The sequence below is a fragment of the Podarcis vaucheri genome (assembly GCF_965113315.1).
Source record: "Podarcis vaucheri genome assembly, chromosome: 6".
In the NCBI taxonomy this organism is placed as follows: domain Eukaryota; kingdom Metazoa; phylum Chordata; class Lepidosauria; order Squamata; family Lacertidae; genus Podarcis; species Podarcis vaucheri.
Genome location: NC_138764.1, coordinates 107055049 through 107337201, shown reverse-complemented (window position 1 = coordinate 107337201; position 282153 = coordinate 107055049). Strand labels below are relative to the sequence as shown.

Genomic DNA, 282153 nt, shown 5'->3' with positions numbered 1-282153 from the left:
TGTGGGGGAAATGTCCAGAAAGGCTGGTGGTTTCTTAAGGTGATATCATTAAAGCAAGAAGGCAGATCTCAAGGGCAGAGCAGCAGCACAGGCAAAGAAGAGATGCCCACCTGCCCATCAGAAAGGAGAGGGGCATCTTTCTGGGAAATGATATATAATGAGATGGAAAAAATGTTGAAATATACATTTATTAAGAAACCAGAAGCATTTTTACTTGGCATTGTGTTGTTGTTGTTTAGTTGTTTAATCCTGTCCGCCTGTTTGTAACCCCCTGGACTCCTGTCTTCCACTGCCTCCCGCAGTTTGGTCAAACTCATGCTGGTAGCTTCGAGAACACTGTCCAACCATCTCGTCCTCTGACGTCCCCTTCTCCTTGTGCCCTCCATCTTTCCCAGCATCAGGGTCTTTTCCAGGGAGTCTTCTCTTCTCATGAGGTGGCCAAGGTCTTGGAGCCTCAGCTTCAGGATCTGCCCTTCCAGTGAGCACTCAGGGCTGATTTCCTTCAGAATGGAGAGGTTTGATCTTCTTGCAGTCCATGGGATTCTCAAGAGTCTCCTCCAGCACCATAATTCAAAAGCACCCATTCTTCGGCAATCAGCCTTCTTTATGGTCCAGCTCTCACTTCCATACATCAATACTAGGAAAATATACATTTATTAAGAAACTAGAAGCATTTTTACTTGGCATTGAAGGTGATGATATAAACAGAAAGGATTGTAAGTTATTTTTGTACGCAATGACGGCAGCAAGAATATTATTGGCACAAAATTGGAAGCAAGAAGGATTACAGACGAAAGAAGAATGTAGGATGAAAATGATGGACTATGAAGAATTAGATAACCTAACAGGAAGAATTCGAAACCTGCGGGACCAGAGATTCTCAGAAGACTGGAGTAAATTTACGGACTATTTGAAAAGTAATTGTGATGAGCAGATTACGCTAGTAGGTTTGCAAGAAGTTTTGTAAGGTGAATTATTTGAAATATTGCCAAAAAGACAATGAGGAGAATTGTTAGTTAAAGATAATTAAAGGTAATATGAAATTAAGAAATGCATAAGAATGGAAAATCATCAGAGGTGTTGACGGAAGTCCAAAAACTATTGTATAAGATGAGAAGTTTTGTTGTATGAATGATAATATGTTAAAAACTAATAAAAATGTATTTTTAAAAAAAAAAGAAAGGAGAGGGGCGTCCAGTCTACCGGGGAGCTGTTTGGCTTAGAAGGAGCCCGTCCAGTTCTGATCGACAAAAGGTTGGGGGGGGACAGTTCCACCCTGAGAGCCCCACAAATTCATGCTGAAGGGCCTTGGCAGGACTCCTTCCAAGAAGGACCACTTGTTGGAACCCATAGGAGGGCAGAGGGCTCTTGTGCCCGGGTTCTGCTGGCAGATTTCCCGCAGGAGCCTCTGCCCACCGTGGGAAGAGGGAGCTGGACTAGATGGGCCATTGGCCTGATCCAGCCGGGCTCTTCTCATGTTCTTAACCACCCCTTCAGGGGGCTGGAGGTGGAGACAGGAGAGCGCTGAGGCTCCTTTGCTGGGCACTGAGGACCCTCTCACACGACCACTCCCCTCACTTCCCCCTGTGCTGCTTCTTTTTCAGTCTGCAGAGAATCTCACCTTTGGGGAAAGAAAGCAATGGCCACACCAACTCCATAGCTCTCTGTCACTATAGCATTGCCCTCCCATCATTTTTCGGGGGGGGGGGGGCTTTGACATGCGCAATGATGCATCGGGCGAGTGAGCTGCTCTCTCCGTGTCCAATTTGTCACGGCTTCAGGATGTTTCCTCTCCCATTCCTCCTGCCCCGTTCCGGGAGATTAAAGAATGCGCGTGACACTCTGGTCCCCGGTCTTCTCCCCGGTCTCCATCTCGGTGGCATTGCCAAGCCAGCGTGCTTGGGGGGGGAGAAGTGGGGCATTTGCAGGGCCCCCGTTTGCCTGGCAAGCCTCCCCTGCAAAAACTCTCTCCCCTGACCCATCTGGCTCTTGCCCTGGCTGGACTCCAAGATCAGAACCCCCCTCCCTCCTCCTTACAGACCCTCCGCTGTAAATGCTTCCCTTCCGAAGAGCCCTGCGCTGGATCAGACCAGAGGCCCATCAGGAGAAGATAAGCAGAGCCTGCTGGATCCGGCCAAAGGGGCCCACCTAGTCCCACCTCCTGTTCTCGCAGGGGCCAACCAGATGCCCACCGCAGGCAGGATCCGAGCCCAAGAGCCTTCTCCCCTCCTGTGGCTTCCAGCAACTGCCGTTCAGGAGCATCACTGCCTCCAACCGTGGAGGGCAGGGCAGAGCCATCCCTGCCTCCTGTGGCAGTGAGTTCCACAGTTTAACTCTGTGCTGCCTTAAGAAGGACTTTCTCTCTAACACCAGTACAGCTAAGAAGAATGTACAAAATCAGTTCAAATATGTGTTGGAAGTGCAAAGAAAAAGAAGGGACCTTTTATCATATGTGGTGGGATTGTAATGAAATTAAAAAGTTTTGGGAAATGATATATAATGAATTGAAGAAAATGTTCCAATTAACATTTGTTAAAAAACCTGAAGCATTTTTGTTAGGGATTGTAGGAAAAGACCTGCCAAGGAAACTGAAAAATACCTTCATGTATGTGACAACAGCGGCAAAAGTCTTAATAGCACAAGGATGGAAAATGAGGAAATCCCAACTAAAGAACTATGGCAAGAGAAACTGATGGACGACGCAGAATTGGCAAAACTGACACACAAACTACATGACAAGGATAACTGTGATTTTAAAGATGAATGGGAACCCTTCACAAAGTATCTAAAGAAGCAACAAAATGAACTGGACTCCTTGGCAGGTTTAGAATAAACATTCACAAACTTTTTATTGATAACATTTAGACAGATAAGTTAAGGATCTGTACACTTTTGTAACACGCAGAAAACAATATATGTGGATAAACCAGAGAGAGGAGTTGAGGGTAGTCTGGGGGGGGGGAGGGGGTTTTTTTTGGGAGGGGGGAGGGTGTTGAAATTCCTAATAAAAAAAATGAAAAAGAAGGACTTTCTCTTGTCTGTCCTGAACCTTCCAGACTTTAGCTTCATGGGATGAATGTCCGTGAGTTCTAGGGTTGTGTGAGAGATGGAGAAAAGGTTTCCCCAGTGCTGAGCTGCCGTGGGTCAGCTGGCAGGCTGGAGGAGGTCAAGGCTCCCCTCTTCAGCCATGGTGCCCCCTGCCCCCCGCCTGCCATGGGAACGATCCCACTGGCCTACTTTGTGCGGCTGTTGTGTTGTGGAGCTGATGGATGGGAAGCTTTCTGAATCCTCCAGGGAACATCCATGATAAGTGCTGTAATTAATGAAGCCCAGGGTCAGTCGGGGCTGAGTCAGGAGTGTTAAGAGGCTGCCTGGCAAGAGCTGCTCCTCTCGGGTGCTTGCTAGGATGTTGCAACCAGCGCCAAGTCTTCCCTGCTTCATTTGTTTTGAAAGTAAAGCCAGAACATGGGCAGGATCAAGTCAGAGCGAGGGAAGGGCCAGCGCTGCTCTCTTCTGCCTTGAGAGACCCCACCGGGAGTCCCGTGTCCTGTTCTGGGAACCCCATTTCAAGAAGGGTGTCGAGAAACTGGAAGGTGGGCAGAGGAGGGTGATCAAGGGTCTGGAAACCAAGCCTTGTGAGGAGGGAGCTGGGATGTTCCGCCTGGAAGAGACTGAGAGGGGACATGAGAACTACCTTCAAATATCTCAGCCTTCAAATATCCCACCGACTGTCACTTGGAAGAGGGAGCAAGCCTGTTTTCTCCTCCTCTGGAGGGTGGGACTCATACTGACAGATTCAAATAAAAGAAAGGAGATTCTGACAAAATATCAGAAATAACTGTCTGATGCTAAGAGCTGCTTGACAGTGGAACAGACTCACTCAGCTGGCAGACTCTCCTTCTTCGGAGGTTTTTAAGTAGAGTTTGGATGGTCATCTGAGATTTCTGTCTTGCAGGGAGGTTAGGCTATTTCTTCCCTTGATCGGGACACCAAATACCTGCTGATGCAGCCTAGAATTTTATACGGTATTGCAAATTGCCCTGGGATCCTTGGGTGAGGGGCTGGGTAGACATTTTAAGACTAAGAATTGCATTAGCTTTTTTTGCTGCTGCATCACCCTGTTGCCTCATCCCAAGAGTCCTCTCCTCACTTCCTGCTCTACCCACAATGCATCTCTCAGGGACTTCAGCTTCATTTCCTGGAGACGACTGGAGCCCCCCCCCAACCACATGATTGGTCCAGGGCTAATCTCAGCGAGGGGTTTGTGGCCACTGAGGAAGAAAGCAATGCAGGGGGGTCTGACCCCCCACCCCCCAAAATTGAGGGGCAGGCCGGAATACACCCTTCTCTCTAAGTAAGTGCTGGAGCCCACGACTGCCCAGAAGCCACGCCTTCCCATCTGGCACCTCAGCCCACTGGTCCCAAGGGTGTGGGGGTTGGCATGCTGAGTGGTGAGGGGAAAGCACTCTGCACATGCTCAGAGACACTTTGATTGTTTTGTGTGTTGCAGGGTGCTGAAAATGAAGTCTGGGCAGCAGTGGCTGAAGCCTGGAGGACGCAGGAGAGCAAATAACGCAAGATTATTCTGCCCCAGGCCAGTGGCTCACCTGGACCAGTATCCTCTTCTCCCAGTGGCCAACTGGGAAGCCCCCAAGTGAGCTGGAGCTGAGCACCACGGGAAGTGGGGGACGATTGCAGTTTTATTTTTTGTTGCGCTTCTGAGCGGAGCTGAGTCAGTGTCGCCATGTCTGGCCGCGGCAAGAAAGGTGGGAAGGCGAGAGCCAAGGCGAAGTCGCAATCCTCCCGCGCTGGCCTCCAGTTCCCGTCGGCCGTGTGCCCCGCCTGCTGCACCAAGGGAACTATGCTGGAGTATCTCACAGCTGAAATACAGTGGTGCCTCGCAAGATGAAAAGAATCCGTTCTGTGATTCTCTTCGTCTAGCGGTTTTTTCGTCTTGGCAAGCAAGCCCAATGACGGATTAGCGGATTAGCGCTATTAGCGCTATTAGCGGCTTTTAGTGGCTTATCTGCTGATCGGATCAGCTGATAAGCGGCTTAGCGGCTTAGAAAAAGGGGGGGAAGGGAAAAAATCCAGCAGGAACTCGCAAGACATTGTCGTCTTGCGAAGCAAGCCCATAGGAGATTCGTTTTGCGAAGCACCTCCAAAACGGAAAACCCTTTCGTCTAGCGGGTTTTCCGTCTTGCGAGGCATTCGTCTTGCGGGGCACCACTGTACCAGAGCTGGCCGGCAATGCTGCCCGGGACAAGAAGAAAACGAGGATCATTCCCCGTCACCTGCAGCTGGCGGTTCGCAACGATGAAGACTTGAGCAAGCTGCTGGGAGGAGTCCCTATTGCCCGGGGGGGGGGAGTCTTGCCCAATGTCCAGGAAGAAGCGGGCTCTTTCACCTAACAAAACCTCAAACATCTGTGCATCACAGAAAAAGGCTCTTTTAAGAGCCACAAAAAAAGGAAGTGGGGGACAAGCACAGCCAGGAGAGTGGGGGGGGCAGCCTTCCTTGTGGGAGCGCTGGCCTTGGCTTGCCTGGGGAGGGGACCTATCCCCAAACAGCACCCCACCCTCCCCAGGCAGCCGCAGTCCAAAGTGGCACTTTCCAGCCTGCCCCCCCCCCCGGACCTGACCACTTCCCTCCCTCTCTTCTTTCTGCTGCCGCGTGGGAGGGTGGGGGGTGGGTGCCCCTCCCTCCAACACCTGGCCTTGGCTTCCTCTCCTTGCAGAAAGTGTGGTTGTCATAGAAATGCAGGGGCTCTGGGGGTCTGGGCAGGCGCTCAGCCCCTTTGCTTGGGAGCTCAGCGCTTTGTGTCTCGGGCGCTGGAGGCCTCCTTGCTGCCCCCTCCCCAGGCACAGGAGCCCCCTGTAAAATGCACCCTCCTGCTCCGCAATCCTCCACTCCCTTGGCAGCTGCCGCTGGTGCATCGCCGCCTGCCTCCCCCAGCCGCTGGTATTTTCGTTTTGCAAGCGAGATTCCAGGAATCTATTTTGCTCTTCTGGGCTGCTTTGCTGTTTTTTGAGTCACAATTATCTTTCCTGCGCCATTAATAACCCTCAACAGTTATTTGAACTCCCACATGAAAGGGGGGGGGGAGGGCTGGCATCCAACACTCTCCTGCCGCAGACACGCCCTTTTCTGCTTCTCTGCTGCTGGGATCCCCACCCTGCCTGCCTGCCTGCACAGGCCCCCTTGGGTGCTGGCACCCTAAGCCCTGCGTCCTTGCTCAAGAGGACAAATATGCTCTGCACACACCCCCCCTTCAGAGATGCCCATCCCAAGAGCAAGCATGGCATGAGGAGGCCATCAGCCAGTTGCCCTATCAAAGGCAAGCCAAACAGATTTGGCGCATCCTTGTGGCTCTGGGATCCCACCCCCACAACTCTCCCAAATGTGCCTCTGTCACCTGCCCCCTGTGGAGAAGTCACTGCTGTGTCCTGTATGGGGAAGGGCATCAGACAGCAGGGGAGTGTCCTGGATCAGGCCAGTGGCCCATTTTCGCCCAGCACCTGATCCCACAGTGGCCAGGTAAACTCTGGCCCTCTGCTGGGTGACTGGGAGGGGGGGGCTTCTTAAGGTGAAGGGAACCCTCCCTTTAGGGCTGAACGCTTCCTGCCATCCCCCCTGAGAGCGTGGGATGGGTTTGAATGGGCAGGAGAGGATCTGCTAATTGCTATTTATTCCTCCCGGAGCCACTTGTGTGGGTTGAATGGAGCTTAAAGCCCCTTCCTTAGCAAGCAAACTGAAGCATATAGGAATAGGCTGTGGAGCCTGCTTTTAAATACGTCCAGCCGCAGAGCAAACTGCCTCCCTCTTTCCTTGCCTCTGTTTAACAAAGAATTTGAGAACAGACTGCAAAGTAAGTTTAAAATATGATTTACTCACTCATAGTCTTGCCCACCTAGCAGTTTGAAAGCACGTCAAGTGCAAGTAGATACAGTGGTGCCCCGCAAGAGGAACGCCTCGTGAGACGAAAAACTCGCAAGACGAAAGGTTTTTTCGTTTTCGAGTTGCTTCGCAAGACGAATTTCCCTATGGGCTTGCTTCGCAAAACGAAGCTTGCCCCCGCACCCCGGACCTCTTTTGAACCAAGGGGCGGCAACGGGGAGAAGCGATCTTCTCCCCTCCGCCCCTTGCTTCAAAAGAGGGGACAGAGGGGAAGGCGCGTGCGCGCCTTCTCCTCTGTCCCTGGCAGTGGCGTAGCGTGGGGGGTGCCAGGGGTGCCGGCCGCACCGGGCGCAACATTGGGGGGGGGGCGCGTTTGGCCGGCCCTTCGCAAGACGAAAGTCCATAGGGAAATCTCCGGGACAGCGGGGAAGCGCAGCGTGTCTTCCCCACTGTCCTTGGACCTCCTCCGAAGGCTGGCGGTGGGGCGGAGAGACCTCCTCCCGCCGCCAGCCTTCGGAAGGCTGCTCCGAAGCCTGGCGGTGGGGCGGAGAGACCTCCTCCCGCCGCCAGCCTTCGGAAGGCTGCTCCAAAGCCTGGCGGTGGGGCGGAGAGACCTCCTCCTGCCGCCAGCCTTCGGAAGGCTGCTCCAAAGCCTGGCGGTGGGGCGGAGAGACCTTCTCCCCGCGGCAGCCTTCGTATGGCTGTCCTGAAGACTTGGGGGAGCAGTGGCGTAGCGTGGGGGGTGCACCTGGCGCAACATCTGGGGGGGCGCGGAAGAGACTCGAGTGCTAAAATCCACGGGTTAGGGGGCGCAAATTACTTGCCTTGCCCCGGGTGCTGAGAACCCACGCTACGCCACTGGTCCCTGGACCCCTTTTGAACCAAGGGGCGGCAACTGGGAGAAGCGATTCTCCCCGCTGCCCCTTCCCTTGCTTTAAAACAGGTCCCCTCTGTCCCCGGACGGTCTCCATAGGAACGCATTGATTGATTTTCAATGCATTCCTATGGGAAACCGTGCTTCACAAGACAAAAAACTCGCAAGAAGAAAAAACTTGCGGAACGAATTGATTTCGTCTTGCGAGGCACCACTGTAACTAGGTACCGCTCTGGTGGGAAGGTAAGCGGCGTTTCTGTGTGCTGCTCTGGTTCACCAGAAGCGGCTCAGTCATGCTGGACACATGACCTGGAAGCTGTCTGTGGACAAATGCTGGCTCCTTTGGCCTATAGAGCAAGATGAGCGCCACAAGCCCAGAGTCATCCATGACTGGACCTAATAGTCAGGGGTGCCTTTACCTTTTCTTAGCTTTGCATTGGTTCTCAGCTACAGCAGCAGTAAAAACCATGCAGGTAAAATATATTTCCAGTGGCAACAGTCTCTGGCATGAGCACCCCTGAGTCAGGGATGGGGAGGGCCTGTGGCTCCCTGTGCAGTGGGGTCAGGGGACTGGGGGACTAGGCTAGACCCCTCCATGTTCCCCTGACGCCTCCTTCCCAAGGCCTGGGGCGCTCCTGCCAGTCTTGGGGAGAGAAGCACAAGGCTTGTTCCCCAAGAGAAGTTTCATCGCACACCACGGCTTCCCTGTCCACTCTCCACCGGCATCTGGAGTTGGGAAAGGCTGTGCCTGAAACCCTGGAGAGCCATGACAAGCCTTTCTTCAGGACCATGTGGACTGGCATCCTGACTTATTTTAGAGGAAGGGCCCTTGCTTGCAGACGCTCCCGGGTTCAACCCCCGCTGGCATCTCCATGAGAGCCAGTGTGGTGTAGTGGTTAAGAGCGATAGACTCGTAATCTGGGGAACCGGGTTCGCGTCTCCGCTCCTCCACATGCAGCTGCTGGGTGACCTTGGGCCAGTCACATTTCTCTGAAGTCTCTCAGCCCCACTCACCTCACAGAGTGTTTGTTGTGGGGGAGGAAGGGAAAGGAGATTGTTAGCCGCTTTGAGACTCCTTAGGGGAGTGATAAAGCGGGATATCAAATCCAAACTCTTCTTCTTCTTCTTCTCCAGGTGGGACTGTGAGGGACCCCTGCAGAGTCTCTGCTGCCAGCCAGAGTCGGCAGTCTTGAGCTCGAGGGACCCCGTGACTGGGCTCTGTAAGGCAGCTTCCTCCATCCCTTGGGAGGGAGATGGTTGGTCCTCCTTTCCCTGCGCCATCTTCGGCGCATGACGTGAGAGGGGTGGGCAGAGAGGCAGAGAGGAGCTCTTTATGTTTGTGTATGAATGTGTGTCTAATGAATTAGCCATGAATTGGAGCCCGCACAACGGGTAATTTAAACTGAACATTCATTCAGAACCATCCATCAGTTTCTCCGCACGTTACCATCGACAAGCGGCTCTTGGGGAGCGCGTGGCGGGGACTGCGGAGAGCTGGGGGGCGGCAGCGCCTGCCAAGAGCCTCTCCTGCCCCACGCAGCTGGCTGGCTCCTCCAATATGGGGCAGGGGGCTTCTCTGGAGGGGGTGGCCAGAGGTGGTTCATCCCCATCTCCCCCCCCCTTGATGTGCTGAGTGTGGGAGGAAATGGCAGGCAGGTGCTGGGGGCGGGGCTGAGGCTCTCCCCAGCATCATTCAGAATCCTGCCCCCCCCTCCAGCCTTTCAGTGGTTTTGGGTGGGGGGCTCCCCCCTCTCCTAGTTGGGTAGGAGACAAGACTTGAGACCTCTGCTTTTGAACCTTTATAAACTATTCTTAAACTTTATACTGGCGTCTTGCTCAATATTTTCAGGGGTCCACATCATTGCATTGTCTTCATTTATCTTATCTGGCTTATTTGCTTATGTCAGCTGCTGCGACTATTTTTAAATGGAATAGCGGGATCGGAAGAATCAGCTGGGCTCCACCTCAGCAAAGGTCTGGGCCTTTGGGGTCTCCCTGACCATCTGCTGAGATGATACAGGGGCACAGGCCGGGGGGGGGGGCTTTGCACCAAGGGGGGGGAGGCCCTGGCTCTTTGGCTTGGCACTATCCAGCAGGGGGAGCTGGGGGTCACCTTCTGCCTGGACTGCTTGAGTGGTAACTCAAGGCTGCAGGTGGGGGCTTCTGTGGTGGAGTGATGCTCTGCCTCAAGAAAGGCCACCCATCAGCACCCAAGAAGAGGCTTCTGGATGAGGCCACGGGCCCCTCTAGACCAGCACCCTGTGCTCACCAGGCCTGAGCCCCTGCCTGTGGGAAGGGAGCAAGCAGGTTTGGAGCAGACATTCAGACATAACTTTATTTGTATTCCGCCTTCCCACGGTTCACAGAATCACAGAATCACAGAATCATAGAGTTGGAAGAGACCACAAGGGCCATCGAGTCCAACCCCCTGCCAAGCAGGAAACACCATCAGAGCACTCCTGACATATGGTTGTCAAGCCTCTGCTTAAAGACCTCCAAAGTAGGAGACTCCACCACACTCCTTGGCAGCAAATTCCACTGTTGAACAGCTCTTTCTGTCAGGAAGTTCTTCCTAATGTTTAGGTGGAATCTTCTTTCTTGTAGTTTGGATCCATTGCTCCGTGTCCGCTTCTCCGGAGCAGCAGAAAACAACCTTTCTCCCTCCTCTATGTGACATCCTTTTATATATTTGAACATGGCTATCATATCACAGGATGCTCAAGCCGGCTTACAAGATAGGGGGGGGGGTGCATCAGTACAGCATAACAAAAGCTTCCTTTAGCTATGCCCAAAAACCTAAAGGAAGGGAGGGAGAGAATTTTGCCTCAGAAAGGGGAGGCAGAAGAGCTATCCATTACTCATTTTGTGGGGCTCTGCAAAACACAGGGGTTTCCCTGCAAAACAACTACAAAACTTTGGGTCAGGTTCGGAGGGGAACCCAGATTTTAGGGTTCGTAGTTAATTTAATGTGGAGGGCTGTCCCTGTCCTGCAGTGTGTGTTGGTTCCTTAAGGGGGTTGAGTAAAATCCTTGTAGACGCTTGCAGAGATCACCCACCACTGAAGATCCAAGGGGGTTTTCTACTAATTTTAGCCCCTGCATCAGAATGGAAAGCGGAGGGGTCTTTGGGGCGAGTAATTTGTTATAATACCTGTACTCTATTGTTCTGTTGCTTCTTTCCTATTAATTTCCTGTCTATTTTGTTTACTTTGCTCGGTTGGAGCTGGAAGAGCATAATCCCAGTGAGGAATGACTAAACTGGTTATCTCTGTTTGTTTCTTGAGTCTTAAAGTTATCTTACTATTGTATACGTGGAACCCTTTTACAGGAGGGAGTTAATTGGATTTTGCTGGGGACTGCAGATTACAGGCGCTGATCATTACGCAAAGTCTTGGGAGCTCAGGAAATCTCAGCGCCTTCCAGGATAAGTGTGAGACAAGGACTGTAGACCAGGGTCAGGAAAGTTCATTTAGGGGTATATTGTATATCGAATGACACCAGCTCCTGCCACTACAGCTATGAGCCATGTAAAAGGGGCTTCTTCATGCAGCACAGAGTTAGACTGTGGAACTCCCTCCCACAGGACAAAAGTGGGTCTACGGGAGAGCAATCGGTGCCGTCGTTCCAGACAGGGAACTTCTGGGGTGCTGAAGGGGGTGCAACAACTATGACATCCAAGGGGAGGCGATTGGGGGATTGGCAACTGGATTTTGGCAATGCACAGGACGCCGCTGAAATTTGAGATGTCAAGGTCCTCCCTTGCCCAGGAAGCAGCGATGACCTCTGACCTGGATGCCCTTAAAATAGTCAAGGGTTGTCCATGGCTGCCAGTCTCGATGGCTGTGCTCTGCCTACACGGTTGGAGGCAGCGATGCTGGAAACCCCAGGAGGGGAGAGGACTCTTGTGTTCTGGGGCAGTGGCAGAGCATATGCCCATGCTGCCCAGGGTGGGTGCGCTCCCAAAGGGGGCGTGGCACAGAGGGTGCCCTCCCAGGCACAGGATAGCCACTCGGGTGCCCAAAGTGGCATGCCTGCCCTGCAGCCGGGGGCAGAGCAATCCACTCATGGTGGACATTTAGTGCCACCCGCCCACGATTCCCAAGCCTCCCCCAAGCTGCCAAAATGAAGGGGGAAGGGGGGACTGCTGCCGGCAAAGTGGCGCAGCTCTGCCCCTTACCCCGACGGCTTGGGGTAGGCTTGGAAATCTTGGGCAGTGCACCGAATGTCACCCCCCTCAGTGAGGGCACCCGGGGCAGCCTGCCCCCACCTCCTCCCTTCCTACACCCCTGCCATGGGCCTCCTCCCACAGAGCTGGTTCTTCCTGGGAGCCCTCAGCCAGCACCGCCGGCTCTTTCTGGGCTGGACTCTGATGGGGAGAGTCTGTGCCCTGGGCAGCTGGGGAGGAATGTCCTCTCCCTCTGGGCTTCGCCTCCAGGGCCTCTGCAGCATGGGGGCTCTTGCAGGGTCCACCCAAGTCACCCGCGACCCCCTGGAAGCAGAGGGCAGAGGCGAGGCACCCAGATGTGCCATTATTCGAGTGTCCTGCTCTCCCTCCCTCCAGAGAGAGCCGGAGAATGTCCAAGCCCCGCTGGGGCGAGCGCCACCGACACGCACAGCCATACATCAGCGGAGCGAATGAGGGCACCGATCTGCTGACTCGGGGAACTGGCTGCTTCGCCCAGAGCGCGCTGCTTTTGCCTGGGGAGCCATGGATGAGCTGGCGAGCGCTGCGCTTGGCTCTCCCTGCCCAGCTCCCCTGCAGCGACTCAGCAAAGCACACCGAGGGCCGCTCTCCCCCCCCCCTCTCACTCTCTCTCTCACTCTTCTCTCCGCTCCTCCAAGAGATGCTCACAAGGGAAAGATTAGGGGAGGCGGGAGGGAGCCATCAGTGCCCACGTAATTGCGGAGATAACTGCTGATGGTTGAGTTTGCAGACACCAAAGAAGAATGGCTGGGGTCACTCATAATTGGTAAATATTTGTCTATCTAATCAAAAGGCCTTTTAATTAACCATTTTATCCTTTCAACTGGTTTAATTTAAAGCAAGGAGATGGAGAGCGAAACTTCTGCAGGAAGTCAATTAGACCAAGCAGATGGCAGGAAGCGTCCCAGCATCAGCATGCCAGGCCATCTGCCTCCGCCAGCGTGCGCCACCCCAGGCAGGGCGGAGGCGCCAGATTGGGGGAGCCGGGTGCCAGCCAGCCAGGACACCTGTTGGGGAGCCCCCCGTAGCCAAGAGGGGCAGCTCTGCCGTGCCTGCCGCCCCCAAAACATGAAGCCTTGCAGAGAGAGAGGTCTGCCTGGGGTTGTTGGGCCTGACCCCCTCCCTCCTGCCCCCCCCCCGTTTTGCACCCTCTCAGCTTGGCCCCCTGTGCAGGGGAACCGTCCGCCCCATCCTAAATTGGGCACTGCCTGGAGGAGACAGCCTTACGCCTCTCCAGGTCTGCAGTGGCTGAAAAATGGGCCAGGGAGACTTTGCTCCCGTCCAGCATGGAGGGGCCTCCCCCCCCCTTTAATCAAGATTTGCAGCCCCCCCTCCAGAAGAACATCTCCTCCTCAATCAGGGCCTCTTCAGCCTCTCTTGCTCCTGATTGCCCACTTGGCTTCCTCTCCAGCAGTTCCTGGCGCAGCAGGCAAGCAGCCAGGCGGGCGGGGGCCTCTTCCCCTCCACCCTGCCTGACTGGGCCCAGACTCCGCTCCGGATCCCGAAGAGCATCTTTGGCAGATGCTGCCCTCCCTCCCCCTCTCTCTTCTGGGCTGGGGGGTTTGCTGAGGTGAGTTGGTGGGGGTGGCAGCAACGAAGGAGCTGGGTGGCAAGGCAGCTTCCTGGCCATGGGTTCCAATTCTGCTCTGAGCTCCGTCTGCACCAAAAGGCCCTCCCAACAACAGGTCTTTGGTCAGGGGGGAGAAGCCCCACCCCACGCCAGGGGTCCTAGCAGAAGCTGCCTTATCTGCAGCCAGGAAATAGGAAAAGAGGCTGAGTTGCCTGAAATGAGAAAATGGGGGGGGGGGGCAGGAGCAGAGCTATTATCCAGCGCAATGAAAACCAGCCTCTTGGCCTCTGCCTGGGTTCTACAGGACAGGTGCAGCAGAGGAGGGGAAGGGCTGGGATTCCTGGAGACCTGAGGCTTAAAAAAAATCTCTTCCCTCTTGAACCTTTGTATTCTTCCACCCAGTGGTGTAGCACCATTTGCCAGTGCCCGGGGCAGGGGCAGAGTGGGCTCACCCAGTACTTACCCCACTGCCACGGGGCACTCGCATGGACAGTGCCCCCCTTCCCCGCCTCTGCCCAATTGTGAGCGCTCACCTGGCGGGGGCTGGGGAGCAAAGACAATGCTTTTCACCTCTGCGGGGGGTGCTTGGTTCGTGCCCCCCCCGATTGTGCTCCTGGGACAACAGCCCCCCTGACACCCCCCACGCTACGCCACTGCTTCCCCCCATGTCCGACAAAACAGCCCTTTTGTCTCTCTCTGCCTGGCTGTGCCCGGAGTCTCCATGGAGATACTGCCTGGGTGGAACTTCTGCCTGCCAGCAGAATCTTTGGGTCCCCTCTTCTGCTTATTCTCCATTGGGACCCCAGCCATGCCATTGCAGGAAGGGGGGCAGTGGTTTGCCTGAGATTCCTGCCTTGCCGGAGGTTGGACTAGAGGACCTTTGGGGGTCCCTTTTGACTCTACGATTCTACGACGCCGTGCCTCCCCAGGAAGGCCTCTCTCAGGTTCCTTCCTTTTATGGTCCTTCCAGGAGGGGAGAGAAGGAAGAAGAGGGAGAAGGAGCAGGCGGAGAAGGAGAAGGAGAAGCAGCAGCAGCGGGGAAGTCGTTTCCGCTTGGCTGCGCACAAATAAAACCCTGAAACTTCCCATTTCCAGAACAAAGTGGAAGCTTCCCAACTCCCCGGCCGGGTTTAAAAATACACACTGCCAGCCTCCCCCCCCCCTCAATCAATAGTAGGAGCCAGGATTTCATGCTTCTCTGAGCTTCTCTGCCCCCCCACCCCCGCCCACCATTTCTGCTGCTGCTGCCAGGCTGCCAGGCTGCCAGGTGCCCTGGAACCTTCAAGGCCTCTCAGCCCTAAGATGAGGACAAGGAGCCAGAGGAGCCCCCCTGTGCCCCCCCCATGTACAAGAGAGGGAGCCGCAGGGTCAGGGCTGGGCATCGAGGAGCAGGGAAACTGAGGCACCTGGCCAGGCAACCCTGCAAAGCTTTGGAGGACTCCATCTCTGCTCCGCCAGCCCAGGACTGTGGGAGGGTTTTTGCTCTTTTTGCCCCCCCTGCCCCCCAGGAGGACTGAGAGCAGGTCTTGTCCCTGGAGGTCAGAGTTCCCTAAGAACAGTGGTGGTTCACCAAGGTCCTGTGGGAGGCCGGATCTGGATACAGGGAAATGAGTTTCCGCAGCAGATTCATGATGGGGCCTTGGGTGACTTGCTTTCTGGCAGCCTCGGTGTCCCTTCTGTGAAATGGGGATAAGAAGAGCATGGCTTAAGGACAAAGAGGCTCCCTGCCGACAGATGGCCAGCCAACCTCCAGCAAAGGTGGGATGCTCTCCTTCCTCGAAGGTTTTTCAGAAGAGCTTGGGTGGCTACCTGTTCCTCAGTCATGGTTCCTGCACTGCAGGGGGATGGGCTGGTGACCTTTGGGGGTCCCTTCCAACTCTGCATAACTAGGAAGCCGACCCACTCTAGCAGTCACATCCCTCTGCCTCCAACTGGGGACTTTCCCTACCCAGGAGCTGGGAGTGGGGCAGCTGTTCCCTTTGCGGGACGTCCCGTCTGGGGGGAGGCAACCTTGAGCTTGGGAGGAAGGAGGCAGGAGACAAGGGGCAGCACCCCAGGGACCTGCTTGGGGGGGGGCGTGCTGCTCCCTCCCTCCCTCTCCAGAGCCCGTGTCTTCGCACCAGGCTAAGCCGCTCGCCTGGCACTCCTGGTGGGGCCCCCCTCCTCCGCAATCCCTGGTGCTCTTGCCATGCTTCAGTGACTGTCAATTATTGAGTGCCTGGTCATTCCTGGATGACGGAGCAGAGCCAGCTTCCCCAGCTCCACGGCTTCTGAGCAGCAGCAGCAGCTGCAAGGGCTTCCTGGGGCAGGAGAGCTTGGGCCAGGAAGACTCCAGCGGACCAGCTGAGGCGCTGGAGCCCAGCCCGGCTAGTGTGGCTGTGAGCTCTGCACATCGGCCTGTGGGGATGCCAGCTGGGCAAGGAAGCAGGGGCTCCTGGGCCCCTCCTTGGGCAGGGGGTGGCAGGTGACTGTCTGGCCTGAGGTGCCAGCCCCTGTGATCCCCCGGGGGCAGGAGAACCAGACACAGGGAGACCTTTGAAGGCAGCTGCTGGATGCTTCTGAATCCCAGTTGCTGGAGGGCACAGGAAGAGGGCCTTCTCGGTAGTGGCTCCCACCCTGTGGAAGATGTCAAGGAAATTAACTATCTGAAGGCAACCCTGTGCAGGGAAGTTTTTAATGTTTGATGTTTTGGCATGTTTTTAATATTCTGTTGGGAGCCGCCCAGAGTGGCTGGGGAAACGCATTAATAATAATAATAATAATAATAATAATAATAATAATAATAATAATAATTAGAGAGGCTCTTGTGCCTGAGGCCTGCTTGAAGGTTTCCTACAGGCTTTGAGAAGAGGATGCTGGGCTGGGCGGTCCTTTGTTGTGATCCAGAAGCCTCTTCTTCCGCTGAGAGATGGGAACGTCCGAAGGGCCCTGCTGGAGCATCAGCCCAAAATGGCCCACCAGAGGCCAGCCTCCTGTTCTGACCGTGGCCAGCCAGATGCCCCACTGGGAAGCCAGCAAACAGGAACAGAAGAACACAAAGAAAGCCTGCTGGATCCGGCCAAGGGGGGCCCATCGAGTCCAGCATCCTGTTCTCACAGGGGCCAAGCAGATGTCCTGATGGGAAGCCCACACGCAGGATCCAAACACAAGAGCAGCAATCTGTGGCTTCCTGCAACTGGGACTCAGAGGCACGGCTGCCCCCAGGGCCATACTGGGGAGCAGCTTGACCGCTCTGTTCTCTCTGGCTTTCCAATATTCTTGGTGATGGAGGTGGATTGAGGATTACATCTGCCAATTAAAAGTCAAACCTCCTGCCCCACATGTGTGAGGTACATATGAGAGTAAGCAGGCTATGAAGCCCTTTTAGCAGAGTAAAAACACTTACATGCTTTCGCAGCTTACTGGAAGCTAGGAATGAGGTCATTACACCCTTTTATCCCTGTTTATTGGCGGTCTGCTGAGCTTTCCCCTCTTTGTCCCCATTGCCAAGAAGGAACCACACATTTTAGTAAGGCGAACAAAAGGTTTACTTACATTTTGATGCAGGCAGCAAATACATGAAAGTAGTATGCAGGTGAAAATTGATCTTATTGGGAAATTACAAAATGAGTTTCCAAAACAGAGTCTGCTTACATTGCTGGCTTGAAAGAAGAGAACAAGAGCACAGACCGGAAGGAAGGGCATAAGATTATCTCCTTTGTTCAAAAATCCCCACCAAAGCATTAAGGAAGTAACCTCCTACAGTCCTATCTTGATCCAGGCACCCTGTGAGGGTCAGCCCCTCAGGAGCCTGTCTGCCAATCATGCATTTGTGATTTTGACTGGAAACCCCACACTTGCCTGTCCCTGTGCCCTCCTCCCCACCCTCCCCTTTGGGTCCCAGCCTTGCTTCCAACCCTACAGGAGAAGCCATGTTTTGCAAAGCCACGGGAAGCACATTTGGCAATGACCACCTCTTGACCTGCCTTCTGCTCCATTGGTTGCTGCTCCAAGGTGGGTGCTGCTTCATTACTGCTGAAATTGGGGCTCATGGTGTTGCCTCTGGGGAGTAGCTCTCTCGTGAAGCTCAGGTGTGGCAGTGTCTGTGGCATCCTGCCATCTGTGGCCCTCGGTACTTGGCAAAGCAGAGTGCTCTCTGAGGCCGCATTCTGCTTCCTTGCAGCGGTTGCAGGGATTCTTCCTCAGGTGCCTTCCTTGGGGTGAAGGACGAGGCCCCCCCTCTCTCTCCCTCCCTCCCACTGCAGGCCACCCGCCAACCGCAGCTGTGCTCTGCCAGCTGCCATCCTTCCCCAGGCAGGGCAGAGTGCGCACAGCTTGCCCAAGAGTGCTGACTCCACAAATGCACCATGGCCCCCTGCCCTCCCCTCCTTCCAACCACTCAACGTGGAATCGCAGGACTGCAGAGGTGGACGTGTCACCTCAGCCAATACAATCCAAGCCTTGGGATCAGAGTTTTCCTTCTCCCAGATGGGCAGCCTTCTCAGGTCATTGAGCCCCATCTGCCCCTCACTTCCCTTTCTAGAAACCGCCCTCTTGACCATTGGACCCATTCTTGGTCTCACCTGTTCCATCCAGCAGAGCCTGTCTTCTCCTGCATGGGAAGCTCTTGACTCCCGGATAGTTTGAGACCCATGGGCTCCCCTCACCTGGTTTAGCCGGCCAATGGCAGCCATTCCTGGGGTGCGGCTGCTGTCGTCTGCTGACACCTTCTAGGAGCCACAGGTGAGAGCTGAGTGCAGGTGGGGACCAAAGGCAGACAAATGACCCTGGAAGGAGCAGGCTGTGTCTCCCACCAGATGTACCACCTTTCCCCAAACACCCTCCACACCCCAGGCAGACACATTGCAGAATCTGAGTGTTCAGCCAGAGCAAGCCAGCCAGCCCTGATCCTGCTGCTCTGCCAAGGGTCCCCAAGGGCAGAGTGCTGGGTGACCTTGGGCCAGTCACACTTCTTTGAAGTCTCTCAGCCCCACTCACCTCACAGCGTGTCTGTTGTGGGGGAGGAAGGGAAAGGAGAATGTGAGCCGCTTTGAGACTCCTGAAGGGGAGTGAAAGGCGGGATATCAAATCCAAACTTTTCTTCTTCTTCAGTTCCTGAGGAAGCCCCTCTGCCTCCCCAAACTCCACATTATCCACCTATGGAAAAGGCAAATCCAGTGTTGGGTTTGTGTTTGTCTGATTAGCATGAGTGGGTCTCCTTCCCCGGAGGGTTTTGCAGGGAAATGTTTCCGGATTAGAGCCTAGCTTTTGACAAAAGAGTTTGAATATTTTTCTTAATGGCTGGGGGTGGGTTCACCTAATGGTCAGTTCGCCCACAGAGCTGCGGTTTCAATGAAAGAGGCTGGGAGAGGGAGTTTGGCAGCTGTGGATTTGAAGACTCAGCTCCCACTGCAGGTTTTTCACCAGAGGTCAGTCAGGGGATGGCTCTCAGTAGGAGATTCCTCACCTGAGTTTCCTGCTGGGGGTCCCTTCCAACTCCACACTTCTAGGACTCTGCGCTCTGCTCAAACCGTTTTAAATAAAGCGCATATGACAAACACACTCCAAGTCCCACTCCACCCCACAGTTCTTTCTCCTGGAACAAGAGGTCTTCACCTCTCTAGAGACATGGACACACTGCGCATGAAATGGCGCATGGAGCCACATGCTCTGGGCACCTCTTGTAAACCCAGCCCTAGAGGTTTATAAGAGAGACCCCAACCCCTCACTCCACAAAAAGGAGTCACTTGCCCCCATCTCCCAAAAAATTGTATTCAAATTGTTGGTTTGGATTATATTTGGAAGATGTGGATGGAATTAGTTTTCATTCCTGCTTTTGTGCCCTGCCTGGAATCTTCTGACAAAGGCTTGTTAACAAACATTTTAAATGTACCTCAGAGCAATACTCCCAAGGTTCATGGGAGGGAAAGCTGCGCCTGTTGAATCTCTGCCCGCCACAGAGGGAAGAGAAGCAGGAGAATGCAGCGGCAGGTTGTCAAGAGGTCACAAACAGCCTGACCTCTCCCAGCTTTGGCACTCTGGGTTCCCAGCTGCTCTGAGCTGGAGCAAATTTGGGCTGGGCCTCTCCCTCCCCTCAGCTCCTCCTGGGTCTGAAGCAGCCTCCCCATCCCTCCCTGCTGCAGGGGACTGGTGGAGGGCGCCAGTTGGGCAAGGCTGGCCCCTTCCCTCCGCCTGCCTGGGGCTCCTGTGATTAGCATCTCTATTGACAGGATCTCTCAGTACTTAGCAGGGACCGCCCAGCAGTAATCAGCTTAACAGCCCCGATCAATACTGAGCTTGGCCTCCCACCATGAAGGTCCCCTGGGCGCCCGGCTGGCCACCAGGCAAGGCCTCTGGCCAAGGCGGCACAGAGGAGACGCCCGGCTTCCGTTCTGGGGACGCAGCTGTGATCCAGCCAGAGTGAGGGTCTCCCTGGGGGCAGGTCCAGGCCTCCCACAGCTCTGCAAGGAGCACAGAGGGGCCAGAGAGCACCCACCACCCAGCCCCAGGAGGGGACGGGGGCTCCTGTGTTCGAATCCTGCCTGCTGGTTTGGTTGTTATCTACGGACCCTGTGTTTGAAGTATCAGTTACTTGGTTTGGGGGCGCTGCAAAACAACTTCATAACTTTGGCGCAGGATTGGGGGGTTGTAGTTAATTACCCCATAAGGGGCCCCTGGCTGAGAGCAGGATTCTGGGCTAGTTGGCCCATTGGTCCCATCCAGCAGGGCTCGTCTTCTGTTATGTAAAGCCATGCCGGCACTCTGCATATATTCAGAGGCACTCTGTCCTCCCTTCTTGCATCATAGCTCCCAGGACAGATATCAGGGGGCAATGCCTGGTGATCACTGGGGCAGGGAGCTTGTTTGGGGTGGGGAGGGGGCACACGGCCTCTGACCACCTTTCTCTCCCAGCCCTCTTGATCCGATGAGTGGAGCCTGCCCATCACCTGACCCTCTGGGCCAGCAGCTCTGTTTGTGTGGGGAGGCGTCCCTCCAGTACGGATCTGCACCCCCTTCCTCCCCAGGAAGTTGCTCCCTCCCTGGCGCACGTGGCCCTACCTGAGGCTGGCATGGGGGGCACTCGGGTGGGCGGCCCAGGACTTGATTAGGCCACCAGTCCATCTGTCAGGGCCCCCTCCCTTGCCACCGCCCGACACTCTTTCCATCATTTTTACAGATTCATTTTGCAATAATTTAATTCCATCCTCAGCGCCAGGAAGACGGATTGGCCCACGATGGGACTGGGGATTCAGAGCCGGCGTCATAAATTTGCCGCATCTACGCTGCCGCCGCTGCCGCCGCCACGTTCCCCGTGTGAAGTTCGCAGCACCAGGCCTGGGCGAGAGTCTTTAAACAATGAGAGACGGGCCGTAAATCTCCTGGCCAGACTCCCCCCTCCGTGACTGCAAGGCTCTTGCCGCCCTGACGCTGAGCAGGAGAATTTCCTCCCTCCTCCGCCTTGCTCTCCCTGGCAATCCCTCTTCTTCCCCTCCCCTCTCAGCAACAGGAGCCCCCCCCCCCCAGAGTGGCAGCTGCATTTTACCCCAGGCTCAGCGGGGGGGGGGGGGGCACTACCAGGGTCCAGAGGGCAAGAAGGGAACCCTTCCCAGGAGACTGAGGACCAAGGGAAACCACTGAAGGTTTGAGGGAGATGGAAATGAGCAGCCGGATATTTGGGGTGCTGCCTTTGGCCATGATTCTGCCCCCTTTTTCTTGTGCCTGGCTGCTTCCTTTGAATAGTGTGTCTGAAGTGGAGAAAGGGGTCAGCCCCAGGCAGAGACATGGGGCACTAGCAAGCTCACCTCCCTCTAAGCCAGGGGTCAGCAAACCTATTCAGCAGGGGGCCAGTCCACTGTCCCTCAGGCCTTGTGGGGGGCCGGACTATATTTTGGAGGAGAAAAAATAATTAACGAATTCCTGTGCCCCACAAATAACCCAGAGGTGCATTTTTAATAAAAGCACACATTCTACTCATGTAAAAAAACACTGATTCCTGGACCGTCTGCGGGCCGGATTTAGAAGGTGATTGGGCCAGATCCAGCCCCCAGGCCTTAGTTTGCCTACCCATGCTCTAGGCCTTTCCAACAAAAGCCTCCAGAAAAGTCAGGTCCTACCCCACAAATGCCCCTCAGTCCTGAGGCCACCTCTCTCCCTCCCTCCCTGTGCATAAACTGGGTTCCTCTCAGCCCCCCATCCTGCCCAGTGCTCTTTGCCTCTGTCCAGCATCATCCTGACCCCGGAGCACCAAATGGGGCCTTCCTGAACTTTGTTTTGAGTGGGGATTCCTGCACTGCAGGGGGTTGGACTAGATGCCCCTTAGGGACCCCTTCCAATTCTACAATTCTCTGACCCTCCTGCCCCACTAGGCCTTCAGAGGGGGGAGGGCAGAGAGAGCAGCAGGGATTGGCAGCTCCTCGCTGGAAGGTTGGCATGGGGGGGGGTGAGGAGTGGCAAGTCTCCTTGCCCACAGTCTACCTGTCGATGTCTGGATTTGACCTACTTTGCTGCCCTTCAGGAAGTCTCGGTTTCTCTGCCTCCGCATGGGGAAAGTGACTGAGGCTGCGTCCTTTTCCGGGGCTTTTTTGATCCCTTGCATTCGCCTGGGAGGGGCCTGACCTCGCTGGACCTCGCCGGCTTCTTCAAAGGCGGGCAGGGAGGGCATGGCGGCTCCAGCAAGACCCTCTGAACTCGGAGGAGAAGGAGACCAGGCACGCCTCTGCGTTTACCCCCGGAAGAGCAAGGCCGGCTCAGCCAGCTGCTGAAGGACCCAGCACACACAAGCCCCAACCACACAACGCAGAGGGCAAACACAGCGCCCGCAGTCTGCCCGGTGGAGAGGGGGCACAGGGGATTTCCTCACGGGGGGGGGGGAAGAGACCTTCCCCGTCTTGTGGAGGATGTGATACTGGCACAAACGGTGCTCTGAGCTCTCTGCTGCCTCTCCACTCGCAAGCCTCTGGCCACCAGGGGCTGTTTGGCACCTGACTGACAGGCAGTGCCCTTTCGAGCCACGCAGGTGATGGAAACTGGCGCTGCTTCTCCTTCTCGGTGCCAGGCACACGTGCAAGGAAGGAGGCATTTTTCCTGCAGCGCACACAGAATCCAGAGTGGGAGCCTGAGCTGGGGGGGGGTCATGAGGGGCCCAGGAGCAGGAGGGGGGGGGGTTCTCTGTGCCAGTCCCAGATGGATGCAAGAAGGGCCTGCAGGATGAGGCCAGGGATTCCCCCCGCAGTGGCCAAATACCCCTTAGAACCTGGGAATCTTCTCAGGCTGCCTCGGGACATGGAGGCTCCATCACAATTGCAGAAGAACCTGGATCCGGCCAGATGCCCCCCTGGGAAACCAGCAAGCAGGATTCCAGCCCCAGAGCCCCCTCCTCCCCTAGGGTTTTCCAGCATCTGGTATTCAGAATCCTGGCTGCCTCCGACTGGCTAGGAGCCGTCGATAGCCCCCTCCTCCATGAATCTGTCCCTTCTGTCTCGGGTGCTGGCCACCCCATCTCCTGCAGGAGGGAGTTCCACAGTTGAACAATTGCTCCAAGGGCAATGGGCCTCACTTCCAGTCTCCTGAAAGGATTTCTGGCTGCTCTCTTTGCTGGCTGGGGTTGCACGGAATGGAAGCCTGGTATTTTCCTTTCCAAGCTAAGTTTCTTGTCCTCATTGAGGGAAAAAGATGATTATTTCACTAACAGCACAGGGATTTCATAGGGGAGAGATGCTTTAGTTGAGATTCCTGCACTGCCGGGGGTTGGGGTGGATGACAATCGGGGTCCCTTCCAACTACAATTCTGATTCTGCCAGTCATGACAAAGGGGTAAAACTTCCCAAAACCCCAAACAATTCTGTCACAGAAGAGTCTTGCAGACACCACCTTCCAGGAGGCCTGTTCTTCCCAACCTAACAAACGGGTCTTTCGTGGTGTTGCCCCTCCTGCCCTTTGGAACTCCCCTCCCCTTGAATATTAGGCAGGCACCTTCTCTTTTGTCTTTTTGGGGGTCCGCTGAAGACCTTGCTCTTCCAACCAACTTTTGAAGCTGGAATCTTTCCCAGACCTCATCGCTGGTGGAATTGTTTTTGCGATGTTTTGAGGGTGTTCTAGTCGCTCCATCACTTCTTGTTTGCCATCCTGGGCTCCTTTGGGAGAAAAGGGGAGGCATAAAAGAGACAGGAGGGACACGGGTGACGCTATGGTCTAAACCACAGAGCCTAGGACTTGCCGATCAGAAGGTTGGCGGTTTGAATCCCCGTGACGGAGTGAGCTCCCATTGCTCAGTCCCTGCTGCTGCCAACCTAGCAGTTCGGAAGCACATCAAAGTGCAAGTAGATCAATAGGTACCACTCCGGCGGGAAGGTAAATGGCGTTTCCTTGTGCTGCTCTGGTTCTCCAGAAGCGGCTTAGTCCTGCTGGCCACATGATCCGGAAGCTGTATGCTGGCTCCCTCGGCCAATAAAGCGAGATGAGCGCCGCATCCCCAGAGTCATCCGCGACTGGACCTAATGGTCAGGGGTCCCTTTACCTTTACCTAAAAGAGATAGAGCGAAATAAGGGAAGAGCAGATAGGGAGGAGATGTCCTCTCCTGAATGGGATCAAAGAGAAATGCAAACTTCCTCGGTCTCTAGGTGCAGAGCGCCAGTGCTTAGGGCATGAGGTGTTTAGGGACAAGTTGATGGGATGGGAGCATGAAGGGAGAATTTGCACCAGCTCCCCCCCTCCATCCCATGCTCACCCCCCCCAAGGAAAGGAGCTCAGTTCTCTTCCCTCTCCCAGCTGCCACCCAGCCTGTGATTGACAGCTCCGTTGCCCAGCCCCTCCTCCCCTGCAGCTCTCCTCATTAGCATATGCTATTTACTGACAAGTGCAGGCCCTGCCGGCACTGCTGACCCCTGACCCCTCCCGTTCCCATAATTTCATCCGCGTGTCGATATGGCAGAAGTGCTGATTAGTGCAAACGCACACCGCCTGCCCATCGCGCGTCAGCCAGGCTGGCAAGGGGCTGGCCAAGGAGGAGGAGGAGGAGGAGGAAGATGCCAGAATAATTTGTGCAAGGGAGAGAAGAAAGGGGGCAAAAGGGGTGGGGGGGACGCAGGGAGGGAGACGGCTGCCGCATGTGCAGGACAGAGTGGGAAATGGAAGAGCAGATATTCACAGCGCCGGGAGCAGATGGGCTGAGGGAGGGAGGGGGCAGCCGGATTGTGACAGGATCACAAGGGCCCATCAGGCTGCTCCACTTCTCCCGGGGAGCCCGGGGGGCTCCCGCGGTCACCCCAAAGAGTACCAGAGCAGACATTTGCTGGGGGAAAGGCCCATGGCCTGGGTGGGGGATACTTCAGCCATTGCAAGCTGGAAGGTGTTCAGAGGAGGGCAGCCAAGGTGATCAAGGACCAGGAAACCAAACCCTGTGAGGAATGGTTGAAGGATTCAGGTATGTTTAGCCTGGAAAAGAGGGAGTTGAGAGATGATAGGAGAGCCATCACAGACCCTCCAAGTGTTTTCCACGGACAGTCCTGGAGTTACAGAAGCCGTCTTGGTTTCTGGTTTGATCCCACTTTTCCTTAGGAACGTCCCACTTTTCCTTAGGATGTCTCTGTTTTCATCCGAGAAATGTTGGAGGGTATGTCATCTGGAGGGCTGTCACAGGGAAGACGGAGCAAGCTTGCTTTCTCCTGCTTTGCAGGGTAAGACCTGAACTGATGGATTTAAGTGTCAAGGAAGGAGATTCAGGACATCAGGAAGAACTTTCAGGTGGTGAAGGCCTTTCAACAGCAGAATGGACAACCTCAAGAGGATGTGGACTCTCCTTCCTTGGAGGCTGGATGGCCATCTGTCATGGATGCTTAGCTAAGATTCCTGCATTGGATTAGACAACCTTTGGGATCCCTTTGAACTCTGCAATCCTATGATTCTTCTGCATAAACCTAAGGAGAGCTTCCTGGATCAGCCCAATGGCCCTGATAGCCCAGCCTCCTTTCCTCACATCGCCCAAAGGGCTACCTGTAAGCAGGATCCAAGCAAGCGCCCTCTGCCCTCCTGTGGTTTCCAGGAGTTGGTACCCAGTTGCGTTTCTGCCTCCTTCTGTAGAGACAGGGCATAGCCATTTTGCCTGGGGGCCATCGAGGGCCTGCGGAAGGAAAACACCCCAAGTTGTCTCTCCGTGGCACATCTGGTTCGCTATCGTGATGCTTTGCTGGGACTGGAGCACATCAGTCTGATTCCCAAAACGATTCCGATGCGGATTCACAGACGCCTGGGAAGATGGTCAGGAGCAGCAGCCTGGGATTATGTCACCAGAAAATGTTTCTGCTTGATTTGATTGGCACGACAGACGGAACCCCGTGGAAACTGCTAGTCGGCAGCCAGTCTCATTTATTTATTCGTTGAGCGACATTTTGGGAGGCTTGGGAAGTTGCCCCCCCACCCCCCAAGCAGATTTAGATGGAGGCATTTGAAGAGTCCAAATGCAGGAGAGGAAGGAAATTGCTTTTAAATCTACCAGGCACCCAGATTAGCCGCCTTCTGCACTTGCAGAAAAGGTTCCAGGCATAACTGGATGAAGAACCGTCTTAATCGGGCTAATAGCAAAAGATGGGGGGGGGAGTCTTAAGCGAGCAAGGGGGGGCAGGCCAGCAAAGAAGCCCCACAGAATCACAGGCCTGGAGTAGGGGAGGGGAGCTGGGTCTGGCCCAGATTTTTTTTTAAAAGCAAAAAAGGAAAGATGAAGGCAAGCAGCGAGAATTGCCCACGAAGGCCAACATTTTGCAGAGACCACAAGAAAACGGGGCCTCTCCATGGAGTTTATTGGAGCCCCCTCAGCAGCCTGAGATGGAGACTCACAGGAAGCTCCTCAGCAGGGGGCTTAGCAGCAATCCTGCTGGTGCTGCAAGCAGCCAGGGTGGTCCTGAGGGTGCCAGGACCGTAGACCCCCCCCCCCCGCCGCAGGTAGGCGGGAGGGAAGCAGGGCTGCTTCCTGAATCCTCCACCTCTGCTCTTTCGTGACAACTCACCTGTCCCTGAGCAATGGCCCTGGGCTCCCTCTGGAAAGGCCCTTCCTTCCTTCCTTCCTTCCTTCCTTCCTTCCTTCCTTCCTTCCTTCCTTCCTTCGGATGTCTGCAAAAGAGGCTGCCTCGTGTCCTGCCATCGCAGCCAAGGCAAGCGCAGCCCTGCTCCTTTCACAATTTACAGTCAATGGGATCCTGTGGAAAACATGATAGGGAGGTATAATTAGGGAGATGGGGAGCCTGGCCAGAAGAGCAAAGCACCAGCCGCCATCGGGTGGGGGGGTTGGGGGGGGGGTCTGTCACTGACCGTCTGCATGATGGCAGCTCTAAAGCCAGGCCCTTTAGCCATGGAGGAAATCTCACTCCCGGACGAGGGATCTCTCTCGCCTATTTGGATTCCGGCAAAGCATTTGATACAGCACCACCTGGGAAATTACGGCTGGAATTGGAAAGGATGAGCATTTAATGGAGCTCCTGCAAAAGAGGCAACGAGGGACTGGGCAGAGGGAGCCGGGAGCCTGGCCTGGCCAGAGAGGAGGGCTTTGTGAGAACAGGACCTGGGCACAAGACCCCTCTCTCCTCCTGGGGTGTCTGGCAACCCCTGCCTTTGGGAAGGAGGCCCTGAGAAGCCTTGCGCCTCCAGGCCCTCCCCTGGATGAGGCAGGGACCCTGCTCAGCCCCCTCCCTCTCAGGGCTGCTTCTCTTTGACCAGGGGCTGCAGCCAGAGCAGGTGCCAGGCCAGGGCCTCCTCCCTGGCGCATGGGTGCCCTCCAGTGGCCGCCAGCACAATAGGCTCCGTCCTTTGTTCCACCTCCGCCCAGCCAGTTGCACCCCGCTTTTCCTCCAAGCAGCTCAAGGGGGACGGCGTGGGGCTCCTCATGTTATCCTCACAACAGCCCTGCCAGGGAGGCTGGGCTCCCAAGGCCACCCAGGGAGCTTCGTGGCTGAGAGGGGATTTGAAGACTGTCTCTCCCGGGGAGCCGGTGTTGTTGTTGTTGAGTCGTTTAGTTGTGTCCACCTTTTCATGACCCCCTGGACCAGAGCATGCCAGGCCCTCCTGTCTTCCACTGCCTCCCTTATGCTGGTATCTTCAAGAACACTGTCCCACCATCTCGTCCTCTGTCACCTCCTTCTCCTTGTGCCCTCCATCTTTCCCAACATCAGGGTCATTTCCAGGGAGTCTTTTCTTCTCAGGAGGTGGCCAAAGTCTTGGAGCCTCAGCTTCAGGATCTGTCCTTCCAGGGAGCACTCAGGGCTGATTTCCTTAAGGATGGATAGGTTGGATCTTCTTACAGTCCATGGGACTCTCCAGAGTCTCCTCCAGCACCAGAATTCAAAAGCATCAATTCTTCGGTGATCAGCCTTCTTTATGGTCCAGCTCTCACTTCCATACAGCACTACTGGGAAAACCAGAGCTTTGTTGGCAAGGTGATGTCTCTGGGGAGCCGATAGCGACATTCTAACCACGATGCAACGCTGGCTCTCGTCGCCCTCCAGGAACAGTCTTCTGGGAGCAGCAACAAAAAGGCACCCAGGATTTGCTGCCCCCCCTGAACCCAGGACTTTCTCCCCACCAGCAGAGCCACTACCCCCACCAAGTTGCTGCCCCTCTGCCCCTGGCCAGAACCACGTCTTTCCCAGCCACACCACTGTCTTCCCCGCCTGTGGTCCTCTGAAAGGATCTCCTTCAGTGGGCCTGGAGGTGAGCAGCACCCAGGACAGGTGTCAGGAGGAATCATTGGGAAGCCAGGATCCTGCACTGCCAGGGTTGGACTAGATGACCGCTGGGGGTCCCTTCCAGCCTTACAATTCTTTAGCTGCGGTTCTTGCTTCTCAGAGGGATAGGCAAGATGACCTTTGGGGTGCCTTTCAGCTCCACAATCACTTTTGACTTTGAAGCCTTAAATCTCCTAGGTGTGCAATACCTCCAGCACTACCTCTCCCCCAGCGAACCCCCTGCACCCCGCGGTCAGATGATGGTGATGCTCTGCCCAGGGAGGCTCACCTGCCGCCTTCCTTGCATCTCTTTAGGTGCCAGGCGAAAACGTTCCTCTACACAGGGGTGTCAAACTCAAATTTATCAGGGGCCGCACCAGCAGTTAGGTCACCCTCAAAGGGCCGGTTGTATCTATAGGACTCAATATATGCTCAATATAAAAACAAGGGGAGGTTTCCTGAATGCATGTAAAGTGGAGGTTTCCTGTGTAGAACGGCTGGCGCTGCTAGAGGGCAGACGTTCTCTGGCTTGTAGGCTGCCGTGCATGCGCTGAAGAGGCGGCTTTCCTGTGTCAAAAAAAAAGAAGCGAGAATAAAAGGTGAAGGCTGGTGGCGGCTACACGGGCCACATGACGTGGTCTGGCGGGCCGGATTTGGCCCGCGGGCCTTGTGTTTGACACCCGTGCTCTACAACCAGGTCTTTGGCTAAGGAAACAATCTATGGCCTTTTAAGGGGGGGGGTGTTGTTTTTTTGCTTGTGACTATGCTGTTTTGCTGCCAAGGAGTGTGGTGGAGTCTCCTTCTTTGGAGGTCTTCAAGCAGAGGCTTGACAACCATATGTCAGGAGTGAAACACTCTGATGGTGTTTCCTGCTTGGCAGGGGGTTGGACTCGATGGCCCTTGGGGTCTCTTCCGACTCTGATTCTATGATTCTATGTGTATTTTTGCGTTTCTATATTGTAAACCACCCTGTGATCCTTGGATGAAGGGCAGTATGGAATAATACTACTACTAATAATAATACATTTCCGTGAGTCTGGTGCGCGCGCGTCTGTGCGCAGGCGAGGCTTGTGTGCAGCTGGGAATCCCGGCGTCCGAGCAGCTTTGCCATCTTGATCCCCCTTGCCTGCCTGGCTGCTTCGCTCCCTCCTCGAGGCCCGGATTAGAGGCGGCTGTAATTTGCTGATGACAAATATCCCCAGCAGTAAATATTTCTCCCCCACCTCCGCCTTCCTCCAGGCAGATAAGGTGGCAATTCAGTTAGTAACTCTTCAGCGGCCCTAAAAGTCTTTTGTGTCCCGGCAATTATTTACAGATAAACAGAAGAAAGCCAATAAGCAAAGAATGAGCCGCGGCGCCTGCACATGCTATAACTTATGATGCCGGCGATGCTATCGCCTCCGCCGTGAGCAGCAGACGGGGACTCGCGGCAGCCCCGGCCAACAATGGAGCTTTTGTCCCGGCGCAAAGTGGCGAAGGCGAGGCTGCAGCGTCCAGGCGCCTGCAGAGAAAGCCCCTCCTCCCCCCCGCTTGGCAGCCAGGCAGCCAGGCTCACCGCTGCCGCTTCCAACCTGGGCGCCGCTTCCCTGGCCCCCGGCACCCTGCCCGACCCGCCGCGGGGCTTTCCCCTCGCGGGAATGGTGGGCCGCTCCTCTCCTGAAACATCCTGCTCCAAGGGTGCCAGCAGAGCCCATGGGGAGCCAATGGAGAATGGCAACATTGCAAGGGACCCCCAAGGGCCATCTAGTCCAGCCCCTCAGAAGCGCAGGAATTGCAGTTAAATAATCCATCTGACCGCTGCTTTAAAACCTCCAACAAAGGAGAGGTTTCAAGCGTTATAAGAATTCTGAGGCGCCATTAAAAAAATTCCACATTCATTAAGTGCGCAAGGTAATTGCACATTAGTGCATAAAGCACATGCCTGAAGTAGTACAGAGAACAATGCAGCAGCCGTGTGGCGCCCCCCCCTCAACCTCCAGACCCCCTCAAGTCATGCCGCAGCAGGGAGACCTGGACGGAGCACCCCTCTGCAACTCTGGTCTGGCAAGCATCTGTCAAAAAGGTTTATTCTCTATGAGTGAAGACAGGTCTTTGACAATGGATTCTGGAGTCAAGGTATTCACCATTTCAAAAAGATGCCTCAGACAGGCCAGGAAGAGCCATTATCAGGTATTGTCAGGCCTCTTGATTGACAGACTTGTAAATACACAGGAGAAACATGAACTCTGAGCATAATCTGATTTGTGATGTACATGTGGCTTTTTTTGGTGTGGTTTTTCTGCAACAGGAGCAGGCACTATCTGAGGGTTCTAAAATGGTCACACACTTTTGTTCTGGGCTCCCTCCCTCACCTCCTTGCATGGGGGAGGGGTTTAATTATCCCCAACTCCTTCAACAGTTCCTCACAAAGCTTGGTTTCCACACTGTTAGAATCATAGTTGGAAGGAACCCAAAGGTCATCTAGTCCAACCCCCTGCAATGCAGGAATCTGAGCTAAAGCATCCATGACAGATGGCCACCCAAGCTCTGCTTAAAAGCCTCCAAGGAAGGAGAGGCCACCACCTCCCGAGGGAGACCGTTCCACGGCCAAACAGGTCTTACTGTCAGAAAGTTCTTCCTGATGTTTAGCTGGAATCTCCTTTCTTGTAACTTGAAGCCATGGGTTCGAGTCCTGCCCTCCAGAGCAGGAGAAAACAAGCATACTCCATCTTCCATGTGACAGCCCTTAAGATATTTGAAGATGGCTCTCATATCTCCTCTCAGTCTCCTCTAGGCTAAACATATCCAGATCCTTCAACCGTTCCTCATCAGGCTTGGTTTCCAGACCCCTGATCATCTTGGTTGCCCTCCTCTGCACAGCTTCCAGCTTGTCCACATCCTTCTTAGATTCTCCCTTCCCTGCCTCCCGCACTGGCTCCTTCTCCAGCCCTCCATCGCCCCACCTGCCGGCAAACCCCTCCTTAACCCAGAGTAGAGGACAACAATAAACAAAGCGAAACAGAATCAAAAGCAAAGCAAATAAGAAGAAAAAGTAACAGAAAAATAGGAAGGGAATAAAAAAAGAAAGGAAGGCAGATGAATAAAAATAAATAAATAAAAAGGCCTTCTGATTCTCCATCTGTCAGTTGTATATAGAAGAGTTATTCAAAGTATTTGAAATGTTCACTCCAGGCTGGTGTTCATGTTTTCCCAGTCTTCTAGTCTAGGCACCTGAAATTCATTTATTTCTCCTTCCACACAAAAAGTCTAAAAGAGGTTCTCCAATTGCTATTATGGATATAAGTCAACAATAGTCTTCCTCTCCTCCAACAATACTGAGAAACAATAAATCCTTGACCTTTATTCCCTAGAGTCTTTTTGCTGTGCTCATATATTGAGACAATGATCTGTGGTTATTGTATAATCATTAATTCACATCCCGGTTAATTCCAGTTCCAGTTCCTGTTGGTCATGCTTTTCCATTCTGTCTATATCTATCTGTCTGTCTGTCTGTCTGTCTGTCTGTCTGTCTGTCTATCTATCTATCTATCTATCTATCTATCTATCTATCTATCTATCTTTGACTGTCTATCTATCTTTTAGTGGCTTCTGTTTCCTCTTCCTCCTGGGATCTGGAGCCATCATGAATGGAGGTGTGTTTGTGTTTCTGGATGGAGGGTCTGGGCTGACTTTGGCTGCAGAAAGGGCCTGGGATTATTGGGGGGGGGGGGTGTTGCCAGACTTGGGAAGGGGAATACAAAGTTTCAAGTGGCAAAAGACCTACTTTTTTAAAAACAACAGCCATAAAAGGTATTCCGGAACAGGTGCGGGGGGGGGCAGAGTTCCCCCCCCCCCAAGCATCCCTGTCCTGGAGGACCCAGGAAGAGGCCAAGAGGCTGATTTTCATTGTGCTGGATAATTGCTCTGCCCCCCCGCCCCCCCTTTTCCCCTCCAGGCAGCTCTGCTTCTTTTCTTGTTTACCGTAATTACATTCAGAGTTGCATTGTGAGTAATTGCTTTGTGCGGTTAATGGGAGGGAAGGCGATGTGAACAGCTCTCCATGGGGGGATTATCGGGCAGGGAAGTGGGGTGGGGGGCTCCCATCTCTTTGGAGACTGTGCTTAACCGCCCCCGCCCCTGAAAAAAAAATTCTCTTTGCACATCCTAGCGAGAAAGGATGGCTCCGTGGCAGGAGGCCAGAAGGTGGGGAAGGGAGGGACCAGGGGAGACCCCCTCATGAGGCTTCTGTTGTTGTTTAATCGTTTAGTGGTGTCCGTCTCTTCGTGACCCCCTGGACCAGAGCACGCCAGGCCCTCCTGTCTTCCACTGCCTCCCTCATGCTGGTAGCTTTGAGAACATTGTCCCACCATCTCGTCCTCTGTCGTCCCCTTCTCCTTGTGCCCTCCATCTTTCCCAACATCAGGGTCTTTTCCAGGGAGTCCTCTCTTCTCATGAGGTGACCAAAGTACTGGAGCCTCAGTTTCACGATCTGTCCTTCCAGTGAGCACTCAGGGCTGATTTCCTTCAGAATGGAGAGGTTTGATCTTCTTGCAGTCCATGGGACTCTCAAGAGTCTCCTCCAGCACCAGAACTCAAAAGCATCCATTCTTCGGCGATCAGCCTTCTTGATGGTCCAGCTCTAAGGTGCCACAAATAAAATCTTATGCGCACAAGGTAAACATTCATTGGTGCATGAAGCTCAGAGTCTCAAGTCGCACAGAGGCGGCAGGAAACCCCTGAGAGGTTGCCAAGTATCTGTTGAATGGCCAAGCTGATCTGGTCCTTGAGAATGGATTCTGTTGTGGGTGGCGCTGTGGGTTAAACCACAGAGCCTAGGACTTGCCGATCAGAAGGTTGGTGGTTCGAATCCCCATGACGGGGTGAGCTCCCGTTGCTCTGTCCCTGCTCCTGCCCACCTAGCAGTTCGGAAGCATGTCAGTGCAAGTAGATAAATAGGTACTGCTCTGGCGGGAAGGTAAACGGCGCTTGGCGCGCTGCTCTGGTTCGCCAGAAGCGGCTTAGTCCTGCTGGCCACATGACCCAGAAGCTGTACGCCAATAAAGCGAGATGAGCGCCACAACCCCAGAGTCGGCCACGAGTGGACCTAATGGTCAGGGGCCCCTTTACCTTTACGCCTCAGGAAGGGCCCTTATCAGGTATTGACAGGCAACTTGATCAGAGGTGGACTTAGGGGAGAGAGACCACGGCCTCAAACCCCCACAAAGCCTTTGTTGCCAGTCAGTGCAAGCAATATTGAGCGCGATGGACTGGTGGTCTGTCTTGGTCTAAGCTCCACCTCTCTCTATGAGGGCTGGGAAGGTAGAGACCCCCCCAAGGCAGAGAGGGTGAGACTCCTGCCAGGAGCTGCTCCTTCTGCCCCACCCCAGGTCCCATCCCCACCTGCTTCTCAGCCCCCCCCCCCATGCTGAGCCCCCTTTGGCAGCATCTGCCAGAGTCGGCTGGGGAGGTGAGGAAAAGGTGGAGAAGCAGCGGTAGTGGGAGCAAAGCTGGGGATGAGCCATAATTTTTCATCGCTTCCTAATAACAGCCGGACAGAAGTAAGTGACTGGTCCGGTCCTCTCCCTCCGCAAAGATTTATCCAATCACTTTATCCGGTAATTGGTATTCCGGGGAGCAGAGGAGTCTCCGTGCCGCAATCCCCCCTCTATTTGTTTTCTGCCTGCCTTCCCCCTTTCTCGGAATGAGTAATTCTGTCCCTCACAATCCCATTTAAACAGAACATTTGCCGAGTGAATAATTAGTTACATTCAATTAGGTCTGGGCGCTCTCCTGCCTCACTCCGGGGCCAGGCCTGCCTAATGAGATGCCGCTCGCCTGACGTGACGGAGCCGGCGGCCGACAGAGCCCTGGCCTGGCCCCAAGCACTGACCCCCCCAGCTGGACAGGCAGGGCCTTGGCTGGTCAAGGAGTGGCCCCTGCTCTCCCCGGGTGCTGCCCTCCAGCGGGACTGAGCTGCCCTAGATACCAGGGCAGGCAATCCTTTATCAACCTCTATCCTGCCCCACCCCGCTGCAAATTCATCTTTTGTTCTGAATTAAAAGGCTCCAAGCCCTGCAAGCTTCCCTCCCAGGGGAACTCCCCCCCCCCCCGGATCCTGTCCGCGGCCCTTTGCTGAGCCTTCCCAGCTCTCTGAGGTGAGGCAGCCAGAACGGCACTCGGTATTCCAGATGCGGCCGCGCCATAGATCTGCACAACGCCATTCTATCGGCAGTTTTATTTTCATTTCCTAATGATCCCTAGCATGCAGAAATCACAGCTAAGGACATCCCTGACAGATGGCCAGCCAACCTCTCTTTTTAAAAAAGCACCACCTTCTGGGGTCAAAGGGCCCTCTAAAGGTCCTCTAGTCTAACCCCCTGCCATGCAGGTAGCACAGCTCCAGAATCCCTGACAGGTGGCCGTCCAGCTTCTCTTTAACAGCCCCTGGAGGAGGAGAGGCCATCCCATTCCTGGGACTCTTGGCTTCTCTTGGGGGGTATTGTTTTTCTGAGCGGCTCTGAGAACCACAGTGGGAGAGTGGGAAGGGACCCCGATGGTCATCTAGCCCAACCCCTGCAATGCTGGTATTTTGACTGACAGTGGAGAGTCCAGCCCCTTCTCCGTCCCACTGTGGAACAGCTTTCCTTGGAAGAAAACCTCCCAAGGCTTCCCCAAAGTCAGGGGTCCCACTATCTCCTGGATCCCTTGGGTGGCCCTTTTCTGAACCCTTCCCTGCTCTCTGAGGTGAGGCAGCCAGAGCTCTGAGCCCAGCGCGTCCCAGAGGCACCATAGATCTGCATGGCAGCATCACGATATGGGCAGTTTTGTTTCCAAGCCCTTTCCTAATGATCCCTAGCGTGGAATCACAGCTGCTGCAAATGGGTTGGTTTTTCATTTTGCTCTTCTCCAGAATCGGTTTCTGGTCAGTCCCTGCCAGTTCAGACCTCTCAGTGCGTTTGTGAAGCGAGAACTCTCGTTTCCTTTTGCCCCAAGGGGACATCGCTTCATGCTGGCTAACACCAAATCGCTTTTGCTAATTCTGGTGCCCTACGGGCCCCTGGGCCACCAACTCTGGGTTACCAAGATGCCTCCCACTGTGACTTGAAGACTGGCAACATCAGCCCTGCTGTGTGGGAATCCCTTGCGGACGACAGGCAGTCAGGTCTTGCATCCACAGCAGTGACCAGAGGAGGAATGACTGCTGGGAGGAGCACAGAGAGGAGGAACGCCCTGGTTCATCTGCAGCAGCACAGCCAGACGCCTTCCTCTGCCCCAGCTGCAACCCAACCTGTCTCTCCTGCCTCAGTCTCTCCAGCCCCAGCAGCTGCTGCAATGGCTGAGGGAGCTGGGGGTGTTTAGCCTGGAGAAGAGGACCCTGAGAAGAGATAAGACAACCATCTTCAGATATCTCATGGACTCCCTGGGAAGGGGGGGGGACTCTCCTTCCTTGAGCTGTCATTCCTGCAGGGCAGGGGTTGGACTAGATGACCCTTGGGACCCCTTCTCATTCTACGATTCTGTGATGACAAATGCTGAATCTAATATTCAGTGCTATGATTTTGCTCTTCTTTACTCTGCTGAGCCCCATAAGTGGTGCAGTCCTCTCTCCAGCCCCATAGGGTTCTGCCTGGGGCCAGAGAGTCCCTGAGACAGGCCCATTTCTCTGGCAGCCAGGAGGGACGGACTCCCCCTCGCCCCTTGCCAGGGCAGGCCTTCCTCCGAGGGACGTGATGCCAGCGTCGCTGGCCCCGAGGCGAGGGGGGAGGCCCAGGCACCAGCTGCAGATGGACCTGAGTGTTTCTGGTGGGTGGGGGAGAGGACTGCAAACACGGGAGGTTTGCAGATCCTCCAGGAAGGAGCCTGGCAGATGCCAGTTTCCAAGAGGACCCTCAGCGAGACGGGCGGGCGCTCGGCTTAAGCAAACAGGGAGATGAGCAGCTGCAGCAGAATTGACAATGCCAGGAAGCGCAGAGGCTGCCTTGGAGGGGAGGAAATAAAAATGCAGGGCTGCAGAGCCCCTCACACTCGATTCCCCGCCTCCCTCTCCTCTGCTGCCTGCCGTCTCCAGCAAGGACCCCCAATTCCCAGGCCTGGCACTGCCCCAAACAGACGGGCACGGCTTATTTTGAGGTGGCTTAGAACAGACACCCGCATATTGTCAAAACACTGACGGCGCTGAGGGGTTGGTGGGTGTGGAGCAGTTTGCAAAACAGACCCATTCCTGCCTTGTGGGTCTGCTGGCCTTGCCTGCGTCCCGTTTGCTTTCTTTGGGGAAGCTGGCTCAGTCCAACTCACAGAACTGTAGGGTCTCCCAGTCCAGCCCAAGCAATGCAGGGATCCCAGCTGTCCCTGTCAACACACCTGGAACCCTGAAGGTTGGAGGGGGTCTAGCTTTGGTGAGGTCCCTCGAGTGGGAGGCAGGCAGGGAAGGAGGGTCACTAAGGAATGACCACCCCCCAGGCAGGCAGTGTGGGAGACCCATGATGGCCCCCCACCCCTCATTTGCCTGCCCTCATCTCCAACCTAGGTGCCGTTTTATCGTGTTACGGAGCCGTGCAAGTGGCAGGGAGTTCCCAAGGCTAGCCAAATTCAGAGAGAGGGCCATCAATGGCTACTAGGCATGCTGGCTCTGCTCTGCCCTCCAGAGTCAGGAGGCAGTGATGCTTCTGAATGCCAGCTGCTGGAAACCGCAGGAGGGGAGAGTTGCTTTTGCGCTCGGATCCTGCCTGCGGGTTTTCCATCATGGGCACCTGGTGGGCTTGGCCCCGTGAGAGGAGGCTGCTGGGTGCTGGAGCAGGAGGTGGGTCTCCTTGGCCAGGGGCTGCTCCCCTCTTGTCCCTTCCCTGCAAGATCTGCTCCCTGGTGCCCGCCCCCCCCCGTCTGTCTCAAGACTGTCCATTCTGTAGCTGCCCTTTCCGTTTTCTCCCCGTCCCTTTGGGGCAGGCAGGGAGCAACGTCAAGGAGGGCCCAGAATATGGAGATTCCTAAACATCAGGAGGAACTTTCTGACAGTACAATACGATATGATACAATAATTTTTATTGCCATTGTCCCATACAGAACAACAAAATTGAAAAAAATCTACACCAGACATTCAAAAACCAACAAGCCTGCTTTCCCAGCTATCCCAACCTGGCTAGCCCCCTAAAAACTCTGATACCCCATAATTAAGTACAATATACTCCCATAGAGATTACCTTACACTGCGTTTGAAACCAAAATCGCATTTGGGTAGAAACTTTTTTTCAGGCGGCTAGTCCTAGTCTTTCTAACCCTGGACCAAAATAAAAAAAAATTCCTTCCAGTAGCACCTTAAAGACCAACTAAGTTAGTTCTTGGTATGAGCTTTTCGAAGTGTGCATGCACACGAAAGCTCATACCAAGAACTAACTTAGTTGGTCTTTAAGGTGCTACTGGAAGGAATTTTTTTTTATTTTGACTATGGCAGACCAACACGGCTACCTATCTGTAACTGTAACCCTGGACCTTCTTCCAGAAGGCAGAAGCTGAAAGAGATCATTTCCGGGGTGCGCACTATCCTGCGCTATCTCTGCCGCTTTCTTATGGCACCTGGAAGTGTAGATTTGATCCAAGGTGGGAAGAGGGCACCCAATTATTCTTTCCACAGTCTTTACCACCCTGGACAGCCTTGTTTTTTTCCTGACTGTGCAGCTCCCAAACCACACGCACAGACCGTAAGTTGATACACTCTCCACAGTACAATGGTAAAATGCCATCAACAGGTCCTTTGAGAGATTGTTTTTCCAGAGGGGGTTGGACTGGATGACTCTTAGGAGCTCCTTAGGAGCTCTGACCCACATCAAGTTCTTCCTGGTGTTTCATCGGAATCTCCTTTCTTGCCATTTGAATGGGTTGGTTCTGGTCTTCCCCTCTGGAGCAACAGAAAACAAGCTGGCTCCATCTTCCAAGTGATGGCCCTTGAGATACTGGAAGATGGCTCTCATATCTCCTCTCAGCCTCTTCTGAGCCAGGCTAAACATACCCAGCTCTCTCCATAGTTCCGCACAAGGCTTGGTTTCCAGACTTCTAATCATCTTGGTCGCCCTCTTCTGCACTCCTTCCAAATTGCCAGTATCCTCCTTAAACAGTGGTACCCAGAATGGGGGGGCAGGGGGCGGGCAGAGGGTGACCAAAGCAGAACAGAGTGGTACCATGACTTCCTTCGATCTGAACATTAGACTTTTGTCAAAGCAACGAAAGGGCCTCAGTTTTAATCTTTGTGGTATATAATGGAAATGATCTTTCCACACAGAACAGTGACCTGCATCTGTATGAAACACCCCCGTGTGGGCCTAGCCCCAGAGGGGGCTGCTTGCATCTGGGGCAGGCCCCTTGGAGGGCGGGGGGGGGCCTGTTTTTCTGCTTCCAAGCTGAGAAGAAGAAGGGAGCCTTCACAGGCTGGCCAGTGGCTTGCAAGAGGATAATTATTGTTTAAATACCAGCTTTTTTGTCACCATGCAAGGAGGGATAATGGCACATAATTGTCCCTATTGTCAGGGCAACAGAGAGGAAGGACTGGGAGGGGCAAGGGGGGGTGCCAAGGTGACAGTCTGGAGGCAGCAAATGCGTTGGCCAGTCTGGCAGGTGGGCGGCTGGGCAGAAGGACAGGAAGATGGGTTGGGGGAGAGGAAGGCAAAGGAAGCAAGAGCCAGCAGAGCCCCGCCCCACTTGACCCAGAGGATCAAGGGGGAAAGGAGATGGGCTGGAGGGGACTCACTGAAGGCATCAGGGGCAGCAGAGCCATAGAGCCCCCCCCAAGGGCCCTCTAGCCCACCCCCTGCAATGCAGAAATCACAGCAGGGGGCAGGGGGGAGGGTCAAGAGAAAGAGGATGCAACTGCCCTCTCTCAACCCAAGGTGGGGGCTCTGGACACAGGGGTCTGCAGAGAAAAGAAGCTCTAAGGGGCCTCCCCAGGAGCCCAGCCTATGGGGCCACGTTTGGCCTTTGTGCGGGGGGGGGGGCACTGCACTCCCCAGAGAGAGCAAAGGCCAAGGGGGGCTCAGCTTTGCCTGCACAGCTGGAGGCAGTGATGCTTCTGAATCCCAGGGGCTGGAAACTGCGGGGGGGGGGGTGCTGGCTGAGGCGATCCCTTGGCCTGATCCAGTAAGCTCTTCCTTTCTCCTTCAAAGGGGAGATGATGATGATGATGACGATGATGATAATTTATTTATACCCCGCCCATCTGGCTGGGTTTCCCCCGCCACTCTGGGCAACTTCCAACTAAATATTAAAATACAGTGGTCTGTTAAACATTAAAAGCTTCCCTAAACAGGGCTGCCTTCAGGTGTCTTCTAAAAGTCTGGTAGTTGTTCTTCTCTTTGACATCTGGTGGGAGGGCGTTCCACAGGGCAGGCGCCACTACCGAGAAGGCCCTCTGCCTGGTTCCCTGTAACTTGGCTTCTCGCAGGGAGGGAACCAACCACCAGAAAGCCCTCGGAGCTGGACCTCAGTGTCCGGGCAGAACGATGGGGGAGGAGACGCTCCTTCAGAGATACTGGGCTGATGCTGTTTAGGGCTTTAAAGGTCAGCACCAACCCTTTGAATTGTGCTTGGAAACGTACTGGGAGCCAATGAGGGTCTTTCAAGACCGGTGTTATGTGGTCTCGGCAGCCGCCCCCAGTCTAGCAGCCACATTCTGGATTAGTTGTAGTTTCTGGGTCACCTTCAAAGGTAGCCCCACATAGAGCGCATTGCAGTAGTCCAAGCGGGAGATAACAAGAGCATGCACCACTCTGGTCAGACAGTCCGCGGGCAGGGAGGGTCTCATCCTGCGTACCAGATGGAGCTGGCAGACAGCCACCCTGGACACAGAATTGACCTGCGCCTCCATGGACAGCTGAGTCCAAAATGACTCCCAGGCTGCGCACCTGGTCCTTCAGGGGCACAGTTACCCCATTCAGGACCAGGGAATCCCCCACACCTGCCTGCCCCCTGTCCCCTCAAAACAGTCCTTCTGTCTTGTCAGGATTCAACCTCAATCTGTTAGCTGCCACCCGTCCTCCAACCGCCTCCAGGCACTCACGCAGGACCTTCACCTCCTTCACTGGTTCTGATTTGAGAGAGGTGGAGAGAGCTGGCCTTTCGCTCTGGTCCTGCCTGGGCTCCCCTTGGGGGCGTCAGGCTGGCCCTTGAGAGGCTGCTAGGCGGCCCCTCGGTTCTGCTTCTGTTTTCCTTGCGAACTTGGGCTTCTTTTTCTTTCTCTCTCGCTTCGGATTCAGCCCCCGCTCAGGCGGTTCCTCCAGCTGCCGCCAAGCGGGAATCCAGACGCCGCCGCCGCCGCCGCCATCCCTCGCCAAGCGCAGCTGCAGCGGGAGAGGCGCTTCCAGGCGGCTCCGCTTCTCTTGGAGCAGAAACGGCGAGCCTCACGCGCGCGCCCAGCGACTCGTTCCTCGAGACCCGGCGCTTCTCTTCAGGCTCTGGAAAGTTTTCAGCGCTCGAGGAGTCTGCAAATCTGGCAAATCTGCGGCGCGGAGAAAGGCGCCTGCCAGTGCCAAGCGAAGCCTCTGGCGCGGGCTGCCCCAAGGAGGTCCTGGCAGAGTCGAGGTGGAGGCGCCCCTTTTCCCGAGGTCACCTGGCGCCGCGGGTCGCCCAGCCTCCTACCCCATCGCACGAGAGGGCCGGGGGGGCATGCAATGGTTCTGTAGCCCCCCGAGGTTGTATTGGCGCCCCTAAAACAAGGCCGTGCGCTTTAGCGGGGAGGGCTTGCTCAGCGAGGTGCAAAGAGAGTCTGCTTGCATACGAAGCGGCCCCAGCCGCGTGCAAAACAAAGGCTCCCCCCCCCAGCTCTGCTCTCCGACTCCCCCCCCCCCCCGGCCCAGCGCCAAGACTTCGCGGCCCGCAATTGCCGGTCGCGTGACGAGGGCGCCACCTGGTGGCCAGAGCGACTCATCGCTGCCAACAAGCGCCGCGGAACCGGCCCGTGGAGCGTCGAGATGCGGCCCGCCAAGCCGCCTTCTCGGAAGATGCAGCCTCTTACACGGGCCAAGCAGGCAGCGCCGCCAAGGTCTACTTACTGTAGCTTAAGGTCAGGGACAGGGAGCATCGGTGGTCTTCCTGATGGTGTCGGGCTCCAGGTGCCCCCAGCAGCCAGCAGTCAGGGGTGAGGATGATGATGATGATGGGCGTTGGGGGTCCAGCAAGGTCAGGAAGAGCCCCACCCATGCCCCTCTCCTCCTCCTGCGCTATCGGGAAGCTGCTCCAATCCCCAGGAAGGCTCCTTCTCTCTGCCTCCTTATACTGAATCAGACCACTGGTTCAGTAGCGCAGTATTGTCTGCACTGGCTGGCAGCAGTGCCTCTCCAGGATTTCAGGCAGGAGTCCGCCTGGAGATGCCCACTGGGACTGAAGGCAGAGGCTCTTCCTCTTCCTCTCGCCTGCCCGCCCACCCAGCAAAGCCCGCCAGGAGATCTTCCTGCAAGGAGCACGGAACCTGCGGAGGTTTTGCTTCTTGAGGTTGTGCAAAGCACATAGCACACAACAGCCCTTCAAGGTAGGGCAGCCCCATGACTGGGGGCTGGATGATCGGCAAGGGAGAGCTAGACAGGGCTTGGGAGACCTGGGTTCGAATCCCCACTTGGCCTTGAAGCTCCCTAGAATCATAGAATCATAGAGTTGGAAGAGACCACAAGGGCCATCGAGTCCAACCCCCTGCCAAGCAGGAAACACCATCAGAGCACTCCTGACATATGGTTGTCAAGCCTCTGCTTAAAGACCTCCAAAGTAGGAGACTCCACCACACTCCTTGGTAGCAAATTCCACTGTCGAACAGCTACCTTGGAGTCAGTCACTGCCCCTCAGCCTAAGCTGCCTCCCAGGGTTGTTGTCAGGATAAAATAGGGACCACGATGTACGCCACCGTGCGCTCCTTGGAAGAAAGGCAGGAAATACAAGTAAATGAACAATCAGGGGCATCCTCTCTCTCTCCCCCCCCCCATGGCAGGATTTCAGGAGGAGGGGATTTTCATGGGGCCAAAGCCGCAGTGTGGCCGGGCAAAGGGGCACACTCTCCCTCACTGCCCCCCCCTTCTTAGACCACCTCACTTTGCATTTTTTAAAATGTGCCCCTGGCTTGCATTCACTCCCTCAGCGCCACATCCAGTCGGGCCTCCATTCTCCTCTTATGACTGGCTGGAACTTCTTGATCTGTATTTCAGTTGTTTCTGTAGTTTCTGTTTGTGTCAAGTGCTGTGATTCTTTTTGGCACAAAAACACCCTGAAGGAACCAAGCAAGACCGGCTGCTGGGGGAGGGGGGGGTTGTGAAGCCGGCAGTCTCCAAGCTGGCGCCCTGCGATGGTTTGGGACGAGAACTCCCACCAGCACCAACCCAGACGCTTGGAGGGCGCCACGTTGGGGAAAGGCCGGCTTATGGGGAAACTGAGGAAGAGGCCTTTGGGAAAATCTGGCTCTGCTCAGGGTTTACAGAGATTCATCGAGTGCAAATGGAGGGGGGGGTCTTTCCCAGCCCCTACCTGGAAATGTTGGGGATAAACCCGTGACCTTTTGCATGCAAAGCAGCTGATCTAAACGGAGCCTGGTGGCCCAGCCAGAAGGGAGTTTGGCTGCGGGGGATTCCCAGCTCGCAGCAAGAGCAGCCGGTGACCTTGTTAACGGAAAAATCTGAGGGCTCCCTTGGACAAAAAGTAAAGACACCAACCAGGATAACTTGGAGCAAAACAGCAGCCTGTAGGCTTGGCCTTTATTGAACTGTTGCAACAGGGTTCCCTTCCCTTGCAAGAGAGAGGAAAGACCCCGAACAATGGGCTGCAAGACCTTATAAAAACTTTTGAAATTCCCCTCCTCTAGGTCAAGCCCACCCCCAGAAACATCATGCATACATTACAGAAAGGAGGGGTTGACATCATGCATACATTACAGAAAGGAGGGGTTGAGGGAGGAGTTGTGGAGGTAACCTGATTATCTTGTCACCTGGCTGGTTCCTCCTTTCCCCCTCCCCATGAGTACTTTCCAGGTGACAATGGGGAGTTTGCAGTTTCCTGCCCCCAGAGGGAAGATCTGATCATTGTCCTTTGTTTCAGCCTGTGGCGAATCCACTGTTCTTTGTGATTTTGATTGTCTTCTGTCTGGGATTATCAGGGTTGACATAGCAACTGGGCAGGGCTCCTGTGGATGTGCTGGGATGGTGAAGGGATTATGGCTGACCAGAAACCAAGCACCCCCCTTTGATAGTCCTTGTCACATGGAGTAAAAAATGGAACAGTGCAAATCCGATGTATGGTTGATTTTCTATGAATTTATAACAGAAATGTGGCGTATGTAGTGTGTGAGTGTGAGTGTGTGTGAAGTTTGTGGAAACAGAATGATTGGGGTGGGGGGGGGTTCCTGCTACAACCTCCCTGCTCCCTCTGGAATGGCCCATTTTGTACTGTTTTCTCAAACCACAGACATGCCTGGGCACGCTGCATAGCAGTAGCAGAGGACCAAATCCAGCCCAGCAGGCCACTCAGTCTGATCCTCAAGACTCCTGCTCCCCAACCACAGAAGCCCTGGTCTGCCCTCTCTCAATGGCCTTCCCTGTTATGCCTCTGCCAGCTCCCTCAGCCTCCTCCTCCTTTTTTGGTGATCCCTCGTAGCCGAGTAAAATGGTCTTCCATGAACACAGTCTTAACAGTGAGTCCGAAAGTGACTGTGGAGGCCAATTCTGGATCCACACGTCCTTCCACAGTGGGGACATTGGTTTTTGGGCGGGAGCTGATCACAGTGTGGATTTGCCAAGCATGCCTTTCTCCCTTGCGTCCTGAGTTCGAGTGTCTTCAAAGCCCACAACACCTTTGGTAAAGGCTGTTCTCCAACTGGAGCGCTCGCAGGCCAGTGTTTACCAGTTGTCAGTGTTTATACTACATTTTTTAAGATTTGCCTTCAGAGAGTCTTTGAACCTCTTTTGTTTTCCACCAGCATTACGCTTCCCATTTTTAAGTTCGGAATAGAGTAGGTTCTTTGGAAGATTATAACCAGGCATCTGCACAACATGACCAGTCCAACCAAGTTGACGTTGAAGAATCATTGCTTTGACACGGGTGATCTTTCCTTCTTCCAATACACTGGTCTTAGTCCCAGCCTCCCAACTGCCCCCAGGCAGGAGTTTGAAGTGCCCTGGCAGGAACTTCCACCTTGAGGGTAAGGCATGAAGTGGGCAGGGAGGGAAAGTTAGGCAGAGCCCCCCAAAGATCAGAGCTACTTATATAAATCAAAATAATAATAAAATCCAGATTTATCAACACACACACAGGTAATTCACAATGGAAGAAGTCCAGAAAGTAAATACAGGGGAAAAGAACACCCCACAGAATTGCACTGTTGGATGGGATCCCCAGGGGTCATCTAGTCCAACCTCCAACCTCCTGCATTGCAGGAATAAGAGTTTCCCTGACAGGTGGCCACCCAACCTTTAAAAACCTCCAATGAATCAAGAATCCTAGAATTGGAAGAGTCATCTAGTCCAAGCCATGGATTCCCCCACCTTCCAGTCTGTTCAAAAGGTTGCTTCTCCCTCCTGTCTGTTGCCCCAGCAGGCAGGCAGGTTACAGCTCACCTGGCAACACCAGACCCAGGGCAAGCAGCAACCCTCTGGAGGGCCTTGGGGAGATTCAGGGAGAAGGATCCTCCTGCCAGTGATGGACCAGGCTCAAGGCTAAATCACCAGCTACTGGGGCAACAGCAGGAAGGAGGGCAGTTGCTCCCATGCCCTGCGGTGGCATAGCAGGGGCAAAGCCACAGGGACGGCTGCCCTGGGTGCAAAACTCTTAGGGGCACAAAATTTCTAAAGGGGAAAAAAGTAAGTAGCAATAAAAAAGAGTGGACCCCTCACACAGAAAATATCCCAATCTTCACATGGGCAGAACAAGGAGCAGATTTGGGTGACGGCTGGTTGCCAGGGTGCCCTCTGCAGGGCATTAGAAAGATACTCCCAACCAATCCCCCATCCTGCTCAACGCTCGCGGGTGCCACTCGAGTAGGCGCCAGGCTATTGCCCCTTCATTCCAGCCTATCGGCAGGCAGTGCCAAGCACATTTGCCTTGCCCCAGGCACTGGCAACCCACGCCACATCACTGATGCCCTGTTAGTGGGCTTGCAGCGGGTTGGGCTAGATGTCCCTTGGGGTCCCTCCCAATTCTACGATTCTCTGAAGAGGCATTCTGATGCAAGAGGCGTCTGGCCTCTCCTGGCATGGCTCTCCTGCCCAGGCAGGAACCCACAGCCTCCAGCTTCGCCCACCCCCCACCCCCAGGCAGGAGAAGGTGGCACTGGGGGTACGGCAGAGATTCTGCCACCGACCCCAAACTGAAGACCCCCACACGAGGCAAGTCAGGTGTGTGTGTGCTCAAGAGACACATTCAGTTTCCGGGATGAAACAAGTAAATAATAAATACATTTTTATATATACCCTGCCCTTCCCGGTTCAGAAAACCAGGCTCAGGGCAGCTAACAACAAATATAAAACACAGTGGTGCCTCGCAAGACGAAATTAATTCGTTCCGCAAGTTTTTTCTTCTTGCGGGTTTTTCGTCTTGCGAAGCACGGTTTCCCATAGGAATGCATTGAAAATCAATTAATGCGTTCCTAGGGAAACCGCTTGCCAGGCTGGCGGTGCGGAGAAGGGCTTTTCTCCGCACCGCAAGCCTTCAGGACAGGTACGGGAACAGAGGGGAAGGCGCGCAGCGCTTTCCCTCTGTTCCCGGGGCTTGCGTGGGAGGAGGGTTTTTCCTCCCCACCGCCAACATTCAGAACAGCATTCTGAATGTTGGTGGTGGGAAGGAAAACCCTCCTCCCACCCCAAGTCTTCAGGAAAGCCTCCGCCCGACGTTCCCCCTCCGCCGCCCGGCATCGGAGCCTCGTCCCGATGCCGCGCGGCGGGAGGAGACGTTCCCCCTCCGCCGCCCGGCATCGGAGCCTCGTCCCGATGCCGCGCGGCGGGAGGAGACGTTCCCCCTCCGCCGCCCGGCATCGGAGCCTCGTCCCGATGCCGCGCGGCGGGAGGAGACGTTCCCCCTCCGCCGCCCGGCATCGGAGCCTCGTCCCGATGCCGCGCGGCGGGAGGAGGCTTTCCCCCTCCGCCGCCCGGCATCGGAGCCTCGTCCCGATGCCGCGCGGCGGGAGGAGGCTTTCCCCCTCCGCCGCCCGGCATCGGAGCCTCGTCCCGATGCCGCGCGGCGGGAGGAGACGTTCCCCCTCCGCCGCCCGGCATCGGAGCCTCGTCCCGATGCCGCGCGGCGGGAGGAGACGTTCCCCCTCCGCCGCCCGGCATCGGAGCTTCGTTCCGAAGCCGGCGGCGGGAGGAGGTCCGAGGACAGTGGGGAAGACGCGCTGCGCTTCCCCGCTGTCCCGGAGATTTCCCTATGGGCTTTCGTCTTGCGAAGCAAGCCCATAGGGAAATTCGTTTTGCGAAGCGCCTCCAAAACGGAAAACCCTTTCGTCTAGCGGGTTTTCCGTCTTGCGAGGCGTTCGTCTTGCGGGGTACCACTGCACTTAATTGTAGAAGCAGCATAAAATACAGTATAAAAACATGAAAGAAGAAAGGCATTCCTTCCCTTGAAGGATGGAGGCGGCTTGACCCACGTAGACCGACATGGCAGATACAGAAATTGGGGTGGGCTTGCGGAATATGGATTGTTGCTTCTGAATTAAATCAGTGAAAACAATAAAATGTTTTTTTGCAGGGAAGAGAAGATGGAGGAATTGTACAAGCAAGTTATTATCCCCAACTTTCTGTGGCCGGAAGAGAACAGCAAACACCCACAACACAGTCCTATTAAAAATGGTTTATAAAAAAGGCTTCCTATAAAAACCATGAATTTACACTCTCCGTTTAAAGTGACACCTTTGCCGCCCAGGACAACCAGCCCAGAGCGTGGCTCCAGGAGCTCCACAGAGGCAGAGGGCTGTGAACCCAATATACCCCACACCCCGTATCTTTGGGGCTGCTTCCCCTTCCCTGCCCAACTCTGCGGGAGAAGGCCATTCTGCAAGGCTCAGGTCGCTCCCCCACCTAAGAGAGGGCAAAGCCCATTGAAGCTGCTCTCTTTGCCAGTCTCTCTGGGAGGGGCCCCCAAAGGTCATCCAGTCCAGCCCCCTTGCAATGCAGGAATCTCGGCGAAAGCATCCCTGGCAGATGGCCGTCCAGCCTCTGCTGAAAACCCTCCAAGGAAGGAGAGTCCCTTCCACGGCTGAGCAGGAGAAAAGGGGGCAACTCTTGGGGAACGAGGAATAATTCCTGGCTGGTGGGGAACACACAGCTGTCCCCCCCCCAAGCCGGGAGTTTATCTGACTGCTGCACAGAAGCCCCTCGATGGTTAGAGGTTCAGCTCCAAGGTGCCCTTTTGCTCCCCACCAGGTCTGCAGGGTTGCTGCCAAGGTGGCAGCTGCAGCAGAAGCAGGGCAAGGGCAGAAGGTGCCTTTGCTGCCCTAGAATCACAGCTGGAAGGGGGGTCCCTGAGGGTCATCTAGTCCAACCCCCTGCGATACCACCTCACCCCTCCCACTTTCTGGCGGGCAGGCCCTCTCCACCCCCACCGGGGCAAGCCCCATCCACCCTGGTTTTGAGGGGGGTCCAGGACAAAGCCCTGCAGGAGGAGGAGGAGGACCTGGAGGGAAGCACCCAGAGCCAGCCGGCGGTGGGGGGGGGGGCAGAGATGAGGGAGGCGGGGGGCTCAGGTCTGCTGCTCCTGCTCGGCGAGGCGGCTCTCCTTGCCATCTTCCTGGGCCACAGGCTGGCCCCCAAGCAGCGTCTCCTGAGCGGGAAAGGCAAGGTCCTCTACCTCCTCCGGTTGCGGCCTCTCCTGGACCAAGGGGGCCTCTGGCTGGGAAGAGAGAGGCAGGGAGAGGGGGGCAGGTTCAGCAGGCAGGGACATGCAGCAGCGTCCGGGACCGGGGCCTCCCACCTGCTGCCAACAGCAGCAGAAGCCCCCTCCCCAAAGGCCCTGTTGCTCACTCACCTGATTCAGGGGAGGCTTCCAGAGATCTAGGCAGGAGAAAGGGAAAGAGTCAAGGCTGGATAGGGAGACCCCTGGCTGGTTTTGAGGGGGGGGGCACACTACAACCCTCAGGGGAAGGGCACCTGGGAGAAGGGAGTTCACCCCAAAGAGTGGGAAACGAAAGCACCCAACTTTCTGTTACGGGATCCCGCTGCTAGGGGACCCCGAGAGGCAGGCAGACCTACACAACACAACACAAAACACTGTTGCTGTGTGTAGGTTTTATTTTACAGTGGGACCTCTAGTTACGAACTTAATTCATTCCGGAGGTCCGTTCTTAACCTGAAACTCTTCTTAACAGTTGATGTAACCATGATGTAAGTCATGGGCCCCGCCTGCTAGTCTGTTCCCTCAAATATCCCGGGTTCTTAATTGTATTTCAGTTCAACAATTACTTTGATGCAATGCATACTTTGTGATGTGCAAATGGCTTGAAATACCTGTGAGGTCCATCAATGACCATCTAGCATCTATTCAACGCAAAAAACAGTGACCATTTGTTGTGGACAAAGGACAGCTGGACATAGAAAGGGCCCCATTAACTTCAGGAGCTGAGGGCCGCCTCCAACCTCAATCCGGCCCTGCCCCCAGGGACCCCCCTTCAGACCCCCTCCCAAGCACCAGCCCCCCGCCCAGCGACTCACCCTGGCGCCTCCGATGGCGGCGGCGGAGGAGGAACAGAGCCCCCGCCAGCAGCCCAAGGATGGCCACCAGGGGAACCACCAGCAGCACATGGGTCCTTCCGGCTTCTTCCTGGGGGGGCTGTGTGGGCAGGACACCTGTGGGAGGGTGCAGGAAAGGAGCCACATGAAACCCCCCAGTGCCACGGCAACCCGGGAACACCCCTGCGGGCAGAATCACAGCTTTGGAAGGGACCCCCAAGGGCCATCTAGACCAACCCCCTGCAATCCCCCCCCAGCACAGGAATCCTCTGGGACCAACCCCTCTCCCCCCCCCACTTCCCCCCCCCGCTGCCCCCAGCTTGGATGTCCTCAGTGGGCGCAGCCATCGAACAAACAGCCCTTAAATACTTCTGGGTCTTCTGCACTGACCTCCTCTTTGTGCCCGACAGCGGAGGAAGACAATTAGGCGCTGGGCGATCAGAAAGGCGTCAAGCAGAGTTAAACCAAAACAAATTTAGCTTTCGCTAAAGGTTTCTTAAAGGCAGCCATTTAAAGAGTTATTGTGAAGGGTGGCTTTTTTCTCGAAGGAAAAACACCTTATTTTTAGAACGCTGCGGAGTTAAAAATAAAGCGGCTGGTCCGGATCAGCGCTGCGTCTTTAATGGGAGGCCACTGCGCAGCCTGCAGAGGGAGATTTGTGGAGCCCTGGGAGGGGCAGGACGGGGCAGATCCTGCCCTGCTTGATGCCCCAGGCTCACTGGGAGTTCCCTGAAGCACCAGCAAATCCTGACTCACAGGATCCGTCTCAGCTGATGGAGCCAGACAGTGTGAGCAGGTCTCTTGTTTTTATTTATTTCTTTCTTACATCTACAGGCCACCTTTCAAGGGGGCTGTGCGTGGGTCTCCCTCTCCCCGTTGAATCCTGACAACAGCCCTGTGAGGTGGGCTGGACTGGCCCCTGGGCCAGAAATGGAAGAAAGGATAAGGAGAGTGTGGTGCAGTGGTTAGAGCATCAGACCAGGACCTGGGAGACCAGGGTTCAAATCCTGACACTTGGCCCGGAAGCTCACTGAGTGGCCTTGGGGGGGGCAGTCTCTGCCTCTCAGCCTAACCTCCCTCAAAGGGTTGTTGTGGGGATTTAATTGGAAGGGGGGTATGAATGCAGTAAACAAACACCGTAAGAGCCAATGAAAGCATAGGAAGGAGCCCCTTTAAGGCTCAGCAGCAACTGAGCAGGATGAAGCCCCCCTCCCCTGTTCCAGACATCTGCCAGCTTCACTTCTACTCTTTCTGGGCTAAATTTCTTGGCCTCCTTGTTCAGCCCAGCCTCAAAACACAAGAACAGCCGGACACAGCTTCTTCGTTCCGGGGGGGGGGGGGGCTGTGCGGAGCAGCCTTGCCAGCAGTCCTTACCCTGCCCCCTCCAGGCAAGAGTGTTCCTGCCCCCCCCCCCCATATCGCAGCTGAGAAAAGGAGAAGGTATTTCCCCAGCACGACCCGCCCCTCATGGACGTGGAGAGCTGGAAGGGACCCTAAGGGTCATCCAGCCCAACCCCAGCTGCAATACAGGGATGGCAGCTGAAGAATCCTTGGCAGGCGGCCCTCCAACCTCTGCTCAAAAACCTCGGAGGAAGGAGAGCCCACCACCTCGCAGGGGAGACCACCCCACCGTCCAAGAGCTCTTGTGATCAGAAAGTTCTGCCTGATGTTCATCTGGAATCCTCCTTTCTTGTAACCTGAAGTCCCACCCTCCAGGGCAGGAGAAAACAAGCCTGCTCCCTCTTCCATGGGGCAGCCCTGGAGATATTTGACAACGCCTCTCACATCTCCTCCGAGTCTCTTCTTTTCCAGGCTGAACATACCGTATTTTTCGCCCCATAGGACGCACTTTTTCTCCTCCAAACATGAAGGGGAAATGAGTGTGCATCCTATGGGGCGAATGCAGGCTTTCGCTGAAGCCTGGAGAGCGAGAGGGGTCGGTGCGCACCAACCCCTCTCACTCTCCAGGCTTCGCGCAGATCTCCGCAAGCTCCCACGGGCTCCCACGGCTTGCGGAGAGTTGCCTGCATGCCAAAGGCTGGGCGCGCTGAGCTCTGGGGGGAAATAAAATTTTCCCCCTTTATTTCCCCCCAAAAAAACTAGGTGTGCCTTATGGGACGGTGCGTCCTATAAGGCGAAAAATACGGTACCCAGCTCCACACTTATCATCCCAGGCCATCCATCTGAGGCCACATTGTTCTTTATTTTATCAGATCAAAATGATCAGACAACAGCAAAGGTTGCTAGGTTTATCAAGGGTGCAATGAGATTAAGGGCCACTATCTGAATGATAATCTTGGTCATTTGAGTGCCCTTTTTACACATTGCTATTTGTACATATTGCTTGTTTTATGTTGCCATGGCTGTTGGCTAATGCAAATAAAGTTTATCTCCCTATACTCAGCTCCTTCAACCGTTCCTCATCAGACTTGGTTTCAAGACCCATCCAGTTTGCCTATATCCAAACCTGGACACGGTACCTTTCAGGCTGAAGAGAAAGTCCCCCTCTACGTGCCCAAGGCACCAGCCCTTCTGGCAGCCCCTGCCAAGCCCACACCTCTGGCTGGGAGCTCACTCACCGCAAACCACATCTGAACTGTGGGTCCCGTTTGCCAGCCACACCATCTTTCCGTCCTCGCAGCTGCGGAGACAGAGGCAGACTCTTAAGAAGCGTTTGCACCACATGAGCATTTCACAAGCGAAGCCCTGGCAGGCGGCAAGAGGCGCAAGCCCCCGTTTTGGTTTGGAAGAGAGAAGCAGCGGCACGTGGAGGCCTCCCCCCTCCCCCCCCCGAGATGCAGATAAGCAGCTTGACTCCAAATCCCACCCCCACCCCACACGCAGAGCTGCTTTTCTTAAACTGGCACCTGGGCTCAGCTGCTCACATTTGCATGAACCGCACGGTTAGCCATGCAGGCAACTTCCTTTCCCAGCAAGACCCGGTCACGCAGAGTCTGCCAGCGTCTCCTGCCCAACTGCAATGTGCCAGCGTAATAATAATAATAATAATAATAATTTATTATTTATATCCTACCCATCTGACTGTTTCCCCAGCCACTCTGGGCGGCTTCCAATTGAGTGCTAAAAACAATACAGTATTAAATATTAAAAACTTCCCTAAAGAGGGCTGCCTTCAGATGTCTTTCAGAGATAAGATATCTGCTTATTTCCTTCACATTTGAAGGGAGGGCATTCCAAAGGGCGGGTGCCACCACTGAGAAGGCCGTCTGCCTGGTTCGCTGTAGCTTTGCTTCTCACAGTGAGGGAACCGCCAGAAGGCCCTCAGAGCTGGACCTCAGTGTCCGGGCTGGACAATGGGGGTGGAGACGCTCCTTAGGTATACTGGGCCGAGGCCATTTAGGGCTTTCAAGGTCTGCACCAACACTTTGAATTGTGCTTGGAAGCGTACTGGGAGCCAATACAGATCTCTCAGGACCGGTGTTATGTGGTCCCAGCGGCCACTCCCAGTCCCCAGTCTAGCTGTCGCATTCTGGATTAATTGCAGTTTCTGGGTCACCTTCAAAGGTAGCCCCACATAGAGCGCATGGCAGTAGTCCAAGCGGGAGATAACTAGAGCATGCACCACTCTGGCCAGACAGTCTGTGGGCAGGGAGGGTCTCATCCTGCATCCCAGATGGAGCTGGTAGACAGCTGCCCTGGATACAGAATTGACCTGTGCCTCCATGGACAGCTGTGAGTCCAGAATGACTCCCAGGCTGCGCACCTGGTCCTTCAGGGGTACAGTTACCCCATTCAGGGCCAGGGAGTCCTCCTCACCTGCCCGCCCCCTGTCCCCCAGAAACAGTACTTCTGTCTTGTCAGGATTCAACCTCAATCTGTTAGCTGCCATCCAACTGCCTCCAGGTCGACCGCCCCCGCTCATCTCACCTGCTCCAGGGTTGGCATCGAGCGGTGGCAGAAGAGATGTTGGAGAAGGAGCCAGGAGGGCAGGCCACGCAGACTGTGTCATTCAGATGATTGGCTGGAAGGAACACGGGAGGCAGCGTCACACGCCAGGGTCCTGAGGCATCCTGTGTGGGGCTGGGGCCACAGGCTCCAGCTCTAGTAGCCCTCATATCTGTAGGGTGGGGGGCCTGGGGGTCCATGCAGCTCCTGCAGCAATGCCCCTCCAGGGATGTCTGGGTGTGGGGAGAAATCCCACCACCAGGGAAAGTCCAGCTGACTTCCGCACACCCCACAATCCCCAGCCGAGAATTGCAGAGGTGGAAGGGACCCCCTAAGGTCATCGAGTCCAACCCCAGGAAATGCTGGAATTGTAACAAAAGCATCCATGGGACCCATAGGATACCATGGGAGAGGATGTGGGGCTTGCCTCTGCATCTGTGCATAGAAAGGATGAGCTCGATTCATCCCTGGGATGTGAGCATGTGCAGAGTGAGTAATTCCACCGCACGACGGAGGGAGCCCAGCCCAGCAGCCCCTCGTGTTCCTCCTCCTTCTGGCAACAGCCTCTGCTCACCTTGGCGCTGGACGCCTTCGCCCGCTGGGCACTCTCGGTTCACCCTGCAGGTCAGGCACTCCCGGCTGGAGCAGTGGGTGCCAGTCCGACAGCGGCAGACGACGTTCCGCGTGGCGTCCCCTTCCATGAACACAAGGAAACCGGCATCTGGAGGAGGGGGAGAGAAGGAGAAGAAGGAGAGCCTTGGAGCTGAATCTGAGTCCAGCAGCCAAGCAGATGCGCAGGGAAGAGAGAGGGGAGGGTGGAGATCACGGCCTCGGAAACCCAGCCTGATGAGGAGCGGTTGAAGCATCTGGGTGAGTATAGCCTGGGAAAGAGGAGGCGGAGAGGAGATCTGAGAGCCACCTTCCCATATCTCAAGGGCTGCCCCATGGAAGATGAAGCAGGCTTGTTTTGTACCGCTTCAGAGGGTAGGACTCGAACCCATGGCTTCAAGTTACAAGGAAGGAGATTCCGACTCAACATCAGGAAGAACTTTCTGGCCGTCAGAAAGTTTCAACTGGGAAGACCCAGTTTTCTGAGTGCATGTTCTGGAAGTTGGGCAATAGGGGCAGTACAGGATTCCTTTTGGTGTACCGACCTCCCCGCTGCGCCAAGGATTCCCTGCCCGAGCTGCTTCAGGTCGTGGCGGATGTTCTCCTGGAGACACCTAGCCTGGTCGTCCTAGGGGATTTTAACATCCATGCCGACACGACCTTACAAGGGGCCGCTCGGGACTTCGTGGAAAGCATGGCCTCCATGGGGCTGTCCTTGAATAAGTCTGGCCCAACTCATAGCCACGGACATGCCTTGGACCTGGTGTTTACCTCTATGGATGTTGGTGATCTGACACTAAGTAAAAGCGAAACGAAAGAAGTGCCATGGTCAGATCACTTCCTGGTGCAACTGGACTTCTCTGCGACCCATCCCCTCTGCAGGGAGGTGGGACCAATTCGGATGGTCCGCCCCCGCCACTTAATGGATCCAAATGGTTTCCAGAGAGTGGTAGGGGATGCTTTATCCCATGTTGATGGCCTTTCAGCTGATTCCCTGGTGGCCCGCTGGAATGTGGAGTTAACCAGGGCTATTGACTGTTTGGCTCCGAAGCGCCCTCTCCGATTGCATGGAGCCCGGACAGCCCCGTGGTTTTCCACGGATCTGAGGGCAATGAAACAATCGTTGAGACGGCTAGAGCGCCGGTGGCGGATAACTCATTCCGAATCTGACCGGACACAGGTTAGAGCTCAACGTCGAGCCTACCAAGTGGCGATAGCGACGGCGAAGAAGAATTTCTTCACCGCCTCTATTGCATCTGCAGAAAACAGCAGCAGGAGACTTTTTCAGGTGGTTCACAATTTAGCGGAACCACCTGCAACATCGGGGCCCAGTACGGGCCACATGTTCTCCTGCAATGATTTTGCAAAGTTTTTTGCAGATAAAATCGCCCAGATTTGGGAAGAAGTAGACTCCACCGTGGGAGCAGGGCCGGGGCGGGAGAGTGCTAGAGCTCTGTCTAGTCAAGTTGAGTGGGATCAATTTCAATCTGTTACCTCCGAGGATGTGGACAGGCTGCTTGGACGAGTGAAACCAACCACCTGTCTCCTGGATCCTTGCCCATCCTGGCTTATAAAAGCTAGCCGGGAAGGACTGGGCGATGGGCTTCGTGGGGTGGTGAATGCTTCCCTCCGTGAGGGAGCCTTCCCAGACCCGCTGAAAGAGGCGGTTATTAAACCGCTTCTTAAAAAACCATCTTTAGATGCGGCCACGATGGCCAACTATCGCCCAGTCTCAAATCTTCCATTCCTGGGCAAGGTGATTGAGCGAGCGGTTGCCGAACAACTCCAGGCACGCCTGGAAGAAGCGGACCATTTGGATCCCTTCCAGTCGGGATTCAGGCCTCATCATGGGACTGAAACTGCCTTGGTCGCACTGGTTGATGATCTCCGGCGGGCTAGGGACAAAGGTGAGAGCTGTTTCCTAGTTCTGCTGGATCTCTCAGCGGCGTTTGATACCATCGACCATAGCATCCTTCTGGACCGTCTTGAGGGGCTGGGAGCTGGGGGCACTGTTATACAGTGGTTCCGCTCCTTCCTCCTGGGCCGTGTTCAGAAAGTGGTGGTGGGGGATGAGTGTTCAGACCCCTGGGCTCTCACTTGTGGGGTGCCTCAGGGTTCTGTCCTCTCCCCCATGCTTTTCAACATCTACATGCGGCCGCTGGGAGAGATCATCAGGAGGTTTGGGCTGGGTGTTCATCAGTATGCGGATGACACCCAGCTCTACCTCTCTTTTAAATCAGAACCAGTGAAGGCGGTGAAGGTCCTGTGTGAGTGTCTGGAGGCGGTTGGAGGATGGATGGCGGCTAACAGATTGAGGTTGAATCCTGACAAGACAGAAGTACTGTTTTTGGGGGACAGGAGGCGGGCAGGTGTGGAGGATTCCCTGGTCCTGAATGGGGTAACTGTGCCCCTGAAGGACCAGGTGCGCAGCCTGGGAGTCATTTTGGACTCACAGCTGTCCATGGAGGCACAGGTCAAATCTGTGTCCAGGGCAGCTGTTTACCAGCTCCATCTGGTACGTAGGCTGAGACCCTATCTGCCTGCGGACTGTCTCGCCAGAGTGGTGCATGCTCTGGTTATCTCCCGCTTGGACTACTGCAATGCACTCTACGTGGGGCTACCTTTGAAGGTGAGTCGGAAACTACAACTAATCCAGAATGCGGCAGCTAGACTGGTGACTGGGAGCGGCCGCCGAGACCATATAACACCAGTCTTGAAAGACCTGCATTGGCTCCCAGTACGTTTCCGAGCACAATTCAAAGTGTTGGTGCTGACCTTTAAAGCCCTAAACGGCCTCGGTCCAGTATACCTGAAGGAGCGTCTCCACCCCCATCATTCTGCCCGGACGCTGAGGTCCAGCGCCGAGGGCCTTCTGGCGGTTCCCTCATTGCGAGAAGCAAAGCTACAGGGAACCAGGCAGAGGGCCTTCTCGGTAGTGGCGCCCGCCCTGTGGAACGCCCTTCCAGCAGATGTCAAAGCGATAAACAACTACCTGACATTCAGGAGACATCTTAAGGCAGCCCTGTTCAGGGAAGTTTTTAACGTGTGATATTTTACTGTATTTTTGGTTTTTATGGAAGCCGCCCAGAGTGGCTGGGGAGGCCCAGCCAGATGGGCGGGGTATAAATAATAAATTATTATTATTATTATTATTATTATTATTATTATTCAACAGCGGAACAGTCTCCCTTGGGGAAGCAGTGGGCTCTCCTTCCTCAGACGTTTTTAAGCAGAGGTCGGATAGCCATCTGTCATGGATACTTAATGGTGATCCCTGCATTGCAGGGGTTGGACTAGATGACCCATGGGACCCCTTCCAGCTCCTATAGATTCTATGAGTCTATTATTAACTCCGGAAGTATAGACTCGATTCTGACCAAACGAAGCCTCCTGATGTATATTTTGCTCTACACCTCCAGCCAATGAGGCTCTAAAGGTAAAGGGACCCCTGACCATTAGGTCCAGTCATGGCCGACTCTGGGGTTGCAGCGCTCATCTCGCTTTATTGGCCGAGGGAGCCGGCATACAGCTTCTGGGTGATGTGGCCAGCAGGACTAAGCCGCTTCTGGCGAACCAGAGCAGCGCACAGAAACACTGTTTACCTTCCCGCTGGAGTGGTACCTATTTATCTACTTGCACTTTGACGTGCTTTTGAACTGCTAGGTTGGCAGGAGCAGGGACCGAGCAACAGGAGCTCACCCCATCGTGGGGATTCGAACCGCCGACCATCTGACCGGCAAGTCCTAGGCTCTGTGGTTTAACCCACAGCGCCACCCGTGTCCCTAATGAGGCCCTAGAGGGCCATGAAAAATTGTGCCCTGGGCTTTGTAGACTCGGATACCCATCTGAAACCAAAGGGGCTTGTTTCCAGCTCTCCAACTCCACGATACGCTAGTGGGCTGCGCAGAGCCGCCTCTGGAAGCAGCACATGGCCAGAGTCTGTCCGATGGGGAAGGGAGAAGGAGACACACGCAGAGGACCCCCACTTACTCTCGTCGCAATAGGCCTGTGGGGAGCAGTGCTTCTCCTTGGTCCAGCCGGCCTGGAAGTGCTGAGCCTCGCAGGCTGCGCACCGCGTCTCTGAGCTCTCGGAGCAGAGCGCCTGCACCTTGGTGCCTGCAAACACACGAGGAGACCCAGTGAGCGCTGGCCCCTCGGGCAGGGAAAGGGGGGCAGGCGCGATTCCAGCGGAGACTGGCATGGACTGGGGTGGGTGGGCAGGAAGGGGCCAGGGCTCAGCAGCAGAGCGACATCTGCTTGGTATGGGGAAACGCTTTGGAAGGTCCCCCTCCCCTGGGAGATTCAGGACGCAGGAGAGGTGCAGTTGGCCTATGGAACACCCTCCCACAGGAAAAAGTAGTGTTAGAAGTTGTGTGTCTTTGTTCCTCGATTTCATCCTTTCACATTATTTTGTATATTGTGGTATTTTATGCACTGCAACTTGTAGTTATTTTCATTGATCATTGTTTAATATTTATTGTAATTGTTAAGCGTGAATTTCTGTTACCATTTGCTGAGGTTTTGAGAGTTAATTGTATTATGTACTGTCATATTCTAATAGATTATTGAATATTATTTTATTTGCTATAAGTCTTTCCATTTCAAAGTTACATTTGATGATGACGGTATAGTATTGGATTAGCTTATTATGGCCAAACTCGGGCCTCCAGCTGTTTTGGGACTACAACTCCCATCATCCCTAGCTAACAGGACCAGCAGTCAGAGATGATGGGAATTGTAGTCCCAAAACAGTTGGAGGGCCGAGTTTGGCCACCGCTGTAGGTGTGTGTTCTTTGTTGTATATTTTGAGGCTGGAAACTGCCTCTTGTACAGTAATATAGGAAGGGGATATACAAATTAAAAGTGAAAATGAAAATGAAATCCCAGTTGCTGGAAACCACAGGAGGGGAGAATTGCTCTTGTGTTAAATCCCGCCTGTGTTTCCCCCACTACGGACATCTGGTCGGCCACGGGGAGAGCAGGAGCCTGGACTCGGTGGGCCTTTGGCCGGATCCAGCCACAGGCTCTTCTTCCTAGGGTGGAGAAATCCTGAGCAGCCCTAGAGATGCCTTCAGACTGAGAAGGATGGGCTTTCCCAGGGAGAACCGGGTCCTGAGGGCTCCTTTCCCGGAACAAGGCATTCCCCCTTGCGCAAGGAGGGGGCCCCATTTCCATCCCATGGCACCCGCTCCTCCCTCCCAGAGCTGCCCTCATCCTTTCGGTCCTCAGAGGTTGAAAGGGGCAGCCCAGGTTGGCTTGACCATCCTTCCCACGACCCCCCCCCAGCGGACACAGCAGGTGTGGGGAGAGAATGAAGGGGCAAACGAAGCTTCTTTCTCTTCCTCATCGCCCCCCCCTTTTACTGCTGCATCTTAAGAGGCAGTGTGGCTCAGTGGTTAGAGTACTGGGCTGAGACCTGGGAAGGGACCAGGGCTCAAAACTCAATGGGTGGCCTTGGGGGCTAGTCACTGCCCCCCTCTCTCAGACTAACTTACCTCACAGGGTTGTTGTGGGGATTAACTGGGGGGGGGGGAGCCATGTATGTCACCTCAAGCTCCTTAGGATTCTCCCTGGGGTTTCCTCCAGCTCCGCAAGGAGTTTAGGCAAATGGGCAGGACAACCCGCGTGTAAATGTCATAGTGACATTGTATGACTGACAGCTGGACAACCCTGCCCAGGAGGATCTGGCCCAAGCAGCCCCAAGGGGCCCCCACCTCCCTCTGGTCCTGAATGGCCCAGGTGTGTTGCTGCAGAGACAGGAGGAGGGCCGGGGGGGAGGTTTTGGACTGGGGCAGTTTTATTTCCAGAGACATTGTGGGGTTGGTCTACATGGCCCTTGGGGGTCCCTTCCTAGTCTGCGATTCCCCAACTGGCTCAAAGGTTGTGAGGAAAAGTGCTACTGGGGGGTGGAATCTGCCCAGGTGGGCTGTCTATGCAACTCTGATTTTCAGAGAGTCATTTGTATTCAAGAGAGTGTGGCACAGTGGTTAGAGCGCTGGGCGTGGGAAATCAGGGTTCAAATCCTCACTCAGCCGTGAAGATCTTGGGGACCAGTCCCTGCCTCTCCGCCTAGGCTACCTCTCAGGGCTGTTCTGAGGATTAAATGAGACGGAGGGGGGGGGGAGAGAACCAAGCAGACCCCCTTGAAGAAAACAGGGACAGAAACGCAATAAATAGGTATAAACATTCCCCTCAGCTCAAACGTCTAATCTTAACTGTATCAACTGATTTTGAACTGTTTTAATTGGAAAGCCTTTTAATTGGCTGATTTAGCTGTGTCTTTTAATTAAGGGGTTTTTAATGCCGTGAAAGAATCACGATTGTGTGCTTTAATTACAGTGCGGCTTTCCCCGTAGATTTCATCAGCGCAAACCCCTTCAAAGCCGTTACAAAGCACATAAGCGGCGTGTCACTTGATAAAGAAACCGTGCTGTCGACATCGCCCCTTTGCCCGCCTCCCGTGAGAAGCCCCCCCCAGCCCCCCGAGGCTCTTGGACGGGGGGGGGGTCGGAGGAGCCCCAAGAGGAAAAGCAAGAGTCGCGTCCGCGCAGCTTCTTACCTGGACCACATTTCTGGCAGCACCGTCCCCCTTCCTGGTACTCGGTGGCGGAGCAGCTCGGGCCCCGCAGCTCCAACGCCAGGCCCTGCACCGCAGGAGGAGGAGGGTTAGTCACAGCCCCATCTTCATCATCCTCACACACACCCCCGCTCCCCCCAAAGCCACAATCCAAGCGCCACGCAAGGCTTTCTCTCCGGCGCCAGGAGCAAAGCGCATCTGGGCGCCGCTTGCCTTGGAAACCTCTGCGCCCCCGAGAGATGCGGGGTCCGGCCGCCGCTTAGCCCACCCTTCGGGGTCCGGTTTCCATCCGCCCAGAGAGACCCAAAAGGGGGCAGTCCGCCCCCCTTCCAAGCTGCAGGGGAGCCCAAGGGAACCTGCCGGGAGGCTGAGCCGCCGGGGAAAGGAAAGCCTGGCTCCCGGCAGGGTCGCGCTCTCTCTCTCTCTCGGGTCCCCAGAGCGGCGCGCTTGGGGGGGCGGGCAGCGGTCCCGCCTCGCCAGACGGAAGGAGCAGGAGGAAGGCGACCCTCCCCGTCCCCCCAGGACGCGGCTTGGCACTGCTCCGTCCGAAGGGGCCGTCAAGTTCGGGAAGGGACCCCCAAAGCTCATCTAGTCGGACCCTCTGCAATGCAGGAATGCCAGCCGGGAGAAGAAGAGGGCCGTGAAGTCCAGATCCGCCCCCCCCCAGTGGCCAGAGGGGCGAGAGGGGGCCGCGGAGGGCGCACCGGTTTACTTTGGGGATCTAGGTTGGGGAGACCTGCGAAGCCTGCCGGGATCTAGGCTGGGGATCGCTTTGGGAAATCGATCAAGTCACAACTAGAGTGAGGACCCCCCCCCCTTGAAAAGGGCGAGGCAGCAGCTCCGGGACGAGGGGGATTCCCAGGCGCCGAAAGAGGAACTGGAGCTGGATCGGCGCGGGGGACTTTCCCGGGATGGGCTCCCGCCTGCCCGCCCGCCCGCCCCTCGCCCGGGGGTCTCTAACTGGGAGGGAGGACAGGGGTGGGCGCGGCGCCCTCCCTCCCTTTCGAATCGAAAGCGAAAGCGCCACTCACCAAGGCCAGGAAGGCGCAGCCGCCCCACACCGCCGTCCAGGGGACCAGGCGCCACCGCATCTCTGCTCTGGCCGGCGGGCGGCGCCCCCTTTATAAGGCCGGGCCGGGGGGCGGCGTCCTCAGCCAGCCAATCCGGCGAGGCGGAGCCCCTCCGAGGCGGCGCCCCCGCGGCCACGACAGCCCGGAATCTCCCTTCCAGGAGAAGCGGAGCGGTGGAGGCGCGGGACTCCTCGCCCGGGTCCGAGGAGGGGCCGGCTCGGCGGTGGTCGGGCCCGGCACCTTTCAGCCCCCTCGGGACATCGGGGCGCCCCTTGCGCCGCGCTTAGGGACCATTCGCAGCTGCGCCCAAATGATGCCCACGATGCTGTCGGGATCCTGCGGCTGAGGCGCCTGCACTGCAAGCGGGCTGGACTATAGGACCCCTGGGAACCCCCGCCCAGGGTTGGCATCCGTCTGTCTCGGAAGACAAAGGAGGAGGGCGCCTTTGCCGGGGGAGTCAAGCCCCTGGAGAGTTTGCAGCGCCTGCTGCGGTTGCAGAAATAGATGCGGGAGGAGGAAGAGGAGGAGGAGGAGAAGAAGAAGAAGAAATTGGATTTGATATCCCATTTTATCACTACCCTAAGGAGTCTCAAGGGATGCGGGTGGCGCTGTGGGTTAAACCACAAAGCCTAGGACTTGCTGATCAAAAGGTCAGCGGTTCGAATCCACCAGGTGAGCTCCCATTGCTCAGTCGCTGCTCCTGCCAACCTAGCAGTTCGGAAGCATGTCAGTGCAAGTAGATAAATAGGTACCGCTCTGGCGGGAAGGTAAACGGCGTTTCCGTGCGCTGCTCTGGTTTGCCAGAAGCGGCTTAGTCATGCTGGCCACATGATCCGGAAGCTGTACGCCGGCTCCCTCAGCCAGTAAAGCGAGATGAGCGCCGCAACCCCAGAGTCGTCCGCAACTGGACCTAACGGTCAGGCGTCCCTTTAACGTTACCTTTTAAGGAGTCTCAAAGCGGCCAACAATCTCCTTTTCCCTTCCTCCCCCACAACTGTGAGGTGAGTGAGACTGAGAGACTTCAAAGATGATAGGCGAGCCCTCATCTTGTTCCACCCAAGTGCAGTTGAGGGGAGCAGGGACCAGTCCCCAACCTCGTGCCCTCCAAAGGGCTTGGACCCCCAACTCTGCTTTGGGCAGAGGGAAGGTGCCACGTTGGCAGAGGCTGTTTCTACAGGCTAAGCCTTCCCAAGCAGAGAGAAAACCTGGATGGCAGCATTGCAAGCGGTTGGGCTTGATGACCCTTCCAGCTCTAGGATTCTGTGATCCCCAGCCCCAGCCAGAGCCCCAGAGTGACTTGTGGGGAGGGCGTTTCTGCCTTGGGGAGATGCTAGCCTTCCTCCAAATAATCTGAATTTAGAAAAGCAGGTAGATCAGAGCTGTATTCAGGGGTTTTCCGTTTCACTTTGGCTCACGGTGGACCCCTCCGGGCAGCCTCAGGCTACAGGGCAGCCAGTTGCCCGGTGCTGGTGCAGGTGGGGCCTCTGGGTCAGGGCAAGGGAGCAAGCTCGGCTGCCTCCAGGGCAGCTGGAGGTGAGGGGGCCCAGGGCTGCGCAAAGGCACCTGGGTGCCTGAGGCAGAAGAGCAGCCACGGGGCGCAGTCTTCCTGGCAGGCCGCCTGAGCATGAAGGAACGAAGCAGCGGGAGGTTTGCAAAGGCATTTGTAAGAAGCAGGTCTAGAAAACTGGAGGGAGGCGGGCAGCAGGAGATTCAAGGCAGACAAAACAAGATTTCCTGGGCAAGGGGGCCTGAGTGCTGTAACTCACACACTGGTAACAAAATGCTTAGACTACCACGATGCACTCTGTGTTGAGTTGTGGAAACCAGGTTGCTGAGTGGAGCAGCTGGAGAGGCAGAGATGAAGAAAGGCTGCAGTGTCTGAGACTTTTTTGTTTAGGCGAAAGGCAAGTGAGAGGTGATGTGCAAAGTTTATTATTATTATTATTATTAATAATAATAATAATAATAATAATAATAATAATTTATTATTTGTACCCTGCCCATCTGACTGGGTTGCCTGGCATGGAGACAGTGGACAGGGGTATAAAACTGGTTCAAATCTGTGTTGGAAATGTAAGGAAAAAGAAGGAACTTTTTACCATATGTGGTGGGATTATAGTAAAAATTTTAAAAAATTGGGAAATGATATATAATGAGTTGAAGAAAATGTTCCAATTAACATTTGTAAAAAAGCCTGAAGCATTTTTATTAGGGATGTAGGAAAAGACCTGCCAAGGAATTTTTTTAAAAAAATCATGTATGCGACAACAGCAGCAAGAGTCTTAATAGCACAAGGATGGAAGAATGAGAAAATCCCGACTAAAGAATTGTGCCAAGGGAAACTGATGGATTATGCAGAATTGACAAAACTGACACATAAATTACGTGGTAAGGACAACTGTGACTTTAAAGAAGAATGGGAACCTTTTATGAAGTACTTAAAGAAACAACAAAATGAACTGGACTTCTTGGCAGGTTTTGAATAAACATTCACAAACTTTTTATTGGTAATATACCAAAAGATAAACTGAGGATCTTTACAACTCTATAACATGCAGAGAATATGGTAATATGTGCTGAGAAACCAGAGAGAGGAGCTGAGGGAAGTCTGGGAGGGGCTGGGAGGGCGGGCTTTTCTTTTTAGGGGGGGGAATGGGGAGGGGAAAAATGAGGATGATGTATTTTCGATAAATTGTTAATTGTTGAAATTCCTAATAAAAAATATTTTTTTAAAAAAAGAGAGACCGTGGACAGAGAAGTTTCCCCTGCTCTTTGCTAGGGCTAGAACCCGTGGACGTCCCGTGAAGCTGAATGCTGGGAGATTCAGGGCAAATGAAGGTCCTTCTTCATGCAGGACACAGTTGAGCTGTGGAACTCCCTGCCACAGGAGGCAGGGATGGCCACCAACTTGGATGGCTCAAAAAGAGGATGAAACAAGTTCATGGAGGAGGAGAGGGGGCTACTAGCCAGAATGCTCTGTCCCCACAGCTGGAGACAGCCGTGCTTCTGAAGACCAGTTGCTGGAAGCCACAGGAGGGACGGGTATTGCTCTTGCGCTTGAATCCTGCTTATATCGGCTTGGCCACAGTGAGAACAGGATTCTGGACAAGATGAGCCATTGGCCTGGGCAGAGGGAACTGCCCTGGCTGCTTCTAGATCTGCAAGATCATTGAGGTCACCAAGGAGACTTTCACTCATGGGACCAGACCTTGCAGAATATTGCAGGGGGTGTCCAAAAAGAGGCATGACTCTATACCTGGGGATGTCCTTGTTGAATGGTCTCTTTAAATTTGAAGGTTCATTATTGTTCCACAAGATGTGAATTTCTTTAAAGGCCAGAGCAAATAACATGACTTAGTTTTACAGCTGTGAAGCAGTATAGCAGGTGCTGTTCAGTTGTGGTAATTGAGCTGTTGGGTATTGTCAGGGGTTCAGGAGCAGAGACGCAGAGAAGGGAGGAAGCAGAGAGCGAGGGGGAGGAATCCGAAGGGAAAATGAGTGATGATGACGACCCGAGATCTCCAAGCCTAAGCAGTGAGTCAGAGGACTCCCAAAAGGGAGCCCCAGTGAGCAGAGCAAGGGGGGGATCCGGGGGGACACCCCAGGAGGAAGGGAACAGAGGAGATTCAGAGAGCAGCAGCTGGAAGTCGGGACCCACGCTCATAACTGAGAGCGGCAGCAGCTGGAAGTCGGGACCCACGCTCAAGACTGAGAGCAGCAGGGAGGAAGGTAGCCAGGCATCGGGTTCCGGAGGCTGTCAGCAGGAGGGAGGGCACGAGTCAGGGGTGGTCACGCCCTCCTCAGAGAGCGAGGCAACGGTTAAGAGGAAAGTAGAGAGTTGGGCGCGCGCGCCAAGTTCAAATGCAGCGGAAGCTGGAGCAGTAAGCAGCCCGGAGAGTGAGCCAGGTCCTAAAGCCCGCCGCAAGGAGGCAGAAGGATAAGGGGGGTCAGCGTCAGAGGAGAGTAGAAGGGAGGAGGCCCAGGGGGGCAGAAGGACCCAGAGACGTAGGGAGAGGCGAAGGAGGTGGAGCAAGGCTAGGGTATTAAGCTGGTGTGCAAGAGGCGGGGACTCAGACGGGTCTTCGCCGACCTAGGGCAGAAGGTGTAGAGCTGCACGCTGCAGTTCGGAAATGAAACCTGTAACTTAATAAAGACTCTTATAAAGTGAACGCTGGCGGACTTGGTCCTATGTGAGCTGGGACTGGGTGGCAGCCCTGACAGTAAGACCCGTCTCTCAAAAGCTTCGGACACCTGATATCTCGCAGCGGAGAGAGAGGCAGCTGGAGGAGGGGATCGGTGTTTGGGAGCAAGCTCACGACGGTTAGCAGAGATGACGGAAGCAGAGACAGTTGCAGCGCTGCAACAGGCAGTTACCCAATTGAACGCGGAGGTACTGGCATCCAAGAAGAGGGAGGAGGATGCGGCAGCCGCCTACAGAGATCTCCACGCCAGGTTTGAAGCATGGGTTAAACACGGGCAGCCAGGACCCAGACCGGAGGGGGTTGGGTTGGCACGGAGAGCAGGAGGGCTTGTGGCTCACTTCGATGGGAATTTACAACAGTACCCCAATTTTCGAGCAGACGTAATGTGCGCACTGCAACTGCTGGCAAAAGACTTTAGAGATGAGGAAGAGAAAGTGGGGTTCATACTATCCCATTTGCATGGGGATGCTAAAGCGTGGCTACGCAATTTGTGGAGGGATAAAGATCCGGCGCTTCAGAATGCAGATGCCTTTATCAAAGCGATGGATGCGTGTTTTTTGTCTACTATTGATGTGGATCTTGCCCGCCGGGAGATTCATGGACTAAAACAAGGGAGGGCAAGCGTCCGGCAGTACCACGCCCGCTTTTTTGCGCTGGTCAGTGCCTTGGAGTGGGACCGGGATTCGCCCCCTGTCAGAGACCTGTTCTGGGAGGGTCTAAGCTCTGCGGTCAAGGATGAAATTGCAAGGGGGGAGAGGCCCCGAAGCACGCAGGAGGTGGTCCAAAGGGCGCTGACTGTGGGGGTGAGGCTGGAAGAACGTCCATGGTGCAGAGATGAAGGACGTGGAGGGCGCGAAGCAGCGAGAAGTTTCTCTTTCGTTCCAAGAGAAGCAGCGCGTGCGCAATCCACACCTCCGCCTGGAGGGGGAGGGGAACCGATGGAGGTTGGAGGTGCAAGGGCTCAGTCAGCAGCCAGAGCCCAAGCACCGACAGCAGTGAAAGCGAAGCCTCCTAGAGGGAACAGGAAGTGTTACATCTGCGAGGATCCAGGCCATTTGGCGAAAGAGTGTCCCCGGAGGCTCCACAAGCACACTGCAGCCTCAGCAATGGTGACTGCAGCAACGCAGCAAGGAGAACCACAGCAGGGAAACGACGATGTCTGGCTGGAGACAGAGGCACTGGGGCCCAGCCAGACGCATCAGTGAAGCAGTCCCCAGCGATCTTGCAACCCACGGACCCACTCCCACCCAAACCAGTAGTGCAGCTCACAGCATCTCTCCAGCTACCCGATGGCGTCACTATCGAAGTGCCGCTTTCTGTGGATTCTGGAAGCAACGCAGACTTTATAGCGCAGGATTTTGTGGAGCAGCACGCTATACAGCTACTGCCTGCCACTCTGCCCCTGCAAGTCGTCACAGTGGATGGCAGAGAGTTGCTAGGGGGGCAGGTGGTGAAGCAAACGCCACCGATGGTGATGCGCCTTGGCAACCACAGGGAAGTCATCAGTTTTAATGTCACCCGACTGTCGGACACGCCCATTGTGTTGGGCATGAGTTGGCTGGACAGGCACAGTCCGACACTGGCTTGGTACCAGAGACAGCTGATCTTCGGCTCCTCTTATTGCGCAGAACACTGCATCCTGCCCAGACAGGAGGGAGAGGAGGAGGAATCACAACTGCAGTTGGGAACGTTGCAAGCAGTCCCCCACAAATACGCAGACTTTCTGGAGGTCTTCTGCGAGAAAGAGGCTGACAAGCTACCACCGCACAGGCAATATGACTGCAAGATTGACCTCCTACCAGGGGCGACGCTGCCGAAAGGGAAGCTGTATTCCATGTCTGAGGACGAATTACAGGAACTCAAACAGTTCATAGATCACAATTTGCAGCGCGGTTTCATCCGGGAGTCCAGGGCAGTAGGGGGCAGTCCTGTTTTCTTCGTGAAGAAGAAAGACACGCCCCAAAAAAGACTGGTGGTGGATTTTCGCCTCTTAAACAAGATGACCAAGCCTTCTGATTTCCCCATGCCCAGGATTGACGACCTACTAGCGACGGTGCGCAAGGGACGCGTGTTCACCAAGTTGGACCTGCGAGGTGCGTACAATCTCATCCGCATGAGGGAGGGCGATGAGTGGAAGACAGCCATGTTCACGCCTCTGGGCACCTACGAATACAGAGTGATGCCGTTTGGATTGCAAAACGGTTCTCACTGTTTCCAAGCTTTCATGCATCATGTGTTGGCGGGACTCCTTTACAAGAAGTGCGTCTGCTTTCTGGATGACATCCTGATATTCTCCGAATCGCAGCAAGCCCATGACCAAGATGTTCGGGAGGTGCTGGAGAGGCTGCAGCAGCATAGACTGTACGCCAAACTGGAGAAGTGCCAGTTCGACACGACGGAGGTGGATTTCTTGGGTTACAAGTTGTCGGACAAGGGGCTAGCCATGGACAGCGCCAAGGTTCGTGCGGTGTTGGATTGGAAGAGCCCGCGCAACCGGAAGGAGGTCCAGCGGTTTGTCGGCTTCGCCAACTTCTATCGCAAGTTTATCAAGGGGTTCGCGATGCAGACGGCGGCCATTACGGACACGCTAAGCTCCAAGAAAAAGAAATTCATCTGGACGGAGCAGGCGGAGCAGTCCTTTCAGGCACTCAAGCGTCTCTTCGCGTCGGAAGAGCAACTGCTGCATATCGACCCCAGCAGGCCGATGCGGGTAGAGACAGACGCGTCCGATAGAGCAGTGGGAGCTGTCCTGCTGCAAAGGGACCCACAGGGGGTCTGGAGGCCGGGAGCGTTCTACTCCAGAAAGCTCAGCAAGTCGGAGCAGAACTACACCATCTGGGACAGGGAGTTGCTGGCCATTCATGCAGCTTTCAAGGCGTGGAGGCACTTCCTGATCGGCGCCAAGCACACGGTGCAGGTCTGCACGGATCAAAAGAATCTGGAGCACTGGCGCACGGCTCAGTTCCTGAACCAGAGGCAGATACGTTGGGCGGAGTTCTTTGCTGACTTCAATTTCCGAATAGAGTACGTCCCAGGCGACACCAACGTCATGGCGGATGCACTGTCCCGCAAACCGCAATACCTCGAAGAGGCGACGCCAGCGGCAGCCATGCACATCTTCGCGCCAACAGCGTGGGCGTGCGCTTCAGCCACAGTAGACCTGGATGCGGTGCGGCGGGCGTTGCAGGACGACTCCTTCGCGCAGGCGAAGATGGCAGAGGTGCACAAGGGCACGGCGAAGGGCGACGAGTTCCAGATACGAGACGGCTTGCTCTTACGTAAAGGGGCCATCTACGTGCCGGGAGACGAACTTCGCGCCAGGGTACTGCAGCAGCTGCACGACGCACCCACGGCCAGGCACTTTGGCACGGAAAAAACGGTGGAATTAGTCGCAAGGGACTTTTGGTGGCCCAGACTGAGAGGGGAAGTCGCGGACTACGTTGCGAGGTGCGACACCTGCCAGAGGGCCAAACCGGTGCACAAACCACCGGCGGGACTGCTGGAACCGCTGCAAACGCCGTTTGAACCGTGGGAGAGAGTGGCCCTGGACTTTGTTACGGATCTACCCAGCTCGAGAGGCAAGACAGCTGTACTAGTGGTGGTGGACTTGTTCACCAAGATGGCACATTTCATTCCGTGTGCGAAGGTGGCCACGGCGGAACAAACCGCCAAACTGTTCATAGATCACGTGTTCAAAGTGCATGGTCTGCCGCGGTCTATCCTGTCCGACCGCGGGCGCCAGTTCGTCTCGAATTTCTGGCAGAAGCTGATGAGTTTTCTAAATGTCAAGGTCGATCTGGCATCAGCAAGACACCCGCAGACCAACGGGCAAGCAGAGAGGGTCAATGCCATCATGCAGCAGTACCTGAGATGCTATGCCAATCAACAACCTGCGACCTGGGTGGATTACCTGCCGCTCGCCGAGTTCGCTTACAACAACACGAAGCACGTGTCCACAGGGGTGACGCCGTTCTTCGCCAACAATGGGAGGAATCCCAGAACCTTCCCGGGACGGGAGAGAGTGGGGGACGGAGAACCACAGACGGCGGACGCGTTCGCGTCAGAGTTGCAGGCGGTACACGATCAACTCAGATGGCAGCTGGAGCTAGCTAAGCACGCCTACAAGGTGCAAGCTGACAAGCACAGGCGGGTTGGCGAAGAGATCCAAGTGGGAGACTGGGTCTGGTTGGCAGCCCACGCAGTGCCGACCAGGTCACTAGCCAAGAAGAAGTTGGGGCACAAGCAAATTGGTCCGTACCAAGTCGAAGCACAGATCAACCCGGTAGCCTTCCGACTGGCGCTGCCGGAGGGTTCCAGAATGCATCCGGTGTTCCACAGGTCGGTGCTCACTCCCTACAAGGCACCTCACAGATTCCAGGAGCCAGGGACGGCACCGAGTCCGTTCCGGGAGCGGACGGAGACGCGAGGGGTGACGCAGCAAGACCCCATCAACGAGGTCACGGAGATTTTGGACTCCAGATGGGGGGAAGAGGGAGTCGAATACCTCCTAGCCAGAGAGGGCACCCGGGCCAGCGCCAATAGCTGGGTGCCAGACTACGCTTTGGAGGAACCCCTGCTCAAGGACGAGTTTCATGCCCTTTTCCCACACAGACCCATGCCAGCGAGCTTCTTCGACGACTGGCTGTTCACGCCCACACTTTCTTCCAGCACGTTCCATGGATTCGACTCGGACGGGGAACCCGCACGGAGCACCCGTTCCCCAGAAGGATCGCCGGCGGGTTCGGCGTCAGACACCTCGTATTGGTGGGACGATCGACCGGAGGAGCAATGGCGCCGGAAGTGGCTGGAGATGCCAGGTCGAGCGACCGACGCAGAGACTGACATGGACGTGTTCGGGGAGGACCTTGGGTTCGAGCACGGCGGTACAGAGATGGAAGCGGAACAGGTCAACGTCGGCGACCGCGAGGAGGAAGACTCGGAGGTCTTCAGTTGGCGGCCAACCACGGGGAGCGAACTGTATCCGGCATTCCCTCCCGTGATGATGGAGCACCCAGCACCCACACCTGAAAGCGGGGAGGGGGGAAAGGGGGGCTTCGAGGGGGGGATGGATGTCAGGGGTTCAGGAGCAGAGACGCAGAGAAGGGAGGAAGCAGAGAGCGAGGGGGAGGAATCCGAAGGGAAAATGAGTGATGATGACGACCCGAGATCTCCAAGCCTAAGCAGTGAGTCAGAGGACTCCCAAAAGGGAGCCCCAGTGAGCAGAGCAAGGGGGGGATCCGGGGGGACACCCCAGGAGGAAGGGAACAGAGGAGATTCAGAGAGCAGCAGCTGGAAGTCGGGACCCACGCTCATAACTGAGAGCGGCAGCAGCTGGAAGTCGGGACCCACGCTCAAGACTGAGAGCAGCAGGGAGGAAGGTAGCCAGGCATCGGGTTCCGGAGGCTGTCAGCAGGAGGGAGGGCACGAGTCAGGGGTGGTCACGCCCTCCTCAGAGAGCGAGGCAACGGTTAAGAGGAAAGTAGAGAGTTGGGCGCGCGCGCCAAGTTCAAATGCAGCGGAAGCTGGAGCAGTAAGCAGCCCGGAGAGTGAGCCAGGTCCTAAAGCCCGCCGCAAGGAGGCAGAAGGATAAGGGGGGTCAGCGTCAGAGGAGAGTAGAAGGGAGGAGGCCCAGGGGGGCAGAAGGACCCAGAGACGTAGGGAGAGGTGAAGGAGGTGGAGCAAGGCTAGGGTATTAAGCTGGTGTGCAAGAGGCGGGGACTCAGACGGGTCTTCGCCGACCTAGGGCAGAAGGTGTAGAGCTGCACGCTGCAGTTCGGAAATGAAACCTGTAACTTAATAAAGACTCTTATAAAGTGAACGCTGGCGGACTTGGTCCTATGTGAGCTGGGACTGGGTGGCAGCCCTGACAGGTATGGTATATAAAGAGCAGCATGTACTGTACTGTCCTCTCAGTACTGTACCTGTTGATATAGCAGAGTCCGTTTGCACAACGGAATGATGAATAGTACGTGCCACATGCTTTAAGTTGCTTTATTTTCAGTTCATTGTAGAGAATTTACAAACATGCATCTTGCCTCTGCTGGAGCAGAGAAGCAACCGTCCTTCTCCTCGGAATAACGAACACCGAGAGAAACTGAGAGAAAAACAGGAAACCAGTGTACGTCACATCCAGCTTCCCATTCCCGTGGGAAAACCCAACAGTGCTCTGACTGTGGAATGTAAACATTGTCTTGTGACAAGCACTTCGCTGCACAGTGAAGGAAACAGAAACCAACATCCTCCCCCTTTCTGTGAACATCACTGGGCAGCGTGTTCGTACAATATCAGTACAAACCCAACTTCTGTACATAGGTACAGTGTTGATCCCTTGATACAATCTTGGACAATACATCAGCAGGAATTTCATTACCTGGCATATAGGACACCGTTACGAGTCCCTTCTGAATATGTTCCCTAGCATGTTGCACCTTCAGTTGCAAGTGCTTCGTGCTTTGCTTACAACCTTCCGAATTCAGCAAAGCCAAACATGCTTTGTTGTCCTGGTAAACCTGGATTGGACATTTGACAGGAATTTTCATGTCTTTGCACAATTGTAACAACCATTCACAATCCTTAAGTGAATAAGACAGTGCATTCAGTTCAGCTTCACAAGTACTTAAGCTAATTGTTGTTTGCTTCTTGCATGACCAATCAAATAGACCCTGATTGTACATGTAGCAAACTCCAGACGTACTTTTCCTGTCTGTAGTGTCACTTCCAAAACTTGCATCTGCAAAAATTTCAAGACCACCAGACTTCTGATTGTTAAATCTCAGTCTGTAATGCATAGTGCCTTTCAAATAGCGTGCTATGCGTTTCAGAGCTTTCCAATCCTTAACAGTAGGATTGTTAACTTGTCTGCTTAGCAAATTACAGCTAACAGCAATGTCAGGTCTTGAACATCTGGCAATGAAGTTTAGCTTGCCTAGCACACTTCTGTACAGTGTAGTGTCAGAAAATGCTTCTTCAGTGTCTTCTACCTGATAACCTGTTGTCATCGGTGTGTCTACAGGGTTAGCATCCATCAGGTTCAGTTTGCTTAACACATCAGCAATTTTCCGTGACTGGTGTACTAGAATGTTACCACTTTGATCTTTCTCTATTTCCAGAGATAGGTAGTTGTTTACCTCACCAAGATCTTTCATGTCAAAGTGCTCTTTCAGTTGAGCTAGGGCGTTATTGTACATTGTGACATCTTTCCAAAAGAATAAAATATCATCAACATAAAACAAACAGTACAGCTTCTTTTGCCCCTCCTCTTTGACAAACACACATGGATCAGCTTTCCCTTGCTGAAAACCTAGAGAAAACAATGCTTCAGTGAGTTTTGTGTTCCAACACCGTGCACTTTGTTTGAGACCATAAAGAGACTTCTTCAGAGCACAAACATATCCCTGTTTTACCTGTACGCCATCAGGTGGAAGCATATAAAGTGATTCACCTAGAGATCCGTACAAAAACGCTGTATTTACATCGTGGTGACTAATGTGTAGATTCTCCTCTGCAGCTAGCTTGAGCATAAGCCTAATGCTCTCATACCTCACCGTGGGTGAGTAGGTCTCGTGATAGTCTTCACCTGGTACCTGTGCAAAACCTCTGGCTACCAATCTGGCTTTGTGTCTGACTATCTTGCCATTTTGATCAGTCTTCGCTTTGAAGACCCATTTGCTTCCAAGCAGTTTCATTCCTGGAACTACTGGAACTAGTTCCCAAGTTTTGTTCTTTTCTAAGGAATCAAGCTCAGCTTTCATAGCTTTTAACCATGGCTCAGCTTCCTTAGAATCCAAATCCTGGATTTCTTGGAAACTTGAAGGTTCAAATACCTTCTTGGAGCTTTTAACAACTGCCACTGCTGTCTTAGCATATTCATCAGCAAATCTCTTTGGAGGTCTGCCTTTTGTGGCTCTTTGTGACCTGCGAATTAGCCTTTGGTCTTCAACACTCTCCTCTTCCTTCTTAGGAGAAAATTGACCTATTGTGAACAATGGTTCTTCCAATTCCTGATCAGAGCTTTCAGAGGGTCGCATAGAGGCTTTCGCACTCTTGAAATCCTCTGAAGTATCCGATTCAGTTTCAGCCTCAGAATCAGAACCTTCATCAGTGGGTGTGGGTTGTTGTTGCTTATCCTCAGTCTCATCACTGTCATCAGGATAACATTGGAAAATTCCCACATTCTCCCCCCACTTGGCATTGTACTCAACACTTCTTGTGAGCCTAATTGTCTTAGAGTCAGTCATCATTATTCTGTAAGAACCTTTCTGATAACCTAGAAAGATACCATGCAAACCACGTTTGCCTAATTTGGAGCTTTGTGGTGAATGAATCCACATGTCTGAACCAAATATTCTCATGTGTTTGATGTATGGTTTCTTGCCAAACATCTTCTCATAGGGGGTACAACCAATCGCTGAAGATAACCTGCGATTGTAACTGTAAAGAAAACATGAGAGAGCTTCGGCCCAATAACTCTCTGGAAGATTTGCATCATGCAGCAAGGTCTTTAACCCTTGAAGCAATGTTTGATTTGCCCTTTCGCAAAGCCCATTCTGCCATGGCGAGCGAGGACTGGACAAATCGTGTTGAATTCCTTTCTCAGTCAGAAAAGCTTCAAACTGCTGAGAAGTGAATTCTCCCCCGCGATCTGTGAAAAGAGTTTTTATCTTCTTACCATGCACATTTTCCAACCAAGCACAGAATTCCTTGAACCTTGGAAAAGCCTCTGATTTCTGCTTGAGATTGTACACGTAAATATACCTGGAAAATGCATCAATGAGAACCATGAAGAACCTATTGCCACCTATAGAGGGCGATAGTGGACCGACTAAATCAGCATGAACAATCTGGTATGGTTCTGTAGCTTGCCTACTAGACACCTTACCTTTCGCAGCCATTTTCACCTTGTTTGCTGCGCATGCCTTGCACTTCATGTGGTACCTGCAGGGTTTAATAGTCATACCTTCAACCAAGGTAGGCATTTTAGATACTGCCTCAAAATGCAAATGACCAAATTTCCTGTGAAAATCATGAATACATCCTGCATGCAAACTTTTGTTAGAACCTGCAATGCAACAAGTATCATTCTGCACAACATCATCATAATACAAAACAAACAAACGATCAACACATTCAGCATGCAATACATAATCGTCTTTCTTTGTGATGGTGCATTTCTTGTTCTTGAAGGATACGTCAATGTTCCGTTCATTCAGCTGCATCACACTGAGTAGATTGTGTGTGGCATCTGGAACATAAAGTACATCATGTATCTCTAAGTCCAAACTGTGAAGAACAACAGTTCCGTAGCCTTGACTGGGAATCGTGTGGTCATCCGCCTGGTGAATCGCACCTTCCTGCGGTGTAAAAGACACGAACAGTCTCTTATCGTTGCACATGTGGTGTGTAGCTGCTGAATCAACAACGAAGAAAGATCTAGACGTCTTCTGGACCTTTGCAACCTTTGGAGTGAAACGTGAGACCATTGCCTTGTGCTGCGTTGTCCTGGACATCGGACCTTTGCCTTTGCTTTGGCCTTTTCCACGCGATGAGCTTCCGCTGCGCTGCTCTGTCTTGGCCCTGGGATATTTGCATTCCCTCTTCATATGGCCTAGACGTCCACACGAGTAGCATTTCACTGCCTTCAAAGCTTTGGCGCCCTCTGGTGGTTCCACTGCACTCTGGGATGACGTCTGTGAAGACTCCCCCGTACCCATGCAGCTAGCACCCCGGCGATCTGCTTCATTCTGGATCACGGCAGTAACAAAGGCTACTGTGAGCTGAGCAGTTGGTTGAACAGCAATCTGAGTGGCAACGGACTCCCAACTTGGACCCAAAGAATGTAGTATCATGAAGGAATACACAGCCTCTGGAAAGTTGAGTCCTCTCTGTTGCAACTCATGTCTCAGATTTTGCATCTCCATCAGGTGTTTACGCACATCTCCACCTTCAGCAAGAGCCATATCATGCAGCTTGGCATAGTAGTACATTGAGGAACCAGCCTCTGTCCTCAAGTGAGCCTGTCTTAAAGTGTCCCAAATTTCTCTGGCTGTGGTCTTTCCACGCAACAGACAGAGCTCTTCTGGGGATACTATCAACGTAAGCGTTCCCCGTGCTTTGGAATCCTTAGCATTCCAATCAGCTGTAATTGGAGCTGGGGGGTTGTCTGTAATAACATTAAACAGACCTTCTTTCCGCAGAATTGCCTCTGCATATAACACCCACTCTGTGTAATTATTCTTATTGAGCTTAGGAATCCCAAAAGCATCAACCAGCTTTGAGTTAGCCATTTTCTGCTGCTTAAAATCAAGCTGCGTCACAGTCCTGCAGCTTCAGCCAAAAGCACTTGTAAAAGTACTTTCGATTTCCCAGCCATCCAAGCCTGTGAGCTTGTGCCTCTAGAGCCTTTACCTTTGACGCGGCAAAACGGCTTTAAAAGTTCAAAGTCCAGCCATAAAACCATAAACTAGGAGCTGGCAGGCTGCCAGGCTGCTCCGGGAGCATGAGCACATACCTTCATCAATCAAAATTGACGCGCAGAGCAGATAACGCGATCCGTTCCTCTGTACCTCTGCCGGCATTCCGACTCGGCTGCTGGAGTCTTTAATCCTCAGTTTGATTTACGTCTTTCTGGGCCCGGAACCAAAATGTTGATATAGCAGAGTCCGTTTGCACAACGGAATGATGAATAGTACGTGCCACATGCTTTAAGTTGCTTTATTTTCAGTTCATTGTAGAGAATTTACAAACATGCATCTTGCCTCTGCTGGAGCAGAGAAGCAACCGTCCTTCTCCTCGGAATAACGAACACCGAGAGAAACTGAGAGAAAAACAGGAAACCAGTGTACGTCACATCCAGCTTCCCATTCCCGTGGGAAAACCCAACAGTGCTCTGACTGTGGAATGTAAACATTGTCTTGTGACAAGCACTTCGCTGCACAGTGAAGGAAACAGAAACCAACAGTACCCTGGTGGATGGGTCATGCTTATTGATACATTGTAATTTAGTGTAAAAGGAGTTTTTCTTTTCGTTATTAAAACCTAGCAAAAGTTATTTTGCGTTTCTGGAATGTGTGGTCTCCCCAGCACACCTTATGCAGCACGACTAATCTGCAAATAGCCAACAGTCCTATGGGAAGCACCTGCAGTGATTTGCTTCAGATAAGGACACACCTTCTTGTGCGTTGGGGGGGGGGGAATCAGGTAGCATATTCTCTCTTGCACCTGACCTGTGCTCTTGAGTGAAGGGGATCCGAAGGGCTCTGGACAGGCCTTGCCTTGGAGGAGGGGGCTTCATGCACCCCCTCCAGACAACCTGCTTGTTGATCATGCAACCTGATTTGCTTGCAGGATACTTACATGGAGCTGAGGTTACAGCCAGCCTTTATTGAGCATTCGTTCTGCTTTGTTGGTGGGGCAGTTGCACAACAAGGAGCTTTCGTCCCTCAGTGCTTTGCCTCTAAATGTTCCAAGAGCAAGGGGGGGGGATGGTTAGAGCATGGACCTGGGAGAGCAGGGTTCGTTGTTGTTGTTTAGTTGTTTAGTCATGTCCGACTCTTCGTGACCCCCTGGACCAGAGCACACCAGGCACTCCTGTCTTCCACTGCCTCCTGCAGTTTGGTCAAACTCATGCTGGTAGCTTCGAGAACACTGTCCCACCATCTCATCCTCTGTCATCCCCTTCTCCTTGTGCCCTCCATCTTTCCCAACATCAGGGTCTTTTCCAAGGAGTCTTCTCTTCTCATGAGGTGGCCAAAGTATTGGAGCTTCAGTTTCACGATCTGTCCTTCCAGTGAGCACTCAGGGCTGATTTCCTTCAGAATGGAGAGGTTGGATCTTCTTGCAGTCCATGGGACTCTCAAGAGTCTCCTCCATCACCAGAATTCAAAAGCATCCATTCTTTGGCGATCAGCCTTCTTTATGGTCCAGCTCTCCCTTCCATACATCACTACTGGGAAAACCAGAGCTTTAACTATACGGACCTTTGTCAGCAAGGTGATGTCTCTGCTTTTTAAGATGCTGTCTAGGTTTTGTCATTGGACCAGGGTTCAAATCCCCCCACTTGGGCATCAGAGAGCTCCCTGGGTGACCTGGGGAGCCAGTCGCTGCCTCTCAGCGCAGCCTCCCTGGCTGGCTTATTGAAGGGATTAAACCAGGAGAGGGAGAGGCACGGCGGCCACCTTGAGTTCCTTGGAGGAAAAGCCGGGATATAAATGCAAACAACATCATCATCTCACATTCTTCCTGATTTGCTTGCAGGATGTTTTCACAGTCATATGTTCATCCCACACTTTCTGTTGCATTTCCTCAAAAGTTTCCAAACCTTTTAAAAATGGTTTTGTTTTGTTAGGGCATAAAAATCCACTTTGTATGAGCAAACCTCGGCTTCTGGTATTCAGAGGGCTCCTGCCTGCAAAACCCCGACCGTTGGGGGGCACGACTGGCCACTCGGCTTAGGAGGACTGACGGTCCCAACTCCTGGAAAGTCCTACAGCCGAAAGGCCAGAGGTGTAGGAAGGGGGGTGTGCTGGGTGCGGGCTGCCCCAGGTGTCATCACTGAGGGGGGTGTCAAAATGGCAAAAATATGTGTTTTTAAAATAAAATATTTTTTCCCAAGGTAAGGGACTTGGAGCACTTCAGGGTTCAGAGCCCCCTGAGCCGAGCTGCCTAGCAGTTCTAGATAACCTCCAGGAGGAACAACTGATCTTCTTCCAGCAGCTGAAATGCAAAAGTCAGGCTGTCGGTTCCACCTGAGAGTGCAAAGTGGGGGGCAAAGAGCCCGAGCCGTGGGGGGCAGGTCTGAGGGATCCACTCCCTGCTCTTGTTTTCTCCAATACTTGCCCCTGGGACAGGGATGTGGAACCGCAGCAGAACTGCAAAGAGAAAGACATGGGAAGAGGGGAGTTCGTCCCTGAGCCCCTGGCAAGGCTATTCCAAGAGTTTTCTCCTGGATTCCAAGTCCTACTACAGGGGAGGGACACCCCAGGCCTTGGCGGCCAATCCCGGCCTGCTTACCCCAGAACGTGGCTCCCCAGGGAAGGTGCCCCTCCCTCTGACAACTGGGAGGAAAGTGGGCTGGGAATGTCCTAGTAAATATAAATGATAAAAGGGGAAGGCAGAGTGTGGAGGAGCTGAGCTCTTTGGAGAAGACTGGCCAGGTCGATTTCCAGAGAGCCAAGGCTGTGCAGGAGACCCCAGGACTCACATCCCGCCCGCAGGAGACCAAGAGAAAGGGAAGGAATGCTACTTACAGCCTGCACATTTGGCTCACGAAAAATTCCCACCCTCCTCTCTAAGTATCTAGCTAACTATCTAAAATGCCCACACAAGGCTAACTCTCACCCCAACACCCAGCCCTAACCCTAACCCTAACCCCCGCCCTAACCCTATATTTATCCCTAACTACTCGTCTATGCACAAAATAAAAATATACAAAATATATACAAAATGTGCACAAAATAAAAATGTAAAATATAAAATATGAAAATAAAGAACACAAAATAAAATAACAAGTAAAATAAAAGTGTTAAAATAAAAAAGTAGAATAATTAAAATGAATCAAATAAAAGTAATAAATCAAATAAAAATCAAAATGAGAAATGAGAAAATAATCAACTAAACGCCTATCCTAATCTGCCAACCACCACCAACTCCTCTCTCCTTCTCTCGCCTCACTACTAACCTACAATGGCCACCTGCAAGTCAGTTGGTGGCTTTTAAGGGAGAAGCAAGTGATGTCACAAAGGAGGGTGGGTCCTTGTCACCTTGGCAACCCCCCCCCCCATCTGGACCTGGCTCCTCCCAAGAGATGGTGCTCCTCCTTCAGAACTCAGAGGCACCTGCTGTTCCGCCGGCAGCTGGGCTGCCTCTTCATTTCACATCCTCCTTCCTGCAGCCCCATTTCCAAAGGGAGGCCATCCCCACATCCTTCCTGGCAGGCTAGGGTTCTCCATAGTGCAGGATTGGACCACCTGCTTGGCATGCAGGTCTTCTGTCCTGGGCGGCATCTCCGGGGGGAGGGGGCTGGGAATGCCCCCCCATATGAAACCCTGGAGAGCTCCTGCCAGTCAGTGCAGGCTAGCTGAAGAAGGCGATTGAGCAGCTGGAAGGTGAGCAGAGGAGGGCGACCAGGATGATGAAGGGTCCGGAAACCAGGCCTGATGAGGAACGGTTGAGGCAGCTGGAAACCAGGCCTGATGAGGAACAGTTGAGGCAGCTGGAAACCAGGCCTGATGAGGAACAGTTGAGGCAGCTGGAAACCAGGCCTGATGAGGAACGGTTGAGGCAGCTGGGTATGTTTAGCCTGGAGAAGAGGAAACTGGGAGGAGAGCCATCTTCCAATACCTGAGGGCTGCCAGAGGGAGCAAGCTTGTTTTCTGCTGCTCCAGAGGCGAGGGGAAGAGAGGAGAGGAGATTTGGACTAAACATTAGGAAGAACTTTCTGCAGGTAAGACTCTCTGGGACGGTGGTGGACTGTCCTTATTTGGAGGCCTTTAAGCAGAGGTTGGATGCCAATCTGCGAGGGATTCAGCTGCAATTGGGGGAGGGCATAGTCCTGGGCTACTTTACAGGGCTGTTGTAAGCACACAGGGCTGCTGAGCACCCGAAACTCCCTGACAATTAACAACTGCAGCAAGGATGCCAATAGCAAGAAATTGGAAAAGCGATACCATCCCTTTAAAGATCGAATGGCAAGCTAAATTAATAGAGTGTTTACAGCTAGCAAGGAGAACTGGGACAGTGAGAGGAAACTCAACACAAGATGTTAATAAGGAATGGATTATAATTAAGGAATATCTCAAAGGGTACTGTGATAATAAATGTTTCCTGGCAGATATTGAATGAGTCTTGTGATAGAAGGAAGCATTAGAAAAAGTTTAAACTAAGATAAGGAAAAATATTAATAAGAAACGGTGTAAAAATTCTTGAAGGCAAAATAGTACAGTGGGTTTAGTCGGAAGTTTCTTTTCTTTCACTGATTTTCACTCTATATGCAACTATGTTCTTTTCTTTTCTTTTTTCTCATAGAATGTTTGTATGGTATGCTTGTTTTGTGTGTATTTTAAGGTATTTTCTTGTTTAATAAAGTTTATTTAAAAAAAAAATTAAAAAAAGAAAGTGCCTGACAATTGTTGAGCCTTCCATTTCATTGTGGGGAAGAGCTAAAGCAAATCCTGCAGCCAAAGGGGCCGGAGTAGGCACTGGCCTATGGGCCCCACACTTTTTAGGGGTTCCGCAACAATGGATGGAAATAGTGATTTGATCTTGAAAGAAAACGACAATCAAGCTTTCTTAGTTCACTGTTATTCCAGTGTGCACATGCGGCCTGCTCCCCGCCCAGATTTGGACTGCCAAGGGTCCTCCACAGGGTTTAATCCAGCACTGCCCCGTGAACGGCCCAGTATACCTGAAGAAGCATCTCCACCCCGGACACCGGGGTCCATCTCCGAGGGCCTTCCGGCAGTTCCCTCCCTGAGAGAAGTGAGGTTACAAGGAACCAGGCGAAGGGCCTTCTCAGTTGTGGCACCTGCCCTGTGGAACGCCCTCCCATCAGATGTCAAAGAAATAAACAACTATCTGACTTTTAGAAGACATCTGAAGGCAGAGGTGTAGGAAGGGGGGTGCAGGCCGCCCCAGGTGTTTCGTGAGCCCAATTTTAAAAAAATTAATAAAACAACCCTATTTTTTGTCATTGTCACCCCCTCAGTGATGACACCCAGGGTGGACCACACCCCCCCTTCCTCCACCACTGGCTCCTCTTTTATTCTGGGCAAGCTCTTTAAGAGTGGGCGCATATCTGTACTGGTGCTTGTTTTTTGCAGTTGTACTCACACAGCACCTCAGCTACCTTCAGTCCACATCAACAGTAGGCTGAAAGCTAGCGAAATTAAGCAAAAAAATTCCATTCATAAGAAATTCTCAATGTGAAAAGCAGGTTTTATGGTAAGTGCTTATGCTCACAATGTTAAGTAAATATAGTCATACCTCGGGTTGAAGTAGCTTCGGGATACGTATTTTCAGGTTGCGCACTGCGACGACCTGGAAGTAACGGAGCGTGTTACTTCCGGGTTTTGCTGCTTGCACATGCGCAGATGCTCAAAATGACGTCACGTGCATGCGCAAATGTGGTGAATTGCGACCTGCGCATGTGCAGATGCGCGGATGCGAGTTGCGTTCGCTTCTGGATGCGAACGGGGCTCCGGAACGGATCCCGTTCGCATCCAGAGGTATCACTGTAAACTAGAAAATAACAATTGCAACTGTAAGTGTTTTATTTTTCCTTCTTTTAATAATTTCAATGGGAGGGGGGACAAGAAATTTCCCGCCCGGGTACCACCTGACCTTGCTACGCCACTGCGAAGGGCCTGGCTGCTCTTCCCCTGCAGGAGGGGCCTGAGCACCCCCCATGGCCTTTTCCCACAGAAGCCGCAGGGCTTGGCTGACGCAGCCCTGGATTTGCCCCGAGAAGCCTCTGAGGAAGGGAAACCAGAGCATCATGCAGGGACAGGAAGCCAGCAGGGACCCAGCCCCAGGCAGGGATTTCCAGCTGCCGCTTTTGAGCTGAGCACTGAGAGATGCAGCCCTCCAAGGAACCTCAGACTGCCCCACACCAGACAGCGGGGTGCCGGGGGGGGGACCCCATTTCCCCCCTGGCCTGGAGGAAGGAGGCCTGGCCTGCGATTCTTCGGGGGAAAGCATGCCTTCATTTCTTTGGACGAAAAGAGTCATATCCAGAGCTGAGTTTCAAAACCAGATACCGCAAAAAGCAATTTCATAATAACTGCTAACGGAGGACATGGCTGACCACTGGCACTGGGTATGCATGGGCCATGAGGGCCTCGTTTATGGTACATTTGTAGTCTGCACAGATGCAGACTGAGCCATTAGGCTTGACGGGTGTGAAGATCGGGGTTTCCCAGGGGCATTAGGCACCGGCTCCAGCACTCCTTGCTCCACGAGTCGGTCCAATTCCTCGTCTATACGGGGTTTCAGGGTGAACGGGACCCGGCAGGCCTTGAGCCTGACAGGTCGTACTGTAGGGCAATGGGGGGGGGCGTATACTGTCCCAATTTCCCATCGAAAACCCCTGGAAATTCCTTGCATTTGGTGTCCATGTCCATTTGTAAGCTAGTGCGGTTCACCCCGGTGATGGCTAGCCCCAGTGGTTCAAACCATGCCAATCCCAGTAAGATAACTGATACGGAAGGGGGGGCATGTCTTCTTCACCTTCTTCTTCGCTACAATATATCCATTTATTTCCAGTTGTCAATGTCAAAAGGAACTAAAATCTATAAAATTCATAGAAAATCAACGTGCCAATTTGCTCAGTTTCTCTAGGACTCCATGACACCTCCCCTGTCCTCCATAATCCCTCAAGCAAGGTGTCTAGATCCTAATCCTGTCAAATCACTCTGCCAAGCCATTCCTTCATACATGGACCATTGTCTTCTCATCACCGGTACTCAGGATGTGCTTATCTGTGCATATCTCCAGCTCTGCATATTCCTCCCTCCCCCTCCATATGTTAATCCGGTGTAACCCAACCTCTTCTTAATGTATTCATGATGTAACTGGGATGTATTTTGCACTGTATTCTGGGACATGGAGGGAAGTTTCAAAAGTTCATGTCACCCCTTTCTCGCTGTTCAGTCTCGCCTTGAACCTGTTGCGCAATAAACTTGGATCTTCTGTAGTTTGCTCCTGTCTCCGGCTGAGCTCATTTTCCTCCGCAGGGACCCGCGGACTTAGTCCGGCAAGCTGGGTGGCAGAGCAACCTCACACCCAGATTTTACCATAACACTAACGTAGGGGCCCTTGACCACAAGCAAGTCCAGTTGCCGCATCCGCCCTCGATATTGCACCCTGAAGGTCCCCACCCCCATTGTGGGGACCTTACGTTTCTGGAAGTCCCGGAGGGTGAATGGGGCTGGCCTGAGTTTGGGACCCCCACTAGGGCATAGTTTCCTTAAGGTCCCTGCCGAGATTATGGATAGAGTTGAACCCATGTCAAGCTTCATCCGGCCCGGGGCCCCCTCTATCTGTACCTCTACATGAATTTTCTCTATCTTGGGGTGGGGCAACTGGTATACCTGGCAGTCCGTGAGCTCCGTCGAGTTGCCTTGGTGCGTTGGGCCCCGGGACCTGGGGCTCTTGGATCGGTCATCTGTTGCCTGGTGTCAGGTGGGCCGAGCCTGACACACCCGGGCGATGTGTCCCGATTCTCTGCACTGCCTGCACTCTGCGTTGCGAAAACGGCAGGTCCTCCTCTCGCGACTCTCCCCGCAGCTTGCGCAGTTCCCTCCTTCTCGTCGAGGCAGCCGTGGTATGTGCGCTGCTTGAGTGCGCTGCTGTACTCGGTGCACCTCCTCCCTGTCAGATGCTGAGTCGTCGACGAGGTCTTCATGGTGGACCCTCAGTTGAGACGGCAGGCTCGGCCGTGTCTCTTGCGTCAACCTCTCGGCAGCTTTCGTTGCCAGGGCCTCCTCCAGAGCGACCTGGAACATTAGGTCCTTCTTAGCGTAGAGGCGTCGTTGCAGCTTCTCATCCTTCAGGCCACCAACGACGCGGTCACGAAGCATGTTCTCCAACTCTGAGAAGTTGCAGAACCGGGCGGCTTGGCGGAGCGAGGTCACAAACTGAGGGCTGCGGCGAAAAATGCCCCTTCAGCTGTTCCATTATTGTTTTGTATGGAACAGTAGCGACGTCTTCAGGTGCAAGGAGAGCCCGGGCGATTTCAAACGTCTCCTCTCCGCAGATGCTGAAGAATATCACCCTCTTCTTGGCATCTTCTTCGTCGGTGACCCCTTTGGCTTCTAGGAGGAAGGTGAAACGGGAGGCGTACGCTTCCCAGTCTCCAGATGCTGGGTTGAATGGCGAGAAGCTGTTGTCGGTTGCCATTCTGAGTTCCTTGTGTCCCGGAGCTGAAGCCTGGATACACGGTGCGAGGCAGCGGTGCGGCAGGTGGCGGTGCTGCGGTGCTGTGTGTGGCAGTCAGCTCAGCGGGATCCCATCCTCGTCGCCAGTGAAATATACTCAGAGTCGAGAGTAGATTTCATGCTCTTTATTCAGCTCACGGTGGTGAGGAGGAATGAATATTCCCCCAAAGTATCTGCTTTATATACATTATTTACACAATGGGCCCCACGTGATTGGCTAATTCCGGGATTCACCTGTAGGCCAATCAGGTTGTGAATTCCCTTCCACCTGGAGCTGGATTGGGTGGCTCCTGTTGACCAATCAGACTGCTGCATTCTGAATCCTATTGTTCTAGGACCAATCAGACTGCTGCCTTTTGGATCCTGTGCAACTCAGTACATACACCCTCCCTAGTCCAGCCTTGGTACAAGGGGCCACCTGCACCTCTCTATTTATACCCCCAGCCCTTTCCTCAGAAGAAGTTCAAGATGACTCACAGGCATGAGCAGCTGCAAGGTGGGGGGGGGAATCCCCCGCTCCCCCCAAAACCTCATACTTTGGTGCTTTCCTTCCTTTATGGCCCGCCCTGCACCCCAAACGTCCCAGGGCGGCTTGCGGAAGAGCATCCCAGAATGGTAGGATTGGAAGGGACCCCCAAGGGACATCAAGTCCAACCCACGGCCAGGCAGAAACCGCAGCCCAAGCATCGATTTAGGGAAGCTTTTAATATCTGATGTTTCTAGATTCAGGTAGGTAGCCGTGTTGGTCTGACGCACTCAAAATAAATAAATAGAATGTCCAGGAGCATCTTAGAGACCAATGAAGTTTGTTCTGGGTATAAGCTTTCGTGTGCATGCACACTTATTCAGATACCTTCTGATACTTCTTCACCCAGAACAAACTTAGGTAAAGGTAAAGGGACCCCTGACCATTCGGTCCAGTCGTGGCCAACTCTGGGGTTGAGGTGCTCATCTCGCTTTACTGACCAAGGGAGTCGATGTACAGTTTCCGGGTCATGTGGCCAGCATGACTAAGCCGCTTCTGGCGAACCAGAGCAGCGCACGGAAATGCCATTTACCTTCCCGCCGGAGTGGTACCTATTTATCTACTTGCACTTTGACGTGCTTTCGAACTGCTAGGTGGGCAGGAGCAGGGACCGAGCAACAGGAGCTCATCCCGTCGTGGGGATTCGAACCACCGACCTTCTGATTGGCAAGCCCTAGGCTCAGTGGTTTAACCCTCAGCGCCACCCGTGTCCAGAACAAAAATAATTTATTTGATAAATTATTGTGTTACGGAAGGGGGGGGCATGTCTTCTTCACTACAATATATTTGCTCAATTTCTCTAGGACTCCATCACCCCTCCCCTGTCCTCCATAATCTCTCAAGTAATCCTGTCAAAATCACTCTGCCAAACCTTTCCTCTGGGCAATGCCAGGTGACAGACTATGTGTACATGGACCATTGTCTTCTCAGGATGTGCTTATCTGCGCATATCTCCAGCTCTGCATATCCCCCCTCCCTCCTCCATCCGGCTCTCTGCATATTCACCCCTCCCTCCTCCATATGTTAATCTGTGTAACCCAACCTCTTCTTAATGTATTCATGATGTAACTGGGATGTATTTTGCACTGTATTCTGGGATATGGAGGGAAATTTCAAAAGTTCATGTCACCCCTTTCTCTGGGTTCAATCTCGCCTTGAACCTGTTGCGCAATAAACTTGGACCTTCTGCAGTTTGCTCCTGCGTCCGGCTGAGCTCATTTTCTTCCGCAGGGACCCACGGACTTAGTCCGATGAGCTGGGTGGCAGAGTAACCCCGCACCCAGATTTTAGCCGTAACAGTTGGCTGCCCAACGTGGGGCTTGTGGTTCTCCCGAGCTGCTGACTGGGGGCCCCGAAATCTTCAGCCGGCTCCGGGCCATTTTGCCTGGGAAGATCCTTTTGGACCCCCAGCCATCTTCCGGGCGGTAATCGAAAGCCCTAGGAGTTCAGCCGGGGAGCAAAAGAGGGATCCAGCCGGCTTATTCATCGATCCCGGGATCATCATAGAAGACGCGTGAGTATAAGGAAAAAGGAAAATCCAGTGCACTGGTGGGAAGGGGGTGGAATCTCCTGGCAACTGAATCTCTGCCCTCCTCCCTATCGCTCCTTCTTACCTTTCTCTTGGTCCGGTTAACGAGAGAGACCGTGGACCACTGCTCAGCCCGAAAAGGGGGGGCTCTGAGCTCTATCTCTTTCTCTGAACCCCCCAGCCAGCCGCACCAATTGGGAGTCCGAAAGTAAGACGGAGAGAGCCGACTTGAAAGATAGCCGACTCTCCGCAACGGACATCCCAGTTGAAAGCAAGGGGTTGGGGCTCTCTTTTCGAACTTCTCTTGCGCCCGGCAAGGGGGCGGGAAGTGGTCTTGCTTTCTATCACCAATCCCAGCTGCACTGGTCGGTGCCACGTAACCGTGCGTGAGCCCGCTTCCAAAAGCAAGGGGGATTTTCAGTTCGAAATTCTATCCAGGGACCACCCGATCTGGCACCGCATGGCGCGGGCGTCCAGTAGGGCCCCTTTTCCTGAGATGTGACGATAGGTAGGAGGTTGCCAGGAGGGATAGCCCATGAGGAATTGGGCAGGACCGGCAGAGTGGAAAGAGACCCCAGGTTATAGGAAATAAGGAAATAAGGAAATAGGAAATAAGGAAATAGGAAAGGGAACGCAAGGAACCGGATAGCTAGAGCTCTCTAAAACCCACTAAGGAAGTTGCCAGGCAACTAGAAGCCCCTTCTCCTCTTTACTATACGTCCCTGTACTAAGCATACCAAACCCCTAGACATACCAATCCTAATCAACCCCTTCTTTTCCCCCTTCTCTATCCCAGACACCCCCCCAAAAAAGGAAAAAGCAAAAAAGCAACAACAGCAACGCATGCATCTATAAAGGGGTACCCAGTCAACCAAGCGTTGTGAGCCCTACCAGTCTGATTACCTGGTGGTGTGTTTGAAGAGGCAAGGAGGCTCATAAAACCATGTGGGACCTTCCTACTAATTTCACTTAATGAAGCGAAAGGTAGTGGCCCATCTCCTTGCAATAACCAACTAAAGGATGAGAATATATATGTTTACATGTTGTCTGTTATGTGTGTTGTCTGTTAATACATATATGAGAATATGTATGTTTACATGTTGTCTGTTATGTGTGTTGTCTGTTCCTTCTGTCTCTGGCAGACTGCCTTTCTTAAGTGTGCATAGTTTAAACTGCAAGCTTGCTTCAAAATTTAAATCTAAGGAAGTCATGCTGGATCTTAGCAGTCCTAAATAAGAGAAGATGAGAATGAAGTGTGCAAATGTTTACCCCACCTCTTGCTTTGCCCCAACTTTTGAGATTGTGAGTCTACAGTCTTATTTTGGAAGGTGCTGATAACCTAATGTTTCTGCTGCAAAAGCCTAGTTGAGCCAACTGCTCTCTCAAGCTAAAATGCAGTGTATGTACTTCATTAAGCATATGCCTATAAAAGTATGGTGTTCATTCAAAGAAAAATATTTGAATCCAGTTTTAACTTTGATTTGGTTGGACAGAAGAGTTATTGTAAGGCTCCTGATATCAGTCTCTATAAGACTTCATGGCCTCTTTTGTTAGAAAATGCCCCCCTCCCCCTTGTTTCACTCTGCCTCTTTCAGTTGTTTTCTCCCTTCTTACTTCTGTGCCAGGTAAATTTACTCCCGAGTAAGCTTCCTTTAAAGGAAACTGCAAAGAGGGGAGGGGGCAACACTTGTGTATTCCCTTTAAAAAAAATCAAATCTAGGGCTGCTTTAACTGTGCTTTATAAGAGATCCTCTCAGGAGTATAGATGTTTCCTTTCCCAGCTGAAAATCTGTACTTAAATGTGTATGCCTCTTTGGTAGTACAAAGCTTGCTGCGAAATCTTGCTGTGAACCCTATATTTTGGAGGGTTGGACTAGATGACCCCAGGGTCCCTTTCAACTCTCCCAATTTGTGGCTGTGTGGAAGACCATGTGTCTGCAAGCATTGGAGGGTAATTCTTAAATTCTGGTGTGGTAATGGAGTTGAAATTCAGCCTAGCTTTGCTCTTTAGTTTTAAAAGGTGAGAGGTGAAGCCCAACTGGTAATATCAAGCATTTGAGTGATTACAGTGTTTATCATTTTGTCTACTATTTAAAAATCAGACTTAAAAGTCTACTCAAAGTTTAAGCACATACAAATGAATAATCAAGTAGAATTAGCCTTGACCATTCCTGTAAATGCTGAGAATGTTTAAAAAAAAAAAAAATCCTATGAATTCTAACTCTCTGGCCATTTTTACTCATAAATAAGAGAGCGGTTGATTGTTCCGCGAATAGCCAGAGGGATATTAGCCCTTTCCTGTACATAAAGGAAGCAGTCTCAGTTTGCTTGGGCTGAAATTGCTAGCTTTGGTGAATACTTAAATTGCTGAGTTTCTCTTTTTTGTTTAAAATCAAACCCTGTTTTCAAAATCTACTCCTTACCCTTCCTTTCCCTTATTCAAATGGTAATTTAGCCAAAGGATGCAACATTTTCAATAGTATAAAAGGTTTGCTGAGACATGAACTCTGCACATGCACAGAGGCTAGATCAGCTAAAGAAGAGAGAGAGAGGAAGGGGGGAACTGTAAGGAGGGAGAGGAGGTTTCTTCCAAATGTAAAAGAAAAGTCGGAACCATTGATGGAAATCACCCTTAATCTGTCTTTGCTCCAGGGGCTACTTAAGACAAAAGGCTACAAAAAAAAAAAAACAAAAAAAAAACTAGCCCATCAAAAGTCAAGAGCTTTCCAGGTTCCAAATCTTAACATGCCAAATTCTTTTCACAGGTAAATATCAAAGCATTCCCCCCTCAATGGGAATTTTAGGAACAGCATTTCCTGACAGGCTTCTCACATGAAATAATTTTCCCTCTTAACAGGATATGTGAACCCCGATAACAAAGTGTTTGTCCCTTTTTCCTCCCACAGCAACTTTCTTCCTGTTCTGTGAAACAAGTCTGAATCCCTGCTATATTAGTGACTTCCATCTCTTTGTAGCTTTGACACTTTTTTTAAAGTTACAAATAATCTGATTTCATTTATTTAATCTGTTTCTCCATGATATCTATGAAGTTAATCGAAGCACAACCAAACATTGTTTGTGGAATGGTATTTGTTTACCTTTTTGCCTGAGCATTTCTTATTAATTCTGTCATTTTGGCTAGTGCAAGGTACCTGCACAACTTTAAATTGCCATTCATTTTCTTGGTATTAACTCATTTCCACATCAAGAAACACTATTTTATTTTCATTTGGGATGTTAGAATGCCAAAACAGATTACTTCAGGTTACTTATTAATTGTGTGTTTTAGCATTTATTTATTTGGTTCCTCATAGGTCATTTTGTGTGTGTGTGTTTTACTTTGGGGACATGTTCATCACATGTTGAAAGTCAGTTTCATGAAGTTCTTTTATCAAATAGCACATGGTGAATTTAAAGTTTTTCCCCCATGGTTTTCCCATTTTTTTTTTTCAGTCTAGTAGTAATCTCCGTGGTTTTGATAATATATTTAATAATAATTTTTTTCTAAATCTGATGTCTTTGTGTCAAGTTTGTTTTCATCTGACTGGTAATCTAATTTTTTTCTTTCTTTTGTATTTTTTAACCTTTGTATTTTTTACAGTTCTCTTTCTATACATGTGGAGTAATTTTTATTTTATAATATGAAAAGAACACCAACAACAAAAACTAAGTGAAGGAAAGCAAACAAACTTAGCAGATAATAACAGTAATTATGTGGAAATGTGATAATAATATTGAAATGAATAAAATGCTTAATGTGCTAAGATTGTTATTACTTGCAGCTTCCCATGGAAACTGGAGGACATCCTTTTTGCCTTTTGCCCCTTCCTTGTCTAACTGTTTTTAAGTCCCCAAAACCCTGCCCCCTTACAGGATATCACGTCTACAGATGAGCAATGATGAAAAGCAGCAACAACCCCTCAACTCAGTTCTTCCGTCATCACAAGACACCAGAGTTTCCAAGTGCCCACAGCTATCTCTTTCAAAGGATATAGACTGCCAGGGGAGTGGGCCTGACAAGGGGGGTGGAGTTGACTTGCAAGGACATCTTTTCACTTGAACCTCAAGCCTCTGTGCTCCAGGATTCAAAAGATACATGCGTAAAAGATCACAATTGTGTCAAGATATGCAACTGATATTTAATTAGTTTGTTTTGTATTAAGTGTTATTATGTAGGAATGTTGAAATGTGTCTGACAGTGTGTTATTTCCACAAGGGGGGTATTTTTGTGTGTAATTTTTATGTTTAATGTCTTATTGCTTGCACACCAATTCTCATGCATTTTATACTTTCTGATAGCTCACACTATTGTGTAGTCCAATGTTTAGATAACCACATTTCATTGTCCCACCTGGCACTCTGCCGACTTTCCCTATCCATTTTAAAATGTGCTAAAACTTGCTTTACCAAGGAGAAGCTTATAAGATACATGAAGGTGCACATGCTTTGGTTTAGCAGGAATGATCCCTTATAGAGTTAAATTGACTTATTTGGACAAAGTGCCCTTTTAAGAACGGTTTTCCTTTAACAGACTGGTTTGAAAGGTTGAGAACCATGGGCACATAAATTCAAATTGGACTCAGTTTGAATTGGGCAAGTGTATCCAGGCTGCAATTAGCTTTTTGGTCCTTAAAGTGCAAGTGATCAACTTCCCAGGACTACAAGACCAGAGCCTGTAATAATAATAAGAAATCCCATGGATTTTGGCCAAGGCAAAGACATTTCTCTCAGGACGTGTCCGAAACCTGTGCCAGCTGTGGTGGGTGCCAGGCTACATGATAAATATGAAAGCCCTAAGTGGATTCACCAGGGATTGCAACTACTGCGACACCTTGCCGATGTGAGACCACAGAAGAGCTACCTTGACACCTGAGAACACACAAATGGCGGGGGGGGGGAGCAAACTGCACTTTGCAGTCATTAGTGGACCTTCCTGCCTAAATGTAAAGCATAGATCACTATTGAGAAAATATTTCTTCCGAGGTGCTAGAATACCACAAGTAACTGAGCAACAAAATATTAATTTACGTGATATCCTATGTCTAACTATGTGCACTGTTACACCATTATATTTCTGTGCAAATATCCTTAAAGCAGCATGATATTTAAGTCCCTTTCAGGTTTGCATAAAGCCACACATCCCATTCACCGAGATTTAGGGTGCGGAGAAAAGATTTGCAAGTTCTTACAGAACTTTAATGCAAATCTATCTCCGAATGGGGGACTGTTACGGAAGGGGGGGGGGGCATGTCTTCTTCACTACAATATATTTGCTCAATTTCTCTAGGACTCCATCACCCCTCCCCTGTCCTCCATAATCTCTCAAGTAATCCTGTCAAAATCACTCTGCCAAACCTTTCCTCGGGCAATGCCAGGTGACAGACTATGTGTACATGGACCATTGTCTTCTCAGGATGTGCTTATCTGCGCATATCTCCAGCTCTGCATATCCCCCCTCCCTCCTCCATCCGGCTCTCTGCATATTCACCCCTCCCTCCTCCATATGTTAATCTGTGTAACCCAACCTCTCCTTAATGTATTTATGATGTAACTGGGAGGTATTTTGCACTGTATTCTGGGATATGGAGGGAAATTTCAAAAGTTCATGTCACCCCTTTCTCGGGGTTCAATCTCGCCTTGAACCTGTTGCGCAATAAACTTGGACCTTCTGCAGTTTGCTCCTGTGTCCGGCTGAGCTCATTTTCTTCCGCAGGGACCCACGGACTTAGTCCGATGAGCTGGGTGGCAGAGTAACCCCGCACCCAGATTTTAGCCGTAACAATTGTATTTTAATATTTTGTTGGAAGCCGCCCACAGTGGCTGGGGAATAAATAAATTATTATTATTATTACTAAATCTCTGGCTGGTGGCCCTTGGGATGGCCTGGAAACACGTGCTGCGTCAAGAAACGAGCTCCCAGCCCTGGAAAAACAAGGAGGGGCAGCATTTTTCAAAAGGAAAAATCAAATTGAATCAGCAAATTACACTACATCCCTAAAAAATATTTCCCACCCATCCTGGGCGCCTCTGAAGGTCTCAGGCCCAGTGCCGAGGCAGGAGGAGCAGGAGGGCGGCCCGCCAAGGTCTCCCACGCGGCCCCCGCCCCCCCGCCCAAGGGAGCAGCGTGGCTCGGGCGCCCCCTGGAGGATAAGAGAAGCCGCTGCAGCAGAGCCGGGACGGGGCAGGAGGCGGAGCGGCGAGAGGCCCGTCCATCTGCGGCGCCCGAGAACCTCACTGTCTGGAGGGAGGGGGGAAAGGCGGGACCTGCGCTCCCATTGGCTCGCTCGCCGCGAGGCCCGTCCATCTTCGGCGGCCGAGAACCTCACTGGCTGGAGGGATGGGGGAAAGGCGGGACCTGCGCTCCCATTGGCTCGCTCGCCGCGAGGCCCGTCCATCTGCGGCGCCCGAGAACGTCAGTGGCTGGAGGGAGGGGGGAAAGGCGGGAACTGCGCTCCCATTGGCTCGCTCGCCGCGAGAGGCCCACCGTGCTTTGCGTGCTCGATTCTGAAGCGGCCCCGCCCCTCCCGCGCATGCGCCGTGAGGAGAGCGCCAGAGGCCGTGCGCTGCGCTCGCTTGGCCCGCTCGCCGTCGTCGCGGCCGCCGCGGAATATCCGGTGAGTGGCGGAGGCGGCGACCCCGACACCCCGTCCCCGCTCGGTGTCCCGTCCGCGACCCACAAAGACCCGCCCTCGTCGCCAGGGAGGGGCCCCGTTGCCTCGGCAACCCCCGCAGGCCCGTCGCTTGTGCGCGTGCGCAGTCCGTCGCGGGGGGGGAGGGAGCCGTGGGGGCGCGCGCCTCTCTCCGTCTGTCTAACTCTCTCTCGTGCACGCGCATCTCGTGGGCCCCGCCCTCTTCTCGCGCCGGGGGAAGGGGCCGCTTCTGCGGCTGCGCGGTTTGGCGGGGCCGGGGCTTTTATTCTGGGGGGGGCGAGAGGAGGTGGGCGGAGCCAGGAAGGTCACGTGGGAGTGGAGGGCGAATCCACCCCGAGGTCATCCAGCCTGACCCGCGGGCGATGCGGGAATGGGCAGCCCGAAAACGGGAAGGGAAGAAGGCGATCAAGGACTGTCAAGTGTTTCAAGTAGCCGTAGTCAACGTTTTTCTTTCTTTAAAGGAAATTCCCTTCTTCCGAATAGGATTCCTGGCAAGAAAAGGGAAACGTTGACAGCTGTGATGGCTGTGAACAAGTGAACAGATTAGCAGGACTTGGATGAATTCAGCAGCATAAGAGGAAGGAGGAGAGAGAGAGTAGAGCTTGGGAACTTGGAAGAAGCAAAAGAGACCAGAGAAGGAGAGGAAGGGAAGCCCTCAGCAGGCACGGCCAAACTCGGCCCTGCATCTGTTTTGGGACTACAATCCCCATCATCCCTGACCACTGCTCCTGCTAGCTAGGGATGATGGGAGTTGTAGTCCCAAAACAGATGTAGGGCCGGGTTTGGGGATGCCTGCAAGGTGTCCTTGTGTTGAGACCTTGCATTGTTGTGGTTTCATTTTCATTTTTCTCCTTCTTTCCTCCTTCTTTTTGAACTGAAATGAAGTTCTTTTTGAACTTTTTGAAATGAAAAGTACTTTTAAAAAAAGGAATTTGGGCTAAAGAATAGTAGAATCCTTGAGTTGGGAGGGCCCCCAAGGGTCCTCTAGTCCAGCCCCCTGCAGTGCAGGAATCTCAGCTCAAGCATCCAGGGCAGATGGCATCCAGCCTCTGCTTAAAACCCTCCAAGGAAGTCCCTTTCTGCAACTTGCCAAGTGTGTTCTCCCAGCGGCCAGCCAGATCCCTGGCAGATGCCAACAGCCACCCCATCTCTCTGCTTAAGAGCCTCCAGCGAAGGAGATTCCACCGCCTTTCGAGGGAGCCCCTTCCACCATAGAAGGCGCTTATCCTCAGGAAGTTCTTCCTGATCTTTAGTTGGCATCTCCTTCCTTGCAGTTGGAGTCTGTTGCATCAGGCCCTCCGCTCTGGAGAAGCAGAAAGACAACCCATCAGAGATTTCTCCTCCAGGCTAAACAGGCCCAATTCCCTCAACTGTTCCTCACAAGGTTTGGTTTGCAGACCCTTGAGCATCTCACCTTGTCTCTAGGCCTCTTAGACTGGGGTGTCCAGAACTGGACACAGGACTCCAGGCGTGACCAAGGCAAAATAGAATAGTGCTAGATTCAGGTAGGTAGCCATGTTGGTCTGACGCAGTCGAAATAAAAACTATTGTTTTTCCTGCCAGATTCAGAAATACAGGATCTCAAAGCAGCTGTCATTACAAAAGAATTTCAGAAATAGACTTGAAAGAGAAGTTGCTGAATTACAACTTATTACTAAACTGAAAACTATGGAGAGACCTGGTCTGAATAGAGATACGTACTGGATTCTTGTCTCATTACACATGCGAAAGCTATTTTTTGTCATTACATACTATCCCATGCTTTTTCCTGTAGGACTAATTGCAGTCATTAACAGTCACAGGTTTACCATATGCATTGAGTCAGTCACTCATCTCCTACTACCCTACTGAGAAAAACCCCACCCCACCCTCCCACTATATATAAGGGTCTGGTGACTTCTGTTTCAGTGTATCCGAAGACGTGACACGAAAGCTTATACCCAGAACAAACTTAGTTGGTCTCTGGACAATTTATTATTATTATTAGACAATTTATTATTATTATTAGAATAGTGCTGTTAGTTCCTTTGATCGTGACATGAGGCCTCTGAGATTGTAGTTCTTTAGCTGTGATTCCTGCAGTGGGTTTGACTACATGATGCTTGAGTTCCCCCCAAACTCTACAGTGTTAGGATTCCGTGATCTAGCACAGCACATTGCAAATGCTGTGTCTGGCAGAAAAAACAATAGTGGTCTGTCAAGAAGACCCCCAGCAGTTTACAAGGCATCCATAGGAAAAACATTTAGGATCCCCTTTTCTACCTCAGTGAAACACTTTCCATTATTTGTGATGGAAAGGTCTCTGGTCCCCTGACACGATGCTCCATGTAGCTCTGGAGAATCTTGATGCTTTTTAAAATCCTTCCATCAGGAAGTTTTGCCTGTGATTTTTTGTTAAGATAGCTGAGGAGGGTTCTTCCTGCTTCCTTTGCTGCTAAGGTATAAAAAGGGGCAAATTGCTTCAGGCCTAGCTTGAAAAGTTACATGGTTTTACAGAAATGAAATATTAATCCCACTTTGCAATTAGATGGACTGGTTGGATTTTTTTTCCAAAATCCTTAAATAACAAATCCATGCTGTAGCAATTTTGGAATTAAAAGTCGTAGAAAAAACTAGAGATGTTGGTGTTAGACTTTTTCAAAAGAGAAGGACCGGGACGCAAGGTTGACAAATAGTTCTGCTAATTTCTCAAGCTCTGTGTGTGCGTTTTGCTGGTTGCCGGGCTCCCATGGCAAAGTTCTGCTTTGGATAAGGAATTCCCAGGTTGCGCTTCAGAAGTGTGTTACTTTCTTAGTTCACAATTCTGGACCCAACTAGATGTGACGATGGAGAAGTTTGACTATATCTTGTCTTTCAGCATATGCAAATAGCATCCCGTGAGCCACGTCAGAACTGCTGGGAGCTTCACATTCCTTGGCACTCCATTTTCCACATCTCTGTCACCATGCCTTGTTGCAGTCTCAGTTGTCGCCTCTATGCAGACGTTTTGCAAACTCGATGAAGAGATTTGGCAAAAATGGGTGGCACCGAGAATGGTGTGTCCCAGAGGATGCATATAGTCAGTTGTTACCTGTTGGCAGGAGGCAGCAGAGAAGGCTAGCTAAGAAGCTGTGACTTGGCTAAACTGTTAAACGTTGCAAGTGGAAATGCTGAGCTGCTTCATGGTGGACAGAAGGAAGGGTGTGTCACAAATCATAGCTAGACCTCACTATTGTGCAGGGACACCAGATCACATTTCTGTGGGAAGAAGGTCAAGCTGAGCATCCTTGGAGTGTAGGCAATGGATTGTGAATATTAAGGGCCAGCAGAAAAGTGGGGTGTTGGGCTGCCCTCGTGGGGCTTGATTAGGAATAGCATCGTATTTTGTCCTAGTCCTCACTTCACCCACTGAGCTGGGAGCTGTAATTGGTTGTGGAAAGTGTTGTGTCTACAGGATTCAGGAGCTGCTTTGGGCTAATACTGTTGAGTTTCTTGTTTGCTTACCTAAAGAACTACTCTATTGAAATGAGTATTTGGGTTTCATCATTTTCAACATTAACTAGGAACGTATTTAAACATTCTGAAAGAGCCAATATTTCCAGTGTACCTACTCATTCTCCCCACATTTCCCCTCTGGCCTTTCCCATCTCTTGGACCTGCTGGGGCCCCCACCTCTGGAAGGCTAGTGCCATACTCTGATCCCCTCACAATCTGAAATCACGGCTGGCCTCACTGTAGACAAGTAAGTAGCATGGCTTTTGACACAGAACATTTTGATGCGTCTGCAGTCCTTCAGGAGCAGAAGAAACACTCTTCTCATAAGCTGCCTGCCTTTGATTTAAGATGGGAGGCAGCCTATCATCATGTGTGGGTACCTAAGACCGAATGAGAAAGGGGGGGGGGCTTTGTCTCTCCGGCATGCTACTCAATAAAAGATGCTGTGGACCTTGACCTCCAAGAGTGTTTTTGGCTCTGCCTTTGTCATCCTTTCAGCTCTCTCTGAGTGTCTTGTCTTCAGTCCCCGTCCCCCCAATACCAGCGGTGCTTAAACTTTGTGCCAGTATGTTACACTGAGCTCCCCAGTGTTCAGCCTAAGCTGCTGCCCTATCGTGGACTTTGTTTTTCAAATCCTGCATGTACCCCCCTGCTCATTCCCCGTGGAAAAGGCAGCTTTCAGATCTCCAGTGCCAGTCCTCACAGGTAAGCTGAGGCATGTTGGGGGGGGGTCCTTTGAAGAGCCCTTGAAGAAGTCCCTGGACACCTTGTGCCACTCGAGTTGGGCGAGAGCCAGCCGAGAGTGTTGACGGAGCGGAAACCGCTGCCGTGCGATGACTGGCAAACGTGCAGTTTGACCTGGAGGCTGGATTGCTGCCAGCACCGTCTCAACAGCTCCAGAGGTGGAAGGAAAGGAGGGGAGCAGCGAGCTGGGCCTGGCTGGGGAGCAAAGCAGGTTGCATGGAGGAGCAAGACGTCCGCCAGCGGAAAGGCTGCAGCCCCCTGCATCGGCGCCTTTGCAGTTGCAGATTTGTAGAAGCTTCCAGGAAGGCGAGAGGTTCTTCAGCCACACAGTAAAAATGGAAGAGTGAAAGAGAAGATGCCAAGAAGGGTTTCAGATAGTTTTCGCAAGCAAATTTCAGGGTTTCAATTTATGCTGTTTGACAAAACGAGCAGGAAAGAGGTGAGAAGATGCAGTTGACTGAGGGTCAACGTACAAGTGTGGATGCTTGAGATGTTTCAGAGAGATCTCATGATGGGACAGGAGGCAACCTGGTGGCACCTTGAATGCGCAGTACACATTGTTAGAGCAGAGTGTTAAAGGGCCCACTGAGGACTCGCTCCATAGGGGTGGTTCTTAATCAGATACTGCCATCGTCTTGCCTCGGGGCCCGATCCATCACTTTCTTTTCAGACTCGAGAGTGAACTGGGGCAGTAAACACATTAGGATGACATGGGACCCCAAAGCACAGGATCTCTTCCACCGATTATGTAAAGCAGAAAAGGCAAGGAGGCAAACTTGGAGGCACTTGCAGCCTGAGGGGCATGTAAGAAAAGGGGACTCTTTCGAAAGCAAAGCAGGAGGCTTTTGGTCTGACCCGCAAATGCACGACACATTCAAACTTTACTAAATTTAAGGGCTAGACTTGGCTGTGTGGAAATAGCACCAGCCCTCTGCTATTACTATCCAATGAGAGGTTTGAAAAGGGACAGCCACTTCCATAGCAAAAGATCTACCTGTGAATGAGTGGGAGAAAGAGGCTCGGAAGGGGTGACTCCACGGCAAGAAGGACTGGATGCCTGGGCTTCCTTCCCCACTCCCCACAAAAAGGAGAGTTGCCATATATTCAGGGTTACGTTTTCCCTTTGCTGCAGAAAAGCATTACAGCAGGGCTGGTTCTTCTTAGGCTTTGGGGAAATGGAGCTGGTCAGCTGTTGAAAGGGCTGCACCTCCAAATATTTTATTCTAAATATTTACGACGTTTCCTACGATGGTGCTATGCAAGTGATAGAAAAAATGGTAGGAATTGTTGGCTGTAATATGTATCTGATTTCCACCCAGTTCTTTTTTAGAATTAAGTTTTTTAGAGAATCTCGGTATGCAAGATTATAACACTGATATCTCGCTCTAGCTAATCTAAATAAATCTATAAAACTATCAAGTTCAGATGTGTTTTTTAATTGTGCCTTTGAGTGGTTAAAAATACAGAATGCGTTGATAGTCACTCTTTTATACCCAGCTAATCAAAGAAATGGGCTAAAGCATTTCTCTCCAAGTTTTCCAGCTGTGGTGTGTTGTTAGTTTTTTTTTTTGGGGGGGGGGGTAAACAAACTGCTCCTTCTCCAGGGCTGTTGTCTTTCTCCCATCCATCTATTTGGGGGGGGGGTGGAAGAAGGTGGCTTTTGACCCTGTGGACCCGCAGCCTCTCCTGCCCATCTCCTTTCCACGCGCTCTGACTTCTGAGATGCTCCCGCCCCAGGTGAGAGGGAGGCTTGTGTGGTTGGGCCTCTCCTGAGATGGTGCTTGCTGTGACTTCTGGGTGCGTCATCTAAAAGAAAAAGAATGAAAAGGATTTGCTCTTTTCAGAACTATTGCTTCATGCATGTGTAACTTGATTCAGGTCTGGCTGTTTTCAAACTTCTGGTTGACAGCCCTGGGTATTCTCACGTTGCAGCCCAGTAGTCTGATCTGGAGATGTGTGTGTTCTCCCCCCCCCCGCCCTCCTTTCCAGCACCTTCATTGGCCTTGTGGCGTAGCTCCAGCACCTTCCTGTCCCTTCGGATCCCTTTCCTCCTCAGCAGTTGCGTGCTGAGCGAATGTGGCTTTGGGAGCCCAGCTTGCTTCACAGCAACCGGGGTGGGGGCTGGTTGGCCGCCTGCCGGGTTTGCCTGGGCTTTGGCCTCTGTTTCCAGCCTGTGCCTTTGGGTCAGTTGGAGCAAAAAGCTGGCTCCTTCCTTCCTGGAGCTTGCAATTGGAGGATGCCGTCGGCCGACAACTTCACTGTACTGTATTCCTGATGTAATAAAGGTTGTTTCAGTGACAGCACCTCGTGGCGTGGTCTTCCTTGCACCCTCTGGCCGCCTTTGAACGTTGATGCTTTCTTTTCAATATGCTGACGATCTTTTCTTTGTTCCATAGCATTGAACAGACGGGTTGATTATTCTTTTCAGATATTAATAAAGCAGCGGGAAGAAGAAATATGAATAAGGCTCCCTCAAGGTCCAGCCCAGCACGAAGGTAAAGTACCGAGAAGCATCAAGTTCCCCTGGGAGTTTGGGCTCAGGGCAGAAATGCACCTTCCTCCGCGGACGGTGGAGCTTCTCCTCCGAAGGGAATCCCACGAGGATTCTGCGATTCTTCCTGGTTGCAGCCTTCCAGGCGGCAAGATCGTTTTGCCGCCAGGCTCCTCCCAGGCTCGGGGCAGGTTGCAGGCAAGGAGAGCTGCAGCCTGTGTGACCCGGGGCGTCCCTGGCGAGCGCCTCGGAGTCAAGAGCGTCCCTCGGGCTGTACCACGAAGGAGAGGGCAGCAAGACTCCTTGCGCCCAGGGGCAGAGGCTGCGTGCCGGGGTGCCGGGGAGCGCTTCCTCCCCCCTCCCCGTGCTGGCATGCTTTTCCGTTGCAGCGGCATTGCCCCCGAAGAGGGGCACAGATAACATCATCTTGGCAAGAGGATCCTCCTGTCCTCTCTTGGCGCTGCGTCAAGTGTGCCCATCGTGCACGGGCACTTCTCTTGGCATCAGTACAGAGCTGTGCACAAGCCCCAGACCTGGCTGCCGCTTCTGCTAGCTCAGGAGCCGGGACATCACCAGGGTGCCAGTGGCCAAGGCGCAAGCAGAAGCCGGAGCATCACCCTTGATGTTAGCAGCTAGCGCGCTAGCGTGCACCAGGGCACTGCTTTGCTCTGAGCGCTGTGAGCAGAGCGCACGCGAGGGGCAGGCATGGCATTGCTGTGAGTGTCGGAGGGGGGGATGAGCGGAGAAGGGGGCACGTGGCCACAACCTGCCTGAGCTCTGGCCCTACCAGGGGTCTGCCTGTACCTCTGGAGCCTAGCGAGGGCGTTCGCAGACCTACATGGGAGGAGGGTGCTGGCTTTCTCCCCAGGGAGGTGCCCTTTCTGGCTCTGTGGCATTTCTTGGGTTCCCCTGTCAAGAGCGCAGTTCAGCTGAACTTGCTGAAATCCATTTCAAACGCCACTCGTGTGAAGCCTGAAGAAAACATGAGAAGTGCTGCTGCCATCCCTGAGCCTGGGGAGAACGAAGCTTGGGAACTGAAATAAAGAACCGTTGCGCAGTGCTTGAGTTCTTGGTAACGTCCAGGGTTGGCCCTGAGTAAAGGCCCTGCGTCCAAAGGGTGCTGGTTTATTGCGTACACATCACTGACGCTTGGCTCCAGACGAGGAGTCCTCTGACTGCCCCACTTCCTTAACTTCTCCAGGCATTCTGCCTGTCCACATTCTCCTACTGTCCACAAGGTTTGTTCCGTAAGATGTGCTGCTCTGTGGTCCGGGACCACCTTCTTTTCCGAAATGTGAGAGCTCCCCTTCTCCTGCTGTACCTCCACAGGCCGTCACTCACTTCTTTTGTTTCCTGGTCTTGTTATACCTCTGTGGTTAGAAACAAATCCCGAGGGAGCTTTCTCCCCTATTGAGCGCTGAGCCCAGCCCAGGGGCGGATGTGGTGGCGGAGCCCATTGTCACTGCAGGCTCACTTCAGACCAACACCAAGACGTCTTGGGGGGGAGCCCATCTAGAAGATTAAGCTGAGGGGGTGCTCAATGCTGATAGGCTTGTGCGGGAATTGACCAAGGCCCCGTTGTCCCTGGGGTGATAGAACAATCTGGGCTGCACCACTGCGAACCACCAGGGGGGGCTTGGGTGGCTGAAGCCTCCTTCATAGGAATTCTTCCCTGCACGCAGAAAGCTAGTTGTTGGAAAGGCTCCGGCGCAGGCATCTCCGTGACAGGGTGGTTTTGTATGTGAAGAGAGGGTCTTCTCGTGGAAAGGAGTGTTAGGTCACGCATCCCCCCGCTAGTCTTGGAAGCAGGAGAGCCCAGCTGCAGGTCGGGCACTGGGGTGAGAACTAGGCCAGGACCCCTTTGCCTTCTGAAGCCAGGCTGCGGGTAGTAGTAGTAGTAGTAGTAGTAGTAGTTGTTTAGTAGTAGTAATAATAATAAATTTATTACTTATACCCCACCCATCTGGTTGGGCCTCCCCAGACACTTTGGGCAGCTTCCAACAGAATATTAAAAACACAGTATGACATCAAACATTAAAAGCTTCCCTAAACAGGGCTGTCTGTCCGCTGTTCCTCTCTCAAGTGTTCCTCGACTCTTGTTCCAGGAGGGGCCTTGCCCTGGCAGCTGGGGACGACCCCGCTGACGGCGCCCACTGTCTAAAGAACTTTCCCCGGTTCTTCTTGCAGAGAGGCCTTGCCCTATGGAGAGAGAGATGGACGACGCGACCGCTCTCCAAACCGCCACAGCCTTCCGAGAGACGCTCAAGAGAGCCGGAATGGCAGAGATTCCCGCGATGCGTGGGTGAGAGATGTGCACAGCAGCGGCAGAGAGCCGAGAGACTTCCGGGACTCCAGAGACCTAAGGGACCCTCGGGACACCCGAGAGCCTCTCTACGAGCGCTACAGGGAGCCTCCCTACAGGTATGCATATCCTGGGAGCCTCCTGGAGTGGCACAAGGGGGGTGCTGTTGGGAGTGGCGCTTGGCTGCTGCAGTCGGAACATGTCTCCCCGTGTCTGCCTTGCAGGCGAGAGGAGGGCTATGACCGCTATGCGCGCCCGGACGACTATTACCGGAGAAAGGATGACCAGTACTATGACCGCTACCGAGACCCGTTGGACAGACCCACCTTGAGCACTGAAGGTGGCTATCGGATCCGTCCGTCCGAGGCTGGTGGGAGTGGGGTGGGCGGTCCTGCCAGGAAGGGGAGGGCGCCAGGTGAGATTCTCTGCCCTGACCCTGGTGACTCTTCCCTCAGAGCGCATGAAGCGGGAGGAGCGGCGGCGGGAAGATCTGTATCGCCAGTTCTTTGAGGACATCAAGCGGCGCATTGATTCGGAGCGGCCGGTGGACTGCTCAGTGATTGTGGTCAACAAGCAGACCAAGTAAGAGCTTGTCAGGCGGGGCCACGGCCCTCGCTGTCCTCCCAGGTGCTGCTCCTGCATTCTGGCTGTTGTGGGGCTGGTGGTGGGGCTCTTTCTAGGCACGTGTCCCGACCGCTTCGTGGCATGACACCCTCACAGCAGGGGCACACAGTAAAAGCAGAGCGAAATGCAAAAGCGCAGGCTCTATGAACGGTAAAGGAACCCACCAGATTCTGAAAGAAGAAAACCATCTCTACAAACGCCGAAAACAAGGGAGCCATTTCATCTTGGCTTTGCTGGCCAGATCCTTGTCAGATTCTAGCCTTGTGAGCCCCACATGATGAGTGCATGGAGCCACCCAACTGTCAATCACCTGACATCACAATGACATTGGGGTGTTAAGAGTTCTTTGAAGTCCCAAAATTTGGACTGCAAGGCACCACTCTGAGCTTGCAGACTACATGCGGTTTCTGCTTTCCTGCGCATTGGCTGATTGGCAATTGAGCCGAAAGCTGCTTCTGCAGTTGTTGGCTGTGTGGGTGAGCGAATTCCTCCCCCCCCCAGCCCTCACTTGCCCAGCTGATCCGTCTGACAAATGGCAGAGACAAAGCCTGATTTCCCTTGCTAATGCAGAACCAAGAGGACACTTCAAAGCTCCCAGTGGCCCGCTGGCTGCCATGTGCCTATCTGCCGGCACACCTGACACCACATGGGATGTCAGGTGTGGGGCAGGCAACTGGTTTGGGGGAAAGGATCTTGAGGTCCAAATTTGAACCCCTGGCTGGCCATGTTTGCCCCACAAGTGGAAGATTTCTTACTCCTAACTTCTGTGTTCCACCTGGCGTATGATGAGGAAGCAGAGAGAGGTGCCGGCAGTTTGAGGCGCAGGCTCAGGTGCAGCGGCTTCTGTTTTGCGCAGGGAGTACGCGGAGTCGGTGGGGCGCAAGGTGCGCGATCTTGGCATGATGGTGGACCTGATCTTCCTCAACTCGGAGATGTCTTTGCAGCAAGCCCTGGACGACGTGAGCAGAGGGGGCTCTGCCTTTGCCATTGTCATCACCCAGCAGCACCAGATTCACCACTCCTGCACCGTCAACATCATGTTTGGCACCCCACAAGGTAGGGTGGCGAGCGAGGGGCTGCTGCTTCCCACAAAGGGAAGGGCCTGTGCCCCAGAACCCACAGGATGCCCAAGTGGAGGAGGAGGAGGGTGTCTGCTTTGGGTCTCCTGGCTTGTGAGAGCTGGAACCTCTGTGTGTTTTCAGAAGAATCCTAGAACCGTTGAGTTGGAAGGGACCCCGAGAGACATCTAGTCTCTGTCCCTGTCGTGCAGGACTCTCAGCTAAAGCATCCTGCATAGATGGCGTTCCAACCTCTGCTTAAAAGCCTCCCAAGGAAGGAAAGCCCACCATTAAGAGGAAAGCCCCCCCCCAAAGCAGGGTGTCTTTTCACCGTCTGTCTCTTGCACAAATGTGTGCACCCACAGCCCCAGTTAATCAGCAAAATTCAAGCTGAGCTGAAACTTCAGAATTCCCTTTGCAAGAGGCAGGCAGACGCCAGAGCCCTCTAGAGTGGCAGGGGAGGCTTCCGGCTGCAGGGAGAGCAGCTCTCGGGAGACCCGGCCGGGAGGAGGGCTGTTCCTGCCGCTGTTGCCCTGGCGCCACGGGGGTTGCTCACGCACGACCTTTCCCGCCGCAGAGCACAGGAACATGCCACAGGCGGACGCCATGGTGCTGGTGGCGAGGAACTACGAGCGCTACAAGACGGAGATCCGGGAGAAGGAGCGCGAGGTGATCGCCAGGCAGGCCGCCAAGATGGCCGACGAAACCATTCTGCAGGAGCGGGAGCACCCCCAGCAGGGGGAGGAGGGAATCCGCGGGGGCCACCCCCCGGGCATCCAGACGCTCCTGAACTTGCTGTGCGACAACCGCTACCTGACCTCCGAGGAGACGGACAAGATCATCAACTACCTGAGGGAACGCAAGGAGCGGCAGCTGAGAGCTACCACCGACTCCCATCCGGGTAAGTTCTCCGCCAGGGAGGCGAGAGGAGCTGGTCAAGGATGCCTACCCTCCCCACCTACTTGAACCAGGCCCACAGCGTTTGGGCTCCCCAAAACCACTACGTGGGGCTACCTTTGAAGGTGACTCGGAAACTGCAGTTAATCCAGAATGCGGCAGCTAGACTGGTGACTGGGAGTGGCCGCCGAGACCACATAACACCGGTCTTGAAAGACCTACATTGGCTCCCAGTACGTTTCCGAGCACAATTCAAAGTGTTGGTGTTGACCTTTAAAGCCCTAAACGGCCTTGGTCCAGTATACCTGAAGGAGCGTCTCCTCCCCCATCGTTCAGCCCGGACACTGAGGTCTGGATCTGAGAGCCTTCTGGCTGTTCCCTCACTGCGAGAAGTGAAGTTACAGGGAACCAGGCAGAGGGCCTTCTCGGTAGTGGCGCCCGCCCTGTGGAACACCCATCAGATTATCTGACTTTTAGAAGACATCTGAAGGCAGCCCTGTTTAGTGAAGTTTTTAATGTCTGACACTGCATTGTTTTTGATACTTGGTTGGAAGCCGCCATGAGTGGCTGGGGAGATGGGTGGGGTATAAATAAATTATTATTATTATTATTATTATTATTATTATTATTATTATTAAAGCACTAAGCCTGTAGCAGGGGTCAGCTGGGGCTCCAGAGACTTAACCTGGCCTTTCCTTCTCCGCAGCTTCGCACACCCGGCAGCCCCTCGGAGCCTCTTCCGGGTCTTCTCTGGGCACCTCGGCCAGCCTGAGCGGCACCCAGAGCTCGCAGGCCCTCTCCTCGGCCCCCTCGGCCCCTGTGGCCTCTACCCCCCAGCAGGAGCTGCAGGCCAAGATCCTCAGCCTCTTCAACAGCGGGGCAGCCCTGGCCACGGCCAACAGCAGCTCGGCCACGGGAACCTCCCAGAACACCGGCTTCTCCACGGGGCCCAGCACACAGAACCGGCCCAGCGCCACCAGCAGCGGATTGGGCCAGCCTCAGCAGCGGGCCCCGGCCCCGGGCCCTCAGTTTTCTAGCCACGGGGGTCCCACCAGGGGGGCAGGCCCTCGGGCCGCGGCTCCCCAGGCCTCGCAGCCGCTGTACCAGAACCGCCCGCCAGCCCCCAGCAACGCTTCCGCCTCCAGGCCAGCGCCGTCTTCCGGGATCAACTTTGACAACCCCAGCGTGCAGAAGGCCCTGGACACGCTGATCCAGAGCGGACCGGCCCTCACGCACCTGGTGAACCAGACTGTGGGGCAGGCACGGGCCGCCCCCTCCCAGCAGCAGCCGCTGGGCTCCTACCATCGGCACTACTGAGGCCAAGGGCAGCTCTCTCCCGCCTCCTCTCCCCAAGGCTCCCCTTTGTGCATGCCCCTTCCCATGCCCCCCTCCCTCACTGGGGCTCTGCTGCCCCCTCTCCGGCCCAAGGGGGCTGCTGCAGGCGGGGGCAGCCTGCTCCTCCTCTCACGCAGAGCCAGAAGGGCTAAGGCGAGTGGAGTGAGTGTCTTCCTTCCTTGCTCTAGGGCCCCCTCCGTTCAAGGAAGCTGCCTGTGGACTTCATGACCCCCCCCCCCGGTTGCTTCTTTTCAGCAACAGCCCCAGAAACGCAGTCCCAGGCTCTGCTGTGCAGTTCAGGCCCCTCCCTGCAAGAAAAGGGCCAAGCGATGTTTTCTCTATTGGGTGGTCCTGTTGCCCCCTTGATTTCATGTTGTACAAACTTGAATTTGCGTTGGAAACGGGGGTGTCTGTTCCTTTGCAGCTGGAGAGGCCTATTCGTGGGGGTTGTTCCTCACCCCCCCCTTTCTGAAGCTGTAGATGTTCTGTTCTTGAATGGTTTTGTCATGTAGATTCCTCTGCATTGTTAACTGGAGGATGCCACTTTTTAATTAAAAAAAGGTATATATACACACACACATCTGCCTTAAAAGAAAATGGTTGTGGGTCTTGCAGGCTGTTCCTGATGCCGCCGGAGGCCCTGAGCGTCTCGTGCCTGCCTTGGGCACCCATCCTCCGCGTGCCCCCGAGGGAGCACCTGTACTTTGTGCGAGAAGCGCACTTCTTTTTCCAAAATGCTGCAGAGGAGGGTGTGTAGTTCAGGGGGTGTTTGCTCGTAGGTCAGGGCTCCTCCCCCCCCCCCTCTGGGGAAGAATGACAAAAGAGCCATCAGCTGGACCTCAGGCTCCCCACCTCCACCCCCAAGACTGAGCTCCTCATCGCTCTGGGGCTGGACACCTGCCCAGATTTGGTCCCTGCCAGCCCAGCATCTCCCCAGGAGATCCGTGTAGAACCAAGAGCACCCTCACCGGGCCAAAGGCCAGATTCCATGTCAAGCGCTTCCTAGGTTCCTAACACACACACAAATAGTTAACAAGTTTGTCTAAAATTTTCATGAATACCCTTGGGCGTATTAACGTTCCTCAATCTTGCTGCCTTTCTCCCAGCCCATGCAAGGCAGATCAATGACTCAATGGTAGAGTTCCCAGTGCAAAGCAATTTTTTGAAGAAAATGTGGGGTGGCCCCTAATAATCAAAGGATTTGGGGTATACTAAAAAACAGACCATAAAATTTGTGATATTGCCACAAATCGTGTATCCCCAAGCAGTAGGAACAACTCCATTGCTCCACTACCACTGAATTTTTTAAAAAGGCGATTGTGTCCCTGATTTGCAAGTGTTCTATATGCCAAGTGTGTTTATGGAAGACAATCTTGGCTACAAGTGATTGAAGAAGAAGAAGATACATGAAAGTATTCAAACATGGTCTTCCATACTTGTAATCTGAGTTGGTTCATCTTAGCAAAACTTAGCAGCGTATGGTTTTGTTAACTGAGGGATCTTGCACCTTTAAGACATAGGCTATGGCTTGATAAAGTATTGGGGAAGACAGAGTAGAAAGCAGCTGGAATTTTGTAATGTTGATGGTTTTGTAATGTTGGCCGTGTCGCCAACCAGGTGCCCCCACAGGAAAGCAGCAAGCAGGATTCCAGCGCCAGAGCGCCCTCCTCTGCTTCCAGCAGCTGATCTTCAGGAGCCCTGCTGCCTCTGGTCATAGGCAGAGCATGGCCATGACGGCTAGAAGTCGCCTCCCCCCCCCCAGCCCTCTCCGTGGATCATCTCAGGACACCGTCTGGCCCCCTGCCTTGCCGCTACAGGGGCAGCTTCCCATATGTAGGCAAGCGGTTGTGCTTTGGGAGGCTGCCCCCCTGCTTGGATATTTTTAAGAAGTATAAAAAACAAATCTCTTGCGCAGTGTCTCTCCCTACCCCCCGCCCGAAATGGGCTCTTCCCCAACAGAGGCTTGTCTTGAGGGGGAAAAGGCGCCTTCAGTTTAGCTCTGCAATCTTGATCTCAAGATCCTTCTGGGAGAATGTGTGCTGAGAGCCTCCCAGCCCAGGATTTCCATTCTCCTTTTCATTTATACGGCTTGCTCAAACGGTTTTCTAAACGTTGGGCAGTAATTGTAAAAGCTCCTTTTTGTGTTGGTTGTAACCCCTGGCATCACCAAGAGGGCCTGGCTGTTTGTCTTTCAGTGCTGGGACATGTGAGTCTCCCCCCTGCCCCCCCCCCCAGCAGTCTTTAACATCAGCAGTAACATCTAGACCATGGGAGCATTTCAGCCCTGTTCTTGAGTTCATTTAAAATCTAAAACAGCTTAGTTTGTATTCCTTTCTTTTAATTTGTGCCAGTTAGGTTTTCAAACCTTTTTTGTAAACTCAGTTTTAGAAACTGTACCTTTGAGTCCTCAATCCTTTATTACTGTGCTCCTGCTCTCTAGGCTTGCTGCGGCGCCTGAACCCCATTCAAGAGTAGCTCCATGCAGGAGAAATGGAAGCAGTCCCCGGTGGAAGGGAACTGCAGCGTTTGCCCCAGCCCGGAGCCCCTCCCTGTGGATGCAATGCAGAACGGCAAAGACCTCTTCCGCCCTATCCTGCCTCCAGGTCTTCAGCAGCTGTAGGTCAGTCACGGGGTGGCAGAACCCCAAGAGCCTTGTCTCCCCTCCCTGGGCCGTGTGAGCGGGGCCAGTGCAAGCTGTCGGGAAGGCAATTCCGGTTTCCTTCCAGCCTGCTCAGCACTGATCGACCGCTTGTAAAAATAAGAACCTAAGGTCCCAGATCAGGCCAGTTGCCCACCTAGGCCAGCATGCCGTTCTCTCTGTGGCATGTGGAATACCCCCCAGAAGCGTCCCACCACAAGACTTTCTCCCCTTCTGCATGTGCATAGCTCTCGTGACTGGAAGCCCCAGGGAGTCCCCCTCCTGCAGGAACTCGCCCTCTTCTAAAGTCACCTAGGTAGGGGACCATCAGTGCCTCCAGTAGGGAGTTCCAGAGGTTAACTATGTGCCGCTTGAAGGCGGACTCTGCGCACACGCAACATTCTCCTTCAGGACATAAGCAGGCTGCCCGCAGTCAATGAAGGGTGTAATAAAATCCTTTTTATTGCATTTTGTGCAGACAGGAATCTAAAAAATAAAATACAGTAGAAGCGTCAACACAAGCAGTCAACAGAGGAGGAGCCACAACCCCATGGGTATCTATTGGCATAGAGAACTGCGCGGGGGGGGGGCAGTAGCCAGGCAGCCCACAGAAACACTCGCACAAAAGTAGAGGCAAGCCTAATGCGCGCTCCTTTGGATCGGCAACCTGGTTTATTTACAGGGAGGAAACTGATCGGCGTTGCTTTGCACACACAAATCCCTAGAACACAAAAGCCTACGATGGAGGAGCTCACGAAAGCTATCGAAATATTGCACTCGAATCAAGAGTCACTTGGATGGACCTAAAACAGGTTAGCTACGGTGATCGGATTATAAAGGTTACTGGATGGTGGGAACATTCATTAACAAAGATATTGCACATGGAGCTTTGGGGGGGGGAGTGTGTTTTAACCAACACAAATAGGGCCTCCGGGTCCTTCCCTTCTTCTCAGAAGCAGCATCTCTGAAGGACCAGGACTCTCCAAGGAGCGAGCCTTGGCCGGAGACCCCTTCTCAGTGCGCACGTTAGGGATGAATCAAAATTCCTTTCTCCTTTTTTGCTGTTTCTGAAGCTGGTCCTGTTTCCACTGCAACCCCCCCCCTCCCAGCAGCAGTGCATGTCCTGCCCCCCCCCCCCGATCACAAGAGGACCCTCCCTGGGCGGACGGGGCTGCAGGGGCTCCAGGGGAGAGCGGCACACGGGACACACACACACACGGGGGCCAAACGTGCGGGGTCAGAACGGGGGGTGTAAACTCGCATGCAGTGCCACCTGCTAAGCGTGGCCCTCTCCTGAGGGACTGGGAGATACGGGGGGGGGGGGAGTGGGGCAGCTGGGAGGGGAAGGAGCCAGGAGGCAACCGTGCTCAGGGGAGAAGAAGACACCCCCCCCAGGCTCTCTGGAGGTGGAGGGGGGTCAGACACACCCTCTGAACAACCCGCATGGAAAGTGCGCCGGGGGGCAGATGCAACCCCACCAGGTGGGTGGTGAAGGGGCAGTGAGGGGCAGTCTAGCTGCTAGGGGTGCGGGCGATGGGAAGCTGCAAGCCCTGCCTTGCAGTGGGTGGTCTGGAGGACCTTTGGGGGTCCCTGCCTTGCAGGGGTGTGGACTGGAGGACCCACTGGATCTTCTCCAACGTGGGGGGTGGGGATGGGCTCTCTTTCCTTGGAGGTTTTCCAGCAGTGCCCGGGGGATCATCCAGTGGTGATTCTTGAGCTCTGTTTCCTGCGTGGCGGGGGCTATCCTAGATGACCTTGGGGTGTCCCTCCCAGCTCTGCAATTCTATGCTCCTGCAGCCACGGCCTGGCCCTGGGAGAGGAGGTGGGGAGGCACGGGGGCCAAGCTGCCTGGTGGGGCGCAGGGCGAGGGGGACGCGGAGAGTTTGAAGCTTAGCAGGCCGCACTCAGAAGTGGAAGCTCAGATCTGCTGTGAAATAGGTTCAGGTGGTTCTGGCCCTTTTCCCTGATAAGAACCCTAAGAAGCTAAGAAGAGACAAGTGCACAAAGGAGGAAACAGCCGCCGGCGCCGTCCGGTCTCAGCGGAACTCCCTGCCACTGCACGGCGCCCGTGGAGAAGTGCGCGGCGCCCGTTCACCAAGCCGGTCAAGGCCTGGCTGGCGTCTCGGCCAGCCACCCACCCACCCCACCCGCTGGATCTCTCTCTCACTCTATGTATAGACTTTCATCTCGTTTCTGTCCCCCCCCCCACATAAATATGACCCCTTTAAAAATACATGTCCTGTGCTATTTACAATATATACAGCCCCACATCAGGCAGAGCGATGTCCCTCTGGCTACGGAGGACTATTCACATTGGTTAAAAGCCCCACAGCGGACACTGGGGGGGGGAGAGGGAGGGGCTGCGTCACACATTTTGGGGGGAGGCAAGGGAGGGAGGCTTCGTTGTTGCGATTCCTGCATTGCAGGGGGTTGGACTAGATGACCCGTGGGGTCCCATTTCAAACTCTGCGATTCTAGGATGGGGGGAACAGAATCCCCCCCAAAGCATCTTAGCCCTTTGTTGAGCCAGATGAGAACCGGGGGGGGGGATGCAGGAGGGCGGGTGGGGGGTCATTAAGTGCATCCGGCTGAGGCAACCTGCCTCCCCCAAGGGAGAGACTGCAGTCCCATATGGGGCATTTGGGGAATGTCGGCGGGCGAGGAAGGGGCCACAGAAGCAGGAGGGTGGCGAGAGGGCCCCCCGGCCCCACTGTGGCCCCTGGGTGGGGGGTGTCACCTGGCAGCCCAGCCCTGCGGGCCGGGAGAGCCAGTCCTAAAGTGCAAAGGGGCTGTGGTCTTGCCTGGGCCCCAGTGGGGTCTGTCCTGTCTCCTCTCCTGTCCCTTTTGGCAGGAAGGAGGAAACGCAGACCCCAAAAGGCGTGGCTTCTCCGTCCGAGACGGGGCAGACAGACCCATCTCTGCGGCCCAGTGCCCCTCTGGGCCGGACGGGAAGAGCAAAGTGCAAAATGGTTGGCAGGTTTGGAGGGGCTTGGCGGGGGGACGGGACACAAGATGACCCCTTTTCCCACTCGACAACTCTGCCATTCTAAGCCCAGGCAGCCTGCAGGGGGTCAGCAGTAGTTGCCAGGCCCTCCTGGGTAAAAAGGGCAAAGCAGGAGGACGGGGTTGGACTAGATGACCCCAGGGGTCCCTTCCAACTACAAGTCTACGATTCTGTGAAAGCTGCCCAGCCCCGTTGCTTTGGTCCCCAAGAGGGGGCTTGTCTTAGGAGGGCGGGGGGGGGGGAGAGTCCAGCATTGGCAAGGGAAGAAGCATGCTGGTGGCCTCGGCTGGTGCCCTCTCCCCACCGTGGGGGCTGGTTGGGGGGACGGGGCGGGGGGAGCAAGGAGCACACCCGACAAAAGGCAACGATAGAAAAGCAGGCAGGGTCAGGGCAAGGGGCTCGGCGCGTCCGAGTCTCCGGCCTCCCGGGGAAGTCACTTAGCTGCCGGCGGCCGCCCTCCGTCCCACGGCGAGAGCCGGCCCTAGAGCCGAGGTCGATCTATGGGTCAGCGGTATCAGCCGTGCCGCTGGGTGGGAGCTGGCGGCCGTGGTGCTTGGATGGGTGCGCCTGGCGCTGCAGTTCACGTGCGGAGAGACGAGTGGAGCGGCGTTGGGCGGCGGGCCCTCCCTGCTGGCTCTCCGGGAGAGATGGGTGCGGAAAGGGGCAGGCGGGGCTCTCAGGCGGGGCACAAACCTCCGGGCAACGGACTCGGCCAGCTTCTCAGGAGTAAATGGTGATGACCTCCCGGCCGCCACCGCGCACCAGCAAGACCCGGTCCAGGTGCTCCGTCAAGACTTCCAGGAACTCCATGTCTGGGGGGGGGCAGTTAAGGAGCGGAGGGGCACCCAGGGCACAGAGGAGAGCCCCCCCCTGGCCCTGGCCCACCCTCCCCAGAAGAACCAGGGACCTGATTCTTCTCTGCCCTTTTGGGTTCCAAATGCGCTTGTCCAGGTAGGACCAACTTGGCCACTTAGCCCTGCTGATCATTGGGTGTCTACTGACTGGGGTTTCGTTTTTTCTTTTCTTTTCCACAAAATGACCTCTGAATTTTATTGATATTGATGCTGCATTTTATGTTGTATTTTATGCTGTTTATGGGACGCGGGTGGCGCTGTTAAACCACAGAGCCTAGGATTTGCCAATCAGAAGGTTGGCAGTTCGAATCCCCGCGACAGGGTGAGCTCCCGTTGCTCGGTCCCTGCTCCTGCCAACCTAGCAGCTCGAAAGCACGTCAAAGTGCAAGTAGATAAATAGGTACCGCTCCGGCAGGAAGGTAAACGGCGTTTCTGTGCGCTGCTCTGGTTCACCAGAAGCGGCTTAGTCATGTTGGCCACATGACCCGGAAGCTGTACGCCGGCTCCCTCGGCCAGTAAAGCGAGATGAGCGCCACAACCCCAGAGTTGGCCATGACTGGACGTAATGGTCAGGGGTCCCTTTACCTTTTACCTACGCTGTTTTTAAGTCGCATTTCAATTAATGTTTTATATTTGCTCTTAGCCGCCTTACCCTGGTTTTTAAACTGGGAATGGCAGAATATAAACAAAATTTTAATTTTATTATTATTATTATTATTATTATTATTATTATTATTATTATTAAAAGGCAGAGTATCTGCAGTTTCCCTTCCTGTGTTGCCCTTGCCCCCCGCAAAAGCCTTGCTCTCGGGACGCCCCACAAATGCCCCCACTCCCAGGTGCCCGGGGGGCTCTGCCAGGGAAGGATACAGTTCTCGTCCCCCTTGCGGTTCCGGGGGGGGCCTGGCATGTTGAGCAGCACCAGCTTGGCGTCCTGGGACTTCTTCACGATGGCCTCGTTGAGGCGGATGGCCGTGTGCATCCGCCGGACGTTGGACTGGTTCCTGCGGAAGACGGCGGGGCCTGGTCGGTTGGCTCCAGAAGCCTCCTTGGACCCCACCCTGCCTGCCCGAGCCCAGCGTTGCCCTGCCCCACGACAGAGGTGGGGCGGGAGAAAAGCCCAGCCAGAGAGTCCCCCCCCCCCGCGACACAGAGCAGAGCAGCCCCAAGCAAAGACTTACAGGGTCTCCCACTCCCTGGCAGCGTCAGGCAGAGGAAGGAGGAAGAGAGAGAGCTGGTCATTGACTACCTGGTGCCCGCAAGGGATGCCTGGCTACCCCCTCCCTTGGCACCAAGCCCCCTCCCCTCTGCCCAGCAGCCCCCCTGGTTCCCTGCACCCTCAGCGCCTCCCCAGCCCCTGCCCAAGCGATGCCCCGGTAGGAGCGGGTCCCTCCTGCCCGGGGGGCAGAGGCGCTGGTGCCAGGACTCACGGCTTCATGCTGAAGAAGTCCTTGATGCTCTCGGGGCTGACGGGACTCTTGCCCTTGTTCTTCTCGGCCAGCTTGTCTTTCGTCCAGGTGAGGTGCACCTTCTCCGGGGCGGCCTCTGGCTCCGCCTCCGCCTCCGTTTCGTCGCCCGGAGACGGGGAGCAGCTGGTGGCATTTTTGTCATGGATGAGCTGCACCTGTGGCAGAGGAGGGGGGCGGGAGAGGTTGGGGCCAGGGCACGGACCCCCCGCAGCCCTCAGCCCCGGCCAGGATCGAGGCCATGCCCCACAAGTCTCTGCCTGGGTGGTCAGGGAAGTTTCAGTTGAGATTCAGGGGGCTGGACTAGATGCCCCCAGGGGTCCCTTCCCATGATTCCACCAGTGGACTGGGTTACCTTTGAGGTCCCTGCCTACTCTGATCGCTCTCTTTTTCAGGGCTGCAACCATTTGGCGCTTAATCAGGTTAACTGGAAATGGATTCATTGGGCAGATTCTTTATTTGTGGGATGTAACATCACTGAAGCAGTAGCAGTCCTTTCCTCCTTGCCCAGAGTGGACACACAGCCAGGAGGACTTCCTGTCACACCTGGTCTGGACTTCCTCCCCTTGTGTCTGACCAGGTAGATGGGCGTGGCCCTGGCAGACCCTATAAAGAGGCTAGTCACCCAGCCATCTTTCTCTTGACTCTCTGGATTCCATTTCTTCTTTTTTAAATTTTCAATTAATAAAATTCCAATTGATATCAAATCAAATCTTGCCACATCATAATACAAACAATAAAGCCAATTATGCAAAATTTGCAGAGGACTTCCCATGTTCTGGCTGTTGAGAGAAAGTTCTTTCACTTGTTCCTGCTTTCTTCTCTCTTATTTTCCAGTTTTATCATTCCGACATTAACCCCTTGTCTTGATTCCATCTCTTCTTGATACCTTTTTGCTGTCTTCTGGGTCTCAGCCAGCAGCGCCTGGGCTCAGCCCTCACAAGAAGGTGAACCCCACACCTTTCTCTGCAACTAGAACTAAAGCTCAAGCCTGCCTTCAGGATCACACTGTGAACTGTAAAGCTCATCATTCGTTTTAAAGAAGACTGTTGTGTCGTTATTGTTTTTAAGAGGGAACTAAGGGGGATTTAGCAGGAAGCGGGTGGAGCTTTGGGTTAAACCACAGAGCCCAGGACTTTGCCGATCAGAAGGTCAGCTGTTCAAATCCCCATGACGGGGTGAGCTCCTGTTGCTCGGTCCCTGCTCCTGCCAACCTAGCAGTTCGAAAGCACGTCAGAGTGCAAGTAGATCAATAGGTACCAATCCGGTAGGAAGGTAAACAGCGTTTCCATGCGCTGCTCTGGTTTGCCAGAAGCGGCTCAGTCATGCTGGCCACATGACCCGGAAACTGTACGCTGGCTCCCTTGGCCAATAAAGCGAGATGAGTGCCGCAACCCCAGAGTTGGCCACAACTGGACCTAATGGTCAGGGGTCCCTTTACCTTTACCTTAAGGGGGATTTACCAGGAACAATCCCATCTGGACAAGCCAGACTGGATTGCTTAACGCTAATGATTCTCACGAATCCATCAACTAGCTTTCTGCTATGTATGAGGGAATGTGCTCTGCTTCCAGCTTACTAACCTGAGTGAGGAAGGACAATATTTAATCAATATATCCCGGACCCCCAGCGCCCCCCTGGGCAGCCTCACCTCTTCTTCCGGCTTCTCCTCATTGTCGCCCACCTGCTCGTCGGGGACATTGAGGCGCAAGCGCGTGTTGGTGGGGTTCTTGCGCCGGATGGAGCCGCGCGACTCGTCTGTGATGCTCTGGATCTGGGGGGCAGAAGGGAGAGGAGAGGCCACTGGCAAGGGAGCTGCCCCCAATGGGTGGTGCCAGGCTGGTGCCAGGCTCTGGCTGTGCGCCAGGTGTTTTATCTGCTAGACATCCAACTCATCCTCAGACTCCTTGTGGGCAAAGGCTGAGGTGCCACTTATAAAGCTCATATAACATGCACAGGTTTTCTTTATATCCCCCCCCGTCTGAACACACCCTTAAAACACCCTGTGTGCCCCCCCCCCTTGTGAGAGATGCTTTAGGGTGGTACCCACTGCTGGCCAAGAGACGCTGAGATTTCTGTAGTGAGAATTATAGTATATAATTGACGGCCTACAGGGGGAGAGATGTGAAAAAGATTAAAGAGAGGGCAGGGAAAAATCCTTCTTTACACAGTGCTTCGTTCAACTATGGAACTCCCTCCCACAGGAATCAAGGATGGCCACTAGCTTGGATGCTTTTAAGAGAGAATGAGAGGCATCCATGGGGGATGAGAGGCCGGGGGGGGGGCGACTAGCCAGGAGGGCTCTGCTTGGCCTCCCCAGCCGGAAGCAGTGATGGTTCTAGAAGCCACAGGAGGGGAAGGTGTGTGGGCGATCTGTCTGGAATATAGTTGTATTTCAAGGAGTTAGTGATCTCATCCTCTCTTGAACCCACGCAGCTGAATCCGCTCTCTTCTCTCCCTCTCCCTATATGGGCAATCAATCCAGAAGATCTAGTGATCTGACACGATTACCCTCCCTGCCTCTGTTTCCTCCCCCCCCCCCTAGCTCTTGTTCAGCTCTTTGATGGCTGAGAACAGCCTTTGGTGCCCTAATCTGTGATAGCGCTGGGTACCTTCACCTTCTTTGACGTCGGACATTGTTTGGAGAAAGTGAGGCCTTGGGAGAGGTGGCTAATGAATAATCTGCACGTAGCCAGTCAAGCAAGCCACACAGGCTAACAGACTAGCTAGCTATAAATCCGATAGTTTTGGGCATAGTTGCTGATGCACGGACTGGTGGCTGTGGGGCTGTGCAAACTGAAGCTACCTGGGGGAGCCACTTTGCCACTTCTTGAGGGCTTCCAAGTGGCAGATTGAGGCGCTTCCTTGGCATGTATATATTGCTTGCTGTTTAGAATAGAAACCTTCAATCTTCTCACTCACTCGTGTTTTGTGTTCCTTCTGAATCTCATTTTAAAAGAACCACCTTGCATTTGGCAAGGCAGACGGCACCCCTGTGATCAAATCCTGCTTGTGGGTTTCCCAGAATGAGCCCCCGGTTGGCCCCTGTGAGACGAGGGCAGGTGCAGATTGGACCCAGTTCTAAGGTGCACGGAGGAATCGCTGCAAGAGAGCAAGACTCTCTCCTTCTTAAGGCAGGGCAGATTTCTCCCTTTGCCCTTGCACGAGACCTCGCAGCGCTTCCCAGCCCATAAGTGGGAGGGCGTATTGTGGCCCATCAGCCCCACGGCCACTTACCTCGCGCTCCCTCTCCGTCTTGGTGAGGTGCATCTGCTTGAGGATCTGGGAGCGCTGCTCCATCACCAAGGTCTTCTCGTAGGTGTAGGCGGAGATGTCGCTCTCGTGCTGCGGGAGAGAGAGGGAGAGGGTGGGACATGGGGACTCCCCAGTGAGAACGTGACGCTGGACCAGACAGGCTCCTGGCCGGATCCAGCAGCCGGCTGCTCTGACGGCCTTACCATCTCCACCACTTCCACCTCGGCTGTGATGCGCAGGTGGTACAGGAAAGTCGTCAGGTCCTTCTTCATCTGAATGCTGTTGTCGTCCATCTGGGCCACGGTGAAGATCCGCATCTTGCACTTGCGCCAAACCTACGTGGGAGGAAAAGGGGCGGTGGAACCACTGAGCCAGCGCACAGCCGGCCCTGCCCAGATCAGGGGACTCGTTCTTGGGACAAGGCCTGGCAGAACAGGGAAGCAACAGGAAATACCTGCGATAAAGACCAGGACTAGCCGCCTGAGAAACAGTTTCTATCCAAATGCAATTTTGGATTTAAACGCAGTGTGAGGTAGTCTCTATGGGAGTATATTGTACTTAAAAATGGGGTATCAGATTTTTTAGGGGGTTAACCAGGTTGGGATAGCTGGGATAGCAGGCTTGTTGGTTTTTGAATGTCTGATGTAGATTTTTTCAGTTTCGTTGTTCTGTATGGGACAATGACAATAAAGATTATCATATCCATAGAAGAGTTGCAGATGAAGATGATGGACTATGCGGAACTGGAGAAGCTGACTGGGAAAATTTGAAACCAGCATGATCAAGCTTTCCAAAAAGACTGGAGTGAATTAGTACAATATTTGAAGGATCACTGTAAGCAATTGAAAACACGAGCAGGGTTGTAAGAAGTAATGACAATGATTATTACCTTTTTTACATTTACTTAAAAACTGAGATGAGTTGAATGAGAAAAACATAAAATGGAAGATGTATAACTGCTATGATATAAAGATGAGCTTTGAAAGCCATGGGGGGGGGGAGTCAATAGGCTCATATGAGCAAAAAGTAGAGTGGATAATAAGAATGCGTCTAAATATTAAAAATGGAAATGCAATAAAAATATTATTTAAAAAAACCATGTGCGCCATCCTCCCCAGCAGCCGCCAGAAGAGACTGGAGCTCCAATACAGCCATTTGAGTGGCCCTAAGAGAGTGGGTTTGCTGTTGGGTGTCTCTGCTGAGGACTCTGCCCTTCCTCGTAGAAGCATGGAATGGCAGAGTTGTGGGGTCCCAAGGGACCATCTAGTCCAGCTGTCCTGGACTGGTTGGGCGCAGAGGAACGGTGGGAGGAACCCCCAAGGGGAACCCCAAGGGAAGAGGGCCCAGAGCCCGGGGGTGGGGTGGGGGACAACGGCGACGGGGCAGAGGGAGAAGAAGGAGCAGACCGGGAGGAGGAGGAGGTGTCTGAAGTGGAAGAAGTAACAGGCCTTCGTGAGCAGGAAGAATCAGAGGCAGAGAGAAGTGCAGAATCAGAGGCAGAAGCTGAAGCAGGAGAGGAGGGCCAGACATGAGTCCGGCTGGTGAAGAGTCACAGGTCTCTCCCCCTCCTGCTGCCATGAGCTCCCCTCCCCACTGGTCTCCCAGAACCAGAAGAGGAATGAAGAGGGCGGAGGAGAGGTTGGCGGCATGCAGGCACAGCCTCAGACTGCATGGGGAAATCCTGGAGAGGAGGGGGAAGGTGGGGGTCTTTGATCTCAACAGCTGATTTCCATGGAGTAAGACCACCGAGAACAAGCTGTTCTTCTCATTAGGCCTGACACTCAACCAAGTCAAGATCATGTTTTTGCAGTGCAGGGATCTCAGCGCGACACGCCCTGGCGTCTCCCCAAATACCTTGTGTTGACGCAGCAGGAAGGGCAGCAGCATCAGCATCCCTCCGTCATGCACGATCCACCAGACGTCGATGTGGCCCTCCGAGAAGCGTTCCGAGTTGGCCGGGAACATGGCCAGGTTCTTGGCCACCAGGAGCGCCATGTGCCCAGCGGTGGTCTCTCGCACGAGCTCTGTGGGGCGCAGGAAGGGGAGAGAAGCGTCACCCACAAGAGGAGAGGGCGGACAGGGAACCAGTGCTCGAAATCCACACATTTTGCACCCAGCTAATGGCCACTTGTGACCAAGTGAAGATGCCAGGATGGCATCTGATGTCTCCATCACCTGGAGGTGCGTGGCTGGGGATCCTTAGACCATTTTCACACGCTAATGCCCCATTCTGTAGAATTCTATCTGGACAATCGGAATGAATTCCCGGAACCAAAAAGGTGTGTTGAAAAATACAACTTTCGAACCGCCTGGCCACGAAATGGCAACTAGACGTTCCATTTTGGAAACCGTAACTCTGGTTTAAGGAGCCACTTGGTGCCTCGCTTATATATCTGTGTTTCTAACATGGCAGAGAACCCTAAGGTGAGCAGAGAGTAGATGAAAGGAAGTGATTCTGCCTGCAGCACCTTGTTAATCTTTGGAACTCCCTCCCGCAGGAGACAGCAATGGCCACTGACCTGGGTGGCACTGGAAGAAGATTGGGCCAATTCATGGGGGAGGCGGAGAGGGCCATGGCTGGCTTCTAGCCACAAGGGCCACACTCCCCACCCCCAGCAAGAGGCAACAGGGCTCCTGAGTACCTTCCCTGTGGGTTTCGCACAAGAGACCCCTGTCTGGCCGCTGGGAGAGCAGGGTGCTGGAGTGGGTGGGCCCCCTTTCGCCGCCCCCCGCCCAGCGTGTACCAATGAAGTTCCTCCAGGTCTGGTGGTCCTCCTTGCTGCGCCAGTTGCGAGGCCAGCCGACCAGGACGCTGTTGTGCTGCAGGCCCCCCAGGCCGCTGGACTGGATCAGATGGGACATGCCGTCGCGCACCGAGGTCGACGTCACCACCTGGCAGAAGCCCTTCACCTTCTCTGCCTCCATCAGCCGCCGGATGGACTGCAAGGGAGCAGGGAGGAGAGAAGTTGGAGCCCCTTCCCGGCCGAGAGCAGGGATCGGGACCCTGCAACCCCCAGCCCCGGGAGCGCCGCTCTGCCCTGCTCACCTCCTCTGCCCGCTGGACCTGGGCATGGTTGTCCAGGAAGGTGCCCTCCAGCACGGAGCCCACGATGGTCAGCCCCTTGCCGGCCTTCAGCTGGTTGATGAAGGAGAGCAGCTGCGGGTGGGCCACGTTCTGGTCCTGATCCACGCGGACAAGCACCAGCAGCTGCGGCCTGGGAAGGGGGAGGAGGGAGTTGGCGCTGGCCGGGCCCTCCTCAGAGTAGAACCATTGGGATGCAGGGAACCAAGCTCAACGGCCATCAGTGTCAGTGGGTCTCCTCTTGAGTAGGACTAGCACTGGAGGACTTCTGCCGGCTCTCGCTGCCTCTCCTTGCCAGTCCCAAGTCCCCTTCCTCTCCCCTGCCTTGCCATCTCCCTCTGCTGCCCCATCCCTTAGGGACCATAGAACAGTCGGGTCCCCCAAGAGTCATCTAGTCCAGCCCCCCTGCCATGCAGGAATCACGCCCCCCCTTTGCTCCAGGCCTCGTGCCAGGCACATCTCTGCCCCTCCTGCACTTGTTATGCCTGTTGTGGTGGGCAGCTGATCCAGGGCCCCTGGAACCCCACTGCCCAGCAGCCTTCCCACAGGTGCCCCCCCGGTCTCCCTCCCTCTCCCGCTTCCCACACCCACCCGGTCAGTCTGGCAGAGTCCTGCTCCCTTACCTCCAGTTCTTCGTATGGGGCGGCCCTTCCTCCAGCCGCAAGAGGGCATAACGGGCTGCGCTGAGGGACAGGCCCCGGATCCCATCGCCCCACTCCTTCTCCGCTCTGCAAAGTCAAAGGTCATGCTCTGAGGCCCTTCTGTGCGTTCGTCCTCCACGAAAGGCCCAGAGGGGGGCAACATGAGAACAGGGCCTCTTCTGTGGTGGCTCCCTCTTGGGGAAACGCTCTCCCCAGGGAGGAGAGAGCACTTTGTCTTTAGGCGCCAGGCAAAAACGTTCCTCTTCCACCAGGCCTTTCGCTGATTCAACTGTTTGTGGCCTCTTAGAGTGTTTTTGTTGGTTACTATGTTGTGTATTTTTGTGCTTTAATATTATTATGTGTTGGGATTTAGCCAGAAGTCTGATTGAACTTTGCCAAACATGGGGAACCCCCTGGACTTACTTGTGCTAAGGAGCCAAGGCAGCTTGGCAGAACTAGGGGAAAAAGACCAGCGATGACCATCAAGGAAACCATCAGAGGGCAGGACTGCCAGGCAAGGGGGAGAGGGACCCCTTCTTTTGGGGGGTGCTGGTGCACAGATGCCAAGGCCAGGGGTGTTTTTTTGGGGGGAGGAGCTCCTTGCAGTCGGTTTGCAGCGAAAAGGAGAAGGAGGGCAGAACTGCAAGTGAGCTGGGAGTGACTGGCTGGAGGCCAGAGACGCAAGGATGGCTTTTTGCTGCCCTTAAGGGGGAAGCCAGACCCTCGCAGAATGCAAATACTCTGCAATCCCTTTAAAGGTTTTGACCTTTAAAGCCCTCTGTGGCCTAGGACCATGTACCTATGGGGACTGCCTCTCCTGGTATGCCCCGCAGAGGACCTTAAGGTCCACAAATGACAACACTTTGGAGGTCCCAGGTCGCAAGGTGGTTAGATTGGTCTCAACCAGGGCCAGGGACTTTTCAGCACTGGCCCCAACTTGGTGGAAAGGTCTGTCACAAGAGTCCAGGGCCCTGTGGGACTTGGAATCTTTCTGCAGGGCCTGCAAGACAGAGCTGTTCCGCCTGGCCTTTGGTTTGGACTCAGTCTGACCCTTATGTTTCCCTCCCCTTAAGGTTTTGATCTAAGGGCTACTTTTAAAATGAGGCTGCATTTTAAATTGCATTTTAACCTGTATTTTAAATTGGTTCCCTCCCCCCATTGTGTTTTTACTGTGATTTTATTGGTGTTAGCTGCCCTGAGCACGGCTCTGGCCGGGGAGGGCGGGGTATAAATAAAATTATTATTATTATTATTATTATTATTATTATTATTATTATTATTATTATCATTATCATTATCATCATCATCATCATCATCATCATCATCATCTAGGAGCAGCAGGTTGTAGATATGCGTCAATAGAGTGATATATCATAAAGACACCACAGTCTCTGCTGTGTCTTACTGTCCCGGAAGACAACACAAACTCTGGGGTATATAAATTTAATAAGAGGGAGGGAGGGAGGGGTCAGGAAAGGTGGAGGAGAAACCACCCCCACTACCTCTGCCCTGGAACTCGCAAAGCAGTGGAGTGAAGGAGGCTCCTAAATGTTATTTAGGATTGCAGAGTTGGAAGGGACCCTAAGAGACGTCCAGCCCTAGCAAGACAGGAGTCACTTGGCCTGGGTTCCCCCCCAGAAAAACACCCGGGAGGACCCTCTAGCCCCCGACCCGCCAACTTACCCTCGATATTCAATGTATTTGTAGATGAGTCCTGCAATCAGCATGGCCACCAGCGCATAGTACCAGGAGCAGATGAACATCAGGGCCAGGCAGAGACTCATGCCCAGGAAGGAGAGGGTCCTGTGGGCACCAGGGGGGAGGAGAGCTGAGCCCGGCCCAGAGGAGCACTGGCAGCCGCCCAGGCCTCCCTTGCAACAGGAGGCTCCCCTCCATGGAGAACAGGAAGGGGCCACCCAGGGCCATCTAGACCAACCCCCTCGCTGCCCCGCAGGAACGGCGGCTTGAGAGTCCCTGGCCCTTCGCCACTCACCAGTGGTAATACCGAAACCGCGGCCGCCAGTTGGGGGTCCTCAGCAGCGTCTGCACCGCGCAGGCCAGGTTGACGAACATGTAGCACATCAGGAAGAACCTGGGGGGGGGGAAGCGAGGGCCTGAATGTGGGGGGAGAAAGAGGGAGGCTCAAAGCCCCCCCTTCCCAGCGCCTGGAAGGAACTGCCCCACGTGGGGTGGGAGGGTGGGGCTGGGGAGGGCAGCACTGGCAGAGAGGAGGGGCTGCCCTAGCTTGAGGGATGCTCAAGACCGGGGGGGCGGGCGGGCTGGGCAGCCTGGCCTCTTCCTGGGTGCTGAAGAGAGACCCCCTGCCCCATGCTCAGAAGGGGCCCCAGAGGTCCCAGGAGGGGGCGTACATGGAGAGGATTGGGGCCACCTCGTCCAGGGAGGCAATGAGGATGCCTATTTCGCAGATGCAGGCGGTGAGCAGGAGGGCCCAGGTGGGTTCCCCGTTGGCCTTGCCGTGCCCAAAGACCTGCGGGAGAGGAAGAGAGAAGGCAGAGAGACCGTCAGCAGGAGGGGGTCAGGAAAGGGCCCCATACCTGGTCCTGGGAAGAAATGGCCCCAGCGCCTAGGACTTTTTCGGGTTGGAGGAAAGGCGAGAACAAGGCGGCGCGAGAGAAGTTTGCCAAATGATGGCTGGCCTGGAGAAAGTGGAGAGAGAAGGGAAGGCTCTTTGCCCTCCAATGAAGCTGAAGGGAAAGCCTTTCTTTACACAGTGCAGAGTTAAACTGTGGAACTCCTTCCCGCAAGAGGCAGCAATGGCCAAAATGGGTTGGACTTAAAAGAGGGTGAGGCAAATTGATGGAGGAGGAGAGGGCTATGGGTGGCTCTACTCTGCACCTGAATGGCACTTTCTGGAAACCACAGGGCTCTTGTGCTGGGATCCTGCTTGTGGGTTTCCCACTGCGGTTTCCCCACTGCTTGGCCACTGTGAGAAGAGGATGTTGGGCTGGATCCCGCAGGCTCCCCTGATCTTCTCATGAAGGGGACAGCCAGACATGATTAGGCACTGACAGCAGCCCAGCAGATGAGGTCCAGATCTGTCCCTGTTTGGCCTCTGCTGCCAGAGCAAAAGATGGTTCCTGGTTCCAGGGGGCAGCCAAGTCTTCCAGGAGCTGATCCGAAGTCCCCTTTCGGTTATTGTCCAATCCCTCCTGCTCCATAATTTGAGCCTTTTATTTTTTGCAAAATCACACGAGTTTTTTTTTAAATTGCAAATTTTGCCAGGCTCTTCATGGCGACACTTTGCTGATTTTGCCTCCTCGTTCCTTTTAGCAGAAAGGCAGTGCCAAGTTGTTCAGGGTGCTTAAAACAAAAATGGAGCAGAAAGAACTCAAAAAAAGATTTCTCTGAACTGAGAGAAGCAGCAGTAAAAATGTCAAATGCAATCCAGTGTGATCAAAAGACATTTATTTCACAAATACACCCATGGAGTTTGAACTTGCAGTGAGTGACCAGGAAGGAGCCTGTGAGGTTGTAGTGAACAGCACCACGAAAATGTCACCCCAGTGTGTGGCAGCCACAAAAAGGGCAAATTCCATGCTAGGGATCGCCTGTCATGGCTGCATTGCAGGGGGCTGGACTAGATGGCCCTTGGGGTCCCTTCTAATTCTACGATTCCATGGAAATAAAACTGACACTATCCTAAGGCTGTTACACAAATCTATGGTGCAGCTACACTTGTGTATAATTCTGATTTATGGTTGGGAAATTGAATGAATGGGGAAGTCACGGCTCTATGATGTCCTTGCTGGGTGGGCCCCAGCCGCCCCCTGCACCAGCCCCGTTGCCTCCTTGCTCTCCTTTTGCTGTGGGGCCCAGGCAGGAGTCCAGACAGCCCCTGCCCCTCGGCAGCCGAGGAAACAGCTTTGGGCGAGAAGCTGCCAGGGGCGAAGGAAGGACCTTGCAGCTTCTGGCTCCAGAGCACCTTGCGGAAAGTGTGGAGCGGCAGACAAGGTGGATGTGGCAGGTGCAGCCGAAGCAGCTGACAACTCTGGCTACTTGAAGGGGGCACCTCAAGGGCAGGAGGAGGCGCAGGAGCAAAGGGGGGGCTGCGTCCAAACCCTCAAGGCTCAGCGAGGAGGGGGCTGCAGGAACCGTGCACGGGGGCACTGCAAGGGCGGAAGGAGAAGCAAAAGATGAAGGCACGTGGCCAGCCCCCTCCCTCCCTCCCGTCTCAAGGTGGGATCAGATGTTCACTAGGACGAAAAGGCAACTGAACGGCTCCAGACTTCCTTAGCTGCAGTCTTGGCAAATCAGCTTACGGACATTAGCAGAGTCTGCTGCTTCAGGCCAAAGGGAGCTCATCTAGTCCAGCCTCCTGTTCTCAGGGTTAGGATTATGATGCTGTTGCATGGCACATGTCTGTTTACATTCCAGCACAGCTTGCCGGGAACTTCTGTTTGTGTATTGTTTTTGCTTCGTGCTTTTGCTTGGACATGAAGGGGAGCAGACATGTTTTTCCTTTGTCCTGATGCTGAATAAAATGCTTGTAAATACGCTTACATATGCCTCTGTCCGCTACTTCTGTTGCAAAGAGTTCTTATCTCTGCTGGCTTGCGTGCTCAGTCTCTAAAGGTCTCTGAGACTTGAGTCGCAGTTTTGATGCTGTTCTGAGAACCGGAGTTCACCCGGCTGCTGGCCAGTGGGCTGGAGCCAGCTGGGGGCTGCCAATTGCCCCCGTCTCCCAGGACGCATCCCAATACTCACAGGGGCCGACCAGATACTTCTTCCGGAGAAGCGCAGGCAAGGGCAACTCTCCCCTCCTGGGGTTTCCAGCAACTGGTACCTCCGACCACGGAGCCTGAGCCCTCTTCTCCTCCACCCATTTGTCCATCCAGCTTGCCACTGTCTTCTCGAGGAAGGAGCTCCATAGCTTGACTATGCCTGGGCTTCTGGCGCACAGCTGGAGACAGGGCACTCGGCTAGACCCAGCCTGGCTCAAACCCAGCACGATGCCCCCCCCTGTTTCTCCTGCACCCACTCTGACCTTAGCTGGCTTGATGCTTCCGCTCAAGAGGGGCTTCACCATCCAACCAATTTGATTTGAGAGGAGACAAGGGGACAGGTGACCTTGGAGATGCGGGCGCTGAGATTGGCAGGGGAAAGCTGCCCGTTGTCAGGGGCCCTGGGCTTCTTTTGTTTCTGACACCTGGAGATGTTTCTGTCGGAGGCAGTTTGAGGGCTGCGTGTTGGAAACCGCTCCCTGCCTGGCCTGGGGGGCAGCCGACCTCACAGGGCCCTGGGGGGGGGACGCAGCCGTGCCCACAGCCCAGGTGGCTTTTAAAGGGATGAGATGCAGGGATGGAGAATTAATTGCTCTTGTTATAATTTGGGAGTATATTGGGAAACTAATAAGAAAGATTACAAAAGAAGAGATACGTGGAAGGAGGAGGAGGGAGAACTCTTTCAGGCGCCATCAGCAAAAGGGAACTTCCAGGCCACCTGCTAGGAATTATGGAAATAATCTTTGGGCTCTCCTGGACGCCTCTGACTGGCCACAGAGGAAGCAGGAGGACACAAGAAGCGCCCGTTGGATCAGGGCCAAGGGCCAAGCTGCTCCACCATCCTGTTCTCCCAGTGGTCAACCTGTGGGAAGCCAGCAAGCGGGATCTGAGCATGAGAGCAACTCGCCCCTCCTGCGGTTTCAAGCCACTGGGATTCAGGAGCCTGTCTGCCCCCGACCGCGCAGGCAGAGGAGAGCCTCTCCTCTGTGGTTTTGGCTAATCCTAGTGAGGAAAACTCCTGGCCTGATCCTGCTGAGGGTGCAAGGAGGGTTGGGACGCACCCTGTCCGACCAACCCCTTGCTGTGTGCGCACACAGGCGTGTGCATGTGTCTGTACCCGTTTGTGTGCGAGAGAGAGGGGGCAGGGAGGGGGCACAGGAGTGGGGGTAGGAAAGCCGACGTCTCCTCCTGTTACCCAGCAGGGCTCGTCCCTCAAGTGAAGACTGCAAAAGAGGCAGCGGAGGAGGGAGTTTAAAATTAGCCGCAAGTCCCTGTCGGCTGTCGGCTTGGATTTGCGCAGATGTGGCTCACTAAGTGCGCCGAGTGCCCTGAGAAACGGGGAGGCCCACAGCCCACACCCAGGCCGGCTTCACCAGCACAGACACACGCACAGCACATCAGGCCAAGTCAGACGGGGAGCTGGGCCAGGGTCAAAACCAGTTGCATCTCTCTCCCACCTGTTTCTCCAAGGAGCTCAAGGGGGCCTGCAGGATTCTGCCCCCCCAACAACCGTGAGAGGGGGCTAGGCTGCGAGGCAGGGACTGGCCCCCAAGAACTGACCCTCCTGGTGAGCTTCATTTGAACCCAGGTCTCTCTCCCAAGTGCTGGTCCGACCCTCTAAGCGCTGTGCCCTTCCCCCCTTTTCCTGCTACTAGGAAACAAGACCTCTCTCCGTCGGTTGCAATAAAGAATCTGAAGCAGTTATTTAAAAGGCCAATTAGAAATAAACATTAAAGTTACATTATATAGATACACACACACACATATATAATAAAGAGTAGAAAACATGCATACTTATTAAAACCACTTCTCAAGATTATGGGTTGAAGTTATGAGCCTGGAAAGTGCGCTGGGACAAAAACATTTCTAGCCCATAACAGGGCAGTGAAAGGGAGTTCCCAAGAGTGTGGAATTAGTTGCAGAAGTTCCAGCTCTGCAGATCCCAGCCCCTGGGGGGGGGGCACAGAGTGACCTGAGGCCGCAAGTGTAGGAAGGAAGAAGACCCCCGATCCTTTCCTCCCATGGGCCCCTTCTATATTCTGCAGGAGGGGGCAGGGTCCTCACCAACACCCCCCCAAAAAAACCCTTCACCACAACCAGGAAGGGTCTTTCCGACTGCCCCCCACCCCGTGCTGTGGCCACGCTCCTCCCTTCCCCCAGGCAGGCAGGCACTTACCCGCAGGAAGGGGACGATGCCGTCGCGAGAGATGGCCTGCAGCAGGCGAGGGGCCCCCGTCAGGCTCTGCAGCCCAGCTCCGCAGGTGGAGAAGAAGGACCCAAAGACAATGACCCAGGGAGAGGGCCAGGCCAGGGTGCCCACCACCAGGTTCCCGCTCACGGCCTCGCCAAACCTGGAGGGGCAAAGGGGCAGGGCTGAATGGACCGGCAAGCTCTGCCTTCTGTAGAGTTGCATCTTCAGTGCTTTGGGTTTCGGTGTTTTGATTCTATGGTTCTGTGCTTCTGCGGTTTGCTGAGAGCTGCTTTTGGGCACAGCACCTCGTGGGCAAAGCGGCACGTAAGTCAACGCAATGGATCAGCTGCTCACCTTGCTGCCCTCTGCTGCTCTGAGCCCCATCCCATCTCACAGAGCAGAACTGCCTCCTCTGGCTTTGCTTTATAAAATTTGCACAGCGCTTGATTGTAAAACAATAACCCTCAAAGCAGTTTACAAAAAAGATAAAGCAATAAAATCATCTGTAAGAAGAATGAATAACAAGCTGGCACCAACTTTCTAAGCAACTGGACAGGCTTGTCCAAACCAACATGCAGGCATCAAAAAGAGAGCAGTGAAGGCACCTGCCTGATATCAAGAGGCAGTGAGTTCCAAGGGTTAGGTGCTGCCACCCTAAAGGATCAATTCCTTAAAAATGCAGAATGGATATTATGTGGCACCTGTAGGAGAGCCACTTCCGCAGATCAAAGAGGTCAAGGGGGCATTTATCGGGGTGACCTTGCAGGTAAACTGGGCCCAAGTTGCAAAGGGCTTTCTATACTAACAGTTTTGACTTGGCCTGATAGCAAACGGGCCTGATAGTGCAGATTTCCGGGCAGAGGTCTTGCATGCTGACAAGGCCTCCTCCCTGTCAGCAATTGTGCTGCAACATTCTGCACTAACTGTAGCTTCTGGATCGGGAGCAAAGAGATCTAGTCTTGATCCCTGCTGGGCACCTTCTGGGCCCAAAGAGGCCAGAGGTTGCCATAACTGATGCCCCCAAAGCACAGCCCTCCCAACATTTCCATCCCCAAAATCGGGACGTCAGGAGGGGTTCGCCTGCGCTTTCTGCTCACTTGCTCCAGAGTGAGCCTCCTTTGGGCCAGGATTCCAGCTCTTGACTTGTGCCACACCAGAAACAGGACATTCTGGGATCCAGACAGAAGCTGGGATCAGACACTTGTGAGGGTGTGAAGAAAGGCCCCACCTGCTCCACCCTTTCCCCAGGGGACTGAGGAACGTGCAGGACTGGACCAACTAACTCGGACTCTTCCTGGTCAGACAGAGCCAGGGGTCACCCTCCCAGGGGAAGGGAGGGAGACTTCCACAATCCAAGTGGCCTTGGCATCGGGTTCCCTCCAACTACATTGTTGTGGCATGGGCAGGATCAGTCCAGATTTAGAGCACGGTGCTTAGGTTTATTTCATAGTCTACACGGACCTTCTACTGGTTCCCCACCCACTTTTATTCTGAAAAATGTTCTTTAATTTGACTGCTGGATTGTGTGTGTTTCAGAATGCCCCCTCCCTGTGCCCAGGTGCTTGGCATTTGGGCTACTGGAAGGTTAGGGCTGGAAGTGACTGGCACACTCTCCTGAGGTCTGGGGAGACTCAGCGGCAGCCTGGGCTGCCTTTACTCTCTGAGTAACTCACAAGGGATGTCAGTGGGAGGGGGCTGGCAGCAGCAGCTAGCAGAGAGTAAGACCCATTGGCAGCCCTGCAGGGCTGTTGTGTTGCAGTTGGCAAGGAAGTGGGCAGGAGAGCCTTCTCTGGGCTCCCTCTTCGTCTCAGAGGGATGCAGCGTTGGGAAAGGGCGGGGCTGCTTCTCCCCTTGTGTAAGGGGCCCGCGGGGACCCCTGGACGAGTTCGGCTCAGAGCAAAAAGTCCCTTCTTTCCTGGCAGCCACCTCGCTGTGCCAACCTTGCAAGGCTTATTAGTCCTAATTTTATTTCCATTTTTATTTTATTTTATTGATTTGCTAACAAACCTAAAGTGCAAGCGTGACGAAACAGAAGGAATCAAAGACTTAGCCCACAAAGCGTCTCAGCCTGGAAGGACGAAAGCGAAAAGGAAAAGGACACAGCACAGCCCCAAAGCAGGAGAGGAAAGCACAAAGATTCCCTTTGCAAATCATCAAGATTTTTGAAATAAATAAAGAAAAGCATTCTCCAGCTGCGTGTCCCAGCCTTGCAAAGGTTCCGTATGGCCCTAAATGAGCTGGTGGCCCTCCGTGACCAGGTGTCTCGGTATTTGTATAGGGAATAAAGCCATTAGTATTATGACCCAGAAATGTCAGTGGCGGCTGCAGCAGCACCTTGGGTGGCCTAGATAGGGGAAGGGCAGCTGCATCCCGGCTGCCAGGAGGGAGCTCAGCCCCACAGGCAGCAGCCGAGGCCGGCATCCTGCCGGGCGAAGAGAGCAGGGAAGCGTGAGGGGTCCCCTGGCAGGGTGGGGGGTTGTTGGGGGGGCTGCACCGGGCGCAGAGTTTTCTGTCTTCCAAGGGCTTAGCAGGGGGTCCCTCTCAAGGCCACTGCTTTGCTTATGCTCTTTATGTGGCACATTTTGTGTTTTACGCTGCAAACCTTCTCTTTATAGAGGGCGGCATATGCATTTATTCAAGTTATATGCCAAAGACCACAGGGCAGTTTGTAACAAGAGGACGCAAGTTTGAAAATATAACAGTGTTATCTTAAGATCCTTGCGTCTTCCACAACAATAGCAAAAAAACCATACCCAGCCACAGACATGTTTAAGGAGGCTGCCGAATGTTTAATCAACCCGAGGCCTGGTATTATCATTTTATAAATTATTATTACAGTCATACCTCGGGTTACAGACACTTCAGGTTGCGATTTTTGGGTTACGGGCCTCCGAAACCCGGAAGTACCGGAACAGGTTACTTACAGGTTTTGGCGGTCACACATGCGCAGAAGCACTAAATTGCACTTTGCACATGTGCAGAAGCACCGAATCACAACCTGCGTGTGTGCAGACGCGCCGCTGTGGGTTGCGAACACTGTGGGTTGCGAACGTGCATCCCGCATGGATCATGTTCGCAACCCGAGCCTCCACTGTATTATTATTATTATTATTATTATTATTATTATTATTATTATTATGCCAGAAGGCCAGGGGTCCCCCAGCCCAGAGAGACTCCCTTGCTCCCCTCTCGGCCACAGAGAGAAGAATACTCACTTGTCCCGGAGCACGACACCCTCGATGCAAGCGCCAAAGAGGATGACGGAGCTGATGTCTGTGGGGGCGTTAAGGAAGGAGTCGGAGGGCAGCTGGGATGGCTGGAAGCTCTGCCTGGTCCTGAAGGACGCCCCCCCCCCTGGGACCAGGCTGGGGGGAATCAGGGCAAGTGCTGGCACGGGGCATGGGGGAGACAGAAGGGCAGTTTTTGGTGAGAGGGGTCGCCTGTCTGAGATTATTTAGCTGCGGTTCCTGCATTGTGGGGGGTTGGGCTAGATGGCCTTTGGGGGTCCCTTCCCACTCGACAACCCCATGATTCTGTGCTGCCATTGGAGCCGCTTGCTGTCTTCCTTCTTGACGTGGGAGCTCTTCCTCCCTTGTCTTTGGGTCGGCGTCCCAAAGAGGCAAAAGAGGAGGCAAAAGAGGAGACTCAAAGGGAACACCTGGAAGGCACCGATTTATTATTTGCTTATTTCATAAAATTTATACGCCGCTTCACAAGAAAAACAGGCACCACCTCAAAGTGGTTTACAAAGAGAAAGCAGTAGCAAGAAAAATTAACAGCAACGTTTAAAGATTTTTTTTGGAAAGCGAAAATGACGACAGACCAAAAACAGATTAAAACACATGTTAACTTTCTAACTGAGCTTGTCTAAAGAAAAATGCTTTTAGTTGGCCCCCCAAAATTGCCTGCCTGGTATCAATGAGCAGTGAGTTCCAAAGGTCGCATTCTTACACGTGCATAAGGGATATTTATGCGGCAGCTGCAGCAGCGCTGCTTGTGCATATCAAAGCGGTCAGGTGGGCTCATGTGGAGCAAGGCAAATGTCCCGTCCCCAAAGATGGAGGCGACCCCCGCAAAATGGGCATAGCGGCTCCTGGCCCAACATGTGCCCAGGGGGCAATATATATGTGTGACACAGAGACAGGTTTTTTTTGGGGGGGGGTCTCTGCTCTGGGGCAATAGGCCAGCAGCCCCTGAACTGGCCACACAGGTATGACCTCTGTCACCTGCCTGAGCCCCACCTGGGGCTGCCGACAGCAGAGGGGCTCAGGACCAGTCAGCCCGGTTCTCCAGGGCCCCCACCTCCCTCTGGGAAGAGGGGCAGGCTGCCCGGAGGCAAAGGATACAGACTGCGGACGTGGTGGCGATGGCGAGGATGGTGCCCGTGGGGATGGACTTCTGAGCGTCACGCAGGTCTCCAGACCTGTTGGAACCAGCCATGATCCCTGGGGAAGAGGGAGGAAAAGGTCAGTTGGAAGGGACACCCCAGGGTCATCTAGCCCAACCCCCTGCAATGCAGGAAACACAGCGAAAGACAGATGGCCCCTGAGCCTCTGTTTTGAAACCTCCAAGGAAGGAGAGGCCCCCCCACCTTCCCAGGGAGTCTTTCCCCCAGTCAAACAGCTCTGACCATCAGAAAGCTTTCCCTAAGGTTCGGCTGGAATCTCCTTTCTTGTAACTGGAAGCCATGGGTTCGAGTCCTGCCCTCCAGAGCAGGAGAAAACAAGCTTGCTCTCTCTTCCAGGTATGTAAAGATGGGTATCATCTCTCCTCTTAGGCTCCTCTTTGTCAAGCTAAACCCTTTTGCAAACTCACCACTGGACACCGTATTCCAGGTGAGAGGAGAAGGTCTCCTCATTGGGGAACTTCTCCTGCATCCTCAAAAAGGATGCTTGAAGAGGAAGAGGCTTCCGATTCTGGTGCCCAACTGAGCCCCCCGCCAGTGTCCCTCTTGGGTGCAGATGTGAGATCCCTTCCTCTCGTTATCGTGGCCCAATTAGTGCCAGCTGTGGCGGTTAATGAGCTGCACATGAGGGTGCTTGTTTGTAACAAGGTCAGGCCAGGACCGGGGCTGCCGTGGGGGCTCCTTCTGTGGAAGCTTTGCAGGACAGAGCACTGCCCCCAACCCCCCAAAAAGGGGGTTTCGTGAGGGGCACGAGAGGAAGAGGCTGCAGTGTCTGGGATCTCGGCCCCTTGAAGAATGTGGGGAGAGAGGAATTCGGCTCAGTTCAAGTGCTAAAGGGAAGCGGCCTCATCTGCACATTCCAAAACAATCTGCTGACCGAAACTCAGCTCTCCTTTGAGAGCCACCTTTCCCTGAATTTTGCAATGCCCTTCTGCAACCAAATAAGCTGCACAAAATTGTGTCTATTCCGGGAAAGCATATGCACTGCACAGGCTGGCGAATATTTTATAAATGCATTGTGTCAGAGGAAAAGGCACGCAAAAAAAAATGTGTGTTAGCGAAAGTGTGTACTGAAATGCTAATCAGTTTTCATGGTGGGTTTTTTTTTTGCTTTTAATAGAACCCCCACCCCACAAACACCTGCTGAACCATGGAGGTTGTTTTCTGCTGCTCCAGAGAAGCGGACACGGAGCAATGGATCCAAACTACAAGAAAGAAGATTCCACCTAAACATTAGGAAGAACTTCCTGACAGTAAGAGCTATTTGACAGTGGAATTTGCTGCCAAGGAGTGTGGTGGAGTCTTCTACTTTGGAGGTCTTTAAGCAGAGGCTTGACAACCATATGTCAGGAGTGCTCTGATGGTGTTTCCTGCTTGGCAGGGGGTTGGACTCGATGGCCCTTGGGGTCTCTTCCAACTCTATGAAATATGATTCTAGGATTGAGCCTCACATGGGACAAAAGAGAAGCTGAAATCGACAGGGAGGCCGACCCCTGACCTTTGCCCAAAGGTCTTGCACTGCTCCCTCCCCAGGACCTGAGGAGCGGGCTGCGGGATGAGCCTTTCCCTGCCCTCCCCGGTGTCTGGGGACTCGTGAAGCGGACCCCCTTCCAGCCTCTGAACTGGGGTGGGGGCTGCTGTGCTTCTCAATCCTCACCTGCCCCTGGGGCAAAGGGGGGCATCATCAAAATGGCCCGAGGTCCAGGGCTCCATTTACTGCGTTGGGGGCAGAAAGTAGGGAGGTGGGATCGATGACGCCCAGCCCCAAACTTCCCCAGCCCCCATATGGCCTCCTAAAAGTCATGCCTGGCAGGTGGGGCAACTGAGAGCTGGAGGAAGCGCTCAGCACCCGAGACCCGCTCCGTCCCCAGGCACCCTCCTCACCTGTGCCCCAGAGACTCTGCCCCACCTGCACCCAGGTGCACCCCCCCCCCACCGGAGTCCATTACCTGTGACTGAAGGGAAGTAGATGCCCACCAGGAGGGTGAAGTAGGAGGTCATGTCGCTGAAGACGTAGGGCTGGTCCATGTCCAGGAGAGCATCTGCAGGGGCCGCCGAGGTCAACCCAGACTTCTCAATGATCACCCCTTTGGGCAAGTAGGTGCTCCAGAGGTTTTCTGTGGGGGGAAATGCCATGAAGCAGGGCGGGTGAGTGGCTGCCATCCCCAGGGGGTGGCCCCACCCTCTACACCTGTGGAGGAAGGCCCCCCAACCCACCGCCAAGCCCCCCACCTTGGGCTGGGTTTGGGCACCGCACAACTGGCACGGTCCCTCTCTGCCTTCTTGCCAGAAATGCCACTAGTTCTGCCCCCAGAGCCCGTCTGAGGCCTCTGCCCCCTCCATGCCCCCTTGCCCCTCCCCCTCTGGGCAACTCACCTGCCAGCAGGTCAGGGAAGAGCCTCTGCCCCATGGCACTCTAGGGTTTTAGGGAGCACCGCCTTGATAGGTTTTTTTTTGTGGGTTTACAGATATTCTTAGAGAGAAGGAAATGAACTGTGCCACCCTCCCCATCCTGGAGACACAGCCGCAGGAAAGCGGAGAGCCGGTGTTGGTGTAGCAGTTAGAGTGATGGATTAGGACTTGGGAGATCAAGGTTCGAATCCTGATCGATGCATGCTGACAGCTCATTTATTTGTCTTGGGTTGGGGTGTTGCCGAGGGGGTATTGTTGCAGATGATACAATATTTTTGTATCTTTATTTCGGACTTATGTGGAAATTGTTCAATTTGGTTGTGTGCTTTTTGAAGTTTTCTTTATTATTTATAACTGCTTTTGAACAACAATGGTGATAGTGTACATCCTTGTCTAGTTCCTTTTTGTATCTTACATTCGTCCGTTATCACCTGGTTTATGATTAATTTTGCTTTGTGCTCTGAATAAATCGCTGATATTCCTTTCTGAAATTTAGGCCCGCATTTAATTTCTTCAACTAACTTTGTCATGAATTTCCAAGAGACGTCGTCAAAGGCTTTTTCAGCATCTATAAACATCATTGCTGCTTTCTTTTCATTTTTGACCTCCAGGTATTCTATTATATTCAAAATATTCCTTATATTCTCCTTCTTTTGTCTATGTTATGTGGATTTTTTTAAATACGTTGTAAGCCTCCTTGAGCATAGTTTTCACTTTGGAAAGGCGACATACAAATAAAATGATTGATTGATTGATCGATTGATCCCCACTTGGCCAAGAAATTCCCTGGGGGTGCCCTTGGGGGCAAGTTGCCACTGTGAGGATTAAACGAAGAGGGGGAGAAAACGCCCCCTTGAGCTTCTTGGAGGAAAAGGGGGGGATATTCAGGCCATAAATGAATAGAGCTGCCCAGGTCCCCCGTGGCTTTTGGGGCTCCCTGTTTGCCCCCCAGTGATGCCCCCGAGAGGCCTCCTACCTTGGATGAGGCCGGAAGCGGCTCCCGGGATGCCCTGGATCTCGGTGACATTGTTGAGGGCGAAGTACTCGTCGCAGGAGGCGTTGAGGAAGCGGGAGGAGCAGAAGAGACCCCAGAGCTGGGAGCCGATGGTCTCGTTGCCCTCCTGGACCACCTTGGTGCAGGTGTCAAAGCCGTCGCGGGACAGAGTCCGGTTGCCCAGCAGGCAGATCCTGGGAGGGGGGAGAGTAGGGGAGGGGTCACCTCTTTGCCGCCTCCTGGCCAGAGGGGCCGCCCGGCAGGTTCTGCCCCTTCCCCACCCGAAGGGGAGGAGGGACTATGGACTTAGTTATAGAGTTGTAGAGAGCCCAGCGGGAACGAGAGTACAGGGGTACCTCTGGTTGAGAACGGGATCCGTTCCGGAGGCCCGTTCGCAACCTGAAAAGAACGTAACCCGCGTCTGCGCATGTGCGAGATGCGATTTACCAGTATACCTGAAGGAGCGTCTCCACCCCCATCGTTCTGCCCGGACACTGAGGTCCAGGGCCGAGGGCCTTCTGGTGGTTCCCTCCCTGCAAGAAGCTAAGATATAGGGAACCAGGCAGAGGGCCTTCTCGGTAGTGGCACCCGCCCTGTGGAACGCCCTCCCATCAGATGTCAAAGAGATAGCAACTACCTGACATTCAGAGGACATCTTAAGGCAGCCCTGTTCAGGGAAGTTTTTAATGTGTGACAAGTTAGTGTATTTTTGGTCTTTGTGGAAGCCGCCCAGAGTGGCTGGGGAAACCCAGCCAGATGGGCGGGGTACAAATAATAAATTATTTTTATTATTATTATTATTATTATTATTATTATTATTATTATTATTATTATTATTATTCTGCGCATGCGTGTGACGTCATTTTGCATGTCTGCGCATGCGCAAGTGGTGAAACCCGGAAGTAACCCTTTCCGGTACTTCTGGGTCTCCGTGGGACGCAACCTGAAGCAAACGTAACATGAGATACGACTGTATTGAAATGGAGACACACGCCCCTCCCACTTTAAACATTATTATTATTATTATTATTATTATTATTATTATTATTATTATTATTATTATTACCCCGCCCATCTGGCTGGGTTTCCCCAGTCACTCTGGGCGGCTTCCAACGAAATACTAAAATACAGTAGTCCTTCAAGTATTAAAATACCTTCAGGTATTTATACTTTAAAGTGAGGGTTCCCAAGAAACCCGAGGCCTTTCTGCTAGGTATTGTCAGACCAGAGCTTCTAAAGGAATAGTTTCATTTGTTTCTGTATGCTATGACAGCGGCAGAAATAGTTTATGACTGCACAAAAATGGAACGAAGAAGTTCCCACGAAAGAAGGCTGGCTTAGGAAGATGATGGGATATATGCTGCGACTAACTGAGAATCAGGGAACAAAACAGGGGGGAAGAAATTCTTGAAGGATGGAAATATTTTGAAAAAAATAGCATGGTTGTGTTAAAATGCATGCAGGATTTGAAGTATGAGAATTTGCGGTTTAATAATTTGGAATTAACGCATGTAATGGATAAAAGAGAAGTAACACCGCAGCTTTATAAGGGAATGAACCCCATGGAAGGTGAAGGGGGAGTTAAGGGATATGAGAGATAGGTTTGGATGGTGCTTCCGAAGAATTTGTAAAATTTGTAAAAATAATAATAATTATATTAAAAAAAGAGATGGAAGCCCCCGTTTGGCGTGGGCCGGGCTGGGTGTTCTTCCTGGTTGGCACTTACGGGAAGCTGGGCGGGTCAAAGGCCGACTTGATGACTCCGGCGTAGATGGCCAGGATGGAGAGGATGACGCAGCCCAGGAAGACCAGGGCAAACTTGTTGACGTACTTGACGCCCACAAAGACCACGGTGGCCATGCAGGTGAGCACACACGTCCCGTAGACACGCATGTTGTTGAGCATGGCAGCCGCTTCTCCGCTGGCGTCCTCGCCCTTGAAGATGGCCATTGGGGGGAAGATGTAGGCCTGGAGGAGAGGAAGGAAGTGTTAGGACATAGTTCCCTTCTACCTTGAGAACAGATGTGTGGAGCTGTTGTGTGTCACATGTCTGTTTACATTCCAGCACAGCTTGCCGGGAACTTCCGTTTGTGTATTGCTTTTGCTTTGTGCTTTGTGCTTGGACACGAAGGGGAGCAGACATGTTTTTCCTTTGTCCTGATGCTGAATAAAATGCTTGTAAATATGCTTACATGTGCCTCTGTCCGCTCTTCCGTTGCAAAGAGTTCTTATCTCTGCTGGCTTGCGTGCTCAGTCTCTAAAGGTCTCTGAGGCTTGAGTCACAGTTTTGATGCTGTTCTGAGAACCGGAGTTTGCCCGGCTGCCGGCCGGTGGGCTGGAGCCAGCTGGGGGCTGCCAATTGCCCCCGTCTCCCAGGACGCATCCCAACAGGAAGGAGACCCAACTCAGAGGAAGGCAGGGCCACCCCCCCCCCCTCAGAACCACAACCTTGTGGGCTTGGAAATGGCCCCAGGGACACGGAGAGCTGCTGGATCAGGCCAAGGGGGCCCCACAGAGTCCAGCATGTGGTTCTCACAGCAGCCAAACAGACGCCCATCATGGGAAACCAAGGAGCAGGATCCGAGCACCTGAGCAACTCTCCCCTCCTGTGGCTTCCAGCTGCCTCCGACTGTAGAGGCAGAGCAGAGACATCCTGGCTAGGAGCCCTCGATAACTTTTCCTCCATGAACTTGTTTTGCTGGCCATGACTGCCTCCTGTGGCAGGGAGTTCCACAGTTTATCCACTGCGTGATAAACTGCGTGATAATCCATTCAGTTTCATTGGATTCCCATGAGTTCTAGTGTTGGGGGGGGGGAAAGCTTTTCTGTACCGTGCATAATTTTATAAACTTCTATCATGTCACCTCTTACTTGCCCTTTCTCTAAACTATTATTCATATTATTCGTATTATTAACATTAGTGCTTCACCTGTAGATCTTAGCAGGGTTCACAACATTAAAATACAGTGGACGCTCGGGTTGCGAACGTGATCTGTGTGGGATGCACATTCGCAACCTGCCGCGTCCGCAACCTGCAGTGGTGTGTCTGCACACGTGCAGATTGCAATCCAGCACATCTGTGCATGCGCAAAGTGCGATTTAGCGCTTCTGTGCATGCACGGCCGCTGAAACCCAGAAGTAACCCGTTCCGGTACTTCCGGGTTTTGGCAGTCCGCAACCCAAAAAAACGCAACCTGAAGTGTCTGTAACCCGAGGTATGACTACAAAAAACACATCCTAAAACAAGAACAAACCCATAGCCCCCTGCCCCCCACCAACTGTACAGCCCCCAATGCCGCCCCTTTCCTCCTAGGGGAGTTGCTCTAAATAATAATAATAATAATAATAATAATAATAATAATAATAATAATAATAATTTATCATCGATTTGGTCCAGTCCAACCTCTTACAATGCAGGGATCACAGCTAATGAATCCCTGGCAGACAACCCCCCCCCCAACCTTGGCTTAGAAACCTCCAAGGAAGGAGAGTTGGCCACCTTCCAAGGGAGTCCGTTCCTCTTGCCCCCCAAAGTTCTTCCTGATGTTCAGTTGGAAACATTTTTCTTGCACTTTGAATCTGGAGCAGCAGAAAAACCAAGCTGGCTCCTCCTTCAGTGGGGCAGCCCTCCGGGTGCCTCTCATGCCAGGTCTCAGAAGTGGGCCAAGCAGCTCCCCAGAGGGGCGAGGGGTGGGCCCAGCTGGAGGTGGGGGTGCAGGAGGGTCTCCTTCACTGACCTGGCACAGGGTGCCGTGGGGAAGGCTTCGGAGAGGCTCCCTGGGGCTGGTGGGGGGTTTCTGTCCTCGCTTGGGTCAAATGAGGGCAGGGCTGTGCATCTTGCGAAACAGCGGGGAGGGGGGGACACCCCTATCACAAACTGCAAAAAGGGTTCTGGGAGCCCAGAGACGCAGATTATTGCACCAAAAGGAGATTAAATTACCCCAGCTCATTTTAATGCTTTTAACGTGGATGACAGCTCCCCAATCTCAGGGTGATAATTAATCTGTGAAAGGATATATGCTACGGATTGTCAGTTCACATATCTTCACGGCAGAGGCATAATTCCACACTCGAGCATCTTGGAAACGCAAGTTATTTAATATATGTGATAAGTGCTGAAATGGCCTCTTTAGCAAGAGCTTGGGTGAGAGGGTGACATAAACGATCCCATTTGCGCCTAGAAATTGGGAACAATGAACTCTGGCGCTGAGCAGTGGGACGAGGAAATATGCAAGGGGCTCCTCTTGGAAAAGGATGGGGCAAGGCTGCGGCTTTCTAAAAGGCAGAGGCTGCTGCTCCTTTTGCTGCTAGGATTTTCCATGGTGGTTTAATTTTGATTGCAAGTGTTTCCTGAGAAGAGTGTCGTGAAGCCCCGAGATGTGACTGGGGGTTTCTGCATCCTCATCCTTCTCACACACTCCTCTGCCGGCTGACCCTCCCTCCTTGCCCAGAAAGGGAGGGGGGTCTTGCTGGGGGGGGGGCTGCATCTGCAAAAGTCCTTTGAGCCGACAGGGACAAGCTTTGCATCCAAAACACCCCCAGCTTCATTATATTCTCCCTTTTGCAGGGAGACAAAAGCACAAGCGGAAAAAAACAAGCAGGATATTATGCCGGAGAGAGCAAATGAAGGATACGGAGATGAGATATCAGGTCACTTAAGCTTTTTGCTTACATCTTCTAAAAGAATAAGGGGAGACAGGACAGCTATTCTTCCGCCTCAGGATCCAGTGTCATTATTTATGTTTGCTTTTAAAAATATATCTATTTCTAGTTCCTTCAAAGGGAGTCTTTCACGAACTCCTTTTCTCTTCCAAGGCAGGGGTTGCATTGAATTTTCTTAAAGAATCTCTTTTCATGGAATCGCAGAGTCGGAGGGGACCCCAAGAGTCACCGAGTTCCATCCTGACTCTCTGCTTTCTGTGGACCAAAATGAAACCCAGAGTCCGCTCTTTGCAAATCCAGCCGCCAAGCCAGGAGTCACTCAGGTATTCGGAGGTTGTTCTGCTTTGAGAACAAGGCTGCATTGCACAAGAGCTCCTTAGGGCAGCGGCAAAGAGATTTTATTTTGGGAAAGAATTTGATATTTGAAAAATGGGGAGGGGGGAGCACTGAAGTCATCATGGGGAAAATCAGAACTTTGTTAGACTTTCTTACCCTCCAGATTCACTCTTCCTGGGCTGGCGTGTTGTTGCCCAAGTCGGCTTTTTGTATCTTTATTTTAGATTGTGTGGAAATTGTTCAGTTTGGTTGTGCACGTTCAAATGTTGTATTTATCGTTTATGACTACTTTTGTTGTGTTGCGGTTGTGCATTTTTTCCACGCTGCAAGCCACCTTGAGCATGATCTGAACTGCAACACAAGGATCTGCCTGTGTGAGAAGCGTTATGGTTTGGCAGCGGGGAAGCCATGCAAATCCCACAGAGGGATAAGAAGGAAGGCAGGTCACAGGAGCTCTGCCAGATGAACAGCTTCACCATCACCAGAAGGACTTGAAAATTGGCCTGGCAGGGGTTAAACAAGACACTTTTAAAATGGATTTCCTCCCACCCAGTGAAGGCCAAGGGGCTTGGGGTCCCGTGCTCCTGCCCGCCCTCGCTGCTCTCGGTCTGCCTGCCACCACTCACCAGCAGAATCTCTCTCTCTCTCTCTTAAAATTGCTTTATTGAAGTTTTAAAAACATAACACAAAATCAAAGTTATCAAAAAATAATTATTATTATCAAAATCTGTTACATTTTTTCACAGTCTTCTTTTGGTTCTAATGACTTCCCACCAATTCCATATAAATTTAAGTGTGTATTTAACTAGTGCACTACAGTGGTACCTCAGGTTAAGAACTTAATTCATTCCAGAGGTCCATTCATAACCTGAAACTGTTCTTAACCTGAACCACCACTTTAGCTAATGGGGCCTCCTGCTGCCGCCGCGCCACCAGAGTACGATTTCTGTTCTCACCCTGAAGCAAAGTTCTTAACCCGAGGTACTATTTCTGGGTTAGCAGAGTCTGTAACCTGAAGTGTATGTAACCCGAGGTACCACTGTATTCATCTCTGCTTTTAATAATTACTTATTAAAGATATTGTACTTTCTTAAATTTATTCAGTAGACTACAGAAGCTATTCAAAGGCTGCCACAGACTTCATGCTATTACAGTCTTTAATGTAACTTTCAAATAAACCCCATTTATTTAAAAAATATACTTGGTCTGCATGGTCTCTTATTTTTCCTGAAAGCTTAGCCAGCTCTGCGTATTCCATTCATTTTTGCTGCCACTCCGACTTTGATGGTGTTTTTCCTCCTTTCCAATTTGTGGCTATTAAAATTCTTGTGGCCACTGTCACGTATAAAAATAGCTCCCTTATATTCTTTGGTATGTCAGGACCTAATATTTGAAGAAGGAAAGACTCTGGGGTGTTTTTTATATATAAACAAACCCTTAAACATTTTTTAAAGTTCCATATATATTTCATCCCAGAATTCCTTATTTTTTTGGCATGAACCACATATGCAGCAGAGGTCCCACTCACTCACCAGCAGAATCTCGATGGTGCCCAAGATGTACATGGCACCTGCAAAAGTGGTGCCCAGGTAGAAGCAGAGCCCCACAGCGCCCCCAAACTCAGGGCCGAGCGAGCGGGAGATCATGTAGTACGACCCACCAGCTGGAGACAGACGGGGGGGGGGGAGAGAGAGAGAGAGAGAGAGAGAGAGAGTTAAGCTTTCATATACGCATAAGACAGCATCTTCAAAAGCAGAGACATCACCTTGCCGACAAAGGTCCGTTAAAGCTCTGGTTTTCCCAGTAGTGATGTAGGGAAGTGAGAGCTGGACCATAAAGAAGGCTAACTGCCGAAGAATGGATGCTTTTGAATTCTGGTGCTGGAGGAGACTCTTGAGAGTCCCATGGACTGCAAGAAGATCACACCTCTCCATTCTGAAGGAAATCAGCCCTGAGTGCTCACTGGAATGACAGATCCTGAAGCTGAGGCTCCAAGACTTTGGCCACCTCATGAGAAGAGAAGACTCCCTGGAAAAGACGCTGATGTTGGGAAAGATGGAGGGCACAAGAAGAAGGGGACGACAGAGGGCGAGATGGTGGGACAGTGTTCTGGAAGCTACCAGCATGAGGGAGGCAGTGGAAGACAGGAGGGCCTGGCGTGCTCTGGTCCAGGGGGTCACAAAGAGTCAGACACGACTAAACGACTAAACAACAACATACGCATAAGCATAAAGTAGCCCCAAAACTTGTGCAGGAGGAACCTGCTGGGAGTCTGAGTGCCAAGGCAAAATTGCACAAAGTCAGGAAGACCCAACAGAACTGGTTTCTCCTATGTGACCATCCCTCCCTTACTGGGCTTTTTGACGGTCCTGTGAGATCTCGTGGGGCCATCACAAGATCACAGACGGTCCCTTTCAATGGTTTTCCCTCCCTCCCTTTATTTATTTTCCTGACAGCCACACAGAGCTGCAATCGTGCAAGTAAATCACACATAAGTTGCGGTTCTGCTGTGCTTCATCTCTGTGCTGGCGCAAGTCTGGGGAGTGAGTGAGGCTGGTTAGGCACCTGTGGTTGACATGCCCCCCGGGGCTGCCAATTTGGAGGAGCAAGCGTCTAATGAGAGAAGTAAAATCACACATGTCATGAAGTCTCCAGAGCTGGCATTCCCAAATCTGCATTGAAATGAGAACGAGGGCTTGGCAGATGAGCTGGGTTTTGCTTAGTGGCAGCATATGTGAAGGACTTGAATGGTGCAAACTTGGACGCTTGGGACAAGAGAGGGTGGCGTGTCGCCCTTATGGGGTGAACTGACCAGCAAATTAGGTCTGGCACAAAGACACCTATGTGGGAGAACGCGGGAGCTTTATTTCATTCACAAATTTGAAACTTCATTTCACGTTGGAACTCCCTGCCTCTTGATATCAGGCAGGAGCCTTCACTGTATCCTTTCTGCCACCAGCTAAAAACATCCTTGCTGCGACAAGCCAGCCCAGGTGCTTAGAAACGCTGGAGTGAACTTTGATCCATTTAAGTCTTCGTATGTTTTAAAGTATTGTAAATCTTCTTGTTTTTATCTTTTTGTAAACTGCTCTGAAGGCTTTTCTTTTCAGCATCCGAGTGGTGTATAAATTTTATGAAACAGACAAATAAAATAAATAAATGAATCTCCAGAACACCAAAGTCCAAGTCCCAAGGGTTTGTGGATCTCGTAACTTGTGAGTCACGTCATAAGAATATGTTTTACAGATGTTATATGTTATGGTGTGTGGGGGGGGGAATACAGGTTTGCATAAAAGAGACTCCCATCCTGCCACCATAAAATCCTTGTAGCCAATGCCAGCATTTGGGCACTAGGGTGAGGGGAAATTGGAGAGCAACTGCAGACCCCCCCCCAAGTGTCCCTATTTTCCAGGGATGTCCCTGATTTAGAGAAGCTGTCCTGGTTTCTGATCTGACCCCAGAATGTCCTGCTTTTCCTTAGGATGGCCCTGTTTTCCTTGGAGAAATGTTGGAAGACATGGAATTACCCAGCCCCTGAGCCGTCTGAAGGCAATCCGGTAGAGGGAAGGCTTCTTTTAAAATGCTTGATGCTTTGTTATGCTTTTATATATGTTGGAAGCCGCCCCGAGTGGCTGGGGCAATCCAGTCAGACGAGTGGGGTATAAAGAGGAAGATTATCAATATGGCATGGGACGTCCCTATTCTCATCGGAGACATGATGGAGGGTATGCAAGTGAGTGCCCACGCCCTTGGATAATGTCAGCGGGCATTGCCTGGCCTCCCAGCTGTACCTCTGGCTATGCGCCAACCCTGCGAAGCAGCCCTAGTGTGATGGCCTGGGACTCGGGCTCGAACTCGGAACCAGAAGTCTCAGTCCGCAACGGATCCTCTGCCTCAGGCATCGTCTGGGGCCTGATCCTGAAGAGTCCCAGTCTGCACAGGTTCCCCTGCAACAAGCACCAGCTGGGCCGAATTCAGGGGCCTGATCCTGCCCTGGCTCCAGATGCAGGGATGACCTCGTTGCCTCCAGCTGGGCCATCACTTACAGCTGCTCCACTACCAGTTGGGTCAGGAGAGGCTGAGGCGGCCTCTGGGTCTAGTAACCCACCGACGTCTCCCCAGCTGCAGAGACTGAGGTCTGAGAGAAGGAGAGACCTGAGTACTCGCAGGAGGAGGGCTCGCCTTCGGGCAAGACAAGGAGGTGAGTCGCCGGGGGATCAGGACCGGCCGCTACCCCAACAAAGATAAAAGGCTGTCAGACCCTGCCCCAGTTTGTGGGAGCAATGTTTGCCAGAACCTGCTTGTCATCCTGTGCCTGTCCTTGCCTGGTTTCCTGCCTCGTGTCCTGCCTTGGCCCTGTCGGGCTGACTCCTAGCAGAACCCTTTGATTTGGGACCGGACCTGGACTGCGTTGCTCAGGTTTATCCCTGGGCCAGCACACCTGGCAGAACAAAGTGGCTGCAGAAGAGGGAGGCAGAGGCAAGGTGGCTTGGCAGGGGGAGAGGGGGCACCAAGGCACTGGCAAGCTGCCAGGGGGAGTGCTGAGGAAGACCCCCCCTCCCCTTGGCCTGGGGCTCCGCGTTTGCAGGCAGACAAACACACAGACACAAAGGACTCTACCCACCTGGCACAACTCCATTGGTGGCAATGGCACTCATGGAAATGGCTGTCAGCATCGTCTGTGAGGAGGGAAAGGCAGAGAGGTAGGAGACTTGCAATGAAAGAGGGTTTGGTGGGGGGGGGATTAGAACTGCAGAATTGGGAGGGACCCCCAGAGGCCATCTAGCCCAAACCCCGCGATGCAGGAATCCCAATGAGCGCCAGGTCGGCCTTCCCGGGTTTACCTCTTCCCAAGGCATGACAAGGCAAGACCCTTCGTTTCCCCCCCTAGATTGTTCTGCCCGGCTCCCGGATGATGGAGAGTGGAGACGGCACTTGGGGGAGGGCAGGGGGTCACCAGGAAGCCAAGGGCCAGAGGGAACCTCAAGTGGGACAAGGCACAAGAAGCAAAGTCTGGAAAGTGGCCCCCAGCTGGTGATGGAGGGGGCTGAGAAGCAGGTGAGGGTGGGACCATAAGGACATTTGCATCTGTCAGAAATCAGTCTTTTGGTACGGCAGCACTGGCACTGCGGAACTCCCTGCCTCTTGACATCAAGCAGGCACATTTGTTGTGTTGAAACATTTGCTTGGCAAGCCTACCCAGACATTTAGGATGCTGTTGTATTTTTAGTTTATTGTTGGTTTTAATTTTTTGAAGGTTTGTATTGCTTCTACTAATAATCTTACTGTTCTGTTCTCTTTTTGGTAAACTGTTTTGAGCTTTCTTTACAATCAAGCAGTATATAATTGTTATAAAATAATAAAGTAAAATAAAATAAAAATAAAATAAGAAATGCTTTCTGGATCAGACAAGATTCCCCCAGGGCAAACCCACAAGCAGGATCCCAGATCCACTTTCCCCTCCTGAGGATTCCAGCACCCGGGATTCAGACACATTGCTGTCTCCAGCTGTGAAGGCAGAGCAGAGCCCTCCCGGCTTGTCAGTCATACAGGGAAGTCACTCTTATTTTGAGAAGCTCAGAGGCTCTCAGGGTCTGGGAAGCGGCTTCCCCTTGCCTGTGCTGCTGAGGCCCCTCCTCTTGCAGGGTCCCCCTGGAATGGGGGCCACATCTCATCCAGCCAGAAACCAGCTCAAAGGGGTCGGGGGACCCACAGGGCCAGATCCACACTCCCCCCCCATCAGTCACTGTGTGCAACACAGCGCTGTTAAAATTTCCCTTTCATTTATCCTCAAAGGGCATTCAAAAGAAAGCAAAGGCGATGACGCCCATTTTCCAGAACAGGCTTCCATTTGAAAAGTGTTGCAGCTTAGCTGCAGGGCTCGCTACACCGATTTCTATATTCTTCAGCCAAACGTACAGGCTGCTTTATTTGAAAAGCAAAAATCTGTAAGTGGTTTCATAAAACAATACTTATAAAAAAAAGAAAACCCGCAAAACCAACAGACTCCAAACAAAGAGGCCGCCTTAATGAAGTGGTGCAAAATATAAACGGAAGCAACAGAATTTAAAAACAAGTAAAATTCCATTTCTGGTTAGGCTTGTGAAAACAACTTTTGGGATTCCTGCATTTCAGAGGGTTGGACTAGATGACGAACGGAGCCCCTCAAAATCGACCGCTCGGAGATTCTGTGATTTGTTTCGCTGAATCAGACTTTGCAAAACCAGCGCCCTGCCCTCCTCCTTCCTGTTGGGGGACAGGGACTTGAACCCAGGGCTTTAGGCCAGAAGGGGGTGTCTCCGAGGGGTCCCTTTGGGGGGTTGAGGGCAGGTAATGGGGTGGGGAGAGGTGGGGGCTGAATCAACTTGGCAAGGCTGCTTCCTGGGGACGGCCGGGAGATGGATGGGCTGAGCGGTGCCTTTGGGGCAGGATGCAGCTGGATGAGTCCCCGGGAGGCAGGCGGGATTAATCAGCTTCGCCGCACCATTGCCCATCCAGGCAGGTGTATCCATCCCCAGCGCCGGCAGCTGCCTTCCTCTGCCTGGCCTGGCTGCGTCCACCACTGGCACATAGAATCCTGGAACTGTAGAGGGGGGAGGGACCCCCAAGGGCTCTCTAGTCCAGCCCCTGTAATGCAGGAATCGCAGGTGAGGAATCCCTGACAGGTGCTCCTCCAGCCTGCAATCTACCTGCCTGCTGTGCCAACTGGGACAACTTATTGGAAGAAGAAGTAACCTTCTGCTGTATTTATTCTCTGGACTGCAGTTCTGAATTACCTGTGTGTTTGTTAATAGATCTATTTAGTAGCTTTGATTACATACACACACCCCAAATTTAAAAATCATAAAACTGAAGAGCTGGGTGGGAGCTGCAATTCAGACATCGCAGCTCAAGAAGCCCTGACAGGGGCCACCCAACCTCTCGTCAAAAACTTCCAAGGCGGGGGAGTCTCCCACCTTCCCAGGTTGCCTGTCCCACTGCCAACCATCCCAAAGGGCAGTCGTGAGTTTCCCATGTGACCCCCTCACCCCCGCCCTGGGGTGAGACCTTAAAGATTGGGGCAGAATGTGGGCATTTCAAAGGGCTCCTCATTTTGACCTTCCTTCCCTAAGTTTCCGGCCAGAGCGATGGCCTGAGCTGCCGGCCCTGAGGAATCCTGCCTGCCTGGTGAAAACGGGGGGGAGGGGCTTCTCCCCCTCCCCACTCTGCCCACGGGGTCCCCAAGGAGGGGGCGACTCACGCAGGAGCAGCAGAGGATGACCATGCAGAAGGACTCCATGATGCCCGCGATGCCAACGACCCACGTCAGGCGGAGGAAGAGGATGACGCCGAAGATGTTCTGCAGGCATGGCAGGTAGACGCCCATGAAGGTGCCCATCTGGGGAGCCTGCAAGGGGAGGGAGCAGAGAGGGTGGTGAGGCACCTGGGGGTGTGGAGCAGGATGGATCCCCCCCACCCTCCTCCCAGGCTCAGGAAGGAAGGGGCCCGGGTGCCTTGGGGAGCAGGCCGGGTGAGCGGGTGAGGGGCTTGCTCTCAGAACTACCCTCCGTTGTCCTGGCAGAGGAGCCTCTTCCCCTGGCACTGGGCAGAGGAAAACATCTGCGGGCAGTGAAGGACGGAGGTGCCTTGCCAGGCTGTGCCAGGGGAGGGAGAGGGCAAGGAGGGCTCAAAGCTTCCTCAAGACAGTTCAAACAAATCCTTTCTTCCTCGCTCACATTTCAACACTTATGCAGGAAGCGGTGCAATAATGCCAGGAAACAATTGGTGGGGTCACACGGGAGGCTCAAAGTCCCGTCAAGAAGGATTTCTTTGTTTATCCATAGCCCACTTTTTTCTCCACAGGGCACAAGGTGGGGGACATGGCTGCCTCCCCATCTCGTTTAATCCCCACAAGAAGACTCTCAAGGACGGCCTCTCCCCATAACTGACCTGGACCCTGAGATCATCACCCGAAGCCCCTTCTTCACATGCAGACAACTGAGGCACGTGCTGACTCTGTGCCACCGGGATTTGCAAACGTAAGACTCTGTGGAACCTTTATTCTCAAGAACGGTGGATACTTTGATTTGTATAAATCTGTATTACTTGCAAAGGGAATACTTTACTATCCCTTTGGAGCTGCTCTGTATTTTTACACTTTTGTCCTTCCTGGCTGGGACACTTTAATGGTTTGCATGTTTTAATTCCTTGCCCCCCCCCCCCCGCCTATATTTGCACTTCATTTTTTGTTAAAAACCCATTTTGTTTTATTTTTTAAAAAGAACAACACAGCCGCAGCAGAGCCACAGAGAGTCCACAGACAGCAGCTCAGCCCCTGACCCTCTGGAAAGGAAGCAGACACTTGGGGTCCAGAGCCAAGCCCCCCACAAGGAACCCCGCAGAGGCAAAGACCAGTCCCCTGAATGGCTCACCTTGACGGGCTTCTTCTTGGCTCCCTCGTTGTTCTCCGCCTCCTCGTGCTCTCGGCTGCCCTGAGGGAGGTTGGTGTAGTTGGCCAGGCCGCTGAGCATGGACGACACCATGGGGATGGTGTCCATTTCCTCCTGTGGGGCAGAAGGAGGAGCGGGGCTGAAGAGGGCTTCTCCACATCCCCCTTGGCCCACAACTGCCTCTCCGCTCCCCCAACCCCCCGCTCTGCACGCCCCATTTCTCCCTTGAAACGCAGGAGGTGCTGCTACCTTAAGCTGTTGATCCAACTAGGCCAGTGCTGCCTACTTTGGCTGGCAGCAGCTCCCCAGGGTCTCAGGCAGAGAGGGCAGAGCTCTTTCTTTCTTCTTTCTTTTTTTTGGGGGGGCAGCATTCTGAACTTTATTGGGAAATGACACAGTGTTTAAAAACAGGTTCTTTCCTCATAAATAGTCCATTCATAAATGGGGACGTTGTGCCAGAGGTGGAGGGGCAGCCCCCGCCATAAAAGGGGTCTCCTCTCCCTTGGACGAGGCGGATGGAGGGTGCCACGTTGGACAGCCATGTGCCCCCATCCTGCCCCCCCTGCAGAATCTGGCCCCTCAGGCCTCCTTGGGGCCCCGGCTGGCTGGATTCTCCCCCTTCATCCCCCCTTTGGCTCTGGGGGGCTTGGACCCCTTGTCAGCCTTGGCTTTCTCTCCCTTGGCCTCTTTGGTTTTCTTGGCCGCTGCAGGCACCTTGGCCTCTGCCTGGGGGGGCCCTCGTCCTCGCCCACCCCCCGTCTTGCTTTCCTTAGACACAGCTTTCGGGGGGGGGCACCAGGTGTGTTTGCCGGGAAGGCCCTGGAAGAGCTCCGTTTCTTGAGGATTGGGGCCTCTTTCTCCCCCCCCCCGGGGGACTTCTTTGCCATGGGCTTCGCTGGAGGTTTGCCTGGATGCTTGCCAGCCTTCGCCTTGGTCTTCTTGCTGGAAGCCGCCTCCTCCTTCTCCCCTTCTGCGATTCCTCCCTGCCTCTGTTTCTCCACAGGAACCTTTGCCATGGGATTCTTGGCCGCTTTCTTCGGTCTGGGCGCTGTTTTTCCATCCGAATCCGAATGCTTTTCCTGGCTTTCTTTCCCTTGGCTTCTTTGTGCCCAGGCTGAGTCTCCCTGTGGCCCCCAGGGCGGAAGAGTTTTGTGGCCGGATGAGGCAGCCCCTTTCCCCTTTTTAAGTTGTAATCATTCATCTTGTTTTTATTATTGCTTTTAAGCCGCTCTGAGCCCGGCCTTGGCTGGGGAGGGCGGGGTATAAATAAAAATTTTTTATTATTATTATTTCCAGGCCTTTGGCCAGGGCCACCTTCAGGGTGTACTTCTGGCGGATGGGGTCCACCCCGGCGTAGGTGCCCAGGATGTAGCGCTTTATGGCCACAACAGAAGCCCCCTTGCGCTCATCCAGGGTCTTCACCGCCTCCATCACCATGGACAGCGTGGGCGGGTCCTGCGCCTCGGGGCGGTTCAGGGGGGCCGGGGGGGCCGGCCAGCGAGGCAGAGGACTTGGCTGCTGACAGTGCCTCCATTGCAAGCACCTGCCCAACTCTTCCTCCCCTTCCCACCTCAGGGCAGAGGTCTTTCTCATCACCTGAGCCTGTTTGGAGAAGCTGGGCCTTGAACTGTACGTCATAGCTGTCAACCGTTCCCTTTTTTTTATAATTTTTATTAACAGGCCAATCACATCACATTAATTCCAAATCACATTAGTTCCAAATTACACAGCCAAATTTTTAAATTTTTGTTGGGGGTACCCATACTTCGTGCTCCGAAAGGGATCCAAACATCACTCTTGCTGCTGCTTTAATGTACCTTCTCTTTGTTGTTTTCCTCATCTTCTTGTTGTTTTCATATATTCCTTTCTTTGTGATCTATGATAGTCTCCACAAGCGGGTTGAAAACAAACGTAGTTGTATCCTGTGTGGCTTTTACACTCCTCCAAGAGCCATGTCAAAAAGAAACAGACGCCATTTCCGCACCTCCGTACAAAACATTCCCACTGTCTGTCCGTTGATTTCCCCAGGCCTGCCAGTCTCTCATCAATTTTCTCAGGGTCCCTGCCAGGTCCAACGCACATTCCGATATAGTAAGAAGCCACGGCCCTCCTCCCCCTCGTCCTCCTGTAGGCAGGCCTGCCGTAACAAATCTCTTTTTATTGCTGCGTCACAAAGAACTTTTATTCCTTCCTGATCTTCCCACCAGCCATGTCTTTGATTAATAATTTATTTCCACACATTTCTTAAGCCTCCTGCTTGTGATCAGTAATTGCAACGATTCTTTCTCTCTTGGGGGGGGGCGGTTATTAGGTACTCACATAAGACAAAAAAAGAAAAGTTTTCCCCCCTCCCCTTTTCAGTTCCGCTACATACCAATCCTTCGATGAATCTTCTTCTTGATTTATTGTTCCAGCCCGTCGCTTCCACTTCACAGAGATCCCTTTAATTAGCAGTCTTTACTCCTGATCTTCACTCGAAGTATGTGCATTTGCTTCTTTCTAATTGTTTATTTCGAGCTGCTGCAACTAGTGCGCGATCAGAGACAGCGTCCGGGAGAGCCGGACCCACACAAGGGCTTTGTGCCTAGTGCTCTCACCCCCTTCTTTCGAATCCGGGGGTGATTTATGGCCACAGCAGGCAAGGCAGTGTTCCCCATTCCCTTGGGGCAACAAGGGAGGCTGCGTACTCCCATATCAGCCTCTTAATTAACTCATGTGGCTCGGAGAGATGGTATTGTCAGCCATCTTCCAATGTGCCCCTAGCGGCCCCCCAACCGTTCCCCCCCCCTTGTTTTAAGGGGAATTCCCTTATTCCGAATAGGATTCCTCGCCAGAAAAGGGAAAAGTTGACAGCTATGCTGCACATAAGGACATGATAGCCTGCTGGATCCGGCCAGGGCCCATCTATTCCAGCAGCCTCTTCTGACAGTGGCTGACCCCACGGGAAGCCCACAATCTGAGCCCAATGGCATTCACAGGTAGGCTGTGCCTGAGCATGGAGGTTCTGCTACCACAATAGACCTCCCTAAGAAGGGCCTGTGGATCAGGCCAGGGGTCCAGCTAGTCCAGCATCCTGCTCTCACAGTGGCCGGCCAGATGCCCAGATAGGAAACCCAGAAGCAGGATCCGAGCCAAGAGCAACTCTCGCCTCCTGCAGCTTCTAGCAACTGGGATTCAGGAGCAGGGCTGCCTCCCACTGTGGAAACCCAGTTTGCGTGTCTGCTCTCTAACTCTCTCTGTTTCCTTCTCTCTTTTTTAATGGTTTTCATTAAGAATTTCAACATAAATTATCAAAAACTTATCTTCATCCCCCCCATTTCCCCCTCCCCCCTCACCAAGAAAAACCCTCCCTCCCCCCCACCCCCCACCCCCCAGACTTCCCTCAGCTCCTCTCTCTGATTTTTCAACACAAATTATTCTCTGCATATTATAAAATTGTAAAGATCTTTAAATGATCTATTTATTATGTTAACAATAATAAATCTGTGTGTGTTTATTCAAAACCTGCCAGGGAGTCCAATTCATTTTGGGGGTGTGTTTTTTTAATTAATTTGTAAAAAGTTCCCATTCTTCTTTAAAGCCACAGTTGTCCTTGTCTCACAGTTTGTGTGTCAATTTCGCCAGTTTCGCATAGTCCATCAGTTTCCCTTGCCACTGTTCTTTTGTCAGGATTTCCTCATTCTTCCATCCTTGTGCTATCAAGACTCTTGCCCTCATTGTCCCGTACATAAATAAGTTCTTTCATTTCCTTGGCAGGCCTTTTCCTACAATCCCTAGCAAGAAGGCTTCTGGTTTAACTCTGCGTTTCCCATCTTGAGTCTGCCTGCGTGCAAGACTCCTGCTCCCCCCGCCAGCTGTGGCTCCTCCATCCCAAATCTTCCCTTCCCGATTCAGAACGCGCCCAGCTCACCTCAAACAAGGCCATGTTTTTCCCGTCATATTCCTTCCCCTTCTCCAGGTCTGTGCTGTTGATGAAAGGGCTGCTCTCCTTGGGGTTCCCATCGCCTGAAGGGGGGGGAGAGAGAGAGAGATTCATCAGCGCCAGAGGCACGTGGCCATTTTCCCGCCCTTCCCAGCCACCCACGTTGCACAGGATTTGCCCCCTGCTTGGCACCCAAATTGCCCCCTGCCCTTGGCTGCTGGAAGCCCATCTTCACGGTCCACCTGCTGCAAAGCTCAAGGTTCTCCGTCCGCAGAGCTCGGACACGAACGGAGCAGGGAGCACCGCCAGCTCTCTGTGGCCTCCCACCAGCAGCACGCACAGGCTGGGTTTCCCCTGAGTCGGAAGGGACCCCAAAGGTCCTCTAGTCCAGCCCCTGCAATGCAGGAATCTCAGCTAGAGCAGTGTTTCCCAACCGGTGTTCCGCGGCACACTAGTGTGCCGCGAGACGTTGCCTGGTGTGCCGTGGGAGGGAGGCGGGCGAGTCGGGCGGTGAGAGGCGGGGCGGCGACGGCGAGGAGAGGCCGCCCAGCGCGGGGCTCTCGCCGTCTGCCTGCCTGGCTGCCTACGTGGCGCTGACATCACGGGGCTGTAACGTGCCCCACATAGGCACACGCGGGGCGGCGAGCAAGCTCCCTCCCACATCCCATCGCTGCTCGCTTCGGCCGGCCTACTGGGCTGTCGCAGGCGGAAGGCCTGCGCATGCGCAAGGTTTTCGCGCCTTCGGGATTCCCTTCACGCCTTCCTCCTCCCGGGTCCTTGAGAGCGCGGGAAGCGGCAGCGCGAGACCGGCGTTGAGCCTGGTAGGTATTGCGCTTGCCAAGGCAGTCATTTGGGAAATGAAAACTTGCAAAGCAAGCAACCAGTTCAATCTGAAGTACGTGTATGCTTAATATCCTGTATCTGAAACCTGTTCTGCCCCCTCCCCCACACTTGGTGCCATTTTCATCTACACATGCAGCAGAGTAAGTTGACCCAGAATAGTACCAATTCAGATGGCAGATGGGAGAATGACAGTGCAGAATGCTTTCCCATGTAGAACAGTCCCTGCAAATAAAAACCTAGCATATTTGGAAGAGGGATGCTAGCCTAACTATTACCTTCTATGCTGTTACTATTTTTTTATTTTTTTTTACATAAGTAAAAAGTGACCTTTCCCCATCTGGCATGGTGGTGTGCCTCGAGATTTTTTTCATGAAACAAGTGTGCCTTTGCCCAAAAAAGGTTGGGAAACACTGAGCTAGAGAATCCTTGGCAGGGGGCCACTTAGGAGAGGCCATGTATCCAGTGAGCTTCGTGGCCAAACAGGGATGTGAACCCAAGTCTCCCAGGTCCTAGTCCAACACTCTCACCACTAGGCCACACTGCCTCTTAATTTCACTCACAGGCCCTGTTTTCCAGGGACAGCCCTGGATTTACAGAAGCCATCCCAGTTTCTGATCTGATCCCGGAACGTCCTGCTTTTCCTTAGGCATAGCTGTCAACGTTTCCCTTTTTTAAGGGAAATTCCCTTATTCCGAATAGGATTCCTCGCAAGAAAAGGGAAAAGTTGACAGCTATGTCCTTAGGGCATCTCTATTTTCATTGGAGATGGGTATAGAGATATGCGACCCCCAAGCCAAGTAGATAAGTGACTATACAACCTTCAAAAGACATCTGAAGGCAACCCTGTAGAGGGATTTTTTTTAAAAAAAATGTTCAATGTTTTATTATGTTTTTATATATGTTGGAAGCCCCCCAGATGGGCAACATACTAATGAAAAATTTTTAATCAAAATATAAACAACAATAAACCATAAAATTATATTTTATTTTTCAAAATAAATCCTCCAGTAAGATGGAAAACAATGATTATTTGGATATGCTTCCACTTTATTTATTTCTGTGCTCCCCCCCTTTGAGGCCCTCAGCACATGCTTGTTTTGCTTATGGTTCATCCAGCCCAGATTCAGCCGTAAAAAGTGGGTTTCCCCAGGGGGGTAGTGGGGGTGTGAATGAGCCCTCATCGTGCATTAGCTGAAAAAGAAGAGGAAAAGCCTTTGCACTCAGAGGAGACCTTCCTTTCTGAAGGCCAAGAGTTTGGCTTCTCTAGCTTTCCAGGCCAGAAGGTGGACGTGTATTTTGGGGCTGTTGGGAGCTGCTTGGCAGAAGCAGAAAAGGGAGGGAGGGAGGGAGGGAGGGAGAATCCAGAAGGTTTGGCCTTCGCAGCCAAGTTCTGGGTCAAGATTTTTGAGCAGAGCAAGTGCCGCAGAATGAGAAGCAAGATCTCTCCTTCAAGGGCTGGGACACGGAGACCCTCCCTTCTCATCTAAGAGTCTTGCAGATTATTTCATTTCATTGTGCAACAGAACTTGTTCCATTATCCTATTTACCCTGAATTAACTTTGTGTGTGATCAATAATAATATAATTATTATAATAATTTCTTATTTATACCCCACCCATCAGAAACAATGGGTTCGACCTTCGCTTTCCTTCCTGGAGCAAACCCAAGGCTCAGATCCGACACTCCCGTTCCACTCATGTAGGCAACTTCCACTTGAGTAATGGAAGCTCCCTTTCCTGCCCCCTGCAGACCCCCCAACGTGTGGGGAGAGGGAGAAAGCCCCACTGCACAGCTGGGGTGCTGCCTGAGCACCACTGAATACAATCCTAAGTGCAGCTCTTACTCTTTCCCCTGAAGCTAAACGGGTCAGCATCTGGGTCTGGTCAACATCTGGACGGGAGACGACTGCCTGGGAATCCCACTGTACTTCCATGCTGTGAACTGCCCTGTGGTCTTTGGGTGAAGGTCAGAATACAAGTTTGAGAAATAAAATCAAAATAATAAAGTAATAGGCAAATCAATAAATTGAGGCAAAAATTAGGGTAGGGCTCCTCCACGTTCCCACTTGCCCCGTGCTTAGAGATCGTGGGCCTTGGGGGGGGGTGTCTTCTGCTTGATAATGAAATGATGATGATGGTGATGATGATTTAGACCCCGCCCACCTGGCTGGCTTTCCCCAACCAAGCATGGCTCCAAGCGGTCCCCCCCCCCAAATCCACTCCTTTCACAGGGAAAACTTGCTCTCTAGCTCTCAATTGGAGCAAACATCAGTCCAGAGAAAACCCGAATTGCCGTTTGCTCCAACTGAGTGTTAAAGAGCGGTTTTCCCTGGGGGACAGCAGTGTGGCAAGAGGAAGGGTGGGGGAACTCTTAGTTCCATGATGGGGGAATAGCTGTCAACTTTTCCCTTTTCTTGCGAGGAATCCTATTCGGAAAAGGGAATTTCCCTTTAAAAAAGGAAAACACTGATAGCTATGGCTGGGAGACTCTTGGGGACTGGAGAAGAGAAGAGAAGAGAAGAGGAGAGGAGAGAAGAGAGAAGAGAGAAGAGAGAAGAGAGAAGAGAGAAGAGAAGAGAAGAACAGGGTCCTGCTGGATCAGTCCCAGAGGCCCTTCTAGTCTGGCATCCTCACAGCAGCCGCCCAGAGACGCATTATAGGAAAGCCGCAAGCAGAACCTGCGTGCAAGAACTCTCCCTCTCCCCTCTTGCAGCTTCCAGCAACTGGGATTCAGAAGCATTGCTGCTTGGAGCTGAGCCTTGGAGAGCCCTCTCTGCCATGAATCTTCACCTCCTTTTGTAAAGCTATTTAGGTTGGGGGCCAACAATGTCTCCTGTGGGAGAGAGTTCCACAGTTCAACCACATCCTAATCTCCCAATGTTCAGCTTTTCTGGATGCCCACAAGTCCTGGTGTTCAGATAGGGAGAAAATGTTCCCCTCTCCTCTCCCTCCATGCAATGGAAAATTCTTTAAACTTTTATCATGGGGGAGGGGGGGAGAGAAGAGTTTTCTCTGTACCATGCTTAGTTGTATAATTGGGAGGTGGTGCTTTGCAAGTGGTGTGTGTGAGACAAAGCCCATCCCTTTCATGAATGGAGGAGCTCAGAACTTCACTATTTGCCTCAGTTTCTCAACCTTCCTTTCTTCCTGAAGAAAATGGGTTTAAATAAAGAGGAGGAGCGGGTGGAGGAGGAGAGAAGCTCAAAAGGGGTGTCAGTCAGAGGACCTGGGGCCTGGCAGAAAATACCAGAATATACCCCACTACAAGGCACTTCTCCGATACAAACCACTCAATGAACCAGCAGAAATTGGGACACATGGTGTTAAGTGAGATCCCCACTGCTCAGAGTCTGGGGGCTTTGAACCTGCCTCCTTGGGGGCCCTGATCCCCAGGTACTTCCCTCCTGATTGGAAGAAATGTCCCCCCTCCGACAGGCATGGAGCTGCCAGAGTCATTTGCCACAAGGCCAGGGCATTATCTTGCCATTAAATGGGGTCACTTGTCCTTTCATCGTTCTGTGCCTTGTTGCAGCCTCTGCTGCCTGATGGAGGAGACTGCCTGGTTCTCCGTTTCTCCTTGCAAGGACACTGGCCTGGCTGAGGGAGCTCCGGGGCTGGCCTGATAAATAGCTCTGACAGTCCCGCCCTCCTGGGAACGGCAGCTCATTGTTCTTTTTCCTGGGGCTCAAGACTCTTCCCAGGGCAACAGCCAGAAACTGCCTGTGCCATTCTTCACAGCAGCCATCCAGCCTCTCTCCTGCTGTCCTCTCAGCAAAGGAGTAAACTTTCCGGTGAAGACTGCTGCTTAAAGGGGGGGGGCATTCACAGACCTGCCTTTCCCCCACCCATCAATTTGGCTTCATTCATTGCCTTGGCCAGGAGCATCTCTGGGCAACTGAATCTGACACAAGAACAGCCTGTCTTCTGGATGAGACCAAAGACCTGCAGAGTCCAGCTTCCCACATCAGATCATCTAATCAAACCTCAGTCCAGCCCAGTGCAGGATTTGGAGCGCAAGATAGAAGCGTAGCACCTGCGACAGGTGGGCCACCTGGTCTCTGCTGAAATACTACCAGCTGAACATCAGTCCACCGTGTGATGCAGCAGCAAAAAAACCTAATGCTCTTCTAGGCTGCAAAAAACAGGAGTCTAGTGTCCAGATCAAGGGAAGTCATAGTCCCGCTCTGTTCTGCCTTGGACAGGCCACACCTGGAGTTCTGTGTCCAGTTCTGGGCAGCACAATTCAAGAAGGGTGTTGACAAGCTGGAAGGTGTGCAGAGGAGGGTGTGGAAACTAAGCCTTAGGGGGGCGCTTGAAGGAGCTGGGGGTGTCTAGCCTGGAAAAGAGGAGACTGAGAGGAGATATGATCAGCCTTCTTCAAATATGGCTTGAAGTTACAAGAAAGGAGATTCCAACTGACCATCAGGAAGAACTTTCTCATAGCCAGAGCCGTTATGGATCCTTGAGTTGAGATTTCTGCACTGCAGAGGGCTGGACTAGATGACCCTCGGGGTCCCTTCCAACTCTGCAATTCTATGATTCTATGAACTGGGCCCAGAAACAAATTGGCAGCCAGTGCCATTGGGCCAGGATCCATGCAAAATGCTCAAACCTTCTTTCCCCAGTGAGCAACACAGACACTGAATTCTGCACAACTGAAGTTTCCGAACCGTCTTCAGAGGCAGCCCTGCGTGATCTAACCAGAGCGCAGACGACATGCCTGAGTCCTCCTGTCCCTGCCTGGCCAAGGGGGTCTCTCCCCCACCCTGCCCCCCAGCCGCTCCCTGACTGTCCTTTCCTCCTCCTCCTCCTCCAGGTCCTGATCCTGCTGCCTTCCCTTTCCCAGCTCAGGGTTCCATTCTTGGTGACCCTGAGGCAAGCAGGGCTGTCAGAGGCTTCTGACTGCAGCCACACCAGAGATGCCTGAATGCCAGGTTGACAAAGGGTATTTGCAGTCCCTTTCTGAAAATGCTCGTCCTATTAGCCCGTGGGTAGGCAAACTAAGGCCCAGGGGCTGGATCCGGCCCAATCACCTTCTCAATCTGGCCCGTGGACGGTCTGGGAATCAGTGTGTTTTTACATGAGTAGAATGTGTCCTTTTATTTAAAATGCATCTCTGGGTTATTTGTGTGGCACAGGAATTTGATCATTTATTTTTTTCAAAATATAGTCCAGCCCCCCACACGGTCTAAGGGGCGGTGGACCGGCCCCCTGCTGAAAAAGTTTGCTGACCCCTGTATTAGCCTTTCCCCCCACCACTCAGTGAGCTGGTGGATTCACTGATCCTTTCCCCCTGAACGAAGATCTGTTTCCTAGATAAGCTGCTGTCCATTGCAGCACCCTTTTCTTCTTCTTTTTTTAACACTTCATTAACATTCATTTCCAGCATCATCTTATTCCTTGTAATCTGCTTTGGCCTTTCATGCTCAGGGAAAACATGACCTCATTTCATTTCATTTCAGGGTTTCTGGAGGGAGGGGCTGAAATTGAGCCTCCCATTCAAGCGATGCGGACACAGCGGAGGCAAATCATTAAGAAAAAGAAACATTGGCTGCTCAGTTCTACTTAAAAGAACCACTCCTTCAACCGCAATTTCTCAAAATCCAACTAATTGGAATTTGGGGCATTTGAGATAAAAAAAGAAAAGAAGAATGGATATAGTTGCTAAGCGCTACCACGGTGCGTGTTAAATTTAGATTCAAGAATATCCAGACACAAGCTGTGATCCTGCGCACACTTACTATGGGTCTCCCTCCCACGGGAGGCAGGGAGCATTAGATAAATTCACGGAGGAAGAAAGGGCTATCTCACTTTTAGAAGACAGCCCCGTTTAGGGAAATTTTTTTAATGTCTAATGTTTTACAATTTTCTATGTGCTGTAAGCTGCCCAGAGAGGCTGGGGAATAAATAATGTTGTTGTTGTTGCTATAGCATGGGGGGCAGAGGGTGCACGATTTTGAGGTGGCCTGAACCAGGAACCCCCAAACAGGGATCCCCATCCTGCCCTACCTGCCTCTGGGGGTCTCTGGGCGCCAGAGCCCAACCTGCCCCACTGCCGCACCCCCAACCCCCAACCCCCTCGCTGAAGGGCCACCTGGCCAGTGCCCGCTTGCTCCTCGCTCGGACGGTGAGCTGGCACAGACAAGGGCAGGCAGGCAGAATCCCCAACCCAGAGGAGCTCTCACAAGCCCCCCTTCCCAGCCTGTTCACACTCCTGTCTACACTGGCTTGGTCATTGTCCACAGAGCGGAAGAGGGCAGGATCCCCAAGGAAGTGCCCTCTGGGGAGCTGGCTACAGGGATCAGGCCCATTGGCAGACCAACTCTGTGTTAAAAAGCTGTCTGTAAAGTATGGGTGGTACTTAACACCAGTGAAGTTAGCAAAAATGTATCAGACTCATGATAATAAATGCTGGAAATGTAAGGAAAAAGAAGGAACCTTTTACCACATGTGGTGGATGTGCTCCAAGGTAAAAGACTTCTGGGAAAGGATTTATAATGAACTGAAAAAAGTGTTGAGAAACACATTTATTAAGAAACCAGAAGCCTTTTTACTTGGTATAGTGCGGGGTGAAATCCTCAAAAAAGGATGCTACTTTTTTCTGTATGCCACAACAGCTGCGAGAATATTACTAGTAAAGATTGGAAGAAACAAGATTTACCAACTATCAAAAAATGGCAGATGATGATGATGGACTATATGGAACTTGCCGAACTGACTGGGAGACTCCGAGACCAGAGAGAAGAGACGGTAGAAGAAGACTGGAAGAAATTTAAGGAATATTGAAAAAATATGGGGACGCGGGTGGCGCTGTGGGTAAAACCTCAGCGCGTAGGACTTGCTGATCGCATGGTCGGCGGTTCGAATCCCCGCAGCGGGTGCGCTCCCGTTGCTCAGTCCCAGCGCCTGCCAACCTAGCAGTTCGAAAGCACTCCTGGGTGCAAGTAGATAAATAAGGACCGCTTACTAGCGGGAAGGTAAACGGCGTTTCCGTGTGTGGCTCTGGCTCACCAGAGTAGCTTCGTCACGCTGGCCACGTGACGCGGAAGTGTCTGCGGACAGCGCTGGCTGCTGGCCTATAGAGTGAGATGAACGCACAACCCTGTCAAGACTGGCCCGTACGGGCAGGGGTACCTTTACCTTTTTATGTTAATATTTAAATTCTAGAATAGCTTTGGAAGTGGATATAGGCTGTAGGATTAGAAGTAGACGATAGTGTATTTTAAAATAGTATTATTTGTAAGTGATAAAATGTGAAGATTTTTATGGTAAAAGTAAGGTAAGTGTGATAAAAAAATGGTTTAAAATTATGATATATGTAAACTGCTAAGGATGAGGTAAAATGAAAATCAGATGGGGGGGGGGACTTGCGGAAGCTCACCTAACAATGTTTAGAAAAAATAAGGATAAGACAAGAATTTGTTTGTATTGTTGGTTTTTCTGTTTGTGTGGTAAAGGTAAAGGGATCCCTGACCATTAGGTCCAGTCGTGGCCAACTCTGGGGTTGCGACGCTCATCTCGCTTTACTGGCCGAGGGAACCGGCGTACAGCTTCCGGGTCATGTGGCCAGCAGGACTAAGCCGCTCCTGGCGAACCAGAGCAGCCCACGGAAATGCCGTTTACCTTCCCGCCGGAGTGGTACCTATTTATCTACTTGCACTTTGACGTGCTTTTGAACTGCTAGGTTGGCAGGAGCAGGGGCCGAGCAACGGGAGCTCACCCCGTCACGGGGATTCGAACCGCCGACCTTCTGATCGGCAAGTCCTAGGCTCTGTGGTTTAACCCACAGCACCACCCGTGTCCCTTGTGTTGTTTAGTTGTGTTATAAAATGAATTTTAAAAATTGGGGGGGGGGAGATATCTGTAAAGAAAACATGAAGTTCTATCCCTCATGCCAGGTGGGAATTCCTTGCAGGAGACCATAGGGTCTGGAGGGGGGCCAGTTCCACCCCCCTCCAGGTCTGCCTCTGGCCAGCTCTCTTTAGTTGTGATTCCTGCACTGTAGGGGGTTGGACTGTGATTCTAGATTTCACCAGCCATTCTCCTGCCCTCATCCTCGAGCTGCAACAACTGAAACTGATCCCACCCCCTGTAACTGGATGGTCCCCTCGGGATCTCCCACAAGCCTGAACCACCTGCAGCGTCAGTTCAGCAGAGGCCCCAGCGACTCCCCCTCAAAGTCATTTCTGCAGTTCCATTATGTGGGAAAGCTCTGGAATGAGGGGGGACGGCAGTTAAGGGTATTGGAAGAGAGACGGAAACGGAGTCAGCATCCACGGTCCCTTTGGACCCAAGATATATAACATTAAAACACTGAATACTCTGCCCGGATATAGCCAGAGGCCAACATTAGAAGAGGAATACGACTTTCCTCTGACTAGGAAGAAGCAGAGGAAACTGGGCTTGGCTCAGAGGAATCAGCCTCTGTTCATGGACACGAGAGCCAGATTTATGAACCGCCTCAGTCAGCTACAGTTTAGGGACAGGTTATACAATTCTTTAAACTAGATTTTACATAATTGGTGAAAAAGTTAATAGAAGTATTGCAAGATATATGCTTTCGGTTGTCATATTTTTGTACAGGTGCCTCTCCAAACAGGATACTGTATTATTTATGTTTCCCTTGTCCTTAGTGTTACAGAATTATAGAATTGCAGAGTCTGAAGGGACCCAAAGTGTCACCTAGTCTAAGCCCCTGCAATGCAGGAAGGAATAACACACGTCTTAGAATAACACACACCTGTCTTATGGTAACACAGGGCAGGGGTGCTCTGAAACTTGACAGAGCATGTCCTAATCCGGCCTTGATGTGCATGGATGGACCTGGAGCTAGATTATTTCTTAAAACTACTTGGTTCACTTCTCTGACTGGCAGTCGCCAAATATTTCGCATTCCAAGAAGTGAAGGAAAAGAAACTATTAGAATTACCTTTCTTCCCATCAACAAGGGGTAAAGGGGTAAAGGGACCCCTGATCATTAGGTTCAGTTGTGACCAACTCTGGGGTTGTGGTGCTCATCTCGCTTTATTGGCTGAGGGAGCCGGCGTACAGCTTCTGGGTCATGTGGCCAGCAGGACTAAGCCGCTTCTGGCGAACCAGAGCAGCGCACGGAAACGCCGTTTACCTTCCCGCCGGAGTGGTACCTATTTATCTACTTGCACTTTGACGTGCTTTCGAACTGCTAGGTTGGCAGGAGCAGGGACTGAGCAATGGGAGCTCACCCCGTCGCAGGGATTCGTACCACCGACCTTCTGATCGGCAAGCCCTAGGCTCTGTGGTTTAACCCACAGCGCCACCATTGACCCTATATCAACAAAGGGTAGGTTCTATTTATTAAATCATAAGTCATTTCACACTGAAAAGAACATGTCCCCTTTCTTCAAAATGCTTTATTTTTCAAGGTTTTGCAGCTGGTGAATGTACACACATATAATTAGATGACTAGTCAAGAAGGCAGAGAAGGAAAGCCAGGCCATCCTTCGCCAAGGTTGGGGTCCTCTAAACACTGAGCTAGGAGGGTCACACTCTGCACTCAGGGGCACTGACTCATCAGAACCAGAGCCTGCTGGATCAGGCCAGTGGCCCGCCCAGTTCAGCATCTCCTCTCCTCACAGTGCTCACCAAGATGCCTGCAGGAAACCCGCCAGCAGGATCCGGGCACAAGAGCAACTGGGATCCAGAAGCATCGCTGCCCCTGACTATGGAGGCAGAGCAGAGCCAACCTGGTAATAATAATAGTGACAACAATAAATTTTATTATACCCCGCCCTCCCCAGCCAAGACCGGGCTCAGGGCGGCTAACACCAGATATAAAAACAATTGATTAAAATACAACTTTAAAACAAGATTAAAATACAACATTAAGATGCAGCCTCAGTTCAGTAGGAACTCAAATCAAAAACTTTTTGGGGGATGAAAAGGTCAAGACTTCACCAAGGCCAACTATGCAGACTGGTCCTACGAGGGCCAGAAAAAAGCCAGGGAAGTCCCCAAATAGGAGTTCCATCACAGAAGGAGAAAGGAGAAAGGAGAGAGGGGAAGGGGATCAAGTTGATTCCAATCCAAAGGCCAGGCGGAACAGCTCTGTCTTACAGGCCCTGCGGGAAGAAATCAGATCCCGCAGGGCCCTGGTCTCATGAGACAGTGTTCCACCAGGCTGGGGCCAGTGTTGAAAAGGCCCTGGCTCTGGTTGAAGCCAATCTAACTTCCTTAGGGCCCGGGACCTCTAGGGTGTTGCTATTTATGGACCTTGAGGCTCTCCGTGGGGCAGACCGGGAGAGGCGGTCCCGTAGGTACGAGGGTCCTAGGCCGTGAAGGGCTTTAAAGGTCAAAACCAGCACCTTAAATCTGACCCTGTACTCCACCGGGAGCCACCAGGTTAGAAGCCATCACTAACCCTCGCCTCCTCCATGAATTTGTCCAATCTTCTTTTAAAGCCATCCAGGCTGGCAGCCATCTCTGCCTCCTGGGGCAGCGAGTTCCAGCGATTAACTATGCGCTGCATTAAAAAGTGCTTTCCCCCCTGTCTTTTACTTCTGAGTGAATATGCACAGGCTTGTGCTGCCAGCAAGTTTCATCACATGACGGCTTTGCCTCTGAATTAACCGTGCTCCTAACCCTCTGCTTGCCAAATGCCTTTTGCTTTGGGAGCCTTTTGCCCCTGCCCAAGTCCCGGGGAACACGACAAGCATCTCTCGCAGAGTGGAAAATGCACCTCGCTTATGAAATTTTGATGCGGAAGTTCTCCTCTGCTTGCCACGCATGAGCACACGCAAACCCACCCGCACCACTCTAAAAATGCAACATCCAGAGCCCGGGGGGGCGAGGGGGGAGGCCCAAGTGTAGATAACAAGCCAGCCAGCAGGATCCTTGTCCGCATGATGCTTTGCGCAGAGCTCTGAGCCCTGTCATGTTCGCTCTCCCCCCCCCCGCACCCGCCTGAACATGCAAGCACCCTGGGCCCCCCAGGGGGATCGGAAGAGCACAATATATAACCAGAGCTGCACAGAGAAACCCAGCCAGAGAGAGAGAGAGGGAGTTGAGGAACCAGCCAGCCAGATGTTAATGGGCAAACATCTGAAAAGCAGATTGCGGAGCCAAGGGCAACTAGTTCCAGCCTCCCCCCTCCCCTGGTCGCTTGTGGCAGATGAAGGAGGGAGGCTCCTGGGACCCCACAACCCCAAGAAGCCAGTGGCGGGGGGAGGGAGACTCCTCTGGGGGGCACGTCCAGCGGGACGCGTCACTCCAGGGCCTCTGCCATCGCCAGGCTTGTCTTTGCTGCACAACCAGAAGAGCTGGAGCTTAGGCAATCACTTGCAGTGGGGCAGCTGTGGGGGGTCAGCCTGTGGCCAAGGGCAGGGGACTCCCAAGGGAGCAGAGGGCCAGGCCCTGACTGTCTCCCGAAGGATGTGGGGAGGGGGACTGAGGGCAGGGAGCTGGTGGGCGAGAGGGTTGGGGAGCCAAGAGCACATCAAGAACAGCATCCTGCCCTCACAGGGGCCAACCAGATGCCCCTTATGGGAGAGCCGCAAGCAGGATCCGGCCCAAGAGCCCCTCTCCCTCCTGGGGTTCCCAGCAACTGAGATCCAGAAGCATCCCTACGGGACCACCTCTCCTGGTCTGCCCCGCGGAGGACCTTAAGGTCCACAAATGACAACACTTTGGGGGTCCCAGGTCGCAAGGTGGTTAGACTGGTCTCAGCTAGGGCCAGGGCCTTTTCAGTACTGGCCCCAACTTGGTGGAACATTCTGTCCCAAGAGACCAGGGCCCTGCGGGACTTGACATCTTTCCACAGGGCCTGCAAGACAGAGCTGTTCCGCTTGGCCTTTGGTTTGGACTCAGTCTGACCCTTATGTTTCCTTCCCCTTATGGTCTTGATCTATGGGCTACTATTAAAATGAGGCTGCATTTTAAATTGCATTTTAACCTGTATTTTAAATTGGTTCTGTCAGGGGTTTAGGAGCAGAGGCAAGGGCAAGGGAGGAAACAGAGAGCGAAGGGGAGGAGGCAGAAGAAAAGATGAGTGATGACGACGACCCGAGATCTCCGAGTCTTTCCAGTGAATCAGAGGATTCACAGAAAGGAGCACCAGTGGCCAGGGCAAGGGGGGAGTCTAGGGGGGCACCCCAGGAAGATAGAGCCAGAGGGGACTCAGAGGAGAGCAGTTGGAAATCGGGACCAGCGTCACCGCCAGAGAGCAGGGAAGAGGAAGGGAGCCAGGGGGCAAGCGCTGGCAGCTCACCACAGGAGGGAGGGCATGAGTCAGGAGTGGCCACACCTCCATCGGGGAGCGAAGAAACGGTTAAGAGGAAAGTGGAAGGTTGGGCGCGCGCGCCAAGTTCAAATGCAGAGGAAGGCGGCGCAGTAAGCAGCCCGGAAAGGGAGCCAGGTCCTAAAGCCCGGCGCAAGGAGGCAGGAGGGTCCGGGTCAGCGTCAGAAGAATCCCGGAAGGAAGAAGCCCCGGGGGGTAGAGGGACCCAGAGGAGGACAGTCAGGCGGAAAAGGTGGAGCAGGGCTAGGATATTAAGTTGGTGCGCACGGGGCGGAGACTCAGACGGAGCTTCGTCGATCTAGCTACTAGACGTAGAGTTGCGCGCAGCAGCATGAGAATGGAAACTGTAATTCAATAAAGACTTTTACTAAATGATCGCTGGCTAGCGTGATCCTCTGTGAGCTAGGATCTTCAAGCAGCTCTGACAGTAAGCTCCGTCTCCAAATTGTGGGCATCTACAGCCCCGAGGAGGGGAGAGAAACAGGTGCCTACTAGTGAGCTCACGAACAGCAGACGACATGACGGCTGAGCAGCAGATAGAGGAACTCAGAAAAGCAGTGGCACAACTGAATGCCGAGGCTCTTGCATCCAGGAAGAGAGAGGAGGAGGCAGCTGCCGCCTGCAGGGATCTCCAGATCAGGTTAGACGTGCTGACGAAGCAGACACCCCGGCAGGAGGGAATTGGGTTGGCGAGACGAACAGGCGGGCTGGTCTCTCACTTCGATGGGAACCTGCAACAGTATCCCAACTTTAGAGCAGACGTACTGTGCGCACTGCAACTGCTGCATAAAGACTTTAGAGATGAGCAAGAGAGAGTGGGATTCATCATGGCCCATTTGCATGGGGATGCTAAAGCATGGCTACGCAATTTATGGAGGGATAAGGATCCGGCGCTCCAGAATGCAGATGCCTTTATTAAAGCGATGGATGGGTGTTTTTTATCAAGTATTGACGTGGATCTTGCCCGGAAGGAGGTGCATGGGCTAAGACAAGGGAGGGCCAGCGTCAGACAGTACCATGCCCGCTTTTTCGCCTTGGTCAGTGCCCTGGAATGGGACAGAGATTCGGCCCCTGTAAGAGACCTCTTTTGGGAGGGGTTGCACAGCTTGATTAAAGATGAGATCGCGAGGGGGGAGAGACCCCGAACCACCCAGGAGGTCGTTCAGAGGGCACTGGCAGTGGGGGTGAGGCTGGAAGAACGTCCGTGGAGCAGGGACGAAGGGCGTGGAGGGCGCGAATCAGCCAGGGGCCCCTCCTTCCTTCCCAGAGAAGCAGCGCGGGCGCAATCCACGCCTCCGCCAGGAGGAGGAGCCGAACCTATGGAGGTTGGAGGTGCAAGGGCTCAGTCAGCAACCAGAGCCCTAGCACCGGCAGCAGTGAAAGCGAAGCCTCCTAGAGGGAACAGGAAGTGTTACGTCTGTGAGGAGCCAGGGCATATGGCGAAAGAGTGTCCCCAGAGGCTCCACAAGCTCACTGCAGCCTCAGCAATGGTGACTGCAGCAACGCAGCAAGGAGAACCACAGCAGGGAAACGACGATGTCTGGCTGGAGGAAGAGGCACTGGGGCCCAGCCAGACATGTCAGTGAAGCAGTCCCCAGAGATTTTACAGCCCGTGAACCCCCTCCCGCCCAAACCAGTGGTGAGGCTCACCGCATCACTCCAGCTGCCCAATGGAATCACCATGGACGTGCCAATTACCATCGACTCGGGCAGCAATGCGGACTTTATAGGGCAGGAGTTTGTCGACAAGCACGCTATACAGTTGCTGCCTGCCACGCTGCCCCTGCAGGTTGTCACGGTGGATGGAAGGGAGTTGCTAGGGGGGCAAGTGGTGAAGCAGATGCCGCCAATGGTGATGCGACTTGGGAATCACAGGGAAATCATCAGCTTCAACGTCACTCAGCTATCGGACACGCCCATTGTATTGGGCATGAGTTGGCTGGACAAGCACAGCCCGGCACTGGCTTGGTACCAGAGGCAGCTGACCTTCGGCTCTTCCTTTTGTGCTGAACATTGCATCATGCCCCAGCAGGAAGGGGAGCAAGAGGAGTCACAGCTGCAGCTAGGCACGCTGCAAGCGATTCCCCACAAGTACGCAGAATTTTTGGAAGTTTTCTGCGAGAAGGAGGCGGACAGGCTACCCCCTCACAGACCATATGACTGCAAAATTGACCTGCTGCCGGGGGCGGCGCTGCCCAAAGGGAAGCTGTATTCCATGTCAGAGGACGAGCTGCAGGAACTCAAAGAGTTCTTAGATCATAATTTGGAGCGCGGTTTCATCCGAGAGTCCAAGGCAGCGGGGGGCAGTCCTGTATTCTTTGTTAAAAAGCGAGACACGCCCCAAAAAAGACTGGTCGTGGACTATCGCATTTTAAACAATGGGACCAAGCCGTCGGACTTCCCCATGCCACGAATCGACGACCTCCTGGCGAAGGTGCGGAAGGGAAAAGAGTTCACCAAGTTAGACCTGCGAGGGGCGTACAACCTCATTCGCATGCGGGAGGGAGATGAGTGGAAGACGGCCATGTTCACGCCACTGGGTACCTACGAATACAGAGTTATGCCTTTTGGATTGCAAAATGGCTCCCACGTTTTTCAAGCTTTCATGCATCACGTGTTGGCGGGACTTCTCTACAAGACGTGCGTCTGTTTCTTAGATGACATCCTGATCTTTTCGGAATCGCAGCAGGAGCATGACAGACACGTCAAGGAAGTGCTGACCAGACTAAAGCAACATAGGCTCTACGCCAAGCTGGAGAAGTGCCAATTTGACGTGACGGAGGTGGATTTTCTGGGCTACAAGTTGTCTGACAAGGGGCTCGCCATGGACAGCGCCAAGGTTCGAGCGGTATTGGATTGGAAGAGTCCACGCAACCGAAAAGAGGTCCAAAGGTTTGTCGGCTTTGCGAACTTCTATCGCAAGTTTATCAAGGGCTTCGCTATGCAGACAGCGGCCATCACAGACACGCTTAGCTCCAAGAAAAAGAAGTTCGTTTGGACAGAGGAGGCGGAGCAGTCCTTTCAGGCACTCAAGCGTCTCTTCGCGTCGGAAGAGCAGCTGCTTCACGTCAACCCCAGCAGGCCGATGAGGGTGGAGACAGACGCCTCGGACAGAGCCGTGGGGGCGGTCCTGCTGCAAAAGGACCAGCAGGGGGTGTGGCGGCCGGGAGCGTTTTACTCCAGGAAGCTCAGCAAGTCCGAGCAGAACTACACCATCTGGGACAGGGAGTTGCTGGCCATTCATGCAGCGTTCAAAGCGTGGAGGCACTTCCTGATCGGCGCCAAGCACACGGTGCAGGTTTGCACGGACCACAAGAATCTGGAGCACTGGCGCACGGCACAGTTCCTAAACCAGAGGCAGATACGTTGGGCTGAGTTTTTTGCGAACTTCGACTTCCGCATAGAGTATGTCCCGGGGGACACTAACATCATGGCGGACGCCCTCTCCCGTAAGCCACAGTATCTGGAGGACGCAACGCCAGCGGCCGCCATGCACATCTTCGCACCAACAGTATGGGCGTGCGCCGCGGCCACCGTGGACCTGGAGGCGGTGCGGCGAGCGTTGCAGGATGACTCCTTCGCGCAAGCAAAGATGGCAGAGGTGCAAAGGGGCAAGGCTGCGGCCGACGGTTTCCAGCTACGAGATGGATTGCTCATCCGTAAAGGGGCCATCTACGTGCCGGGAGACGACCTTCGCGCCAAGGTGCTGCAGCAGCTGCACGACGCGCCCACGGCCGGGCACTTTGGCAAGGAGAAGACGGTGGAATTAGTAGCCAGGGATTTCTGGTGGCCTGGAATGAGAGGGGAGGTCGCAGACTACGTGGCGAGGTGTGACACCTGCCAGAGGGCCAAACCAGTGCACAGACCGCCGGCAGGACTGTTGGAACCGCTGCAAACTCCGGTCGAACCTTGGGAAAGGGTGGCTCTGGACTTTGTCACAGATCTGCCCAGCTCGAGGGGCAAGACGGCAGTGCTGGTGGTGGTGGACCTGTTTTCCAAGATGGCACATTTCATTCCGTGTGCGAAGGTGGCCACGGCGGAGCAAACCGCCAAACTGTTCATAGACCACGTGTTCAAGGTTCACGGTCTGCCACGGTCTATTCTGTCCGACCGCGGGCGGCAGTTCATCTCGAATTTCTGGCAGAAGCTGATGGGCTTCCTAAACGTCAAGATCAACCTGGCGTCGGCGAGACACCCGCAGACCAACGGGCAAGCGGAGCGGGTCAATGCCATCATGCAGCAGTACCTGAGATGCTATGCGAATCAACAGCCTGCGACGTGGGTGGATTACCTGCCACTTGCCGAGTTCGCCTACAACAACACGAAGCACGTGTCCACGGGGGTCACGCCGTTCTTCGCCAACAACGGGAGGCACCCCAGAACCTTCCCAGGACTGGAAAGAATGGGGGAGGGGGAGCCGCAGACAGCAGATGCGTTCGCGTCGGAGCTGCAGGAAGTCCACGATCAGCTGAGGCGCCACCTGGAGCTGGCCAAACACGCATACAAGGTACAAGCGGACAGGCACAGAAGGGTTGGCGAAGAGCTCCACGTGGGAGACTGGGTCTGGTTAGCAGCCCACGCAGTGCCGGCCAGGTCGTTGGCCAAGAAGAAACTAGGGCATAAACAACTGGGACCCTACCAAGTCGAAGAGCAGGTCAACCCGGTAGCTTTCAGACTGGCACTTCCGGAGGGTTCCAGAATGCATCCGGTGTTCCACAGATCGGTGCTCACTCCCTACAAGGCACCGCACAGGTTCCAGGAACCCGGAACGGCGCCGAGTCCGGTCAGAGACAGAACGGGGCACGCGGGAGTGGCACAGAAGGAGCGCATCAATGACGTCACGGAGATTTTGGACTCCAGATGGGGGGAAGAGGGGGTAGAATACTTTCTCGCCAAGGAGGGCACCCTGGCCAGTGCGAACAGCTGGGTGCCGGGCTACGCCTTGGACGAACCTCTACTCAAAGACGAGTTTCATGCCCTCTTCCCACATAGACCTATGCCAGCAGACTTTTTCGACGACTGGCTTTTCACGCCCACGCTTTCGGCCAGCACTTTCCGGGGGTTCGACTCGGACGAGGACCCGACACAAGACGTCCGTTCCCCGGAGGGGTCACCCTCGGGATCTGCATCAGAACCCTCGTATTGGTGGGACGATAGACCAGAGGAGCAGTTCCGCAGAAGGTGGCTGGAAGGCCCAGGACGAGCAACGCCGCCAGGAGGAAGTGAGGGAGAGACGGACATGGACGTTTTCGGGGACGACCCTGGTTTCGAGCACGGCGGCACAGAGATGGAAGCGGAGGTGACCGTCGTCGACGAGAGCAGGGAGGAAGACCCGCGAGACTTCAGATGGAGGCCCGCCACGGGAAGCGAACGATATCCGACGTTCGTCCCTTTGCAACAGCACACCCCAGCTCCAGCACCGGAAGGAGGGGAGGGGGGAATGGGGGGCTTCGAGGGGGGGATGGATGTCAGGGGTTTAGGAGCAGAGGCAAGGGCAAGGGAGGAAACAGAGAGCGAAGGGGAGGAGGCAGAAGAAAAGATGAGTGATGACGACGACCCGAGATCTCCGAGTCTTTCCAGTGAATCAGAGGATTCACAGAAAGGAGCACCAGTGGCCAGGGCAAGGGGGGAGTCTAGGGGGGCACCCCAGGAAGATAGAGCCAGAGGGGACTCAGAGGAGAGCAGTTGGAAATCGGGACCAGCGTCACCGCCAGAGAGCAGGGAAGAGGAAGGGAGCCAGGGGGCAAGCGCTGGCAGCTCACCACAGGAGGGAGGGCATGAGTCAGGAGTGGCCACACCTCCATCGGGGAGCGAAGAAACGGTTAAGAGGAAAGTGGAAGGTTGGGCGCGCGCGCCAAGTTCAAATGCAGAGGAAGGCGGCGCAGTAAGCAGCCCGGAAAGGGAGCCAGGTCCTAAAGCCCGGCGCAAGGAGGCAGGAGGGTCCGGGTCAGCGTCAGAAGAATCCCGGAAGGAAGAAGCCCCGGGGGGTAGAGGGACCCAGAGGAGGACAGTCAGGCGGAAAAGGTGGAGCAGGGCTAGGATATTAAGTTGGTGCGCACGGGGCGGAGACTCAGACGGAGCTTCGTCGATCTAGCTACTAGACGTAGAGTTGCGCGCAGCAGCATGAGAATGGAAACTGTAATTCAATAAAGACTTTTACTAAATGATCGCTGGCTAGCGTGATCCTCTGTGAGCTAGGATCTTCAAGCAGCTCTGACAGGTTCCCTCCCCCCATTGTGTTTTTACTGTGATTTTATTGGTGTTAGCCACCCTGAGCCTGGCTCTGGCCGGGGAGGGCGGGGTATAAATAATTTATTATTATTATTATTATTATTATTATTATTATTATTGCTGCCTCTGACTATGAAGGCAGAGCAGAGCCATTGTAGCCATCCATAGCCCTCTTCTCCTCCATGAGTAATAAGAATTATTATTATTATTATTATTATTATTATTATTATTATTATTATTATTATTATCTGATCCAATACAGAAAGTCAGAATAACTTTAAAACAAACAACTCCTATCAAATAAAGCAATATTCAATCATCCATTAGAATCCAAGAGCCATCCTCTTTCAAAGCCATCCAAATTGGTGGGCGTCCCTGCCTCATGTGGGAGGGAGTTCCACAGTTTAACTCTGTGCTGTGTGAAAAAGGGCAGGGCTTTATCTGCCTTGAATCTTCCAGCTCTCAGCTTCTTCGGACGTCCACGAGGTCTAACGTTTCTCTGTCCACTTTCTCCATGCCATCCATGATTTTTATCAGCTTCTAAGATCATTATCCTCTGGTGCTGCTGACCCTCCCAGGGCAGAGAAGCTTCCTCTAATTCCCCTTAAACCCCCCAGGGGCCAAGCCGTCCCTCCTGCATCTGTGTCCCCAGGGAGCCGAAGGGAGCCCACGCTGAGCTTGCAGTCAGGGCAGCTGGGCTTCGCAGCACCCGGGAGAGCCAAATGCACTGCTTGCTCACTCGTAGGAGGCCACGGAGCAGGGCCTGTGCGGGACAACGTCTCCAAGGAGCCGGGAGGCAGACGAAAGCCCAGTGGTGGCTGAACTTTGCAAGCAGCCGGAACCAGCCAGGCCCAGGAGAGAGAAGGAAGGGTCTGAGATGGACGTGCATGGCAGCAGGACTGAGGAATGAGGCTGGCAGTGCCCCCAGGGATGCCAGAGCCATCCCTCAACCAGCAGAGAGCCTGGGCAGAGAGGAGGAGCAGCCAGGGCACCTCCAGGAGGAAGGCAGCCCTGCAACATGCAGAGAAAGGGCAGGCAGAGGAGACTGGCCTGGAAGGTGGAAGGGAGAACCTTTGGGCACCAGCCTCCAAAGGCAGCCTCAGAGCTGAGATGGCACAAATATGTGCCCAAGCACAGCTCTATTCTGCCCTGGTCAGACCCCAGCTGCAGTCCTGGGTCCAGTTCTGGGCAGCCCATTTTAAGAAGGACATTGACAAGCTTTATAACGTTCAGTTTGGTCAACTGAAGCAGGCACAATCTCCAGACCCTCCCAGTGTCCCAACAGTCCCAGTTTCTGATCTGATCCCAGAATGTCCTGCTTTTCCTTGTTGTTTAGTGGTGTCCGACTCTTCGTGACCCCCTGGACCAGAGCACGCCAGGCACTTCTGTCTTCCCCTGCCTTCCATAGTTTGGTCAAACTCATGCTGGTAGCTTCGAGAACACTGTCCCACCATCTCGTCCTCTGTCGTCCCCTTCTCCTTGTGCCCTCCATCTTTCCCAACATCAGGGTCTTTTCCAGGGAGTCTTCTCTTCTCATGAGGTGGCCAAAGTCTTGGAGCCTCAGCTTCAGGATCTGTCCTTCCAGTGAGCACTTCATGGATCACTGCCTTGCCGTGGCGAAGGGGCTTGAATAACTCAGAGAAGCTGTGAGCTGTGCCATGCGGGGCCATCCAAGACGGACAGGTCATAGTGGAGAGTTTTGGCCAAACGTGATCCACCTGGAGGAGGAACCAGGAAGCCACTCCAGTATCCCTGCCCAGAAAACTCCATGGACAAAGACCACAGGCTTCTCCTTCCGACCTCCCTCTTTTCATCGGAGAAATGTTGGAGGGTATGCAATCTCTGGTCCTGTTAACTTGCCAGCTCCTCTTCTGGAAATGGAGTGCACAGCTGGCTTAAGTGCTCCTTAGAATCACAGAACAGAATCACAGAATTGTGGAGCTGGGACCCCCAAGGTCCTCTATTCCAACCCCCAGCAGCGCAGGAATGCAGCCTGCTCCCTCCTCCATGGGGCAGCCCTTCAGATATTGAAAGAAGGCTCTCCTATCTCCTCTCAGCCTCCTCCTCTTCAGGCTACACTTCTCCACCTCCTTCAACCGTTCCTCACAAGGCTTGCTTTCCAGCCCCTTCATCATCTTGGTCTCCCTTTTCTGCTCATGCTAACTACATTAAAAAAAAAAAAAACCAAATCAACTGTTTTGGTGCACATGAATTGGTTTAAATCCCCCAAAATGCACATATTGCAAACCCGCAGTGAAGCTGCCATTTGAGGCTTCTGAAGGAAGCTCCTCTTAACTTACATTTTCGAAAGGTCTGCTGGATTGAGATGCAGGCCAGGGAGGAGCGTGACCCTAAAAGCGCCTGCTCCGTCTCTTGTGGCACCGGGGGGGGGTGGCTGGCCCTGCCCTGGCATCTCCTCAGCCTGCAGGGTGGGGGTGGCCCCTTTAAGACACCTAAATCCCTGAGCGTTTGGCTTATTCGCCCCCACTGATTAATCAGGGGCACATTTAATCTGCAATTAGAGCATTAGTTGGCCAATCATACTGATAAACTGATTAAAGCGCTCAGCCTCGTAAATGGATTTGACTTCTTCTGCAGGCAGCTGTGCTGTGGGGCGGGCGGGCGGGCGGGGGGGGGTCCCTTTCCTTCCCTTCTCTGGACGACACCCCCCCATGAACTTGCTGCCTTTTCCTGCTGAAAGGAATGGGGCGCCTGACTCGGGGTGGGGGGGTCAGATAAGAGCCCCTTCCCCAGCGAGGAAGAATGCTTGGGGAGGCCGGACGCAGGGGCTGCGTGGCGGGGGAGGCTTTTGCAGACCCCCACCCAGCCCGTCCCTCGCGTCTCCATGCGGCCACACAGGCCACAGTCATCCCCATCACTAGGTCGGTTTCCATGGCAACCCAGAAGAGGAGACTGGGCTCCCAAGGCTCTTATGTAACAATAAAGCTGGCCAGGCCCCTGGGATGCACCGCTGCCTCCCTCCGAGGGGCGAGGGGCAGGAAGAGGGGGCTGGGGACCCCTTCACCCTCCCTCCTCCTGCGTCCGGGTGCCCAAAGGTCAGAGGGAGGAGGAGGAGCTCCTCCCCCCCCCATCAGGCAAATCTCTTGGCTCAGTCTGAATCACAGCACTGCAATCGGCGAGGCGGCTGTGTTGGCTGTGCATCACTGCTCTGCCTCAGCTGCTCACAGTTGGTCTGCGGTCACTACAGTCCTGGGGAGCAAAGGGCAGGCGGCCGCTGACCTCCCTTAAGCCAGCGGGAAGAAGGACACTCCGGGACAGACAGGCAGACAAGCCCCCACCCCACCCCTCGTGTCAGGGCAGCCCAGAAGCTAAAGCTGGACTGTCTCCGCTGGGAAGGCTGGACCACGATCCTAAAAGCAGGGAGGATTTCATTTGCTCTCTGCACACGCTCAGAGTTGCTTGGCACTGAAAACAGGTGACTCCAGGCACAAACGAAGCTCTGGATAGGAACTGTGAGGTCTGGGGTTTGCAATGGGCTTTGCGGTGTTTAAAGCATTTTGCATTCGTTATTTCAGGAGCACTGGTTAATAGAATCATTTTTAAAAAATGAAATAAATAAGCATACCACCCTATACCCGTAGTTCTCAGGGCAGGCCACAACATAAAATTACAATAAAAACACAAAATATGTAATAAAAATAGGAACAAAAACAAACCCACGACCCCCCCTCCCACAACACATTTAAAAGGGCCTGAGATGTCAATCAGCTAAAGGTCTGGTTGAAGAGGAACGTTTCCCCCCGGCGCCTAAAGATAAATCTATCACAATAAATCTATCACAGAAGTCTGTCAATGGCTCTGCTCTGCCTCCACTGTCAGTGACGCTTCTGAACACCAGTTGCCTCTTTCCACTGGGGCGCCTGGTTGGCCACTGTGAGAATAAGAGGAATAAGAGGAGACAGGGGAGCCATCTCCACCTGTCTAAAGGGAAGCCACATGGAAGAAGGAGGAAGCCTGTTTTGTGCTGCTCTGGAGGGCAGGACCCCAAAAAATAGACTGAAGTTGTGAAAAAGAAGATGGTGATGGAACACTAGCAAGGACTTTCCAACAGCAAGAGCCGTTTGACAGTGGAAGGGACTCCCATGGAAGGTCATGGTCTCTCCTTCCTTGGAGGTTTCGAAGCAGAAGTTGGGTGGCCATCCATCATGAATGCTTTAGCTGAGATTCCTGCATTGCAGGGGGCTGGACTAGATGTCCCCCAGGGTCCCTCCCAACTCGCCAATTCTAGGATTCTATGACTAGATTGGCCACTGCACTCTTGTGTTAGGAAATGTTGATAGCAATAGCCTATCACCCCAAACAGTGTTCTGGAAGCTACCAGGATGAGTTTGGACAAACTGCGGGAGGCAGTGGAAGACAGGAGGGCCTGGTGTGCTCTGGTCCAGGGGGTCACGAAGAGGCGGACACGACTAAACAACAAATCACCCCAAAAGCAGCAGCAGAGGAGGCCTCACACCCCAAAATGGCCCTGGATGTTCCCTGGATGAGGAGGTGTCTGCTGTGTTATTTATTGGTGTGGTGCTATAGCCCAACTCAGAGAAACAGAATAGCTTCGTTCAATTAAAAGCTTGGAATCTCACCACTTTCTGGCAACTCAGCTCTGAAACTCCAAGCCCAGCCATGGAAGCGGCATTCGTCCCTGCCTATTTGGGGACAGGGTGGGTTTGGGGTGTGGAGGAGGAGGGGAAGGTGTCCATGTGGTCACGGCAAGATCAAAGGAAGTGCCTCAACAAATCATGCACTGCAGGGGGTTGGACTAGATGACCCTTGGTGTCCCTCCCACTTCTACAGTTCTCTGATTCTAAGAGCACAGCCGACCAGCATGCCATGCCAGTGTTCCCCCAGCTCAGCCTCTGGCTCACGGTTAAACTGTGGAACTCCCTCCCACAGAAGACAATGGTGGTCACCACCTTGGATGGCTTTAGAAGAGTATTGGACAAGTTCACGGGGGACCAGAGGGCTCTCTGTGGTGCCTTGTTGGCCCTGCAATGCTTCTGAATGCCAGCTGCTGGAAGCCACAGGAGGGGAGAGCTGCTCTCGTGCCCAGGCCCAGAGAACAGGACGCTGGCCTGGACGGACCATTGATTGACCCAACAGGTTCTTCTGATGTTCTTACATTCTTAGTCAAACAAGGGGGTCTCACCCCAGTGGGGCTCACCCACCTGCAGGACCCTTACTGGCTCCAGAGCCATAAAACCAGCAGCCCCTGTGCCCTGAGGAGACCCCCACACACACACACACACCTGGAAATGCAGGTGCGTTCACCTGAATGGAAGCAAGTGACCCATTGTTCAGTAGCCCTGTTGGGAAGACTTCAACATCGTGCTAAGCCTTGTGCTGTTCTGGCTGCCCAGACCCAATATGGGGAAGCCCAAGGTGGGGGGGGGAGCCCCATTGCATCCTTAGCAGATGTTGCCCCCACGGTGATGTGAAGTCCACCCCAGTTCTACAAGAGTAATCCAAAGGTGCAAGCATTCAGCTGAAGAGGCTCACACAAGAGACCCTCAGGGAGCATCTACTCCAGACTGCCCCAACCCGGCACCCAGCAGGGGGCTGGACTAGATGACCCTTGGAACCCCATTCAGCCTCTATGGTTCTATGATTTGGGATTCTGTGAAATGTGAAAAATAAACCCCCCCAAACTGCTTGCCCTAGAGTGGGATTCCTTCTAGGCAAGGTGCTCCTAGGATCCCTTCCTGTCCTTTCCTTGAAAACTTCCACTCAGGGAGAATGCACAAATTGCTGCAGGCAGCTTGTTCCAGCCGTGAGCCGGCCTGCTCTTCCGAACATCGACCCTGAATCTGCCTTCCTGGGGTTCAAACCGCTGCTTCCCATCCTGTCCTCAGTGGGGAGGAGTGAACCTGCTTTGGAGGACACCAGTCAAGCATGAGGGGAAAGGGGTCGATGCCACCCCCCTGGCGGAGGCAGAAGATTGGGGGGGCTGCAGGATGCCTGAGGCCCCACCTGCACTAGGCGCTCAAAGCAGCAGCATCATAAAAAGGCCACGGCTTCCCTCAAAGAATCCTGGGAGTTGTAGTTTGTCAAGGGTGCAGAAAGCTGTGAGGTGGCCCCTATCTCCCAATTCCCAGAGTGGTCTAATGACCAGTCCCTCTTCACAGGGAGGGAAACTGGCTGTTTAAAAGTGGCACGTGGCGACATCAGTTCCGTAATCCTAAAGGAAACCCACAGCTCCATGGGATCAGGCTCAGCTATGGCCTCCGGGACTTGGTCTCCCCTCCTCTTGCCACGGCTGATGAAGCCTGCCTGCTCTCCCTCCATGGGAAAAGGAAACCAAGCTCTGTCTCTGCCCAGGGACCCCCCTGCCCCACTCCAGCTCCTCCTTCTCCAGGCCGGCTAGTGAGGGAGATGCCCCTGGAAGGGCTGAGGCCCCACTCAGGCTGCCCACACAGCCGCCTGGAAAGTGTGCCCAAGGCCTCGCATTGGCAGCCAGGAAGGGTCTGGGCACGCAAGCTTCAGGAGCTGAGATCATTCTAAAAAATCTTACGCATAACAGGGAAATGTGCAGACATCTTAAGAGGATTGCTGGCTGTCACAGTGCCTTGCACTCTAAAAAGCACTTGCCTTGTCCCTGTTGGGCACGGATTCTGGCTCCCTTTGGCTCTGCATTCCTGGTGACTCTTTTTCACCGTCCTGTGGAGTGTGGGTTATGCAGCTCCTTCAATTGGGGGCCGGGGTGTTCAAGGAGACAAGAACACCTTCCCCACGTTGACAATCGAGAAACTTGGTGCCCTTTCGAAACAGAGGATGGGATTCTCAAGGCTGCGTGCGAGCTGCTAAATTGGGTGCCAGGGAGCAGATTCCTTCCCCCTGTTCCTGAGCATCACACACACACACACACACACACCCTGTTCCCAAACTGTCTTTCTGAAGGCCCTCCCCCACACTTGTCATCTCTGCTCTGGGAGAGACAGGCAGCACTGCAACTCTGCCTGAAATGGATTCAGAGCCCAGAAAAGCGCAAGCTGCGCTGTGAGCACAGGAACATCAGAGCAGCCTTTGGGACGGAGCCCAAGGGGCCCCTCCAGTGCGGCAGCCTGGTCTCCCGGTAGCCAAGCAGATGACCCACACACAAGAGCAGCTCTCCCTCCTGCGGTTTCCAGCCAGGGGCGTTCAGAAGCATCGCTGCTTCCAAGTGTGCAGGCAGAGCACAGCCACTGTGGCCGGGAGCCATTGGCAGCCCTCTCCTCCTCCGGGGATTTGTCTGTTCCGGTTCCTTGGCTGAATCACCTGCTGCATGGAGGGGCTTGGAGCCCAGGCTCCATGGAGTGGGTCTCCCTGGGGTTGCTTGGGCAGCTGAATGGATCCTGCTCACCACCTCTGCCCCCAGGTGCGTGCCCATACATGCCCTGGTGCCTTCACATTCCCCCTGCCACACAGTTTGCCCACCCCCCCCATGGCCACGGGTGCCTGGAGGGGCCTTGCTTTCTCCCCAGGTGGGGGCTTCCAGCACACTGGGCCTCCCCCAGCCCTTGTCCACACATAAACGCCGCATAGCTGTGGAGCAGGGCTATGGAGGAGGAGACAAGTCTGGCCTCCTCTCCACGGAGCATTGATCTTCCCATAAAGGGAGTTTGGGGCATGAAGGGGGCATAGATTGGGATGTGGGGCCTCTGGGTCAGGCTCCGGGAGCCCCCAGTGCATTTCCGGGCCGTAAGGAGTTAAGCGCCGTTCGCAGTGGGGTCCTGAGTGATGGATGGCTTCTGGCTCCGTCCGGAGAGCGTTTTGCCGCAGAGGGGCTGACGCTTTCTCCAACATCCCAGCACCGCACACTGCTTGTGATCTGCAGGGATGGCAGGGGGGGGCATTGGAGGGGAGCAGAAAGGCCCCTTTTCTGGGAGGGCTGGGCTGGGGGGCAGAGTAAGGAGCCTAGCAATGGGGCACGGGGTAGGGGGTGGCACGCAGGTTTGGGCTTCAGCAGGCTCAGTCTTCTCCCCAAGTGGGGCCCTTGGGTCCTTCTCCTGCGTAGCCAGACACTTTCTCTCCCTGCCTGGGGTGAGATCTTCCAGTCCAGTGGTCTAGAGGGCAGGGGGGGGGACTGGAGCAAGTGAGCAGCCGCTGCAGCCTCCCAAAAACACAGACCTTTCTCCCAAAGGCTGGGGTTGTGGGGCCTGTTGGTTTGGGCAGCCTGGGACCCTGGAATGATGCACATGGGATCCTCACAGGGCTGCACCCCACATTCTGCCATTGGGGGTCAGAGGTGGCTCAGAGCAAGGGCTGCGTGTGATCGGGAAGGAAGGGGTCCAGGCGGAGGGCCCCCCAAGGGGTAGGAGTGTTTCCGGAGGGGAAAGCGTTTCACCCAGGTGACTGTGGCGAGGCCACAGCACAGCCAGCCCTCCTCCTCCTCCTCCTCCTCCTCCTCCTCCTCCTCAGCAAGCAAGCAAGCAAGCGCGCCGTCTCTTTGATTCATGCTCAGCACTGCCTGCCTCCCTCCCACCCTCCCCAGGGATCACTCAACATGAACCGGCCTTTTAATTTTCTGCGGTGGCTGGCAAGGCTGGCGGCTGGATCGCTGGCAGGGAAACAACAGCCCCAGTGCGAAGATCAGATAATCCTCAAGCCAAAGCAGGGAGGGAGGAGGGAGGGAGGAAGTTGCACAGGGAGGCAGCAACAAGAGGCTTCTGCTCACTCCCCCCCCCCCCTCTGAAATGGTCTGGTCTCCCAAATCTTTTGGGAAGGGGTGCGTTCAATGAAGCATACGGGCCCGGCCACACCATTAGGCAAAGTGAGGCAGCAGCCTCAGGTGGCCTCAGATAAGAGGCAGGCAGCAGAAATTGGGGGGCAGAACCGCCTGGCACCCATTCAGCCCACCTGCTGCCCCCGGTGCTGCCCTGTCACCAGAATGGAAGGGAGAGCCCACTCCCAGCCTTGGCAGGGAGGCATCGTCTCCTTGGCCTCAGGTGGCAAAATGCCTTGGAGGGGCAAGCGAGAGGGGCGGGAGGTGCAGGGGCTCCCAGCTTGGCCAAACTTTCCACGTATAAAACAGGATCAGAAAAGATGGCAGAGGAGGAGCGGGCCATCAGTGGACACTAGGCAGGATGGGTCTGCTCTGCTTCCGCAGGTGGAGGCAGGAAATGCGGGGGAGAGCTGCTTGTGGGTTCCCCCGGGCCCCTGGTCGGCCCCTGCGAGAACAGGAGGCTGGACTAGAGGGGGCCCCACTGGCCTGATCCTTCAGGTTCGTCTGGCGTCCTTATGCTGTTGTTCTTTTTCTTGTTTAATATAATTTCTTGAATTTGTTAGTCCCTTTATTTTGCCCAGAGCAACTTCAAAGCAGCACATGCAAAAGCCCAGCAGGTCACAAGTGGGGTGGTCAAGCAGCAGCAGCACCTAAGGTTAAGGTGAACCCCACTTTTAATATTCACTTTGCCCCTGATCATTGGACTGTCATCCGGGGGGCAGGGGGGGCCCTTCACGGTGTTGGATTTCAATACCAATGCAATGCGCAGCATGCTCTGGCCACCCTCTCCAACTCCTGGTTCAGCCAGTCTAGATGGGGGAGGGTTATTGGCCGAAGCCCCAGCAAGGAGACTGGAGCACGTGGTCCCATCGGGCAAAGCCTGGCTGCATCCTGGTGGCGCCACCCATTAGATTTTGTGCTAGCAGATGGGGAAAAGGCCCACAAAAGCCCTCTGCCAGAAATTCCCCCTCCTCCCCTGGTCAGCCAAAGGACTTCCACTTTCCCCACCCTGACCGCCTTCTCAGGCCGCCCTTGCCTCCCTTCTGTGACTCAGAAGAAAAGCAAAGGGAGGTTTCTGGGGAGAGGGGCTGCAGGAGGACCCAGCCACACTCGTTGCTTCCTGCCAGCAGCCAGCATAGTCCCCAGCAGGGTCCTCATTCCACGCTGCTGCTACTACTACGCTCCCCCCATGCCCCCCCCCTGCTCCCTGCCAGGCCCCATGGCAGCTTCCTCCTCCCCACCTGCACAAGGAGTGGGGCATCCTGCCTTGCACTCCATCTCTCATTCCCTCATGCACTTTGCAAAATGCTGCTGCTGCTCAGAAGCATGCATCCATCTTAGAACTGGAAGGGACCCCCGGGGGTCATCTAGTCCAACCCCCTGCAATGCAGGAATCAGAGCTGGAGAATCCCTGGTGAGCGCACCTTAAAAGCCTCCAATGAAGGGGAGTCCACCATCTTCCTGGGTCATCTGTTCCACAGTTGGGAGGCTCTTAACATCAGAAACATTATTCCTAGAATTTAGGCCCTGGGGAAAGGCTTCGCCTCCCACTTCCAAGAACCAGCCAAGCTGGGCTTGGAATTGCGGACCCCCCCCCCATTGGGGGCACAGTCCACCTCCTGGGATGTGTAGCAAGGCACCCAGTTGAGGCTTGCCTGCTGGTGAGTGATGGGCCCAAGTGCCAGATCCCTGGCAGTGTTGGCCCTCAGCCCAGAACTCCCCATGAGACCATGTGGTGGATACTGGGGGGACTGGTCTGGGGGCTCCTGCTGGATGGACTGGGCTCTTAACTGCAACTGACCTGCATGCCCCCCCCCCGAGGAACAGGAGGCTCAGCACAAGAAGGCGGCTACTGAGGAAGATGGAGGGGGGTGATGAACTACTTTGCAAAGTGCGTAGGGGGGGCTGCCTGGCTGTGGCTTTTCTGGTGGCCCTTTTAATTCATTGGTTCATTCTGAAAATCTGCTCACCGCATCCTTTCAGAACCCCTGAGGAGATGCACAATGTTGGAGGGATGTGAAGAGCGGAGCTCTGGCTCCGACTGCAAGCTCCACATCACTCATCTGTCGCCCACGAGTGTTTTAGCTGAGCGCTGCCTCCGTACCACCACCCCCTCCCCAAAACCCCACCGCTTCTTCTGCCCCAGGAGGCCTTTCTGCTTTGTCCATTTGCCCCACCAGCCCACCAAAGGCTCCTTGGAACTTCTCTGCTCCCTCTGTCTACAGCAGGCCTGTGTCCCCGGGGCCCCTGTCATCTTCAAGGGGGGGGGTCTCGACCAAGAGCAGAAGGAGAGCCTCAAGGCCCCCTTTGCAGAGAAGCCCTCTCATCAAGCCACACCTCCACCTGAAGCTCAGCAAGCTGTTTGGCGCAACACGCCCTCCCCCCCCCCGTGGCCCCAGACCCACTTCCCACTGACCCCTCCCTGCAGGAGTGGGAGAGGTGATACCATGGGCTAAAGGCTCACAGGAGTTTTCCCACCAGTCCCCCCCCCCCAATTCTCAAGAAGGAGGCGCCCCTCAATAGCAGCAGCCTATATAGTGATTGCACTTCAGGGTGTCCAGCGTGGTTCTCTCACTTCCTCTCTGCTGTGATCCTGACAAGAGCCTCGTAAGGCTGATTATTACTGCTCTCTCCATAGTTTAGACTCATCCGTTACTTCTCTTGCCTTTTCCACTGTAGGCACATCTCACAGTGCTGAGGATACTTTTGCCACCTGCATATCTGGGACCCCCTGACCCCCACAGGGGGAGGGGCAGACCTTTGCAAGAAGAAGGGAAGCAACTGTGTTGTGGGATCCAAGAGATGCGCCCCCAAGCTCCACTGCAAAGCTGGGGGCACAGTTTGTGAAGTGCACACTGCTTCAGCAATGCTCCTACAAGCACACAAGCTCACACCCTGTAAGCTGGCTCTGGGTATCCATGATCTTTGCTAGGCCTTTTGCTACTGGGTTCAGAGTTCAAATCTTGACAGGATTCCCACTGGCCTGCACTGCAAACAGCAACTGTGGGCACAACTTCTCTGGTTCCCCTCCTCCACCTCACACAACTGTCACGCACAGGGCTTCCAACTTGCCGACAGCTGACAGCCGCCAGGCGCCTTCTGGGAAAGTCATTACACTTTGCCATTTAGACCGCGCTGGGTCAAGCGCTGGAGCAGAGTGCTGGGGTCAGCCCCTGGAGTCACTACGGAAAGGGTCCTGCAGTGAGCCCTTCGCTGGCGCACAGCGGCTGGAGGCCAGCCCATACGTGGGGCAGGCCCCTTGTGCAGCCTCCTCCAGCAAGCGCCCGCTTGGCCAAGAGTGGCGATGCCGGCCTCACTCTGAGATGTGGCCAAAACAGGGCCTCTCAGGGTGGCTGTGCCAGCCTCGCAGAGCTGCCCTTGAAATGGGAGGTCTGCACACCAGCAAGGGCCTGGAGCCACGGCCAGCCCAAATGAACAGTGACAGGCAAGGAGGCGGCTGCGCTTTAACCTTCCCCCTCCCTGACACACAGACATGCCACGCAGCAGCAGCTGCCAGGCTCCTGCAGCAGTCTCTGCCCCCTAACCCCTGCTGCAGCCAGCCCCACACTGCAGTCAGCACCTTCCACTCCTTGAGGGGTGGGGGGCGGGTTGCAGAGCAGAGTGGGAGGGGGGCAGAGGGAGGCAGTGCCCAGAACCTGATTGCAAGGAGGAAAGTGGGACAGAGGGATGGAGGCTCCCCCCCCACCCCGCCAGTCAGCTGGTATCTGCTTTGGCTTATGCCATCCTGGCACACTCCCATGCAGATACCTGCAGACCATAACTCCGCACTGTGCCCAGGCTCTGCCAATGGGCAGGAAGCTGCGTCTTCATCTCACTCTCAGCCTCACCAGCTTCCTGGTTTGCGAGCAACAACAAAAAAACAACAACCCCAAAGACCCCATCTGGAGACTCGGGGCGCCCTGGGATCCGCATGAGGCCACTGCCCGTGCCAGAGCCAGAGGGTGGGCACAGGGGGTCGTGGGAGGAGGGGTGCGCAGCAGGGGGGCTCTGCTTCCAAAGTGGCGCGTCTGTGCTGGCGCTGCATTGAGCCTGCAGTACAGGAGCCGTCACCAAAGCGGCAGGCAGGGAATAAACAGCCCCCACCCGCGAACAACGCAGCCCCAGCATCCTCGGGGTCTACAGCGGCGCAGGCTCCTGGCAGGCAGAACCAAGCCCCCCCCCCCTCGGCTCAGGCCTGCGAACTGGGGGCGCTGCTCCCCTCTCCCTCCTTCCCCCACAGTCCCGTCCCTTGCGCAAGAGCGAGTCCCGCGCAGCCCGCAGGGAAACTTCAGCACCGCGGGCAGAGGCGGGCAGGCGGGACGGGGGGGGGGGAGGCGGCGGGACACTTTGCCGAGGGTCTCCTCCTGGCGCCCGGCCCCGGGGGGGGGGGCTCGTTCGCTGGGGCTCGGGCCAGGTCAGCCGAGCCGAGCCGAGCCGAGCCGAGGGGAGGCTGTCCCGGGGCGCCCAGGCGTTGCATGTGGCCGCGGCATCCTGGGGTGGGAAAGCTGCCTTCGCAGAGAGACAAGACTTGCACCCCCACGGACCTCCGGCTGCCCCCCGCTGCCTGCTTCCCACCTCACCAAAATGTCTCCCGAGAGAGTTGCCATTCCCCCCCCCCCACCCACACGCACACCGGCGGAGGGTTGGCGGCGCGCGGCGCCCGGCCAGGCTGGACGGCGCCCGCATTCCAGCACCCTGGACAGCGGCGGCGGCGGCGGCGCATTCCTGCGCGCGGCTGGGGCTCCGGGCCCGGCGAGAGCGCGGCGAGAGCGGGCGCTGCGCAGCTGGCGGGGCTCCTCCGCCGAGCGAGCAGGAGAAGCGCCGCTACCCGGCGCAGGCAGCGCTCGAGAAGGGGCGCGCGATCCTGCCGGCCGAGGCGAAGCCTCCGAGGGCTGCCTCCGGGCTTGAGAAGCCAGCCCCCCCCCGCCCGTGGCCCCTTACCTTGGCTGGCGCCCCCGTCGCCGTCCTCGCAGTCCGTCAGGTTGTTCAGCATGGCGCCGGCCGGGGCTGCCTGGTCCGAGCCTCGCTTGCCTCGGCTCCCCTCGCCTGCCTCGCGCGCCGCTGCAGTGCGGAGCAGAGCCTTCCCCTTCCCCTTCTCCGCTGCCGCCGCCGCTGCCGCCGCCGCCGCTCAGCCCCCTTTCAGTTCATCGTGTATTCAAAAGGCATCTTCTCCGTCAGGCGGGCGAGCGGGGGGGGGGCGGTGGATGAGCTGAGGCGGGGGGGGGCGCTGAGGTGTAAGCGAGCTGGGAGAGGAGGGGCCAGGAGCGTCCGCCGAACTGCTCGCCACCTCCGAGGGCAGCGCAGATCTGAGTCGGCGGCGGAGGAATTAGGGCATCTCGGGGGCTGGCACTGCGGCTCCCCCCCGCGCAATCCGCCTGCGCGGATGCCGCCTCCTCCTCCTCCTCTTCCTCCGCTCCCACCCCCGCATCAGCAACCCAGCACCGGAGATAAGTTTTTTTGGGGGAAGGAAGGTACTGTTTACCCAACTGTACGCCCCACACCCCTCAGCCACGCGCACGTGTCCGCCTTTCCTAAGAGATGGGGCAGCGACAACCCCTGACTCGCAAGACATTTAGCTCGTGGGAATGCAGGCAAGCAGTTTGAACCGCAGGTCACGGTGCAAAGCGGGAAGGGCCTAGAAGTGGAAGGGGCTTCAGGGAAGCCACCCACCCACCCACTCACACAGACCTCCCTCGTGCCCCAAATCACTCCTCAGAGGATGAGAAGGTAGAAAGAAGTGTCGCCTGTGCCAAACGTACAGTTCGCCGCAGACCAAACTGATACTCCTAGCCGCCCTTGCCTTGGCCCCAGAAGTCACTCAAGAATGCCCCCCTTCCCATCACAAAGCCCTGGGTGGTGGTGGGTCACACTGTAAGGAGCCCTCGCTGCTGGGAAGAAGAGCAGAGGGAGTTGGCTTGTGGGACCCACGGCCAGCCAGGCACAGCTCTCTCCTGCCTGGGCCTTGACGGGGACTGAGCCCCAAAGGCGGCACATCATTCATAAGACCATCAGAGACGCCTGCTGGACCAGGCCAGGGGCCCCTGTAGCCCAGCGCCCTGTTCTCACGGATGCCCAACAGATGCCCGTTGTAGGAAACCCCCAAGCAGGACCCTCTCCCCTCCTTTGGTTCAGACGTGTTGCTGTCTCCAGCTGTCGAGGGCAAGGCAGAGCCAGAGGAGCTAGGAGCCGCCAACAGCCCGCCATGAATTTGCCCAATCCTCTTAAAGCCACCTCGGTTTTGTGGCTGAAGTGCCAACTATTGGGTGTTTTTAACCGCGCTCTTTAACTTGCTGGTGAACGACCGAGAGTTAGGCCTGGGCAGCGAGGGGGCCACGTTTGCCAATGGCACTAAATTGTTCAGGATCACAACAACGACAAAAGGGGATTGGGAGGAGCTCCAAAAGGACCTCCCCAAACGGAGTGAATGGGCAGTCAAATGGCAAGTGCAATTCCATGCAAACCAGAGTAAAGTGAAAAACGTTGCCGTAAAAAAAAACCCTCCCCCAGGATCAGTGCCATAGCGGGCGGGGGGCAGTTTTTTTGCCCTGAGTGAAGCCTCCAGAGGGGCACCATTGAGGCTCCCAGCCTGTGCGTGTGCACAAAGGCGTGTGCCAAACTGGGTCTTTGGACTCGGCCGGGTTTTGCCGCTGTCCGGGGTGCTGGAGTAGTTCTGGGGCCCCGCCTTGATCCCCGAGGCCAGGCGGATCCTACAGGCCAGGCTTGCGGAGATGCCGAAAGGAGAGTTGGGGGTTCGAGAGGGGGTGGGGCCGAGGCAGGGAGCCGCCTCCCCAGCCAGAGTCGCTTCACACCGTGGGCAGCTGGAGTTCATGTGGGTGAGTCCTGGCAGCGGGAGGGGGGAAGGGAGGAGGGCGCCTGGATCCCAGCACGGATCATGGCAGACGCTGGCACTCATTACTCCTTGACGGCTGTAATTAATTGTTTGCTTCCTCCTGGGCCTTGGCCAGCTGCTCTGCATTCCCGCCCCCTCCTCTCGCCCTGCGGCACGGCCAGGGCTCCCTATTCCCTGGCTCCAGGGGGCTCTGCTGCATCCGTCCAGGGGGCAAAGCGGGCAGGTGCCGGCACTGAGGTCCGGGGACACCCCCGCCACAAGAGGCACCCCCTTGGAGCTGCAGAGGGTGGCACCGCAACACCGCTGATTCCTTATGCCCGGTGGTTGTTCTCTCTGGGAAGGGAATTCACAATAGGTGAGGGGGCACGCGCTCTTGGGCTTGCACAGGCTGCCCTGCCCATGGGCAAGAGTTCAGGCTGCAAGCAGAGCCCTTCAGAAGCTGGCAGTGCCAGCAAAGAATACAATGCATATTTTTGCAGAGATGCTGTGTGGAAGCTGGTTTCTGAAAACCCAGAGGAATAAAGGAAGTGTTAGAGATCATCCTGGCCACCACTAGGAGTCTCAGGATTGCTGGAGGGTGTGAAGGGGGGGACTCCTACCCCCCCTCTCCATTCTGCCCCACCTGGGCATCCATGTGCAATTTACCTGTGGACCTGCAGGAGTCTGCAAAGCCACACAGATGGGGCCTTGGCAAGAGGGGGGTGGAGGAAGGCTGCTGTGAGCCCCCAAAGACCCTTTTGCACCCGGAGCCAAAGGCAGAAGTGGCTCCCTCGCTGTCCCTGAGGAAGGAAGCTGTTAGCTAGCAGTCTATTTATTTCTGGAGGTGGCCCGGGCACAGGCAGCGAAAGTGGAGGCGGTGGGGAGGGGGGAGCACGTGAAAAGCTGCTAATCCTCTAATCCCAGGATTATGGCTCCATTTCAAGAGCCTCCGTCACTGCTGGCACGGAGTGGGCAGCTGGGGGCCTCCTCCGCCCCAGAGTGTGGGGCTCCCAAGGAGGCTGCTCAGTTTCTCCCCACACCCCCTCGGTGATGAGCCTGGGGCAGCAGGGGGCCTGGAGCTGGGTGAGGACATCATACGGGGTGGGAGAGCCAGAAGCGGGGAGCTACAAGGAAGCAAGGGGGAACCCCTTGGGACTGGGTTCCATGTTCATCTGTGTGCCTTGAAGTCACCTTCCAAATGGCCTCAGACCCCACCCCTAAAATATGAGGGTAATTCTAGTGGGCTGCCTTACAGACCAGTTGTATTACAAAGATAATATAGTCAAAGCACAGTGAACATGGAAGCACTAGAATTGTTTATGACTAGTGTTAACTATTATTATTATTATTATTATTATTATTATTATTATTATTATTATCCAGGCATCCTTGCCCACAATGGCCAAGTGGCCTGGATCTGGCCCACTCCATTCAGCAGCTGGTAAGTTAAATATGACCAGCTCTCCTCCCAGGCAAACGTTCCAGAAGCAGCAGCTGGCCTGCCCTGTTGCAACCAGCCAGGATCCTGACCCTCCATTGCTCTGCTCCCCCTCTTTTCCCATGAAGACATTTCTCTCTACTATGAGTGCTGACAGGACAGGTTTCTGCATCATCAGCCACCATCTTTCAGACTAGCCCCGCAAGAGCTGCCCAAAGTCCAGAACCAAAGTCCAACCAGTCCACCATTTTCCAGCAGCTGCCAGCCAGATGCTGTCTGAGTGGCTCAGAACCAGGTGTGTGTGTGTGTGTGTGTGTGTGTGTGAGAGAGAGAGAGAGAGAGAGAGAGAGAGAGAGAGAGAGAGTCCTTTTTTCTTGCCATCCCCAGTCCCTGGTAGTCAGATAGCCTGCCTCTGCACATGGTGCCTCTGCTGGATCAGGCCCATCTGCTCCAGCACCCTGTTCTCACAGTGGCCAACCAGATGCGCCAAAGGGACACTCACAATCAGGATTCGAACACAAGTCTCGTCTCCCCTCCCACCAACTGGTTTTCATGACTGATCACCTGCCCTCCGTAGGCCCCTGAGAGTCACTTAGGCTACTTCCCACCACCACATCTGCTGGATACTCAAACACAAGGGGACCACTTTTTTCTGCAGGAGGGAGTGGGGTCTGCCTTGGCCACAGTGGCTGCATGGTTTGGGACACATGTTTCAGCCCCATGTCCTGTGAGCACCTGCGAAGGTGACTGGCTGCTCTGTGGCTGGGAGTCCAGCAAGCCAGGTCTTCCCTCCACTGTGCGGTTCACCGTGCGGCAGTGAGGACCAGCTCCCCCTCTGGGCTGCCTGCCTAATGAAGAGTTCGGTGACATTCGCTCCTCTCCTCCACCAGCAAGGCAGGCTGCTCTGATAAATGATATCATCACACCTATTTTGCACCTCACAATGCACAGGGCTGCCAGTGTGTGTGTGTGTGCGCGCACGCGCGTGCATGCCTGCCTGCCTGGAAGAGAAAGGACAGGGAAGTGTGAGGGCGATATAACTGCAAGATGACTGAGAAGGCACAAGCCCTAGAGATGGGCACCCCAAACAAAACCCCAAGCAGGGATTCAGAGGAACAGAGGGGCCCTTTCAGGCTGGCAGTGTGTGTGTAAGGGGGAGAGAACTGTGGGGGGGGAGCCCTTTGTTATGGAGCCAGCCCCCCCCCCCAAACATAACGCTTGGTACCAGATATAGCCCCAATGGATTTGATCTCTGGGTCAAACAGCAGAGAGATAAGGAGATCAGAGGAGGCTTCGCCTGGTCCATCCTTCCTTCCCAAGAGCTGCTGGCCAGAGGCTTCTTTGAGCCTCACAAGGTGGAGGCTCGTCCCTGTAGTTTTTTTGGGGGGGCAGTTTCTAGAACTCAGAGATATAGTGCACCTGAGCATTGAGGCTCCACATAAGAACATGAGAAGAGCCCAGCAGCCTCTTCTCACAGGGGCCAACCGGATGCCCAAAAGGAAGCCCACAAGCAGGATTCAAACACAAGGCGACTCCAGAGGCTGCCATTCGGAAGCACTTACTGGCTCCAACTCTGGAGGCAGAGCAGGGCCATCATGCCTAGTAGACTTATCACCCTCAGTGAATTTGTATAATCCTCTTTAGCCTAAGTTAGTGACCACCGCTGCCTCCTGGAGGAGGGATTTCTGCAGTTTCCGTGCTGCACAAAGGTTCTGTTATCTGTCCTGAATCTCCCAACATTCAGCTTCTTGGTGGGATGTGCACAAGTTTGAGTGTCAGGCCCACTGTATGCATTATGTCCATTGTTTATATGGAATTTCAAAAAGGTTTTGATGAAGGCAATTGCCAAAGGCTTCCAAGGAGGTTTGACAGCCGTGACTCAAGCGCAGAGGTTCTCGAGTGCAGTAGTGGCTTTCGAGATAGCAGGGGAGGGGGCTCTGTTGCTCCCCAGCTTCCCAAAACTGTGGGCTGCTGCCCCTTCCCTAGAGGGGGGAGGGATAAGTTACAGCGAGTTTGGTCCGATGTGGCCACAACAGCTGGAGCAGCTGTGCGCTGTTCATGCCGTCTCACCGCCTGCTATGTACAGATCAGCAGCCGATTAAAAAGCAGAAATAAATGGACCATTCTCCCAATTTGGGGGAGGGTTAGAAAATGGCGTCTCCCACCAAGGATATGTCTTGGGACCTGGGCATTGAAACTTGCTCTTAAATTATCTGGAGACAGATGTTGTTAGTGAGGCGGCAAAGTTCGCTGGGGATGCCAAATTATTGTCCAATGAAGGTGAACGTCGGAAGGTTCAGGACCAGTAACAGAAACGCCTTCTTCACAGAATCATTAAAGCGGGAAGGGGTCCCCAGGGTCATCTAGTCCAACCCCCTGCAATGCAGGAATCTATTCATACAGAGCAAACTATGACATTCACTCCCACAAAAGGAAGCGATGGTTTGGAGAGCTTTAAAGGGGTATTAGACAAATTCATGGTGGGCATCTCTCTCCGTGGCTTCTGCTGTAGGCATAGTGGCTGAGTTCTCCTTCCAGGATGAGAGGCAGGATAGCTCCGAAGGCCTGATCCTGAAGACCCCAAGAGGGACCACGCTATGGTGCTCATGTCTTCCTTTTGGGGTTCCCAGGTTGTCCTCCATGGGAGAAGGATGCTGGACTGGATGGCTAATAGCCACCGACAGATTCATCCTCCATGGATTACACAAATCCATGGGGGATAATGGATGTCAGCTATGAGAAAATCAGAGGCAGGAAATGCTTCCTTGAAATCACTGGAGCGGGGGGTGGGAATGCTCCTGGGAGCGAATCCTGCCGGCTGGCTTCCCAAAAGAGGCACCTGGTTGGCCACTGTGGGAACAGGATACTGGACCAGGTGGGACATTGGCCTGATCCAGCAGATGCTCTTCTGATGCTCTCAAGAACAACAAAACAGAGCCCTGCTGAAGCGAGTTCTGCAAGCTGCCCATGGGCTGGGTAGCGGAGAAGTAAATCCTTTTGCCTGCCCTGCATCTTCCGCCAGCCAGTTTCATGGTCTCCCCAGCATGCATAATTTTACCAGTCTCGGTCCTACTCCCCTTTGGTGACCTCTCCCCTGCCCCCCGCAACCTTAAGAGTCCACAACCTTTCCCTGTGGAAGAAGGGTTTCCAATTCCTTCATCATTTCAGCTGCCCTTTTCTGCACCTTTCCCAGCTTCACAGCATCCTTTCTGAGGTGAGGCAACTGGGACCGTCCACCGCATTCCAGATGCAGCCGCGCCATAGATTTGCAGAGAGTTCTCACAGCACTGGCCGTCATATTTTCAGTCTGCTTCCTAATAATCCCTGGCACGGAGTGTAACATTTTCCTTGCACTATCTCTCCATCGGCCCTTGAAAGGCTTATCCTCTGGGCCCACACACCTGGCGGCCGAGGCAGGTGGCCTCTGAGCAGAGGTTTCGTGTCGTGTCAGGGCTAATAGCCATTGATAAACCTGCCTTTCATGAAGGTAACTGCCTTTCCCCAAACTAGCCAAGCCAGTCAGACACTGCCAGTTCTTGCGGTCGGGAATTCCACAGATCGATGTACGAGAGGAGCTTCTGTTTGTTGGCGTTGAGCTGACTGCCAAGTGGTCCCAATCAGGGGAGGAATAGATTCAGGGGCTCAGGACTTCACAGAGGGCACAGTTAAACTATGGAACTCATGCCCACAGGAAGCAAGGATGGCCATAAACCTAGCTGGCTTTAAAAGGGGGGTGGACAAATTTGTGGAGAGGCCTGTCAATGACTAAGGGCCACAATGGCTCTGCTCGGCCTCCATGCTCAAAGGCAGAGGCTGGAAGCCTCAGGAGGGGAGAGGGCTGCTCTGGGGCTCAGATCCTGCTTGGGGGTTTCCCTTTGGGGTATCTGCTTGGCCCCTGTGAGAACAGGATGCTGGAAGAGATGGGTCCCCGCTGACCTGGTGCACCAGCTCTTACATCCTTAATGGATTCAAATGACAAGAGACTCCAACAAACATTCAGAAGAACTTTCTGATGCTGAGAGCTGTTCAGCAGTGGAATGGGCTTCCCATCATTCTGCCTTGGACACTGAGGTCCAGCGCCAAGGGCCTTCTGGCAGTTCCCTCACTGCGAGAAGCCAAGTTACAGGGAACCAGGCAGAGGGCCTTCTCGGTGGTGGCGCCCGCCCTGTGGAATGCCAAAGAGAACAACAACTGCCAGACTTTTAGAAGACATCTAAAGGCAGCCCCGTTCAGGGAAGCTTTTAATGTTTAATAGACTATTGTATCTTAATATTCTGTTGGAAGCCGCCCAGACTGGCTGGGGAAAACCATCCTGATGGGCAGGGTGTAAATAATAAATTATTATTATGATTCCTAAGGAGGTGTTGGGCTTTCCTTCCTTGGAGGTTTCCAAGCAGAGGTTGGATGGCCATCTATCAGGGATGCTTGAGCCAAGATTCCTGCATTGCAGAGGCTGGACTAGATGGCCCTTGGTGCGTGTACCTTCCAAGTCTACAGCTCCATGATTCTGTTATCCTGCTTGATCTCCGCATCACCAGGCCTCTCCTGAGCATCCTGGGGCGCCTCCTGGGAAGCAGCATGAGTCAGTCCCAGAGAGGAGAAAGACCTGAGGAAGCAGCCAGAGTTCCAGGAGGACAGTGTGGGCTGACTTGGGTGCTCCAACAACAAGGAATCGCCAAGGCGCTCTCTCAACATCCGCACAGCTCATGCTTCCAAATCATGATCATGGGGGTGGGGAGAGACCAAGGGCCCTGATCCTGGAGGGGAGGGAGAGAAGGAGATGGCAGATGGGCCAGCCTAGCTCTGCCCCAGGGTCAGAATCCAGCGCTTTCCTCTCTTAGGGACAGCCAGAGAAGATACCAGCAGATACCAGTCCCTCCCAACCTCTGCAGTCTCAGCAACAAGAGGCTGGGCTACGTTGGAGAAGGTGGAGAGAGAGAGAGAGAGAGAGAGAGAGAGAGAGAGAGAGAGAATTCACGCAAGTCGCTTTGTGTGTTCTTCACAGGCTGCCCGAGTCATGGCAAGCTGGCCACCTGAGGACAAGTCACATTTGTTTGTGCAACTGCAGAGAGCGCCTTGGGCCGGTTTTTGGGGTGGCAGGCTAATTTGCAGCTCGCACTTGAGATGGATGGTCCTGGCATCCTCTGCGCCGCGAGCGCAGGGCGTTTGGGGCAGGAAATGCTGCCACACGGATGAGCAGGAGCTTTGACTGCAAGTCCCCTTGGCAAGGGCAACTGCTGTGCCCCCCCTCCACACTCCCTCTCTGCACCCCACAGCCTCACTCCTCGGCTGCTGGGGGGGTGGCAGCGGCAGTTCTCCTGGAGCCAGGCCTGGCCCCAGCTCTCTAGGCCAGGAGGGACCTTGCCAGACTCAGGCTGGCACCCTGGCAGCTCTCTTTCACAACAGCCTGACACCTCTGCTCCTTCTTGCCTTGGCACCGGAGGAGACAAGCTGAGCAGGGTGGGGGTGATGCTTGGGGGGGAGTGGGCAGAATTTGAACACACTGCCCACTCTCAGGGCTTTGGTCACTGGAAGGCAGTCAAGCTCAGGGCCAGATAAGTTAGCCACCAAGCAACAGAGATGGGGGCTGCTTGTCCCGGGTCAAAACGGAATAGAATCGTAGAGTAGGAAGGGACCAAGAAAGGTCATCCAGTCCAGCCCCCTTTGCCACCTGCTGTCATGCCCCCCTGCCCTTTTATATATTTGTTATTGCTTTACTTACTGCATTCCTATCCCACCTGCCATACATGCTTCTCCCCTTCACATTGAATCCTCCACAACAACCCTGTGAGGAAGATTAGGCTGAGAGCCGGTGACTGGCCCTTCATGGCCAAGTGGGGGGCTCTGACTCCAGGTCTCCCAGGGGTCCCAGTCTGGCACTCTACCCATTCTGCCCCCCCCTGCCTCTTTCCCATGTTCCATCCTGCTCTCATGGGGAATTTTTGCCAACAGAGCAGGGCCGACTTTCATATTCCCAGTTACACGTAGGTTGCCATGTTGGTCTGCCATAGTTGGAACAAAATAAAGAAATTCCTTCCAGTAGCACCTTAGAGACCAACTCAGTTTGTTATTGGTATGAGCTTTCATGTGCATGCACACTTCTTCAAATACTTCAGAAAAGAATTTCAGAAATAGACTGGAAAGAGATTTTGCTGAATTGCAACTTATTACCATGGAGAGACCTGGTCTGAATACAGACATTGGATTCTTATCTCATTATACATGATAAAGCTATTTTTAGCCATCTCACCCCCTTGCTTTTTCCTGTAAGACCAATTGCAGTCTTAACAGTCAACAGGTTTACCACACCTATCGGCCAGTCACCCATTCCCACCCCCCTTCTGAGTAATACCCCTCCCCACCCTCTCACTATATATAAGGGTCTGGTGACTTCTGTTTCAGTGTATCTGAAGAAGTGTGCATGCACATGAAAGCGCATACCAAGAACAAACTTAGTTGGCCTCTGGAAGGAATTTTTTTATTTTGTTTCATATTCCCAGTGAGCCACAACAGCACCAGCCTCCTCAGAGAGTCCTCATTGGCACAAATCGTGAGCCCTGGGACACTGGCAGCTGCCAAGGCATAGGAACCTCAGATGAGGTGCTGGATCAGGCCCATGTGTCCCAGCATCCTGTTCTCACAGTGGCCAACCAGATGCCCCAATCCTGAAACCTCTGGGGCTGAGCACAGCCCTCTCCTCCTCCAGGAAGGTGCCCCCATCCTGAAATTTCTGGGGCCAGGCAGCGCCAGACCTTGGCTCCTGCTCCTGAGCCAAGCCCAGTGCTGCCCCCTCGCTGCTCTCATGCTCCGGATCCCCGGGAAGGGAGGCCTTCCTCCCAGCAGGGAAAGGCATGGCTGGGCTGAGGCAGTTCCTGCTCCAGCAGAGCCAGCCGCCCGCCTCTTCGGCTCCTTGCCAGGCAGCTGGGCTGGGCAGGCCGAGCTGCCACTCTGTCTCCACTACCTCCTGCGGACACACACACACACACACACACATGCCCATGCCACAGTCAGGCTCCTGCTCACACTTCATCCGAGGTGCCGCCTCACACTTCACAGCTCCGTGAGCCGGAGAGCCAAGCCGGAAGAGGCAGGCCGCCTCCCGGGGGCACAGCAAGGAGCCCCGGCTGCCGCCTGAAGGACAGCTCTGCTGATGGAGACCAGAGTCCCTTGCCCACACGCCAGCCGGCTGGCCAGCCACTCCACCTTCTTGCCTTGGGCCTCTCCTGTGTCCTGCAGGGCTACCAATGTTGAGAGGGCGCATTTATTATTGGCAAGACACTCCGCAGTCGGCTGGGGTTGCCTCCCGGTCACAGAAGTCCAGGGGCACCAGGGCGAGGGAAACAAAGAAAGAGAGTGCTAGACGGCTCCGGCCTGGGGGGACGCTCTGTCCCAGGAGACCAGGGCCCTGCAGGATTTAACCTCCTTCCGCCAGGCCTGTAAGACAGAGCTATTCCACCTGGCTTTCCATTTGAACTTAGCCTGATCTTTTATTTCCCTTCCTTCCCTCCCACTCCCCTTTTTTGTGAAGATTACCCGCTCTGGGATCCCACAGCTAATTCTCCCCTGGTCTCCTCGCTGGCCCAAATAAGACTAATTTAGCCAGCTAGCCCTGGGGATCATCTCATGTTTATTGGGTGGATTCCCCCCCCCCAAAAAAAATTGATTTTTGAATTCTGAATTTATTGTTATTCACGTTTGATACCATATTTTATGCTGTTTTTTGTTGCATCAATTAAGTGTTTTAAATTTGCTGTTAGCCACCCTGAGCCATGGTTCCCTGAACCAGGAAGGGCAGGATATAAATAAAATATCATTGTTGTTGTTGTTGTTGTTGTTGTTGTTGTTATTGACAAAAGATGAGAAGAAGTCCTTCTTCACGTGATGCATAGTTCAGCTTTGGAACTCACTTCTGCAGGAGGCAGTGACTCTGATGGCTTTAAAAGAGGATTGGACAAATGGAGATGGAGGAAGAGGAGGAGGAGGAGGTGGCGGTGATGGAGGGCTCTGGTACCCGGATTCTGCTGGCTGGCTTCCCACAGGCAACTGTTCAGCCACTGTGAGAACAAGATCCTGGCCTAGATGGGCCTGATCCTACAGGCTCACCATATGTCATTAACACAGGAGCTTTGGGGCTTCCTGGTGAAAGGAGAAGGAGGCAATCTTCTCAAGCCCTCCTTATTTATCATTGCTACAACAGGTTTTCGATCACATCCCTTAGTGTGTGGCCTGAGGGAGTGACAAAATGGGGCCCGTTCAGGAATGTCTTGCTGGAGACGCTGAGCAGGCCCCGTTGAAGGCCCATTATTTCGGCGCTGGAGAAGGGTTTCCACACAGACATCGTCCTCACCTGGCACCACTCACTGAATAGCACAGAGCGCTGCTCCCATTCCTTGTTTCCCCTGCCCCCCCCCCCCGGCCGGACAGGTCTGCTTTTCATGGCAGTCAGAATTTGCCCCCTGAGCCAGCCAGCCTCCCCACCTGCAGGGCCCTCACTGGGACTTGAAGCCCATGGTAGTTTTCATCTGAATGCAGCCCTCTTCAGGGAAGTTTTCAGTATTTGATATTGTATTGTGTTTTTACTATTTTTGTTGGGAGCCCCCCGGAATAATTTTAGATATAAATTATTACTTCTACTACTACTACTATGCATCTCACCAGCTGGCAGCCAAGGGGTTCATTTCTGCAAAGGGAGGGTCCCAGGGAGAAACTCTGTTTGAGGGCAGAGGGGATTCTTTAACTGGGCCTTGCCTGAAATGAGGGATGTTTGCATTGGGCAGGTCACTCGGGGGGGGGGGGCATTTGGAACTGGGCACCAGAGGCAGGAGGGGCGGGCCTTGCAGCTGTGCCCACCCACATGCCCACAGAACCAAGGGGAGACCCCTTCTCAAGCCGAGCGGGGGCAGGGCCAGGGCTCCGAGGCAGAGCCCCAGGTTCAGTTCCTTCTCCAGGCAGGGTTGGAATGAGAGTCCCTTGCCTGGACTCCTGCTGCCGGCCAGTGCAGGCAGTCCTGGGTACAATGGGCCAGTGGTCAGAGTCAGGAGGAGGCAGCTTCCTATACCCACAGGACCCTGCCACCCTCAGGAGCAGAAGGAGGGTCACCCAAACAGACCCCCCGCCCCACACCTCCTGGACTTCCAGCTCTCCTCTCCCTCCTCCTCCTCCCAAAATAAAGCTTGTGAAATCCATCAAGCAGAAGAAGAGAGGGAAGACAGGCAGCATGGTTGCCGTGGAAACTAGAGGGCCTCCTTAAGCAGCTGGTTGCCGTGGAGACGGCAGAGGGATACACACAGCAGCAGCACCGATCTATACTGTGGTCCAGAAATGTCAAGCTACAGCCGCTGGAGCAGCTGTGGGTTGGCATTCAAGGCGGGGGGGGGGACGTGCCCCTTGGCCTGTGTGTCTGGGTTCCTCACACTCGCACGCACTGCGCCCCACAGTTAGACTGTGGAACTCACTCCCACAGGAGGCAGATTCACGGGCAAATTCACGGAGGAGGAGGAGGAGGAGAGGCCTATTGATGGCCCCTGGCCAGGGTGCCTCCGCTCTGGGAATTGCAGGAAGAGAGAGTTGCTCTTCCGCTCGGATCCTGCGTGCGGCTTTCCTGCAAGAGGCGTCTGCTTGGCCCCTGTGAGACCAGGAGGCTGGACCAGGCGGGCCTGGGGCTCTTAAGACACCCTTTCCATGCCCCCTCCATCATCCCAAGTGCCTCAGGGCTCCGTTTGTGAATGGCAGCAGGAGGCGCTCGGGGGACCCCAGTCTCCCAAAGCCCACTCAGAGGGGCGCTCACACGGGCCGGCAGGGTCCCCCGAGGCGGTGGGTGGCAGGGAATGAGGTGGGCCGGGGGGCCCTGATCCTGCCCTGTAGCAGCATCTGCCACCCGGGTGCCTCTCCAGATCCCGCTGCCGCCACTCAGCCAAGACTGGCGTTGCCATGGCAACTGTGCCGCTCCGAGTGGCGATCTAATTCAGGGTTTATTTTAAGAAACGCGTCGGATCTCGGAGTCTCCCCCGGGCAGGGAGGGGGCGGGGAGAAGTGGGGCACGCGGCTGCCTCCCGCTCTTCCCCCGCAAGCCTCAGCCCCCAGGCAGACGCCCCCTAACTGTGCGTGGGCATGGGAGAGGAGGGGGGTCCCAGGAAGGAAGGAGGCAGGTGTTGAGGGAGGGTCCAAGGTGAGAAGGGGGCTTCGGCAAAGCCTGGGGGCTGCTTCTGCCCCCCCCCGTCAGAGCCTCGCAAAGCCCTCTTATCAGCGGGTGGTGATGGGGAGCCCTGGGCTTCAGTATCTCAACCCCTGCGTGGGGGTGGACTAGATGCCTCTGGGAGCCCCTTCCAGTCTCCCGATTCCAGGGCCAGCATGGAGGGCAGAGGGGGCTGCTGTGGGGTCTCTTTGGTCCAGCTTCAAGTTGAAAGAGGGAGAGAGGGAAGATCTGCCTGGGCACGCAGACCCGAGTCCACTCCGCAGAGAGTTAAGGAGATGAAGATGGTGGACTATATGGAACTTGCCAAACTGACCGGGAGACTCCAAGAGAGAAGAGACAGTGGAAGAAGACTGGAAGAAGTTTAAGGAACATTTGAAAAAATGTTAATATTTAAATCTAAGAATAGCTTTGGAAGTGGATATAGGCGGTAGGGTTAGAAGTAGAAGATAGTGTATTTTATAAGTGATAAAATGTGACATTTTTTATGGTTAAAGTAAATGTGGGGGGGGAGAAGATGGTTAGAAATTATGATATATGTAAACTGCTAAAGATGAAGTAAAATGAAAATCAGACAGGTGGGACTTGGGGAAGCCCACCTAACAATGTTTAGGAAAATAAGGATAAGACAAGAATTTGTTTGTATTGTTTGTCTTTTCTGTTTGTGTTTTTTATTTGTGTTATAAAATGAATAAAAAAAAATTGAGAGAGAGAGAGAGAGAGTTAGGTCTGGAGCATCTCCACCCAGCCCCAAACCAAGCAGCACTAATTCTGCGCACGGCTAAGTGCAGTGCGCCGCGTTCAGCCTCTGGGGCCGCAGGCGCTCCAAAAAGCATCACGGGGAAGGAAGACGCAGCGTGTGGACTCAGAGGGAGCACTTTGCTGGTGCTGCAGGTCAGGGGGTGGAGATGGGGTCAGGATTCAGGAGAGCATGAAACCTGGGAGGAGCTATAAAGTCTGGATCAGGCCAATGGCCCATCCAGCATCTGTACTCACAATGGCCAGCCGGATGCCTGTGGGAATTCAGCAGGCAGGATCCGAGTGCAAGAGACCCCTTCCCTCTTCTAGACATCAACAGCCCCCTCTCTCCTCCTCCACAAATTCCTCTAAACTTCTTTGAAAGCCATTCAGGTTGGGGGCCTCCTGCGGAAGGGAGTTCCACAGTTTAACGATGCGCTGTGTGGAGAAGGACTTTCTTTCCTCCGTCCAGAGTGTTCCAGCACTCTTTGGACGTCCACGCGTTCTAGATTGCCCGAGGGCATCAGGAGAGCAGTCCTTCGCCACAAGGACTCCTGTTCTTGACAATTCCAGGGACCCTACAAACCATCGCCCTCCCCAAGCCCCACAAAACGTGAAGGGGGCTGCAGTCTCCCATCAGGAAAATCCCAAAACCCGTATTGTGGCAATGCTCATTTATTGGGCCAACCAAAATGTCAGAAAATAGCACAGGAGGTTTCAAGTTATTCAGGTTAAATGAAGAAGACCAAATACATTAGCTGTGATTCTGGCAAGGCGGGGGGGGGGGGGTTGGACGAGTTGACCTTTGGGGGAAGAACGCATTTGTTTTGTAACAGCTGTGGGGAGGCCATGTTCCCCCATCCCTTCCACCTGGCAAGAGTCTTTAACATGAGAAAGTTGCATGGGGGGGGGGCAGATATTCAAACAAGGCTATTAGGGGCTATGTAGGTTTCAAGTGGGACTTGGGTGGCGCTGTGGGTTAAACCACTGAGCCTAGGACTTGTCGATCAGAAGGTCGGCGGTTCGAATCCCTGTGACGGGGTGAGCTCCCGTTGCTCGGTCCCTGCTCCTGCCAACATAGCAGTTCGAAAGCACGTCAAAGTGCAAGTAGATAAATAGGTACCGCTCCGGCAGGAAGGTAAACGGCGTTTCCGTGCGCTGCTCTGGTTCGCCAGAAGTGGCTTAGTCATGCCAGCCACATGACCCGGAAGCTGTACGCCAGCTCCCTTGGCCAATAAAGCAAGATGAGTGCTGCAACCCCAGAGTCGGTCACGACTGGACCTAATGGTCAGGGGTCCCTTTACCCCTTTACCTAGGTTTCAAGTCTGTCCAGGAATTGAGTGCTGATGGGAAGGAGAAACAGTTGATTCTGTATCTCAGGAAGCACAAACAAAAACCAAAAGCCTAGCTGTAACCCAGATCTGTCTCCATCCTACAATACACATTTAAAAAGCTAAAAAAAACCCCAGCCCTCTCCTAGCAGCAGCAGCAGCCGCACTCACATTTTGGCAGCGCAGGATCAGCCACAGAGACCCCCAAGCCAGGCCTGGAGACCAGAGCCCTCCCAACAGCTGCTGCCCATCAGGCTGCCTCTCATCTGGAAGGTCGGCTCTCACCATTGTGACTTGCAAGCACAGCCTGTCTCCTCCTCCTCCTGCTCCTCCTCAGTCACAAATTCATCTCATCTGCTTTCAAATGGCCTGAGCTGGCAGAGAGCAACCTGCTCTGGTCGTGGAATCAGAGCTGCAAGGGAACCCCAAGGCCATCTAGTCCAACCCCAGCAATGCCGGGGGTTGCTGCAGGTTCCAGAGGTGCAGAGGCGCCTAGATGCAGGCGGATCTGGGAGAGACAACCCACTTTTCTCTGCAACCATGCAAGGGAACCCTAGGGGGACCCCACCCCCAATTGTGCATGGCTACTGCACTGGCAGCCCCCCAAAATGCCTCCCTCTGCAACAAGACTCCTGCAGTCAGCCCCCAGTGAAATGAGGCTCAGGATTCAAAGAGGAATGATAATAATAATAATAATAATAATAATAATAATAATAATTTATACCCCGTCCTTCCTGGTTCAGAAAACTGGGAACAGGGCTCAGGGCAGCTAACAACAAATTTAAAACACTTAATTGATGCAACAAAAAACAGCATAAAATGCGGTATAAAATGTGAATAACAATAAATTCAGAATTCAAAAATCAATTTAGGGGGGAAATCCATCCAATAAACATGAGATGATCCCCAGGGCTAGCTGGCTAAATTAGTCCTATTTGGGCCAGTGAGGAGACCAGGGGAGAATTAGCTGTGGGATCCCAGAGCGGGGAATCTTCAGAAAAAGGGGAGAGGGAGGGAAGGAAGGGGAATAAAAGTTCAAATTGAAAGCCAGGCAGAATAGCTCTGTCTTACAGGCCCTGCGGAAGGAAGTTAAACCCTGCAGGGCCCTAGTCTCCTGGGACAGAGCATTCCACCAAGTTGGAGCCATCACTGAGAAGGCCCTGGCCCTGGTGGAGGATAGCCTGACTTCCTTAAGAGCACAAAGGGAGCCTCCTGGATCAAGCCACCCGGTCCAAACTCCTCTTCTCACAGGGGCCACCCGGATGCCCCCATGGGAAACCCACAAGCAGGATCCAAGCACCAGAGCCCCGTCCGCTCCCTTCCTGGAGTTTCCAGTGGCTAGTAACTTAGTCTTAACCCTCTGGTCCTCCAGGCATTTGCTTCATCCTCTTTTAAAGCCATCCAAGTTGGCGGCCCTTCCTGTGGGAGGGAGTTCCACAGTTTAACTGTGCTGCATGAAGAAGGACTTTCTTTTCTCCAGCCTGCATCTTCCAGCATTCACCTTCCTCGGATGCCCATGAATTCTAGCGTTCTGAGAAAGCAAGGATCAAGCTCCTGTCTAGCCTCTCTCTCCCTGCCTTGCGTAATCCAGTAGAATAGAATAGAATTTATTATTTATACCTCGCCCATCTGGCTGGGTTTCCCAGAGCATTTCAACAGAGCATTAAAAACAGAATAAAACTTCAAACGTTAAAAGCTTCCCTAAACAGGGCTGCCTTCAGATGTCTTCTAAAAGTCAGATAGTTGTTTATTTCCTTGACATCTGGTGGGAGGGCGTTCCACAGGGCAGGCGCCACCACCGAGAAGGCCCTCTGCCTGGTTCCCTGTAACTTTGCTTCTCGCAGGGAGGGAACCACCAGAAGGCCCTCGGTGCTGGACCTCAGTGTCCGGGTAGAACGATGGAGGTGGAGACGCTCCTTCAGGTCTACTGGACTGAGGCCGTTTAGGGCTTTCAAGCACCAACACTTTGAACTGTGCTCAGAAACGTCCTGGGAGCCTCTCGTAAACCTCTTTCATGCCCAAGCTTGTGTGTGTTATGAGGAAGGAGACAAATGCCTTTCTCTTTCTGAAGGAGGTATTGCAGCATCACACACATGGGGGGGACACACTTTGGTTCCCCGGGTGATCCAGGCCAGGCTTCCTGCCCCTCCCCAAGTGGCAGAAAGGAGCTCCCACTGGCTCCCCCCAGAGCAGCAGCGAGGGACACACCTGCCACCTGCCCTGGTCTCTGGGAGCAGCTGCCATACCTGTCTGGAACCCACAACTCCCGGCTCCCCATACAGAGAAGCAAAGGCTGCCAAATCCATCCCTCAGGGCTTCCCTGAGCTGCTCTGAGTGTCAAAGCAAATGAGGGGAAATGAGATCTAGGTTAACTAACCAGCGATAAGTCAGCTTTAATTGACGTCTCCCCACCAGCCTTTGTCTCAAGATCAATCAATTCATCAAACACATTTGCATGTGCGCAGAACCTCGGCATTCATCGCACTAGGGGAAGGGCGAGGCATTTGATTATTCTATTTCACTTTTCAAATACACTGACTTTTCTTAAAGGGGACAAACCACTTCATTCATTTTCAAAAAGCCATCTTAGCCTCCACACACACCCCTTGCCGCATCACAAGAAAACTCCAGAAGAAATCATAAGAATCCAGTGCCTGGAGTCCTTACAGGTGGCAATTGCCCCAGCCCACCAGGCAGACAACAGGCAGAGGAATCCTAACCTGGCAGACGAACCAGTTCAGCAGTATCTGATCTGCTGCAAGGCCAGCTGCCTGGGCTTCCTTAGCTGTGGTTCCTGCACTGCAGGGGGTTGGGCTAGATGACCTTTGAGGGTCCCTTCCCACTCTGCAGCTCTAGGATTCTATGCTCCTGGCCAGTGGCTGCTGGGGGCAGGGCAAACCTTCCTGTCCTGCCATTCCACTGACTCCTGCGGAGCTGATTTTCATGGCACCTGCATCTCTGGCAAGCTCTGTGGGCAGGACCAGGGAATGTCGGGGGCAGGATGCTGCGCCATTCTGCCCCTCCCCTTAGCCCTGACACAGCCCCTTTTTTGCCATTTACACCAGCATTCCTCAGGCTGGCTTAATTTGTGCCAGCAGGACTCTTCCTTAGCTGGCATAAGTAGATAAACCAGGTTACAGCCAACTCAGCCACCGGGTGGGCAAAGAGAATCCCAGCCTCCTCCAGATCTTGCGAGGATTGCACAGGGACAGCGAAGGCTTCATTCATCTCCAGATCAAGCAAAGCTCTTGCTGCTTAGTCATCAGGCGTCCAAAGGTGCCTGATTTTGAGCAACAGGGAATTGGGGCCAGGAGGAGGAGGAGGGACGAAGCTGCCTCTGGTGAGAACAGCAGAGAAAACACCGTTCCTTAGGAATGAGTGCCTAGGAGGGAGGGATCATAAGAAGACAGCAAGACCCTCCTGGATCCGGCCAGTGGCCCCTCTACTCCAGCATCCTGTTCTCACAGGGGCCAAACAGTTGCCTGTGGGAAACCAGCAAGCAGGATTCGAACACAAGAGACCTTTCCTCCTCCAGGAATTTGCCTAATCTGTTTTAAAAGCCATCCAAGTTGGTGGTTGTCACTGCCTCCTGTGGGAGGGAGTTCCCTGGGTTAACAATGTGCTGCACAAAGGATATATATATACCCACCCAGTGGTATTCAGAATATCACTCATGAAATCACTCAAGATATCCCTCAAGTAATTAAGGAACAAAAGAAGAAAAGGCACACTAATCTAGGAACTTCCTCTCTGCCCAGAACGTTGGAGGCTATACACCACACCCCTCAACAGTATTTATAGGAACTCAAACACCAGATTCTGCTCTGTTCCAGTAACAAGAAGCCGAAAGCACCAGCCTGAAGATGACGAGTGAGACCTCGTCGAAACGTCGCACAGACACCCCGACTCTTACACGGGAAGACACCCGAAGACACCAAAACCTGCATATATATATATATATATATATGCTTTCGTAGATTTTCACGGGTACAGGAATGCAGGTTTTGGTGAGACCTCGTCGAAACGTCGCACAGACACCCCGACTCTTACACTGGAAGACACCCGAAGACACCAAAACCTGCATATATATATATATATATATATATATATATATATATATATATATGCTTTCGTAGATTTTCACGGGTACAGGAATGCAACCTATAAAAACAGATCCCACCACCTATCTGGAAAAAACCACCAAATCCAAAATAAAAGCCTCTCCTATCAGTGAAGAAATCCAGCTAAGAATCATCCCCAGAGAAAAATCATCCAGATGCCCCAAACTCTACGGTCTCCCCAAGATACACAAAGAAGGAACACCACTCAGACCAATAGTCAGCTCCATAGGCTCACCTCTACAAAATCTCGCTAAATTTCTCGCTAAGCAACTTCAGCCCTATGCAGAATCCATCGCTTCACACGTTACTAACTCCTTCCAGTTCATAGAAACAATAAAGAAACAATACCTACATCCCGATGACCTACTTGTGAGCTTCGATGTTGTATCTCTCTTCACTCAAGTGCCCATTAATGAAGCCTTGACAGCCATTCAAAACAAATACAACCCCCCCAAATACATCCTGGACCTGACCAACCACTGCCTAACCAACACGTACTTCATCCACAATGGACAAAGATACAAACAGATAGAAGGAGCACCTATGGGATCACCCCTCTCACCGGTCATCGCAAATTTGTACATGGAACACTTTGAAACCAATGCTTTAGACAAGTCAGAACACAAACCCAAACTTTGGCTCAGATATGTTGACGACACCTTTGTAATTTGGCCACACGGGAAAGAAAAACTAGATAGCTTCCTCACACATCTCAACAGCCTACACCCCAAAATACAATTCACTATGGAAATAGAAGACAACAACCAACTCCCCTTTCTTGACGTCCTAATCTACAAAAAACCTGATGGCTCCCTAGGACACACTATCTACCGGAAAAAAACACACACCAACCGCTACTTACATGCACAATCACACCACCACCCTGCACAAATAAACTCCGTAGCCAAGACTCTCATCTCCAGAACCAAACGCCTGGCTGACAAAGACCACTTGACAACTGAGTTACAGAATCTCTCAAATGTGTTAATCGCCAATGGATACCAGAAAAACAGGGTTACGAAGCTAATCCAAAAAGAAACACCCCCCAAAAACCAAGACACAGAAGAAAACAATGGCATGGCCCTCCTTCCTTATATCAAGGGCACTACAGACAAAATCAGCAAAATCCTCCATAAACACAATATCAAAACAGCCTTCTGCACCAACCAAAAAATAGCCAATATCCTCAGAAACCCAAAAGACAAAATCCAGCTGGAAAACCAAGGGGTCTATGAAATACCCTGCAAAGTCTGCCCAGCCACGTACATTGGACAAACAAACAGACGAATAAATGCACGTATCGCAGAACACAAGAATGCCGTCAAAAAAGAAGAAAAAACTTCCTCTCTTTTCCAACACATGAAAGAAACAGGACACGAAATTAATTTTGCAGATTCCAAATTGCTCTTTAACATGGAACATCACCACAAGAGAATAATCATGGAAGCCATCGAGATAGAGAAACACCCTCACAACATGAACAAGCGTGACGACACGTCCCGCCTGCCAGACATCTGGAAATTAGCCCTCCCCACAAAAACCGACACCAGAACCAGAGGCACACAGAACGCCGTCACCAATCAACCACACCAGACCCAAACCCAGACCCTCTCCACAGACATATTACAGACTCCATCCAGTAGCCAAACTATAGTGGCACCTCCGGATGCTGCACCCCCCTGCAATCCCTACACAGATCTGGCTGGCACAAGGCACAAAACCACAGCTCGCCCCTATACACGAAGCCAAGCCAGAGCACAACTAAATGCAGCACAGCCATCTTCTCAGAAAAACTCTTCACAAGCTCAAGAGGTCAAGACACGAAAGCTTTAGCAACTAATCTACACTTAATGACCCACCCAGTGGTAGTCAGAATATCACTCATGAAATCACCCAAGATATCCCTCAAGTAATTAAGGAACAAAAGAAGAAAAGGCACACTAATCTAGGAACTTCCTCTCTGCCCAGAACGTTGGAGGCTATACACCACACCCCTCAACAGTATTTATAGGAACTCAAACACCAGACTCTGCTCTGTTCCAGTAACAAGAAGCCGAAAGCACCAGCCTGAAGATGACGAGTGAGACCTCGTCGAAACGTCGCACAGACACCCCGACTCTTACACGGGAAGACACCCGAAGACACCAAAACCTGCATATATATGAACATATATATATGAACATATATATATATATATGAACAGGGCTCTGTTCCAGTAAGAAGAAGCCAGCCAAAAGACACCAAAAGACACCAAAAGACACCAAAACCTGCATATATATACCGAAGACACCAAAACCTGCATATATATATATATATATATATATATATATATATATATGAACATATATATATGAACATATATATATATATATGAACAGGGCTCTGTTCCAGTAACAAGAAGCCAGTAACAAGAAGCCGAAAGCACCAGCCTGAAGATGACGAGTGAGACCTCGTCGAAACGTCGCACAGACACCCCGACTCTTACACGGGAAGACACCCGAAGACACCAAAACCTGCATTCCTATACCCGTGAAAATCTACGAAAGCATATATATATATATATATATATATCTAGCCTGGGTCTTCCAATATTCAGCTTTATTGGACGACTAGGGCTTCTAGTGGGAAAGGGAGAAAAACTTTTCTTTATGCGCTTTCTCCATGCCAGGCACAAGGAAATGTCATGTTGCCTCTGGGTCACCTTTTCTCTAAATTAGACAGTCCCATATGCCGCGACCTTCCTTCACAGGGCAGCAGAATGGCAAATACGGTTCAATATAAAGGAATATAAAGTGATGGTGTACATTGGGGCAGAATGTTTTGTTTCACAGGGAGGCAAATGGGGTCTGAACTGGAGGTGACTGTCAGGAACAAGACTTTTTGGTGACTGTGCACAGTGCGATGGAGATGCTGGGGTCACGTGTAGCAGCTGGGGAAAAGGCATGTTCTGCAGATCATTAGGCAAGGAATTGAAAATAAAAACTGCAGATATCATAATGGCTTTATACAAATCTGTGGTGCAGCCACCTTTGAGATACTGTGCAGAGTTTCTTGTTGACTCACCTCAAAAAGGATATAGCAGAGCTGGAAATGGTTCAGAAGAGAGCAAGCCAGATGATCAAGGGGGCGGTGAGGTTCCCCTGTGAGGAAATTACTTTTGGGGACTTTTTAGGGTAGAGAAAAGGGGAGTGATAGGGGACAGGATAGATGTTTATAAATGATGGGGAACGTGGAGAGAGTAAAGCTTGTCTCCCTTTCTCACCATGGACTCTCGTGAAAGTTCAGGGAAGTTTTTAACGTGTGACATTTTGATGTATTTTTAATCTTTGTTGGAAGCTGCCCAGAGTGGCTGGGGAAACCCAGTCAGATGGGAAGGGTACAAATAATAAATTATTATTATTATTATTATTATTATTATTATTATTATTATTATTATTATTGGTAGGATTGAGGGCAGACTCCATCTGCCCATGGACTGTGCTCAGAAGTGAGGCTGAGCCCAATGATATCTCGAGGACCACAGAGGCAGCACCTCTGATCGATATTACACCATGCAAAACATCAGGAACATGAACATTTTCCAAACACATTCAACCCCAGCGTTCAAAATGTCATTGGGAAGCAACCTATTGTAAGGAAAGAAATGGCTGGTTTGAAGAACTGCCCCCCTCGTTCAGCTGCCTGGTACTTATTAATGATTCAAGCTGGAATAGGATAAAGAATTTTCCCGAAGGAATTAAGAGACCGCCAGTCAGTCGTGTGAACCCGAGAAAGACGCACAGCTGAGAGGGACTTTCTGTCAGGGAGCCGACACTGGTGGTGATTACAAGGGATTTTGTCAGTGTAAAAATTCTACACGCGAATTAGTGTGATGTATAGATGCCATTTGCACATAGCTGAGTCTGTTTATTGCGCAGGCTGCTGGGAGACTCCTGCCATGGGCATCTCTATCACAGCCAGACTCAGCCCTCAGGGCCCTGCGCCCTCATGGAGGGGGAAGGAAAATATCTCAGCACTGAGATCTCGTAATTTCTAAGGTCGTCTTTCGATTTGTCCATCCCATGTTCACATAAGTGCCAACTTTCTCATGCAACCACTGGTCTTTTGGAACAGATATTCAATCCCTCCCAACCCCCCCTGCCCCTCCCGGCATCATGTCAAGTGTGGACTATGCACTTTTGCAAGACGTCCACCTCACAGGCAGAGGCCTGTACTTTCATTCATTGCTTGCCATGCTAGACACATGGTGGCAAAACATGCCCAGGCAGCGCCTTTCCCAAGAGGTGCATCGTGCACCATGTATTCTGGGCCCAGCTATCTGCACCACCATGCAAATCACAGTCTGAGAAACTGCTGTCAGGAGCAACCTTTGCAAAACACAGACACAACCTTTGGCCACCAGAGGGAGCTCCGTGCCTGGCATTCCTTCACTAGGAATGGAAAGCCACCTGTTTGAACAAAATAAAATAAAATAAACAATAAAAAAAATTCCTTCCAGTAGCACCTTAGAGACCAACTAAGTTAGTTGTTGGTATGAGCTTTCGTGTGCATGCACACTGTTTGGACCTCTTTGCCCTCCCAGCCAAGCAAAAGTTGTTCCAAAGAAAACCAGGAGGAAGCAGCAGATACAGGACTGGGGCAGGAGGTTGAGTGACAGTTTAATATTTATATCTCACTTTCCCATAATAAACAAATAGTTAAGGATAATAAATAATAATACTTTTATTCTTTAGACCCCACCCATCTGTCTGGGTTTCCCCAGCCACCCACAGAAAAATAATAGGGCAAAAACAAACCTAAGAAGAGCAAATATATTATAAAGTGTTAGCAATTAAAATACAAAGCAGAAACATCCTTGCTCCTAATTTCCAGGCATCTCTTAATGACGTTTTTTACGCTGATAGGCCTATTCGGCAGTTTATAAACTTTTTAGATGAGCCCGTTGTTTTTATGATTCTTCTGCATTGTTGCTACAATTATTTTTTTCTCTGTATTTGTCGATCTCCCTTTGCAACACCCTGATATTTTATATGAAGAGCAGTCTGTAAATAACTGTGTAAATAAATATGAAGATATTACAAGCCTGCAGGGATACCTCAGGGTCCTAGTTCTGCAGAGGGCAGAGGTGGAGGAAGAGGCCACCCCCAAGAAGGCCACAACGGAGGAAAGGCTGAGTCTTCAGGGGGCGAAAGGCTCTTGGATCTCCTTCCTGCAAGAGTCTTGCAGGGCTGCTGAAAATGTGCCTTTCAAGTGCCCTCATCATTTGGGCAAGCAGCTATGGGAAAAGCAAATCTCGTGGGCTGTATCCAGTCTCACTTCTACTCCAAGTAGACCCATAAGACGTTTAGACCATTCTGTTTTCTGGAGATGAAGACAACATGGCAAGTACTTGCAGTCAGTGTGGACTTGCTGCCACTAGAGGGAGCCAGCCTCACTTCCTCACTTCTTTAGGAGGTAGAATTCTGGTAAAGGTAAAGGGACCCCTGACCATTGTAGCAGGAACCCCACCCCCCACCCCAATCATTCTGTTTGCACAAACTTCACACACACTCACACTCACACACTACATATGCCACATTTCTGTTATAAATTCATAGAAAAATCAACCATACATCGGATTTGCACTGTTCCATTTTTATTTTACTCCATATGACAAAGACTATCAAAGGGGGGTGCTTGGTTTCTGGTCAGCCATAATCCCTTCACCATCCCAGCACATCCACAGGAGCCCTGCCCAGTTGCTATGTCAACCCTGATAATCCCAGACAGAAGACAATCAAAATCACAAAGAACAGTGGATTCACCACAGGCTGAAACAAAGGACAATGATCAGATCTTCCCTCTGGGGGCAGGAAACTGCAAACTCCCCATTGTCACCTGGAAAGTACTCATGGGGAGGGGGAAAGGAGGAACCAGCTGGGTGACTGGACACTCAGGTTACCACCACAACTCCTCCCTCAACCCCTCCTTTCTGTAATGTATGCATGATGTCAACCCTTTCTGTAACGTATGCATGATATCAACCCCTCCTTTCTGTAATGTATGCATGATGTTTCTGGGGGTGGGCTTGACCTAGAGGAGGGGAATTTCAAAAGTTTTTATAAGGTCTTGCAGCCCATTGTTCTGGGTCTTTCCTCTCTCCTGCAAGTGAAGGGAATACCCTGTTGCAACAGTTCAATAAAGGCCAAGCCTACAGGCTGCTGTTTTGCTCCAAGTTATCCTGGTTGGTGTCTTTGTTTTGTCCAAGAGAGCCCTCGGATTTTTCCGTTAACACCATGAGGTCCAGTTGTGGCCGACTCTGGGGTTGCCTCATCTCACTCATCTCACCGAGGGAGCCAGCATACAGCTTTCGGGTCATGTGGCCAGCAGGACTAAGCAAACCAGAGCAGCGCACGGAAACGCCGTTAACCTTCTCGCCAGAGCGGTACCTATTTATCTACTTGCACTTGGACGTGCTTTCGAACTGCTAGGTGGGCAGGAGCTGGGACTGAGCAACGGGAGCTCACCCCGTTGCGGGGATTCGAACCGCCGACCTTCTGATCGGCAAGTCCTAGGCTCTGCGGTTTAACCCACAGTGCCACTCGCGTCCCTTAGAATTCTGGTAGCTAAGGAGAATTTAGGAGTGCCTGGCGTGCTCTGGTCCATGGGGTCACGAAGAGTCGGACACGACTAAATGACTTAACAACAAGGAGAATTTCTCCTGCCCACCTAGCAGTTTGAAAGCACATCAAAGTGCAAGTAGATAAATAGGTAGGAAGGTAAACGGCATTTCCGTGCGCTGCTCTGGTTTGCCAGAAGCGGCTTAGTCCTGCTGGCCACATGACCCAGAAGCTGTACGCTGGCTCCCTCGGCCAAGAAAGCAAGATGAGCACTGCAACCCCAGAGTCATCCATGACTGGACCTAATGGTCAGCGGTCCCTTTACCTTTAAGGAGAATTTAGTTGGATTTCCCCCTGCATATTTTTTGTTTGTTTGTTTTTACTTCCACTTGATTTTTGGCACAATTCTTAATGCCATTCTTAAGGGGGGGGCTAGTCAATGGAAAAGCCATTCCTAACCAGCAGCAACAAATTGCAAGCTCAGAAGTCATTCTACGGTGGGATCTACTGTGATCTATCAGCACTGCCACGGTTTTTACACATAGGCGAGTCAAAGGAAAACTGGTTACCCAGTAGCTTAGGAAGGTAGATACCCTTTAATCAATCCTGCCAATGGTTAAAACCAGGAATGGGGGGGCAGTTAAACGACTCCCAAACCCCAAGTCCCCACCACAGCCTCTAACTAAGGCCAGGACAATGACCGTTGACACAGACACCACACATGCAAAACAGTAGAGAGGCTCAGAAAAGCAGTCTATAAAATTGAAGCAAAGTGGATACCATGAATCATATTGTTTCCTCTGACTATCCAATATAGAATCAAATATGGTAATTGCCAAAATTATACTGTTTGACGGATCTCCTTGGTTCCAACAGCTAATGATTCCTCTGGAAGAGTGGAATCCAGCCCCCCCCCCATTCCATAATCCCTTAAGGATAAGGCCACATACTCCTTGCCCCTCCACAAGGTGTGAATTTAGCCACACAGTAGGAGGCAGGAAGCAATCAAGGGCAGCACTTACCCAGACAGAAGTCCATCTGGATGGTGGATTGAATCCTGATACTTTCAAAGGAGAAGCTCAGGAAAACCTTGCAGCCAGGGGGATGTGTAAATACCCTTATTGTTCTTTGGGGAAGAAGGTAGTTAAAAGATGTCTGGAAGTGGGGTGATTGACAGGGGTGGGTGATGGGCTCATGTTTCTACATGCCAAACAATCCCACTTTGTGACATATTTGTGATGTATCGATGATGCTGTTGGAAAATGTATTATGGGAAATGGGGAGAAGTCTTAAAAGTCCACGCAACCCCTTGCTTGGGGTTCCTACTCTTTTCTTTGTGTGTTTGAACCTTGTTGCAACAACAAATAAAGATCAGGTCAACTGACTACTGTTTGCTTCTTCTCACTTGGCTGGAGACTCCTTCTTTTGCTGACCAGAGAGACCCGTGGGGAGTGGCACCAAAACAAGCTGGGCAGTGGAGTAAATCCACACACCAGGATTTTTCCTTATCACAGTGCAAGAGGAAAAGCAGAGAGGTCGTAGTAGGATTTGGGTCCTGCTCCAGATGTCTTTTGCCAACAAAGGTCCATATAGTCAAAGCTCTGGTTTTCCCAGTAGTGATGTATGGAAGTGAGAGCTGAACCATAAAGAAGGCTGATCGCTTGCTGAAGAATGGATGCTTTTGAATTCTGGTGCTGGAGGAGACTCTTGAGAGTCCCATGGACTGCAAGAAGATCAAACCTCTCCATTCTGAAGGAAATCAGGCCTGAGTGCTCACTGGAAGGACACATCCTGAAACTGAGGCTCCAGTACTTTGGCCACCTCATGAGAAGAGAAGACTCCCTGGAAAAGACCCTGATGTTGGGAAAGATGGAGGGCACAAGGAGAACAAGGACAGAGGACAAGATGGTGGGACAGTATTCTCGAAGCTACCAGCATGAGTCTGACCAAACTGCGGGAGGCAGTGGAAGACAGGCGTGCCTGGCGGGCTCTGGTCCATGGGGTCACAAAGAATTGGAAACGACTAAACAACAACAACAATGTGTTTTGTAACCACATGGAGATCTCTGGATGTTAGGTTTGTGACTGGGAAAAGCAAAATGTCACTTGGAGAAGTATCTTAAACATTTTCCTTCAAGCTCCTGTAGAACTTGGTTGCCTTCACTGAGTCAGGCCATTAGACCACCTAACCCAGCATTTCCAACACTGGCTGGCAGCAGGCCCTGAGAGTATCGGGCAGGGGTCTTGAACTTGGGACCTTCCTCATGGGAAGTAGACGCTCTACCACAAAATTACAACCCCTCCCCACCTCACTTGCTTTCACACAGAGAGAGGACTGTAAGGGAGAGACCCATCTCTGTGCTGAAATGAAAAGTCTGTGTCTCAAAGTTTCACACATGGGGGGGGGGAGATGAAAGGTAAATGCGCATCCACAATACCCCCACCTCTTCTCCTCCACATTCTCCCCATACCTCTGTGGGGGGGGGGACTCTCTGCTTCCATCTTTATCTCAGGATTGCAACATCTAGAGAAAGGCAGTAACTGGAGCCCTGATCCTAGCCAAGTCACTCAGTGGGGCATCCTCTCCATCACACAGCCGGCTGGAAGGCATGAGGCCAGTTGCTAAATTCAGCTCCCAGGGAGATAAGGGCCAAGCGAGGGAGGGAGGGGCCTGGAGATAACCTTCAAAGGCACTCCAGCCCCATCAGTGGAGCCAGGCCCTCCCCTCCTGGAACAGATAAGTCAGCTATTTAACAGCATCACAGAAACAGGAGAAGTGTAGCAACTGAACTGAGATGCCCAAGCAAGTCTGAGTCCACCTGTTCAGGATTCAGTCAAGACGGAGGTTTTTCTTCAAATTTCAGGTGTTTGTTCCAAAGGTAGGAAGGGCTGCACTATCACGCCAATTAGGGACCAAGTTAAGGTTCTGCACTTAGGCAGGAAGAACCAGGTGCACAAATATAGGAAGGGGGACACCTGGCTTACTAGCAGGACATGTGAAAAATCTTGGGATCTTGGTAGACCATAAGCTGAACATGAGTCCACCATGTGACGCAGCAGCAAAAAAAGCTAATGCTATTCTAGGCTGCATCAACAGAAGCCTAGTGTCCAGATCAAGGGAAGTCATAGTCCCGCTCTATTCTGGCTTGGTCAGACCACACCTGGAATCCTGTGTCCAATTCTGGGCACCACAATTTAAGAAGGATGTTGGCAAGCTGGAATGTGTGCCAAGAGGGGAAACCAAGATGATCCTGGGTCTGGAAACAAAGCCTTATGAGGAACAGTTGAAGGAGGTGTGTGTGGAAAAGACACACTCCTCTGGAAAAGAGGAGACTGAGAGCCATCTTCAAATATCTGAGAGGCAGTCACATGGAAGAGGGAGCAAGCCTGTTTTCCCCTGCTCTGAGGGTTGGACTTTCTGAAAGCTACAAGAAACTAGGAAGAACTTTGGACAGTGGAACTCTCTCCCTCGAGAGAAGGTGGACTCTCCTTCCTTGGAGATTTTGTAGCAGAGGTTGAATGGTCATCAGTCAGGGATGCTTTGGTTGAGATTCCTGCATGGTGGGGGTTGGACTAGATGACCACTGAGGGTTCCTTCCAACTCTATGCTTCTATTATAATTAGTGCTATTTTATTGTGCTATTTTATTTCTGCTCATGGTGGCATTTGGGCAGTGATACACGACCCCTTTTCAACAGTGCCACAAATGTTTTTTGAGGGGTGATACTCCCTTCATCTCTAATCGGCAGCTTCCTTCTGAAATGCTGTAAGTTTTCATACTGGAAGTGTTCAGGGAAAGGGGGGCTGCGCTAGAGCGCACGTCTGCCCCTCCAGGTATCAAGAAGGCTGGAATAATGGGGAAGCTTTGCAGAACAATTCCTATAAAGATGAATGACGTGTGGACTGCTTAGATCAGGGGTCAGCAAACTTTTTCAGCACGGGGGCGGTCTACTGTCCCTCAGACCTTGTGGGGGGCAGGACTATATTGGGGGGGGGAATGAACAAATTCCTATGCCCCACAAATAACCCAGAGATGCATTTAAAATAAAAGAACACATTCTACTCATGTAAAAACACGCTGATTCCCGGACCGTCCGCATGCCGGATTTAGAAGGCGATTGGGCTGCATCCGGCCCCTGGGCTTTAGTTTGCCTACCCCTGGTTTAGATACAGTGGTACCTCTGGATGCAAATGGGATCCATTCCAGAGCACCGTCTGCATCCAGAAGCGAACGCAACCCGCGTCTGCGGGTCGCAATTTGCCGCTTCTGTGCATGCGCGTGATGTCATTTTGACCGTTTGCGAATGCGCGAGCGGCGAAACCCGGAGGTAACACGATCAATCGCCGCAGCGTGCAACCCCAAAATACGTATCCCATAGTTGCTTCTACCCGAGGTATGACTGTATACCACAAAAGCACCATTGTTGTACCATTGTTGCATCAATGTTGCAGAACATTGTTGCAGAACACACCAAAATAAAACAAAAAACCCACCCCCCAGTCTAGAGGGACCCCACACATGTTCTCACGATGGCCAGCCAGATGCCCATTGGGGGAAACCAGTGAGCGACTCTCCCTGCCTGCATTGTCCAGAAGCATCACTGCCGCCAGCTGTGGAGGACAGAGCAGAGTCATCCTGGCTAGCAGCTCTTGATAGCCCCCTCCTCCTCCTCCATGAATTTGCCTAGCCCTCTTTTCATAAAATCACAGGACTGTAGAGTTGGAAGGGACCCTGAGGGTCATTTAGTCCAACCCCCTGTAATGCAGGAATCACAGCTGGAGAATCCCTGCCCGTTGGCCACCTGACCTTTTCTTTAAAACCTCCAGGGAAGAGAGTCCACCACCTTCTGAGTTTGTCCCACCACTGAACAGCTCTTACCCTCAAAATGCTTTTCCGAATGTTCAAACAGAATCTCCTTCCTTGTAACTTGAAGCCACTGGTTCGAGTCCTGCCCTCTGGAGCAGCAGAAAACAAAGCTTGTTCCCTCTTCCATGTGACTATCCTTGAGATCTTTGAGGATGGCTCTCATATCTCCTCTTTTCCAGGCTGACACATAACCAGCTCCTTCAAGTGCTCCTCATAAGGCTTAGTTCCCAGACCTTCGATCTTCTTGGCCATCCTCCTCTGCACACCTTCCAACTTCTCCACATCCTCCTTAAATTGTGGCCTTTGGACCTGATCCAGCAACTGCAGGTCTCTTCTGATGCTCAGAGGCTGCCTTCACACACCTTGTTTTCCCCCAGATGTTTCGGACTGCATCTCCCAGGGGTCCCACACCCCAACATCTGGGTGGGCAGTGGTCATCCAGTTGGCAAAGGCTGTTCTGAAGCCATCTCGGCCAAAGGCCAGCCTCACACTTTAGGGCAGCAGATGCCCTAAACCCCCTTCCTGCCCTCGTGACCCGCAGTCGGAGACCCCCAACTTGCCTTTGCTCTGGCCAGTCTTGCCTTCACGGTGGCTTTCTGTGACTCTTCGAAAGAACAAGGCTTGTGGTGTAATCAGAATATACGTTGCTAAAGCAGAGCTGATCGCTTAAAAGCAGAGAGACCCTTTGCAAGACCTCTGGTCCCCCCCTTTTTTAATATTTCAAACTTTGCCTCAAGGTGCTAGGTGGCTAGCTCAGATCTATAGCTCAGCGGCAGAAACTCAATTACCTGCCCGCCAGCTGAGGAGAAGAGGGGAATTTGCCAACAAAGGATGCTGCTGAAGAGAGGCAGCGTGGTGCTGTGGGCGGAGCGCTGGTCTTTAGCTGCAGGAAATCTGAGTTCAAAGGGAGCCTTTGCCATAAGTGGCATTGGAAAAGTTGCCCCCTCTCTGTGTTTCCTACCTCATAGGGTTGTTGCGAGGCCAAAGTATGACGCCTAGCTCCTCAGGGATAGAATGTAAACTTCAATAAGAAACCTCCCTAAACGCTTTGGAGCTTCTTGGTGGGTTCCAGAGCTCCCTGAGCCTGAGCAGCCAAGGGCCTCCTCCAGGCAGGTGCCGCTTGTTAGAATCATGGGATCGTGGAGTTGGAAGGGTCATCTAGTCCAACCCCCTGCAATGAAGGAACCTTTCCCCAACCACGACCCTGAGATTAATACCTGAGTATGTCCCAGGTATTCTGCTTCCTGCTTCCTCCAGCAGCAGCCCTGAAACCCGTTGCAGGAGTCCCCCTCCCAGCCATCCCAGAATAGCACAGGTGGGGGAGATGAGGGTGGGAAACGGGGGTAAATTGAAGCTCACCCCCTCCACCCCAAGAGAGCCCAACCCCAGTATGTTCTTCTGCCTACAACACCAACAGCCACACACACACACACACACACACACACACAACACCTCTCTGAGCAGGTGCAGAGCGCACTCCCCGTCAGAGGCCTGAGCTGGCTAGACGGGGCCTTGGCGGACACCATCACCGCCCCTATTCTAGGAATGAACCCCCCGGTCCTCCGCCTTCCCCAGAGGGCTGGACTAGATGACCCTGGGGTGCCCTTCCAGCCGCGCCCGGGTGCCAGCGCGCGCCTCCCTCCGCCTCGCCCGCCCGCCCAGCAGCCCTTGCCCTTTCCGGGGGAGAGAAGGTCGAGGCGGGGAAGTGCTGAAGCGGCTGCCCGGCTTGGGTTTCCACGATCGATGCGCGCCGGTAACGGGAGCCGGAAGCGCCGCCTGGACGGGCCAGCCAGCGCGGCGCGCAGGGGAGCGGCGGGGGGGGGTGTCGGTTGGCGGGGACTCCCGGGGGAGGGGGCAGCAGCAACCCGCCCACCCACCCACCCACCCGTGAGGGGGTCCGGGCAGCCCCCGCGTCCCGGAGCCTCTCTAAGCTCTGCCAGCCACTACCGGCACCCGGAGCCTCCGCCGCCCGCCCCGTCGGGCTGCCGGGCTCGGCCAGGGGGGCGTGCCGGCCGCGTCCTCGCCGCGCGGCTCCGGGAAAGCGCCCGGTGGGGCATGGCGGCGGCGGCGGAGGAGGAGGAGGAGGCAGCAGCCCCCTCTCCCCTCTCGGAGACAAAGCCAGCCGAGATGGATGGAGGAGCCGCTGCCTCGGGGCGCCAAAGCCTCGCTCGACGGGCGACCCACACGGCGCGCCTCCCTGCGTCCCGCCCGGGGTCCAGCCCAGAGGCGGACCGGGGTGGGGGAGAGAAGCACCTGACCTGGCCCAGCCCCCTCCCCAACTCAGCCCGCCCTGGCGGGGGGCGCACCAGCCCTCGAGACGGGGAGGGCGTCAGCGGCGGCTCTCCCCGCTCTTCTTCCTCCCGCCTTGGGCTTTAGGGGAGGGCACCTGGCCTGGCCCGACCTGGCCCCCTCCCCAACTTGACCCGCCTGGCCGGGGGGGCACTAGCCCTTGGGGGGGCAGAAGGAACCCCCCCCTCCCTCCTCCGTCCTCCCTCCTCTCCCTCGGTTTTTTGGCGGGGTCGGCGGCGGCGCGCCCTTACCTTGCCCGCTGTTGCTGCCCAGCGGCGGGGGGGCTTCTGCTCCTCCTCCGTCGCCGCCCCCGGTTGCTGCCGCGGTGCCCGGGCGCGGCTCCTCGCCGGCGGTGACCGTGAAGCGGCGGCTCATGGCCGCGGGCCGGGCTGGGCTGGGGGCTCCGCCACAAGTGGCTGCCTGCCTGCCTGCCTGTCCGGGGCGCGGATGCTGCTCCCGCCGAGGGTGCGGAGGCTCCGGCGGGCGGCGGCGGCGGCGAGCGCGGGGCGGGGCGGTCCTAGCGCCTCCTTTCTCCGCGGAGAAAAAGAGAGAAGGGGCGCGCGAGGAGGAGAGATGCTGTTGGGGCGAAGGTCTACGTCACCAAGCACGCTCTTCGCTTGCGGAACTCACTGCCACGAGAAGCGTCAGGAGGAGGCTCCGGAGACGGCGAGGCCAATTCTTGGGGTAGGGGAGGGGGCAGACACACCGATCCCTCGGATTTATTTGTTTGTTTGTTTGTTTGTTTGTTTTTATTTATTTCGCTTATATTTCACCTTTTCCTCCGAGGAACTCCTGGTTCTCCCACTCCCCTTTTAATCCCCACAACGACAACCCTCTGAGGTGGGGGTAGCCTGAGAGAAGGCAGGACCCAAGGGGGCAGAATTTGAACCCTGGTCTCTCCCAGTCTGACCCTCTAACCCAGGGGTTGTCAACCTGGTCCCTATCGCCCACTAGTGGGCGTTTCAGGATTCTAGGCAGCTGGTAGGGCTTCCAAGGCACAGCCTGAATCCTCCTTCCATCGAGCACTGGCGGGCAGTAAGGAAATTTTACATCAAGATAGATGCATTAGGTATAAAAAGATTGACTACCCCTACTCTAACCACTAAAAGGTAAAGGGACCCCTGACCATGAGGTCCCATCGTAGCCGACTCTGGGGTTGTGGCGCTCATCTCGCTTTAATTGGCCGAGGGAGCCAGCGTGCAGCTTCTGGCTCATGTGGCCAGCAGGACTAAGCCGCTTCTGGCGAACCAGAGCAGCGCACAGAAACGCTGTTTACCTTCCCACCAGAGTGGGAAGGTATCTACTTGCACTTTGACATGCTTTCAAACTGCTAGGTTGGCAGGAGCAGGGACCGAGCAACAGGAGCTCACCCCGTCGCGGGGATTCGAACCGCCGACCTTCTGATTGACAAGTCCTAGGCTCTGTGGTTTAACCCACAGCTCCAACCGCGTCCCACTCTAACCACTACACCACACTCATTCTCAGTACCCCTTTTGCCAGGATAGAGAGAGGCTTGTGCTCAAATTTGTTGTTGTTGAGTCATTTAGTCGTGTCCACCTCTTCATGACCCCCTGGACCAGAGCACGCCAGGCCCTCATGTCTTCCACTGCCTCCCACAGTTTGGTCAAACTCATGCTGGTAGCTTCGAGAACACTATCCAACCATCTCGTCCTCCTTCGTCCCCTTCTCCTTGTGCCCTCCATCTTTCCCAGCATCAGGGTCTTTTCCAGGGAGTCTTCTCTTCTCATGAGGGGGCCAAAGTCTTGGAGCCTCAGCTTCAGGATCTGTCCTTCCAGTGAGTACTCAGGGCTGATTTCCTTCAGAATGGAGAGGTTGAATCGTCTTGCAGTCCATGGGACTCTTTGTTGTTGTTGTTTAGTCGTTTAGTCGTGTCCGACTCTTCGTGACCCCATGGACCAGAGCACGCCAGGCACTTCTGTCCTCCACTGCCTCCCGCAGTTTGATCAAACTCATGCTAGTAGCTTCAAGAACACCATCCAACCATCTCATTCTCTGTCGTCCCCTTCTCCTTGTGCCCTCCATCTTTCCCAACATCAGAGTCTTTTCCAGGGAGTCCTCTCTTCTCATGAGGTGGCCAAAGTATTGGAGCCTCAGCTTCACGATCTGTCCTTCCAGTGAGCGCTCAGGGCTGATTTCCTTCAGAATGGAGAGGTTTGATCTTCTTGCAGTCCATGGGACTCTCAAGAGTCTCCTCCAGCACCATAATTCAAAAGCATCAATTCTTCGGCGATCAGCCTTCTTTATGGTCCAGCTCTCACTTCCATACATCACTACTGGGAAAACCATGGCTTTTACTATACGGACCTTTGTTGGCCAGGTGATGTCTCTGCTTTTTAAGATGTTGTCTAGGTTTGCCATCGCCTTTCTCCCAAGGAGCAGGCGTCTTTTAATTTTGTGACTGCTGTCACCATCTGCACTGATCATGGAGCCCAAGAAAGTAAAATCTCTCACTGCCTCCATTTCTTCCCCATCTATTTGCCAGGAGGTGATGGGCCCAGTTGCCATGATCTTCGTTTTTTTGATGTTGAGCTTCAGACCATATTTTGCGCTCTCCTCTTTCACCCTCATTAAAAGGTTCTTTAATTCCTCTTCACTTTCTGCCATCAAGGTTGTGTCATCTGCATATCTGAGGTTGTTGATATTTCTTCCGGCAATCTTAATTCCGGTTTGGGATTCATCCAGCCCAGCCTTTCGCATGATGAATTCTGCATATAAGTTAAATAAGCAATGAGACAATATACAGCCTTGTCGTACTCCTTTCCCAATTTGGAACCAATCAGTTGTTCCATATCCAGTTCTAACTGTAGCTTCTTGTCCCACATAGAGATTTCTCAGGAGACGGATGAGGTGATCAGGCACTCCCATTTCTTTAAGAACTTGCCATAGTTTGCTGTGGTCAACACAGTCAAAGGCTTTTGCATAGTCAATGAAGCAGAAGTAGATGTCTTTCTGGAACTCTCTAGCTTTCTCCATAATCCAGCGCATGTTTGCAATTTGGTCTCTGGTTCCTCTGCCTCTTCTAAATCCAGCTTGCACTTCTGGGAGTTCTCGGTCCACATACTGCTTGAGCCTTCCTTGTAGAATTTTAAGCATAACCTTGCTAGCATGTGAAATGAGTGAAATTGTGCGGTAGTTGGAGCATTCTTTGGCACTGCCTTTCTTTGGGATTGGGATGTAGACTGATCTTCTCCAATCCTCTGGCCACTGCTGAGTTTTCCAAATTTGCTGGCATATTGAGTGTAGCACCTTAACAGCATCATCTTTTAAAATTTTAAACAGTTCAGCTGGAATACCATCACTTCCACTGGCCTTGTTATTTGCAGTGCTTTCTAAGGCCCATTTGACTTCACTCTCCAGGATGTCTGGCTCAAGGTCAGCAACCACACTACCTGGGGTGTACGAGACATCCATATCTTTCTGGTATAATTCCTCTGTGTATTCTTGCCACCTCTTCTTGATGTCTTCTGCTTCAGTTAGATCTTTACCACTTTTGTCCTTTATTATGGTAATCTTTGTACGAAATGTTCCTTTCATATTTCCGATTTTCTTGAACAGATCTCTGGTTCTTCCCATTCTGTTGCTTTCCTCTATTTCTTTGCATTGCTCGTTTAAGAAGGCCTTCTTGTCTCTCCTTGCTGTTCTTTGGAAATCTGCATTCAATTTCCTGTATCTTTCACTATCTCCCTTGCATTTTGCTTGCCTTCTCCCCCCGCTATTTGTAAGGCCTCGTTGGACAGCCACTTTGCTTTCTTGCATTTCCTTTTCATTGGGATGGTTTTAGTTGCTGCCTCCTGTATAATGTTGCGAGCCTCCACCCATAGTTCTTCAGGCACTCTGTCCAGCAAATCTAAATCCTTAAACCTGTTCCTCATTTCCACTGTGTATTCATAAGGGATTTGGTTTAGATTGTATCTTACCTGTCCAGTGGTTTTTTCCTACTTTCTTCAGTTTAAGCTTGAATTTTGCTATAAGGAGCTGATGATCTGAGCCACAGTCAGCTCCAGGTCTTGTTTTTGCTGACTGTATAGAGCTTCTCCATCTTTGGCTGCAGAGAATATAATCAATCTGATTTCGATGTTGCCCATCTGGAGATGTCCATGTGTAGAGTCGTCTCTTGTGTTGTTGGGAAAGCGTGTTTGTGATGACCAGCTTGTTCTCTTGACATAACTCTATTAGCCTTTGCCCTGCTTCGTTTTGATCTCCAAGGCCAAACTTGCCAGTTGTTCCTTTTATCTCTTGATTCCCTACTTTAGCATTCCAATCCCCTATAATGAGCAGAACATCCTTCTTTGGTGTCACTTCTATAAGGTCTTGTAAGTCTTCATAGAACTGGTCAATTTCAGTTTCTTCAGCACCAGTTGGTGCATAAACTTGGATTACTGTGATGTTAAAAGGTCTGCCTTGGATTCGTATCGAGATCATTCTATCATTTTTGAGACTGCATCCCAGTACAGCTTTCACCACTCTTTTGTTGACTATGAGGGCCACTCCATTTCTCTTATGGGTTTCTTGCCCACAGTAGTAGATATGATAGTCATCCGAACTGAATTCGCCCATTCCCGTCCATTTTAGCTCACTGATGCCCAGGATGTCAATATTTATTCTTGCCATCTCATTTTTGACCACATCCAACTTACCCAGGTTCATGGTTCTTACATTCCAGGTTCCTATGCAATATTTTTCTTTACAGCATTGGACTTTCCTTTCGCTTCCATGCATATCCACAACTGAGCGTCCTTTCGGCTTTGGCCCAGCCGCTTCATCAGCTCTGGATCTACTTGTACTTGTCCTCCGCTCTTCCCCAGTAGCATGTTGGACACCTTCCGACCTGAGGGGCTCATCTTCCAGCGTCATAACTTTTATATGCCTGTTGTCTTTGTCCCTGGAGTTTTCTTGGCAGGGATACTGGAGTGGCTTGCCGGTTCCTACTCCAGGTGGATCACGTTTGGTCAAAACTCTCCACTATGACCTGTTCATCTTGGGTGCCCTGCTAGGCGTAGTTCATAGCTTCTCTGAGTTCTTCAAGCCCCTTCACCACGGCAAGGCAGTGATCCCCAAGCCAAACAGAGGACATAGATGATGCCTTCCTGGAACAGATGGTCAAGCATGCAAAAGGAAGGGAGATAGTAGTAATGGGGGACTTCAATTACCCAGATATTTGTTGGATGTCAAACTCAGCCAAGAGCATAAGGTCAAACAGATTCCTCACTGGCCTTGCAGACAACTTCATTGTCCAGAAAGTGGGAGAAGCAACAAGAGGAACAGCCATTTTAGATCTGGTCCTAACCAATGTTGATGACCTGGTTAGTGGGGTAGAAGTGGAAGGATCATTAGGCGCGAGTGATCATGCTCTTCTGAAGTTTACTATACAGAAGAAAGGAGCAGCCAAGCATACTAGGACTCAATTTCTTGACTTTAAGAAAGCCGACTTCATAAAACTTAGGGAAGTGCTGGGTGAGATCCCATGGACAATAATACTAAAAGGAAAGGGAGTTCATGATGGCTGGGAGTTTGTTAAGAGGGAGATACTAAAAGCACAACTTCAGGCAATACCAATGAGACGGAAACATGGAAAGTGCCTAAAGAAGCCAGGGTGGCTATCTAAAGAACTTTTAACTGAATTAAGATTAAAAAAGGATGTGTACAAAAAATGGAAAAGGGGGGAAACCACCAAAGAGGAATTCAAACAAATAGCCAGCACATGTAGACACAAAGTCAGAAAAGCTAAAGCACAGAAGGAACTCAGGCTTGCTAGAGAGGTTAAAAGCAACAAAAAAGGCTTTTATGGGTATGTTCGTAGCAAAAGGAAGAACAAAGAAACAGTGGGGTCACTCAGAGGAGAGGATGGTGAAATGCAAACAGGGGACACAGAAAGGGCTGAACTCCTCAATGCCTTCTTTGCCTCAGTCTTCTCCGATAAGGAAAACAATGCCCGACCTGAAGAATTTGGAGCAAATGATTCAGCAAAGGAAACACAGCCCAGAATAACTAAGGAGATAGTACAAGAATACTTGGCCAGTTTAGATGTATTCAAGTCTCCAGGGCCAGATGAACTGCATCCAAGAGTATTAAAAGAACTGGCAGATGTGATCTCAGAACCACTGGCAGTCATCTTTGAGAATTCCTGGAGAACAGGCGAAGTCCCGGCAGACTGGAGGAGGGCAAATGTTGTCCCTATTTTCAAAAAGGGGAAAAGAGAGGACCCAAATAATTACCGCCCAGTCAGTCTGACATCAATACCAGGGAAGATTCTGGAGCAGATCATTAAGCAAACAGTCTGTGAGCACCTTGAAAGGAATGCTGTGATCACCAATAGTCAGCATGGATTTCTGAAAAATAAGTCATGTCAGACTAACCTGATCTCGTTTTTTGACAGAATTACAAGCCTGGTAGATGAAGGGAACGCAGTGGATGTAGCCTACCTTGATTTCAGCAAGGCATTTGACAAGGTGCCCCATGATATTCTTGTAAAGAAGGTGGTAAAATGCGGTCTTGACTATGCTACCACTCAGTGGATTTGTAACTGGCTGACTGACCGAACCCAAAGGGTGCTCATCTGTTAGGTAGATTTATTGCTTTATTGTTCGGCGTCCAGCGCGCTTCTGCTGCGCGAGCCTCCGCAGGTCGTAAAGCAATTAGCAAATAGCAAAGTTGCACAGCGTTCGTGTTGAAAGGGCAGTAAAACAAGTCCCACACGTTTCTTCTGTCCTAATATCACTTTATTTGCTCAAAAGTAGCATATTTACAATCAAGAAATTCCTTCTGATTCAAGCTGCATCTTCTCCCTCTGTTTGCAGCTGCGTAACAAAGCTGCTTTCACTTTTCACTCAGCTCACAGCATTCCAAGCTGCTTTAGTCACGTCCTGGCTTACCTCCCTTGTAAGCGCCTCCTCTCAGCCTCGAGACACAGAAGGTTAACCCTTCGCTACACCCAACATCATCAATGGTTCCTCTTCATCCTGGAAAAGAGTGACTAGTGGGGTGCCACAGGGTTCTGTCTTGGGCCCGGTCTTATTCAACATCTTTATCAACGACTTGGATGATGGACTCAAGGGCATCCTGATCAAATTTGCAGATGACACCAAACTGGGAGGGGTGGCTAACACCCCAGAGGACAGGATCACACTTCAAAACGACCTTGACAGATTAGAAAAGTGGGCCAAAACAAACAAGATGAATTTTAACAGGGAGAAATGTAAAGTATTGCACTTGGGCAAAAAGAATGAGAGGCACAAATACAAGATGGGGGACACCTGGCTTGAGAGCAGTACATGTGAAAAGGATCTAGGAGTCTTGGTTGACCACAAACTTGATATGAGCCAACAGTGTGACGCGGCAGCTAAAAAAGCCAATGCAATTCTGGGCTGCATCAATAGGAGTATAGCATCTCGATCAAGGGAAGTAATAGTGCCACTGTATTCTGCCCTGGTCAGACCTCACCTGGAGTACTGTGTCCAGTTCTGGGCACCACAGTTCAAGAAGGACACTGACAAACTGGAACGTGTCCAGAGGAGGGCAACCAAAATGGTCAAAGGCCTGGAAACGATGCCTTATGAGGAACGGCTAAGGGAGCTGGGCATGTTTAGCCTGGAGAAGAGGAGGTTAAGGGGTGATATGATAGCCATGTTCAAATATATAAAAGGATGTCACATTGAGGAGGGAGAAAGGTTGTTTTCTGCTGCTCCAGAGAAGCGGACACGGAGCAATGGATCCAAACTACAAGAAAGAAGATTCCACCTAAACATTAGGAAGAACTTCCTGACAGTGAGAGCTGTTGGACAGTGGAATTTGCTGCCAAGGAGTGTGGTGGAGTCTCCTACTTTGGAGGTCTTTAAGCAGAGGCTTGACAACCATATGTCAGGAGTGCTCTGATGATGTTTCCTGCTTGGCAGGGGGTTGGACTCGATGGCCCTTCTGGTCTCTTCCAACTCTATCATTCTATGATTCTATTCTATGATTCTAGGTAGGCTCTGCTGAAAGAAGACAATGACTGGCCCCCAATTTCTTACCCCGTGAGCCTCAAGGATTCGAACCCTTGTCTCCCAGGACTCAGTCCAGTGCTCTAAGCGCTGCACTGTTGGAGAGGTCCTGCTTGTGGTGTTGGGGGTGAGGTCTTGGGGGGGGTGGCACCGAGGAGGTGGGGGGGCTGGTTCTTCTGGGCTCCTCAGAGTCTGTCTCTGGGACTCCCTCCCACTGGAGATTAGTTCCCCCCCCCCCGCCCCATTACATCCCATCCTATTTATTTGTTTTGAAATGTTTTTAGATGTTTTTAATCTTTTGGGACATTTTTAGACCACCTCAATCTTTATGAATGTCTTAAATGTTCTTTTATTAATTTTGAGTGGTTTTGCTTTGCTAGCTGTTGTTTGCTGCCCTGGGCTTCTTTAGGATGAAGAAAGGCAGGGCAGAAATTTAATAAAATAAAATAAATATGACCAGGTATTTGGTGCTCAGCTGCACTCAGTGGCAAGAACAAGTATATTGTACACTTATTTTGCTGCTGCTGCTGCTGTTTTAAGAACCTCCCTGAGACCTCTGGGTATAGGGCGGTATAATAATAATAATAATAATAATAATAATAATAATAATAATAATAATAACAACAACAACCGGCCCTGTTTCATTGTACTTTTAATTCTTCTTTTATGGTCTTTGTATTTTGCCAAGATAGTTTTGCATAGTTTCAGTATTGTTGCTATTCAGTATTGAGCAGAAGTACAGTCATACCTTGGAAGTCAAATAGCTTAGTTCTCGAATGTTTTGGCTCCCGAATGCCGCAAACCCGGAAGTGACTGCTCTGGTTTGCGAACTATTTTCAGAAGCCGAACGTCCGGCACGGCTTCCGCAGCTTCTGATTGGCTACAGGAGCTTTCTGCAGCCAGTTAGAAGCCACACTTTGGTTTCTGAACGTTTTGGAAGTCGAAGGGACTTCCGGAACAGATTCCAACGGATTCCGTTCGACTTCTGAGGTACGACTGTAAGGTGAAAAAAAAAATCTCAGTGGCTGAATTATTTGTTCCAACAGAGGATTTGCACACTCACCCCCCCCCAAGTGTGTCTCTCACCCAAAGTGTCCTTTTGCCTTTGTGGCCTTCTCTTATTTTTGGAGCTGGGAGCCCAGAGGAGCTGAACAAGGCTATGTGAGCCTCACCACAGCACAGGACCACAGGGCAGCTGAACATTCCTGTGGCACCTGAAAGACCACCCAGTTAGTTGGGGCAGAGGCAGGAGCCTGTGGAAGCCGCCTCCAGCTCACAAAACCAGCAGCATGGGCACTGCCACAGGTGCCAGGTAACACCCATTCCACATTTGCAAAAACTTGATCGTTTAGTGCGGCAGCATCTACACTTTGGAACTTCCTGCTTCTTGATATTAAGCAGCTGCCTTCAAGGTATTCTTTTTGCTGCCTGCTAAAACCATTCTTGTTTAGACAAGCCTATCCAGAGGCTTAGAAAACTGATGTGAACTTTAACCTGTTTTACTACTTTTTTATTTTCATACTATTTTGTATACCTGAAGGAGTGTCTCCACCCCTATCTCTCAGCCCGGACATTGAGGTCCTCCTCCGGGGGTCTCCTGCTTGTTCCCTCACTGTGAGAAGCAAAGTTGCAGGGAACCAGGCAGAGGGCCTTCTCAGTGGTGGCGCCCTCCCTGCAGAATGCCCTCCCTTCTGATGTCAAGGAGATAAAGAACTACGTACACAACTTTTAGAAGACATCTGAAGGCAGCCCTGTATTGGGAGGTTTTTAACGCTTGATGTTTTTTGATATATTCTGTAAATCAGAGCGGCTGGGGAAAGCCAGCCAGATGGGCAGGATATAAATAATAAAGTAGCTGTTGTTGTTTTCTAAACTATTGTTGTAATTTTTTCTTGCTTTTTTGTGTGTAAACCTCTTTGAGGTTTTGCTTTCGTTTTGCAATCAAGTGGTGTATAACTTTTATCTAATGAAACAAATAAATAAATAAATCTGCTCTGTTTTGCATCCTAATTACTGCCTCACTGCTCACAAAAACACCCCTACATTTGATTTTGCATGGTTGGGTGATCAAACGTATCCATTCTGAAGGAAATCAGCCCTGAGTGCTCACTGGAAGGACAGATCCTGAAGCTGAGGCTCCAAGACTTTGGCCACCTCATGAGAAGAGAAGACTCCCTGGAAAAGACCCTGATGTTGGGGAAGATGGAGGGCACAAGGAGAAGGGGACAACAGAGGACGAGATGGTGGGACAGTGTTCTCGAAGCTACAAACATGAGTTTGACCAAACTGCAGGAGGCAGTGGAAGACAGGAGTGCCTGGCGTGCTCTGGTCCAGGGGGTCACAAAGAGGCGGACACGACTAAACGACTAAACAACAACAACAACAAATGGTTGGGTGAAGTGTTGCATGTTTCTTAGGTGAGAAATTGAGGTGAGGCAGCTGCCTTTGCAGGAAAGGCCTCATGCCCTGTCAGTGGCGTAGCATGGGTTGTCAGCACCCAGGGCAAGGCAAGTAATTTGCGCCCCCTAACCCGTGGATTTGCGCCCCCTAACCCGTGGATTTGCGCCCCCTAACCCTAACCCCCAGGTGTTGCGCCCGGTGCGGCCGACCCCCCCTGCACCCCCCACGCTACGCCACTGTGCCCTGTGGAGATGGGTTTCTGCAGGACAAAGGACTCGCCTTTGCTCCAGCTGGTCAGAGCGACGGAGCACACCTGAGCCTGCCCTGAGCCTATGGACAGATCAGTTGCAGAATGTCAGCATCTTGCTGTTTCTAAACGATCCATCCTTTTACAATGCCTGGCATCCATTCATCTCCTGGATGAGATGAGACGATCAATTGAGACAGCCGCCTCCGACCCACGGAAGCATCAGGAGAGACTTATTGGATTAGAGGCTTTAATAGGGATCATAAACTTGTTCTAAGTAATGGTTCTAATTTTAAGCTGGTTACACTTTTCCCCCATAAATGATGGACTGGCTGCTGCCGCTGTTGCTTATTGTATTTTAAATTATGTTTATTATATGTGAAAAAGCGATACGATATATTCTGGAAAGGGTGGGGGCTGCCGGATCCGGCCAAAGACTCCTTTAGTCCTGTTCTCACAGAGGCCAAGCAGATGCTCAGAAGGAAAAGAGGAGACCGAGAGGAGATAAGATTGCCGTTTCCAGATATCTGAAGGGCTCCCACATGGAAGAGGGAGCAGGATGGTTTTCTCCTGACCCAAACTGACAGGTCCAAAGGAAAGGAAGGAGAGTCCGACTAAATATCAGGAAGAACTTTCTTACAGCAAGAGCTGTCCGACAGGGGAGCAGACTCTCCTTCCTTGGGGATTTCGAAGCAGAGGTTGGGGGCCATCTGTCAGGGATGCTTCAGTTGAGATTCCTGCATTGCAGGGGGCTGGAATTAGACAACCCTTGGGGTCCCTTACAACTCTACCATTCCATGCTTCTATGCTTTATTTAGACACCATGTCGGTGAGCAGAAGGCAGCTCTTTGCTACCAGACCACAGAACTGGAAGCTGAGGCAAGCAAGCAGAGCACTCGCCCTCCTTCTGATAGGAAACGCTCTGAAGGGGGTTATAAATAAAGGGGGGGGGAGAAAACCAGGAGAGCTGCTGGCTAGCAGCATTTGCAGCACTGAGCTAGCGTTGCTTCCCAGGTGTCCGGAGCCCCTTCCAGCCACATCCCACCCCCCAAATCCCACCCTCTGTGCCACTTCATAAGCAGACAAGAGGCTCCAGGTGGGGCAGGATTTCATTTATTCAGAAAGTGCAAGATGCTGGAGGTCCCACAGGAGGCAGTGTAGGCAGAGGCAGTGGGAGGGTTGAAGGTACCCTCCTTCTCTTCCCCAGGGGGGTCTTTGCCACAAGTCCATGACCAAGCAACACACACGCACACAACAGGCAGAGAGCCTCTCTGTGCCAGCAGCCCGGCTGCCTGCACCCGGCGAGACTTTTGCAAGGCACCTGGCTCAGGCTGGCAGGAGGTCTGCATGCCCCAGGAGCAGCACAGGGTGGCTGAAGAGCCCTCTTTGGGCGGCAGTCGAGCAGGGCACCAGCATCTCCTAAGCGCAGCCTCCCAGGTTGATCTGCTGGTCCAGGCTGGGGCGACAAAGCTGCGTGAGCGACTGCCCTAAAGTCCCACTGCAGGCAGAGGAGGGTCCCAGCAGCCCTCTGGCAAGCTTACTCTTCCGGGCATTTCAGGACATCGTACTTCAGGTAGCCCACTCTGTCCACCTGGTAGCGTGGGGTCATCCGCCAGCAGAAGGGTCCCCGGCAGAAGTGGTATTTTCCTGGAAGCAGGAAGGAAATTGGGGGGACGGTTATCAAAGGGGTGCCAACGTCTCCACTGGCAAAGGAGGCAATATGCCCGAGGCTACCCAAGGAGGGGCAGCTGGGAAGGGCCTCTGGAGGGGAGGATCCCGAGGAAGAGACAGGAGATCCAGTCTCACACCTGCAGCTTTAAGAAAGCCACGCGTGGCAGGGTCTAAACTTTGGAACTCCTTGCCTACCGACACCAGGCGGGAGCCGCCTCTATGCTGTTTTCAGCACCTGCCCAGATGTTGAGAAAGTCAATGCGAGAGTTAATCTGTCTTTTAGCCTATTGCTATTTTAACTTTCCCAAAGTCTTAAATATCACTGTTGGTTTTTCTTATTGACAATGGCATTGCTTTATCCTTTTATATATATATATAAATATTTATTAGGATTTTACAAATTATAACAGACATAACAATACACACAAACACAGACAAAAAGAAAAAAACAAGTATAATTTCAAAGCCTTATTTTCTTGAAACTTACTTCACCGACCTCCTCATACCTCCCCTTTCTGCGTTCCCATTTCAAAAATTTAGTTCAGCAAATCCTCACCCTTAATTTTATCTAATTGTCATCCTAACAATGGCATTGCTTTATCTTCATAAACCGCTTTGAGGTTTCTTTTACAATCAAGTGGAGTTTAAATTTTATGAAAAATGAATAAACGGGCAGGGGGTTGAGGGGAAGCTCTGAATCTGACTGGGGTAAAAGGTAAAGAAGGTGAAGGACCCCTGGACGGTTAAAAGACAGAGAGGACGGTTACAGAGACAGAGCATCTCAGCCTCTGAGCAGGACACCAAGACAAGCTCCGCAGAGCACAGTCTGGGAATTGGGGTGGTGAATTAGTCTTGAACCCCTTCCTGGCAGTGCTCTCTCTCCCCCCCCCCAGGTCACATGCATTCTAAGCCCACCCCTGCCCCTCTTCACCCTCCTTACCTTTAAAGTGGAAGATATTCTCAGAGTCCAGTGGGACCCCAGGAAAGAGGCTGTCCGTGTAGTGAGGGGAGCCTTTATCCGCTCGCTCAGATTTCACATCCAGCCTGGAGGAGGAAAGCAAGACTGAAGAAGGCTTTCCCCATGGTCCACCCCAGGCCTCCTCCCCCCCCCATGCCCTCTTTGCAGGTCTGGTCAGTGCTGGGGTGGGCACGGTGCCCTTTCAGTCCTGACAACACGGGGGGCCAGGAGGACGCCTGATGCCTCAAGGTTGACCCGTGTTGAGGCCAGAAATGAGCCGTCCCTATTTGTCGCTGGCTTTGGAGATGATTGATTCAACGGCAGGGAGGAGGATGTTGTGGAGGAGCGCTTGTCAGGTGGGGCTGCTCATGCCATGGGGGCAGCTAAGGGGCAGGCAGTTTCCCCTTCTCCATGTTCTGGGCCTGGCAGAGAAGCAACCAGCTGTTGTGTCCATCAAGTCAGAGCTGAGAAGGGGCGATTCCTCCTTGGCCAAGTCAAACTGCAGGACTGGTGGTCCTGGAGAAGAGCTGGCCTCTCTCTGATGATCAGGGGTCTGGAGACCTTATGAGGAACAGTGAGGGGGGGGAGTTGGGGGGAGTTAAGCCCCAGGAAGAGGACTCTGAGAGCTGATAGGACAGCCATCTTCAGATGGGCTGTCGCATGGAAGAGGGAGCAAGCTTGTCTTCTCCTGCTCCAGAGGGTACAACTTGAATAAATGGATCCACATGACAAGAAAGGAAATTCCCACTAAACATTAGGATGGACTTTCTGAGATCAAGAGCTGTGGTTCCTGCAGGGGGCTGAACTAGATGACCTTTGGGGGACCTTCCCCATGCCATGTTCTCCACCAGTCCCCGCTGCTCTCTGATCCTGGCCCCCTGTGGCCAGGGAGGGAGAGGGGCCTGCAAGCAGAGGTCTGACCAGGGGCCCCCTTCTGCCTTCTCTCCCCTGCCTTCTCCACTCCCCCAGGATCCCTGGTACCTCCAGAAATGCTCCCCACTGAAGATAAGGATTTTGCCCGGCTTCTCCTGCAGGGCCCCCACAATCTTCGGCACGTCACTTGGGATGCCCAGCTTCTCGATGTTCCGCGGTCCCAAGACTCTCGCCCCCTGGTACACCCAGAAGCGATGACCTGCGGAGGAGAAACAGCTTTTCCAACTTTCCTTGTTCACCCCCCGGCAGGTGTCCACCCCACGGATCTGTGGGAGGACCTGCAGCTCCGTCACAGAGGGCAGGTTGGCTAGAGAGTCCCAGGCAGGGGACCGTATGAGGCCATCGCCTCTGTGGCAGGAAGGAGAACGAGAGAGAGACTTAATCTCTGCTTCTTCCTGTCACTGCACACTCTTCTTCCGACCTGCGATGAATACATTTCTTTGCTCTCCTCCAGAAAGCAATCTACATTTTGAACTGGACTGTGGATGTTTACAAAAAAGGATTATTGCCAGTCTGATTTTCGTCACTGTATCTGCTGAATCCTGCCAAGGCCTCGATATGCATAAACCTCACCTTTTTATTGTTTACTTATTTGCCTGAAAGTGATTTCTTTATTAAGAGGGGGAAATAAAAAGGGAGAAGAGTCTGCCTAAAGCATCCTTGGATATTATAATTTTTCTAGAAGATTATGCAACCTTGTCCTAATAGCTTCCAGAGATAAGCTGCGCACGGGTGGTGATATTAGTTCTGCTGAAATAGATATTTGCATTCTCACACAAGGTGAGAAAGAGGAAGGGTCATTTCTAGATAAAATATCCTCTCCCAGTCATCTAAATCCATCCAACGTGACCCTCAGACTTGTCCTGCTAGCAGGAATCTTCAGTCAGGTGAGAAGAGGCCCTGGGGGCACCAACAAGCAAGAGTTTTTGAGGTGTCCCTTGTGGGCTTCAGCAAGTTCTCTGAAGCAGCCACAGGGGTTGTGGGCAGCTTCTGAGCATGGAGCTATGCAGAATAAAATTAATAATAATAATAATAATAATAATAATAATAATAATAATAATAATAATAATAATAATTTATTTATACCCCGCCCATCTGGCTGGGTTTCCCTAGCCACTCTGGGGCAGCTCCCAATAGAATACTAAAAACACAATAAATACATCAAACATTAAAAGCTTCCCTAAACAGAGCTGCCTTCAGATGTCTTCTAAAAGTCAGATAGTCTGATGGGAGAGCGTTCCACAGGGCGGGCGCCACCACCGAGAAGGCCCTCTGCCTGGTTCCCTGTAACCTCACTTCTCACAGGGAGGGAACCAACAAAAGGCCCTCGGAGCTGGACCTCAGTGTGGAGGTGGAGACGATGGGGGTGGAGACGCTCCTTCAGGTATACTGGCCCTTTGAGGCCGTTTAGGGCTTTCAAGGTCAGCACCAACACTTGGAATTGTGCTCAGAAATGTATCGGGAGCTAATGTAGGTCTCTCAGGACCGGTATTTACGGCTAGTGTGGACTCATATCCCACCCCAAAATATCTGCTTTGCCCTGCGTTTTTGCCCCATTTCCATGAGCAGCCACAATGCGGAAGCCACTCACCAGAGAAGAAGTAGGTTTTCTTCGTCTGTGCGTCCTGGATAGCAGCATCAATCACATCTGGGAGGGCCGGCCAGCTGTCCTGGATGCGGAGGGGGCCCTCAATGGCCCCCGTGCCTGACACTGGCTTCTTCCAGTATTGCCTGGGAAGGAGGGAAAGGTCTCTGTGAGCAGGGGCTGGAGCAGGGAGGGAAGGAAGGAAGGAAGGAAGGAAGGAAGGAAGGAAGGAAGGAAGGAAGGAAGGAAGGAAGGACTGGCTCTCCAGTCTCCACCAGGGTTGACCAGGTGTAGAGGAGGCAGGTGGACTCCGAGGGAAGGAGGGAAAGGTCTCTGTGAGCAGGGGCTGGAGGAGGGAGGGAGGGAAGGAAGGGAGGGAGGGAGGGAGGAAGGAAGGAAGGACTGGCTCTCCAGTCTCCACCAGGGTTGACCAGGTGTAGAGGAGGCAGGTGGACTCCGAGGGTCTGGCAGGTAGGTGGGGTTGGCAAGAGAAGAGAGCCGGGGGGCGGCAGCCCTAGTCATAAGAGCCTGAGAACAGAGGAGGAACCCTGCTGGGCCAGACCAAAGCGTCCAGCACCCTCTTCTTTCTTCTTCTTTTCTTTCTTTCTTTCTTTCAGTGGCCAATCAGAGCTGGAACTCATGAACAGCCCTCTCTCCCTCCCTACCTGGCTGAGCGTGGAGAGGTGCCGAGGGGCACAAAGCCCATGTGTACCCCTCTGTGGGCTCACACAGCCCTTTGCCCCATTCCTGCCCCTCCACCGCCCTCCTCCCCAGGACACTGCCCTCCTCCTGCCACTCACCCGTCCTTGAAGAGGTACAATTCCTTCTTGATCTCGCTCACCCCGTCAAATTGAGGGATTTTGCAAGCCTCTCCTGAGCGGCCCGCAGAGGTGGTCTCCACGACCGTGGTGGTCTCTGTGACTGGGGTGGTTTCCGTGACATCCTCGTCTGTGCTGGAGCCGTCATCATCGTATTCCTCGGTGGTTTGGTCAGGGTCCTCGGGGCTTTGAGTAGTGGGGAGGGTGCCCACCGTGGGTTTCACGCCTGACCCTCTGCCTAGGAATGGGAAGGCCAAAGCATTTTCAAAGGTCTGTATACCCATCAGAAAGACCACGAGAGGCCAGGGGCCAGGGTGATGGGCAGAGGAAGGTCAGGCCACAACAGGCACCCAGGCATCCCTGACAGGTCATGTATAGTTTATTGATTATTTAGGGTTGCCATATTCCGAAGAGCAAAGAAGAGGACACTACAACAGACATTCAAAGCAAATAAATGCAATTTGTCTCAAATTTTATCCCTGAAAAAGAGGGCATGTCCTGGAAAAAGAGGACACATGGCAACCCTACATTTGTTATATACAGTGGATGCTCAGGTCGCGAACGTGATCCGTGCAGGATGCATGTTCGCAACCCACAGCGTTTGCAACCCGCTTCTGCGCATGCGCGATTTAGCACTTCGGCGAATGCACGACTCCCGGAACCCAGAAGAAACCCACTCCAGTACTTCTGGGTTTTGGCGGTCCGTAACCTGAAAAAATGCAACCTGAAACGTCTGTAACCTGAGGTATGACTGTATATCTTATTATATGTTTTATTTATTTATCCACCATTCCTCCCAACCTCCAAAAAGAGGAGCTACTAATAGGGAGCTATGGGGCACAGGAAGGCTTTCCCTCTTTACATTCTGGGCCCCCTTCTGGCTGGCTGAACAGGGGACCCCCAGCTAAAGCCGCCCCAGCACCCCACTCACCATAGAGGGACTGGATCCCAGCCACGTCATCCGAGTGCAGGTGGAAATCAGCCAGGTAGGTGTACATGGGGTACATCAGTGCCTCTCGCACGTCGGAATGCTCCAGGCCCAGCGAATGCCCAAACTCATGCGCGGCGACCAGGAAGATGCTGTACCCTGGAAGGCAGGAAGGAGATTGTGGGTGGGGGCTGCAGGTTGCAGGGCTTGGCCTCTCCCTCCTCACCTCCCTGCCCCCACCAGGAGGAGGAGGAGGAGCAGGTCCCATGACCCCCCCATCAGAACCACCCACAGCCTCCCACAGGCATCTGGTGGAGCCACCTGAGAACATTAGCCTCCTCAGGTGTTGGGGCTCTCTCCAGGCTGGCTCATGCGCCAGAGGCTCAGGGGTACCTTTGTCAGGGCAGAGGCCCCACTTCTTCTCGGTGTCGTAGTTGCTGGTGGTGGCGCACCAGAGTCGGCCGTCCTCGCGCCCCTCGGAGGTGCAGCTGCTGTAGCTCTTGCCCAGGAAGGTGAAGGGGAAGGCGCAGGGCTCGCCCTGGGAGTTCCCGCCAATCACGGCTGTGTCTGCAGGGAGGCAGGCGGTGAGCGTTCTGCCCAGCAGGGATCCCTTCTCCCCCCCCCCAACTCCCGTGGGGCTTCCCACACAGCACCCACCCGCCCGGGAGCAGCGCACCAGTCGCTCATGGCAAGAGGGCAGTGGGGCATCGCAGGGGGGCAGGGAGGTACCCTTCTCTGTCTGACATGGTTGCCTTCCTTCCCTATGGCAGGAAGGGACCCATAGGCAGCCCCACAGCTCAGCCCTGAGGGCAGCTGGATCCGGGTTCAAGCCATTTTGCCAGCCCCGCTCCCAGAGGGGCTGGGGAAACCCAGCCAGATGGGCCGGGTATAAATAAAATAATAATAATAATAATAATAATAATAATAATAATAATAATAATAATAGAGTTCAGTGTGACCCACATGGCCTGCTAGGATATGGGTCCAGCAGCTCCAGGACCCATCAGGGCCAAGGTTGTGACTTCTGCCTTCGACGAAATGACCTGTCCACTTATATGAGCCTGTGGCTCGTTAGCTGTGATTGCTGCAAAAACATTCCTCTTCCTCCAGCCCCTTGGCTAATTAAACAACTTAGTTCCTCTTAAACTGGTGTGTGTGTGTGTGTGTGTGTGTGTGTGTGTGTGTGTGTGTGTTCTTGTTCCTGTTTCTGTTTGTTACAATGTTAGCCATTTCCCCCCTTTTATATTGTAAACTGCCTTGTGATATTCAGATGAAGGACCATATAGAAATTTAATAGACGATAATGAATGAATGAATGACACAATTTAGCCATGATTCTTGCATTCCAGGAGGCTGGACTAGTTGACCCTCTGGGTCCCTTCCACAACCCCATGAGTCTTATTCTTCTTTAGCTGCGATTTCTGCCTTGCAAGGGGCTGGACTAAATGAGCCTAGGGTGTCTCATTCAACTCTACACTTCTGTGATTCTCTGGCTCAGCTCTGCAAGAAACAGTGCCTCTGAGCGCATCCAGAGTGCCTTTCCCTAACCAGTGAGCCCCCCTGCCCTTAGGGACTAGTGACAGGTATATACTGGACAGATCCAGCCCCCAGCACCCTTCTTGAAATGAAACTGCCTGTACCTCTGTTGGGGCAGAATCCGTACTTCTTGTCGCGGTCGAAACTCTCTGTGGTGGCGCACCAGCGGTACCCATCACTGCGCCCCTCGGTGGTGCAGCTGTCATAGGTCTTGCCCAGGAAGGTGAAGGGGAAGACGCACTTCTCTCCGTCTGCGTTGCCTCCGTAGGTGAAGAGCACTAGGCAGCGCCAGGGAGAAAGGAGCATCTTGAGCCGGCCAGGCGGGAGGAGGAGGGGCAGACTCACATTTGGGGGGCCCTGAAAGCTTGAACTGTTACGGGGGCCCCTTTGCAAGCAGCAACCAGGTCTGCAGAGCAAGAATTCTCATAGCTAGGAACCGGAAAGGAGATGTAACCCCGACTAAACTGGAGCAGCAGTCGAAACCGTTAAGAGTTTGCAGAATTCGCAAGGATGACGGGGAAATGAAGGGATCGGACTGAACAAACACTTATGAGGGAATGGGACATGTATAGAAAGTATCTCAGGGAGCACTGCAAAAATCTGAACTTGTTGGCAGGCCTGGAGTGACTTCTGTGGGAAAGTAGGGAATTGTACAAACTTAAGAGAACTAAGATGTATTATCATTGATAAAGATAAGTGTTACAAACCGAAAATACTAAAGACCCATCCTGGGGTGATGGGAAGTCGCCATAGAAGATACGTATTAGGAAACTATTATATCTTTTTGTAATGTGTTAAAAAAATATTGACTGTTTGTTTTCTTTTTGGAATCAATAAAGCAAATATATATATATATACATAAAAAGAGAACCATCTTCTTCAATGGTATTGTTTACAACTTTTACAGCCTCTGTGCTACTGACTCATAAGAATTGGGATTGTTGAAATATATGCCACACAAAAAATTAATCAAATTGACCTGAGCGACTCAAATTGGGTCTACTACACCCACAATTTTTCAAGCAACATGGAGTGAAGTCTCTCCTGGGGCCCCTCTGGGATTAGGGGCCCCGGAGCTTCATTCGCTTCCTAGTAGATCTGCACTTGGGGGCCTCCAGCCCCCCAAGCCCCCCTCCTTTCCCTGGCCACTCACATTCACTGGGGCAGAATCCGTACTTCTTGTCCCGGTCAAAGTTGGCGGTGGTGGAGCACCAGGGCAAGTTGTCCTCGCGCCCCTCGGTGGTGCAGGTGGAGTAGGACTTGCCCTCAAAGGTGAAGGGGAAGTGGCAGTTGGCACCGTTGGCATTCCCAAAACGGGTCTTCACCACTGCTCAGGCGAGGGAAGAAGCGGGTCAGGACAGATATAGCAGCATATGCAAATCCCCACTGCATTCATATATTGGTTATTATCTTGTACAGTATAGAAATTCAAGAATTTGTATTATGCATATATAAATATTATGCAATCTCAGAGTTGTGGGTTCGAGTCCTGAGTTAGGCAAAAGATTCCTGCCTTGCAGGGGGTTGAAGCAGAGGACCCTCATGGCCCCTCCCCATTCAATTCTGTGATTCCATGATGAAAGGGGGGAAGGTAAAGGGACCCCTGACCATTAGGTCCAATCACGGACGACTCTGGGGTTGCAGCGCCATTTACCTTCCCGTCGGAGTGGTACCTATTTATCTACTTGCACTTGGATGTGCTTTCGAACTGCTAGGTGGGCAGGAGCAGGGACCGAGCAATGGGAGCTCACCCCGTAGCGGGGATTCGAACCACTGACCTTCTGATTGGCAAGCCCTAGGCTCTGTGGTTTAACCCACAGCGCCACCCTCATCCCTGAGAAAGGTGGTATACAAGTTTAATAAATGGCTTGAAATGAATAGCCCGGAGGGGACAGCCGCAAGGGCGTTTAAGCAGGCATCCAATGGCCATTGGTCAGGGATCCTTTGACTGGACTCCTGCACTGCAGGGGGTTGGCCTAGATGACCCCGGGGGTCCCCTTCCGGCCCAACAATTCTATGTGGGGACGAGGGGAAAGCAGCGGCCCACTCACCAACGCCCGTGCCCAGGGTCCAGAACTCGTCGTCGTCAAAGTGGGCATCCCCACTGTAGCGGTCCTTGCCAGGAGGGAAGGCGTGGGCCAGGAGACCGTCCTTGCCGTCGAAGGGATAGCCGTCCCCGTGCTCTGCGGGGGGGGGGGAGAGACAGGCAAATCCATGAGGGGAGGTCCGAGGCCGAGGACAAGCAAGGGCTCCAAGAGGCGCCCCTGGTTAGGCAGCTTCTGGGGTTCCCACCACGACCCCCCGCAGGCACCGCCCTATGGGGAACTGGTGTCCTTGGCTGCTCCCTGCCCCCCCTTCCCCTCCCCAGGGAGACAAGGCCGAGGCTCACCTTCCGTCCCGAACATAATGAGGATGTCGACGTCCCCGCTGTCCCGGCGCGTGAAGGTGAGGGGGGTCACGTCGCTCCACACCTTGAAGGCCCTCGCAAAGGCGTCTTCGATGATGGAGGGGTCCAGGTCGGGCGAGTAGTTCTGCACCCTGGGGGAGGCAGAGCAAAGTCAGGACCCACGGCCGCCAAGGGGGAGCCGCGGCATCGCAGGAGGGCTGGGGGTGCCGTCTAGGGCAGCGGCTCCCAAATTCCCACCACCACCCCCCGTCCATAAACTCCTCCCCAGCGCCCCCTACCCTATTTTCAGAAGAGCAGTTTGCATGACTCACGAAGGTGTGAGTGTGTGTTCTTTTGTTTGTTTTATTATGTTGCGTATCTTGCGATTTTATACTGTCAACCGCCCTGTGATCTTCGGAGAAAGGGCGGTTTATAAATTTAATCGATAAACAAATAACACAAACAGATTCCAAACGGTCGCATTTAATTGCACGTTGGTTCAAAATGTTCTAAACATTTGTCCGAAACCAGTTAAAACTTTTGAGCTCCACTGCTGATGAACTTAATCCAGCGATACCAGCTTCCAAGGGTTTCTAACTGGAATAAAATATGGGGGGGGGAGTAAGACCCGCCCCACATAACCAAGCACAAGACTGCTAGGTCAGCTCCTCGAAGTCGGATCGACATTTGCACCTCCAGCGCCCCCCTGTCGCCCCCTTGCCTCTTAGCGACCCACTGGGGAATCCCCCCCCCGGGCGGCACCGCCCACTTTGGGAACCGGGGAACGAGGGCGGCCCCCGTCCCTTTCTTGCGCAGGCTGAGCTCTTCCAAATGCGGAGTTCCGGCTGAGATGTGCGCAGAGGCGCAGCTGCCCTCGCCAGAGACCACCCTGCTGCTGCCTCTGCTCTGCTTCTGTGCTGAGAAAACGACCCTGGGGGGGGGGAGCTGCCCCCTCCGGGACTCACCGGTAGGTGATGTCATTGTGGTCCCACTTGAGGTTTCCCTCGAAAGTCTGGAAGGTGCCCAGATCCGGCACCCCGCAGCGAGGAGCCCGGATGGCTTCCATGGTGGGGGCGTCCAGCCGCCCCGTCTCCGGCAGGCCCAGGCGCCTCTGCATCTTCTTGAGGGCAGAGTCCAGGGTGACCTGGCCGCCGCTGGAGCCCGAGTTGGGGTCTTGCAAGTACCCGAAACGCTGGAGGTAGCGCTGGGGGAGAGGGAAGGAACGAGCTGTGAGCTGAGATTGTCTGGGAGCCAGTGGCGTAGCGTGGGTTGTCAGCACCCGGGGCAAGTAATTTGCGCCCCCTAACCCGTGGAGAGAGTGAGTGAGCCAGGTAGGGGCAGAGAGCTACGAGTGCGAGCGCCCCCCCCCCATGTTGCGCCAGGTGCGGCCGGCCACCCCTGCACCCCCCACGCTACGCCACTGCTGGGAGCAGAGAGAGAGAGAGAGAGAGGAGGAGGAGCACATGCAAAAGCAGGCAAAAGTCTGGGGCCACTTCTCAGAATCACAGAATCATAGACTTGTAGGCTTGGGAGGGACCTCCAGGGCTCATCTAGTCCAACCCCCCTGCAATGCAGAAATCACACCTACTCTATATCCATTTATATTGAACTCATCCACTTCTAGCAGGCCGTGTGGATCTCTTTCCCACTGGAGATGCTCAATGGGCAGAGCATCCCTAGAAAAATGCTCCCCGCCCTCTTTGTGAGGGAAGAGGCTGCTGCTGCTGCTGCTGCTGCTGCTGCTGCTGCTGCTGCTGCTGCTGAGCTTGTGAATGGGTCACTCAAGGAACAGGCTTGCGACCAGCATCAAGATTTGTCTTAGTTAATGGCAATTTATTGAAAACATTTCCCACAGCAGTCTGCAAGGTGGCTCACGATGCCCCTGTCCTAGTCTGGACGTTGCGAATTAAAACTGCTCTCTCCCCAGACAGACACTTGCATATCTTGTAAGGATGGCCCTTTGGGCATCTTGAGGGTGATTCAAAGTGGGCTGTGGCCCAGGAAAAGTTTCTTCTGCCCCTCCATATCTGTTTGCCTCCTAGGTCCCACAACGCCCTTTGTTGTTTCCGCTGCAGCAAGTCGGCTGGCACAGCGGCTGCCCCTCTGGGATCCCTCGCCTGCCTGCAGGGGTGCATTTGTGTGTGAAGAAGACCCTCCCAGTAAGAAGGAGCTGCCCTTGCTGGGAGCACTGGGGAGGGTGCTCCCCTGCCTCCCTTGCCTAGGTTGCTCACTGACTTGATATCCCACCTTCCACTCCCCTTAAGGAGTCTCAAAGCGGCTCACAATCTCCTTTTCCCTTCCTCTCCCACAACAAACACTCTGTGAGGTGAGTGAGGCTGAGAGACTTCAGAGAAGTGTGACTGGCCCAAGGTCACCCAGCAGCTGCAGGTGGAGGAGCGGAGACGCGAACCCGGTTCCCCAGATTACAAGTCTACCGCTCTTAACCACTACTCCACACTGGCTCTCCACATCACCACCACACTGGAAGAGAACCCCAGGGTCATCCAGCCCAACCCCCTGCAATGCAGGAGTCACAGCTACCTTCACATTTACTCTGAAGCAAGCTGTCCTCTGGAACCCCTAAACACTCCAGCTGGTGAGCCACTGGCAGGTGACTCAGAAACCCCATTACTGATAAAGAAAGAGGAACTGGGTGCAGGTGCATGAAAGGCAAGTTTGCTTAAAACTACCAGGGATTTAAGGCACACGGGTGGCGCTGTGGGTTAAACCACAGAGCCTAGGACTTGCTGATCGGAAGGTCGGCAGTTCGAATCCCCGCGACGGGGTGAGCTCCCGTTGCTCGGTCCCAGCTCCTGCCCACCTAGCAGTTTGAAAGCACGTCAAAGTGCAAGTAGATCAATAGGTACCGCTCTGGCGGGAAGGTAAACGGCATTTCTGTGCACTGCTCTGGATCACCAGAAGCGACTTAGTCCTGCTGGCCACATGACCCAGAAGTTGTACGCCGGCTCCCTCGGCCAATAAAGCGAGATGAGTGCCGCAACTCCAGAGTTGCCTACAATTGGACCTAATGGTCAGGGGTCCCTTTGCCTTTGCCTTTACCAGGGATTTATACACACACACACACACACACACACACACACGGATCCAGTCTGCCCTCCTCATCTCCTTTCCCCAGCATATTCTCACATGATGCACCCAGACTGGTCCTGAGCCTCATTTCTCCGCATCCCACCAGCCCCATGGGCTCACCAAGACTAGTCTGTCTATCTCTTGGCTGGGGGGGTGGGGGTGGCAAGAATGCCTCATAAGGATCAGAGAATTGCAGAGTCGAAAGGGGTCCCGAGGGTCATCTATTCCAACCCCCTGCAATGCAGGAATCTTATGCCCAGCGTGGGGCTCAAACCCACAGCCCTGAGATTAAGAGTCTGATGCTCTGCCAACGGAAGTCTCCCACTCTCAGTTCGATCAGACCATCTAGTCCAGCATCCCAGGATCTGAGCCCAAGAGCAGAATTCTCCCCTCCTGCAGTTTCCAGCAACTGCAGCCCTGTAATTGCCCCAACCCAGAGCTGAGATCCAGACGCTCAGGCTAGGAGACCTCACTCCCAGGAAGCCGAAGAACTTACAGATGCCAGCTGCCGGTCCGAAGCGTTCCTGACCACGTCCCCAGGGAAGGAGATGACCAGGGGCCCCTTGTCCTGGAGGGGGGCAGCCCAGCAGCTGCAATGCAGGGACACCCAGGTCAGGAGCCCAAAGAGGGAGGGAGCCAGGAAGGACCCCATGGCGACTCAGCTGGGCAAGGAACTCTCTCTCTGTCTGCCTCTCTGCCCCTCTTCTCTGCCTCTGGCGACTTCTGCAGCAGAGAGCTCTGCCTCGGCCATTTATATTCTGCAATATGTTGGGAGGGGAGGCGGAGAGAGGAAGGGGGTGAGTCACCTTCTGCCCCAAGAGTCACTCACTCTTTTCTGGGCAGAGGAGGAAATGCAAAGCCAGGTCCTTGGTGTGGGGGGGGGAGGGGGAGGGAATGTGCCACTTCCTGGGGTGTCTCAACAGTTTGTTTACTAAGCCCACAGGAAATGTGAAATCCATTGAGGAAAAGCAATGTGGTTTCTGGGGTGGGCGAGGAAATGTCAGGAAGGTGCCCATCATTTGGGAGGGGGGGTTGTGTGCCCTCCCTCACCCTGCTCAAGAGTCCTTGAACCCCTTGCCTCCAGTGGATCCTGCCCCTCCTCCCACCACATCCCAAAGGCTTGGACTAAAAGCCAACTAATAACAATAAATGAATCAACATCAGATGTGGGGGGCACCCCATAAGTGGCCTAACAGGAAGGGCTATAGTTCAGTGGTAGAAGCCCCCAGACGCCATCCCTGGCAGCACCCCCAGGTAGGACTGGGACATAGCACCACCTTAAACCCTGGAGAGCCACTGCTGCCAGCCATTGCAGGCAGCTCTGAGCCAGATGGAGCGAAGCAGCTTCCTGGATTCCTTACTTAAGCGGGTGGGGGTGTCCTCACCTGCCCTTCCACGCAGGAAGTTGGAGCCCCCCTCTTTTCAGTCCATGAAATGGCAGGCAGGCCGGGGTGGTGCCTCGCAGCACCTAATCCATGCTGCTCCTTGCAACCCTTCTGGCAGCCTCCCATGGGCCCCAGGAGAGCTGCCCTGTCCAGGCGTCATTTCCAGCAAGGCTGCCTCTGCTGTCCTCAGACGCCCCTGGGCCTCCCATCGCAGGGAGTCAGACCCATCGTCCATCCAGTGTTCTCTCTACTCCTGGGCTTCAGATAACGGGCAATTTCAGATCTACTGGCAGATATTGGACCATCTGAGATGTCACAGCATCAATAGGCAGAGGCATTAATAATGATAATAATAATAATAATAATAATAATAATAATAATAATAATAATAATAAATCTAGGTAATAATGGGTAATAATGATAGGTGATGTGATGACAGAAGTAGCCCACCTTCGGGAATCCTGGCTCAAGAACATAAGAACACAAACGTAAGAACAACTCTCCCCTCCTGGGGTTTCCAGCAACTTGCTGCCTCAGGTGTGAAGGCAGAGCGGAGCCATCCTGGCTAGGTGCCAACAACAACAACAACAACAACAACAACAACAACAATAATATACCCCGCCCATCTGGCTGGGTTTCCCCAGCCACTCTGGGCGGCTTCCAACAGAACACTAAAATACAATAACCTATTAAACATTAAAAGCTTCCCTAAACAGGGCCGCCTTCAGATGTCTTCTAAAAGTCTGGTAGTTGTTCTTCTCTTTAACATCTGGTGGGAGGGCATTCCACAGGGCGGGCGCCACCACCGAGAAGGCCCTCTGCCTGGTTCCCTGTAACTTGGCTTCTCGCAGAGAGGGAACCGCCAGAAGGCCCTCGGAGCTGGACCTCAGTGTCTGGGAAGAACAATGGGGGTGGAGACGCTCCTTCAGAGATACTGGCCCTTTGAGGCTGTTTAGGGCTTTCAAGGTCAGCACAACACTTTGAATTGTGCTCGGACGTATGCATGGATAGAAACTTCTCTTGCACCCACACAGGACTGGCTCCCTGGCTGTGCCGTAGGTCCTTTGAGCTGCGGATCTGGCCCTGCAGACGCTGCCCCTGCCCCCATCCTGGCATCTCCACAAACAGTCCAGCCACCCTCACAAATCATGAGGAGTCAGGCCTGCCCAGGAGACACACTTCCTCTTGGTGGCAAGAACAGTCTCCCCCTTTCCCTCCTCCTCCCTACAGGTATATAAGGAATAGTGACAGAGCAGCACTCTGCACGTGCTCAGAGTCTCTCCCCACCAATGCCACTGATGGAGTGGAAGGTGTTCGCGATACGTGGGCAAAGCTGGTGAGACATGCAGCTGAACTCTTCTCCCATCAGGTCTTCCCTTTCATGGAACCACAGAACTGTTGGTTTGGAAGGGACCCCAGAGGTCCTCTAGCCCACCCCCTGCAATGCAAGAATCCCTGGAGGATTCCCACCCAATGCCTGCAAGGAAGGAGAGTCCATCACCTTCCCAGCTCATCTGTCCCACTGTCAAACAGCTCTCAGAAAGCTTTTCCTAGCATTCTTCTCTACCAGCCGGAGGGGTGATGTGAGGAGACCTCATCTCACCCTGTGGGACCCCATGTGCCAGGGTGAAGCATTGCACTTGGGGGACCAGCACTGGGCTGGGTCTGTGGTGGGGGGTTTTTTCTGGCCAAGAGAGCACCATTTTCACCTCCGCCAATCAGCCCACCCCAAAGTGCTGTGTGTGGCATGGAAGACTATTGCTCCGCTTGTGGTGTCTCTGTCCCTTCAGGAAAGGTTCTCAGGGAGGTTCAGCCGAGGGCTGAGCTCTGAGGACAAGGTGCCATGGCCTGCGCACATGTCTGTTGCGGGCGGGGGCAGCGGGGGGGGGGTGATCTGTGCTAGGAAACCCTCTGCCTGTTGCTTCACAGCACAAACCTGCAAGAGCAGCAGGAGGACAGAGTGTCCGAGGGAGGGAAGCAGTGCTGATCCTGCACATGGGGAACAAACCAAACAAACCGGCAGATGCAGGCAGGGGGGCAGGGGGCAGGCAGCCCCGAGGCCAGCCTCTCCCTGACGCCCTCCGGACAGCTGGGCCTGCAGCATGGGGGGCACAGCAGGGCAAAAGAGAGAGCCAGCCTGGTCTGGTGGTTGGAGTGCCAGAATTGGACCTGGGAGAGACCTGGAGCTCACGGGGGGGGGGGAGGGGTGACTTCTTTTGGCCTAACCCACCTCACAGGGCTGTTGTGGGGATTAAATAAGGAGCGGGGGGGACCATGTAAGCCGCCTCCAGCTGGGATAGAAATGTGATAAGCAAATAAAATAAATAACAGCTGCTGTGATTCCTGCTTTGCAGGGGTTGGGCTAGAGGACCTTTATATACCTCTACAACTCTACAATTCTATGCTGCTTCAGCAGCACATATCCTGAAGCTGGAACAATACAGAGAACGACACGCAAATTCACAAAGCATTCCATACTTTTACGTTCTTGGGGCTAGATCTGCAGATCCTATGGCTTTGCAGCCCTGGCCGATTAACATCCTTCATCCTTTTAAATGTGTTTGTGAGTGCATGTATGCGTGTGTTGTTCTTGTTTTTATTATGAATTTTGTGTTTTTATCTTATATATCTATGTTGTGACCCATCCTGAGAGGATGAAGGGTGGTATACACATTTAATAACTAAAATAATAGTGATCATCATCTATGGAAACCTCTGGAGCTGACTCGACTTTCCCCTGTGACTTCCAAGAGCAAACTCGTCCCCAGGAATCAGCAAGGGAACCTTTGGATGGCACATCTGGACGCTCCTGGTTCTGGCCGAGAGAAGGCAGTGGTCTCCCAGAGGGTGCGTCTCTCCGTCAGCAGCGCAGAGTCCAGCCCATGACTCTGAGAGCCCAGGCAGCATTCCTTGGCCCTCACAGAGCTGTTTTGGATGGCGATGCTTGTAGCAACAGGCTCCGAGGCCCCAAATGGACTTCCCCTGCCCTCAGCCTAGACAGCGTGGGTGGGTGAGGATCCTCCGTGTGTCAAGGGGGAATTCCCAAGGGGAAGGGAAGGGCCACCTGAGAGAGATACTGCCAGGGGTGTCTTTGCATCAACATTCGGAAACGTCTGAAAATCAATCAGTCCATGAATGCGTGTATTGTAAAGAAACATCTGGTGTTTTATTTCCGGTTCCTTTCCTTCAGTCGGGTCATCCAAGAAAGATTTTTAGAAACTTCACTTATTAGCATTCCTAGGAGAGTTTCGGTGATCTAATTTAGTGCCTTTTAAGCACCTATTTCTCTGCAACCACTCGGCACTTCATGTTCTGCCTGGAGAAAAGAGATTTGGACGAATTCATGGAGGAGAGGAAACAAAATTTAAAAATTCCTTCCAGTAGCACCTTAGAGGCCAATTAAGTTTGCTATTGGTATGAGCTTTTGCGTGCATGCGAAGTGTATCTGAATACGCACAGCTTGCAGACGTAACATATAGAATAAGGGAACAAAAAGAACATACATTTAGAGAAGATTGGAAAATGTTTATGGAATATATGGGAAATAGTTGTGTACAGCTGAAAAGACTGGCAGCATTAAGATAAATTCAACGGTGTAGATAAGCTTTGATGGATGCAATAATGGAATACTGAATGGTCTAGCTTTTGTAAAATATGCAGGGATTATTGAAATGTAAAATGAACCATGGAAAGAGAAGAGCAGAACTCATTGATATTTTAAGGATGTAAAAATGAGTGTTTTAAATTGTAAAACAGAAAATTGAATAAAAATTATATACAAAGTTCAGCTATGCCCTGCATGAAAAAGTGCCTCCTTTTATCCAGTTTCTTTCCCGGTTTGCCATTAGCAGTGCAGGCACCAACAACTCCATGTGCACGAAGGTCTGCTGTTTTGTGTTCACTCGGGGGCTTTGCAAAATCTCTCGTGTTCTCAAGAGAGGCTGAGCAGCCAGGTCCGACTCTGAGCTGTTGAGACACCCTTTCGAAGGATTTCCACACTCACTTCCCACATGAGATCACCCGCAGCCTCTCAAGATCCTCAGAGTCTATATATGGTCCCAAAACCAAGGCCCATGACCCAAGTCTTCTTCTTTGTCACCCTGAGTCCCCTAGAATTAATCACCCTCCCCTGAGCCCCAGAACCACTTCTCTGTTTGATGGAACAGCAGATGAGGAGAGAGTCCAGGAAGAGAGGGCTGCAGGGTCCCGGTGGGGGGGGGCTCTCTTGCAGACCCTTGTGAATTGGAGGGCCCTTGCTAGCCAGAGGGGTGGACAGCTTGGAGAACCAGGCTAGATTTATCACAAGCAGGTGATTCCACAAGGTCTCGAGCCACCCTAAGAACAGGCTCAGCCTTTCCTCTCCCCCTGGCCAGGTTGTGCATGAGTCTACAGATTCCCACAGGGCGAAAAGGGAAGAGGGCTCAAAAAATCAACACCCACTGCCTCTTGAGTCACGGCAGCCAGTCGCTCTGACACATGGGTGTTCTCTGGGAATCCCCACCCGGCGCTGCTCCCTCTCTCTTTGCAGCAGGACCCGTCAAATCCCAGCTGCTCCGGGAGCAGGAGAGGACACAAATGCAGTTGTGCAACAACCCTTCTCTCCAGCTCCAGAGGCAGCTCTTGTGCAGCAGGGCTGGTACATTCCGAAACACCCGGCCATCGCCCACAGCTTTGTCCAGGGCTGGAGAAGGACTCTTGGAACCCTCACCCCCCCACACACCCACCCCACGGCTAGAGAGGTCCAGGCATGGGTCTGAGAGGTTCTGGTTTGGTCCTACCACTTTCCCTGGGGAAACCAGGTGTTTTCTGCAGAGTCGGAACAAACATCAATTGGGACAAAGAAATAACGTCTCGGACCCATGACAAATGAAGTGTGGATGAGCCCAAGTTTTGGGGCGATACCATTTCAGGGCGGCTCCAGTTTCAGCATGAAGGAGGCAGGGAAGACGCCCCCTGGGTTGCAAGATCGTCATTGCTGTATGCCGCCTTTCCATAGTTAAAGCCACGCTCAAGGCGGCTAACAACACAACAAGATTTGCATAGTTACAAACATAACAAAAGTCAGACGCAACAGAGAAAACACAACAAAAAGCACGCAGCCAAACTGAAACGATTTCCACATAGATAATAAGAAGATACAAACATAAAGATACAAATAAAAATAGCAAGAACAAAACCAACAAATATTATCTCTGTGCAGCTAGTGGAGGGGAGAGATGTCAAGTTGCAAAAACCTTCCCAAGCTATCACAGATTCGTAGCCCTGAGTGGGGCTGGGGTAGTCCAGTCCCTTCCAGGGGGCAGGAGAAGATGAGGAATCCCAGCCAGAAGTGTAGCAAGGTCAGGTGGTACCTAGGGCAAAAAAAAATTTGTCAACCCCCCCCCCGCCCCCCACACACACACATTGACGGCTCGGGGTAGGCTTGGGAGTCGCAGGGGAGGCGGCATGCCAAATGTCACCCCCCTCAGCCTGAGGCAGTCCACCCCATCCGCCCCCCCTTCCTACGCCTCTGACCCCAGCATGCCATGTGTGTGTGTGTTCACTGTCAGCTCCCATCGGCCCCAGCCACTACGACTGAGGTTAAGAGCCCCCAGAACATGAGACCCAATGGTTGGGGGTGGGGTGTCCATCAGTTAACTGGGAGGGTGTCTCCTCCAACCAGCCATGAAACTGCAGTGGGGGAGGGGAAGGCCTCAGTCCTTCCCATTGTGAGGAGGCCACAGACTCGCAACCTGCAAGCCTGATACTCACTATTCATGCTCTTTCCGATTGATTGATTGATTGATTGATTGATTGATTGGCTCCCAGTATGTTTCTGAGCACCGTTCCGTGTTGGTGCAGACTTTAAAGCCCTAAACGGCCTCTGCCTGAAGGAATGTCTTCACCTCCATCATTCAGCTCAGACACTCAGGTCCTCCTCCAAGGGCCTTCTGGCAGTTCCCTCGTTGCAAGAAATGAGGTTGCAGGGAACCAGGCAGAGAGCCTTCTTGGTAGTGGCACCCGCCCTGTGGAACGCCCTTCCTACAGGTGACAAGGAGATGAGCAGCTATAAAACCTCTGAAGGCAGCCCTTTATAGGGAGGCTTTTAATGTTTGGGGCTTTATTATGTTTTTATATGTGTTGGAAGCTGCCCAGAGTGGCTGGGGAAACCCAGTGAGATGGGTGGGGTACAAATCACACAATTACATGTATAGCCCCCATTTCCTGCAAAGAGGTCAAGGTGGTGTGCAAAGTTCTCCTCCCTCCCCCATTTTATTCTCACCACAACCCTTAGGCTGGCCCAAGGTCACCCAGTGAGCCTCATGGCTCAGTTTGAACCCTAGCCATTTCTCTCCTCTGCCTGCCCCCAGCATTCGTCCTCTGCAAGGCCTGCCTTCTCCCCATTACAAAGTCTGCTCACACACTCTCAAGCCCCCTAAACAGCCTGCATGGATGGCTGAGACAGGTAAGGCTGTCTGTGTTGGAGGAGAACAGGAGCAGGCAAGGTGAGCCATTCAAGATTCTGACCTCCAGAAACAGGACCGGGAGGGACCAGCCCCCAGGAAGGACACGTTTGCCTCCCTCTGCAGAGGTCAGAACAAGAGGGGGATGAGGCCCCCCAGGCCCTCTGGAGCACGGAAGGGCTCACCTACCTGGGGGAGGGGGGGCTGCCTTCCTGGCAGGCAGTGGGGTCCATTTCCCAGCCAGGGCTGGGCTTGAGCCAAGAGCCAGAGGAAGTCAGCAGAATGTGAAAGTGACGCCAGCCCAGGATGAACATAGCTCACGTTGCCACATCAAAGCCGGCCTGGGCCAGGAGCAGGTCGTGGTGAGGAGCCCAGCTGAGGCGCCTGCTCAGCACCAGCCACAAACACCTCCTCCCGAGGGGCACAGAAGAGGCCGAGATCCTTCCTCCAGCATCCCCAAAAGCACCCAATTGATTCCCAGGTCCTGTTTCCGATCTCTAGGAAGAGCTTAAGGAATAGGTTGGGATTGGTGCGCCCACCGTGGGGCTGGTGATGTCAGCCTGGTGGGGAGGAAGGGGCAGCAGTGGACTCCTTCCCCTTACAGAGCAGTGGAGGCACGAGATGATGCTCACTGCCCACAGCCACAGCAAATCCACCGTCGCTTTGGGGGAGAGAGGGAGGCTTCCTGCTTCCATGCACAGAGCGCATGGATCCTGCCAGGCTTGGCTCTGCTTACAAGGATTCTGAAAGGTGACTTTGCCTCTCACACACCTATTAGGGGGTTCCCTGCAAAAGCAGGTCATGGGCTCACGTCCAGAGAGCCTGATATCCCCTATCTGCGCCCTAGCCCAGCCCCCTTACCGTCCCACTCCAGGGATAGTCCTCTTCAGCTCCACTGAATTGTTTCAGCTCCATCAGAGGCCCCTGGAACACCATCTAATCACACCATTTGGGATCAGTTTCAGATGTTGCTGCATCAGGCTGGCAGTCTGCCCCCTTGATTCCTGCCCATCATAGTTTACCAAATGCCCTTTGCCTTGGAAGGGGCAGCAGTGAAGCTCCTCTTGAAGAAGCCCTCTCTGGATCCAGAGGTTTTGAGAAAACTGCTGTCTAGCCTCTAACATCCCCTTCCTGGACGAAGAGAGGTCAAGATATGCCTGGAGGAAGCAGAAAAGCGAGAGCCACTACAGTCTGGTTTCAGGCCCAGCGTTGGCACCAACAGAGCCTTGGCCACCCTGGCTGATTGCCTTTATTGGGAAACAGGGCGAGTGTGACTCTGTTGGTTCTCCTTGACCACAGACTCCTTCTGGAGCGACTCAGGGAGGTGGGAGCTGAAGGTCCAGTATTACAGTGGTTCTGTTCCTACCTATACAGTGGTACCTTGGGTTAAGTACTTAATTCATTCTGGAGTTCCGTTCTTAACCTGAAACTGTTCTTAACCTGAAGCACCACTTTAGATAATGGGGCCTCCCGCTGCCGGAGCACAATTTCTGTTCTCATCCTGAAGCAAAGTTCTTAACCCGAGGTACTATTTCTGGGTTAGCGGAGTCTGTAACCCGAAGCGTCTGCAACCTGAAGCATATGTAACCCGAGGTACCACTGTGGTTGCTAACGGATAGTGGTAGGAGGCTGCTGCTCAGTCCCATGGCTTTGAGTTGTGGGGTCCCACAAGGGCCTGGCATTCCGTATGAGACCACAGGGAACTGTCCTCCTTGGATGGGTAGCACAGCACCACCAATGTGCTAAGAGCAAGCAGCTCTCCCTCTCCAGTCCATTAAGATCAGGAGAGGCTGTGAAGATGCTGAGCTGGGGTCTGGGAACAGTGAGGAGCCAGAAGGGGGCTGATAAACTGGCGTTGACTCCTGATAAGACAGAGGTGGGCCCCTGCGGGGTTCCCAGGTCCAGGAGTGAGGTGTCCGACCTGTTCTGGAAGGGGCAGAACTCCTCCTGAAGGAACAGGAGCCCAAGGCTGTTCCTGGATTCCAACTTGTCACTGGAGCCTCAAGTGGTTTCTGTGTCCAGGAGTGCTTGTGCCCAGTTTAGGCTGGCTCACCAGCTCTTCCTGGACCTCAGCGGTCTACGCTCTGGTGAGCTCCAGCTGGACCACTGTAATATGCTCTGTGTGAGGCTGCCCTTGAAGACGGTCTGGAGGCTGTCGCTATGCAGACAAATGGGGCAGCCTGATGCAAGCATGTGTCACTGGTTCTCAGAGCAAGGGACTGGCCAATTCAAGGCATTAGTAATAGCGCACAAGGCTCACAAGACTCCTTAAATGGCTTGGGACCCAAGGACTTGAAAACACAACTTCCCCAAAACCGACCATCTCAGGAGCAGCAAAAACAGGGGAATGCCCTCCTTAGTGAGGCATGTCTCTTCCTCACTGTGAACTCCTAGGAGAAATTTAAAGGCACACCTGTCTGCCCAGGGATGTGGTGGTTGAAAGTTCTGCCCCTGGCAACCCTGAAATCACCAAGTCTGAGAGCAGGTGACTGCTTTGAGGAGTTCTTGACTGTTTTTAAGCAATTTATTTGGAACTATTTTCCAGAAGTTTTCGTGGCATTGTTCTAGGATCCACAAGTTGGGCACCTGGGCTCTTTGGAGGAAAGGGCAGGATCCACGTTCAATGGAAGGGTCATTTGGCTCAAGCCCTCGCAATGCAGGAATCACAGCTAAAGAACCCCTGGGACTAGCAAAACCTTGCAGCCCATCACACTGGCAATGCTCTCACACATCGTGAACAAAAAGCATGAGGGTAGTCTCGGGGGCACTTCCCCAGACTCACAGAACCGTAGGTGGCGGGAACCCCAAAGGTCATCAGGCCCAACCACCTGCAGTGCAGGAATCACAGCTCAAGAATCCTCGACTGGAGGCTTTCCAGTCTCTGCTTAGAAACCTCCAAGGAAGGAGCGTCCACCGCCTCTCCAGGGAGTCTGTTCCACTGTCTCCACATCAGAAAGGCCTCCCTGCACAAACTCGTGCCGCCTTTTGCCAGGGCAGGAGCAGGTACAGATGCCTTGGGAGAGGCTTGAGGAGAGAGATCGCTGCATGGCAGGAAAGAGCAGCACAAGAGCTCAGGGGGCATCGCTGGACCACGGAAGGGAGGCAGTGCTGGGTGGTGAATTGGTTAAGAGTGGACCAGAAGAAGAGTTTGGATTTGATATCCCGCCTTTCACTCCCTTTAAGGAGTCTCAAAGCGGCTGACATTCTCCTTTCCCTTCCTCCCCCACAACAAACACTCTGTGAGGTGAGTGGGGCTGAGAGACTTCAGAGAAGTGTGACTGGCCCAAGGTCACCCAGCAGCTGCAGGTGGAGGAGCGGAGACGCGAACCCGGTTCCCCAGATTACGTGACTACCGCTCTGAACCACTACACCACACTGGCTCTCTGGGATCTGGGAAACGAGGGTCTGCAACCCCACTAGGCCAGCCGCGGCCTCTCTCTCACCCAACTCACAGGGTTGCTGTGAGGATAAAAGGAGGGGGATAAAAGGCCACCTTGAACTTCTTGGAGGGAAAAGGTGGGATAGAAATGCAATAACATAAATAAACACTATGCTCACGAGGTAGAACCTGCTGCAGGCAAGGATTTGCTTGTCTCCAAAGCAGCCAAGGGAGGCAAACTGAGTGTCCCAAGCCAGCAGCCCCTGTGAGGATGGATAACGCAGATGACGATGTGGTCAGGGGTTGAAGGATGGATGGATGAGGTCTCTGCACTGGAGGTCCAAGAGACTCTGCCATCCTTATTTGTAGGGTTGTGCATTTTTTGAAATGGTTTTCAATATTCTTTTTGTATTTTATTATTATTATAGTAATTACTTATATTCCGCCTTTTTCCCTGACGGGAACTCAAGGTGGCTTACAGATAAAAATTGAAACAGATTACAACATAGGAAAAATAAGAATAAAAACCAATTAAACGTTCAGAATTAAAACTACACACGCATGCGTACACATTCTATTAAAACATACAAATCATGACAATAAAAATATCACAGCGCCAGCCTTTTCCTTAAAAGCAGTCCGTTCCCAAAGGCCTGTTGGAATAGGAAGTTCTTCACCCGTCGGCCAAAGGACAGCAAGGAGGGAGCCAGTAACTTCTCCAGGAATGGAGTGCCAAATTTGCCTGGGAGCAGCCACAACCAGCTCGCCCTGGACCCTCAGGTCAAGGCTGGGGAAATGATCAGTGCAAGTCTTGGGCAAGCTGGCGTCTCCAAATGTTTCCGCCACAGCTAATGGGAGCTGCAGGTCAAATGTCTGCAGGGCCTCAGCTTGGGGAAGGCTGATGGGAGCAAATCGTAGGAAAGGATCCTCAGGGCAGAGGCCAAAGGGCCAGGGGTCAGCCCCAGAGCAGCGTGGTCACCGCCCAGGCCCCTCATTCCCAGCCAGCCCCGCAGCTCACGTGACCCAACCGCCCAGGCTCCGTGTCTCCAGCCCAGCCTTGTTGTTCTCGCTCCTTTTGCCACACTGGCTGGTTTTTCTCCCCCTTTTGTAAACCAACCTGGCTGATGAATCAGCAACCCCTGAGATGTGCTGGAAGCCAGGAAACCTCAACGCTGGGACTGCAGAAGGCCAAGGAGGAGCCTCCGGGGAAATAACAAAACCCCGAGAGCCTCTCGCTGGAGGTCAAGGAGAGGGCTTGGGGCAGGCTCCAGCCTCCAGCAGAAACCATGGGGGAAGAAGAGCATCTGCTGGGTCAGGCCAGTGGCCCACCGAGTCCAGATTCTTCTTCTCCCAGTGGATTCAGCACTCCGGGGAGCCCTCCTCCTTCCAGAGCATCTCCTCTGTCCTGCTTCTTGGGCTAAGAGGCCACTTCTGAGCCAGGAGGAGGCAGATTCCCTGGGCCACATCCTGACTGACAAGAAGGACCCCCAACCCAGAGATATGGTGGACATTAAGACTTTACTGCGTTGCATCAATTGTTGTGATGAATTTGTAGCAGTACAGTCATACCTCGTGCTACAGACGCTTCAGGTTGTGTTTTTTCAGGTTGCGGACGTGCCAAAACCCAGAAGTACCAGAATGGGTTATTTCCGGGTTTCGGCGGTCACACATGCACAGAAGTGCCAAATTGCAACCCGCGCATGCACAGACGCGGCGCTGCTGGTTGCAAACGCTGCGGGTTGCGAACGTGCCTCCCGCACAGATCACGTTCACAACCCAAGCGTCCACTATAGTAGCTTGCTTTTTCTGCTATTGTGTTTTTGGGTGTTGGGGAAGGGGTGGTACCTCTGGTGGGGAACAGTGTGTGTTTGTAGATTGTCTGCCTTTGATCCCCACCCTGCACTCAGCTCTCACCTGCGGCTCCTAGCAGCTGTCAGCATGCCAGAGCAGCGACAACCCTGGGAAAGACTTCGACTGGCTGGCTAAACAGGCGAGGGGAGCTGGTGGGTCTCACACTCTTGGGGAGTTAGCGACACACCCTACGTGGGAAGACTGGCTCCAGTGGATCGAGTGGATGAGACTAGCAGTGGGTTCAACAGTCGAGAAGGTGCTTTCTGCACATGCTGCAGAGGGAAGTGAGGGGCAGGTGAGGCTTGCTGCCTGGAAAGGTAGTGTTATAGGAATTTAAGGTATCAAATATATAAATTAAATGTTCATAAATTTACAAGGCAAACACATACATAAGTACAGTATATAAACCACATGTCTGAAATAGTACAGGAGAACAATCCTGAAACCATTTTGACTCTCCCAAATTGACCTCAAATGTTTCTCTGCAAGGAGGAAGGAAATGGGAAAGCCTCTCCATTGTCTTTTGCTTACCTGTCTTAAGGGCATCTTTGTGTATGAATAGGGTGAGCCTGCGACCTGGATTCAGGAATTAAAGAATTCACAAAAGAATGGCCAGGCTGCCCAGGTAATCAGTGACCACTGTCAGGTATCCCTGGCAGACAGGATTTCTGTTGTAGACTGCCTCCTTCTGTGACGTATGTATGATGTTTTGGGGGTGGTCTTGAGCTACAGGGTGGGCAATTTCAAAAGTTTATTTAAGGCCTTGCGCACCATTGTTCTGGGTTCCTCCTCCTCCTGCATTGTGGGGAGTGAGGACCCTGTTGCAACAGTTTAATAAAGATCAGGCTTACTAGCCGCTTTGCTTCTCAATATTCTCTGCTTGGTCTCTGTTATTTTCTCCTACCAACAGGGAGCCCCCTTAAGGACTTTATATGGGCTCTTGGAGACCCCCATAAGGGGAAAGGAGCAGGTTTTTTTTCTACATCAATAGCCCAGCTAGGAAAAGGAAGTCTCTGAGCCAAACCTCTGTTGCCTTGCAGGACATCTTTGGGAGAAGAAAGGCCCGGGGGCTAAACCCCAAGACACAGATCTGTAGCGCAGTCCCTAAGGTGGTTGGATGGCACCTCGTATGCCTCCCTCCAGCAACTCCTGCAGCCCAGCTGGTGCCAAATGTCTTGCTCTGCTTTCCTTTGGACCCCTTCAGTAAGGCCAAGAAGGGGGTCTTGTCATCTGGGAAGCCCAGGACCTCTCCACACTGCCCAGGCTGGCGTCCCAGAAAGGTTGCTTTGGTGCTGCTGACAGCAGCAGTTAAAACAGGGTTAGACAACCTAAGGCCCATGGGATGGATCCGGCCCAATTGCCTTCTCAATCCGGCCCACAGATAGTCCAAGAATCGGCATGTTTTTACATGAGTAGAATGTGTCCTTTCATTTAAAATGCATCTCTGGGTTATTTGTGGGGCATAGGAATTCATTCATTTTTGTTTTTATTTTCAAAATATAGTCCGCCCCCCCACATGGTCTGAGGGACGGTGGACCGGTCCACAGCTGACAAAGGTTGCTGACCCCTGAGTCTCTGCAGTCACCAGTCTCCGCATCCACAGCAGCTGCCATGATTCTCCAGCAGTTTGACTTAACCCCTGGAGGCACACTCCATTGTCTCTCAAGACAGACAGTTGCCAACAACTAGGTTTTTTTATGTTGTAGCAATTGCAATGTATGTATATTGCTGTTGTGATTCTTGTGAGCTGCTTTGTTGTTGGAAAAGCAGCATGTGAGTATTAAATGGAATGGAATCAATTCCTCAGAGGTGACCTAGCTTAGAGAAGCCAACTCAGGGGTTGGCCACTGTGAGAAGAGGATGATGGACCAGATGGGCCTTGGGCCTGATCCAGCAGAAGCTCTTCTGATGTTCTTAACACCACCCTAAACTGGTCATTTGAACCAGTCCCAAGCCCAACACTTTCTTCTTTGGACCAGATCAGTCCAGGGCACTTTGGGAACCAGATGAAGAATGGCACCATAAGCCTAGCAAGCCTCGCTCTCTGGTCAACAGATCTGGAATGGCCTCCAAGGGAAGGAAGCCAGCCCCCCCCCCCCGTGACAAATGTACCCTCTGAGCAATGTGTCCCCTCCCTCCTCTCCGGAAGAGACCAGACAGGGGTGAAGCAAGAGGGGTGAAGTAAGGCCCGTTTCTGGCAGAGGCAGAGGCAGCAGCTTTGCTCAGCCTCTGATGACACAGCTGCTCCTGATGCAAGAGCCGCTTGCCTAGGTGGAAATGAGCCAGCCACAGCCACAGCGCGCATACCCCCCCCGCAGGCTCCTAGTAAGGGGGGCATGTTGGTGGGCAGGAGGAAGGCCCACGCCCAAAGAAGCCTGGGCACCAGGCCAGGGAGAGGGGACCACAACCCCAGGGCTGGCTCTGCTAGGAGCAGCCCTCGGAAGGAGGGGAACTGTAGATTCATGGTTGGAAGGGGGGTTGGACTAGATGACCCTTGTGGGCCCTTCAAACTCTGGAATCACAGCTGAAGAACCCCTGGCAGAGACCCATCCAACCACTGTGTAAAAGCTTCCCTTCTGAGGGGGCCCATGCCATTGTGAAACAGCCTTCACCCTCAGGAAGCTCTTCCCGATTCTTAGTCTGAAACAAGCTTGCTCCATCTTCCATGAGTCAGTTCTCATATCTCCTCTTTTTCAGGCTAAACATACCCAGCTCCTTCAACCGCTCCTCATCAGGCTAGGTTTCCAGATCCTTGATAATCTCGTTCACCCTCCTCTGCACACATCCCAGCTTGTCAGCCTCCAATTCCAGGTGTGGTCTGACCAAGGCAGAATAGAGCAGGGCAATTACTTCGCTTGAGGGACGCGGATGACACTGTGGGTTAAACCAGAGCCTAGGGCTTGCTGATCAGAAGGTCGGCGGTTCGAATCCCCACGACGGGGTGAGCTCCCGTTGTGCGGTCCCTGCTCCTGCCCACCTAGCAGTTCGAAAGCACGTCAAAGTGCAAGTAGATAAATAGGTACCACTCTGGCGGGAAGGTCAACGGCGTTTCCGTGCGCTGCTCTGGTTCGCCAGAAGTGTCTTAGTCATGCTGGCCACATGACCCGGAAGCTGTACGCCAGCTTCCTCGGCCAATAAAGTGAGATGAGCGCCGCAACCCAAGTCGGTCACGACTGGACCTAATGGTCAGGGGTCCCTTGACCTTTATTACTTCCCTTGATCAGGTCATGCTGCTTCTGTCAAGGCAGCCTTTGATTAGCATTAGCTTTTTTTGGCTGCTGCATCACAAAGTTGACTCAAGCTAAGCTTTGTGGTCCACCAAGACCCCTAGATGGACTGCTAGTAAGCCAGGTGTCCCCCATCTTATATTTGTGCACCTGGTTCTTCCTTCCGGAGTACAGAACCTGGCATTTGTCCCTACTGAAATTCATTTTGTTAGCCTGGGCCCTGTTCCCCAATCTGTTAAGGTTGTTTTGAATTCTGATTCTATCAGCAAAAAGAGCCCTGCAAAGCAGTAGGTGGAGAAAGTCTATGTGTTACAAACACACACACACAAACATAATCACAGCTCAGCGGAGTTTTTCAATCTGTGGGGGTGGGCCTCACCGGACACCCTTGTCTTCAAAAGGATAAATCCTGTGAAAAGGATCTGATGGGAAGGGATCACCTCTCCAAAGACAAGGTTTGGATCCTTGAGGAAGAGGGTCAATGAAGGGCGTATGGGGAACCTTCTAATATCACGGGAGGGAATGAGATCTCAACTCAAAATGCAGAGACATCATCCGGAGAGCAGATTTAAAGGTAAATGAGGACATGTGGGGAACTTTTTAACATTGCTGGGAGTGGAAAGGAAATAGGATCTGACAACAGTTTCTCAAGAACAGAAACATCATTCACTGAGATTCCTGGAAGATCTAAATAAAAAGGGAAGTCCCCCCCCCCGAACACCATAAATAATTATCCCAAGGAATTCGACCACAGATGATTTTGCAGTGGCCATTCTCACAAATGTCTTTAAAGATGTGGGGAAGGCAAGGAGGATATGGGGGGTGGGTTGGGCTGTAGTTTTCAGTAATCACTGGCTTTGAGAACAGCATCCTGGTTTCTCTTCTTTGACAGCACAGATGTCCCAGCACGACTAACTGGCCCAAATATGGTGAGCATAAGCATCAAATGCCCTTTTCCCGGACCCATGAAGTATCTGGCTGACCCCTGCCTCTATCAGCTGTCCCTAGCCTGGTGCCCCCCAAACCCTGGATTAGACAAATTCATGAAGAGGACAATTGTGACCACATAACACCGGTCTTGAAAGACCTACACTGGGTCCCAGTACGTTTCTGAGCACAATTCAAAGTGTTGGTGCTGACCTTGAAAGCCCTAAACAGCCTCGGTCCGGTATACCTGAGGGAGCGTTTCCACCCCCATCATTCTGCCCGGACGCTGAGGTCCAGAGCCAAGGGCCTTTTGGCGGTTCCCTCGCTGCGAGAAGCCAAGTTACAGGGAACCAGGCAGAGGGCCTTCTCGGTGGTGGCGCCCGCCCTGTGGAACTCCCTCCCACCAGATGTCAAAGAGAAGAACACTACCAGACTTTTAGAAGACATCTGAAGGCAGCCCTGTGTAGGGAAGCTTTTAATGTTTAATAGGTTATTGTATTTTAATATTAAAATACATTTTAATATTTTAAAAATATTTTAAAAATATGTTAATATTAAAAAAACGAAGATCATGGCCACTGGGCCCATCACCTCCTGGCAAATAGATGGGGAAGAAATGGAGGCAGTGAGAGATTTTACTTTCTTGGGCTCCATGATCAGTGCAGATGGTGACAGCAGTCACGAAATTAAAAGACGCCTGCTCCTTGGGAGAAAGGCGATGGCAAACCTAGACAACATCTTAAAAAGCAGAGACATCACCTTGCCAACAAAGGTCCGTATAGTAAAAGCCATGGTTTTCCCAGTAGTGATGTATGGAAGTGAGAGCTGGACCATAAAGAAGGCTGATCGCCGAAGAATGGATGCTTTTGAATTATGGTGCTGGAGGAGACTCTTGAGAGTCCCATGGACTGCAAGAAGATCAAACCTCTCCATTCTGAAGGAAATCAGCCCTGAGTGCTCACTGGAAGGACAGATCGTGAATCTGAGGCTCCAAGACTTTGGCCACCTCATGAGAAGAGAAGACTCCCTGGAAAAGACCCTGATGTTGGGAAAGATGGAGGGCACAAGGAGAAGGGGACGACAGAGAATGAGATGGTTGGATGGTGTTCTTGAAGCTACCAGCATGAGTTTGATCAAACTGCAGGAGGCAGTGGAAGACAGGAGTGCCTGGCGTGCTCTGGTCCATGGGGTCACGAAGAGTTGGACACCACTAAACGACTAAACAACAACAACAAATTTTAATATTCCGTTGGAAGCTGCCCAGAGTGGCTGGGGAAACCCAGCCAGATGGGCAGGGTATAAATAAATTATTATTATTATTATTATTATTATTATTATTATTATTACCTAGCCAGGATGGCTCTGCTCTGCCTTCACACCTGAGGCAGCAAGTTGCTGGAAACCCCAGGAGGGGAGAGTTGTTCTTACGTTCGTGTTCTTATGTTCTTGAGCCTGGATTCCCGAAGGTGGGCTACTTCTGTCATCACATCACCTATCATTGTTACCCAGACAGTGGGATAATGTATTAGCTTCAGTACCTAAGGTGCAATTATATTTAAAATTAAGACTAAAACAACAGAAAATAATATTTAGAGTTTGTTGAAGCCCTTTACGGTTGTATAAGGGTTAGCAAAGATAGCTCAGCGTTGGAGATAGACAAGGACAATGTCTCTCTGAAACACGTGTCTTTACTTAACAAGTCTGGGGAGAAAGTCCTGACTGCGCAGGAAAAGTTAAATCTTTATAATATATACCTGTAGTATGGAAATGATCAATGGGACAACGGAAACGGATTTTCCAGGAGATTTATATGACATCTGAAAGATTACTCCAAGCAATTAGCATCACTAGCAGGGTTGTTTGAAGACTTGTAATGAGAAACTTTCTACCTTTCTATATTATTTAAATTCTGAGTTATTTTGTAAGGTGTGTAATTAGAATTAGAAAATGTACAAAATGCAGTAACAGAAAGGTAAATTCTGAAGGCCACGAGGTGGGAGGGAAAGAAGTGGACAGGCTCTAAAAAGCCAGGGACGTGAAGTGCAGTGAAATGATGTGAAAGTATATTATTAAATTGAAAATAAATAAAAAAATTATACACACTCACACACACGTATATATGTATATGAAATGGATTTTCCGTGCCCTAATGATGGCCAAGAGATTGATATTGAGGAATTGGGAAAATGAAGATATGATACCCTTCATTTTACAGGCGCAGACTCTGTATGGATAAATATGGTAACATTTGGAATAAGTTTATACAAAATGTAGTAGGCTATTAGCATTTACATAAGCACTTGAACTATACCAATTTATACCAGAATGTGTGGGACTATATTGCTTTTTTGGCCTATTTTCCCTTTTATATGTATCTTTGTCGTTGTTTGTCTCCCTCGTTTTTCCTTCTATTTTTTCTGGAGCACTTTATTTCTTTAAACTGAAATCACCTTAATAAAATATAAATATATATATTTAAATTCCCTTGCATCATATGATTCTGCCACCGCACCAAGATGGGCTGTGCCGCAAGTCATAGCAGCCTCAGTGCTGCCTCCTGGTGGCCGCCTCCTGCCTGACAACAGCACTCCTTCAGAGTGGCTGGGGAGCACGTTGGTCCGAGATCCCGGGCAACTTTCATCACTGCGGATGCTGCACCCTAAGGCTCAAGGAAGACAAAAACAAGCATCTCTTCACACAACACACAACCTTCCAAAGGGGCCCTTCGACCCCCTCAAAAATGCTTACATTCAGAAAATGAGTTTTCAAGTACTCCCGGGGAGCAGGATTAAGTGCTCCTAGCTCATTTTAATATTAGATGCTTTAAGAGCAGGGCTTCTGTTTTGCCCTGTGTAGAACAAAAGGACCGTTTGGGGAGAGGGAGAGAAGAGAGTGGAATCAGCTGCATGGGTTCAAGAGAGGATTAGACAAATCGATGGAGAGGACTGCTGATGGCTCCTACCCACCACGGCTATGCTCTGCCCTCCACAGTTGAAGACAGGGGTGCTTCTGAACACCACTTGCTGGAAAGCACAGGAGACGGCTTTTGGGCATGAAGGAGCATCTCCACCTCCATCGTTCTGCCCAGACACTGAGATCCAGCGCCGAGGGCCTTCTCGTGGTTCCCTCGCTGCAAGAAGCCAAGTTACAGGGAACCAGGCAGAGGGTCTTCTTGGTGGTGGCGCCCGCCCTGTGGAACGCCCTCCCATCAGATGTCAAAGAGATAAACAACTACAGACTTTTAGAAGACATCTGAGGGCAGCCCTGTATCAGGAGGTTTTTAATGTTTGATGCATTAATGTATTTTAATATTTTGTTGGAAGCCGCCCAGTGTGGCTGGGGAAACCCAGCCAGATGGGCAGGGTATAAATAATAAATTATTATTATTATTATTATTATTATTATTACTACTACTACTACTACTACTACTACTACTACTATTACTACCCCTGCCCAACTGTTCAGCCATTGGGAGAACAGGATCCTGCACTAGATGGGCTACTGGCCTGGCCAGCAGACTCTCCTTATTGTTCATAGTGCTTGTCATGATGCAAAGCATTTTGTTGTTGTTTAGTTGTTCAGTCGTGTCCGACTCTTCGTGACCCCCTGGACCAGAGCACACCAGGCCCTCCTGTCTTCCACTGCCTCCCGCAGTTTGGTCAAACTCATGCTGGTAGCTTCGAGAACACTGTCCAACCATCTCGTCCTCCTTCGTCCCCTTCTCCTTGTGCCCTCCATCTTTCCCAACATCAGGGTCTTTTCCAGGGAGTCTTCTCTTCTCATGAGGTGGCCAAAGTCTTGGAGCCTCAGCTTCAGGATCTGTCCTTCCAGTGAGCACTCAGGGCTGATTTCCTTCAGAATGGAGAGGTTGGATCTTCTCACAGTCCATGGGACTCTCAAGAGTCTCCTCCAGACCAGAATTCAAAAGCATCCATTCTTCGGCGATCAGCCTTCTTTATGGTCCAGCTCTCACTTCCATACATCACTACTGGGAAAACTATAGCTTTAACTATACAGACCTTTGTCTTTTAACTTCATGACTGCTGTCACCATCTGCAGTGATCATGGAGCTCAAGAAAGTAAAATCTCTCACTGCTTCCATTTCTTCCCCTTCTATTTGCAAGGAAGTGATAGGACCAGTGGCTATGGGCATTACTGGACAGCAATGAGGAAGGAAACTTCATGGACTTTCAGAGACTACATGAAGACCAGACCATTCTGCATCACAGCCACAAACTCCCACCTAGGGGCTGAAATATGGCAAACCCAGAAGCCAGGGACCCAACCCTGCCAGATCCTTCTGCAAGCCCAGGGGCACGGACCTTGGTCACTGGTTTCATAATGCTCTGAGCTAAAGGGTCTTTGAGAAACTTTGGTCACTCCTGGCCCTCGGTGGAGAGGTTTCCAGGGCTTATGAACATGAAACGGAGAATTGCGTCCTGAATATGCAAAGCCGACTTTTCATTTCCAAGGCATTATCGCCTTAGGGGAGGCATTTTCCCTTCCCCGTCCCCCTTTGAAAAACCGGGCAAGAGGATTTAGGCAGATATTCAAACTTCAAATGGAGAATTACGCAGCAGATGCAAATATCATCTTCCACTGTGAAACAGGTAGCTGCAGGCGCAAGATTAACAATATTAATAAGAGAGTAGGCAGATAAAATAATAAAATGGCATCAGTGGAACTGGTGCTTGACAGGAATAATAGACCATTGCCTGCCAGAGGTTACAATCTGAAATCCAATGCAGGAGAGGCAGGGAAGAGCGATGGCAGGAAATGCTTGCGGGTCAATTGCTGTTTCTGTAGGGCAGGCCTGTCCAAAGTCCATCTCGGAGGCCTAATCTGGCCTGCCGGTCGGTTTAATTCGGGGCCCTCATGGCAGTTCATTTCCTGGGGTAAAATCTTTTTTAAAAAGCTCAACAACTTTGGTTGGCCCTCACAGCCCTTCACTTCATCAAATCTGGCCCTCTTAGAACAAAGTCTGGACACCCCTGCTGTAGGGATTTGGGGATTTTGGGGCTGAGTCAAAGGCACCGAGGGGACCTCTGAGGCAAGATGAGAACTTCTTGCAGGGAGCGGTCCAGCAGGAACTGCCCCTCTCTTCCTTCAGGTGTCCTTTGAAAACGTCTTTGTTCACATAGGCCTTCAAAACATGACTTTAACTAGCCAGCAATTATTGATATTTTAAAATGCTTTTATGCATCTTTTGTTGACTTTGTAAGTTGTACATAATTTTTTTTACATCATCTTTATTGAATTAAAATACAAATACAGATATACTGTTGTTGTTGTTTAGTTGTGTCCGACTCTTCGTGACCCCATGGACCAGAGCATGCCAGGCACTCCTGTCTTCCACTGCCACCCACAGTTTGGTCAAGCTCATGCTGGTAACTTCAAGAACACTGTCCAACCATCTCCTCCTCTGTCGTCCCCTTCTCCTTGCGCCCTCCATCTTTCCCAACATCAGGGTCTTTTCCAGGGAGTCTTCTCTTCTCATGTGGTGGCCAAAGTATTGGAGCCTCAGCTTCAGGATCTGTCCTTCCAGTGAGCACTCAGGGCTGATTTCCTTCAGAATGGAGAGGTTTGATCTTCTTGCAGTCCATGGGACTCTCAAGAGTCTCCTCCAGCACCATAATTCAAAAGCATCCATTCTTCGGCGATCAGCCTTCTTTATGGTCCAGCTTTCACTTCCATACTTCACTACTGGGAAAACCATAGCTTTTACTATACGGACCTTTGTTGATACAGATACACACATAGAGATAAAAAAGAAAAGATTAAGGCAAGAAAAGAAAGAGGGGGGAAACATACAAAACAAAAATTTGCATTACTGTACAGTGGTGCCTCGCAAGACGAAATTAATCCGTTCCGCGAGTCTCTCCGTCTAGCGGTTTTTTCGTCTTGCGAAGCAAACCTATTAGCGGATTAGCGCTATTAGCGGTTTAGCGGCTATTAAAGGCTTAGCGACTAAAAGCCTATTAGTGGCTTAGCGGCTTAGAAAAGGGGGGGAGCGAAAAAAATTGCAAGACTTTTTCGTTTTGCGAAGCAAGCCCATAGGGAAATTCGTCTTGCGAAGCGCATCGAAAAACGGAAAACCCTTTCGTCTAGCGGGTTTTTCGTCTTGTGAGGCATTCGTCTTGCGGGGCACCACTGTATTATATAATCATTCATTGACTTTCTATATAAAAGATTTCCAATTCTTCTCATTGTACTTGTATTGTTATTTACATTTAACGCACAGCCTTCTATTACCCTAATTTGTTTTCGTGTGCTCTAACAAATTAACATTTGCACATTGTATTTTACAAGGATCAGTTTAATTCCGCAAGGAGATTGTTATTTGGACAATGTTTTTAGGTAATCTTTGAATATTTTCCATTCTTTGCATACTTTCTGGTTTGAGAGCCCTCTTACTTTCCCCGTCATCTCTGCCAGTTCAAAGTATTCAGTCATAAGAGTGTGCCATTCTATTATTGTGGGTGGTGTTTCATTTTTCCAGTTTCTTGCCACTAATATTCTGGCTGCTGTTGTTTCGTACATAAACAATGGTCTTATATCTTTTCTGATTTCCGCTGACATTATTCCTAGGAGGAAGGCTTCTGGTCCTTTTCTGAATGTAAATCAGAATAGCTTTTTGAATTCATTATATAATTTGTCCCAAAATTCCCGGATGACTGTGCAATTCCACCACATGTGTAAGCATGTCCCTGTCTCTTTTTTGCACCTGCAGCAGGTTGGTGATCTACCTTTATACATTTTAGCAAGTTTTGCTGGAGTTTGGTGCCATCTATAAAGCCTATTTGATATATGATAAAGTGAGGGTCCATAAGGGTTTCTTGAATCATGTGGTAAGAAAATCCCTGTATAAGATCTGGGAGAAATATAAAAGGTTGTTAGAGCCCAAGATACCCTTGTGGACCTCTCCTGCAGAAGCCATAGCAGTCAAAAAAAGGAATATGAAAAAGGAATGGCCCACCTATCGAGTACTGCTAGAATTTGTTGAAGATAAGCCAATGTTGAAAAAACATGACGAAATTAAAAGCCACTTGACAGACTGGCTCCAATACTTTCAAATAAACCAAAGATTGAGTTTAGACAAGAGAAATAGTCTGGCGAAAGAAACATCTAATTTTGAAAAAGAGCTAACTCACAATAAAGGAAAACATATCTCAGGAATATACAACTATTCATTAGAATGGGAAGTGAAAGAAGAGCAAGTTAAAGTTGTAATGGCGTGATGGGAACAATATCTTGGATATAGTATCTATATGGAACAATGGAAAAGATTACGGGAAAAGGATATAAAATTCACAGTGTGCTATAATCTTAGGGAGAACGCAAGCTGTACATAATTAAATAAATGTGATCTGAAAGCAGAGTGGGACAGAGGCATAGGCGCCGACTCCATGGGGCTTGAGGGGGCCCGAGCCCCCTCAAAAATTCGTTTGGGGGGCTCCGCCCCCCAATAATCTCCGGCGCCCCTCCAGCAGAGCGCCATCGCCGCCCCTCCCCCAGCCCAAAATGCACAGGGTCGGGCTGCATGCCTCCTGCCCTCCCTCCTGAGCAAAAGCTCCACCCAATTTCCTTTGGAGCTGATTAATAGGCGCAGCACGCTCTCCCCTATTCGCTCACGAGGAGGCGGCGCCACTTTATTTGCATATTCATGAGCTTATTTATTATTCATGAGCTTTCCCCAGCCCCCCCCCCCAATATTTTTTATAAGTCCGCGTCCCTGGACAGGGGTGGCTCCCCCCCCCATGTGATGCCGCGGGTGGGGCTGGCAGGCACCGTCCCACTAGTCCCACTCTACCTCTGTGTGTCTAGTCTTCTCGTGGTAGCAAACCTCTGAGAAGGGCCCCGGAAAGCCCTGAGACAAAAATATTCCAAGAGTTCGAGGCACCTGGGGCAGAAGCGTTCAAGTGTCCGGGCAACCTCTGCGTGGCAGAGGGTGGAGGAGCAAAGGCCGCAGGAAGCAGAGAGGGCAGGGTGGCATAGAAGGCTTCAAAAAGGAGGAGTTTGTGGTGGACCTGAGAGCAAACAGAAAGCCAGCACACAGATTTAAACTGGGGTGCATGTCACATGGCCTGAAAGGCAAGAGAGGTGAAGGATTTGAGCACCAAACCTTTCTGTGCGCTGGGCAGAGGTGAAGCAACCAAAAGCCAGAGAGGAGGATCGATGGGGGAGCCTGGCCCATTGGAAGGCTCACCCCAATTCAAAGGGTTTGTCTGCCCTTTGGTGACATCACCCTGCAAGCGAGGCTCTGGCTAGTGTCTCTGGAGCTGCCTGGTGTGCTGTCTGGACCCCTGGCAAAAGAGCAGGGGGTTACATGACCAACTGGAACACTGCTGCAGCATCCACCCTGCTAGCCCTCTTGGCCCAGACTCCCTCCAGCCCCACTGAGACAGACGGTGTCAATACTAAGTCACTTAGCAGAGCCACAAACCAAATTGTTGGCTCCCTAATCAGAGTGTGAAAGAAGAACCCAAGAGGTGGAAGGCAGAGCAGTGAAACCGGGAGATGGAAAGAGGCAGATGAGGAGGGAGGGTGAGAAACAGAGAGCTGCTCTGGCACCAGCCAAGAGCTCATTTTTAGACAGAGAGGGAAATGTGTCTGGATCTGGGCATTACTGCAGAGCCCACCCCCACTGCCCGTGGGACAGCAAGCTCAGTACAAGGAAAGCAGCACCGCTCTCAGCAGGACAAGACTGGTCCCAGATTTCCAAACACAATAAATGGACATATTCACTCCAGACCGCTCCATCACCAATCAAACTAGGTTTATAAAATTATTCACGGCATTGAGAAAAAGTCTCCTCCCTCTCTCCTAACACAAGAAGCTGAATGTTAGAAGATCTGGGACAGGTAAAAGGAAAGACTACAATGCACAGCAAAGAAATTAAACCATGGAACTCAATCCGACAGGAGGCAGTAATGGCCAACATAAATGGCAAGGCTTCCGAACAACAGTTGCTGGAAACCACAGGAGGGGAGAGTTGCTCTTGTGCTCCAAATCCTGCTTGTAGGTTTTCCAGTGGGGCACTTGGGGGGTTGGCCACTGTGGGAACACGATGCGGGTCTAGATGGGCCACTGGCCTAATCCAGCAGCCTCCTGTGTTCTTAGGTATCAACTGGTATACAACTAAAAAGAGAGCAAAGAGGAACTCCTTTAGCAGTATTAAAAGTTAATCAGAGTACGCCCATTGCTTTCAACAGTTCTCCTCTGAGCAATACTGTTTGGTATTACTGTGAGTCCTAGCACCTGGGAGTTTGCAGAGCAAGACTTCAGCCGAACCCCAAAGGAACTGTGCACAAAGGTTTGCATTTTGAGAAGACTGTTGGTTTTCATTCTCTTTTTTTAAAAAAAAATGATATTTATTAAAGTTTCAAAGAAAAGATTACATACAGTGGTGCCCCGCAAGACGAATGCCTTGCAAGACGGAAAACTCGCTAGACGAAAGAGTTTTCCGTTTTGGAGGTGCTTGGCAAAACGAATCTCCTATGGGCTTGTTTCGCAAGACGAAAATGTCTTGCGAGTTCCTGCGGGGTTTTTTTCCTCCCCCCCTTTTTCTAAGCCGCTAAGCCGCTTATCAGCTGATCCGATAAACCGCTAAAAGCCGCTAATAGCGCTAATCCGCTAATCCGTCAATGCGCTTGCTTCGCAAGACGAAAAAACCGCTAGACAAAGAGAATCACAGAATGGATTCTTTTCGTCTTGCGAGGCACCACTGTAAATAAAAAGAGAAAAAAAGAAAAAGAAATAAAAAGGAAAAAAATACAAAATACAGAAAAAAGATTGAAAAACACACACCAATCTTTCCATGCCTTACATTTCATTTCCTTACTTCCCTGACCTCCTCACAGCTCCCTTTTTTGTATTCCAGTTCAGTTAGTTAATTCAGCAATTCCTTTCCCTCTTTTTGTCTTAATCCTTTAACTTAATATATTATAACTTTGAATTTTCACCTGTTAACAATCCATTTTTACATACACCTTTATAACATTACTGCTAAAACCACTTAACTTCATTCTGACATCATTCTAACATTCATTAATTTTGCAATATTTCTGTAAATAGTCTTTAAATTTCTTCCAATCTTCTTCCACCGACTCTTCTCCCTGGTCTCGGATTCTGCCAGTGTTTTCCGCCAGTTCCATATGTTGGTCTTCATTCTCAGGTCACACAGTAGATAAACAGAATCCCCCTTCCCAAAATGATGTCTTACCTCTGGCCATGCCAAGCCACCAAGAGCCTCTCCGGGATGTGGCTGCAATTGTTCCATCCACCTTTTTTGAGACACTGAACCTCTGGACACTATGCAGAACACCGTAACGTCCAAACATTTGTCACTTTCCAAGCATGATGGTCTGACAGCATCTCTCCCATTTTATGGAAGCAACAGTTAGTTACAAACACTCCAGCTCTTCTGCAGGCGTTTTCTGGAGGGACCCTCTTCTCACTTCTCTCAGAAAGCACCCAAGGGGGCGGCATGCAATATCTCCCTGCCAGAAGTACATTATGCAACCCTTAGGTGTCCAAGCTACTGAGGACACACAAAACTTCCATCACATGACAAGCCTCTGGAGCTCTCACGAGACAGGGAAGAGGCGGGTCTAAAACAGAGACCCTGGCAGAAATGGGGGGGGCAGCAGAGACCCAAACTGAACACTCTAGACCAGGCACGTCCAACAGGTAGATTGTGATCTACTGGTAGACTGTGGGGTGTTCCTAGTAGATCTTTGGCCCCTCAGTGATCTCCTCCCCCCCACACAACTTTGGTCCATCCAATGACAATGGGTAGATTACTGCCAGTTTTTTAATACAGTGAGTAGATCGCAGTCTATTGGGAGTTGGACGTCCCTGCTCTAGACCTAACAGGTCTGGTGAGATTCTGGCCTTTCCACTGTTTCAAAAAAAGGGTCCGCAGGGTGAGGGAGGGAGCAGGAGCACAGCCAGTAAGTCCTGTAAGATGTCACTGCTTTTGCTGCCTTCAACCCCAAATTATTGTACTTCTCTGTGTGTAAGACGGGGTGTGTTTTTTTAACTAAGAAATTAGGTTAAAAATTTGGGGTCATCTTATACATGGATAGTGCATGGGGGAGGCATGTGGGATTGGTTGGTGCTGCGAGCCAGAGATTGTCAGTGTGTTATTGGTGGCTGCTGCAAGGGCTGGTGTTGATATGCTGCTGCTGTGGCAATTGGGCGGGCGACTGGCAGCAAGGGGACCGATGATCTGTGGTTTTTCCTACGTGCACTAGTGGCAGCGTAGGTCAGGCGGGTGATCGATTTTTGGCAATCCCCCCTAAAAAAAAGCTCAACAACTCACTACTCTGGGCAATCTCCCCCTTTTTTCTTAATTCTGAGTCCCCCCCAAATAGGGAGCGTGTTATACACAAGGGTGTGTTATACACGGGAAAATACAGTATGTCAGCAGTAGTGGAGATTTTTAAATCTAGAGAGGCTGCTGCTTTGCCGGGGTTCTTGAGACTGTTTTCTGGGGATCCTTACGTACCTGAGGCTTTGGGGGGATGGGTGACAGCGGCACGGATGCCTCAGGGCAGATCCAGAGAAGCCCCTGCTGCTCCCCGTTGCCCCAGGCCCAATGCCCATAGCTGTCAACCGTCCCTTATTTGGCGGGAAACTCCCTTATCCCAGGGCCGTGTCCCGCTGCTGTCCCTTATTGATGATGTCCCTTAAATTTCCGGGTTTCAAAGGAAGCAGCTCCTCTCCCTCCCTTCCTGCCGGCCAGGGAGGAGGGAGGCTCCAACTGTGTTGCTTGGCTGCCCAGCCCGCCCCCCTCCGGCCTCCTCTCACCAGCCTCGGCCCCCGGGAGCCCCTCCCCGCCGGGAGCCTCGGGCTCTTCCACCACCATCCTCCTCGCGGCCACTGAACTGAGCGTCTCTGACTGGGGCCTCCCCTCTGCCTGTTGCCACCGCTCCAGCTAGGCCGTACTGCAGCCGCTGAAGGACCTGGATAAGATGGGCAGCCTGGCATGGCCTATGAATTGCTGAGGAGCTTTGAAAGGAGAGCGAGGGCAAGAATAGAGAAAGCAATTCAGAGAGAGGAGGAGGAGGCAGGTGTTCCAAGGGCTACAAGGGAAGGACCACAAGCACTTCACCCATAGATTTGTAGTGGTAGACTAGCATAGATGGTCTGATCTGTGGATTTACTTCGGGCGCTATTTCCCCCCCCCCTTCCTCCCGCCCCACCTGATGGAACTGAGAGCTGCAGGTGGAGCAGGAGAGAAAAGATACAGAACTGCAGCAGAATCTTTGTAGCTTGGACTTTGTTTTGCGAGAAAAGTGGTTGCTGCTTGTAGTCCTTTAATTGCAGTGTTTCATCAGCTGGTGTCTTGAGCAGCAACCTCTGGAAATGAAGGGCTAAAAACCGGCGCTGCTCCCCCAAATTATCTTGCCCCTTTTAACTGGTTGACTAAAATCCCTTATTTGGGCTGTTACCGGAAAAATCTGAGGGCTCCCTTGGACAAAAACAAAGACACCAACCAGGATAACTTGGAGCAAAACAGCAGCCTGTAGGATTGGCCTTTATTGAACTGTTGCAACAGGGTATTCCCCTCACTTGCAGGAGAGAGGAGGGACCCAGAAAAATGGTGTGCAAGGCCTTATAAAAACTTTTGAAATTCCCATCCTCTCAAGCCCACCCCCAGAAACATCATGCATACATTACAGAAAGGAGGGGTTGAGGGAGGAGTTGTGGTGGTAACCTGAGTGTCCTGTCACCTGGCTGGTTCCCCCTTTCCCCCTGCCCATGAGTCACTTCCAGGAGACAAAGGGGAGTTTGCAGTTTCCTACCCCCAGAGGGAAGATCTGGTCATTGTCCTTTGTTCCAGTCCGTGCTGAATCCACTCCCATATGCAAGTTCTTTGTGATCTTGATGGTCTTCTGTCTGGGACCATCAGGGTTGGCATAGCAACTGGGCAGGGCTCCTGTGGATGTGCTGGGATGGTGAAGGGATTATGGCTGACCAGAACCAAGCCACCCCCCCCCCTCTGATAGTCCTTGTCATATGGAGTTAAATAAAAGTGGACCGGTGCAGATTCAATGTATGGTTGATTTTCTATGAATTTATAGCAGAAGCGTAGTGTATGTCGTGTGTGTGTGTGGAGTTTGTACAAACTGAATGATGGGGGGGGGGGTTTCCTGCTACAGGGCTGCTGGTCCCTTATCTTCAAATCTGTCAGTTGACAGCTACGCCAATGCCTGAGGCGAGGCCCCCCAAGCCGGGGCTCCGGCTCCCCTCGGCCGGGCCCCCGCCAGAGCCGCCCCGGGAAGGGAAGCCCCTCGCCCGGCCCAGGACGGTCCCCTGGCAGCGGAGAAGGCCGGAGCCTCTCTTCCGCCCCGACACGTGACGCCGTGCAATCATGTGACGCGCTCCGCACGCCCTTCCTTCACCTCGCGCACTTACGTAACTGACGCCCTCGAAGCCTTCCGCGGAGAAAAAGTAGTCCCCCGCGGGCCGCCAGATTTCTCCGAGGAAACGGCCGGCTTGACGCTTCCCCCGACAAGTGAGCAACCAGACCCCGCGGGGAAAGAAGCCGGAGCAGCGCCGCCGCCACCGCTGCCCGCCCAGCGCCGCCGCCGCGCCCTCGGAAGTAGTCCCGGCGCCGGCGGGGTCCGGCGGAAGAATCCCTCCGCCGGGCGAGGGAAGCGGCGATGGCGACCTGGCGGGTGCCGGGCCGGAGGGAGCGGGCGGCTGAGGGGCCGCGGGGGCGTCTGCGGGAGGCCCCCGGCGGTAAGGAGGCTGCGGCGGCGCGGAGGGTCCCCGGGGCGCTTGGCTGGGTCTCCGGGCGGCGGGCGAGGGGAGGGGGCCTGGCGCAAGATGGCGGCGGGCGGGGGCTCAGGCAGCGCCGAGGGCAGCCCGCCTCGGACAAGGCCCCGCGGGAGGGAAGGCAGAGCGCGGCGCCCCCCCCCCCCGCACGCACGTCACGCCAGGGCGCTGGGCCAATAGGAAAAGGGGAGGCGGGGAGAGGGAGGCGGGGGCGCCCTGGCCTCTCCAGGTGCATTGTGGGAGAATCCCTCCATCCCTGCCCGGTGGGCGACCCGGGAGCCGGGCTCAGGCAGCGGCTGGGCGGCTGCGCTTGCAGGCCCAGAGCTCGGCTGCCTCCTCGCGGAATCCTAGGGCTGCAAGGGACCCCAGGGTCATCTAGTCCAACCCCCCGCAATGCAGGAATCGGGGCAGAATCTGGTGTCCATGCCATCACACAGCAGGGGGAATGGGTGGCCTCTGTTAACGGAGAAATCTGAGGGCTCCCTTGGACAAAAAACAAGGACACCAGCCAGGAAGACCAGAGCAAAACAGCAGCCAGTCGGCTTGGTCTTGATTGAAGACTGTCGCGACAGGACTCCCACCTGCCACAAGGTGGAACGAGATGGAAGCCCCCAACAAAAGAGACCCCAAACTTTTATTAGCTGCTAATCCCCATGTTACACACACCCCAAACTACAACACTAATACATCACGGTTACATCATGAAAGTGGAGGTCTGGTGGCAGGAATCTGAGCATCCTGGACCCTGCCCCATGGTTCCCCTTGCCCTCCACCAAACACCCATCAAGTGGAACAAAAGAAATATTTCCCTGCTTCCCAGCCAAATTAATCACACCCTTTTGTCTTCATCTGGTTTTGTTATTTCTGGAATGGCTACCTCTCTGGCACTCACGTATGTTATTTCTGGAATGGCTACCCTCTGGCACTCTGGATGCCAGGGATTATCACTCAGGCAGAGGGGCTGCTGAGTAGCTGAGCTCACATGTCTATAAGAACTTCTGAAGTTTTCCCAGTGATCTAGTACATAGATACATTTATCAGCAATTTCTTACATTTGGTATTGTGCAGCAGAGGCCCTTTGAATAGATAGGAAGAAACTGTGATGAAGTGTTTTGTGGGCACAAGTCACAAAAGTGATTGTGCTGGTTTTGGTAGTGGGCTGCATGTGCATGATATCTGCTGGAGGGGCAACCCCCCCCCCCAACCTATACATAAATTCCTGCAACTCCTGCTCAGGGCAAAAACCTTCTCCTTCTCTGCCACAGCCCCCTCCACCCTTGCTCTGCTCCAGCCTCAAAGGTTGCCCTGGACAACTTTGGTCTTTGCAGCCCACAGTTCAAGGAGCCCTGCAAGGAGCGCTCTCGGATGCCTGCTTGCCTGGCTTCCTCCCCCACGGGGTGAATTGTGGGTTGCAAACACCGAAGGTGTGCAGGGCAGCCTCCCAGATCCTAACCACTCTAACCACTATACCACACACCAATACGAGCAACTTAAGCGCTCAGCAATAGGAGCACCACTTTTCTTCCTGCTTAGATCAAACTGTACTGTGGCATTTCTGGACAAGCAATACTCCCTCCGGCAGCTTGTTCAGTTTTCCATTAAATTTTAGTGGTTAAACTGCTGGGGGGGGGGGCGATAAGCAAACCAAGGCATAGGGTCACCTGGACCAGTGCCTAGCAGGCTAAAGTTATCCTGCCCAAAAGGACACATGTAGGGTGACAAGCAGACTCTGGAGGTGGCAAAGTAATGTGATTGTCATTCAAACATTAGTTACTTTTCTGCTGCCAATATATCTCATTAAAGAACCTGGAATTTGGAGCACATCTTGTGTCTTTGAAGCCATCTAGGTTCAGAGATAAGCCCGATTATATGAAGCTGTGTTGTGGAACACAGGGAGGGCCTTGCAGCCGGATCAATCTAGCCTAGCATTTTGCTTTTAAAGTGGCCCCCACGTGCCCCAGTGAGAATCCCCTCAAGCTCAGCAGCCCCCTCTTATGCCTCAGAACGTCAGAAGAGCCCATCGCATCCAGCATCCTCTTCATGGCCAGGAAGATGCCTCTTCTGGGAGGCCCCACAGGCAGGATCTCTCCCTACACTTTGGATTCCCAGCAGCTGGTATTTCGAGTCATATGACCTCTGATCCCGGGTCCCTCTGATCCAGCCATCATGACTAGTAGACCTTGGTAGCCTTATTTTCCATAAGTTTCTTTAAGTCCTCTTCTAAAAGCTTTAAGTTTATTGTTTCCTCTCTTCTCTCTCCTTGCCTAGTCTGAGGTGCCTTAGATGTTGGTCGCTTTCTGGCCTCACTCAAGCACAGTTAGAGGAATTGTGTCTGGCGCTGGCTGTAGTTGCGATATCCCCATTCAGGTATGTGCCAGAAATATGTACCATGCAACGGACAGGCAAGATAGTTCCTGGGGTTGTCATGAGGGGGTCAAGATGCTACACCCAAGAGTGTTGAACTGGCCTGGGTGCTGGGTTTGCAAGAGAGCTTCAGAAATATGACTAGGGAAGACCTGGCATGGATTAGCATTGATTCCATTACTGATTTATTTAATTTTTTTGGGTGGGGAGGTGCTGTTGCATGAACACTCCTCTTTTGCAGTCAGAAGCTTCTGTTTCTCGTTCCACCTTTCACTGACGGGGAGTGTCAAGTGCCACATCCCAGCAGGGGGCAACTGAAGACGGGTTTCTTCCCACCATGACCGACACGCTCTGCTTTTCCAGACTCGGCCATGGAAGCAGAAAATGAAGTGGAGAGCAGCAGCGATGCTGCCCCTCTGCTGGGGCAGCAAGAGGAGCCCTCTGAGAGCGGCCTGGGCATGGAGACCTCAGAGACCATGTCTGCAGACAGCAGCGATGCTGCCTCGGTGCCCGTCACCCTCTCGGAGGCAGATGAATCCGGGGTCGGCCAGAGCTCGGACAGTGGAGGGATCTCTTTGGTACGGACCGCGTCTCTTTTGCCTCTTTGGGGCCAGGCTTTTTGCCAGGGTGGGGGACACAGCAGGCCAGGCCCATTTCACAAGAGCGGGAGATAGCAAGTCTGACCTGGTGGAAGAACGATAGGCTAGTAGGAAGTCTCCTCTTGCCTTTCCTCGTGGAATGATGGACTTGCCTTTATTTATTTGTGTAGAGTTGGAAAGGGACCCATCTAGTCCAACCCCCTTGCAATGCAGGAATTGCAACTAAAGAGTCTCTGACAGAAGATGGCCACCTAAATTGTTCTCCACATCCTCCTATGAAGGAGCATCCACCACTTTCCTCTCTCTGCCACCTCTGAGTCGAGTTCCAGCCTCTGTTTCTTCCCCCTCTCTGCCTCGCAGGCCGAAGTACCGGAGAGCAGCTCCAGCACGGACGCCTTGCCCAGGGCCTACCTGCCGGACTCCTCCTCCATTGCGCAGTCCACCCTGGTGTCCAGCGTCTCCACCGTCAGCCAGTCTGTCCTGGTCTCCCAGTCTCCCCAGGGCCTCGTTCACTCCAGCGTCCTCGCGGAAGGAGCTCCCGTCGTCTCCAACTCCACGGCCTCCACCTCCTCGGATCTGAGTGCCGCCATTGACAAGATCATAGAGTCCACCATTGGGCCAGACATCATTCAGCGTGAGCAGGCAGAGGGCTGCGGGGGGGGGGGGGGAGTCTGTGGTGGGAGGGTGCAGAGGGAGTTGGGGGAAGCAAATGGACTCTGGAAGTCGCTTCTCACAGCCGTTTTTAGGAGGCACCCCCAAACATGCCAAGGAGCTGACGCTGGTTCTCTTTCTTCCCTGGTTCAGGGTGCATTGCTGTGACAAGTGAGGAGGATGGTGGGGCCCAAACCACCCAGTACCTCATCCTGCAGGGACCAGATGATGGTAAGGAAAGGGTCTTATGCACCCATTTCTTTGGCTTTCTCTCCCACCCTTTTCTCCAAGCAGCTCAAGGTGGTGTATGTGATTCTCCCTCTCCTCATGTGATCCCCACAACAACCCTGTGAGGTTGGCCAAGTGGGGGATTCAAACCCCCTCCCAGGTCCTCGCCCGACACTCTTAACCGCTACACCTCACTGGCTCCAGCTGGTTGTGGTCTACCTCCCTCGCTTCCTTCCTCTCCGGCCGGGAGCAGAATGCAGAGGCAGCCTCTGCCGCTCACGGACTGCGGTGGGCTGAGGGCTCCCTCCTGGCCAGCCTGGAGAAGAGGGAGGGTGTTGGGAGGAGCTGTCCCTTGACCTGGCGCCTGCACTCGCTCCCTCTGCCACAGGGGCCCCCGTGATATCCCACATGGCCAGCTCTGCCCTGGCCCGCAGCTTGGCCGTCGAAGCCCTTGCGGACGGCCCCACCTCGACGTGCGTGGAGCACCCCGGGCCCCTGGAGCTGCTGGAGCAGCCGGAGGAGCCCGACCTGGAGAGCCTGGAGGAGCTGATGGAGGTGGTCGTGGTGCAGCAGTTCAAATGCAAGATGTGTCAGCACAAGAGTGCCTCAAAGAGGGTCCTCATCCAGCACATGAGGGAGCGCCACTTCCAGCCAGGTGCGTCAGGCTCCAGGGGCGGAGTGGAGTTTTGGAGCGGTTCGCAGACTCAGAGAGTTGGAAGGGACCCCGAGGGCAAGGCAGGATTGGTGCACGAGGGCATGGAGTCGGCTCTTGCGCAGGCTTGCCAAGAGAACTCTGGCTCTGCACCACGAATCTATCAGCTTCTGTAGTTTGTGTGCAGTCAACCTTTGGGAGCCGAGGGGGGAGGGAGGGGGAGGGTTAGCAATACGGGAGGGAGGGGAGGTTCTGTGGCACAAACAGGGCAGTATAAGAACCTAAGAATAGCCTGCTGCTGGATCCGGCCAATGGCCCATCTAGTCCAGCGTCCTGTTTTCACAGTGGCCAAACAGATGCCTCCTTTGGAAACCCCGAAGCAGGATTTGAGCACAAGAGCATAACTATCCCTGCTGTGGTTTCCAGTAACTGGCATTCAGAAGCGCGGCTGCTTCTCACCCTGGAGGCAGGGCAGAGCCATCCTGGCTAGGAGCCCTCGGTAGCCCTCTCCGTCTCCTCCATCAATTTGTCTAATCCTCTTTTGAAACCCTCCAAGGCGGTGGTCTTCCCTGCCTCCTGCGAGAGGGAGTTCCATAGTTTTACTCTGCATGAGGAAGGACTTCCATCCATCCAGAGTCTTCCAATGTTCAGTACTATTGGGCATCCACAAGGTCCAGCGTCATGAGAGAGCGGGGAAAGACCTTTCCCTCTCCAGGCCAGGGATCCTTTTCTCAACTCTGCTGCTTGGAAGTCAAGCTGCTGCACAATGGGAGAGATGGGAGGGGCACAATACATGGACTCAATCCAAATCAAAAATTCAAAAAGGAGTGAAAATGTTTTGATGAATACATGACAAAATATTGCTCAAAAAAAGATATGCTAATATGCCTAGATTAAAATGTGAAGTACTGGGCGGAAGAAAAATTAGTAAGGAAAGAGAATAAGAATATATAGATGATTTGAGAAGATTGTAGAATGCAAAGATTATTGTAAATTGTATAATGTGGAGGAAATTGAGTGGGGGCAGAGGGAAGTGGGAGGAAGGAGAAAAGAATAATATGATGGATTGAGGAAATAGAAATGCAAATGGATGGGGGGATGGGAAGGAAATGGTGTTGGCTTTGGTACATTTGTAGTGTAATGTAATGTTTGAAAACACACACACACACACACACACACACATATATATATATATATATATATATATATGCAGGTTTTGGTGTCTTCGGGTGTCTTCCCGTGTAAGAGTCGGGTGTAAGAGTCCCGACTCTTACACGGGAAGACACCCGAAGACACCAAAACCTGCATTCCTGTACCCGTGAAAATCTACGAAAGCAAATATATATATATATATATATATATATGCAGGTTTTGGTATCTTCGGGTGTCTTCCCGTGTAAGAGTAGGGGTGTCTGGGCGACGTTTCGACGAGGTCTCACTCGTCATCTTCAGGCTGGTGCTTTCGGCTTCTTGTTACTGGAACAGAGCTCTGTTCCAGTAACAAGAAGCCGAAAGCACCAGCCTGAAGATGACGAGTGAGACCTCGTCGAAACGTCGCCCAGACACCCCTACTCTTACACGGGAAGACACCCGAAGATACCAAGGCTCTGTTCCAGTAACAAGAAGCCGAAAGCACCAGCCTGAAGATGACGAGTGAGACCTCGTCGAAACGTCGCCCAGACACCCCTACTCTTACACGGGAAGACACCCGAAGATACCAAAACCTGCATTCCTGTACCCGTGAAAATCTACGAAAGCATATATATATATATATATATATGGACTGAATCGTGCTGTTTCCTCCCCTCTAGTGTCAGCCTCCGGTGTGAAGAAAGGGCGCCCCCGGAAGGGAGCTTCTGTGCCCAAGGCCCCAGAAAAGAGGAAGGCAGAAGAAGCAGAGGAGGAGGAGGAAGATGACATTGTGGACGCAGGGGCTATCGATGACCCTGAAGGTATTTCTCATGCAACCCCCCAGCTGCAGCCCCTCCCCCGGCTCCCCCGCCCCGCTCACCTGGCCTGCCTTTGCCACTCTTCCGCAGGGGACAGCGATTACAACCCAGCGGAGGACGAGCCCCGAGGGCGCCTGCCCAAGACCAGCAACCGCCCTGTGCCCACGTCCAGCGAGGAGCGGCTGCGCCGGCGGCCAGGACGGCCTCGCAAGTTCCCCTGCCTGGAGGTGGTCCCTCAGCCAGAGGGTAAGCAGCGGTGGCGGAGCAGGGAGCATGTGCAGAAATGCACACAGAGGTGCGCTCCCTCAGCCCCACCTGCACGGCATGGCTGATTTTCCGTTTTCCAAGTCATTGCCAAATGTAGGGCCAAAGTGAAACACTTCCTGGCTGCAAAGCAGAAATGAGGTTTTCAGCGCTGACTTCCCTCCTTCCTTCTCCTGGTTTTTTATATCACATATAATTTTATCGCTTAGGAGCTAGTATAAATGTAAAATGCAACACATTATGTGTATGTGGAGTATGTAACCGGAAAACTACTAAAGATTATTTGGAGGGAAAAAGAAAGACACGGAGGTTTTTAGATTCTCCAGGGGATGCTTTGGTGCCCCGTTGGAGTTCAGTTCGGTGGGACTACTCACAAGCAAATAGGCGTTCTTGCAAATAAGTGCGTTTCACAGGAGGGCGGTTTCTTCTACTCAGCTGCTGGCAGGAGGTTGGCAGGGCTTGCTGCCTTTGAGGGAGCCTCGCTCAGATCCCCCTCTGCCCCCTGTGGGTCGAGTTGCGAGGGGAGCAAGGCAGTGGCACCAAGCAGAGACATGGAGAGGGTCCCCTGGAGCATCAGAGAAGAAGTTTGCTC

At 52.9% G+C, this 282153-nt stretch overlaps 6 protein-coding genes across 9 annotated transcripts in view; 2 read left to right on the top strand and 4 right to left on the bottom strand.

Moving 5' to 3' along the window:
- SNRPB (small nuclear ribonucleoprotein polypeptides B and B1) overlaps positions 1 to 33897 on the bottom strand; it is a 260152-nt gene extending 226255 nt beyond the window's left edge. The window contains exon 1 of the mRNA XM_082226494.1: positions 33890 to 33897. The gene's annotated coding sequence lies outside the window, so the exon portion shown is untranslated. The remainder of the gene's footprint in view (positions 1 to 33889) is intronic.
- A 12988-nt stretch (positions 33898 to 46885) lies between these two features.
- On the bottom strand, positions 46886 to 61069 carry CD40 (CD40 molecule; the record flags this gene model as incomplete). Its single annotated transcript, XM_082226539.1, has 9 exons — positions 46886 to 48050; positions 48186 to 48211; positions 48869 to 49003; positions 51466 to 51527; positions 52775 to 52868; positions 53367 to 53513; positions 57392 to 57517; positions 59961 to 60045; positions 61010 to 61069. 9 exons carry the CDS (start codon positions 61067 to 61069, stop codon positions 47901 to 47903), a joined length of 885 nt encoding a protein of 294 aa, XP_082082665.1. The 3' UTR covers positions 46886 to 47900.
- Positions 61070 to 92748: 31679 nt separating this feature from the next.
- Positions 92749 to 106384, top strand: NCOA5 (nuclear receptor coactivator 5). 3 transcript variants are annotated; one of them, XM_082226127.1, is made up of 8 exons: positions 92749 to 92847; positions 99530 to 99596; positions 101780 to 102013; positions 102119 to 102234; positions 102350 to 102476; positions 103375 to 103574; positions 104154 to 104477; positions 105180 to 106384. In XM_082226127.1, exons 2-8 carry the CDS (start codon positions 99559 to 99561, stop codon positions 105788 to 105790), a joined length of 1650 nt encoding a protein of 549 aa, XP_082082253.1. In that variant the 5' UTR covers positions 92749 to 92847; positions 99530 to 99558; the 3' UTR covers positions 105791 to 106384. The 3 variants fall into 3 exon arrangements, with proteins under 3 accessions (XP_082082253.1, XP_082082255.1, XP_082082254.1); XM_082226129.1 differs by lacking the exon at positions 92749 to 92847 and adding an exon at positions 94863 to 96604; XM_082226128.1 differs by lacking the exon at positions 92749 to 92847 and having other exon boundaries at positions 96611 to 99596.
- A 5231-nt stretch (positions 106385 to 111615) lies between these two features.
- Positions 111616 to 219695, bottom strand: SLC12A5 (solute carrier family 12 member 5). 2 transcript variants are annotated; one of them, XM_082225860.1, is made up of 26 exons: positions 219557 to 219695; positions 152830 to 152924; positions 148902 to 149033; positions 147731 to 147877; positions 145115 to 145169; positions 142023 to 142153; positions 137219 to 137460; positions 135475 to 135686; positions 134036 to 134203; positions 132028 to 132126; positions 130897 to 130954; positions 127667 to 127841; positions 123118 to 123236; positions 122742 to 122840; positions 122432 to 122551; positions 120731 to 120835; positions 120072 to 120240; positions 119770 to 119965; positions 118880 to 119049; positions 117229 to 117360; positions 117008 to 117115; positions 115422 to 115544; positions 113735 to 113928; positions 113486 to 113500; positions 113175 to 113308; positions 111616 to 112262 (listed from the first exon to the last, which is right to left on the bottom strand). In XM_082225860.1, exons 1-26 carry the CDS (start codon positions 219678 to 219680, stop codon positions 112171 to 112173), a joined length of 3414 nt encoding a protein of 1137 aa, XP_082081986.1. In that variant the 5' UTR covers positions 219681 to 219695; the 3' UTR covers positions 111616 to 112170. The 2 variants fall into 2 exon arrangements, with proteins under 2 accessions (XP_082081986.1, XP_082081987.1); XM_082225861.1 differs by lacking the exon at positions 219557 to 219695 and adding an exon at positions 185843 to 186285.
- Positions 219696 to 231049: 11354 nt separating this feature from the next.
- Positions 231050 to 244569, bottom strand: MMP9 (matrix metallopeptidase 9). Its single transcript, XM_082227528.1, has 13 exons — positions 244354 to 244569; positions 241733 to 241971; positions 240771 to 240919; positions 240433 to 240564; positions 239535 to 239708; positions 238486 to 238659; positions 237239 to 237412; positions 236849 to 237004; positions 235900 to 236155; positions 235106 to 235245; positions 233563 to 233713; positions 232564 to 232667; positions 231050 to 231599 (listed from the first exon to the last, which is right to left on the bottom strand). The coding sequence occupies exons 1-13, from the start codon at positions 244507 to 244509 to the stop codon at positions 231490 to 231492; spliced, it is 2115 nt and encodes a 704-aa protein (XP_082083654.1). The 5' UTR covers positions 244510 to 244569; the 3' UTR covers positions 231050 to 231489.
- Positions 244570 to 274691: 30122 nt separating this feature from the next.
- Positions 274692 to 282153, top strand: part of ZNF335 (zinc finger protein 335) — a 10922-nt gene continuing 3460 nt past the window's right edge. The window contains exons 1-8 of the mRNA XM_082227012.1: positions 274692 to 274818; positions 277123 to 277221; positions 277582 to 277796; positions 278178 to 278451; positions 278622 to 278699; positions 279085 to 279351; positions 281160 to 281300; positions 281388 to 281624. Coding sequence (XP_082083138.1) covers positions 277590 to 277796; positions 278178 to 278451; positions 278622 to 278699; positions 279085 to 279351; positions 281160 to 281300; positions 281388 to 281624 — 1204 coding nt within the window. The 5' untranslated portion in view covers positions 274692 to 274818; positions 277123 to 277221; positions 277582 to 277589. The remainder of the gene's footprint in view (positions 274819 to 277122; positions 277222 to 277581; positions 277797 to 278177; positions 278452 to 278621; positions 278700 to 279084; positions 279352 to 281159; positions 281301 to 281387; positions 281625 to 282153) is intronic.

Coding starts and splice junctions, on each gene's coding strand:
- NCOA5 (XM_082226127.1), top strand. CDS start 99,559: ATGAATAAGGCTCCCTCAAGGTCCAGCCCAGCACGAAG. Junction 99,597..101,779: donor AGGTCCAGCCCAGCACGAAG/GTAAAGTACCGA, acceptor TTCTTCTTGCAG/AGAGGCCTTGCCCTATGGAG. Junction 102,477..103,374: donor GTGGTCAACAAGCAGACCAA/GTAAGAGCTTGT, acceptor TGTTTTGCGCAG/GGAGTACGCGGAGTCGGTGG.
- SLC12A5 (XM_082225860.1), bottom strand. CDS start 219,680: ATGAGCCGCCGCTTCACGGTCACCGCCGGCGAGGAGCCGCGCCCGGGC. Junction 145,170..147,730: donor TCATCCTCTGCTGCTCCTGC/GTGAGTCGCCCC, acceptor CCCTCCTCACAG/ACGATGCTGACAGCCATTTC. Junction 130,955..132,027: donor CGCCACCACGTCCGCAGTCT/GTATCCTTTGCC, acceptor ACGCCCCCACAG/ACATCAGCTCCGTCATCCTC.
- MMP9 (XM_082227528.1), bottom strand. CDS start 244,509: ATGGGGTCCTTCCTGGCTCCCTCCCTCTTTGGGCTCCTGACCTGGGTG. Junction 239,709..240,432: donor GACCCTGGGCACGGGCGTTG/GTGAGTGGGCCG, acceptor TCGCCTGAGCAG/TGGTGAAGACCCGTTTTGGG. Junction 232,668..233,562: donor AGTGGGGAGCATTTCTGGAG/GTACCAGGGATC, acceptor TTCCTCCTCCAG/GCTGGATGTGAAATCTGAGC.